Genomic DNA, 260,622 nt, shown 5'->3' with positions numbered 1-260,622 from the left:
GCTTCTCGCAAGCCGTGGAACCGTATGGCTCCAGACCTGCTCGGGTAGGAGCATGGACTGCCTAGGCCCCGGCCCCCAGTCTTGCGCAATGGGATGGTTGCTCCAGCGTTGAGGCTCTACGATGATACGCACGGCGCCTTTCTCCACGCCCAACGACGTACTGGCCTGATGCAAGTTTTGGATGTAAAACACATAATCACCAAAACCCAAGTCTATATCTATCCAAGCTATTTTATACAAGACTCTACCACGAATTATGGCTCACTCTTTGGCCGCTAATTACCTCCACACCTTAGACAAAGGTGACTTTTTGTATCCGCCCGTAGCCGTACTCTTGCGTCCCTCATCAGAAGTCGTCCCTGACTTGCCAGTTCCGCTTTTCCTCATTGTCCTTGACGCTGCAGAAGCCTCTTCCGTCTTCCGCCTACGGGCCTGGGTAAGGCTAATTTTCGTCTTGTTATCAAGAACCTTCCTCACCACCTTCTGCGCCTCAGGCTTCTTCCCCGCTACACCCTCCAAGTCCTCAGCTTCCTCCGCCTCGATGCCGTGCCCGCCAACACAGGCCTCGCACAAACCCGTGTCGATCTCGCTCCGCACCGCCCCGAGGCCCGCGCCCAGGACCGTCTCGGGACACGCCGCCTCCTTGCCCGGCACGGGCTTCCCCGTCGTCTCGGAGCGGTGGTGCAGCCGGTAGCTCCCGCAGTGCTCCCACTTGCTCGAGCCCGGCACGGGTGTCCAGTCGGTGTGGCCCTGTAGCGCCGACGGCAGGCGCGTGGCCCAGCTGCCGTCGACGTGCTGGGCGGCGCGTACCTCGTCGGCCGACTCGCGCACGTATTGTGCGTGCGGGCACACGGCGTCGTTGCGGTGCGGACAGGCGCACAGGAAGATTTTGGTCACCTGGATGCACATTCTCGTTGCTCCGTTTCTGATTACTCCCGTCGAAACCTCGTCCGTGGCTTAGGGGGGCGCGAAGTTAGGGAAGGATAAGCTAACGTGACTTTATCAATAGTCAGTTATGCAGAAACAATAATAATCTTGGTTGGAGAAGTGCCTTTATGACAAGTTCAATGGGTTTATATGCGTCTGCCTTCGTTTTGTCCTTTTGTTCGAGAACAGCAGCATGTTTGTTCTTGAGCCAAAACTCGTTTGTCAATAAAAGACATTGTTTCAATATTGCTCTTTGGTTCCCATCCTGGACACCCTGCCTGTAGCAATGAGATTTCCTTCCGTCCAGGGCGGCAAAAATAGACAACGCGTCGTCGATAATCCAAGACAGGTAAGTAAACAAGATGGCAAAAAGATCACTCGCCATCGGGAATTGAGCCCAACGTGGGGGTCGAACACACAACCTTGAGATTAAGAGTCTCACGCTCTACCGATTGAGCCAGCCGGGCGAGGTTCTTAGTTGTTGAAAACAGATATCTTTGTTCCACTTTACCAGGTCTCTCCACCTAGACCGATTCAGGGCTCGAACCTTGATGCGGTTGCTTGGAAATGTTTATTGGCTTTAACTTTGAGTAACTCCAAATCGAAAACTTTTTATGTTGTTACCTATATGTTGTGGAAATTGGGTGCCGGTGAAGTCAATGCCTACAACGTCTCGTAGTCTCACGTTGTCGTCGACATAGAACCCATCTTGTCTCCGACGATCCCACAGCCGCCGCAATACATTGCCACGATACGTAGTCGATCCGTAATCAGCCTATCAGTGACAGTGCTTGTGGTCATGTGTTTACTGGTCCAAGAACAGGGCCTGTGTGTGGTCGATCGAGACTTGAAACGAACGTGACAAATACCCCCCGCTTGGTTGTTGTCAGTTGGTCCATGTTCCCAGTCACGAGTGGAAGATGCTAACTTTGAAACAATCTTGTCAATTGCTCAAGATGAGACGCCACACAGGCCCAGCCATTCCGTAGAGATCCTGCTGTTTGCCCAACGATGTTCTTTTGTCAGACTCAGACATACCAATTTTGGATAGAGTGTTGATTGAAGCCCCGGGAACATGCAAGGAGGCAGGAAGACACAAGTGACTCTGCCGTCTGACACCGAGTTGACGGCCATACGCGGACGTCCTGAGCCGAATCGAAACAGGCGACGGTTGGATACCTATTTAAAGCGCCTCGTGTAGCTGTCGGGGAGATTCCGTTTTCTACTTGCACTTTCTTCCTCTCAACGACAACTTCGTTGCTTTGCCCTCCAAACAGTAATTCTCTTAAAAAATCACCAAAGAACTCGTCTCACAACCCGCCGCCAGCCGTCCTCAACACCATCTATCACTACTACAATTTCCAGAATACGAAGCGCACCTCACTTCGACTCCGGAAACAATTGATAATCCGGCCGTCGCATCATGTATCCCGGCCCTGCTCAGCCTCCTCCCTACAGCTCACGTTCATCTCCACCTCCCCCGCCTCCTGCTTACAGTCCCGCCAGGCCCTGGTATGGCCTTTATTACGCACCCCATCTCGAGATCAATCCAAACTAACCCAACTACAGCTCTCATGAGATCAGCGACGACTACGCCCAGGCGCCATCAGACGTCAAGGAAGAAGCAAAAATAACCTTCTGGGGCCACCCCTGCAACCTGGGTCTACCGATTCAACGCATCACGGCCGAGAGCTTGAACTCGCGCATCTACGTATGTCTCCGGGACAGCGGACGCAGAAGGTGCGTGCCGCAAGCCTCGGGCGTGCTGCTGTTGAATAGCGAACTGAAACCCGTCGAGATGGGAGACGGCAGCAACCTCCTGACGGGCAGAGACGACGAGTGGTGGATGCGGTGCGGCCGCTGCAACAAATCGCGCAACAACTTCCTTGCGAACCACCCCTACGCTCGCCCCTTTACGTGCTCAAAGCTTGGGTGCGGCGCGATGCTCCCCGGCCGCCCCGCGCTCGAGGCGTGCGCGGGTTGCTCGGCGCCGTACGACGCCAGCTGCGTCCGGATAAACCGCTACGGAGAGGCGCTCAGGACTCCGGACAGGACTGGGCTCTTGGATAGGCGGAGGAATGAACAGCCGGAGCGCTTTGAAGCTCGCGATCAAGCGAGAGCCAGAGATGCGGCGTCATCGCCAAGCTAGATGGCGCGGTTGATTGGATAATGGACACTGAGTAGTTAGCTAGGAAGTCAACAGGGTACTTAGCTAGGAGAAGCAAACAAAGAGATGTACAAACCCATGCATGCAAAGGCTTGGAAAGTAGAAAGAAAGTTCAAGCAAAACAACCAGTATGCAGAAAATGCTAAGCAAATCACAGATTCCCCCAAAACACAAACAAAATCCAAGCGGCCTCATGGACGAGACATGACGGACAAAAGTCAAAGCATAGATACACCCGGGATTGAACCGGGGGACCTTTCACAAGACTCTAGAACTCCACGACCGCTGTTTATCGACCAGCAGCCGAAGTAGAATGCTAAGCGAAAATCATACCACCAGACCATGTACCCTGCGCTGAGAGAGCCGGATGTAGATACCTCTCTGATTTTGACGAGATTAGTAGATTGCAAGTTGAGGATATGTATGAGACGCAGAGTAGAGAATGGGAAAGTAAGTATTCTAATTAAAATCTAAGTATAACGTTACAGTAGTAGTAGTTCTGTGAGTAATGCCGGGGTGTCCAGACAAGTTGACCGCCCGTGCTTATCTATACCAACAACGCTTGCCCCTGAAATAACTATTTGAAAACATTTATCGGCCACCTCTTCATGCGAATGGCCTATCACCACCATACCGTAGCTCACACCAGCCCAACCCCCCCCCCCCCCAAATCTCATCAATCAATGGGCCGGCGCAGCACCACTAGCATGTGAGCGAGTCCGCCAGACCTGGATGGCCTCAGCAACAGCATCCTCCTCAGTGAGGGCTGGCGCAGGGGCATGGCGGGAAGCGCGCATCTGCTCGAGGATCCTGGCGGCCTCGGAGGCGAACTCGCAGCGCATGCGGATGGGCGCGCCGTAGCGCCAGAAGAGGAACGGGAACGGCACGCACGCGAGCGCGAGGAACGCCGGCACCGAGCTGGCCCAGTGGATCCCTAGGTTCTCGTACATCTTGCTCGTGAACAGCGGGAACGCGAAGCCGAATAGGGATCGGACGACGGAGCCGGCGGCCAGGATCGACGCGGCGAAGACGACGTCTGGTTGGTTTGGTTAGTTTGACATGACGACGGGGATGGTACACCCGTTTGACATGAGGACGGGGATGGTACATCCCGAGAGAGAGGGAATGAACTCACAAGAGTCAATCAGGTAGTTGATCAGCGACAGGAAGACCAGGATGAGGCCGCAGGCGAAGAAGGCCGAGGCGATGATGGAGACAGACCAGTGGATATCTGGGCCGCAGGTCCACGCAAACCAGAAGAGCCCGGCGGGGATCAGCACGGAGCCGAGAATGGCCGGGGGCAGCCGCGACTCTGGCGGGAGCACGCCGCCCTTGGCCGCCGCGGCGAGCCGCACGTAGCGCTTATTGTCGATTATGCTGCCGATGGTGGCGATCAGCACGCCGACGGCGGTGCCAATGAAGGCCAGGCCGCCGATGCCGGGGCTCCAGCCCCGCTGCTGCTGGAAGACGATGGGGTAGGCGGCGAAGTTGAGGTACAGGGTGCCGTAGATGATGGCGATGTAGAGGGACGTGATCAGGACGATGGGCTCCTTGGCCAGCAGGACCCAGGGGAGAGTGAGCGCCGTCTTGCACTTCTGGAACAGCGTGGTCGGCGGCTTGCCGGCGTCGAGCGTCGAGATGTACGTCTTGCCGGTGGTCTTGGACAGCAGCTTGGCGCGCCGGCGCAGGAGCACGGGCGCATAGGTCTCGGGAATGAAGATGATGCCGATGATCCACAGCACGCCCGTGAAGATGGCCATCAGGCCCTCGACCCAGCGCCAGCCCTCCGTCTCGCTGAGAAAGCCGCCTGCGATGGGGCCTGGAGACGCGCACGTGGTCTGTCAGCAAAACGCTCTCACCACCACACACAGCTTCACTCCAAGTTGAGATGCCTACCGATGGCCGGTCCCAGAAACGGGGCCATGGCAAACACGCTGGTGGCCAGTCCGCGCTCGGAGGCGTTGAACATGTCGGCGATAACGCCGCCGGCGTTGGTCAGGATGGACGACCCGAAGGCGCCGGCGAAGAAGCGGAGAATCAGCAGCGCGGCCATGGTGGGGGCGCCGGCCGCGCCGGCGTTGAAGGCGGTGATGGCGGCAAAGGTGATGATGAAGATGCGCTGGCGGCCGTACAGCTCGCCCAGCGGGGCCCAGAAGAGGGGGCCAATGGCAAAACCAAGCACGAAGAGCGAGACGCCGAGGGTGACGACGATCTGGGACACGGCGAACTGGCGCACGACCTCGCGCGCGGCGCCCGAGTAGGCCGAGCTGGCAAATGTGACGGCCAGCGTGGCCATGCCCTCGATGGCCGTGATGGTCCACTTCTTGGACTTTGAGAAGTTGAGCGCATCGTGCGGGTCGTCGGGCAGGAACTCGACCAGGAACGGGTCCGCGTCGGTGCCGGACCCGGCGTAGCTATACGCCAGATTCTTCTCAAGGTCCGGCCGCGTCTGCGCAAAGGCGCCGAGCGTGCTGAACAGCCTGGACGCGGCCCCCTGGTGCTTGGCCTCAGGCCCAGGGCCCGGGTCGGCTATGGTGGCCGACGACAACGAGGGCGAGTCCGAGGTGTGCGGAGGGGGAGCCATCTTTACCGTACACGACACTGACTGATAGGGCCGATGGGGTCAGGCAAGACGAGATTGAAAGAGGATCCATGATTGCGACGACGGGTTGATAGCTAATTAATACCAGGCAGTTAGTTGGTTTCGACTTCGACAGACGTCGGCGTTTCGAGGGTTGTATTTTTGATGTCGGGGCTCGGCCGAGCTGGGGCGCCGCCGCCATGGCCCAGTTGCCAGTTGCCAGTCCCAGACTCTGGCGGCCTAGTCTCTTCTCTTCGCATCGCATCGCCGCGCGTGGCTCGTGAGAGAGTGTTATTCGTTGGGAATGCGAGGTGGGCACTCGTCCACATTTGTGCCGCGGCATTTCGTCCACGGCTCCACCTGTTGGCTGTTGGATTGCACGGATGGACATGCGCGGTGCCTGAGTCACTCGTATCGGGCGAGCGTATTGAGTATAGACTGTTCCGTGTCAGAACTCTGAAAGGACGGAACGGATTCCAAAAGAAACTAGTGTAATAAGCCCAAACATTCCGCGCCTTCCTAATCAATGTGGTCGGCGTTTCGCAAATAGCGGGATTTGCGGATTTAGTCAGCTCTTTAGAAACCGGTGGGGAAGGGGCTGACTGATATGGTTGCTGCACGTGGTGCACTGATGCTGCAGTGCGTCCAATGGCAGCAGTCAGCAATCCTTTGGAGGGCTAAGCACGACGTGGGCACTCCTATTGGACAGGCAGCTTTGGCTTCGGCACTTCAGAGCCTGCTGACAAAAGCCAAGCGCAAGAAAACGCCGAAATGCCGGACTCGTCGGCAATTCGTCCGCTCATAAGGACAAAGGGGCGCACGGGATGCCGTCGGCCAGGTTTGGCCTACCTCCTCCTTCCTCCCGCCACTCTGCGGCCGCGAATTCACCGTCGGTGAAATCTACTGTCTAGGTAAGCAGTTTTGCATCCAAATGTCGAGAATGGCCGGCGTGGCCATGGCCGGCGAAAAGAGGCCAGTTTCGCCGCGACGGCGCCGCGAAAAGGAGGCGCCGGCGCCAAGCCCTGGAGCGTTTACGTATCCGCCCGCCAAGCCCACCAAGGCTTGTCTGCCCTGCCGTACGCGCAAGGTCAAGTGCGATGCGTATTTGATCGGCCTGCCCTGCAGTGGCTGTATCAGCAGACAATGCTCCGAAAGCTGCCTAGTGTCGGCACGTAAGCGTCGAAAAAGGTCAGCCCATTGTTTTCTTCTATTATCAGGGCCGAGTTTTGACACCTATTCCAGAGCCGGGGACACGCCTTCGTCCACCTCCCTCTCTGAGAAACAGGCCGGAAGAACCGGGCCGCGGGAAGACGTCACTGTAGGTTTGTTGCTATATGCATGTCCCTCTGTTGGCTCGGTCTGGGTCTGGTCCGATGATTCAGTCTCACCGCCCCTTCCCTCTTGAGTCTCGACCCTAGGGTTTGACTAGCGTCTCGCATTTGCTAGGTCCCATTCCCGCGGGATTCTTCAGCCTTCTCCGGAGACGGCGGCGCCCAGTCGACCCCCGTCGCCGACGCGGACAGACTTTCCCGAGCCTCGGACGCTAAGCCCGCCGCCGTCGACGGCGCCGACGACCAGCGGCATGGCTCTTGCCAGGCGCAGCCCAGGTCCATGTCAGACCTTCTCTATTGTCAAGATGACCGCCAGCCGCAGATGCAGCTACACTACCTCGACATCTTGAAGGACGCCATCAGCTGCAAGTCGTACAGCCGCATCTATGGCGGCGTCCTGCAGATGCGCGCCTCGCTCAAGCCGCCCCAGCTCGACGACGTCGACAGAGAGTTCCTCGCCAGGAAGGGCGTCTTTGACCTGCCGCCTCGCCACCACCTCGACGTGCTCCTCAAGACGTACTTTGAACGTGTCTACCCGTACAGCCCCATAGTCGACCGCGTCGATTTCCTTTCAAAGTACGCATCCGGCACCTTCTCGCTGTTCCTGCTGTACGCCATGCTGGCCACGGCCAGCGTGACGGCCCCGTTCCACGTCATTTCCGGGTGCGGCTTCAAGGACCGGTCCGCCGCCCAGGCCGCTTTTGCCACCCGGGCAACGCTGCTCCACGACCTGCAGTTCGAGAGCGACCTCCTGCCAATGCTGCAGGGCTCCGTGATCCTGGGCGCCGTCATTGTCGAGCGGCCCACGGACAAGGACTTCCACTACTGGCTCTGGAACGCCTCGCGGCTGGCTGCCAAGATGGACATCTACCCAAACGCCACGCGGGACCTCGACGGGACGCCGCCTGCACAGTCCAGGCTCTACAGGAGGATCTGCTGGATTCTCTACGTGAGTCCCCGCCTGCGGAGCTCTCGGAGGTGGTTTCGTTTTGACTAATGGCTCTGGAACAAGTGCCGAGAGAACTGCCACATGATCGCCAACCCGCGCAGCAACCTGCGGCACCCCAACGGGGACCCGAACATCAAACCCATCACGCTGGCCGACTGGGAGACGGAGGAATCCCCAAAGGAGTTCCAGTCCATGGTGCAGCCCCTGACAGTCCGGCAAAAGCTTTCCTTCACCGCGCGTTGCGAGCTTGCCAAAATCAGTACGCCCCCTCCCCCCCCCCCCTTCCCCCTTCCCCCTTCCCCCTTTATTCCGGCTGAGTTGCGCATTCCCCCTTTATTCCGGCTGAGTTGCGCCTTCCCCCTTTATTCCAGCTGAGTTGCGCCAGTCTAACCCCGTTGTCAGTCGGGCGGCTGGTGAGCCGGTGTCAGCTGCTGGACACGAACACGGACCTCACGGCGGCGGCGGACCCGCGGCAAGGGACAAAGCTCCTCGATGCGTGGCGCATGTCGCTGGCGGAGAAGCTCGACTTCCGCGGCGAGTCGCCCGAGGCCGACATCCACTATGCTGAGCTGCGCGCGCTGAGCTACCGGTTCGAGGCTACGGCCTGCCGCCAGATCCGCCGCCGGTGTCTGCACGCGGATGCCAAGAACGAGGGCCAGGCCGAGTGGGCGCGGCAGCGGCTGCGGTCGGCCATCTTTGAGCTCGACTCCATCACCGGCAGGATGCTCGCCAACGGCACGCTCCATATGTTTCCCACGACATGGTTCGTACTGTGCACTTGCTCACCCACTTGCTCACCCACTTGCTCACCCACTTGCTCACCCACTCACCCACCCACCAACTCACTCACTACTCACTCACTACTCACTTACACACACATCTTCCCTCGCCACACCCACCACCAGCCACTGAATGGACGCGTACCTAACTCTCCAAACCCACAGCATAACCATCATGCCCGCCCTACTCGCGCTACAAATCGAAGCAGCGCTCGACCCGAGCGAGACGGACGTAGTGCGGTCCATGTCACGCATCGCCATCGGGCAGACGATGCTGGTCCTGACCCAGCTGCGCGAGATCCCGGCCATCAAGCGCGCCATCCCCGTGTTCGAGGCCGTGCTGGGCAAGATGAAGCTGTACTCGCCGCCTAACAACAATAGTACCTCTCTCCCCGCCGCCGTCGCCGCCGCTCCCGGTGCGGTTTCCGGTGCGGTTGTCCCCGCCATCACGCCCGCCGAGGGCAAACACCTCGCGGGCGTCCTGACGAATGCTGTGATTGCTCCGCAGTCGCCGCCGCCGCCGCCACTCCCGCAGCAGATGGTACATGGCGGCGTGGCCGGGGGGTTCGGCCTGCCGCCCATCTTGACGCCGCCCCAGGACGCTGACGTGCCGCCCGCCGTGGGCGACTACGAGCTCTTCCAGCTGAGCACCTCGGACGAGTTCGACGTCGACTGGTGGGAGCCGGGCCAGCTGGACTTTGCGAGTATTATGTTTTGATAAGACCTGGATCGCGTGTGAGCTTTTCGTGTGGAGTTGCGTAGGTAATTATGCCGTAGCTGGCAGCCAGTTTATTGCTGGGATGTTGTTTTATAGACCAATTTCTTTGATTTCATCTATTAATTGACGACATAGATGCGCGTTCGCCACTTGTGCTTATTGAAGAGCCTGGAGACAAGCGGTCGAATTTCGCTGAAGGCCCTTTTGGCGCTGCGCCAACGTCTCCCTGCAAGGTGCCTCGGGATCTCTTGCATCTTTCGAATACGAATCTACGAGCTCAAGCCTCCAGGCCAGTGAATGCATCAGCCGAGTCGGTGTCGAAGCGGGAGCAGTCGCCTAATTAGCCAGGATATCGCTTTCTCAACAATTCCTCATCTGCGCCAAAACATGTCGACAGTCCAGCCAATTAATAACGCAAGGTCAATAGTGAAGTACCTTAGCAGTTATCTTATTTCCTAAGTTAGTAGCTCCCCGACGAGACGATGGGATAACTAGCGCCCAGTAATTCCTAACCAAGAACGAGAGCCTGCGGAGCGGTGATGTGGTGGTTGCATGTGGTCGAGCACACCACACCCTCTCTTTCCCACACCTCTCTTTCCCACACCTCTCTTTCCCACACCTCTCTTTCCCACACCCTCAAAAAAAAACAGGATATGGTTTGGCCAGTCACTGTTGCAGCGCGCCACTTTTAGGGGTGTCAGGTGGCCCAAATGGGGGCGTCAGCGACCGGTCAAGGCCGACGAGGCTCTGGTCGCCGCAGGTTTGCTGCTAAGCCCAAGGAGGACAGGGGGGGTGGGTGAGCTGAAAATAATAATTAAACGCGCCTTTGCATCGTCAACCCGACATGAAACGATCAGTAATCACTAGCAAATAATATTATTTCAACCAACCAGCCTCTAAAACACGGGCCCATGGACCAGGTGCTCTTGGATCGACTGCTGGGAGACGCGACGCTCTTCGCGCCGACTGGCGGCCACCGCGCCATTGAAATCTACCAGGCCGGCAATGCGGCGGGCGAGCCGCAGGTGCAGGAGACGGTGCTGGCGGAGAAGCAGGTGAGCGCGTGGTGCCGCGAGGGGCAGCAGCGCCGCGAGAGGTTCAGTGGCGGCGACGGCGGCGGCGACGACGGGTCGTCGCTGTTCCGGCTGCTGGTGTGCAGCCCGCGCGTGCTCGACCGCGACATCTGGCCGCTGCCTGTGTCGAGCAGCACGCTGGCCGCCATGCTGCACAGCCTCGACATCCCGGCCCTCTTCCCACGGGCTGTGTGCCGGCACGTACCGCTGGCTACGGCCTTTGAGAGCCTCGACATGGGGGCCGCAGCCGGAGCCGGAGCCCCAGCCGACGGCTTCGGCATCCTGCTGCGCACCAACCTGAGCCACACGTGGCAGTACGCGCTCGCGCTGGCCCGCGAGCCAAGCACACGCACCACGACGGCGCTGCTCTTCGGCCTACGCAGCAACGAGGCCGACGAGGTGCTGCAGTCGGTGCGGCACTCGGCGCGCCACGTGGCCGCGTGCCCGGCGGTGCTGCCGTGCATCCTCATGGACCGCGGGCTGGACGAGCTGGTGCGCGACGCCGAGCAGCGCCGCTGCAGCCTCACGCAGATCCGCATCGAGACGGGCAGCCAGGGCTTCCACCACGCCACCATCATGGCCATGCGCGACGACCGCGACGACCTCGACCTCGACGTGCTGATGCAGAAGCTCACGAGCCTGTCCGACGCCTGCTCGGGCATGGCGGCCGTGTGCAAGATGCAGCACAGCTTCGTCGACGTCGTGTCGGCCCTGGAGACTGCCACCGCCATGGCCAAGTCGTCCTCCAGCCGGTACGCGCGCCAGCAGCTGCGCTTCTTCGGGCAGTTCCTGCACGGCGTCGAGTCCAAGGTGGCGTACACGAAAGCGTCGGTCCAAGACCAGGTGCAGACCATCTACACGCTGATCAGCCAGCGCGACAGCCGGAACCACATGGCGCTGGCGCGGACCACGCGGCGGCTGGCGCAGCTGTCGCGCAAGGACAGCACCGACATGCGCGTTATCTCGGCGGTGACGCTCGTGTTCCTGCCCGCCACCTTCACGTCGACGCTGTTCTCGGCCTCCTTCTTCGACTTCCAGCCGCGCGCGCCCGCCGACAAGGTCTCGCCGTGGATCTGGCTCTACTGCCTCGTCACCGCCCTGCTGACCTGCGTCGTCCTCGCCTCGTGGTGGCACTTCTCGCGCCGCCAGCACGTCAAGGCCGACGCCGCCGCCCGCAGGGAGAGCGAGCTCAAGCACCAGAACCAGCGCGAGGACCGAGACGATGCCGAGACGCTGACGCTCGACGCCCACGACGCCCCCCCGCCGGTCGAGACGGTGCTGGCGCTCGGCCGCAGGGCCAGGGTGGACGAATTTCGCCCGTATCTCGGGGGCAGTATTTCCGAGGGCATGTTTGCGCGCAAGGGTATGTTTTTTGTCACTCTACTCGCTGTTCACTCTACTCGCGGCTCACTCTACTCGCTGCTCACTCTACTTGCTGCTCACTCTACTCGCTGCTCAACTGCCTGGCTGACCACCCCCTGTTTGCTGTATTGATCGACAGTGACGCTTCCATTTGACTCGCCAAGCAGGACGGAAACAGTCAATATTTCTCCCACGGAGCAAGCCCCGGGGTTTCGGTTTAGCCACTGACGTGGGTCACTGACGTGGGATTAATGGCAATCGGTGTTCACTATTCAGGGCATCAAGGCGTTTTGGGGAGGAAGTACTGTTTTGCAAAATCAATTTCATCGTCTAATTAACCGCTTAAACTCATATGGTTGGCATCAAGTCCTTTTGGGTTTCAACTCCCTCCAACCCGCATGATAATTATGTTTCAGGCTTGGGAAGGCTATGTATGGTGAATCCAAGCGCTTCCCGGAAACCGACTAAAGAGTTACAGCTGCATTACATGTCGAAGCCACGCATCTGAGGCATTTTCAAAAACACAACTCGGCCTACTCTCTCTCCCAGTCTCGCAGTCATTTATTTTGCCGTCCACAAACTCATCAAAGAAAGAAGGAAAAAAAAAACCGCCCGCAACAGGATGTTGGCCCTTGTCCTCGCGCTCCTGGCTCTGGGTCAGAAGCACCGTCCGACCGCTTCTCCGCCACCCAACTGCTCCTCTCCGTCTCGTTATCTACCCGGGTCCCGCCTGGGTCCCGCCTAGGACCCGCCGGACCATTCAAGCACTGCACCTACACGGACGCCAATGCACCACACCCACCACATCACAAATCCGGTAATCGTGGCCGCCAAGGATTGTAAGGACCTGAGCTTCATTCACGGGATTATCCACGGCGTGAGGGTTGTGGGCGCCGGGGTGATGAAGTGCCCGTGATATTGTTACCGAGCGCCAGGAGACATCTGGGGCATCAAACTCTTCGTTGATTGCCTAGCTTGAGGTGTCTAAATCCTATTTTTGCAGGACGTGGTGGGAAAGGGCGAGTCTAATTTGAATCTTTCCAAATCGCTTCTCTTGCGATAAGATGGTGTTTGGTCAGAATAAGCTCGCGTGGTGCTGTGTATTGAACACTTGGCACTTCGGCGAACTAAAATTTTAGCGTGAGATGGCCATTACAGGCTAAAAGCTTAATTCCAGTGGAATAGAGTGACTGCTCCGTATAGCACAGCTTATTAGGAAAGGTAGGTAATAAGAAAGAGCTTTGATGTACGCACCCACCGTTTTTTTCGTCGCACCTACCTGGGCATATTGGCAGCTGTTGGCAGTTGAGATACTCAGAGCCCATTTTAGGCCGGTAAAATCGCGAAATACCATCCGGCCGCCCATATGCCTACCATGCAGCCCGGCAGCCCGGGTCAACGGCGTTGAAGCCGTCAAAACCTTCAAAAGCCCTGAAAACGCGTTGACCGTGGTGTTTTCCATTTTGACGATTTCTTCGTTGTTGAGTTAGCCTCGAAATAAAGGCAACTTGCAAATGGCAACTTTGAGGCCCGGATTTGTACGTAAATTAGCCAAATGTCATGGCATGCGCCCAGCTACCCGAGCAATGCGTTGAATCCTGATTTGTTGACATGGTAATGTAATTCCTTGGTGTTGAGTCTAGCAATCTAGTCTAATGACAACCTAGTTTGTTGATATGGTGCTGTAATTCCTTGGTGTTGAGCCCGTCAATCTAGCAACCTAGTTACCGAAAAAGTCCGCCTTACTGGGAAAAGGGTCATCTTCATCCCCGGAATCGAAGAAGGCGTCTTCTTCAGTGTTTGAAGCTTCCTAGGAGCTCCTGCGTTGAGCCCTGCGGGCCCGCCACTCCGTTACCTCTATGTTGTAGAGATGAAGGTAGGAACCGGGGTCTCAAGTGTGATCTTCGGGGAGGAGGCCCGGCCCGGGCGGCTCGCCCTGTCCCTCACAGGCTTGCTCGTCTTCTTCGTGGTCTTTCTTTTCTTCCCTTTCTTTCTCTGTTGTGTTGTTGCCTTTCTCTTTGGCCCTGCGCCGACGACGATGCAGTCCGAGTCAATCCCCATGTCTTCTTCATCCTGTTCATCCTGTTCATCCTGTTCGTCCCGCTCTTCTAGGCTCGGCCCGGCTACCTCTAACATATGCATACAAAGGCCTGCAAAGGCCACCTGGCTGCTACAGACCTTAAAACACCAATTGTGCGCAAAAAAGCCCGGCATGTGAAGGCGTAAGCAGTGTCATTTTTACTTTACCGGGCTTCCTTAGTGCCTGGTAGGGCGTTGGGTGGCTGCCATGCAATACGGCATTTTACCATACAAAAGCGGTCCCTGCGTTGCCAGCTGCCAATATGCCCAGGTAGGTGCGACGAAAAAAGTGGTGGGTGCGTACATCAAAGCTCATAAGAAAGTAGGACTAGTAGTATCAGCACGTTCGCCGTTTCTCTCGTGTATGCAGGGAATACTGGATACACCCCCAGATGGTTACGAAATCAACTACCCTAGCAAATCCAACCCCCCAGGGGAGCTGGGCCGATCTCATTTATAGCATTCGCCAAGGCGACCAAAAAAGTCTTCACTAGGCTAGAAAAGGCATGTCGGCCCTGTCGGCTCTGTCGGCCCTGTCGCTGGTTCGGGAGTTCCCATGTTCAGGTGCCAGAGCGTCCCACGCGGCGAAGGACTCAGCTTTGCTTCCTGGCGCACGCGCCTGAGCCATATTGGGGGCTCCAAATGTCTGCTCGAGGATCAGAATAAAAATGACTGAGAAACTTCGGCTTAGCAGCAAACTCGGAGCCTAGTGTAGCGGTGATCTGTAATCCGTAATCCGCCCGCCCTTGTATGCATTATTTACTGTACTGTACAGGACATGCAATACGTCAGAAGCTGTGATGAAGGCCTGAGGCGCCGAGCTGGCAGGTGCAAGCGGGATCCCGTCTTGGCCTCGAGTCGGGAATTGAGACGTTTTAAGTTCAAGCCACACTCAAAAAGGTGGGTGTGCATCGGATGCTCGGCCAATTCCCGCGCTTGCTCAAATCTGCATTATTTCCCTCTTGGGCACACCGTTTTAATAGCTCGCGTGAAGATCAAAACAAGGTCATGTTTCAGCCGCTCTAGGCTGTCCAAAGAACTGACGGAGCACATGCTGGCTTTGGAGCCTGCCCCGCCTTGGTAAGTAATCAGACGCACAATCCCTTTCTTCATCAAGCGAAATGTTATCTTAGTGCTGACAGGCGTGCCATGCAATTGCGCCGCAAGCCCATCCCGCCTTCCCACCGGCCCGGCTCCATCCTCCTCACGCCTCTCTCCGTCACGCGTTGCAGCACCAATCAGGAGGCTGCGAGACAGACGCAGCGATGTTGTCAGCAGAACTGTCAGCGCCGCCTTTCCCGAAACGGATTCAAGATGCAACACTGCCTGGCATGTATGGAGGCACTTTGACCCCCCTGGCAAGCCTCAAATGCTCAGCAACGGCAACCGGCATCCATCACGTTGCTGAATCCAGGAATTTCCCACCCCGGCTGACGGGAGGGGCGAGGGAGGGGGAGGGGCCGGGGCCGGGGCTAAATCCGGTTCTCTCTCTTCTTCTTTTCGCCCGAATCTAAACTTTAACTCCTTCTCGGATCACAACTAGAAGTTCTGCCAGGAACGACGAGTTCTAGGCGCTGCCCCGTTCTACGACCGACTCTTATTGAGGGCTTGGCTTGACCGGCCGCCGTCCCTCCACGATGGCTGCCGAGCACATTCGCTGCTGGCTTCTGATACTGGCCTCGGTCATCACCACTACCGCGGCCGCGAGACGCGGTGCTCCCCTCGCCGCCAACTGGAGGCCCGCCGAGCCCACCGGCACCAACGCCCCCGATGGCCTGACTCACCTTCGCGTCTCGCACCGGCCAACAGACGCGCCCCGCCTCGCGTCATGGCAGGACTTGAGACGCGGCGTCGAGGTCGGCACAAACACCTGTGGCTTCTTCACTGACGAGGGCACGTCACACGCTCTTGTGCTGTTCCCCCCAAAAGTCCCCACCGAACGTCATCTAACGAGCCTCGATCAGGTTCCCCCATGATATGCAAGCGCGGGTACACGTGCACCAACATCGGCAACTACCGCGACTGCTGCGTCGGCGACGACTGCACGACTTCGACCTTTGCCACTGCCTGTGTCGACTTCGACGACCCGACGTGCTCGAATCCGGCCGATGGCACGGAATGCTGGTAATGAACGAGCTTTGTCTTGGCCGGCAGCAAGTACTTCAGGCTGATCCCCTCCCCAACAGCGCATCCACAGACGGACGCCCCTACTATTGCATCACGTACCTCTGGTCGACGACGGCAACGACCAGCAAAACCTTCACCCTGTTCAACTGCGAGGCCAGGAAGTTCTCCAACGCCCCCCAGGTCCTCCTCGCCGAGCCGCTCAATTCAACGTCATCATCAGGCCCCACAACCGTGCGACCAGCAAACTCGGTCTCGCCCTCGACGACGACGAAGACGGTCGTCGGCTCCTCCAGCTCGGCTCCTCCAACAGACGCCGCCGCAAACGCGTATTCGGAAGGTGGGAGCAGCGGCGCCCCCGTCGGCGCCATTGTCGGCGGCGTTGTGGGCGGGCTCGCCGTGATCGGGCTCGTGGTCCTGGGGATATTCTACATGGTGATCCGCAACCGGAGAGCAAACGGTTCCGGCTCGGCGGGAGGAGCCGGCGAGCCCGAGGGAGGGCCGGGCGGTGCGGGAGGCCCAGGCCAGGCAGGGAGCGCCATGTCGAGCTCCAACGCGCCGCTGCTCAGCTCGGGTCTGAGCAGCTCCAGCGGCGGCCCTTCGCCGTCGTCGGCGACGCTCGTCGGGAGCACCGGCCTGCGCAGCCCAGAGGACCTCCAGGGACTGGGGGCGCTGATCCCGTCGGGCCGCCCGCGAGAGAAGATGTCCCCGGTTGAGCTCGTCACCACCCCGACCTACAGCGAGCTGCCCACGCAGGATAACAAGGCGGAGCTGCCCGCGTGACGTCTGAATGCTGTGGTCTAGCGGGGTTTGTGGTCTTTTGATTCTGTAATTAGGTATATAAACTCTTATTTTGCTGGGATAATCAGCGGGCGCAGGATGCGGCGGCGGGAATACGTGAGGGGAAACGGCTGATTAGTACTGCAACTTTAGCAAAATTCCAGTTCAAATAATTTTGAAATTCTGAGGGTTCTCCACAACTAATTTGGCGTCAGAGTTGGAAGACGCGCAGAAGAATGCCGAGAAAAAAAGAGCGGAAGGCCATGACATCATCGCACAGGCGGTGAACGGGGCCTCGTGGATTCTGCTCCTCCGAAGTGGCTTCGTAACTGCCAAACGTAGCCGCTCCACTCAACAAAACAACCCTCAACGAAACAATCCTCAACGAAACAACCCTCAACAAGACACTTTAGCGAAGTGGCCTAACGCGCTCCCCTGCTATTAAGTTAAGCTAGGGAGTCTCCTCGGAGGCGCAGGTTCGAATCCTGCAGGTGTCGTTCTATGTTTTCTTTTTCCTTTTTTGCTTCACTGTTTAGTATTTCGGCGTCTTTGTACTTCCACATTGCCGGCGCGCGGCTCTTGTCAAATGAAGTTTCACAACAATACAAGCAGTGGGGGACGAGGAATTTTGTTTTCTGTCAATGATACATGACATCAGTCGGACATGTCAGACACTAGGTTGCGAAGCTTAGTAACGATACCTGTCTAATAGATGGGGATGGTTGTGGGCAACTAGGCGAGGAAAAGTTTCGTGTTTTTTTTTGGAAACCTCTATTATTCCCACAGTATCGCCGCTCGGGGAAGCCGGATTTTTTCTTGGCGACATCAACCGTCAAATGGACCGATGGGTGGAGGGTGAAATTGCGCCGATATAAGCTAGGATTGATACATATGAAGTTCAGAATAGGACCACAATCGTCAAAGTCCCGAACTGTCTTAGTCCGGGACCACGAGAACATCCCGTAGCCAGCACCATCTCGATGGATTGGTAGATGAACTCTTTATATGTGTTCATAAACATCATCCTACAAGACAAGAGCCGCCGTGAGTGCTGGCTGGCAGATTCTTGTTTTGCGGCCACGAATAATGTTTGATATGTTTTGGGTCGCTTTGCTGATCTCCTCGGAGCTCAATACAAATGCTTGACTAGCTTCGGGCTGCGACATGCACAAAAAGACTTCTCTACTGACCTTCTATTCCAAGTGTGAAAACCAGCTAGCCCGTCTTTCGAGCGTCGAGTTGAAATGCAGCCTGGTAACTACGAGCTCTGGTAACTAAGGTAATCATGTCCCAGTAAAACCTCGGTGCTTATTGCTGATTTGAGTGCTACGCTGCTATCTTGGCAGCTGCCCAGGAAATCATGATGCGGCGTTGGCAAGCGTTGCCGGTACACTCTCTAGAACTACCTTTGTGTTATTACCGCAATATGTTTGCCTATAACTCCATTCAACCGTCCAAAACCACGCCCCTGCATATATTCCATAGTCCGAGTAGACGCTCGCTTTGTTTTACTTAACAGCGAATTAGGTACAGAAGACCAGTATCTGAAAGTGCTGGGGTAAGATTTCTGTATCTCGACACAGTTGAGTTCATTGTGGCAATCATACTCAGACTCTAGGTCAAGAAAAAATGCCCCGCCCGGGGACTAAATAGCCCCCTTTTGAATCTGCAAGCAACTAACTAAAATTAGGCATCTGTATATTAAAACAAGGAAGAGATTTCATGTATACAGTAGTATTATAGAAATATTGGGAAAATGGAGCACCAATCCTCCCGTCCGTAACGCAACAGGTTGTTGGCCGGGGATTCCGCCATCAGTTGCATCCAAAGCTTCATGTAAACGGCAATCATGGACCCTGTTCCTTCTTCTAGTTCGGTCTTAACCGTAAATTCAACAATCTGGCAAAGTTCATCTGTCCGAGCCCGACGACGAGACTGTACTAATACTCGAGGCGTCTGATTCCGACCTCCTCCCGAGCCTCTTCAGCCGGCTAGGGATCCACCGTCTCAGCGAAGCGAAGCGAGGTTTCGTGGTACTGTAGATAGACTCGGGCCTTGCCTCAATTCCCACGGGGAATCTAACGCCGTGTGATTGGTGGCCGGTAAACTGAGGCATGCCACCATGTGGCCGTTGGGCGGGAAACTGGGGCATTCCGCCGTGTTGAGCCCCCCCGGGCCGAGGCTGGTTTTGGACTCCGAGAGGGAGGTGGGGAGGTCTGGGAGACCCATGCATATTTGGGCGCTGTCCAGGATGTGAAAGCGTGCCGGGCGGTGGCACCTTGTCGAGTGGCCACATGTGCATGGTGACGGCCCAGTCCGGCTCGATAACTTTCTCCCATATGCTGGGCAGTATTATCTCGCCGTTGGGGCCAATCAAGTCGTAGTGGCCTTCCTGAACATGGGGACCGATGACATCAACGTGTAGGAAGGCCTGCTTGATGAGCTCTTCCATGCCCTGTGCAGCATCGTTAGCTCACGCCCGTGTGCCTGAGTACTGGGCGAGGTGGAACTTGCCTGCCAAGTCTGGCATATGTGGAAAGGGAAACTGAATTTCCTTCCCACAGCGTCCTTGAACTTGAGGGGCGGCTTCTCCGTTTTCTTCAGCTTTTTCTCGGCTATTACCATGGCTTCTTCCAGATATCTCTTTTTCATGGCTTCCTCTTCCCTAATTTTGATCTCCTCGGCCAACCTGGCTTCGTCTAGAGCCTTCCTCTCAGATTCTAGTTTCGATCGTGCGCCGATTTCTGCGTTCAGCTGGGCCAGCTCTTCAACCTTCTTTCTCCACTCCTGAGCGGCGGCTTCGGCTTCGGCTTCCCAATCTTTTTTGGCAGCGGCAAGGCGTTTCTGCACGACAGCCTCGACGTCTGGCTGGCTATGATTTAGCTGATGACTTGGATTTGCCTTCCAACCGCGTTTTCTTGGGCTCTCTTCAAGTTTCCTCTCAGTGGCAGCCGGGGAAGAGTGTGCCCTCACGGCTGTGGCTTGGATTGTGGCGGATTCTGTCTGGTATTCTTTCGGATCTGGGATCTGCTTTTCTCCTTCATTATTCTTTGTTGTAATAGCAGTCAGCCCCTGACCAAGCTCGGAAACTTGGGAGGGGCTGGAGTCTGCAACTTCCGATATCTCTGGATTGATAAATTCGCGCTCTTCGGGAACAGACGACGAGTCCCGAGTCGGCGTACCCACCTCGGATAGGCCGACAGCTGAGTCCGGGTAAGACGCCTCTTCATAGTACTCGTCGTCAGAAACCTGGAACCGGGCAATCGAGTCGGGAATTGTATGCGTGCTAGGTCATGTTAGCAAAGCACACTTTGGGACAATTACCGAAGCAGGCTTATCGTAATTACTGATGAGCAGCAGCGAAGAGAGTATTGATGGCCACGAGACGGCAGTGCAGAGAGTCGCGCAGTGTTTTCAGCTCTTCCTTTTTGAACAGAGCCCAGCCGACCTTGCACCAGCTCCCGGCCGCAGCAGAAGGCTCGGAACCGGCAAGCTTCTTCTGGTAGAACTTGGTTCGATTGAGGAATTTCTCGATGATGTCCATCGACGACATGACAATGAAGGAAGCCGAGTTGAGGGTAGCCTGGGGGAGAACACTGCTCCGGCTGATCTGGCTCACATGGATGAAAGCCTGTTGAATTGCGCACAGCTCTGTCATGGCTTCTTGGTACTCGGTGCAGGCTCCCCTTGTCTCGGTCATGACGCGAATGAGCTGGTGAGCGAGGTTGGCACCGGCGATGAAATCGCCGATTCCATATCCGAACGACATGGTGAGCGATTCAATTTCAACCGCACGCTCTCACTCAAGTACATGAGAAAATGAGGGTTGACCAAGTGGAGAAATTCTTGCGCAATAGAGTCGGCAGCTCGTGGGATGGCGACCAGTGCAAGGCACATACATACGTAGTAGACGTGTCTAAGCCACAATTGCTGACTGGCTGTCGCTCAAAGTCTGCCTTGGAACCAGCCCAGGCCCCAGCGGCCGCCTGCGACAGCCGACAGTGGCACCACATCTGAATGAGGGCCAGGACAGGACATTACAGCGAGTAAACTGAACTGCTGCAGCCGAGCCTTTTACAAATTGTACGCTTGCCAAACGTGAAGGAGCGGGGGGAACCAGTGACATTCATGTCTCCCTCTCTTCTCTGATGCGACTAGACTAAAGGTCCGGCAAGGTAATTAGGACGGAGTAAATAGTCTCCTAAAGTCCAACCCCCGTCTTCTGCGATCGAACACGTTAAATTAGATCCGTATATTTACGTTGGGTATGAGAAATGGTGCAAACGTAAGAGAGGAGGAATCAGCCGTGTTTGGCGAATGACCGTTTCTCGCCGAGCTTGAAACTTGAAACTGGGAATCGAGAAAGGCCTGTCCGAGAAATCCGCGGCAGGACATGCATGCTCCCAGTCACGTGCCGACCACAACACTGGGGCGAAAATGCGCACGGACCAATAGGCTATTGCATCACCCCAAGAACCCCCCACCACAGTTGATTGGCCGACGCCTGAATTTTGGGTTTGATTTCGATTTGCGCGGGCAGAGGAGAACATCAACGGTCGCTTCCCGAACTAGAAAACTCTCCCTCTCCTTTCAGCCCGTGCCCTCGTCGCTGACTGCCTCTGTGTTCGCGTTTCCCGCCCCGCGTTTCCACCACGATTCCCGCACTCTTGTCCGTCTTCGACTTGATCACCGCGTCTTGACATTTCCGTGTCGGTACCGCACGCAAGGCAGCCGCCAAAATGGGTGAATCACGGTTCGTCTCCCTCCCCCGTCTCGTCTCCAAACACAACGCACGCCGCGTCGAGAGCGACCGACCGACCGCCCGCCCCGGGCCCGAGGTTAGAAGGCACCGCTGACGGACATTTCTACCGACAGACAGGAACTTGTGCAATGGCTCAACAGCCTGCTCCAGCTGAACATGACCAAGGTCGAGCAGTGCGGAACTGGGTAAGCCGGACTTTGCCCCTCCCCCGCGCCCGCTGGCGAATTTCAGAGTCTTGCAGCGCGCCGCCTAGCTGACACTCCCGTCTGCCACGACAGCGCTGCCCTCTGCCAGGTCTATGACAGCATTTACCTCGACGTGCCCATGTCGCGTGTCAAGTTCAACGTCAATACGGAATACGCATACATCCAAAACTTCAAAGTCCTGCAAAGTCAGTCCCCTCGCCCGTTTTTCCCGCCAAGCCCTGGGGAGCCCCGTAGCTTCCCCGCGCCTCCCTTTCCCCCCTTTTCCCATCGCTGCCTGGGTCTAGATGCGGTAAACATACTGACAAGTGCGGCCTGGCCACAGACACTTTTACGAAGCACCGGATCGAGAAGTCGATTCCCGTCGAGCAGCTGGTCAAGTGCAAAATGCAGGACAACCTCGAGTTCCTGCAATGGACGAAGCGGTTTTGGGACCAGAACTTCTCGGGCGAGGAGTACGACGCCGTCGGCAGACGGAAAGGCGGCGCGCTGCCCTCGAACGCGACGGCCCGCGCGCCCGTGTCGGCCGGCGCTGGCGCGAGACGGCCCGGTGGCACAACGCCGACGACGGGCCCGCGCGTGGGCGTCAAGGCCGGAGTCGGCGGCGCCGCCTCGGCCGCGCTCCAGCAGGAGAACAACACGCTGAAGGAGACGGTCGTCGGCTTGGAGCGCGAGCGCGACTTCTACTTCAGCAAGTTGCGTGACATTGAGCTGCTAGTCCAGCAGGCCGTCGACGAGGACCCCGAGCTCGAGAAGCAGGAAGACGGGCTGGTCAAGCAGATCCAGACCATTCTGTACTCGACTGAAGAGGGCTTCGAGATCCCCGACGGGGAGCAGGTTGACGACCAGGAGACGTTTTAGAGAGTGGCAACTTTCTGTTCCCTTGCGTGCAAGGAACGACGATGAATTATAATGATGGTGGTGGTCTTGGCAGGAGGCTGAAAGCTGTTCAGGTAATCTTTGCGTCGCAGCACATCACGGCACATTACACATATCACGCGTGCCCGGGAGGGATCAGGGACCAGCGATTCAGGGACATGAAAAATATGGCAAAGGGGAAAGAGGGGGCGCGTTTTGGTAATGTGGCTTTTGAAGGTGCTCATCTTGGTATGAGGTCGACCTCTATACCCTTGCACTTTTGTTTTATTTGCGGTGGTAGCCATCAACACTCTCGTTGGCGTTTTCAGCATAGTCCCGCGCATCATTACCTCCCCCCAGGACCTTACGAGACTTTGATAGACTAAAGCCCTTTACGCCATTTTTTTTCCGACTTTGTGCCTAAGCAGCTAAACCCCTCGTGACTAGACAGAACAAGCTCCCGGAAACCGAGAGCTAGTTGCCGCCAAAGCCGGGCTGAAATACTGGCTGTCCAAGAGTCTGAGAGCCTAAGCAAGCCCGAGAGTAAAGCAAGGCGGCGCTTGTTTCACTTACCACTGAATTGGCGCCACAAGCCTGAAGTACAATGAGGGAATGTCCGAGGGCCCAGCGCCAATTTGGCCAAAGATCTAATTATTGCGGAGCTTATCGCGTGGCCTTTAACAGCAGAATTGGAACTGCAGGAACCTGAAGTTCAACGAGATTTGAGGTGCGTACTCCGTACCTGAAGTCGACTCATTGTTTGTATTTGTCACTGTGTGGAGAGCCAGAATGGCCAAAGGGCGGCGACTGGCGACCACTTGGCCGCGGCGGCCACGGAAGGGGTGTGAGGCTTAGCGCTCATCAGCGACACTCCAGCACGGCCTGCAGGGTCCCCAGTGGCGCCAGACAGTGACACCACAGCCGACCCCGGACCTCTTCCGCTCCCGCATCAGGTTCTCGGTTGGTGGCTGATGATCCATGTTCCGGATTCTTGCACTCCATCAAAAGCTTTGCCCGACTCTAGGCAATTGGCCTTTTCATGAAGCTTCGCTGCGTGCTCTGAGATACCCATTTCCCTTTTTACAGCCTAGTTTCTGTTTTGTCTCTGCAGCATCTGCAGCAATCCCATTTCTCCTCCATTTCCACCTTTCGCCAAGCCGCCATCGTCAGCGCTTCCAGAGCCCAAGCTCAGGTACGCATGCTGGTGCCCGTGACACCCGCCACCCGACAACCCCAGCTTCCAGGTAATTGCATTCGCAGCCCCGCGGTTTCGTCACTACGTCACGAGATCGAGACCCCTTTACGAGCGCCTGCGCTACCTACCCGACCTCTTCACTCGCTGCCTATCCAAGTCTGTGCCTGCCTGTCTGCTCGAACCAGTCAACGAGTTCTCGCAAGACGCATTTGGGCAGGTTCCTCTTCCGCCGAGTGGCTTCAAGTTCCTATCCACACGAAATTCCTCCCGCGAAGACAGTCCCTCGCCCACCAGAAGCCTCGAGTTCGAACCTACTATCCTCCCTCTCTCTCTCTCGTGACGCACAGCGAACAGCTTCAACCACTGCACCTACAACAAACCACATAGCCCAGCGCCCGACGTGAGCCGACACAATGGCGCCGCCGGCCGAGATCTCGATCCCGACGACGTCGATATTCAGCCCGCCCGACGGCAGCAAGGCCTACACACTGTACAACATCACACTGCGGCTGCCGCTGCGGTCGTTCGTCGTGCAGAAGCGGTACTCTGACTTCGCGGGGCTGCACGCGGCACTGGTGTCGCTCGTGGGGGCGCCGCCGCCGGAGCCGCTTCCGGCTAAGTCGTGGCTCCGGTCGACAGTATCGTCGCCCGAGCTGACCGAGGACCGGCGCGCGGGGCTGGAGCGGTACCTGCGGGCCGTGGCCGAGCCGCCGGACCGGCGGTGGCGAGACACGCCGGCGTGGCGCGCCTTCCTCAACCTGCCCAGCAGCTCGGGCACCAGCGCGTCGGCGTCGGGGATCAGCATGGACAGCGGGGCGTTCCGCGTCGACGGCGCGCGGCTGCCGGCCATCGGGCTGCGCGACGCCAACGCCGCCGCTGCCAGCGACCCGGGCACGTGGCTGGACCTGCACCGCGAGCTCAAGGGCAGCCTGCACGAGGCGCTGGTGGCGCTGGGGCGCCGCGACAACGCCGCCGAGAACAGCGCGCGCGTCGAGGCTGGCGCCGCTGCCAAGCGCGCTCTGGTTACTGCCGGCAGCCTGCTGGGCACGCTGCAGGACGGCCTGCGCGTGCTCAAGGACGGCGGCCGCCTCGGCGACGGCGAGCTGCGCCGCCGCCGCGACCTGCTGGAGGCGGCGCGCGTCGAGCGCGACGGCCTGGACCGCCTGAGCTCGAGCATGGCGCCGTCGCCCGGGAGCAGCGCGGCGGGGGCGGGCATGGCGAGCGCGGGCGAGCGCGCGGCGCTGCTGTCGCCATCATCTGGAGACGGACATCAACAACAATTCGGCGGATGGGGAGGAGGGGGCGCGGGCGTCAACGCGGTGGCGGTGGCGAGGGCGGGCGGGCGCGTGCTAGGGGCGCCGCTGCCCGAGACGGAGCGCACGCGCGAGCTCGACAACGCGGGCGTGCTGCAGCTGCAGCGCGAGCAGATGCGCGAGCAGGACCAGGACGTCGAGGTGCTGGCCGGGCTCGTCCGCCGCCAGCGCGAGATGGGCCTCGCCATCTACGACGAGGTCAACCGCCACATCGACATGCTCGACCGCACCAACGAGGACGCTGACGTCCTCGGCCGTAAGCTCGGCGTCGCCAAGGATCGCGTCAAGCGCCTCTGACGCCACGATTCGCCGCCGCCGCCGCCACCGTTGCCGTTGCCGTTGCCGTTGCCGTTGCCGTTGACGTTGTCGCCGTCGCAGAGTGAGGAGGGGGGTTCTGTATTGGAGCAGGACGAGAAAGTAGTGGAAGGAGATGAAAAAGGGAACGACAAAGAAAAAGCGAGCGACGACGGTGACGAGAAAACAGACGAGGAAGTCGTGGCGGCAGCGGTGGATGTGGATGTGGTGGCGGCGGCGGTGGCGGCGGAAGGGAGAGCGGGAGACTCAGCGCCGAGAACAATAACTGGGGGCATGCTACTCCTCAACGCCGTGCTGGTAGTGCTAGTCCGATGCATTCTCGGCGGCGTGCAAGGCGTCGTTCTCTTGCGCTGGTTGCTGGGAAGGGTGTCGAACGGGCTGGTCTGGGCCGTCGAGCTCGGCATGCTGCTGGCCGTCTCGCAGCAGCCCGTCGGCGTGAGGATATAAAAACGCGGCCCCCCTTTTTACTTCCTTTCTTGTTTTTGGGTGTCGTTCGCTGCCCATATACCTCTACTTTCCTGCCCTGGCTCAGGTGTACGAGAGACAAAAAAACGGGGGGGAGGGCTTACTGCTTACTACTAAAGGCTGGTTTTCGGTTCTGGTTTTCTTTTTTTTGCATTGCGGAGCCTGCGTACCACGGTATCAGCTCATGGTTAAAGGGACCAGAGGAGAAGAGGAGCAAATTGTCTTCTTGTCTTTTCTGGTTTCACTCGCGTATTTACTACATAGTCTGAGCGGGTTGTGTGGTGCATATATATATATATTTGTGTGGTGTGTGGCATAGCAAGCAGGAAGGCGTTTGGAGGCGGCATTGAGGCTGGTTCGCTTTCTCCCCCTTGGAGCTGACAAGTCTGGCTCTGGGGTGGTTTGTCGGGCTGTTGTTCTACCGTACACTACTACTATACTGGGCGTGTCTCGAGACAGGATTTAATTGTGACTTTGGTACACATGAAAAGAGCTCAAGGATAGATCCGGTGGTTAGGGTTTCGTTTGTCTTTATTAAGTTGGGGCTGTCTGTTTGGTCCCTCCACAGCCGAGCAGAGCCTTGAAAAAGCGTCTAAACGGAACACACCTACTTTTATACCCCAGCCCAGTTTTGTCCGTTTGAGCAACCTTGTCGCTGCCATACTTGGCAAAAACATAACTGGTTTCAAGATCCCAATACGTCAGGATAGCAATTTCACATCTTTCTCCAGTTGGTCGATGTACTGTCGTGCCATAATGGTTTCATACAGCCAATGGCCCCGCCATAGACGGTCCGGCCCCGTTAAGTCATAGTACGCGATCCGTAAGTAGTAGACGCGGCTTGTGGCCCGCGACGGAGATGGTGCTACCGGAAAGTACTTGATCGTACTCCATACTTGATCGGTGCCAGTAGTGTAACGAATTGGCAGTGCTTTTTTTCTCCCCCATACTACATATGTACTTCGTACTTCGTTGTGGATCGCGCAATGTGTCAGGTTACGAATCACACAGCCTTTTGTTCTTCAGGGGGTGGAAAGGGGTTCGTGGCATGACAAGGGAGAGAATTTCCGTCGTGGTTCAGTTCAATTGCGGGCACCAACCAGCTGTGAATCCAATTGCGGATTCTGATTAGTTTGCTCACTGCCAGAATCGGAGCACCTGCAGCGGTTTGTCTTCATAAAAGGGCTCTTGTGCCATCGGACGCGCGGTGCGCCAAATCAAGACTTTAACCTGTCCATGAGCGTTTGTCGCGATAGGCGGGATGAGGGGAAGTGAAGCATTGGCTGTAGGTGCCCCGCATTGCTGGCTAGGCGGTGAGCTGGCAGCGTGCGGCAGCGTGCGGCTACGTCACCCCCACAGCCCTGCCGCTTGGATCCATCCGTTGCCTAGCAACGATGCATCGGGAGAAGAGCTTTGCCAGGTCAGCGCGTTGGTGCAAGTTCCAATTTTCCACTGTCTTCAAAAGCTGGGCAGCAGAGATTCCGTAACAATTCGAACGTTTATCGCCAGCGATGCGAAAAGGAGACTCATCTCCATTTCAGCAACGCTTTAAATTCAAGCCGCAGAAGGGTATTTTGTTGGTCGTGACCCCGACCTGCCATCCGATCCTGGGAGAGAAATGTCATGGGAGACCGGGGGCTGGGAGTCTGGGAGCGATTGGTCTGCGCGTACAGGGGCTAGAAGAGACAGGTGCACGGTCGGCTGCGTCGCTTCGGGGTGCCGGGGGGCCGCTGTCCCCCACACCACACCAGAAGCTGCATCAACGAAAGCCCAGTCCAGCGGATTCGCTGGTCACTTCCGGGGCTCTTCTGCCACTCCGCGATTCGCTGTGCAAGTGGGCCTCTAGCAGCCTGTCACAATGCCGAGATTGGGCAATCTCGTCGTATTGGCTGGCCAGGTGCCCATTTTGGGTCCATCGATGCCCCCCTCACGCACGAAAAAGAAAGGAAACTGGCAAGCGTCGACGCCCGTTTGTTGTCTTGCTGCTTCGGACTTCGATTCGCTATTTCTGGCTCGGGGTAGCGCGTCTCAGAGTGGTTAATCATTGATGAGAGTCCGCGTCTTGGTGAGACTTGGGTCTAGACTGGACAGCTGCGCGACAAGAAGAGGGATGCGTTGCACCACCCCGGTCCCCATCACCCAACGCACACGCTGCTTTTTGTGGAAGCGTTGGATTGGGGGGAGGGGGGGGGAGACTTTTTCGGGGTCCTTGACGCTATGAGGGGAAAGAACATGGGTACTCTGCGAACTGTCACGGAAATTCGGAAGAACACGCGTCGTGATGAGTGCTTGCTTTTTCTGCTGTCACGAACTGGCAGTGGCAGTGCAGCGAATGGTTGCCAACGTTCGAATTGGAGCCCAAGAGTCGCAAGTTTGTGTGGCCGGCCCGAGGAGTAGTCGACATGTTTCGGCAATCGAAGATATAAATTAAGCTCGCTGCGATGAAGAACGGCTGCAGTGTCTTCAGGCCGTGAAAACGACACCTTCCCTTGCTTTGATCTGCTCGTTTCGGTAGCCGCAACGTCTGGACGTTGATTTCCAGGATTGGAACGGGCGGGAGGCAATTAATTGGGCGGGTTAAGTTGGATGGGGTGGGACGGGAAAGCTTCCACTGGCCCCCGAATTGGTTGGCTGCGCCAAACGGTCGCGGTTGCGGGAAGGACAGCTTCTGGCAGCTGCGGACCATGCGCCACGGTCGAATGTCCACCCACCTAGGCGCACCTTCCGCCAAGTAAAAAAATTCGTGTCCAATGGGCCTAAAGTAAACACAACACCCACCCCTGTCAGGAGGCACCTTCTCTGTCCACCCACCCAAATCGCCAAAAGCACGCTGCATCCTCCCGTTGGGGGTCTCGCCGCTTCGACGTTTCCATGCACAAATCTCGGACGACTCGATTGCGGGACCCCGTCGCGAGACTGGAAGAAACCAGCAAACGGCCACCTCCCATCTTCTCAAAACATCGCAACTGCACTACTAATCTGCTTCACGTTGTTTTGACATTGAATCGATCCAAAATTTGCCGGCTCTGCTTTTGTACTGCACCTGGAGTTGGGCGTCTGGTCTTTTCCTGCTCGCGGTTAGTCGTTCTGCGCTTTTTGGTCCATCTTCGGTAGCGCAGGGCTGGACAATTCTATTGTCGCAGCTGCAGTCGCAGTTCGCGGTCGCTGGTGCTGGCGCTGGCGCAAGCATGGCAGGTGCTGCTGCGACTGCAGTCTCACTCCCTCCTCCCTGCAGCGCCCATCCCTCCCCATCTTGATCATGGTCTGTTCGAGAGCATGACCAAAACCGGGATTCCGGCGCTGATGCCCGCCGCCTGCAGTTCCCTGACGACTTCGCCGGCCCCTTTATGGCCGCACGACTGCTCTGCTTAAGCCCACTGCGTGACCGACCGACCGACTGACTAACAGCACGCTGCTGTAATTGACGGACGACACCTCGTGACCGCGGTCGCTCAGCCGAGACGAGTCTGTCACTCGGAACTGTCGACCCTCACACAAGATGAGCCAGCCACCACCACCTCCGCCGCCGCCGCCCCACGGTGACAACCCCAGGACGACAGCTGGTGGCTCCGGTCTGCCTCCGGGCAAATACGACATCTTCGTCATACCGCAGCACTCCGCCGGCTCGGGCTTCCTCTATCTGCCATCATTGAAACCAGCTTGGAATAGCTTCATCGCCGGCGTCGCTTTCACGCTGTTTTTTATCATAATAGGCAATAGTCTTGCACCAGCTTTGAAGGCATGGTGGGATAACTTCCAGGGGCTCGGTGGCGTCGGTTATGGTGGTCTCGTCGTAGCCTCCTGCTTGGGTACCTATGTTCTCGGTACGTTGAGGAACGAGGCAAGCACCAGTTCTGGTTCGAGTCCAGACGGCGGGCACAGCGGTGGGCGTCACTCACCTGGAGGTGGCTTCGGTGGATCGGGTGCTTATTATTCTCCCCCTCCCAACACGGGGCCGCCGCCGAGTCAAGCACCACCGCCTCAGCCTCCCCCCCTCCGCCCCCACAAAACGAGGCACCAAGGGGCGAACGGCCACACCAGTCTTGGCACGAACAGCCTCCGCCGCAACCCCGGCCCCAGCCCCAGTCCCAAGAGCAACGGGAGCAGCCCAAACCGCCGCCGCCGCAACAGCAGCCGCCGCCGCAACCCCCGCCACAATCTCAACCGCAACCGCAACCGCAGTCGCAGCCACGGTCGGAACCACAACCGCCCCCGCCCCGGCCTACGACGGCGAAGACAGAGACTCCCAAAGGGTCATGGCAAAGAGCCAGAGAGGAGATCAGGAAGCGGGAAGAAGAACGGAAAGCCAAGGAAGCAGAGCAGAAGCGGAAAGAAGAAAGTTTGCGCCGGCTGCAGGAGCTTCGGGAAAAGGATGCCAAAGAACGCGAGAGGCGAGAGAGTGAGGCTCGCGCGAGAGAGGCCAAGGAGAAAAGTCGAATGGAACAAGAAGCTCGAGAGAAGGAGCGACTTTTACAAGAGGTGCGGCAAAAGGTCGAGAGGGAGATGAAGGAACGGGCAGATCAAGAGGCCCGTGAGGCCAAAACACGCGAGTTGAAAGAAAAAGAAGAAGCACTGAAGCGTGAAGAAGAGAGGCTAAACGCTGAAAAGGCACGGCAAGCGGCAAGGGAGCGGGAAGCCAGAGAATCGAAGGAGCGCGCCCGCAAGGAGGAGGAAGAGACGAACGCCCGCAAGGGAAGCACGTACGCTTTCTCATCGCTCGGAGAGAAGACCAGCATGTGGCCAAACGGCAAGCCCCCTGCCGCAACGTCGCAGCCAGCTGCAACCGCCCGGCCTGCGCCCACCTCCACGGCATCCTCAACAAAGACCGCTCCAGCGCCAGCCAAATCAACCGCCGGGACAGAAGAAACCTACTCTTATCGGCCATACGACAAACCAAAGAAGCCAGGAGCCCGAAAAAAATCGGTATCGGACTTTTCTGAATCCTCTTGGGCGCCTTCCGCCTCTACCGCGCGCACTAGCCCCCCGCCGTCGATGCGCGGCCCTTACACCACAGATGACCCTCAAAAGATTGTCATCAAGGCAGTCTATGGCTACCTGAACCAGTTTTCCAAGACGCCTGCCTCGCAGCTCATTTCGGGAACCGGGACTGTGACGGACGGCCTGATCCTCCGAATCACCAGCGCCGGCCTCTTTGTCGACGACGACGTGCGCGGCGTTGCGCAGCGAGAATGGGATGTCAAGGCTTGGACGCTCAAGCAAGTCGAGGTATGGTGTCCCACACACCTTTTGAGTTCTTCCAGTTCGAATCTCCCCGGTGCAATCCCCACCAGCCACCCCTTCTTCAAGACGATGCCCGGCGTCATGCGCCGCGCGGCCGAGAGAGGCGCCCCCAAGACGGTCACGGGTGAAGAGGCCGTCGCCTATCTCGAAGACCTCGGCCGTGTGTGCCAGGGCATCTGTCGTCCCGGACTGCCGTCGCGTGCTTCTGCGTCAATGGGGAGTTCTAACATCGATGATAAGATTGGAGAGTGGGCCGCCAAAGGCCTCCACCTCCTCCGCGCCACCATTCGCGACCAAGAGGGAAAACGGTACCTGTTCGTCATCGGCCAGGAGGAGAGTTGGAAGATCTCCCAAGGCCTGCAGACCCTACGTGGTGGCACCCAGGTCAGGGCCCTCGGCGTTGCCGGCTTCAGTTCAACAGAGGCCAAGAACTTGCTGGAGTCCCTTGGGTGGAGTTGAAGGGGGGTTGACAGCCTGCTCGTTCTCCGAACCCATTCTCTTCCATGCAGAGATGCGCAACGACGTACCCTCGATTGGCAGCGTCGGCGCAATCTCCTCGCCGCTCTTATCGTACATTACCTCGACCTTCGATTCGGTACATATTGTTTCTCCCCCCGACGGCACTAGAAAGCATACAGTGCTTCTTGGTCCTTGTGAACCCGGCTCGGCCTGAGCTGGCGATAGTTTGGTCGGGGGTTGCGAGACCCGTGTACCGGTGTTTTACGGCGGCGGTCGTCGCTGCTACTGCTGCTGTTTATTGCTGTTGTTCCTCCTTGTTGATACCACAAAAAGTGTGCGTGTGTTTGGGAGAGGGGGGTTGTGTGATTTATGGGAAAACGAAACAAACGAAATACTGACTGGAATGAAGGACATGACGGATTCTGCCCTAGATTGCATTTTTTGTTTCAACACTATTTGCCCTTTTTTGTCTGCTCATTTGCATAGCTTGGCGGATGGATGAATACCACTTGCACAAACCACATAAACAACAAGATCTGCGCGGCGGCGTCCCTGCATTCCAGCTGACTGACTGACTCCTTGTTCCACATACGAAATACAATCTTTTTAATGCTGCTGCGTGCTTGTTTCTGTTCGTCGCCTGCCCCTGGGTGCTGTGATTGGTGATTACGTTTGGCGAGGAATGTTGCTAGACATCTTATTATGCGTCTCAGCAACAGCGACTCGCAGCATCTCACCACGCCAGCTCTCTTCTCCGCCTTGTCTTTTCCACTATCGCCACTATCGCAACCAGGTGATGATTCACAACTTTGGCGGCTTGTTGTCTGTATTCCATCCTGAAGACGGCCGGGTTTTTACAGCCCTTTCATGGCCGTAAGACTGGGTCCTCTGTGGGCACCCAGGGCAGAGTGATGAGGGTCTAGGTTGCGAGTCAGTATGGCCTGACCTCGCCACCTAAGCCTGACATCGATACATCCATACCATATCTTCAAGTGTCTTCAATGAATTGGTAAATTACCCAAAAAGACGTGAGTTGTGAGAATGAGTCTTTAATAAACTTCCAAGTCGAATTGTTAGTTGAAATTTCTAGATACATTGAAGTTTCTTCAAGTCTGCCATCTTAATTTGATCTTCATTATTAACATGAATACAAAGATATTGCTATCCGCTACAAGTACCATAACCCCCAAGTGCGGTTAATTGTCTATCCAAATCATACTTCATGTCATCATTACTTAACTCTCCTTTGGAAGCTATCACCCTTCCATATTCCCGAGCAAATGCTGTTCCGAGCGCCAATGTTCTGGAACCTCACCAAGTATCTGACCGGCTCGATCTTGGCCGGATTTTCGTCCTAGTCTTGCCAAGATCCGGCCGTACCATGTCGTGGTAAGCAGAAAGTCGCCTTGGCCCCAGAACCCATCTTCAGGGTCGAAGTTGGCGAGGTACTTTTCAAACAAGCCGGGGACCACAAACCATTGGATTGCCAACCTCGCAGCAAAGTCAATGCCGTGACCGACAAGAGACCAGCAGATGAATGCAAAGTCCAACGCAGTCGGCTGTCCGCTGGCAACCCGTGAAAAAGCGTAAAGCGCAACCAGGACGAGGTGAAGCACGTCCCAGATCAGTCGGGGCTCCAAGCCCGACAACATGAACATTTGAATCAAGACGAGGGAATGTAAACCCATTTTCGCCATCAAGACTCCCTTCGCGAGCGGTGCCAGCAGCGAGAATGTTGTGACGCAGATGGCGATAATCAAAGCGACGCAACCGCTGGCAACTAGTCCGTCCAAGGCGGTCACGAGGAAGTATGGTGCTACAGGCGTCATCGCTTCCGAGAATGAGGGGCGAGAGGATAGCGGGACTGGGAATGTAGGAGAATCTAGAAGCAAAAGCTCACGTTAGCCGACATGTGTACAACATTAGATCGGTAGGAAAAGAAGCGGGAAGACAAAACCCACCTCGCTCGATAGCCACCTGCCAAGATTCAGGAAGCGGTATCGGAGTTAACGCCAGAGCTTTTTCTTCCTTCTCGTGTACAGACTTGGTACTGCTGCCATTGGTGGATTCCTCTGTCTGGAGTGAGACTGTCAAGGGACAGTCGTAGACTGTCCGTAGGATCCCCGAGTGATGCCGGGCAAATGCTGAACCCAAGTCGTTGAGCTCGGACGACGCCGACTTTTGCTTTTCTTTGGCCCCGATCCGCCCTTCGCCCGCATCCTCGATTTCAACTAGTTCGAACGATTTGACGTATTCCGGCTCCAGGTTGTGATTATACCATTTCCTCACGTTGGTCACAATCCGACGAATGCGGAACAGAGCACCAGGCATCGTCGTGGGGGTATGTCCGGAGTCTGTCTTGTGCTGAATAACTATGCAGTACGGGCCAACTTCTGGTGCAGCAAAAGGATCAAGTGTTCCCTCTTGTCGATGCATTTCCACGGTGTAGCGCTTTCCGACGGAGGCATCCCATACCGAAAACTTCGCGGTCGAGTTGGGCTCGGGATACTCGGTACAGACCAAGACGGACATCTCCCGACGACTGGCGCTGTTGTTCGGCAAGTAAAGATCGCCTCTGATGGCTCGGAGATTTGAATATGTCGCGCCAGGGCGCAGTCTCTGCCTGGATGGGTAAAGAGGCACCCATCGGTTTCGGTGGTTCCCAGCTGGATTCTGCCTCGGTCCAGTTTTGTTGAACAATAGCGACATCGGTATTCCATCCATACTCCAGAGAATAGTTGACATCCGATCTTCTGGCTTCGCAAGCTTCAAGATGGGACGGGAGTTGAAGCCAAGGAGGTTGGCGAGAATAATGTGTGAGTCTTCTTGGACTGTTGTGTTTCTCCTGCTGATCTCGTTCCAGGCTCGCACGAAAGCCGTGCACAAGTCAGGAGTCGGGACTTCATCACCGTCGCCATTGACAACTGGCTGGGGCTTGATGTTTGAATATGTCTGCCCAAGGTCCTTGGCTAGTTGTCGGATCATGCTTGCATGTATGGCCTCGCTAGCATCTGCATGAGCGACAGAATGGTGGCTCCTGGATTCCGAATATGCAACCACAAATCTGCGAGAAAGCGCCTTTATGACGCCGGCGGCGGGAAAAGAAAGCCAGTTTGAGAGAGTCTTTGGCCGAGGCTGCGTCTGAGATTGAGCTGGGGCTTTGGGCAAGCCAACCTGTCGTGAAAAGGGGTCAAAGGTGCTGTCGGCACATTGGACTTCGCAAACTGATCCTAAAGCAGCCTCCTGATATGTCCAGCTTCTAGATGTCCAGTTACACGCTGACAATCTGGCAAGCCTTTCACACTCGTCGGTACCCTCCACCGAGATATCGTCGAAAGAAGAGTCCAGGATCAAAACTCGGTCGGCAGCTTGGTATACAGCCGGAATTGTATTGATAGCCCGGATTCTTATGTCGTCGGTCGGACCGCCACCAACCGGAATGCACAGGGTGTCTATCCAGAAGTACCTTGGTTTCAAGGACCTCGAGGATTGAAACCCAGCCTCGGGTGAGCTGGTCAAAATATTGAGGCGGGATTCTGCGTGCGTGTTTCTTGCAAGAGGCTCCAGTTTGTCGACGAAATGCTGAAGGCGCCGTAGTTGGCACTTTGGGAGCGCATTGGCGTTTGGATTGCCTAGGCCGTCTGACCAGGCGTGGGAGATAGCCACGAAGCGGGTTTTGGCAGTCATTCTGGCCACCTTGACAACGAGCTTCCTCTTGACCCATGCCATCTGAATGATTGGGATGCCGCCAGCCTGAAGGATGGCCCGGATCTTGTCAGTCCGAGCGGAGAGGGGCCGACACGTGCAGGTAGACTCTGTGTGTTTTGGCTTATAGCCGGCAAGTTCAACATTACCAGCGACACACTTGTCGTCTGAGCACTGCTCGTGGCTGAGGCCTGGAGAGTACCGCTTGAAGAGGCGGCTGAAGTAGTAGACCATGACGTAGTTGTACGACGATATGATCTTGCGCGCGTAGAATGGACACCAACCGCGCAGCCGTAACACGTCTCGGAGAAGCTGGACACTCGGGAGGGCCTGGGGTGCTGCGCCGGAGGGGGATGGCGGCGGCGTGATGACGTTCAACCTCCGAGTTCCGACGGGCGGCCATGGCCTTGGCCGAGCTGGTGACTTGTCGAGCCGCGATTGCGCCTCCACAACCTCGCCAAGCACGCCGTGGAGAGTTACACAGAGGATCTTGACGGACAGAATGATGGCAGGAATCGGACGGGTGCGGCCTTGTGAAAGCTTCTCGAAATCCTCGGCGAGGTGGAAGACGTCGTCGAGGAATCTAGCTCGGTGGTCAAGCAGCTGCCTCAAGTCGACCTTGTCGCGTGCAGCGGCCTCGGATTTTGGACTCCGGCTGCGGCTGCGGAGGGGGGCAGAGGCAGACGAAGAGGGAGCGGGGGCAGGAGCAGGAGCAGGAGCGGAAGTATAAGCAGAAGGGGCGTTCAGCTCTAACCACCGGCTTAGCAGCGGTAGCAGAGGTTTTCCAGAGACGCTTCCCGAGGAGTTGAAGTGCCCATGGTCGACGGACATGCCTAGAAACTCGGACATGGCGGCAAAGTAGAGCCATGACTGGGCAAGGGCGGCCAGGCGAGGGGCCGGGAGAGCGGTCCACTGGTCGCCAAAACCGTGAGTCTTTGGGAAGTCCCAGAAGTCTGTGTCGTGGACATAAGGCGTGTCGGCGATGAAGGGAATGTCGAGGGGCTCTACCCCGAAGCTTGGGCGCGGGAGGAAGTCCATCGCCGGCTTGGTCGTTCCATCAAACCTAGAGCATCACTTTCACACTACACACTGCACTGCTGTGCGATGTGCATGGAGGCGGGGCGCAGATGGCCAGAACCCATGCCTCGGTGAGGGGTGAGGGAACTAAGAGTCAAAAATGACCAGCTTGTCGGGATCTCGAAGCTCAGCAACTATGGTGAGTTGAAAGAGGTGCCGTCGTCGTCATTGATGATGAACTTGGAGAAGACAAAGTCGGATACGTTAGCCGTCAATTCCTGCCTGGTCCTTGTCGAGCCTTGCCTTGCCAATGTCAAAACTGGAAAGAGCAGGCCACAAGTTCAGGTCATGTCTGACAGGGAAGGCAACGACAACCAGCGGAAGGAAGAGGGGGAGGGGGACAAGGGGCCGGGGGGAAGGAGCAGGAGGAGCAGGAGCAGGGGTATGGGCATACGGACCTGGGACTGCATGTGGAGAGCGCGCTTGTTAGACGAACCACACCACCCCTAGGGGAACCTTCTGGAGATATTCCCAGGACCCAGAATCCCACGCGCGGCGGCAGCAACGACCCACGACCTACGACAGCTACGGCATGGCCTGGAGACGGCAGCGGCAGTCTTCCAGAGAGCGAGCGAACAAGCGCAAATGGGGGGTTAAGCGGGGTAGGTAGCATTGTCTTTACGACCCCAACCTCCATCCTTTTGCAGCCAGCCGATGACACCCTCTCTACTATTATTACCCTCAGCTGACTGTGACCAAGGTTCCAAAGCTCCTGCAGGTCGTAGGGCGCAGGCCTGCCTTCGCGCTTTCCTGGAGATGATACCGGACGCCCCGGAAGGGCACAGGCAGCCCGTTGACTACTATTGTAACCTACGTCGGCCGGTAATTGAAGCCATCCATTCGGAATAACGAGCCCGCGCGTGAGGGCACTCACGAAAACACTACCCGTCGTTGGCTGAACCTTCCCACCCGGGCAGTATATATATATATATATATATAATACGGTCATCGAAGTCGCAGGCGACCAGCACGTTCGTCGAGAGGGGGCCCTTTCAGCTGCGTGCCGTCGATCGCGCCTAGGGTGTTGGAAAAAGTATAGATAAAATTTCGGGTTCGATTCGACTTTTCCTATGTTAGTGTTGCGCTTCAACCAAGCAACTAAGGCGAAGAAGGTTGTTGCACGCATACGAATGAGGCTGAATAACCGAACTACATGGCCGTACAATAGCTCATTCATAGCGAAGCTGCAATAACGAGCACTAGCCCAACCCGACTGCCCAGGCTTTCCGCGTAAATTTTGCCGCGGAGCGCTGGCCATGGGCATGGACGCACATACATAACACGAGCTTCTTCCTACGAGTCGTGTGCGATTGAACTTGATCAACTTACTGTCTGTGCCTGAGGCGCCCTGGTTACCTGAAACTTGGCGTTCTGTGCCAAATGCGCCTGATTTGCCAAGACTAGAAGGTGGCCGAAGCAAAAAGTCTGCGTTCAGGGATTGCGGGCAGGTGTAGTGAACATCGGACAGCAACTGCTGTGACGCTTTGAGCATCCCGAGCCGAGAAAGAGGGGGGAACGAAAAAAAACTTATAAAACTTTCCGACGATGCTGGAGGACCAGCCGTTTCCTTTTGAACCAGTCGTCTGTCTGTCTGACTGCGTGTGATATTGGACTCCACCCTCCCACATGCATCGTTGGGTTGAAATGTGTGGTGGTTGTGCTGACTGTGTTGGACGTGCTTGCACTATTGCATGCTGTGCATATGCGCACACAAAAATACACTCACCCTGGTGGGTACAAGATGTACCTGGTCTCGACGCCTCCGAGTCGGAGGCGTCGAGGGGTTCGGCGGGGTGGTCCTGGCGGGCGGGCCATGACGGGCCACTCCAGACTCCAGACGGCGGCGCCACTCCAGAGGTCCAGACGCAGGGGCGCAATACCGTGTTGGTGTTGGAGCGATCAGGATGATGCGTGCGCCTGGCTGTGCGGCCGGCGGAATATTTCTGTGGGCGGCGGCGGCGGCGTAGAGAGATGATCTGCAGCCCTGGAAGCGATTGCAACTTGTTGGTGCTGCTTTGTGGTGGGCGGCTGTGCAGCGTGAACGGTGCTGGGCCCCCGCAGTTAAATTAACCTATTGCAGCGCAGTTCCTGAACGAGGCGCGGCCGAGCGCCCGTTATGAGACGATAGGGTACTGGGGCACTCACGGGAGATACGTGAAGAAGAATATACTCCTCGGCTTCGTTGACGAGATTGGATACGACGTCAACGAGATTGGACACGACGCCAGCAGTATCGCTGAGTCCATTATTGAGCACGCCATTGAGGAGGAGGAGGGAGACCACCATCTGCTTCCTGACAGGAACAGTCTAACACACCGGAGACTCACTTTTGCAGCTGATTACTGTGGGATTTGACCACAACACCCCCTTTCTATCCCAACTCTGCCATCACTACGCAGAAAAGGTACACTAGAATGCCCGATTTCGCACCAAAGATACCTAACAACCTTGTAGCGAAAGATAGGCTCTGATGTACCTCTCAAAGATCAGACCGGTTCTGATACGCATGTGGGGTCACCTCCCGGGGGTATGAAACTACACATCATCTCCAGTAGCCTCAATTTCTCTTCCTTTCCTCACACACACTTTTCTACATCGCTTCGGTTTTCTGCACAAAAATATAGCATCAAGAGTAAGTCTTCCCCCGTACCAGGTTTCATTTATCCAGTACAATTTCACATCAATTCCTATTGACCCGACGCTAAACACGCTTGTTCTCGCAGCTAAATTAGTAACATCTACCACACTATCCTAACCTTCCACCTTCCACACTCTCTCTTTCTCAAACCGCACCATAAACCGCAAAAGAAATCCAATTTTAGCGAGCGACCGGTGAGCTCCTGTCTCATTAATTAACCTGCCGATATAGATTGTAGCTGATCGTGGTCGTGCCCGTGGACGTAAGGCGACCGCGGGCGCTCTAGACCAGAGTGATCCTGGTGGTCGTGAACAGACGCCGTCTGGTAGTGGCGCTCGAGTGACGCCTGTGTTTCCGCCCAATCTTCCCAGCAGCCCTCACCTCGCAGCCACTAATCTGCTTGGTGGCGGTGGTAGTGGTAGCGTTCGCCTTGTCTCGACGTCCCACATCGCATCCCGTCATTCGTAGGACGTGGAGAGGTACCGCCACCATGCCATCACGAAGGTCGTCCCAGTCTGCCCGAACCACTTCTCTTCTCATTACCAGTCGTGTAAGTTTCGTATCCCGACCGTGAAAGATATGCCAGTCCGAAAACAGACAAAAACGTCACAGATAAGAACTAGTGACTCTTTCCTTGACGATATGGAGGAAGAGGACGAGGATATTCAGAGAGAGATTCATACAGAGACTCTTCGGCGTGAATGTCGACAAGAACAGGCAATAGATCCTCGCCTTCATCCAAGTCTCATCGAGTCCCTCCGTCCATCTAAATCTCAAGACATATCCTAACCTTGACAGACACAGACTCGCCCCATAAGTCCTACACAAGCTGAAGGACAGCAGGACGATGACCTACGTCGAGACCAAGATAGATCACATCGCTTTCCATTCTAAAGCGTTTATGAATGACACCATTCTTGATGACTACTGCCCAGTTAGGAATAGGTTGTCATGGCAGGCTACACCTATTCTAGAATAGTATGTGGACTGACAGCTACTTTCTCCACGGACTGGGTGCGCACGTTCCATTTGTATTCCATTCAATCGACACCCGGAGTTTTGCGTGAAGACCCTTATTCTTCTAAATGTCATCGGAGGGCCGATTCAGGGCCAGGGCCATGGTTAAGGTTATCCAAGCCTGCATATATATTCATTTTTTTTCCCCTCCCGGTCGGTTCCTGCCCTCTTCCTTCTTCAAACTTTCATCAAGCTTCGCATCCTAAACCAACAGAGTAGACATTCCAGGTTGGTTTGGGTTCCTACGCCAACCTGGCAGGTTGGTTTGCCACCCTCACCCTCTGACACACCAACGTGTTTAACCGCCCCCGGGCGGCGACCCAAGATGCCTCGAGGCCAGATTTCCGAGGCTACGGCAAAGAAAAAAAAGAGCTTGCCACGGCCAGGAAAGAAGTGGAAGCGGCCAAGAGGAAGGTGGGGGTTGAGGAAGCGGCCGGCGCCGCCGACGCAAAGCCCGAAGATCCCAAGATGAAAGTTGCCGCCGCGGTGAAAGGCGGTTTGAACCTCGATCTGGAGCTGAGCAAGAAATTCCTGTTCTTCCACCTCAAAAAGGACGCACAAAGACTCGAACCCGCCGTCAGACCACCTATTATGCGGTGGATCCTTGACAAAGTTACCCAAGACAAGCATCCACACTGGGTAAGCCTTCGGGCCGGCCTTGCCGCGAAGCGAAAGAGCGTCATTGCCAAGTCAAGCTTGCCAAACATGCAGGATGGCACGACTTGACCGATATCCCAAATTTCTAGAAGACGTTAGATAAAGACGCTCGCCACTAGGGAGTCAAGGACTACGAGTTTGTCCAATACGAGACGGAGTTTGTGTCACAAGAGGACATCGTCAAAAACCCGAAGATCACGGAAAACGTACTCCCCGGCCAGACGTTGGCGTTCAGTCTGGATGTCAATGCGAAGGCCAAAAGGTGCAACATTTCGCTGTCTTGCTGGGATACGAGTAAGTTAGCTTACCCAGATTTGGCCAGGCCCCACTTTTGGCCCGGGCGCCGCCCGCACTTACACAACGCAACGCATGACATTTGAAGCTATAGAAAAAGGTCAAATCAACTAATTACAATGCAACTTTCGTCTTCTTCTTCATCTTCCGAGCCCTCTGGTTCGTCTGAACAGTCAATATCGCGCCCAGCTGCCCTCTGTGCCTTGCGAATGTCCTCAATCGTAGCAAACTTGGAATTCGGGCTCAATTGGACCTTCTTCTTGCTGCCTTTCTTGTTCTCAATTTCGGCCTTGAGAGCTTCATTCTCACGTCGTAGCTTAGCCAATTCGAAGTACTTGATGTTGAATGCCTTTTCGATCTTCCTGAATAGCGTACGGCGAGTGCGGCGAGCCGCCGAATGTATGTTCAATTTCGCCAGGGAGACCGTGAGCTCCGTGACCTTTTGAGGAGTCTTCTAGACGCCGTATTTATCATATACCTGTTGCTGCAGGTAAGCTAATGACCTGGCTTCCTCTAGGGCCTGTGAAGCTGTATTTGTGGTGCCTTGGTTCCTGTTTTCTAGCAACAACTTGCTTCGCAGGGGCTTTTGCTTGTTGACAGGCCACAACCCGGCGGCATGCCAACCTGCCTTGCAGTTGCTGGGCTGAAATGCGGTTTTCCGGGCTTTGAAATAACAAAGCAACATAAGCCGGCGCCCTAGAACCGTGCTGTACGATAACGTCGGCCTGCTATTGAGCTCCTTCCTGTATGCCCTCTTCAGGACTGAGAAGACAGTCAAATCGAGAGGTTGAAGAACATGAGAAGCGTGTGGAGGTAAATAAAGAAGGTAGATGTTGTTTTGGAAGCATGACCACATATAATCATCGGTGGTATGACTGCCGTGGCCGTCAATAATAAGTAGTCGTTTTTCTCCGTTGGCTGGCCGGGTCCTAGGAATGAAGACCTTCTGAAGCCATTCCAATGCCCTTGCATCGTCAATCCAGCCTTTTTCCTGGCTTGTGAAGTGCCAACCAACGAAGCATTTGAGCTTTTCTGGGTAGTGTTGTTGTTGAACGGTCTTTCCTTTCATAATGACCGCAGGAGGTAGGGACTGGCCAGTTGCAGAGATACATTCCACGAAGGTAGTCCAGCTGCGAGATCCGGGTTGTTCCTTCATCAACACCTTGTTTTCTGAGCTTCCTATGACCTGGCCGTTGGAACCCTGGCCTTCAAGAATGCCTGTCTCATCTTTATTCCAACGGTGCTCGGGCTTGATGCCCCGAATAACCGGGAGGGCCAGGTATTCGAACCAGGCCATCACGGCTGCCTTCGTAGCTCCGTTGAGGCGCACCGAGTCGATCCGCTGTGCTCTCTGGGTCCTAATGGTCGGGTTCCGGGCCATGAAATGCCGCACCCACTTCACCCCGATCTCGTCAGGCTTCCCGAGCTCCCGGGCCAGCCGGCGGGCGAATTCCCTAACCTGCGCATGCGTAGGAGGCAGGCCGAGGGCACCCTGCATGACGATCCACTCGGTCAAACGCTCTTCCACAGGCTTATCTAGAGTCTGCATGTGTTCAAACGCAATGCAACGGGCTTTTGTGCCGGCCAGCCGGTGCCGAAGTGTACTCCTCGGCACACAATATTTTGCTGCCGCCTGACGCTCACTGCCGCCGTCTCGCACAAACTTCATCGCGGTCAGCATCTCCAATTCGTCGTATTCAGGCATGGTAAATAGAGGATTGATTGAGCTCTCGATTAACCAAGAAATGGAAGAATTTGGTCTTGTTTTGAGGAAGTTGCGGTGTGATGAAGAAAATCGGTCAATCACCCTTGGTGTAAGTGCATGGTGGCTTGCGCATGGGCCAAATGTAGGGCCTGGCCAAATCTGGGTTAGTTAACTTATACTCAGGAGTTGACAAGACATACAGATCTTGAAGGTACGTGACACTCGCATTCGTTTTTGTGGCTCCGCAAGGGGCGGGAAGGGGCGGTTAAACGGTCGATTTGACCGCCCTCTCCGTATTGAGGACGATCACTAACGTATATATAGCTTCCGACATATTCGGGTTCTACTGCTATCTCAAACATAGAGACGAGTCAGAAGGGGTCTTCTCCATTGTAGCACGTAGCTAGCACAATTACCATGGCAACTCTATTATGGAAGCACGGAGCTGGGCCCGTCTTTACACCGCTATCCCTTCGATGTAACAGGATGCCAAGGTTGGGCCAATCCTCTCTGCCCTGGCTGCCTTGGACCAGGACAGTGATATTCCGGTCGTCTTTATTCGATATGGAGACCTGTCCGACCCGACTGCCGTCGTTGATGCCCAAAAGTACAGCTATCATTTGCTTGCGACCACTATGCCCATCTTGTACGCCTACCTACGAAACACCAAAGACGGGCTCGACAAGAAGGGCGCCCGGCGCTTCATACGCTATCTAGATGGGACCCCGAATACCCTTGGCGGGTATACTATGAACGATTGGTTCCGGGCAGTGGCGCATCTCCTCTACTACCATGCTCGGCGAGGTTCTCGGTCATTAATGGATAGCAGCGAAGGGCCGCCACAGCCACTAGCTGACATGCCTAAACTCCAACTACTTCGGATGTCGGATGTCGGATATTATACAGGTCGTCATTGGATACGGAACACTCTTCGACGAGGTCGCGGACGAGACCGATTATTTACTACGGAATCTGAGCATTCGGTTGGCCCAGAAGACGAAATGGTTGAAGAAGGGGTGAACATCAAGAGAAAGGTAGACGATGAGGATAATTCTTTAGACCTCAGTCTCGTCCGAGCAGTATCTATGGGGGCTCAATGCAGACACGCATGGCAACTCCTGGGGATTAGCACCGCGCTAGATTCTTTGACGGAGGAGCATCTCGCTAAGTTGAGGCCGTAACAAGACTGGCCAGGGTGGGCAAGCCAAACCCAAAGGCAAATCTCAAACTACTGCGGCCGCCAAACCCGCGCCGCAAGTTCGTAGGTGTGAATTCCGAGGTCACCAGCAGCTCCAGAAAGATCGCAAAGACCCAACTCTCTACGGGTCAGTCAAAACTTAGAACTGCCCACGTCGAATCTGTTATGCAAAACAGCTTGGATGGTGGGATAAGTTGGACACATTCAGTCCTTAATACCCATGATGATCATATTGCTCCAAGCGACTGATTGTCCGGCGTGTTCCTTACGAACGCTCTTTCGCCTATGAAGACGGCCGTTCTCCAGCTGATCCTCGAGGTCCGAGAATTGGAGGCCGACGCTAGAATCCTTGTGGTCATGAACGACCCACATATGCAACAGTAAGATTGCGCCTCACTGCCAGGCGATAAACCTTGCATATTGCTAACTGTTTCTAGGGAGGCTGTTGCCATGCCGCGGAAGGCCAGCTTCGCGGTTCGGAGTGTACACTCGGCCATGAAGATGTCAGAGCGGTCGGCTGTAATGGATGAGTGGAATGACGAGCAGGCGAGAGTCGACATCCTGGTCCTTAAATCCTCTGTTTCAAGTGCAGGCTTAAACGCCCATCGACAATGCCACCATGGAATCGGGGCTAGTTTCGTCTGGAACGTCGCTACGATTCAGTTCGTCGGGAGACTGTTCAGGATCGGGCAACTATCGAAAGTCAAGTGGTACATATCATATATCAAGGGTACCATTAACGAGTGGCTGCAAGAGCGAATGCTCCGAAAAGTAAGTCTCTACCCCCTTAAACACGTTGGTTTACCAAGCGGTAAACAAACGGGTTTAACCGACCATGTGTATACTGCTAACTTCAAACAGTGGGCACAGGAGATAGTGAGCCGTATGGAAAACTGGGTTGCCGAACCCCGAAATCCAGCTGCCGAACCCGAAATCTAGCTACTATTCGCACACGAGATCGCGCGACATACCTTGAGTCTACCATTCAATCGGTATACCTGGCTGTCCGAGCCGCCGCAGTCGATCAAAAACTACTCGTCGGATAGACGCAAGTTTATCGGCCAGTTTTACTCTGCATTGATCCAGTTATTAATGACAGAAAGGTACCAGAAGGATGCTAATAACGGAGGGCCGAAATGGACACTCCAAGATCAACTCGACCCAGGCCTCAAAGCGAAAAAGGGGGAACTCTCCGCGAGCCAACGACTGGCCATGATGCCACCTACCCTATTTGGGTCCAGCCTTCGTGAAGGATAAACTCCATCCCAAATTTGACGAGGGAAGCACCGAGCCCATACGTCGCGCGGACGGGTCAGTTGTCATGGAGCTTGATGACTGGAATTGTGGCATCGGAAACTCGCTGCAGTGGGAGGACGCGTTCGAGCTTTACGACATCATCGATCAGAATATGAGCGAGTTTCAGTTTGCACACCGCCAGCATCCAATCGGAGAGCCCAAATGCGATCGAGCTTCGTATAAGTCGCGCAATAAGGAATAGGATCAATAATATTATCGACCCCAAGATTGGTTCCGACGAGGCCAAGTTGCTCGAGCGCATATAGGCCAAACGGCAATGGGTAGAGAGACGGAAGAAGGACGTAGGAGATATATCTCCACCTATAGGTCGAAGCGCAACCGCGGCAAGGTAAAATCCAAGCGGGTGGTGTCGACAGCGAATCGGATGCAAGTGGGCTAGATCTAGCTTCTGAGGAGGACGTCGGCGATCGCGATAAACCCAAGCCTAGTAAGCGACCTAAGCTGGCAGAGCCTGCACCCAAGCGCAAGCGGAAGGATGTTCCAACCTCGGCGGACGAAGAGGATCTGGAGGAGTACGAATCTGATGATAATTCTGACGAGAAGTCCTCGGATTTAGCAGGTGCCTAACGACGCGCCGCTGAGCATTTGCGTGGTGGACATGCGTTGTAGATAATGAGGGTGGCGTTTGTGAGTTGTTTAACCCAGGAGGCACTTGTCTAACGACTACCTAGAATAGTTGGATATGCACCACGGTTTTTCTTCCATTGCTATGTGCCAGCTAATCGTGACTCCAAATATGGTAATACGCCGATAGTGCAAAAGGTGGCATTTAAACCAATTAGTTTATCCGGCGAGGAGGGGTAGTTAAACAGATTGGTCTGGCTCGGCCTCGAAAGGGACGTTGGTTTGGCGCGGCCCGGGCAAACCAACCAGTTTAACCCCCCTTTCTGCTGCAAATGGTGACTCGGAAGTGGAGAAATTGCAATTGCACGCTTTGTCCGAAATGCCCATGCGGAGGTTTTGTCTTTCGCAGCAAACTATGCCAAAAGCGGAACACCCTAGCAGGGCACATGAAGCGCACCAAATGTCTAGACCAAGGATCGCTGCACACTCTAGTTCAGCTCGCGCGACTGAGGCCATTCACAGTTCGTGGTGCCTGCGAGGGGCATTCTCCGTGGTGTTTTCCTAGCCCCTGTTGTCTCCCTGCTGGTTGTCTTCCTGCTGTAGCTTAACGCCCTCCCACTGTGAGGGTTGACGGCGAATACAAGGTTGCAGACCCGACTCACGGCCGCGGGCTCTGGTGCGTGCTCGGGCTCGGGCACAGGGGGAGCTGCATCGTCATTCTCGCCGGCCGAAGGCGTACATGGCCATGAAGGAGAGCGGGTACATGCGAGATCTGCATGAGGAGGTTGCCCCGGCGGATCGGTATGGGGACATTATCACCTTCACGGGCTTCGGACCTGATCAGGATAAGGATGAGCAGGGCAGGATTGACTTTGTGTGGCTGGGGCCGATTACCGAGTCCGACAGCAAGAGTCTATGGAAGCCCAAGGGATATGCCGTCTTACCGAACTTGTTCGAGGCAGGGGTCTATTTGAGTGACCATAGAGCTGTTGTTGGCGATGTCACGCTGGTGTGAGGTTGTTTGCAGGTAACGGAAACCACCAAAAAAAGATGAGAGCGTTATTTCTGACGTTGGGAAGTGCACATTCGGACGTTAGCCCCACAAGAGCGACTTATCCTCGATCGCGTCAATGCCCCCGCCCGCCACCCTATGAAAATCCTCGATTCCACGCCCAAATAGGCCTTGGTAAAATTGTTAGTGCAGGTGTCACTCAGGATGAATGAAGCCTTTCTTGTTCGTGGGCTTGGGAAGGCTAGGTTCTTATTGCCTACCGGGACTTGCTTGCGATTGAGGCCACCATACGCTGAGGAGCTCGTAAGTTAAGAAGAAAAAGGTAAGGATAAACATAAAATAGGCCCTATATATAGACTCTCAAAATAGATTAGTAAGTATTTATACATTCCTTAGCAGCCGTTTTTCAGGTGTGTAGAGCAGAGCAGCCGGCATGTGATGCGCCAGTTCCGTTCATGTACGACTTGTGCTTCGTGCTTCCGCCGGTATTAGCTTTTTTTCGTGACCAAATTCAATCTATATATCGCATATATTCCCTAGCTAGGTACTTAGATTATTACCTGTCCGGTCTAACCTAATTTTAGTTACTGGTACTTCCCTAATAATTTACAGCTATCGTATATGTAAAAGTAGCGAGGGGTATCATAGTCGATGAGGGTGTTGGAATGACAAGGTCATTCGTGCTAGTCACTATAGTAACCGCCGCGAAAGGGTGGGGTGGTTGTGTTACTCGTATTCCTCTACGTCTACCAAAAGGATCACGAACTACGGGGACACAAGGCGCTCAGTCAGGATGCTCCGCGGTCACGTGCTGCACCACGTGTTGGGCGGGTGTGGCCCGTGCGCTGGCCTGATTGATCAGTAATTCCTAGAGAGCTAACGAGAGCAATATTTGGCACTTGTAATAATAGCACGTAAACACACAAAACAGATACCAACAGAAGACAAGTAAAATAAAAAAACAATGCTAATTACACTGAATGCTATTTTTTATTTTGCTCAAATCCCATGAACAAATTTGCCATCATACTCAAAAAAGCGTTAATAATCACTCGACGTCATCACGACCGATTCCCTGACCGACATCCAAATCCCTTTCTCTTCCTTTCCTGCTAGTATTGCCAAAAAAAAGATGAGGAAGAAAACAAAAGATGGAAAACAAGCTAAAGGGGAAAAAGAAAAACAAAGCCTTTTGGCTTTGCTTGCTATTTATTTGCCCAGGGTCCCGGCCAAGTTCATCGACATCCGAGCGTCTCTCGTCCAATCGTCATCATCCTCGCCTCCCGGGCCACTTGCCCCCAGCCTGGGGCGTGGCGTCCAATCGTCAAACGCCTCGCGCCCGTCGACGCCGGGCAATCTTATCTGCGGCGGCGGCGGAGGTGGCGCCGCGACGGCGCTGTATCCTGAAGCACTCCCTCCCCAAACTCCCCCTGCTCCGCCGCCGCCGCTCCTTGGCTCGTCAGGGCCAACTGCAGATGGCAGCAGCGGCGGGTTCTCGCTGTCGGCATCCGCATCATTGTCGTCCGAAAGACCGAAACGGCCAAAGTCGGGCAGGTCGTAACCGTGCGGCAGGGGAGCAGCACTGGCGCCGCCCTGGCTGCGGCGGTACTGCTCGTCACGCGTCGTCTTGGTAGGCGTCTGGTCGTTGTCGACAAACCCGCGCTCGTCGGCAGCCATCTCGACAGGGCCAGCGGGGCGCGCGGTCGCATTGGGAGGGAGCGCAGCTAGGCTTTCGAGGACCTGTTGTTCGAGCTCGATCTGTTCTAGGATCTGGGGGGCCGCCTCGACATTGCGGAGGCTACTGCCGCCGGGCGCCGGGCCGCCGCTCGAGCTGCGGAAGCTGCCCATGCTGATGCGGTGGTCGCCGGCCGCGTCGGGCACTCCCAGGATGCTGCTGGCCGGCTCGCTCGGCCCGACGGTTCCGGGCGGTCCTAGCAACGCGTCCATGTCCTTGATGGCGAACTGGGCCATGGTTTTCATCTTGCGGCTGACCCAGCCCGCTAGAATCTTGCCGCGCTGCTTCTCGCCGAGGCGGCTGCGCGGGAAGTCTCCCTTGGCGACGAAAGCAACGATATCGGCAATGATCTGGTGCTCGTTCAAGATGGCGTTGACAATGACGGGCACGATGGACGCGAGGTAGGATTTCCTCGCCACCTCGACAAGAACGACAACGAGGCCGCCTGCTTGGAAGACGGCGCTGAGGAGAAAGGTGAGTATCTTAGTTAGGTGTTGATCAAATCTCGGCAAGGGACAGCCGGGGCGCAAAACTCACCAACCGCCTGGTACAACGTTGCGATGGCATCGCTCAACCGAATATTCAATGTCCATGGGGAAGTGGCTCAAGCCATTAATCTCAAACGTCTCGCCAATACTGCCGAGGACGAAGAGGACCTGCATGTCGACGAGCGCCCCGCCAGGGCCTATCGGTCTCCGGACGCTGTGCAGGAAGCCTAGGTCTCCGGTGCGGACGTAGCGGATGCTGGGGTCTTCAATCGTCCGACCATCAAAGCGTTCTGCGTCAAATGCATCCTTCGAGCCATAAAAGCCCTTGACGCAGGCCTCCGAGTCTACCCAGATCTCTCCGTATTCGCCATCGCTGCACAGCCTCCGGCTTTCCGGGTTGACAATGGCGATTTGGGTTGAGACGGGAACCATGCCCGAGTCCTGGACGAGCAGCGCCTTAGGATCGCGCTCCGGATCTGTTGGGTACACCAGCCCCCGCCGTAGGGCCTTGGTATCAAGCCACAGCTCGATGGGCTCGATGCACATGTACGACCGCGAGGCGATCATGGGGTTGAGGACGTGGGAGTACACCGTGTTGATGGCGGTCCGGTCAAGGCCGGTGGCTGCAAAGTGCAGGCGAACCTTTTGGAAGACGTCGACGCGAGGACGCACTTCGGCTGAAATCATCATGTTCTTCAGTTCGTGCAGGGCGAAGCCCTTTCCGGGCATCATCCCCATGGCGTGATCGAGCATCTGCGGCGTGGCGTACGTGTCCTTGATCTTGTATCTCGACAAGATCAAGAACAGCGAGATGGGATTCTGTGCAAACTCGACTGGCGACAAGAGATAGGTGGGCGTGCCGATATAGATGCCCATGAGACACGTGTGGAGAAATCCCAAGCCGGTGGTGCTCCTTACGCAACCAAGGACGGGCCGGGAGCTGGTCATTTGGCACGTCTCTTTCTGGACTTTGCACATGCCCAGTATCGTGTCGTGTCCAATCTGGACGGCGAGGCGGCGCTGGTCAGGCGTCCAGTAGGTCCATATCAAGACCGGATAGCCCGGCTGCACCCACGCCGGGTCCATCGTGATGCCCAAGTCTCGCAAGCCACTGTTTTGTTTTGGCGGCTTACTAGTGTTGTAGACGTTGGGGACCGACAGCTTGGTGATGTTGGCAGTCTGCTTGAGGTGTTGCGCGACGGGCTTCATCTTCAGCAAGTGGTCCACGTCCTGGTTGACCAAGACGGCTCTCACTCCGTAGTCGCCCAGCAGATGGAGAAACGCAGGAACATCCTCGGCCAAGCGGTTCTGGTCTAGGGGGGCAACCGGTATCACAACGGCGCCGAGGTTTATGCAGGCATGCACGGCGAAGACAAATTCTTCCGAGTGCGTATACATGAGCACGATATGGTCGCCGGGCCGGATCTTGACCTTATTCTTCAGATAAACCGCGACAGCTGCAACCTTCATGTCGAACTTTTTCCACGTAACACCCTTGCCCTCCTTGCCCCGGCCGTCAATAGTGCACAACGCAAGTTCCTCTGGCTGTCTGGCCACCCGCCACTGGATGAGGTCCGTGATGCTCGAAAAGTTATTTAGTGGCGTTGATGTCCTGTCGTCTATCACCACCTCTCTCCGATCAATGCCCGAGTATTGCTTGTCGGACGGCGCGAGGATGTCTTCGCGAGAGTTGGACGCCATCGGGGACCAGATGCCGCCGACCGGGTCGATGCCAACAGGCAGGTTGAGGACGGCATGTTCAACTGCGAACTTGACGTGAACGCACGGCAGGTTCCCCAAGTCGAACTCCCTCCTGCACAGCATATTGCCAATCTCTCGGCGACCGTTCTTCAGCACCCGCGGCAGCGCATTGGGAGCCGTGATCATGGTGCAGTAGACGCGGAGGTTGTGCTCCTGCATGAGCACGTCCATACACCTCTCGGCGAGCGAGTCGAGCAAGGCTGTGTCCAGTTGCCGAGGTTGCCCGCCGTTGGCAGCCGGGGCCGTAGACGCCGCCTGTGATTCTAGCACCACGATCGGCAAGTGCTCCTCATTAACATAGACGTCAAACGCCGAGCAGTCAAAGATCTTGGGCACGTTTTTCATGATGCTGACAACAATATGCTGCACGAAAAAGTACCGATGCTCGGCAAGCTCGGCGCCGTGCTCTACCCACTCCACCTTCTGCCTGATGCGGTCTTCATACAGCCCGAGGACAAAGATCTTGCCCTCTATGATGGTGCCTAGGAGCCCGGTCCGCAGGAACTCTGGCTCGATCGGCGTCGGCGTAGGCTCTCCGGGGTCGAACTTGTAGGGCCGAGCGTGGAATATCTGCTCTGTGTGCTTGGGGAGCGCCCAAAAGCCGCCAGAGAGCGAAGGAGAGTCGACCCAGATCTCGCCCACGGTGTGCGGTGACGCCAAGAGCCCGGTCTCGGGATCGACGACAGCAAGAGTAGCATCGGGAATTGGATAACCAAATGCTCCTACGCGGACGGTCCCGGGTTCGTTCGAGGCCTTCTTCCTCGCCTCGTCGCCAATGGCCACCACCACCACCTCGTTGGTCTTGAGAGCCTCTCTGTCGAGGAGGACTTCGCTCAGCTCGGTCTTAGCGCGCTGCTCTGTTGCGGTAGTCGTCCCTCCTCCGAGGAGGCTCCCGAAGCCATTGGACAGCGTTGGCTTCTCTTCTTTCTCCTTCTCCTTCTCCTTTTCCTTCTCCCTCTCCCTCTCCTTGTCCTTTTCATCATCAGAGTCGGCGTCCGATCCCATGTCAAGCTTCAGAGGACATCCCATGCGTTCCTCGCCACCCAGCCAGTCGCGGATACTGATGAGCATGCCTCCGTGCTCGGGGAGGCACAGCATAGGCGCGACAATCTCTCTTGCCCGCGTGTTGCGGAGCGGGCGAAACCAGCGGTCTGCCAGCAGCTCGTTGAAGTCGCTGTCGACGGTTAGCGTGTCAATCAGGCACAGTTTGACCGTTTGAAAGTTTGGCTCGGTGCCCTTTTTGAAGTTTCTCGTCGTCATCGGGTCCGCCTGATAGTTATATGCAGCCCGCTTCAGGCCGGGATAGTCGGCGACCATCAGCGTGGGCTTGTACTTGGTGATGAGGTGTGCGTAGAGGCCTGGGACCTCGGCAGCCTTGTTCTCGAGCCAGACCGTCGTGTGACCTCCGTAGACTGTCAGCAAGACGCCGAGGATCATGCCAATGCCTTGCCGGGGGTCCAGATACGAGAGCAGAATTTCACTACTGGCGCTACCTCCTATCAGCCGGCCGTTCTTGTCGCGCAATGTGGTGCTAAAGGTATCCGCGGGCCCATTCCCGGGGACGGTGGAAACCACGGCGCTGAGACAGGCCATTTGGTGCATTATGGTGCGATGGCTCAGAACGACGCCTCTCAGATCGCCCGTGGGGGCTCGCGAGAACTCGATGTATGCAAGATCCGGCACCGAGAGCGGCGGGACATCATCCTTGCGCTTGGGATGATAGCTGCCAAACTCGTTCGTCTTCCACCACTCGACGCCCTTGGGCCAGTTAAGCTTCTGGGTGGTGATGTCGCGCTGGAAGGCCTTGAGATTGTTGTCAGTGGTCAATGCCAGGTGGGCCTGCGTCGACGTGAGGATCAGGTTCAGTTTCTGGTAGTCCTGCATGTCATTGATGGGGACTGCGACGACGCCGGCGATAAAGCAGCCTAGCAAGGCTATGGCAAAGTCGATGACCTCGGCGTCGCGGTAAATGAGGGCGACGCGGTCGCCCCGGTACAAGGAGCTCTTGTCACGGATCACCTGCGCCACCTTCTCGGCCCTCGATGCCAGCTTGTCCCACGTAATGGACGCAATCTCCTTCCCCTTGCTGTCGAGAACCCAGTAGGCAGGGAGCTTGGCCGTGGTGCGGCCACGGTGTCTCAGGACTGCGGCGATGTTATCGAAATTCGACATGGGCGTGTCGGAGTCGTGGGGGTCGTGTATAGCAAAGGGCACTTCTCGCGGCTCGAGCGGCATCTGGTACTCGAGTGCGGCGGGCGGCGGTAGGTCGCTGGCCGTGAGCATTGGCGGCGCCATGGCAGCAGTGGGCGAGAAGGCGTCGCCCGACGAGTACCGGTGGAGCCCGCCATAGTCGCTAGAGGCCGTATGGTCGTAGGCCTGCTGACCAGCGAAATCGGAGAAGTAGGCCTGAGAGTCGAGCATGGTCCCGGCCCGGCTCCCGTATGGGCTCTGCGCCCTTTCGTCGTAGCCGAGAGCGTGTTGGTCGGGGTTGAAGGCGTAGTCGCCCGAGACCATAGTTCCCGAGCGCGTCGAGGCTTCGTTGGCGGGGGCCGGAGCGAGGAAGAGAGAGTCGTGCTGGTGCAGGGCCGGACGGTGCTCTGCGAGGGGGCCGCCAGGGGCGAGCAGCGACGCAGCAGGGTGCGCATCAGGACGGCCGTAGGGGGGGGACTGGGACCTCAAGTCGGCGGGCGAGACGGCCGATTCTAACGACCGGGGGCTCGGCGAGTTGGCATTGAGGGCAGCCAGCGATGCTGCGCGATGGCCATCGTTGGATGGGTGTGACGAGCTGTCGGGCGAGTGGATTCTAAGGCCGCCTGCTCTGGGCTCTGGAGAGGCGCCAAACCCGCCGAAGCCGTATTGGGAGAGGAGCTGGGTCCGTCGCTTTTGGTACCTGGAGGGAGGGACGAGAGGCCGTAGTCAGCACACGATAGGGAATGAGAGGAGGCAGGCAGGCAAGCAGGCAGGCAGGCAGCGCACCCTTTCTCAGTAATATCGCCCTCCTGGAAAGCAGCCACAACAGTGGAGGATGTCAGCGCAACTGTAACTCAAGAGCGACGCCGTCTTGGGGCTCGCCCGCAACGGAAGCAGAGTAGCCTAGCGACGCAACTTGGGCGGGCGGACTGGACATACCTGAAGCTCCTTCTCCAGCTCGCCCAGCCTCTCTTCCAGGGGTGAATTGGCGTCGGCCATTTGAGCGCGGAGCAGCAAGGCAATCCCTAGGCAGACGGGACCTAGGTAGCCGAGCCAAGTCGGCACGTCGAATTGCGAATAGTTGCGGGCAACCTGGGTAAGTACAAAGGTACCTTGGGCGGCGTTTTGGTTGTTGTCCTCCGAACCTGCGACGGAAGTGGAATGCCCGGCGCGTCCAGAGACACCAGACACGAGGCGGGCGGGCTTCGCCGTTGAGCACCGTTCCGTATACCGCAGCCTAAGGTACTGTACTAGGCAAAGTAGGAACGAAGTACCTTGCCCTGGGTAGCCAATGCAACCACGCGCGGCCACGTCAAGGTCGGCCCAGGGATTGGGTCTGGTTCTGTCGATCCGGAGCGCTGGCGGCGCTGGGGCGCTGGGGAGGACGGGAGGTATGTCCGCGACGGGATCTAGGTAGGTGTCTTAACTCTGCTGCGGGTCGAGAATGTTAAATGTTTAAGGGGTCCGCCTCCCCGTCACTGGAAGGTAAGGGAAAGTAGCGAACGTTAGGGTACCGACGTCGTTAGGTTGTGACGTAGTGTTTTCTCCTGTTTTTGCCAGGGCGCAGTGCCATCCCGTCGTCTGTGCTGGCCGCCGGGCGGCCATGGGCATGGCGGGGCTGGGGGCGGTCCTGTCTGGGCGGCCCCGCTCACTTCAACGCTTTGGGAACCAAACTCCTATTGTTAACGGCGTACCACCCGCAATAGACGGTTTATCAGAGCGCAAGAACTAAACCGTCGAGATCGCTATTCGGTACCATATAGCAACGAATCCCGACGTATTCGTATCTTGGGTCGAGATCATACCAGCTTTGCCCCTAGAACTGGTTTATGGTTTCAAGCCGAAGTCAGCCCTCGACCTGATCTACCGCGACGATAATAAACACGACGCGAAGGCAATCAGATACTATATCAACGGGAAGCGGACCCGGCAATTGCTCACGCCCAGGCTCATCTATTACGAGTAAAAGTGCGGTCTGAATTATTTGTATTTATAGGGGGTTTGACTGTAGGCCTCAGGCCGTATCATGGTGAATAACAGAGCTATTAAAGCTCTCGTCTCCGCTCTCTGGGCCTCCTTCCGTGCTCGGGTCCACCTCTTCATTTGCCGTCTTCTCTACTGGACAGGGTCTGGCGGATGTCCGAATGGGTTTCCCATTAGAATCAATGGGCCAGGCCATCATCCCTTATACGTGGCCTGTAATCCCGTCAATCTTGAACACCTCGAAGTGCAAGCCGATGGTGTACCGTATTGCCGATTTCGTTGCCTCCCTCTCTTCCTCGGTGATCGGCGTCTCGGTGTCCAAGGCTACAAGGTCCTCTACTATCATATCTGCCAGTTTTGGCCACTGTCCTGCCCGGGCCAACTCATTGATTTTTGTATGGGCTACCTTGTTGCATTGCGTATACAGCTTCATGCAGTCACGGGCCATTCTATGAGATCCCGTTCATAAGGAGGACCAAATTGTGGAGCAAATCCGACAGGGGGGTGGCTATCGGGAGTTTCCCTGCTTTCCCAGACTGCTTCTCAAGGTCCATGATAGCATCAAGTTCTGCCCACTTTGTCGAGACGAATCTATAGAGTGCTCCTTGCTCATGGGTAATCGGGGTAGTGTAGCAAGAGACTGCTCTCCGCCGCCCTAGGAGTTGTTTTCCCATTCATTTTTGCCTCTCTGTCCGATTCCATTTTGACCGCTGTCGCCGCCGACTTCACTTTCTTCAAGGAATCGCGGGCTTCATCCCGTAACCCCGATAGGTTGGAGGCGAAATAGTCGCCGTATCTCAAATACCAGGAATCGCTCATCAGCTTCTCGAGCTTCAATCTTGCATCCAAGTACTTCTCGTCTGCCTCAAGTCGACGGGTTACTTCTTGCGTATCGTATCGACAGCGATGTCTCGGGTAAGCCGCTCCCGGGTTTCTGCGTCGGTATTGGCGGCTTCGTTGTATTTCTGGAGAAGAAGTCGGAGTGATGCTTCGGTAGCGGGGCTCATAACCCGTCTACCGCCAGGAGTCCCGTCGTCCTTTCTCTGCTTGAGTAGATCGTCGATCCATTGACTAGTCTCCTAGAAGAGGGTCAGGGAATCGTCACCGTCGCCTTCACGGCGCTTTCGGACGATCGGGATGTCCTCAGTAGTGTCTTTATCGCCCGTCTTTGAGATTTGTCGTTCTTTCTTGTACGAGTACCGTAAGATGCAAAGTTGAAGTGGGGATCGTCTAATTGAGGCCAGTTGGCAGTTGACTTGGCTTTAAAAGTTCGGGTTGTAAAAGTCAAACGGGAGTGGAAAAAGGCGAACGACGCGACGCGTTTTGGAAAGGCTGGAGAGGACTTCATTCGCGTTGCGGGGCAATTACGGCGCCTGGGGTTGAGTGGAAAGTGTCGACCAGGTAGTGTGACAGCCGGAGATGGCTCCATTCGCGTTGCGGGGCGATTATAGTGCCCGGGGCTTGAGTGGAAAGCGTCGACCAGGCAGTGTGACGGCAGGTAGGAAGTCAAAGGCTGAAGGCGGTAACGAATGTAGATTTAAATCTACAGAAAGAAGGAAGAATCTATGGTGGGGTTCCGGGAAAAGGATGTGGTTGTGAGCACGTGTTAAGGCGCACACAGACTACAGCTTAAATACAGCACCCAATAGAATCATACAGTTGGAAACCGTAGCTTATAACACTCCGTGCTGTATGTATCCGTACCGATACGAAGTACCTGTGTATGTACAAGTACGAATAGTCCGTACTTACAATCGATACCTGCTCGTCGTCCATGCAACCTACCTTGATTGCTGAGGGAATGCGAGTTGGCTAAATGAAATCATCTTTGCTTTCAGATAGCAGCAGAGTCACGGTCCTGCCTCGACTCTCGAGCCACGTCTACCTAGTATCTGCAACGTCCACAGCACTGATGTCAAGCGGGACTGCGGGACTCTAGGTCCGTTCCATACTACGAGTACTTAAAATCCTGTACATGATTACGTACTCCGTACTCCGCATGTGGCAGCGGTCTGATTGGGTGAGTGATCAGAGTGGGGAGTTTTCGGTGCCAAGATTTGTCTTCCAAAAAAAATCTTCGTCGATAGAAAAGGCTCGCCTTCCTCTTTCTTCTCTCTTTCACCATTCCTCAACAAACCACAATCATTCACCTGACGCATTCTCGTCGTCTTTGGTTGCCGGCTCGGTTAGGAGGGATCATGCAGAATCTTGCGTTTTAGGAGCAGCTACGCTGCAGGCAGACGATGGCCAGTAAGTTTCCCCCACCACTCCTCCCAACCACGCACAGTTGCACCCCAAAACCACACAACCACAACAATATGATGAGACTCTACGCATTTTCACAGACCTGTTCTGATCCTTCGTGATGAGAAAACGCTTAAAATCTACTGATCTACCCACAACCATAATCAGCGGCGACACTTACGGCCAAGTCAGTTTGCTAACTTCATTTCCCAGGTCCACGTACCGGGCATGGCAAACCATTGCCTCGGCCGCGTGACTGCCCGGTGTTAGAATGGTCTCTTTGTATTCGATATTTAAATAGACCTGTACAAACAAGCTGCTCTCTCTTTCGAAGGTTCATTGTCTCGGCTTGAGTCCTCCTTTGTTCCAATATGCCAAGATGGCAACAAAGTCTTTCGCATGGACAATGCTCATGATGATGGAACCTAGCAAGTGGCAGTTGCCTTTGTTATGGCCATTTACGTATATATTCCACTCCCTCGTGAACAACCCCTATTGTGTTCCTTCCATTTGAGATCATTCTACCCAGACAGAAACCACCACAATACCTTTCAGCAGTACAGCTGAGCTGCTACATTTATTATTGAAAATACACCGACATCCAACGGTCACCCAAAGCCATTTAAACGACTTCACTCAGCGTCCGTCTCCAACAACCTTGAGCCCCCTACAATAGATTTCCGTGGCGCTGAAATGGATCCCCAAGACATTAATCTCCTGGCTGCGGAGGCTTATGATCTCGAAGAAATTAATTTCGATGACTACATAAATCCTTCACCCGATGCCTCGCTAGCAGAGCAACCAAACGTCGCACCCCAGACATCACAATACCAGATAGCTCAGATGCTACCGACTTCAGCTAGTCAACCACAGCAACAAGCAACTACACAAGAAGTTCAACAATATGCAGGGGCCGGGAATGACGGGTATGGTGCGGATATATTTTCCAATGTTCACAGCGCAGTCCCTTTCGCACCAACCCCCGGGCAACTTGGTAGCACATCCAGAGGGCCGCAAATACCGGTTGGCTTTGGTGATGTTGCTGCTGCTGCTACTGCTGCTTTTGACGCATATCAGCGAGGGGATCAGCCGCAGCAGCAGTATCAGCCCCAGTATCAGCAACAGTATCAGCAGCCTCAGTATCAGCAACAGTATCAGCAGCCCCAGTATCAGCAACAGTATCAGCATCAGCAACAGCAACAGCAGCAGCAGCAAGACTGGGCCACCGGGCTAACTATGCCAATGCAAACCCTAAATGATTCAGTTTACCCCCCTCCGCCCGACCTCTCTCAGCCCCAGCCCGGCACCCAGCCCGAGTGGACGCCCACGGTTACCCCCCAAATTCCTAACCCACCTGCGCAGCCCCGTGACCTCTACTACGTCCCGGATGGTCCCGTCTGGAACGGAACGGACATGATTCGGCACAAGAGAACCAGGCGGAAGACTAAAAAGGCTTCCAAGCAGCCAGACGCTGAGTCGGAAGGTTCAAGCGAATCAAATGCTGGAACAGGATCCGATAAAGTCTATGCGCTGCCGGCTAAGCTAAACAACTGGGGCTCGATACTAGACAAGAATGGCACAATGAGGAGGGGCCTGTTCGTTTATGACCAACGGGGAACCGAGCTGGCCCAAAACAAGTTTTACAGGCGGACCGAGCTAGCCAAGTTCTTTGTGCAGCATCCCGATCAGCAGGAGCCAGTTCGCCCATACCGGCGCCTAACCTTGTGGATCCAGAACACTCCGGCGCAGCTCAACACCCGATACCTGAACAGCTCGAGTTCCAGCAAGTGCCGGTGGAGAGACTGCCCCGACCCGACCCATACCATCCAGAAGGGGTTCTGGCGGGTGGCGTTTGACGAATATTCAGGCCATACAACCCAGAACCATACGGACCCCTATCTCAACGCGGGTTACATGCACCTCTACTGCTTCGAGAAGGCCTTTGATCTCGGATACTTGATCCACCACGCCCCTCAGTATTACGGGTTCCGGATCCTCTCCGACAACCGCCACTTCCCCCGCGAGGAGCGCAATGTGGCGAGTTTGAAGAGGGACCACCCCGAGATGTCGGCGGTGTTCGAAAAGTGGCAGAATGAGCAGTCCCAAAGGAGCTTCCCGCCAGGCTATACCGGATTCGTACAAATCAATGTACCTGATAAAGATCGTCTCTGGTCCCGGCTCACTGAAGAGCACCTCCGTCGTGAGAGCAAGACTCGGGATACTACCCGCAAGACCCGACCTGGTACGGGCAACCACATCGCCTTTCATCGTGGCAATTTGGAGATGATGGTGAAGGTTAAGCAAGCCGAAAAAGCTAACAAGAAGAGGAAAAATAATGAAGGCGAGGAGGAGGACGGCGGCGGCAGTGACGACGATGAAGGCGTCGAGCAGCCGCGCGTGGTAAGACCCGTACCCGTCCCTAAGAAGAGAAGGGTTGAAAGTCCCCTTGAAAGTCCCCATCGCCTGGGAGGCCTGGTGGGTCTAGGGATTAATAATACCCAGCCCGGGCCCCAGGCAGGTCTATCCTTTTATTACCCCGTGCCGGATAACTCGGCAGGCCCGAGTCTACACTATCCAGCTCCTCCAGCCATTCCTCAGCAGCATGGCTTTTATAACATTGACCCAGCCCTTGCTGCTTCCTCAGCGACCCCCTTTCGCCCTCCTCCCCAGGGACCTTCGACGCCGCGCCTGGAACCAGTCCCGGCGTCGCTGCCGCGGACACGGAAGCGGAGCAAGGAGAATGCCGAGGAAATCAATGAGCGCCTCAGCAAGAAGCCGATGACGCGCGGCGGCGCCGACGAGATCGTCGTCGCTATGCAAAACGAGCCGCAGCACATACGCGACAGTATAATTTCGGCTGCGCCAGCCTCCAGCGCGGCCATCCTGAAGGAAAGGATTCAGAAGAGGGTCCTCCAAGGGGAGACCTTACCAGAGGTCCACGAGTACTATTTCGATGCCAGGGTCGGGAAACTAAGGACCCGTGAACGCCTCAACCTCGACGCCACGCTCATCAAGCTTGAGAAGCACCAGGATCCCAAGAAGAACAACTCCATCTAAACTAATGAGAGACGATAACGAACGACACAAAACGAAAGATAGGTAGGTTTTCATATAGACATGATTCGACAAGGTAAGTTTCTAGGATACATAAACTCGGATATAAACTCGGTTTTGGGTAAGTAAATAAGTGGTAAGCGCAAGCGGCAATTGGGGGGTTTTTTTTGGTTTGAGAGAGAAAAGAACAAGGTAAGGACTCAGGTAAGCCATTATATCTCTCTTGATTTATGGCCTTCTCCGTCTTCCCCGTTTCTCCCTTTAGCTTTTGGTATTTCTTTTATTTTCTTTCTGCGTCATCATTTAGGCGGCATGCACGGAGTTTAGAGTTTTGGTCAAGTTAATCTTTAATGGCAATGGTAATATCGATAGAGAAATAAGTGTTTCGAATAACAAGTCAAAGTGAACTCTCTTTTGTTTGCATGTGGAGGGGAGAGGATCTCCCGTCGACTACGTGCACGGGCGGACACATGCCTTTGGAACATTGACGTAGCATCCCGGACAATGGAAACGAGACAATGCGGATTGACGTGCTCGGCGATTGGCAATGATGTAACAAAAAAGACAGGCGCTTTACCTTCACCGACCGGGAGGTTGCCTTGTTGTCAAGTCTCAAGTACTCGAGTACTCGTGGGTTGATGCTCTTTCTTCTTCTGGGGTTGTGAAAGAACCCCTGTTTAACTTTGATAGAAGTCCTTCGGTCAGTCACCCCCAATTCCGTGTCGGGAGGTCAGCTGCGGGGCTGGCTAGCTACCAGCGCCGCAGCTCAAAGAGCCACCCGAGCCACCCTACCCGGCACCTCGTCACAGTCAAAAATCGAATCCACTCCATATCGCAAGCTCTTCCAGTTCTCAGAGCGGCCTGTCGTTTTGCTTCCCTGATAAAAGTATTGGAGAAGCCAATAACAGCAGCCCGCAACAATGCGCGCAGCCTCGAGCCCGTATTGGACTGTATTGTACGTGTGTACATGAGGCACTCCAAACTTGCCTGGGTAAGAACGCATTCATTTGTTGTTCCTCTGCGCAACAATGAAAATGACCACAGGCCGTGTTCAAAGCGACCCGCAAAGCGACCACGGAGTGTCCGTACTCCGCAGTTGACTGGCGTCTTTGTCGTTGACACTGCCGGGATTGGCCAAGGGAAACGGCCTGGACCTGACAGCCCTAGCCTATTTCTAGCTGGTTACACCAGATCGGGACAGAGAGCTGCCGAGTCCCCTGACAGCAACGGCATAGCCGAGGCGCGCCCTCTCTGAAAGGCAGTCCAGTGACTGTCGCCCCGCCTCAACGCCTACTATGTACCGCCCCATACCTCCTAATCCTAGTGGGCAATGACCAGTGAAGGCGTTAGCGCATGAGGACAGTGTAGACGCCTTTTTTGTTCATCTGGAGATCCCGAAAAAGGGGTGGAAATGGCTGGGTTGGAAGGTTCGCAAACCAGGGCTCGCCAACGGAGGCCGCTGTGGTTCTATCATCAGACAGAAATCTCCCACTAAATACCTTACGTCTTCTAGGCACCCTACTTACCAAAGTGCAGGCAGACTGGACCCGACAGGACTAGGCGAAGGTGGAATGGACTAAACCTGCCAGCCTGGAGCGGCCTTCCCGGTGGTGACCACTGGCGAGGACTCGCAGATTACTGCTTCGTAATGCTGCTTTGAGCCTCCAAGATGGAACAGATATAAAATGCAACATGACTTGGCCCCCCGCAGAACCAAAACGGACAGTCTCGATATCCAACTTGCAGATCGACCGCGTGTGTCTGTCTTTTTCTTTGAACCTTTTAAGTCTTGCGTCAGTTGGTATCGGCACAGAATCCACTCGACAGGTGTCTCGCTTTGCCTACCTCAAATACCCACAGTACTGTTCATACAGCGCTGCACAACACAGTGCGTTCCTCCTCACATTCGCGCTCGACCTGCACCGCCGAGTCAATCCAGCGCCGCAACAGTAAAGAAATCTCAGAACGGCCAACCTTGACAACGGGAAGAAGAAAAAGGAAGCAGCCCCCAAGATCGCCCGCTGAAAGAGGTGTGTGACGCCAAGCGCCCTCCCTTTCTTGGTTGCTGGCCCGACTGCCCTGGCCAACTTAAACGGCCCCAGCCCAGCGGTCCCAGCGCTCTGGTTCCCGTCCTCGAGGCAACCTAGGGCAAAACGGCGCTCGGCCGGCGAACTCTATACAAAAATAACCTGCCCTGCATAAAAAAGGACAGGAAAGCCGAGTCGCCCTACCTTGCCTACCTCGCCTCGCCTCGCCTTGCCTCGCCGCATTACCAACAATAAAGACAGCTCGAGGCAAAGACGACGGCGTCAGAGACAGCCCCTGTTGCATCTTCTTTAACCCCCCGGTCTTGCATCCAAACTACAGCGAACATATACCTTACCTACAACCACCCCTTGCCTCCGCTTACAATTGGATCTTTGGATCTATAACTTATCAACGACACGTCAACCACGATCCTGCCAATCTGCCCGCTAATCAACCCATCTGGCCGAGACAGTCGCGGCTGCCTGCAGCTCCGTCCACAAGCGAGCCTCGTTGCGGCAGTCAGGCGCATTGAGAGAGAGCGTGTGTGAGCGTGTGTGGGTGAGTGTCTGCGCGCGCGCGCGCGTGTATCTAGACGATAAGTAATTCCAGCACTCGCCCAACGGTAATCTACGAAGTAGCTGGAACTCGCAGGAAAGCTATTTCTGAATCAGTCGCACAACTGTCCTGCAGCACAAGAGCTCTGGGCAGCCTTGAGGAAGAACACCTAGCAAGGCAACCACCGCCGTTTTTTCTCCGCCCGCCGTCGCAAAACGATATCTCCGCCCATATCCGTCGCTGGATCGCGTGTGCATCCATCCATAGCTTCCAGCAGCTATTTATTCCTAGACTCTCCCCACCAAAAAAAGGACATCGCCATCCATTACCTCCACCAGAGACAAGGGCCTGGTCGCCGGAGCAGGGTGAGCGATGGGAGGAGGCAGATCTAGCAGTACCAACGACGATGCAGCAGGTGCAGCAGGTGCAGCAGGTGCATCAAGCGCATCGGGTACAGCAGCAGCTCCCGCGCTGCAGGTGATTGTTCTCGTACGTATTGTACCTTCCCTTCTGTCGACTTCTTTGTGTCTGCTCGCCCTGCACGCTCTTTCCCTAGCTAGGTTCTTGCCTCGTGCAGTCAAGCTTCAAGTTGCATTCTTCCTCTGCTTGCTCCCCTTTCCCAAAACGGTAACTGGGAAGAAAAGAAGGGAAAAGAAACCGCAAAAATATACCGTTTCTCTTTCGCTTCGCGAGTCTCCGGCTGTTGGATGGGTACATACAGGAACTATGAACCTTAATGTCTCTCCGGTCCGCCGTTGTGAAGGGACCACCCGACGATCTATCCGCCGCCCCTATTAATCAAAAAGTAATCTATCATATGCGCCAATCCGCCTCCTTTTTGTTTTCAACCTCTCCTTTGTTCTTCTCCATACCTGCTCACTCTCTCCTTCCTTCACCCTGTGGCTCCTTTAAACTTTCAGAAAGTCCCCGCCCACTGCACTGAACTCTACCCCTCATACCCCGCGTTTCAAAGAATGCTTCCGCAACTTTCCCTGTGGCCTTGGCTGCGCCCTTGGATGTCTTGCTCCAGGGCCACATGGAGTTCCACAAAGAGGTTGCGGACTGCCCCCCCCCCCCCATGACCCCTTTGTTTCACGAGAACTTTCGAGGTCAAACAATGCCAAACAAACAGACCAACAAAGGAAGCAATACGGAAAATCAATCTCATGAATGAGTCTAGCTGCATAGGCATATGCATATGCAAGAACTCGTCAAAGAAGTTGTCGATATCCTGCAGAACAACGCATCAGCGCAGTGCCCGCCGAGCACTGTCACCTTAGCCGAAGAAGCTTAGCCTAGTAGCTCAGGGGTTCATGCCTCTGATCGCTGGCAGATGGTTACTTGGCTGGCCGCTAGAGCCCAAGTTGCAGGAACTTGAGAGCCCGAGTGGGAGCAATAACTCAAGTAGCTAGCCGATCGAGGCGGCATCAAGTGATTGGCAAGGCCACACAAACTCGCCGCGTGGAAATTGCAGAGCTCTACAACGTTTTTTTTAGCCAAGTAAACAAAACACACTAGACTCAGTGCTAACCTTTGTGAAGGGCTCTGGAGGAGGCCCTCTAGAATCGAATGTTACAGCGTTTTTAGTGCGCTCGCTCGCGTCAGGATGGCGGAGAGGCTCCGTCATTGCCGTCGACGCCGGCGTGCACCTAGGAGCCATCAAGAAGATATTAGAGGATACGCAGCCCCCTGATCTCGGCCAGACAGACGAGCTCTCTCTGCCCTATACCCTGGGGTCTGGTCCGTTCAGGGGCCTAGAGCTACCGCATGCCAACCCCTCGGCCAACGCCGCCCATATTCACAAGAGTTTGATAGACACTTATCTCATCACACATCCTCACCTAGACCACATCTCCGGCTTCGTCATCAACACCGCCGGCCTACCGGGCAACCGTCCCAAGAGGTTAGCAGGGTTACCCAGCACCATCGCTGCCTTCAAGACGCACATCTTCAACAACGTCATTTGGCCCAATCTGAGCGACGAGAATAATGGCGCTGGACTGGTCACATACATGCGCCTGGTCGAAGGCGGCTCTCCAGCGCTCGGCGAGGGCGAGGGCAGGGGCTACCTCGAAATCAGCGATGGCTTGGCCGTCAAGATCTGGGGTGTCAGCCATGGCCACTGCATCGAGCGTCACAGCCACCGCGGTAGCAATAGCAGCAGCGTCCGCCACGGCAGCTTCGACGCGTCGTCTATCATCACCGGACCAATGGGCGTCGGCATGGGATCCAGCATGTCGTCGCTGCTCTCCCCTCGCTCCATCGCACACCACAACGCGAGTCACAGCCAATCCGGACTTGGTCCTTTGCTCCTGCAGCAGCAGCGCGAACAGGAACGCATTCAAGCCGGCGGTGGCGGTGGCGGAGGCAGTCAAGGTGGAGGGGGACTAGGCGGCGCCAGCAGCATCATGGGCTCTGTAGCTTCAGGTGTCGGCGGGATGGTCGGTTCGGTGGGCGAGTCGGTGTGCGTCTACGACAGCTCAGCATACTTCATCCGAGATGTGATAACGGGGCGCGAGATCCTCATCTTTGGCGACGTCGAACCCGACAGCATTAGCTTGTCGCCGCGCAACCAGCAGGTGTGGCAGGAGGCGGCCCCCAAGATCGCCGCTGGCAAGCTAGCAGCCATCTTCATCGAGTGCAGCTACGATGACTCACAGTCTGTGGACCGCCTGTTTGGACACCTCGCCCCGCGCTTCATCGTCGAGGAGATGACCGTGCTCGCGGCCGAGGTTGAAGCCGCGCGGCGCCTACAGCAGCAGAGGGATCTGGAGAACAGCTTCTCGGCGGCAGCCATGGAGCGCAGTCAGTCGGGCTACACAAGCGGGGGAGACCACAAGAAGCGCAAGCGTGAGGGCGACGAATTGGGGATATTAAGCGGTGGACGCCGGCGGGCCGCTGGCGCTGCCGCAGCATCGCAACAGCATTCCAGCCTCACACCGACGCGATCGTCAACGGCGACAAGCGTTGGAAACACCCTCAAAAGGACAAACACAGCCGCCTCGGCAGAAGACCCCGTCTCCCCCAGGACGGTCAAACCCGGGCCGCCGCGCCGCATCGACTCGTCGCAGTCGGTCCTTTCGTCCTCGTCGGACCTCGACGCCGTCATGACCACGCCCACGGCCATGACGGACTCGCCACACCTCGCCACGCCGACGGCCGAGCTCTCGCTGCAGGAGGCCGAGCTCTCGGGCGCGGCCACGCCCATGCTGCCGCTTCCGCCCCACCCCCAGCCCCCGCCCCTGCACGGCCTCAAGGTCGTCATCATCCATGTCAAGGACAAGCTGAACGACGGGCCCGACGTCGGTGACGTCATTCTCGACGAGCTACTCGACTACGAGAGGGAGGCCCAGCTCGGCTGCGAGTATATCATCTCGCATGTCGGCCAGGATCTGTATCTGTAATTGGTGATGATGATGTTGACGATGATTATCTTTCTCGGGTTTAGGGAGTTTTAGGGAGCCGGCGAGGTGGGTACATATATATGGGGTATATATGGGAGTTGGAACTGGAACGGGATTTGGGTGGGCGAGAGAGCGTGTTATGTTGTTGAACTTTTGTCTCTCTACTTTTCTTCCTCTTTTCTCCAGTTTTGTGGCTCTATGTAGGTGTTGTTGCTCTCGCACTGAACAGACACTCTTATATATATATACGCCTCCAAGTCGCCTGGCATGGGACTGGGAAGCTAGCTAGATGTTTCCCTTTTTCTTCATCTTCTTTTTTTGAAGGGGTAGGCGCCGGGGCGATTTGTTCTTTTCTGGCTGTTGCTTCTATATATCCAGGGGGTTTGTTTTCTTGGCGAGTCTTTTTTTGTAGTTGGTTGGCCAGTCCGGAAGGAATAGCTTCTTTTTGTCGGGTCCCTAGGCAGGTAGGTAGGCAAATGAGGTAGCTAGCGATAGATGTTTAGCTCTATTTTCGTTGTTCCTTCTTGTTTTCCCCCTTCGTCTCCACCTCGTATGAAACTCATTCCAAGGGGGGCGCTGTTTATGTATATCCTCTATTGTCTTATAAATAAACAAACTCAATGGCCCTATTGTCTTCGGCTGTTGTTTTGTGTGTTTACTATGTGTTTACTTGGCTCTGCTAAGTAGTGAGGTCTACAGTCCGGGGTCTGGCCTGATGTTATTAAATATCACCTGTCGAGAATCTCGACACGTGTCAAGGACTCATTTCATCTTGATGAATCTCATAAATGCTATGTGTAGGGGCCAGTCAAGTGATATATGCATGTACAGTACAATACCCCTCCCTGTACTCTGTACACATGTGGCTGATCATTGAACTCTACTTGCATTAAATGCTGTCTAAGAAGCTCATAGGTCACAAGGGCGTGGGATCCTACACATCTAGATCTATTGCAATTGTTCCGCTTTACAGACACGGCCACAGTTAGTTGGCTGCCGGGTGCTTGCTCTCCAACTTGGCAGCGCCCTCGCGGCCGCCTAGGTCTTTTTCAAAATCGGGCCGCTGAAGTTCGAATGCCTCGGTGAGGCGGCCGTAGGTGATGCCGCCCAGTCTGCTGATGGGACGCAGCACCTGTTTGTTTTTCTCGTGTCAGTTCTGTTTTCTGTTCGTTGCCCCGTTATGGGCGATATGGTGGGGAGGAAATAAGGGCTGGAAGGCCTTCAACTCACTCTGGGGTCAACAATGTTCCTCTCGTCGTTGATGGCGTCCTCGCGAGCCCAGAATCGGGTGCCCTCGATGGTGGCCATGGTGGCGTTCTTGCGGCCGGGGGTGGCCCTGCTCTCGAACTCGCGCAGGCTCTCGACCTTGCCCTCGACGCTGAAGATTGCCTCGCGCACGCGGGCGCAGGTGACCGTTTCGCAGTCGTAGACGGGGTTCAGGCCGCTCACGTCCCACTCGGACACGCCGTAGGGGGCGTTGATGCTGGTGCTGTTGGCGGCCTCGATGAAAGACTCGGAGATGATGTTGATGACGCACTCGCCCTGCTCCAGCAGGTTGCGCACGCTGTCCTTGGCGCGGCCCGCCTCGAGGGCGCTCGTGAAGCCGATGACGAACATGGGCGGATCGTGGGCCACCAGCTGGAAGTAGCTAAACGGCGCCAGGTTCGTCGTCAGCCCATCGGCGGACCGCGTCGATAGGAAGGCGATTGGCCGCGGCACGATGGCGCTAATGAGCAGCTTATAGTTGAACCCCGCAGGCCGGCCGGGGGCGTAGGGGTCGATGGAGACGTGGCCCGGGCTCGCCGCCAGCTCTGAGTCCGAGACCAAGCCCGAGCCCGAGCCCGAGCCCGAGCTCTTGTCGTTGGCGCCGTCTCCAAATTTCCAGTCGGGCTTCGCCGTCTGCGTGTACCGAAATGTCGATGTCGCGTCCCACGGCGGCCGCGACGCCTGCACCTTGTTGAAGTCCGGGTGCGGGTTCCGCTTGATCTGCTCCTCCCACTTCGCCGTATTCCCGGCGGCGGCCATCTTTTGCGGCTGGCTATTCACCCAGTTACCCGAGCTACTCGCCTGTGACGCCGTTGAAGAAGAGGTTATGGGTCGAGAAGACGGTACGCAGTAGGGGTTGAATGAATTTAATGGTAATCTGGATTGGTGCTGTGCCGATAATATCAAGGGGGGACGGAGGAGTGGAAGGGGAAGGGGAAGGGGAAGAGGAAGGGAAAAGGGGTGGGGTCCTCGACGACGGTTGCCGTCGGATAATGAAATGCGGAATGAAGATGGGGTGCAGCACCGGGCCACGCTAAGAGCATGCTTGGAACTGAGTGGTGGCATTGGCATTGCGGACAAACTGCGCGAATTATTCCTATTTGGCCGGAGGTGAGTTTGGAAGCAGGTAATCAGATAATCACTTTGTGCAGGAAAGTGATGTTTGAGATGAAGATGCGCATAGGTATTCCGTATACGAAATGATATTGGATAGTAATCGCCTTGTTGCCCTCGGCGGCCTGACTGCCGAATCGGTACCCCATAACCCCAGATTCCGGTCTCTTTCCCACAAATTAAGCTCCCGTCTCACGAGATATCCCTTGGGGTGGTGGGTCCCATAGCCGTTTGTGCATGTCTTAGGACATGTGCACTCGGCCGGTCTTGCATGTCAGAAATGGCCCCCTCTTCCTGTCATTAGTTCAAGAGTTTGTCGCAGACGACGTCATAGATGGTGGGGTGTTGTTTGCGCTTAGAATCCCAAGAAGAGTCTCTTAACCCTAACCCTCTGGTGACAAGTCCAAATGCTTTGTCTACAGAGTATTGAAGGTTAGATTTACAAATTTGTCCTCAATTTTCTCATCTATCCCTATAGGTGGATTGTAATTTTTATGTCGACGACATGCAAAGAAGACAACGAACGGACTTCAAATAATCGTAAAGATAACTTTAGATCCAAGAAGAGCAAGTTCGTACACAATAAATATAAGTAGAGGACCGATCATACTTCCATATCCGGTTCTTCAAATGTTTCAGCTTATTCGAAAATTATTTGATTACAAGGAAACGAATACTTCGTGGTCCTCTGCACGGGGTTGCTTGCTTGACGTACTGGTTTTATTTTCATTAGCAGGTTCACTTAGTTTAACGCATTGGGCAAATGTATATAAACAACTCAGTCATGAGTTTGAAACAACTTCAGCTGTTGTGGTCAACAATGCCTGCTACTAGCCTACTACTAGGCAAAGCCAAATCAAAATTCACGATACTTTCGTACGTAGAGATGATGTCAAATCTTCTCGATTTGTGGTTCAGTATGGCTGCTTAGCCGGAAGCAGTCCCTCCGGCTATATAGCTGTACCTAGAAATAGGAAACTTGCGCCGGAAGCATGGTGAAGCGACAAAATATCAACCACTCATATACCACGCGGGTCAATAAAATTCATTACGGTTCAGCCGCCGATATTTTCCCGGTTCTTCTCATATGTGGTAGACTGAAGGAACCTTACGCTATCTGGGCCTGATGTTCAGGGGAGGAAAGATATTTCAGGTTTCCATTTTCAAATCAACCAATATTGCAACATTCCCCTCTGTTTTTGCTGCCACCTTGCCAAAGTCACTGGGCGAAATGTGGCCGAAATCAGATTCCGTATCAAGATGCTTCTCGGCTCTGCTTCTGGCAAGCTCCCTGTCCAGCTCGCCAGGAGGGCTCGGGGTAGCCGGCACGAAGCACGTCATGATCCCGTCGACGAGCTTTGAGTCGCAGGCCAACTTCGACGCTGACTGGAACTACAACTACCCGTGGGGCACCGACCACAACGGCGCCGCGCGCATGGCCAAGGGGCAGGTGGCGCTGTCGGGGGGCGCCGGGGCGGGGACGGTGACGCTGACGGCGCGCAAGGTGACGGGCGAGAAGCCGGCGACGCACGGCGGCAAGCAGATCACCATCAAGTACCTGTCGGGCGCCGTGCACGCCAAGGAGCACTTCAACGTGTCGCGCGGCGGCGGATATGACTTCGCGGGCGAGTTCCGGGCCACGACGGCGCGCGGCACGTGGCCGGCCTTTTGGCTCACCGCCGTCAACGGCTGGCCGCCCGAGGTCGACATGGCCGAGTGGAAGGGGAGCGGGAAGATATCGTTCAATACGTTCAATACATCGTCCTCGGTGCGGGCGCGCGACGTGGCTTATTCGGAAGCTGCAAGCTTTCACAAGATCCTGTGCGAGATTCGCGACGAGAACGGCCGCGATGTGTCTGCCAAGTTCTACATGGACGACAAGCTCATCGACACGCAGTATGGGAAGGGCTACGTGGGACAGCCCCTTTATCTGTGAGTGCCGAGTCCCGGAGCGTAGTTGCCATGAAAGGGAGTCAGCCCGCAACTGACAGTAAACAAAGTATCATCAACCTCCAGATGGAGGGCTCTTCGGGCTCACCCGGACCCAATGAAGGTCAGTTTGTCCCGCGCTGGCAGAACAATGAGAAATCGACGAACAAATACCCACCGGCTACCGTATGGCTACTAACACCGTGGACCTGTTCATGAATTCAAAGACACTTTATATCAGGCCCGAAATGTAGAGGTTTGGAGTTACAATTCTTAGCACTGGCTAGCAGAGCCCGAGGGCAAGATGAATGAGAAGAGTCGCAAGTGGGAGTTGCAGCTGTCTTGTAATTATTTTTCGAGGAAGCGAGTTCACTTGGTTTGTAACATTGAGAAGTTGGGGGTAGGTAGTTATTTGTCCTTGACACCCGGGACATGTGGGATGTTCGAACGAGGGCATCTTACTACATTGCCAGCAGCCGTTCTGGAGGGCTTGACAATATTTCAAGCTTCAGGCCCAAGAGTAATGTCCGAGCATACCAATGAAAGGCAAGTGCGAGCGTGCGGACTACCAGCACGCTAGTATGGCCCTAATTACATCCGTCAACTTCCGCCGCATATGCAGGCCGAGACAGATGGGACGAAATGCGAAGGTAAGCCCGAGATCCTGAGATCTTGGGACCGTGGTACTGTCTTCCGTGCAGGGGACTAAACTTAAAAACGATGTCTACCTTACCCAAGGTGACGCAGGCTTTCGGTGGGAATTGCGTCACTTGGAGGAAGATGAATGTGTTGACCGAGGGCGGCGGAGAAAGGGAACATACCTAGCCAGATATCAACGTTGGTGGAGTTGCTTGTATTGTGGTTGCAGCTGGCTTGGGCAAGACTGATTAAATGTCTCGTCCAGACTCCTCGTCGCAGGGCTGTGTCAGATCTCAAATTGGGAGCTAATCGACGTCGGCACTCGAGCTTCACCTGGAGAAGGGAGGAGCCACTCAGCTGACATTGCCGCTTTCTTTGGGCCGTCTTCCTGGTACCGGCACCGATACGGATATGCGTTGCCGCTTGCACTGGGTGTGTCTCTAAACCGCCGCATGTGGAGGGCTATCGGCCACTGGTCTCGGCCGTCGTGGCTTCGACTCCTTGTCGCGAGGCCCAGACCTCTCTCACCCACAACCCAAATGAACCTAGGCCGGGTCGGTCCCTCCCGCTCTCGCGAACCGGCTGGCCGCTATTGTCTTACCGGCGCCGCATCGACTTTCAAGGACGCCTTGTGGAGCCTCACGTGAGATCGGGGTTCTTGGTTAGATCTCATCGCGATAATCCTTCCAACGGTTTTTCTTTCCGGTTCCGCTCTTTGCTCAAACGGTGGCACAGTCTTTCAGCTTTGCAGAAAACGGCAAGAAAGGATCCGAACCCATGCGCCCTCAACCAACGGCCCAATCAGTGATCTATGCTAGACGCTTGTGCCCCGCGCTAGCACTTTGGGGGCAGAGCTAAGTGCCCGCCCGCCTCACTAAAGCCCGACAACGAGAAAGGAAAACGCATGAAAGCCCATCTTCCAGACCGATATGACGATGATAATGATTCGAAGAGTTTGCATTAGATATTCGCCGGCCAAGGGAGCCAGCATCGTCCCAGAGCAGAGTATTTCCTTTCAAATCGCCAACCTGTGGTCTGTTGAACGAAGATAAGGGCGTTGCGTCGACACTCAGAAGGCTCGAGGCGGGCTCGGGGCAGGCCTGCCAAGGCCTGTAAAGCGGGGCTTAATCAAGAGAGGCCCACAATCTGCGTCCTGTCATGCCATCCATGCCGATTCCGAATTCGTTGCCCGCAGGTGACACAGGCGGTGCATATACCCGGTTACGGAAATCTTCGCCATCGCCGTGACAGGGACGGCCTCGACCAAATGATCGCCATTTGATCGATCTCCCGAAAGTAGCCCCCAGACCAACAAGTCGGTTTTTGTAGAGGACGGACGTTGCCATTACAAAAGGGGCCTGGACCTCTTCTACGGGGAGCTGGGCTGGCGATAGCACACAGTCGCGACTACGGAGCGGAGTACCTTTGTGGCTCTGCGGCGCATGGACCAAAGGGACGAAGAGCCAACGATTGGGCATGGTCGAGCATGGTCGAACAGCTTGACGGCCCCTCATGTCTGAAATCAGAAAGGGGCCTTGAATGCTGCAACTTGGGGGTGGGTTGGCTTGCGCTTGCCGTCCAATCCTAGCTTTCTCCGCTTCAGCCCATCCTCCGGCCGCTCCTTCCTGTGTGTGGGTTGGTGGGCTGTCCTTGCCTAGCACCGGCAGCCCACAGCCCACAGCCCGCCTTTCCCCAAGGTCCTGCCCTCCCAATGCCCATGAAGTCGGTGACCTGGTCAAAAGGCCACAGGCCAGTGGACGGAGGGCGAGGCTCAGGGAGTCCGCAGAATGCCTGCAGTCTGTCTGTTGTGCCCCCCCCCTCCCTCCCCCCCATCGGGGCCCATGTGCTGCGGCGTGCGAAGAACACATCATCCATCCCACTGGTTTGCCTGTCCTCCTGCGCCGTTCGTGAGAAGTCCCGCCCTTCTTTGGCTTGTTTGGCGTCCCGTTTGCGTCTTCCGTCTGCGTCTGTGTGTCTGTTGCTGCCATTCTGCCCACGCCCTTAGGCTGATGGCATCGTGAGTCGACAAGTGCCTCTTTCGCGCGACCATCTCACTCTGATGGCGACGGCGAAGGGGACCAATATTACTACAACAGCTCCTAGACCCCACCCACGGCGAGATATCCGAGTCGCCCATACCGTGATCCTCACCCTCCTTGTCATCCCCGGCCTGCTTACAGCAGGGGGAATGGCAAGTGCTCGTTGTGGAGCCGATTTTCTATTCCCGACAAAAGAGACCGAATTCTACGAACTAGACTCCATCGTCGTCACGTACCGATCAAGCTTCTCCAACCCATCGCTGTCCTGTCTGTGTGGTGCGCCGGGGCGGGCAACCCAGAGTGAGTTAGTCTGCTAGCGTGCCATCCCGTTCCAACAGACCTCACGCCCAATCTCTAGCCTCCTTTCTCCCCCGTCTCCCACATTGCAACTGCAACTGCTGCCCCTCCATCTTCTCTCTTCCATCTTCTGGCACCGAGATAGTGGCTGCATTCTGCTGCCAGCAACCACTGCAAATCCCCCCTCTGCGTCCCTGCAAGCCGTCGCTGCAGAGGTTGCTGACTGATTGATTCTTTGCTCTCGCCTAAACAGAATTCAGAACCGACAATGCTGTCCCGTACAACGGGAGCGCCCTCGTTTTGCTGAATTTCTCGTCTTCCGACCCTTGCTGGTTCCATCTCTCCCTAAATACCGGCGCCTGTGGGGATATTAGCAAACCTTTCATCGTATTGCCGACCCAGCGGCGCGACGCTCAGACGATTATCGGAGTGCTTACCCCCAGAGCTGACGTCCCGAAAGCGGCTTCGACGGCCAGCCCGTCGCCTTTACCCCAAAGCATCGTAGCCGCCTCCTCAGGAAACCCGACGGTTGTCGCAGTGGCTTCTCAAGATCCTAAGGGCGGGGGAGACAACCTCAGCCCCGGCGCAAAAGCCGCCATAGGGATCGGCATCGCGCTCGGTTCTATCGCCTTGGGTGTCATGGCCGCTTTCTTGTACTTTAGGCGTCGGAAGAGGGGACAGGATACTTCCCTGACCGAAGCCATCATCGACCATGGCCGCCGGAAAGGACCTGAGAAGCCTGTGACACGGACACGGAATGGCGGTGCATCATTAGGTTCCGGACGCTCGGACGAAGCACTCTATCCCATCCAGCCTGTCTTTGACGGCTTTCCTGGATCGATGGGATACGACGATGTGCGGTCGCTGCACTCCAACGCAAACAGTCATTCTCCCACCGGACAGCACTCGCCGGCGTCATCAAATAACGGCGGGTTCTGGGCCTCGGAACGGCCCGACAACTCGTACCGATATGATCGGAGCACAGAGAGAGAAGAACTCTCGGCTGCTCGACTAAACTCACAACCCATTATTTCCGTGGTCACTTCGTATGGACCCAATCCCGTCACGCCAACCCTGACGCCTCGAGTTACCCTACGGCCCGAGATGAACAAGCGCGCAGTGTCGGTTTCTATCGACAGCCTGGAACGAGTTCCTCCCTTGGCCGCCCTCCCGAGCGCAGCCGACTACTCTAACTATCGTATTCCTCCCCCGGCTCCTTCCCCGGTCCCTCTCCACATTTCCGAGCCATCTCCGTCGCCTCCCAGAAAGCATTCTGCTCCCGTAATAATATCTTACGGCCCGAACCGCGTAACTCCCACGCCCGCCGTAACTTCACCAACAGTGCCGCCTGACGAAGGCATATATAACCGCAGGATCGTCGAGCAGGGCCCTCATCCCATCACCTCTCATGAACGACAGTTTTCGTGGGAGGCCGAGGCGGACGAGCTCATGATGAACGCAACGATGGTGCCATTACCACCATATGCGTCGAGCAAGGACTTTGACGCCATGGAGAAGGGTGCCATTCGGAAGCTTGCAGAACCGCAAGCCGAAGCTGAGCTACCGCCTACCAAAGACGGGTTCTACCACGACGGGTCCGAAATCGTCGAGTACGAACTCCCGGGTGCAGCTCCGCAGCACGAGCCGCAACTGCCATTCCGTCCGTACAGAACCGCAGGCCCCTCTGGTGGTAGCTATGGTAGCGGCTATAGCGGTGGCGGTGGTGGGAGAAGGGAGATCGACGAGCAAAAGTTTCTTCTATCAGATATTGAAATATCGAGGATGCGCGCCCAAAAGATGAAGGTGCGCGCTGCGGCGGCGGCTCAAGAATCTTACGACCTAGGCGAGAGGATGCCCAGGTGACAGATCCTACGGTTGTGACAACATTCCACAACTAGAGCTCTCAACGACACTCTCATCAAGGGTGTACCGATTGATAATAAATGAAACAATCACAAAATGATTTTTGGGCAAAATTGCCGCGGCGTAAGATATGCGGGAAGCCTGGGACTTGGAAAGAGATGGGAGCATTTATACCATTGGCATGGCGTCTGGAGTTCATTTTGAATATCTCACTCGATCTTTTTTTCGGGAGGAAAACATATATTTTCTTGAAATTTAATTGCCATCTCCAGAACCGGGGACATCATTGTAACGTGGCCTCACATCCTTCTTGCAAGTGAAGATGGCAGGGAAACTAGGTAAGTTACTCTAGTTGGATACATTGTTCGTACTGGATGGACGAAATCGCTAGATCATATATATTTATCCATGAAGATGAGCAAATCCTTTGAAGCGCGTTTACACATAACCATGTCTTTCAAATTCTCCAAAATCTTGATGGGATCAGTAGCTCGTTAAAAGACAGACCACAGGAAATTACGTATCAGGTGGTAGTCGATTACAGACCGGGAGCAAGTTCATCTGAAGTTCTACTGTGTGTGTGGGCTATCTGGTCCCCTGACTGAGTTTAAATCCCGGCATCATACTCCGTATAAGACGGAAAGAGAAAGATTCCGACAAGGGTTTGAAAGAAGTTTTAAAAATTCGCGCCTCCCAGATCCCATACCTAGATAGGCGCATCTAAATCGTGGATAGTGATAATAATGTTATTTCCTGTCTTTTTGGGAGTAATTCCAAATGCCGGGGAGTAAACAGATCGGCAGGGGCGCTGACCAGAAGCTTGAACCTGTGGGGGATTGTGGGGGTGGTAATACGGAATACGGTGGGGCCGTCTGTTCTGGACAAGTGAGAAGCTTTTGTTCACCGCCCGGCAGAAAAAGTTCCAAGCTTCGGAGCCAGCCAATTTTTTTTGGTTTTCTCTCGAGGAGCCCCACCATTCGAAGCCGCCGACAATAGCAGCGAAAAAAAGATCGTTGTGATCTGACGAGCGCTGAAATCACAACATTAAAAAGCTGCCATCAAATAATAGCGAGATGGCACCCTCGCAAAAGAGAAAGAACATTGACGACGACTTCATCCTCACCATCTCCGACAATGAGGCCAATATCCCCGAAGAGGTAGTCGAAGCCGCTCCGCCAAAGAAGAAGGCCAAGACGACCACCAACAAGGATAGAAAGACGAAGAACAAGAACAAAAAAAACAAAGGCGACGATGCAGATGAGAGGAGAGAAGATGAGGAGGAGGACGACAATAACGGCCTGGGAATCTGGGGCCAGGCCGACGAGGACGACGGCGCAATGGACTCCGACTTTGAATTCGTCGTGGCAGATAACGCCAAAGCCATTGACGGAGCGGCCGAATTCGAAGGCTGGGGGTTTGACGGTGCCAAGAGCGGCGTGACGGGCGCCGAGAAGAGGATAGTCGATATCGACGACATCATCCGCCGACGGCGAGAAAAGAAGGAGGCCAAGGCAGCAAAAGCCAATGGCGGTCCCAATGGTATCTCCAACGGTAATAGTGCTGCTGATGCTGCAGCAGTCGCTGCCGCCCTTGATGCGGCAGATGCCGAGGCAGCCGCAGCCGAGGCCGGAGTTGACCTGGACGACGATGACGACGAGGTGCTCGCCGAAGACGGGTTCGGTATGGGCGTAGGCTCGGGCGTCGACGAGTCCGGGGACGAGAACATGCCAGATGCAGGGGATGAGGAGGACGGCGAAGATGAAGAGCGTGACGATGATGACGAGGGCGACGCGGCGTCGGATGGCGACTCCGTGGCAACGCCTCTGCACCACCCCGATGACGAAGCGTCAAACTCGGACGACGACGACGACGAGCGTGAGGATGCCGTAGAAGAGGCAAAGCGGAAGGAATTCTTTGCGCCAGAGGAGGAACAGAAGCCCGGCGACAAGAAGGGCGGTCCTTCTTCTTTCCAGGGGATGTCCCTTTCTCGCCCAATTCTCAGAGGCCTGGCATCCGTCGGGTTCACAAAGCCCACCCCTATCCAGGCCAAGGCGATACCTATCGCGCTGATGGGCAAGGATGTTGTCGGTGGTGCGGTGACGGGATCCGGAAAGACGGCCGCCTTCATCGTGCCAATTTTGGAGCGTCTTCTCTACCGGCCCAAGAAGGTTCCGACGTCCAGGGTAGTCATCTTGATGCCCACACGCGAGCTGGCAATACAGTGTCACTCAGTGGCCGTCAAGCTAGCGAGCTACACGGACATTAAGTTCTGTCTGGCTGTCGGCGGTCTCAGTCTTAAGGTGCAGGAGGCGGAGTTGCGCTTGCGGCCCGACGTGGTTATTGCCACGCCCGGTCGCTTTATCGACCACATGAGAAACTCGCCTAGCTTCGCCATCGAGACAATCGAGATCCTGGTGCTGGACGAAGCTGACAGGATGCTCGAAGACGGGTTTGCCGACGAGCTGAACGAGATTATGAACAGTCTTAACAAGTCCCGGCAGACCATGCTCTTCTCGGCGACAATGACATCGTCTGTCGACCGTCTGATTCGCGCAGGTCTCAACAAGCCTGTTCGTATCATGGTAGATTCGCAGAAGAAGACCGTCGGAACGCTGGTGCAAGAGTTTGTGCGGCTACGACCAGGCCGCGAGGAGAAGCGTTTGGGGTACTTGGTGCATATCTGCAAGACCCTATACACAGACCGAGTCATCATCTTCTTCAGACAGAAGAAAATTGCTCACTGGACTCGCATCGTTTTTGGTCTACTAGGACTGAAGTGTGCAGAGCTCCACGGAAGCATGAATCAGGCGCAGGTATGTTACTATATTTGGTTGTGTTGCTTGTCGGAGCAGTACTAATGATATATATAGCGCATCGCCAGTGTAGAGGCATTCCGCGACGGCAAGGTTTCCTTCCTTCTAGCCACAGATCTTGCGTCTCGTGGCTTGGATATCAAGGGTGTGGATACTGTCATCAACTACGAAGCTCCACAGACCCTCGACGTCTACGTCCATCGTGTTGGCCGTACTGCGCGAGCTGGCCGCACTGGTGTTGCAGTTACGTTGGCGGCTGAGCCCGACCGCAAAGTGGTCAAGGCTGCCGTCAGAGCCGGAAAAGCGCAAGGCGCCAAGATCACGAGCCGCATAATCGAGGCAGGGGATGCAGACAAGTGGCAGGATCAAATCGACGACATGGAGGACGAGATTGACGAGATTATGAGGGAGGAGAAGGAGGAGAAGCAGCTTGCACAGGTGGAGATGCAGGTCAAGAAGGGCGAAAACATGATCAAGTACGAGGAGGAGATTGGTGCGCGACCCAAGCGCACGTGGTTCGAGTCGGAACAGGACAAGCGAGCAGCTAAGGAAGCCGGGCGGGCCGAGCTCAACGGCGTGCGCGACAAGATGAAGGCCAAGGGGGCCGGCCATCTCAGCAACAAAGACAAGAAGAAGCTCGACTCCAAGGCGGAGAGAAAATCTGGAGAAGACAAAGTCTGGAAGAAGGGACGCGCCGAGAGAGACGGCAAGGGAGCCGTGCTGAACTTCAAGAAGGACAAGAAGCCAAAGTCGGCAGAAGGCCCAAAGGCAGGCGGTGCGAAGAAGTCATTCAAGGTGAAGAAGAGGAAGTGAATTTTAATGGTGGCATAGACCTCCTCCAGAAGGGGCAGTGCTAATCTCCTGGACAAAATACCACGTGCAGTTATTTACAAATATTATATTACCGACTTTGGTAAGGAGAAGGGCGTTGATAACCAACCTATAAACAGCCTCCGATTTCCACGTTGCCGTTGCCCCTGGGTCCGACTCCGACCCCCACCACGGAGTTCTGTACCTACACAGTAGGTAACGCGGTCAGAGCCTGCTACGGCTTGTGGCTGCTGACCCCACGCACCAGGCCCGCTTCAGCATGGGGTCCACTGCAGGTGACGTAGCGTCGCAAACTGCTAGAGGGGAGGGCGCTGACTGCTTTACGCTGGAAGACGGGCAGAAAAGAATAAATCTTGGCGGCCACCAGAGCCTTGTCTTGAACTTAGCACTTAATGTTAAATGCTCATCGCTCCGTGAAATTTTGTCTCAGTGTGGTAGACACGCATAGCTGTCGAGAATTAGTGTCCGCATGATGTTTGGTCTAAAAATGAGCTGACACCAAACTTAATCACCTGCACTGCCCGACGGCTGACCGGAGCTTGTTGCCATCTGTTCCTGCCTCGAACCTACAGCCCTGCGCTTCTTGCCTGGTGTGTGCTTACCCAGGAATATCTCGTGCCCGAGGCGTGCGGATTCCAGAGAAAAGGGGACGGCACCAACCACTAGCTCTCGAGGCTACCTGTTGCCTCAGGTGCTCTTTCGCTCTGAACCTCTTCTTCTTCTCGAGGTAGCCTCCTGTCTACCAAGCAGGTTTAAAAAGTCGAAAGGCCGCCAACCTGGCTCCCCTCAGGCGGTTTCCTCCGCACCTGCACCTGCACCTGCACCTGCACCCGCACCCCCGTCATCGCTCGAGCCTCCTCCGGCACCTCTTCTCCCCCGTGGTCCGCGAGAAATACCGTGAGCGCCTTCTCGGCTTCCGTCTCGACACCCTTCCACGCTACAAGCACGGCCTGCAGAGTCGTATCTACCGACTGCTCGTCGAGCTCCAGCGCCGACGCCGCGACAAGACTCGCCTCGTCGACACTGTCCGCCGCTACAGCCGCCGCGTGCTCTTTGGCAAAGACTCTAAGGCGCAGTCGAGGGTGACAGCCACGGCATTGCGCCCCCTGCCGCCGTTGCCGCGGACGAGGGATGCCCAGGCCCTCTCGTCTCCTCCCAGCGCCGGCTCAGACGCCACAAAAAGGTCTAAGAACATGACATCTCAGTACGGGTATGGCGGGACAGGAGGATATGGATATGCGCCAGCCTCGTCCGAGCGCGGTGTCAGGCGCAAGAAGCTGGCTGCCATGGCGGGAAGTGTGTACCGCGCCGGCGTGGCAGCCGCGTCGGAGCTGAAGGAGCAGTACAACAACACTAGGATACGAGGTGTCGATAATCTGGACACACAAATATCGATCCCGGGGTCCTTCCCCCACGTCTCCATCGTTACAAAAGGCGAGGAGCAGATGGTGCTCTTTCCGTCATACGCAAAGAGACACATCAAGGAGCACGGGAGACAGCATCGACCGTCGGACCCCTCGAGGTCGCTCCCGGCCGCCCAGATGGGCATGAGCGACGAAGACTATTGGCGGCACGAATGGGCGCGGCTGGAGGACGAAAAGGCTGTCGTCGACGTCGACATTCGGGGCTGGATATACAACCCAAGCAAGGGGCCCATGACGCGCCGCAATCGCATGCTGATCGGCCTTGCGCGGAGATTAAGCGGTATCCCCGCCCCGACGACGCAAGCAGAGCTGTCGCCAGTGACGTCGCACGAAGAGCACGAAAGGGTCAGGGAGGAGCAGAGGATCGCGAGGGAAGCCCGCGAGATCGAACGTAAGGGCCAGGGGGAAGAAGAGGCCGCCACCAGAGGTGACTACAGTGAAACGCCGCGAGATTACGATTCTGATTCCGAGCCGGCCAAATCTCGGCGCTACGGCAGCGGTACACGGACCCCGGCATCGCCGCCGTCATCCCCGACCTTGTCGGCTAGCAGAACCACGTATGCGACGCCGTCAGGGCTGACGGAGGCCGAGCTTGCGGTGGCCAATGCCAATCTCATGGCACGTATAGGGCCGTTCATGACAACGCCACTGGTGCAGCAGCCCGTCACCATATTTTTCTACAACGACGAGGACTCACAGTCTCGGACGGTCACAACGGACGATTCCGGGCATTTCAGTATCCGCGCTGCTCTCGATTTCGTCCCAACGCATCTGCGCGTCTTGGCAAACGAGAACATCTCGGCCACCAAACCCATCGAGATCATCGAGCCCAGGGGTGTCAGCTTGATCAGCGACATCGACGACACGATCAAGCGGTCCAACATTCACCTTGGGGCGCGAGAGATTTTCAGAAACACGTTTATTCGAGACTTGGCAGACTTGACCGTCGAGGGTGTCAAGGAGTGGTATCACAAGTTACATGGCATGGGCGTCCAGGTGCATTACTGCTCCAACAGCCCATGGCAGCTGTTTCCTGTCCTCGCCACCTTCTTCGTCATGGCCGGCTTGCCCCCGGGGTCTATCCACTTGAAGCACTACAGCGGTATGCTCCAGGGGATTTTCGAGCCGGTGGCTGAAAGGAAGAAAGGGACGCTAGAGAAAATCTTACGAGACTTTCCCGAGAGAAGATTCCTTCTTGTCGGCGACAGCGGCGAGGCGGATCTCGAGGTATACACAGATCTAGCAGTGGCCAATCCTGGACGTATCCTGGCCGTCTTCATCCGCGATGTCACGACGCCAGACCAAACCGGCTACTTTGACGCCTCGTTCAGCGGTGGTCTAGATCAGCGCAATGGGCGGGGAAGCGCCAGCGTCAGCATCCGGGTGAGATCTACGGACCGGTTCAAGGGCGTGGACGGTGGCCAAGACGATAGACCTGACTTGCCTCCTCGTATACTGTCAGCACCGACCGAGTCTCGTCAATGGCCAGCCATGGGGACACTTATCGACCTCTCGGATGAACCAGAACCGATTAGCCCCATGAATGCTCGGAACCCTGCCAGGGCTGGGGATAGCAACGCGGACAGGCTCAGGACAAGTAAGTCGGCGGTAGACATGCTGTCTCGGAAGGCACCACCCCCCCGGCCTACCAAACCAGTCGCACTACGCAGTGCGCCGTCAGACGTCGGGCTTGGAATCTCTGTAAACAGCAGAAATACCAACCCCAGCCCTAGCCCACACACGCCATTGACACACATACAAAACTCGCCCAACCAGACCGGTGCGAGGAACAGCTCGGCAGAAAGCTTTTCAAGGTCCCCGTACGCAGCAACAAACGCGTCTCCAAATCAAGGCAGCCCTGGCTCCAACGCCCCGAGGTCAGCACTGCCTCCGCCGCCGCCGCCGCCACGCCGTCGGGGCACTCCGTCGTCCTTACGAAATCTCAGCCCACGCCGATTGTCGCAGCAGGGGCGGACAAACTCAAACCTAGACGTGACCGAAGGCGACCCACTGCCCGAGGCGGCGGGTAACTTTACTGCAAATGGGCAAAACATCAACAAGAAATTGGACCTGTGGCGGCGTCGGCTAGCTAGGGCCCACGAGACGCTCGACGGCCTCGGCGTGGCGCTGTATACGTGGCGGCGCGGAGAGGATGTCATTGCCGAGGCGGAGGGCCTTGTCAAGGATGCCCTGAGAGACATGGAGCGGGGCGGGTAGAGGACTAGGAAGATGTGAATACGCTTTTATAGAGAAATAGAGGGGGAGCGTGTATCCATGTGCGGTTGAAGCGGCGTGTCTGGGACATTCACACTGCCTGAGAGGCTTTTCGCGACGCTATTGGCGGCATATCACTACTCCGTCTGTACACATTGGCTAAGGTACTTACTCCGTAGTTCTTTGTTTTTTTTTTTTTACTTGAGCATAGTTGGGCATGCGAGGTGTAATAGGCATATTGAGTTGGTAGATGAGGGTTGGCAAAGAAACAAGTTTTTCACCGAAAGAGCTGTTTCGCTGGCTATTTGGCTGAAGTCGGTTTGGGCTGCGGCAGAGCCTCTTCGCTTATTACCTTATTGTGTATCTACATAGTAGGTTAGTAGGGGCGTGGCGCGGGGTTCAAAAGGGGAAAATAAGGTACCTAGGGTAAATTAAGGAAACGAAAGACGACCGGTCGATTAAACATGAGAATTAGGTAGTCTGGTTAGAAATGGGTACATACAAAGAGGCATAGACACTGCACAATCAGCCCGACCTGACTTCCATACGTACTTTCATCCCGAGTAACTCAACTAGTAGTATAACGGCACAGTACGGTACCTGCAGCTAGTCCCAATGGCCCCGCCAAGAGAAAACGCTGTGCGTTTTCGGGGGCTTGGGGCTGCTGCATTGGTGCACCCACCCACCCACTTTTTGGCCGACACGACTGGACGTCAGTCAAAGTCAACTTAGTCAAGACCCAACAGTCGAGTCACCGGCGACGAGAGCCCCGAGACGTGGCAGCGAGCGAGCGAGCGAACGGCATGACCACGCAGGCTTAAAAGCGTGCACTTCAATGACCCACCTCAGGAGCACGCAGACATAAATGGTGCTCACTGGCAGGCTGGGGACTGCGGCTACAAGAAGTGCGACTGCGACTGCGACTACATCTTGTTGGACTTGGACTCGACCCAGGCCCAGGCCCAGGCTTCTTCCCTGGCGCGTCGGATTCAGATCTTGCTCAACATCGCCAGGGCCCGCCGACCTCGTCAAGCCCGCCCCGAAAAGCCCCTCCAAGATCATACACAAGTTCCCTGGGACCCGCCCTGTCCCTTACACTCGCGGCCCAAAAGCTGTCGGCTCAAGATATAAAGGACACTACTACCTCCTTTTACCTGACAAAAAGACCCGTCGGCCGGTTCCCGGGCCTCGAACGCTCATAGTTCCGATGCTTATCCAGGTCTCGATCCTCGGCACGGCCACGGCCGATACACCGGGTGTCTGCATCGTGCTTAAAAGCAACGACACGCGCTACATCTTTGGCCATGTCGCCGAGGCCACCCAGCGCCTCATCGTCCAGCGCAAAGCAGGCCTCGTCAAGTTGCGGCACATCTTCCTGACGGGCAATATCGATTGGCACACAGTCGGCGGCCTGCCGGGTACGCTCCTTAGTGCTGCCGAAGCTACCGAGCACTTGAGGGCCGCCGCTAGAGCCTATAACGAGAAACGCCGGGAGAAGGGCAAAGCTGGCAAAGAGAAAGACCCCCGCTCCCACGGCATCCACATACACGGCGGACCAAATCTGACGCACATGCTTGCCGCGACCCGCAACTTTATCTACCGGAAGAACATGCCCATCAAGCTTGACGAGATTTGCCACGACACGCGCGGGACCGCCGGGACCACCAGCTGCAAACCCGACTGGGAGGACGCATACTTCCGCGTTTGGAATGTCCCGCTCACGGCGGCTGGCCCTTCCATTTGCCGGACCCCAGGATCCTCTGAGTCTCTGGTACCTCAAAAGCGGAGACTGAGCACATCTTCGGAGCCGGATCCAGGCGACGCCGCCCGGCTCGAAACGGGCCAGGTCTCCGACGCTGACAGGTCCGAGGCTGACCGGCTCATTCGGTCGTCCATCGTCGAGAGTATGTTCTCCATGGATGGCAAAGACAAGACACCGAACATTCTAGTGCCACTGCCCCTCTCCGACGTCAGACTGCCGGCCGAAATGTTCGTCCGCGAGAATAACGAGTTTATAAAGTACGAAGGTCCAGTTCCCGATCCTCATAACCCCCAAGCTGTCGTTTTTGTACAGAGACAATTTCTCGCGGGTTCTCTAGCCAGACTCCCGGGTACGCAGCCATGCTTCGATTCCATGTGCTACATTGTCAAGAGCCACCCGCGCCGTGGTAAGTTCGATCCCGATGCGGCACGTAGTTACGGCCTCGAAAAGCTACAATACCGTCTTCTCACATCGGGGGAAACCGTGACGGGGAAGACCCCCCCCGGAGTCATCGTTACCCCCGACATGGTCATGTCGGCCCAAGTCGAGGGCCAAGGCTTCGCAGTCATTGATATCAGGAACCTAAACCTGATTGACAGTCTTCTCGCTCGCCCGGAGTGGACCAACGAGGAGATCATGCAGGGCATTCAAGTCATGTACTGGAGTCTCGGCCCCCGGATCAAGGACGACTCGAGGTTGGCCGCCTTTATGCAGAAACACTCGTCCATCAAGCACATCCTACTTGGCCAAGACGTCTCACCAAACACACTGGCTTTCACGTCTACGGCTGAGCAGTTCATCAAGCTCAACGCCATTGACCCTGATCGCTTTCCACTTACAGTCTTCTCGAACAAACCAAGCGAGCTTTCCGAGGAACTGTCGTCAGTGGCCGAAGTCGGGGAGCCCAGTGCGGCCTTCTTGCTTGCTCCCAAACCGGGCGTCGTAAAGGGATCGGAAGAACCCTTGATAGACACGACCCTCCCGGCCAGGGAGGTCATGACCAATGCAGCCATCATGTCCCTCGTCGAGTCTGCGCGGCAAAGGATTGCGGACCCTGCTTTCCTCTTGCAGATGGACTCGGCCGAACGAGGCATGCCTGGCCGCGACGTCGAAATCGTCACCCTAGGCACCGGTTCGGCCCTACCGTCCAAGTACCGCAACGTTTCGGCCACCTTGATCCGTGTCCCCGGTCATGGCAGTTACCTCCTTGACTGCGGCGAGAACACGCTCGGGCAGCTACGGCGGTCGTACGGTTACGAGGGTGCAGATGAGGTGCTCCGCGATTTGCGCGCCGTCTACATCAGCCACTTGCATGCCGACCATCATCTCGGTATCGTCAGTGTGCTTGCTCGGCGACACGTGTTGGTCGGGAACACCAAGCCCCCATACCCCCTCTCCGTCATCGCCACGACGAATTTACTTCGCTTCCTAGACGAATTCAACGAAGTACAGGATTTCGGCTTCCGTTCTAGTTCTATCCACAAAGTCTTTACTACGAGGCTCAAACACAAGAGCAGAGAATATGAATGCCCGCGGAGGGTTGCGCCAGAAACCACTGCCGGTATGCATGCTCACCAGAAGTCGGGGCTGCCGAACGTCGATGTTTGCATGGTGAGACACACGCCCGAAGCAACGGCGGTTGTCTTGACCTGGCCCGAGTCGGCCGGCGGCCTCAAAATCGCCTACTCAGGCGACTGCCGGCCCTCGAGCGACTTCGCCAGTCTAGGCCGCGGCGCCGACCTCCTCATCCACGAGTGCACCTTTGACAATGAAGTGGACCACGCTATCGCCAAAAGCCATTCAACCATGCCCGAGGCGCTCGGCGTCGCCCGAAATATGGGCGCCCGCAAGCTCCTCCTCACGCACTTCTCCCAGCGCTACCCCAAGCTGCCAGTTATTGGCGGCGGCGGAGACGGAGGCGAGGTCAGAAACGAGGACGGCAGCCTGCAGTTCGACGGCCCCATCCTCTCAGCCTTTGATCTCATGCGCGTCAAGCTGGGCGATTTCAGAAAGGCCCAGCTCTTTGTCCCGGCAATCCAAGAGCTGCTGAACGAGACGGTGGAAGGGCCCGAGGATGTAGGCGAAGAGTTGGACGAGTTGCTGGCCGAGCAATAGGCAACGGTCTTTGGAAATTGGATGGCGGCGAGATGTGTGCAAAAAACATGCTCAACTCAACCTACAACTTGGGCTGTACCTTGTAACTCAAAAAGTAATCCTTCTGTTTATGTGAGCTCTGCTTCGGCTGGGCCTGTATTATTTTGTATTACAAGGTAGCTCAATTACGGAGTATTATCGGGCATCTACTTTCGTAGTCCCCTTACCCCAAAGCTCAGCACGAATGAATATCTAAGTAGGTGTATCATTACCTTCTGTAGACTCCGTTCAGTTGTTATCCATCAAGCATGCGCCGCGGCCGCTTATAGAGAGAGCTGTAGGGCAACCGATACAAGCTCGCGAGGAAGCATTTCGTAAGGAGAGAACGAATGCAGTCGGAATACGGATACATAGGTAAACACCGTGTGTCAACGAGCATATTGGCGATGACAAACGTTACGTGCCACTTTTTTGCCCAAAGAACAGAAGAGCACCCTGAAAGGTTCCACTCAACAATCTAAAACCCGTGAGAGCGCTCACCAACGTAGCGCACGCACTCCGTGTTTTGGACTAGAGAGTGTTTGTGTTTTCTTGAGAGCAAAAGATAGCGGAATGGATGTAGTTCATACGTATGACGAAATACTCGCAACGACTGATAACGAAAGTCCCTTATCAAGACACTTTAGCGAAGTGGCCTAACGCGCTCCCCTGCTATGTAATCAGCCTAGGGAGTCTCTTCGGAGGCGCAGGTTCGAATCCTGCAGGTGTCGTTTGTTTATATTTTGTCTTCTTTATCCTTTTTGCCCTCTCGTTAAACTTATTGCTTCTTTTTTTCTTCATCATCCATGCATTGCTTGAAAATCCTGTCATTACCTGCGGCGACACCTGTTCAAGCTATGAATGATGTTTTATGTTGCGTTCTTGGAAAGTGTTCACGTTGCCGAGAAACCACTAACGACGGCTGCTCAACAAAGGGGGTTGTTTACCTGGCCTCAGGTAGCTGAGCTACCCTTACAGTCTTGGTTTCACAAAGCGACGATATAGCTAGGCGGTGTCGTGTTTCATCAATAGATAGACAATTAAAAAATCTCGTTGGGATTAATCATGATGCAAAGAAAGAGGGAGAGAAAGTATTTCGTGGTAGATTTCTATTATTCTCAGTCTACGCTTAGTAGTAGGTAGTTATTACTTACTGCATTTATCTCTAGGCGTCGAAAGCCCAAGATCGTCCACCATCCAACGGCTTATGCTACGTTTGCTTTCTACGGCTATCATTTGCGAGGACCTTGCTGGCTGCCGCTGTCGTCGCCGAGAAACATCTTACTGCTGCGGATCAAGTCAGAATACTCATCAGGATGCGGTCGGTAGACGCCCGACGGGGCTATCGACGCCGTCCGCGATAGTGAGTAATTATTGTCGTAGACGCTGCTGGCTGCCGTCTGGGAGCCGGCGACGGTGCCAGTATTCGAATTGACTCTCCCGCGCCTCGAGAGCCGTAGAGCGGCTACATTTTGAGCGGTGAGGCCCGCGGCGGCAGGCTGAGGAGCACTACCGCTATCGTTTGCAGGGCCGCCACGCCGGGTATTCTTCCAATACCGCCGTGGGCCAACGTATGTCCCCTGGCTGTCGCCGTTCTGTGTTTGGCTGGTTCCCGGCTCGTCCTCAATATCGCGCTCGGATTCGGACGCTGTGAAAAGATCGTTGCACGTAGAAATCGATTCCGCAGCCCAGCGGTCAAAGCCCGGTGGCGGCTGGGGAAAGGGCGCCTCGTCATTGGCGCCGTCTAGGCCCATGTGTGTCGACTCGGGTTGATTCCGGTCGCGTGCTTGACCATGTGCCTGATCCCGAGCCGTAACGGGTGCTTGTTCAAGTGCTAGAGTCTGAGCCACGGCGGGTGCTTGACCCTGGGGGGAAGCCACAACCTGGTCCTGGAGTTCCCGGTCCCTGATCTTTCTGGCTGGAAGCGGGACGCCATGCAGCCTCTCAAGGTCCTCCGGCAGTCCGCCGCGGTGGGTACTCCCGTGGACGGACCTAGATGATGTTGAATGGAGGGCGCGGCGTTGTCGAACCTGCGATCTCACGCCCCGGAGCTGCCGTGCCATTCTAGCGCTCTCGTTTCGCATGCCGGTTGCTCCGCTTAGATCCATCAGGTCCATCCAGGCCTCGACCAGCGCGAGCAGCCTTGGGTTTTCCCGCTTCGCCCGCGCCTCCATATTGGCCTTGAGAATGACGAGCAGGTCCCGTCTAGCGCCAACAAACGACAGCATGCAAGCGCCGCATCCTGACTTTATTCTCTGGAAGCGGTACTGGGGACTCACGTCGCCATAGTGCTCCTCAAACTCGGCCGGGGTCTGCCACAACGAACCGATTCCGCTGACTTTCTGGGTAAAATCCCGGACTTGGTCCAGCAAGACATAGTCCTCGCAGATTAACTTGTTCTCGTCCACTTTATCAATCCAGATGCGAGCAAAATCACAGCGGACGGTGCACTCGATCTGAAGCAAAGTCGAGCACCAGTCGATGAGGCTCGAGTCAAGTCCCTTGTGTGCCACGCAACACGGCTGCAGCTTGCCGCCGGGGCTGGGGTTGTCGAGATTTCTCTTGATCCGACTCCATCTACCTGCCTTGAGATCCTTGTGCAACTCTGTTTCGATAAACCTCTTCTGGCCCTCGAGCCACGCCAGCATAGTCTCCATGGTACTATAACAACTGGTGGGCAATCGAAGCAGCATTGCCAGCTCCCTGACCCTTGTCTCCCCGAGCTCCTCCAGTAAATCGTTTCCTGATTCTGTTGACACCATTGTGATTTTCTGTACCACGCATCCAAGGACTGGTGATGTTGCTATGTCGGTTGTGCTCGTCGAGAATATTGTTGTTTCTCCTCTTGTCGACACCCAGTCCCTAGACCTCTTCCGGGTGCTCCATGGCCTGATTTTATATATCCAAGATATATCCATCCCAGAAACAAATCCGACGTCCATGCAACAGTCACTATTCCCACAAAGAATAGTCATTACTGACGAATACCGAGACCACCTAGTTGGGACCAACAGCCGACGCAAATGGCATGGATACCTAAAAGCTTCTGTTGTAAATCTTGTAAGACTGGAAATATAGAATAGAAGAGAATATTCCTTAGTCGTGAAGAACAGGTCAGAAACGCAACGAGACCGACGTGTAATCTTTGATTGGTCGGAATCCTTTCGCTCTCTTTCTATAAGCCGTATTGTTCCTAACGAGGACTGAGTCAGCTAACAAAGAAACCACATCTGAAAGTTGGACTTACAGCGCCGTTACCCAATCCAGTATGAAAAACAGTCCCCAAATGATGACTGATTTGGTCAAGTCCGGGACACGAGCTTCAGAGCAAAACCACGCAGCCGGCACGTTCATTGTTGCACCGGGTAGGGACCGAAACAGTTGAAAGCCTACTATGTAAGTCGGAGTGGTATCTCTCAAGCCCTCCCTCCACGACTTCAGAATAACCCGTAGGCGCCGGACACATAGTTCGCTATGAAATCGTAACTTGCGTCCCATGTTCCATTATGATGCCACCCAGGTACCAGGAACGAAAATAAAGCCCGAAGAAATGACACTAGAAAAACCGACTCCTCCTATTTGTTCCCAGTTCGCCAAAACACTAGCACCGTCCCTTTCAAGCGATGCATACCATGAGCCATAATATCAATAATACCGGGTCGCCGCGCAGTCGGGCATGTTTTGTTGGCCTGTTTGCCCTACAAAACAAAAACACTCTAGCTATGCAGAAACCATCGCAAGCAGATTGGTTGTTCATCGTCGTAGTCCTCGTCCATCCGAGGCGCTTAAATGGCTGACAACAGAGCCAGATTTCTCGGCGCGAATCCGTGCCGCTTCGGTTCCGTCGTCTTGTTGAGCGGCTTCGCTAAACCAAGGGTGTTGTAGCGCCCCCTTCGCCGTGATCCGTCTATTGGGGTCGTAAACGAATATCTTCTTGAGAAGATCCAAGAACGACTCAAGGAACGGATTGCTCGCGGGTATTATCTCCTAAATAATATCCATATTAGCACCTCTGCCATGGCCGTGGGGAGTGAGCAAAACGAACGTCTAATCTCTTCATGGCTTTAACAAATCTCCGAGATGCTCGAGTTGTTTCCGTCGTAGGATAGTCAAGCTTGGTGCGCTTGAAGTATCTGCCGCAGCGTTAGTTCGATGCCGTTTCAAGGATAGGGGCGGGGTGTGGCAGAAACATACTTGGACGCGGGGTTTCCGCCATTCCTAGTAACCCGGCCTACTTGCTGGACCAGACTAGTGTCGATTCTAGCGTTGACCACAGCCTCCATCATCGCAAGATGCTCCAGGTTATCGTGCGTCTGAAACAAAGCATCACCGGTGAAGAACTCAACCAAGATGCACCCGATGCTCCAAATGTCACAAGGATAGGACCATCCAAGCCCGAGAATGATCTCGGGGGCACGGTAGTGGCGCGTCGATACGACGGACGAGTGATATTCGTCCTGGAAGGTCGCCGAGCCAAAATCGATGAGCCGGATCTCCGTATCTAGAAGGACTCTTCTCTGTGTGGCCAGACGGGCGATGGTAGAAGACGATGAGGGAATCTTGCGGTTGTACGTAAACGTCTGGTAGTCGTTGTGGCAGAGTAAAATGTTCTCTGGCTTGAGGTCCGTATGTATCAGGTTCAGGTCATGGAGAACTATTCGCTACAAGTCAGCACGCATCCATTGTGACAGAGACGGTGTATGTTGAAAGGAGAATGATTGCATACAAGCCACGCTGGTGAAGAGTTGGCGGGCAAAGTTCTGGATCTGGCTGTTGGGGAATGGAACAAATTGATTGCTCTTAAGAAAATCAAACACGCTCTGCCCCAGGAGATCCATCACAATGCAAATATGGCCTCGGAAGTCGAAGCAGTCTCGGAGATGGATGCAGCGGTTTCGGTTCTCCTCGTCGTTGGCTTTGAGAGTTGCTAGAACCCGAAGCTCGATCTTGCTCGCGTCGCGGTATTTCTGGACCGATCGAATGATCTTGATGGCAACCAGCTTGTTGCGCCGTTTATCTCTGGCTTGCACGACTTTGCCGAACGTGCCCTGGCCGAGAAGCTTGATCATTTGGTCTACAGAGACAGTTAGCCGCAGCTCAGGCTTCAGGTAGTCAGGGTGTGAGAACTCACATCTCTCGGTTAGATCGTTATCGGGCACCACAATGTAATGCCCATCGTCGTCATCGACGCGAACGTTCCTATTGTGCGAGTGCTGCAGCCGAGACCGCCGTATTAGTGATTTGCCCATGTACCGATTGGCAGGAAAAACTTACGTCGGTTATGACCTTGACGTGCACTTCATTGGCTTTCTTTGGGGGGTATGGGGGCGGCCGGTAGCTGGCGAAGGGATCAATGTTTACTACTTGTGCCTCTCGCCGTCTCGCCTCGTTGGCAATCTGCTGTCGGGTTGTTCGCTTTCTCTTCTGGCCAGGCTGTGTGCTATAGTCGTACTGGCTGTTGGATGAGAGCGAGCCCAAGGACGTGGCCGCCGTCGTGTGTATGGCCGAGCTTGTCCGGTCGGTTGACACGGTGGACTTGCTTGGTGATGGATGCTGGCGAAGGGTGTGTGTGTGTGATGCCGCAATATTATTGTGATGAACCGGGTCGTAGTGGGCCAGCTCATCGTCTCGTTTCCGTTTCTTGGCCAGATGGCGAGCCGAGCCTTGGGTTGACGAAACAGTTGGGATGCCATTCGAGTGGCCATTTGTCAGGGTTTGGGATGAGACACTTGTGGCGCCAGGTCCCTCGGGATCCGGAGTGTCGTCAATGACGATAATTTCCTTGGGTAGGCCATTTCGGTAGAAACTGCTCCAGTCGGGTTCTCTCGACCGTCTCCTCTTGCGGGTAGGCTGGGGTTCGGGTAGGGCCTGGGTCTGGGCGACCGTTGGCATGGCTGCGTAGCTGGTCTCCGACCGTGAAGCCAGAGTCGTGGGTTCTTGCGGTAGCGGTCGGGCGGCTTCCGATGACAGCAGGCTTATTCCATTTGACGCGCCGTGGCTCGAGGGAGCCGGATAGCTGGCAGGTGATGGATAGCCGAGCCTTGAGGCGGCGGGGAGGATTGGGTTGCCCGGGCGGTATGGAGAGGTATTTGGCTGCGGGTAGGCTGGGTGCGGGTGGTGGTGCGAATAGGGAAAGTGGTTATAGTGTGGCAGCGTTGCTGTTGCAGTGGTCGGCGTCGACATTGTCCTGCTACTCGGCTTGCATTCGCAGATGTCGACACGGCCGTGAGGGAGGTTTGAATGGGGAAATGGTGGTTTCCGCGAGACCTGCTGGGGGCAGGCCAACAACACAGGCGGAGGTGGAGGCAGTCGGTTGTTAGACTTCGGCACCAGCAAGCGAATATGACTGGCGAGCGGCTGACTTGGGGGAAATTCGGAATTCCTGACGTCTGTCGAGGCCTCGCGCTCTGGCTGTGCGTGTGCAGCAGCCTCTTTTTGTCGGTGCTCACGGCAGCAGTAGCATTGATCCGACGACGAGGCCGTCCACGATTTTCGAACCCCTACAGAGAGTGGTGTCGATTGTCAAGCGGAACTCGGTCGAGGGTGAGGGAAGAGGCCCAAATGTTGAATGCGAATGTCGGCTAACTGGGCCACTAGGTTGGGGGGGTGGAAGGGAGGCGAGTGGGCGATGAGTGGAGGAGAGAAGCCCCCTCTCTCCGCTGTGGCCCGCTGTGAGCGTGGCAGAGGCTTGCCAAAGGAGGACTTTTGGCTGCACCAGAGTGAGTGACTGCCCTGGACGTTTCGCTCGACGATCCAAGCTGGGGCCTTCCAAAATGGGAAGTGAGCTCTTGCTGGCTCCAATAGCGCCTTCACTCATACAAGCCCTAATTAACGGAACGGAACATGAGCATGGAACGAGGCAAAGTTTGTTCGCTCAAGAGGGCAACAGCACTCGGTGCTTTGGAGGCATTCTGGGCGTTCGGGAGCACTGGCGGGCCAGAACGAGTCCAAAACCAGATGTTTTTTTTCGGGCTAGCCAAGTTTCGACTTCGCCTTCCAGTCGGTCGGCCCAGTGGCAGCGAGCGCAGCGCCAAATTGTTGAAACCTCTTTAGGAGCGAACGGACACAGTGCGGGGCTACCTACAGCTCGGGCCAGCTTAGGATGTTGTTCGATATCTTCCGGGGGGTGGGGGTTAGCAGAGAGTGTCGCTTTTACAGGTAGTGTAGTCACTAGAACACTGCCACTAGGCACCAAAGATTGTGCGACATTGAGGGCTCAGGAGACATCTTCCAGCATTCTCGGATTACTGCCGAATAACCCTGCCTACACAGTGCGTCCCTCTACCGCCTCGGGTGGTGTCTTGCTCGCTCTCCTTCCTTCCCAATCCAGGAAGACGTCTTACGGCAGGGCTTTCTTTCTCGAGTCGGCGACAGAGATTGCCTCTGGTGAGAGCCACGTATTTCTAACCTCGATCAGGGCCTCGTTTTCCTGGTTTTAATCTTTACATATAGGCCTTCTGAAACGTTGAAATATTCTATGCAAAATAGCTTCAAAGATCTAACGAGAAACTCTGAATGCTTTTCGCCAGCTCGCATTTCAAGGTACGGATAAGGTGGTCGCTGCCCACACACAAACCATCCAGTGACCGCATCTAGCCACCCCCTCACAATCTTCCTCCTTTCAGTTTCCCAACACCGAGTTTCCCTCCTACCCGACCTAGGCTAGTGCGCAGTCACGCTGTGCTAACAACATCTGCGGAATGTCACTAGGATAATAGCTAGGTCGTAAATAGGGCAGTCTGTGTCTGGGATGGAGCGGGCAATCAGGCCTCGAGTAGGTAGGCAGATCTTGCATATGGCAACGGGTTCACGTCCTCCCTTCAATATGCTTCCATGCAACCGCATCGATATTAATTACCTGCCTTAGCAACACACTCGAGCCGAACGCTTCCCCTTGCTCTTTCCTTCTTGTTTATTTCTCGACCGTTACTCGGCTTCTACTCATCCGCACCACACTCGTCTCCTCTTCTGAACATTGGCCACAAAATGCAGCAACCATTCTGGCACTTAATGGCCCGAGAGGCAGTGAGGGCAGTCACCCCCGTCAGGCCTTGCCCAGCCCTGGGGGTTGTTCCCCCCTTCAGGCTGACTGATGGTGGGGCCAAATCTCCATTGTGATCCACAGGAATGTTTCTTACACCCTTCCCTGACATCATTGGGGATCGCGGAAGTGGTGCGTAGTTGTCGTACACGGCATCCGACAAAGCAAGGCCACTACGGCTTACTCCGCAGTGTCGTTGCCAGTGGGAAAAGGCAGCCTTATTCAAGGCTGCGCCGACCTTAGGTAAGGTAATAAATAATGTAAGAAAAATACAGCATGTACAGTACCCAACTCAGTGGCTGATGGCGTCGAGGCTCGGTCGTTCAACTTCCACCTCTGGGCTCCTCGGTCGCTCGGTGTCTGACTGCCTGTAAGGTTGCCATGGGCAGCAAGTGCACCTCATTTGTAATTGCGGTTCGTGCCTGCCTTTCAGGCACGACACGCAGTCCCGCAGTGCTGAGTCGGCAAGGCGCTGGCCTCTAGTCGGGCTCGTTTTCTCGCGAGAGATAACAGATGACCTACAATTACCCAGCCTTTTTGGCAGCAGAGACAACAGAACGTGCCGTCACGCGCGTTCTCGCCTTGGGAGCATCTCTACTGTGACCCTCCAGCGCGTTTTTTAGGCGACTCCGCCGCCAATGAGACAGGGCGTTAAATAGCAAGGGATCTCGCCAGAAGCTGGGCCGGGCCAAAATCCTTTCCCCGCTGCTGCAGCAGGCCTTCTCGCGTGGTTGGCCAGAGGATGGATGGGAAAGTGCGTGCAGCAGCGTGCGTGCAGTGTGCGTGCCTCGAACTGCGTTCTCTCCGAGACTCGAAATACTCGGCAGACCGGAAACCCGACAATGCCTCGATATCACGGCAACACTTCTCGCCACCATATACTAAAACGTGTACCGACCCAATGTCCAAGCAATCCCGTGCGGTTAACAGGCCATTCATGACGTTGTCAAACCACTGCTAGTGACCACATTTCTATTCATTCGCGGCGCGGCATCGGTGCTGGAAAGGTGGGTTGCGTTTTACCGCACAGCGACGGCACCATGATCTGGGTCTGGCGTTTGTAGCGCGCTTGGGAGCATGACTACATCTCCCACCACAACGGCGCGGTTATCTCGACTGTGCATACACGCACATACAGTACAGAGTATGCTCGGGCAATCAACCACGCAGTAAACATCCATCGCCACGACTACCTCATGTTACATGCAATCGAGTATTGCTTCGGGCCCAGGAGGGAGACCAGTGATCTTCGCTTGGGGCTCTCCGCCAGAAACCGACAAAATTCGGTCTCTTACGCTTTGCCAGCACGAGATACGCATCCCGAGGCTCTCGTGGTTGTATGGGACCAGCGCTCTGTACTCTGTCAACTCATCTGATATGCAGAATCCAACCTAGCGCAATGTATCTGCATGCGTTGGTGTGTATTGGTGGGCTAGGCGTGCTTTGGTCGGGGAAACCGCCCCTCGACCAACTCGCGGGCTTCGCCCTGGGCAACCAGGGGACCGACCATCCATCTTCCGGGCCTCGTCCCACTCCACGGTAACCAAGGGACCGCGGGGACCTCGCCTCGTCGCTCAATAAAATCCGAGAAGAACCCTTTGGGCGTGATCTGTCTCTCTCCTGCGTTATCACCCCCCGAATATGCATACCAGCTGTCAGGAACGGCGGCCACTGCCAGCTGATATTTCCGGAGGGAAAGGCGGCGGGCGCCCCACTCTGCGACTGGTCAAAGTCTGTTCTTCCATTCCCTGGTCTTGACGAAAGCGTGTCAAAACGGAGACCTGGGTTTCGGGAGACGACGCAAATCAATCACTGTCGCTTGTCTCGATTTCATCCTGTTCTCGAAACATGGTACACTCCTGGAAAGTCTCACTGTGTTTGATTACTTCCTCTGCCCTGTGGGTTTATCATTGCCCCTCCCTTCGACAGCATCCGGTTGCTTCAAGTGCCCTCCGACCCGAGTGGGCGTTGTTGTCTGTTCATGGCACTTCTCGCCCGAACCCCGCAGTGGCAGGGGGCTGGTGTCCCCCGCTCCACGACGAGACCACATAGTAGAGACTCGGTGTTAGCTGACGACCTTGAAACATGGCCGTGATAATGTTTCGTTGGGTGGTTTTTCTCTCTCTTTGTTTTCATATTTACAAGTGCTTCTTGAGCCGACAAGAGAGTTCTGTTGAGGGGAGTTTATGATATCATTAATCTTTTCCATCAACCTGGACCCAGGGTTTTTGTTTGGAGGGGCGAAAAAGGCCTCTTCCGGCAGTCGGGTGGCGAGCAATGGTGCATCGTCGTTTTGTTGACGACATGCACCGCTCCCGTAGCGGGGTATTCGGGAAGTCTTCCTTTCAACGCTGACTTGACTTGGTAGAAAGTTAAGCTCTTGGAATTCGAGGGGTTTGTTAGGGTTGTAGCTATGCTTAGTCAAACATGCTACGTACGTCGGTATCCATCATAACGTGACGGATATCATGGCCGACTCTTTTGTCCGTCTCTGCGACTTTGTTCAGGACGATGTCATAAGGACTTGAGATTCCAGACACTTGTCTGACCTTTATCACGTCTTCCAGGTTTTTACAACGGCCTTTAGGACTTTCTTCTAAGACCACATCGAAGGCTACCTGGGGTATTAACGAGATCTTCAAGTTACACCATGTATTGTGCTATGATGCACACCAAGGTACCGTGGATTGTAAATCCATACAACACTGCGGAAAGGGCTACAAGCGATGTTTACCTGCCAATTGGTAATCGCCCGTCGCACAACAGAGGAGATCCTGTCTGATGGACAGACAAGGTGAACCGGCAACGGCCAAAACTAGAACGGGTTTGGCCGCTACGTCAGGGTAATGAAGCTCGGGTTGCTTGTTGCCCAGAAGAGCTAAGACCGAAGCCTTTCCTCCTTCATACCTCCGTAAGCGTAGGTAGGCAATAGCGAGTTAACGTTATGCATTGTGTCCAGATAAGACTGGGAAAGAATGTAGGCAAGAAAAGGAGTGAGGCACAACCGACTGGGAGATGAAGCCCACAGAGCAGAGTCCCAAGGCACCCAGCAAAAAATATGAGTTACAATAGGCCCAGCTACCTGTGCGGCGAGGATATTGTCAGACCATCCCATCTCACCAAGCTGCCATGCCATTCTTCAACCCAACAGCCAACGCCTCTCCTGTCTTCTATTTTTATCTTTTGAAACGGCTTAGGGATTGTTGGAGATTAAAAAGACGAAGAGAATGCTAGCCAGGACTCCGTATTATCACGAGGGTTTTGCGGCGCGAACCTTGGTTCCTGGTTTTTTCTTCATTTCCAGATTCCAGACGGCTCCCTTTTTTGAAGAAAAATGCCCCCTCCCCCTTCCCCCGCGACACACACGCACGCTCACTGGAGACAGACGGTCGCCCCACCTCTCTCTTCCCGCACACACCCTCCCTCTTTCCGCTTCCCCGTCATGAAAGTTGAAAGGAGGATTTCCCAATGCGGGGCCGTCCCATGTCTTATCCCCGCCTGTTGACCTGTCCTGTCATGATCACTGCCGTCACTGCCACTGCCACTGCCACTATCCACTGGCCGTCCCCAACCCAATTAACCCCCATTTTAACATCGTCATCTCTCACGCACATATCCGTTCATGTGCCCAAGATATTACTACAAAGTATACGCGCGAGGGCCCAGTCAGTCAATCAGCTTTGCTACCTCGATGTTATTGAATGATTCATTCGTTGACCTACCCTGCCCTTCTTGCCTTGTCCGTCCACAAATGGACTCGCAACAAAAAAAAAGCCATCACACGGCATTGATAACGGTGGCGTAATTATTGGTTGGTCCCCTAACGAGACGAGACACGTGGTGGGCTCCTTTCCCATAATTTTAACAGAAACTGTTTTCGACTTCTAACTGCGGCAAACCCAAAACCCCAATGCTATGATTGCCAAGAAACATGGAACATGCTAGATTTCCCTTTTTTTTTAGAGAATCCTTAAGTGACGTAAATACTGTTTGATATTGGCTCTCTTCTGTTCAAAGCTGACTGGCCGGCTTGCTTGCTACCTATCCAGTGAAATACTCCAGGCTATGCACGGGGACGAAATACACTTTCAGGTCGTGAACAGAGGGGCAGAGGAAAGAGAAAAATAAAAATAACCAAAAAAAAATCCCTCCACCCCTTTTCTATTGCAAACTCATCTCTAGGAACGGAGATTTTCGTTTATTCTCGCCAAATCCCACCCTGAAGATCAATCAATTCAGTTCAAAAAAGCCACCTCTTGAGAGGATGACCCTCCCCCTTTAAATTCCCCGGTTAAAGACCACCAAGCCGTCCTCGCCTCCGCGGCCATGGAACTCGCCCTCGAGGCTCTCGGCCTTGACCTTCTGCCTCTGCGGGAAGGCCGCCAGGGCGAGCGGCAGCACGGCGTAGCTCGTCACCAGGATGAGGCCCAGGTTGACGGGGGTGGTGTAGCGGGGGTTGCGCTTCAGCCAGCTGCGGCCCTGGAGGCGCACGAGCACGAGGGCGGGGATGACCATGATGGGGGAGCTGTTGAGGACGCGGCTAAGGGCCGTCTCGGCCACAGCCAGTGTGGCCGCCTTCCTGCTCTTGCCCAGGCTGGCCACGTCGCTCTCGTGCTTGCCCTGCGCGGCCAGCGCCGCCTTGTCGCCGTCCGAGAGCACCGGGAACACGTCGATGCCCGTGCGTATCTCCTCGCCGCGCATGAGGAACACATTGAGCGCACCCGCGCTGGCCACGGCCGCGAACGGCACGAGCCGCCCTAGAATCAGCCTCGTCGACGGCGTGACCTTCTTCAGCCGCGGCACGATGCTGTTGAGCCCGACGGCCACGGAGCACGAGGCACCCACGGCCAGGGCGTAGGACTGGCCGATTTTAGACCACGAAAGCGGCGACGACTTGTTCGAGTTGGAGTAGTTGATGGCGACGTTAAGGGACTGATTCGCGATTTGCCAGGCGATGGTCCCCCTGTTCTGTTTGGAGAGTCAGTGTCGGTCGGACGGGTTTCCAGGCTTGGGGATGATGCCTCGACGAAGCAAGACATCAACGTACGCCAAGGCCAGGCGTCAACATGCCCGCGGTGACGATCAAGTTGGAGAGCACAAAGCAGGACATGCGGAAGGGCAAGAATACTGGGTGGCCGGTGTCTGTGTGTTCGTGTGCGTGTGAGTGGCCTTGTCCAACAACAAAAGATCTTGAGGCCCAGGGACGCGAGCCTCTGCTGCTAACCACGTACCCGGGTGCAATGTCGAGTCGACAATTTTCTTGGCTTTCCACAGCTCGGGTGTCATCTCCTTCGTCTGGCCTTGCTTGTAGGCTATGAGGGCCTTCTTGGCCTGCTCGAGCCCCGAGGTGCTCACAAGGAGTGTACTACAAAGCAAGCCGCCAACCACCAGTCAGCACACATGAGCGCATTCTTTTGGCATGGGGCCAATGGCTTCTTGTCCTCCTAGGTTGGTAACTGGCGACGTAATAGCGGCGAGCGCGCATCAGAAGGGGACACACTAAGTGCATGATGGCCCCAGTCCTCTCTACTCGTCCTTCTACTGTTGAACGTTCTCACCTCGGGTCTGTGATGCCAATGGTATGGCGCACGCGACCCCAGTACGTGCTGAGGTCATACTGGGATTCGGGAAGCGCCCGAGTGCCTGTGAGAGAGGAAGACATTGCGCTTGATCCTCAGTTTAACCCCAGAGAGCGCGCCGCCACCAGGTCTCGTTGAAACGGACGTAGACGGGCAGACTTTCAAAGACGGCCGCCGCAGCTGTCAACACGCCGTTATCGATCGAGACAATTCGTGGATGGATAGACGGAATAATAAGCCGAGTTTGATCTTTTTTTGATAATAGTCCTTCTGCTCCTCCAACGGCCGCCCCTTGGCAAGATTTTTTTGGCTTAATGTGTTCCCTAAGATAAAGCGGTGAAGGGGATGGTCGACGGAGAGCTGGCAGGGCTTCTCAAAAGAAATTAGCGACCCCAGGTTGTGGTTCCGGCCTCGGCGATGCGATGCGCTGCGATGCACGCTGCGAGACACTGCGGGGCCGCTCTCTGTTTGAGGAATGACTCGGCAAAAAGGCAAGCAACCTTGGACACTGAGGCAGACCTCGAGTCGCGCAACCAGACAAGCGAGCTTCTATATGCTGTGTTCGATTAGAAAAGAGCTCTACCCTCTCACATCTGATCTGCTGGGTGATCTAAGATGAAGAAACCAAACTCATCCATGGTATAACCCGTATTTTGAATAACAACCTGGAGTTAAGGCAAGGTACCTTACAATAGCGTACTTGATCCGCCAGTGAACAAGCTGCAAGCAAGGAAAATGCGGGGTGGGCTCTTCGATACTGATTGCTGTATCCGTAAATGGCGGTTTAGCTTGGAACTAGAACTCTAAGATCATCCGGAGCTTCAGATGGAAGCTTAACCCAATTTCTGCTGCAACGACAACTCCACCATGTAAAACGCAGCAGAAGGTACCTTGGGAACTCAGCAGTTAACAACCGACATTTCTTAAATATCATCGACACGAAGACGACCCGCAAGAGCACAGGAAACGAGAACGCCCCCCGCAATGGCGCCCCCACCACGTCGAGCGGCGCGTCTGCTGCGCTACCTGCCCTTCTCGCAGTCGACGACGGCACTGCAAGCGCTAGCGTACCTGCTAGGCATCTCGCTCTTCAGCATCTCGTTCCTGGTGTTCCTCAACAGCAGCGTCTCGTTCGTCATAACAGATCTGATTGGCATCAAGGAGGGCGTGGGCGACATAGTCGGCACTCTGGGATTCGTCGACGAGATCGTCGCCCTCGTCGCCTGTCCCGTATGGGGCCTCGTGTCGGACCGCAGCGGCGTCCGCTATGTCGCCGTCGTGGCCTATGTCATCATCGGCCTGGCCCTATTCCTCTTCGTCCAGGCCCGCAATGTGTACCCCCAGCTGCTGCTCGCCAGAATCTTCTTCGCCGTCGGTGCCACGGCCGCGTAAGTCATGCCGCTCATAGCCGTGCTCCCCCATATATATATAATAGACCACCGGCTGATCGCGACGAATCGCTTATCCAGAGCAACCATGGTTACAGCAATTCTCCCTTCTCTAACCGACGACGACCAGCCGTCGGCCGACATCGCCCCGAAAAGGCCGCGGAACAACCGACGGAGCGTCGCGCTCTCGGTCGATTCCGAGGTCACCATCACTCCTGAGCGCTTCCGGAGCTCCAGCAACGGCACCCCCGAGTCTGGCGACGAGCGCCATTCGGATGGGAGGCCGGAAATGAAGGGGAAGCCGGGGGCGCTGGCCGGATATGTCGGCCTGTTCACGGGCTGCGGCGCCTTGGTGGCCCTGGTGCTGTTCCTCCCGCTGCCGACGCGCTTTGGCAACATTAGCGGCGTTACCATTGGCGAAGCCGTCAAATATAGCTTCTACGTGGTCGGCACCGTGTCCTTTGCCGTTGCCATCTTCGTCTTCTTCGGGCTTCGCGGACTCCGTGGCGAAGATGGCAAGGGTTGGCGCATGTTGCTCGGCCTACGGGGATCGACGCCCGAGGGAACAGCCCCGGGGTACCTGGCGGCCCCAAAGCACGTAAGGATCATCTCTGAGCACGCGCGCTGTTCCCTTTTTGTTGTCGAGAAAATGCTGACTGTTTCCGACAAAAGGTTATACCGTACTGGCGTCTCCTTAATGACTCGGTTCGCCTGGGCTTTACTGACTCGGATATTGCCCTCGGGTATCTTGGCGGCTTCGTCGCACGCGCATCAACCGTGGCCATATCCCTCTTCATCCCCCTCTTTGTTAATGCCTTCTTCATCCAAAATGGCTACTGCAAAGGGTCACCCAACGATACGTCCCCCGAGCTCAAGAAGGAATGCCACAAGGCCTATGTTTTGGCTTCGATATTGACCGGCGTTGCCCAGCTCGTGGGCCTGCTCCTTGCCCCTGTTTTCGGTTACCTGTCCAACCGGACTGGCAAACTCGACTACCCCATCGTTGTCGCGACCACGTGTGGTATAGTCGGTTATTTGGTCTTTGCGCAACTATCTAGCCCCGAGTTCAAAGACACAGACGGCCGCGGCGGGAGCCCAGCCGTCTTCCTGTGCGCTGCGCTCATCGGCATCAGCCAGATCGGTGCCATCGTCTGCAGCTTGGGCTCGCTGGGCCGCGGAGTGCTCAAGGTAGATGTCATCAACCTGCTGACTACACCGAGCGGCGACCAGGAGACGGTGGTCGAGGCGCTGGGGTCGCCAGACGATGCGGTTCCGCTTCTGGGGAGTGCGTCGGCGTTGCCCGACGAAGACCTCGTCTCGAGGGTCCGGCTCAAGGGCTCGGTTGCGGGCGTCTACTCGTGGTGCGGCGGAGCGGCAATCCTACTCCTCACAAAACTGGGCGGCTACCTGTTTGACGCCTGGTCGACGGGTGCGCCTTTCTACTTGATGGCCATATTCAACGGCCTGTTATTGCTATCGAGCATAGCGATTTCCATTGGTAAAACTGCTCGGATCAGGCGGAATACATATCACGCGTAGTAGATGAGTATGGAATGATAAATATAATGAACGTCTGCTTTTTTGTTCCTTCACGTAATGCCTCTTTAGATTCTTGCCTTTTACACATACGAGTTTCATCTATTATCTGCACCAAATATAATTATAGGGTTACAAAACTAATTTTCTTTCCCGGAGAGTTTGCTTTTTGCCCTCTCCTCCTGCAACTTCAACCACACGTAGCCAATATATGAGTGCGCACACCGTTCACAATAGCCGCAGGCCTCGGGGCATCTGATGTCGATGTCGATGTGGCACACCTCGTCGCCGAGCTGCCGGTAGGCTGCCGTCTGGTGCCCCGGCGGATACGCCAGGTCTACCCTCGTCTTTCCCACCTCCGGTCGCCGCCGCTGCCGCCTCCGGTGCAGAGTCCGCAGGAGAAACCGCCTGTAGCCCAGCAGCGACGGGATGACGAAGACGAACCACAGCGGCACGAGGGCCTGCAGCGCTACCGTGAAGACGAATACCGCGACGAGGAAGAACAGTACAAAGGCGAGCAGGCTGTGTGTGTCGGAGAATGAGAATGCCCGCCGCCGTTCTCTGGAGACGGGTGAAGCAGCCGCCGTCGTGGCTTCCATAGCCTCGGGTAGGTAGGTAGCCCTTCCCGACCGACCGCCCCCTTTTTTTTTTTTTTACTTCGTTTCTGTTTATTTTTTTTTGTTGTTGTCAGAACTACTGCTGCTAGAAATAGGAGAAATAATTATAGTCCAGTATGAATAACACCATAGACACGGTACTCCTTCCAGCTTGCGTTCCGCGGTAACCTTTCAAGAGGGAAACTCCAAGAAGAAAATGTGTTCCTCACGCGCGTGTTAAATACCGATCCAAGAGAACAAAAGCCCACAGGCTCGGGTCTCTTTGCTGAGCCTTGATGAGAATGGGTTTGTTGTTACCAGAGAAGAAAGGAGCGAATAGAAGCTAGACGCACCAACAAGCCCGTCCGTTCCTTTCACTCGACACAAAGGGACCTTGTGGCTCTTGTGGTAGTGGTTGCCTTGTCACCATGCATCATTCTCACACAGCATTCCCACACGGAGAACAGCCTTCTCTCTTGCCAAGAATACACGTAACATGTGAGGCTCGGAAAGGCACTAAAGATCAGTCTTGGACAAACCGGGACTGTCAGCTTCGCGACGAGGGGCTCGTTACACACAGGGGACAGTCGAGCAAGACACGATGTTTTGCACTACCTGTGAGGAAAAGAAACCGACTCTACCAGTACAGAGATGTTGAAGAAGATGGCCACACCAGCTCCCTAAGCGGCCGACCATTTTCCGGAACACATGCCCAGGCATTAAAAACGAGACCTTTTTAATGAAAATTTGTTTGGAGAAAATAATGAACCTTGTGTTTGCTTTTCTGTGAAATTGGGGGGGCCACCAAGGATGCAGTGATATCGGGAACCCGCCATGTGAATTGTAACCCCGAAATACTGATCGTATTCTGAATAACTCCTTTTGTTCCCTCTTCTCCGATTACCTACCCTTTGCTTCTAGACAGAAATTAAGGGGTGAAGAGCCTCTGGCAACATTGTTCGACTTTTTACAGTCATAGCCGAGTCTCAAGACCAGGCATCTAGCTTCCAAGGCTCGGGAACTCGGCCTCATTGCTGGGGTTGGGGGTGTTGGGCGCGCTGGCACGGCCACGTCCGGCAGTGAAGTCGCCACGCCCGGCGAAGTCGCCACGGGGCTCACGGCCACGGCCGCCACCACGTCCACGGCCTCCGAAGTCTCCTCCGCGGGCACCACCACGAGGCCCGCCGCGGCCGCCGCGAGGGCGATCCTGCTGCATGGAGCGGGTCTCAATGAACCGGTTCTCGAGCTCCACATACTGCTTCTTCTGCTTCTGCTTGGCAGCCTTCTGCTTCTTCTGCTTGGACTCGTCTCCCTCAAAGTAAACCTCCTCGTCGTCCTTCTCGATGGCGACGGCGTTCTCCCACTTAGGGTCCTCGACACCCTCGTTGGGCTTGCGGAGGTTCAATGCGAGTTCGGCCTCGAGGGCGGCCTTCTTGGCCTGCTGCTCAGCCTGGTACTCCTCGTAGCTGATCAGCTTCTCCTCCTCGGTAGCCTCGGCACCCTCAGCTCCCTCGGCGGTGGCCTCGGTGGCCTCAGCAGGAGCGGCAGCGGCCTCGGCAGCGTCCTCGGTCAGCTCGGTCTTGGCGATGGCCTCGCCGGCATCCTCGTCTTTGCGCTCGCCCTCGCCATCGGCAGGGGAACCCCACGACTGGGCAGCCTGCTTCTCGGATCCACTAAAGCAAAGGGTCAGTGATTCTCCGGGCAAGACACAAGATCTGCTGGGGGAGAGCTTACGTGTGGAAACCCTTAGTGTGACGGTCATCCTGAGTGCGAGCGTATCTGCCGCCACGGCCTGCGAGAACTTGGTCAGCAATGATGCGACGCGATCGGATTTTCCGGCTGCCAACTAACCTCCTCGGCCACGAGCGCTGACGCCGCCGCGCGGGGCGCCACGGCCACCAGCCTCATCGATAGGCTTGCTGCGGTTGCGGTCCGCGCCGGCATTGCGGTCGCGGAAAGCTGTTTGAGGGACACGATTGTCAGTAGAAGAGAACCAAAAATTCTCGTAGGTCGGTCAGAGACAGCTACATACCAGCCTCATTGCCGCCGACACCTCCACCGCGACGGTTGCCAACCTGAACAACAGGAGACTTGGTCGCGGGAGCCACGCCGTCGGTGTTGCGCTTGGTAGTATGGGTCGACGTCTTCTCGACCGTCTTCACGGGCGCCGGATTGATATCGCCATCTTCCTCAATGTCGTTACCTAAGCAAAAGCGTGTCCTGTCAGCAAACCATGTCCTATATTTGCCCTGGGTTCCCGGTCGTGGCAAAGTGTGCCTCGGGGCGGATGAGGTGACGAACCTAGAAGGTCGAACGGGTTCTGTAGCGAAACAACACGAGTCAGTTCTCAATTCTTAATGGCTAGGAAGCACCGTCAAGGCCCGGCCAATTGTCCACGGCAATGCGCGCGACTCGGCGGGCCCGGCGTGGGAGGAGATTGGCAGGCGCTTCGGGAAAAGCTTGACCTGCCTGGGGGAAACGCACCTTAGAGGCGACCGACATCTTGCCGCCGATTTATCGCCTTTCAAGGCGAGACGTGTAAAGCCGACCAAAAGTTCCTGATGCAATGGAGTGCGAAGCAAGTTTCGAGTCTAGACTGACATACCCTGACTCAATGCGCTCCTTCTCCAGACAATCCCAGCGGTTCGTTCTCTTCTTTTTTTCGTTCCGGTCGTGCCAACGGCGGAAAGATTTAGGAGTTTTCACTTGCTCGGGCCTAACTCGTTCGCTAGGTAATGCACGGACCTGTGACCCGCAGCGTGGTCTTGGCCTGGGGACCCGACGTTTTCCCTTTTTTCGAAAATTCAGTGTGCCCGCTTATTATTAACTAGTTAGGGCTACGGCCAGTCGTCTACGCCGCCCGCAGCGAGACTCTTCAATATTAGGGGCATTCGCCCTGATGTTTGCCCGCGCCAGCACGTGGAATGACGATTTGCGCCCCAACATAATGACGGCGCCACGGCTATTGTGAAACACACAGGCACGGCGCTTTCCTCTTCCGCGTTATTCTGAGCTTCCCAGGTTGGGCGCGCTACGGCCTTTGGTGCCTAAGAGTATACAGTAGGATGGTAGTCAAATGGCCCATGTCTTACACCTTCAACATCACCCGAGGTGTTGAACCATTCGATTGGTTCGGTTTTTCACAGATACTTTACTTTGGTATAGAGTGCCTGTCACGTACGGAGTATACGGAGCCGATACGTACATGAATCTGAACAGTTCGCACCTCAAGCTTAACTCAAACAAGAGACCCGGCCCCTTTCTGTCTCCTCTACAAGTGCCACACCCCGACTACATATTATTTCGCGCTCTCGAGGATGAGGCGCAGTTCCCTGGCCTTACGCGGATGGTAGCCAAGCAGCATCTCAACCAGCTGCAGATTGGACCGCGCAAAGTCGGGATGCACCCCAAGTCTCCGACCCGTGCTGTCTCCGTCAAAGTCGAAGCGCCGGAAGATGCTGGCCAGGTTGTAATGCAGCTCGCACAGAGCCAGGTTCTGGCCCAGGCAGGTGCGCGAGCCGCGGCCGAGCGGTATCATGCTCTTCTCGCGCGCGCGGAGGGCGTCCGCGGATGGCGCGTTGGTCCTAGATTACGGGATTAGCGCGTAGTCTTTTGTGAGAGCGAAGAACAGCACCCAGACCAGGGATGGAGTAACTCACCGCCGCGTCGGGTCAAACCGCTCCGGGTCCGGAAACGCTTCGGTATTGTAGTAGAGCGTCCACGCGCTCATGCTCACCACCGTCCCTGGCAGCACCGTGTAGCCGTTGAAGGTGACACCGGCGCCCCAGCCGGGACGACACGCGGGAGGTGGCCTGGAGACCGGGGTTCAACCTGGATACAGTAGATCAACACGGTCAGCTGCTTTAATTCGCGCCACGCAGTGTATTAGACGACAACCAACCTCATGGCTTCCTTGATGACAGCGCTCAGGTACGGCAGCTTCTCGAGAGCTACCAGACTGAACGTGTCAGGGTCTGAGCTTGGCAGTGCCTCGCGGAGCTCCTGGGATAGCGTGGCATAGACGACCGGGTTACTGATGACCTCAAAGATGGTGCGTCCGACTGTCGAGCCCGTGGTCTCGGCACCGGCACCCGTCACGTTGACGGCGTCGGCGAACACGATCTCGTCCGAGAGTCGAGGGCGCTGCTTCTTGTTGTCGCCCTCGTCCTCGAACGGAGGAGGGTCCATCAAGTTGTGGAAGATGGTGCGGCGCGGCGGTACGACACCCATTGATATCTCTTTCTGGACCCTCGTCGCAGCGGTGCGGATGACCTGCAAGCTATCGTACCACTTCTTGAACCACGGGAAGAGGACAAAATTGACCGAGTCGGGCACCAGGCCGAACACGGACGACAGGAACGGGAAGGTCGAAAACCAGGGGAAAAAGGACTGCACGGGGCGGATGACTTCCTGGTACCCGGCACTCCAGTTTTCCATGTCCATCTGGTTCCAGCAGTTCGCCTAGGCATACTCGGTAATGACGTCGACCGAGAAGGCGCGGACGGCGTGGTAGGCGTCGAAAACACCGGGGCCTGGCCTGCCCTCTTTGCCGCTGAGAAGCGTCGCCTCGATGAGCTCGACCAGCTTGCGCGCCTTGCCGCGGACGATGGGCTCGAACTCTAGCGTGGATCGCCGCGAAAGAAGAAAGGGTTCAGCACTGCACGCCGCACCCGGTGGTCTTCGTTTGGGATCACAATCAGGATTATGGGTGTCTTCAGCGGACCCTCCATGTACCCGTAGAATGCAGGATCTTTGTAGAACTTTGACCCCACGCTGTGAATCCGGTCATAGTTTTTCGGGTCGCTGAAGTAGATCTCATCGGGGCTGATACGGACGACGGGACCTGTTAAGCAGAGGGGATGAGAAAAGGGGTATTCTCAGACCCGCAAAGAGTGAAGTCGACCCTGGTACTCTCTCCTGCGCTAATCATTGCATGACATACCGTAGATGGCGTAGAGCTTGGGGAGCACATGCATAAGCTGCCCTTCCAAGGCGGTTGTTGGTAAGGGAGAGGCAGGCCAAAGACGGACCAGAGAAAGGGCCCTGGGACGTGGGTGTGGGGGTGAAAGTAGCGGCGGCCAACGACCGTGTAACTTAAATACGAGACAGCAGCAAAGATGACGAGTCAAACGCCGAGAGGAGTGTTGAAAGTAGCCATGTTGTTGTTGGTTCAATAGCACAGGGGTTGCGGATGGCGCTGGGGGTGTATAAGAATTTCAAGTAACGGTTTGAATCAACAATTTCCAGATACCACTACGCTTGGAGGAGGAAGCTAGGTAGCCAGCTCACCTCCCACGGCCACTGGAGGATATATACATGGATTGTTGTACGACACGTTGCCGACTGCCCAGCCGCCGCCGTGGAACCATGGGAATACGGACCAGCCTGGCATCATGCCTGCTTGTTCCGGCGCTCCTACATTTCTCACATATCGGGGGATTAAAGCAAGAACTCGGCTTGACTTTCGTGTCAGTGTGCTCTCTACGCAAACCTATCACTCGGTCATTCTTCATGCATCTATCTGCATGCGTACGGAAAGAGGATATCAGCAATAAGGGACGGGTTATATGGGTGACCTTGATCGGTCGTAATTCGTCGGTCCGAGCCAATATCAGGAAGATGCCGACGTGTGCTGCAGCGTGTGGCGGCAAGGCGAGCTATCATCACCAATACGGAAGCCATATCGATCTTGCTATATTATATCTAGAGCAATACTAGTGCTGACGCTCGGGCTGATAGTCTGGATGCGCGGGGTTAAGCTTGAATCCCAGTCCAGGGTATGTTGCAAGACGGATGGATCATGGATGGCCGAAATAGATAGTCGCATCTTTGTTGATTGGGACGATCGGACTCTGGGGTCCACGCAGAAGACTCGTTAGCAGTGGCTATAATGGCACCTTTTGGCCCTCTTTTGCATAGTACCTCGCAGATAGCCCAAGGCTATTGATAAAAGAATCAAACAGTAGTGGGTAGCCTACTAACAATGTGGTGTCGGAGCCAGGTATTTGATTGGAGTTGCCTTGACACGAGACGTCAACAAACGGTTACACGGGCTTTTCCCCCCCGAATGTAGCCACATGCAGGTTTTACTGATTGGCACCGCACTGTATTCGTGGGTTCCGACTCCCCGGCTCTAATTAGTCTACCGTTTCACATAAGGTGGGAAGGATACCACAAGACGGCAGCGCGGTACGCCGGAAACATCCGCGGGCCGCCAGCTCTCGGCTTGCTACTCTAGCTTACCGACATCTTGTCCGAATGATACCAGTTACTTGTCAAGGTACTGTACACTACTGTGAGATCTTGGGCATCCAAGGCAGCCTATGAAAACAACTGGCCAGATCCGGTACGAGGCTGGGGGAATTTTCAGATCAACTCTCTCGCAAGTGGCAAGCTTGAACTACATACATCTACTCACCTACATAAACCACAAGACACTCCCGCCTTACATAACTAATAACACACAAACTTGGCCAACTCCGAAGGCAAGAAGACACTATTAAAAGCATGTTATTTGCTATCTTGTATATGTAATTCATCACCTCCCATGCCACCAACCCACCTGGTCCCGAAGCTACGTTACGTAAGCACATCCTTCCCCTTATTGCTTCCCCTTATTGCTTCCCCTTTCTATTCCCAATCTTCTTGCTCCACCACCTAAGAGGGAATGCAGAAACCAGTACCTACCTTCTGCTCCACTCTACCCTTTCTCTTATATACATACATCATGCCACATTGAAGAAACGGAATGGAAAGAGAAAAGTGCCTACGTACAGCACGTCATTGTCTCTTCACATCTGGTGAAGGTTGACATGCAACCAGGAAAGCTTTATCACCAGGACACGGCATGTAAAAGTTACCCCTGAACGATCCAAGGACGGACCTAGAGAGCGCAGGCAACAGGAGAGGGCCATCTCACGGAGCACACCACATATATATAGAGAGCAGACAATCCTGGAAAGAAATGGGAAAGACATTTAGAGTGGGGCAGAGATAAATTAAAGAGACAACAACACGAGCACATTTCTCCTTAAATCTTCCTGTCGAGGGCGTCTTCCCAAAGCCATCCTGGCGTGAAAAACCACAGAGACTAAGCCTCTGCGGGGTTACACCCAAGAATTTTATGGGACAAGGAAAACAATATCCCCGGCTGGCGGAGAAAGTCGCCAGGGAAAGGCAGACCAACAAGGCAATGCAACCAGAGCCCTCCTGATGTTAGCGGCTGTTGGTGGTAGCGCCGGAAATGATTTAAGGAATGACTCCAAATGGCGTCATATCTTGTCGTGATCGTCGTCGTCGTAGTCATTGTCATCGTCGTCGTAGCTGTCGTTACATGCCGACATATGCCTCCTCTTAAAAGTTCTAATTCCTGCTGATTTTGAAAGAGCAAAACTTTTGTGATCCGTACCCGCCTAAAACATGACCCAATCCAAATAAAGTCGCGAATCAGGCAGGCCTCTGCCATTATGGGTATATAGTTCGACAAGCATGAACAACACTGTCAGCCGACAAATTAGGGTCGGCCGTACATGAAGCTGTGAAGAGAGCAGAATGATGATTGCTCGTGGCTCTGAGGAGGTCAAGTTGAATGGCCGTTTCCCCTGGCCGTCCTGTCGCCAACTGGAGGTAATCCCAGGGTATCTCAGAAAATAACAATTTCGCCGTAATTTTGATGGTGTCGGAAAGGGAACGACCTGGCCAGCCCCAAGAAAATTCATCATGTTTTTCCGGCCTCCATTCTCTTGCCACGTCTACTCCCCGGGGACACCATTAAGGAGTCGGGCTGGTCGAGCTGGCGGAGAGCTTCTCCGAAAGGCAGATGAATAGACACTGCGGCGTGGTCCTACCAATACGTCGCTTCATTCTGGGGCTATCAAATCAACTCTACCGCATGTTGCTTGTATCGAAAGAAAACTGTGTCGGGAAAGCCATGCTGGCGCTTAGACCAAATGGATCGAAATCGAAGCCGGAGTCGAGTAGTTGTGTCATTGACGGGTAACCGGGATGCTGTTGAGCAGGGCTCATGGCATCAATCGGGGAGTGCCCAGAGAGTTGTTGGGAGCCGGGAGGGAGGGTCGTGACGGGCGAGGGCAGCGATATCGATTGCGGTTCGCCGCAGTATGCCGGACCAGGGTAGGGACCGGGCCCACTCGGGGTGTCGGGCGGATCGCCGCCGTCGTCCATCATGTCGGCGGCCGCATCGTACTCCTGTTCTGAAACACGGGATGAACCTAGGACGACAGAGTTCTATAAAGGGGGGAGGGGAGGGGAAAAAGAAACGGGTCAGCTTGCCGAGTTGCTCAATGTGATTTTGAAACGAAGGCGTTGGGTAGAAGGGGGCCGGGCTTCTAGCAACGCCTGCTCTCGCGTGGCCGGCGGCCTGTTGCTGGAGTGCCGCCATGTGCATCTGCCGCGCCGTTGCCATGCCGACCATTGCTGCCGGCGGAGGCGGGGCTTTCATCGTCGACGTCGGAGGTAGCGGTTGCCGCATCGATGATATGTGGTCGGATCCAGCCGGTGAGGCGCCGTGTTGAGAGCCGAACGAGGTCGTCGCTGTCGGTGAGGCTGAATGTGAGGACGGGGTGGGCCTACTCTTGGGTGATGCCATAGACGGGTGATGTATCGGAGGTGGTAGCGGGGATATAATACCGGGCTCGAGCTTTGGCGCAATGCTCGAGTTTGATCGGCGGGCATGGTGCCTGTTTAGTAGAGCCCGTTGGATGGGCGGAGGGTGCACCATGTTGGGCATATGAGTAGGCCCAAGATTGGGACTGCCAGTCTTGGCACGAAGCTCGGCTTGCACATCGATGCCTAGAAGAATATGCGTAAGTAACATAAACATGATGCGACGACAAGGAAGGGGTTGAAGGATCAAGGAGACAGGGCGGTAGCTTACCCTTCTCAAGAAGGATGCGCTCCAACAGCGAGTTTTTGTACCGCAGCATCAAGCACTCATCAGCTGCATGACGATGGGCGGCTTGAAGGTTCGCAAGATTCTGTTCATGAGTGTGTATGGCCTCCTCCAGATGCTTGATGTACTCGGTTCGCCGTTCTCGAAAAGCTGCCTGAGCCTGGCGGTTCCTTTGCTTCCGCTCTTCTGATGTTGCATATATCTGTGGGCATTCGTGTTAATGGATGTTGGCTGTCAGCCTGGAAAGGCTAAACTCTAATGACTTTGAGGACCAAGGCCTGGGCACTGCACTGCAGCACTGCGCATGCACATAAAATTGGGGAACCCAAGGGATGCGATGTCTCTGTTGCTCAGACGTACCGGTTTGCGCCCCCCTTTTCGCTTTGGCTGTTGATTTTCCTGTGTTGTTGTGGTAGGGGGGACTTCTCCTTCGGGACTCGACTCCATTGAGTCCTCGCTCTCGTCTTTAGTCGGATCGTGCGTGTCGACCGACATGTTTTCTGCCATATCCTGTCCCTGCAGATACTTGAGACAAACGCCGTGGGGCGACACACGCCTCAAATCTGGTGGGACCGAACCTTGTACGCTCGGCCGAAATCTTTTTTTTCCCCCTTGGTGATATAACCCGGGTTAGGTTGTGGGTGACGGCCCCTCGGCAGGGACACAAGCACCACCCGGCAGCTGTGCTGCACTGCTACCCAGCAGGTGCGGCTGCTGTAGTGGATGTTCGGTAGGTAGTGCTGCACTTGGAGGGTTTCGGGTAACAAGGCGCGCTGCCAGCCGGGCTCGCTGTCGCTGGCTGGCGTAACAGGTAAAGTAAAAAAAAGAAAACGTCCGATAAGGGCACAGTCCGGGGGGGTCGATTTCAGGGCCCGGGGATGGCGCCAATCAGTGCGTCATCTGGGGAAAGCCGTTTGGGGGGTGGGATCCGACAGCCTGGGACCGGGGAAATTGTGTGCCAGACCCAGCGATAAGGAACGGATGAAAAGCGATCAAAGCGGTTCCCCGGATTTTGGATTCTGTGTGTCAGGACAAAACCTGTCGAGCGTGGTGTTGGGAGAGCCCGAGATAAGCAGAGAGGCGATGACAGGTTGTCTATGTGTAAAGAAAAGAGAAGAACGGGAGGGTTTTATGTAATGTTAATGCCCACGATGTGTGGGAGGGTCCGCAGACCGCCGTTAGGGCGTTCTGGGGTGGCCACAGACAAATAGCCAGGTGCGTCCACGCAGCCCAGACGCCAGTTCCGGGTTCAACCAGGTCACCTGCACCGTCTCGTTGGACCAGCTCCACGCGCGACAAGATGGACGTCTGCCGCCGCGCTTCGACTCTGTCCCACCCGAGAGGTTCACGCTATTTTTCTTTTTATTAGTTGACCCGGCTCTCGTGGCTGCAAGCTGATGGCTTGTCGGATACTTCAACCTCGAGCCAGACGCCTCCCGCTTCCGGCTCTTGTTTCCCAGTCTCTCCTCGCTCGCTCGTCCCCCCTCAGTTGCTGGTCTTGGCCTGACGTTCCCCACCTTGAGGAGCCGCTGGAGATGGGGAAACCGACTAGGCCACTCGCCAGCAAACGCACTGTCGTCAAAAAGACACCCTTCTTCCAGCTCGAAAGGCTATAGGCGCAAAGACGGTCTGCCTGCAGCTACAAGCAGGAAGTCGAATTCTGTGCGGTCTTGTTTGGCCTTGTGTCGTCGGCGTTGGATGTTGCGTTGTCCGTCTTTCAGGTCACTTGCCGTTTCCTATTCGCTGGCTCAAGAACGAGACCACGCAGTTCGTTTTCCGCTCGGGCACTGGTCAGACGGCCAACGAGACGCTCAGTTCGCCTAGGACCATCGGCACTCCCAGGAACGCTTGGTCAAACGCAGCAAACAGCCGTGTGGATATTCGCTTTTGCCCAAACTCTGCGGAGACAAAGACGGCCGGCTCCGCAAACGCACAAGGAGCTTTTCGAGGGGTGAATGGCCAGGGTTGCCGGTAACTAGCAGAAGCGTGTACGAATGTGTGGGTGGCTTTGCCGGTCTAAATTGATGGTAAATCGCAGTATGCTGGTATAAGCGAGGAAATAACTTGTTGGATGGGCATCGACGACAGACACCAGAGGATCACCAGCACTGGAAGCCCGCGAGAAGGAGAAGCTGGCCATCTTCCTCGCTCTTTCCAACTGGGTGGCACCTGGTTATAAGTGACTAATGGAAACCAGGTACTTCGGCGGGAAAGTCACCACTGGTCGTTCTTGCTCTGCGGGGATGCATTTGGGCGGGCGCGCAGAATCCAGTCCGCTCATTCTCATTTTAGGAACCCCCTACAGGGCGCATTGACCAACTGCTACCTGCTGGCGTGGTCGGTCCTTGCTCGCTGCTGGTTGTGGCTCGTGCTCGATAACTCGCCAACTAAACACCCTAGCCGGATTGACACTCGCACTTTGAGAGTTCGTCAAGGTACGCCGTAGGCACTGGACGCACATTTGAGGTAAGGAAGCAGGCAGTCACAACAAGTGTGAAGGCGGCAGTCCGGAGCCTTCCGCTATTCTCTCATTAGAGTAAACGTAGACCGATACTCTGGCTCTTGTTTCGTTAGTGGCGGCCCCCCTTCGAGCTAATAAGAGACTCTGCCACTCTCTCTCTTCGCGGCTTCCCTCCTATCCCTTGCCGCCAGCTCTCGTCTCTCTCGTCTGGTCCTGAGCTGTGACTATAGCAGCTTGCCTGAGACTATACCAAGTACGGAGTAGATGCAGCCTTGCTAACCCCCGCCCTGTGATATATTCCTAGCTCCCTACCTTGGGACAACAAAGTTGGGCTAAGACCATCAACTACTACTATATCTCGGCAGTCCCTGTTAGGTTCGGCTTGCCCCTCCAAGCCATGATGCCATGCCATCCAAGAAAGCTACCTGACTAAAGTCTTGGGCCCCAGAGGGTGGGCTGGGACTGTTCGAGAAAGGCAAATCACAGCAAATGTTCCTCGCTTGCAGTTCATGCAGCCTCGGAGTGTGGAGTGTGGACGCCTTGTTTTGAAAGAGGTAGGAACTTTTCGTTTGTGGTCGCACAAAGAGCAATACGGCGGACGGGGCTGGTCCTAGTGACGTGTGAAGACAGGGTTAAACCCCGGCCTCAGAGCTGACCTTGCCCGGGTGCCGTGTTATCCATGGCGACCGCCCATCGACGCCCTGGTGAGGTTGGCTCAGGGTTGGAAGAGAAGACGCCACCGAAATCGGTGTCTCCGGGTGGTGAGGGGCTCTGAGGTGGAGACGCTCAGAATTTTTGAGCTCTGGATGCAAGTCCCTCCAATTACCCAATACTGTAACGGGGAGCGGGGCTAAAAGCTCGGGTTAGGTTCTCTCTCCCCTTGCCAAGTGCTATCAAAATTTTGGTGGTCATCTGAGCTTGCAGCACAGTAACCAAGGTGGGCCACAACCACTGTGGTGGCCCTCAACCCCGCAGACATTACGGATGCTATCTGTACTGCATGTCCTGTGGTATAACAGTACGGCTCACGGGTTTTGGACCGCAGTTATTCACTGAAGGGCTTCTGCTCTTCACATCCAGGACGGAATTTGCCAGCGAATGGTAGAAGATAAAGCCAGTTCCATTCAGCTTCGTGTTTCGTGGACGGTATATTTCTTTCTATTACCCTGCCAAGCGTGGATGCACTTGGGCGGGACGCTTGTTCTGCCGAAGAGTCCTACGGTATGGGATGTGCTTTTTTGCGCGACGTGGATCCGACTCCCCAGGCTCGCTTTCGACGTGGAAGGCCTTGACACGGCGAGGGCAGAAGCAGCCTTGAGGGCAGAAGCAGCCTTGAGGGCAGAAGCAGCCTTGAGGGCTATCGAATTAACACCCCTGACAATAAGAATGCGGTCCCCAGCTGCTGGGTCATCGTGTTTGTGCGCCTGCGCCTGCAGGTTCAAAGGTTGTGGCTTGGGGGACGAACGGCCTGGGTGAGGTGCTTCTTCATCATTGCAGCGGGGAAGACGGCTCGATGCCAAACAGTGAGCTCCCCTCTTGCAACCCATCAGGTGCGGTCGAACGTTCCAAACTATAGGAAGAGTTGGCCCCTTTCGTATTTTGAGAATCGCCAAGTACGAGCTCCAATGCACATCCACGATCCAAGCCGGATATCTCCATTTCCAAGAACGCGTGAAGTAGCGTCAGTGAGGGGAAGCTCGTTTAATCCAGCTGAATTAAGTTAGCCAGATGCAGAATAACCACTTACCGTTCCGTCTGGGCAGGGTCGCCCGCCATACCAATGGAATCCCTGAAATCGAGTCCTGCATCTCCGAGGAGGGGCGATCGTCCAAGAACAAAAGCCGATGCTCCAAAGGTAGCTCTTCAGCCGCCGAGCATTTATTACCTACTTAGACTCCTAGGACAAGCCGCGTAAGCGGACCAACATTTCCTCTCGGAACGGCGGCGTTCAGTAACCAGAGACAAAGAAGCTCAAGCTGTTGAGATGATTTTCGAAGCTTGCGCACTACCAACCTCAAGGAGTGGTGTGCATTTGTCTGAGCGCCTTTGCTTTGTAGGTTGTATTGTAACTCTTCCATGAGGCTCACAAATCAAATCGCCACGAGCCTTCTCTTTGCCCACTGCCCGAGCTCGCTTCTTTCACCCACCTACCTACATACGCTAGATATGAAGCACAAGCACTGCCAATAAAGGCCGACGTGCAGCGCAGCGCAGCGTGCAGTGCACTCCAGTGCAGAAGCAGAAGTAGTCTCTGTTTCGATAATTACTTTTGCTGAAGCGGCCACCCCACTGGAATCAGCCGGGCTTGAGAAGGGGGTTGGCGAGCCCTCATTGGGCTGGACTTTGCAACCACATTAGGCGAGGATGGCTTCCAGAGTTTTAACACCTTCTAGAATTCTTCTAGCGCCGAGCTAATGCACGATGGCGCCACTAGCACATCCTCATCATCGGAGCCCTGTCTTCTGGATATGGCGACGACGAGCTGTTGCGGACACTGCAAAACTGCAGCATTGCCTCGAGTGATGCCTCTGCTACGAAAAGGTGGTGAGGTATTTTCCATCAAGAAATTTGGGCCTTGGTGTGAGGCTGTTTGATGATCCTGTCTTTGATCAGCGAAACGACCTATCCAGACTTCAGCCCCAATGTCAGAGAGAGCTCCTCAAATTTGCCATCGCGCGCTAGGGAGCGCCTCAGGGGCCTTACGGATGGTGATTTGAACCATCACCATCTGCAACTTGTCCAAACCAGATAAGGCCTTATGCAGGTCCAGGATGGTGATTGATAAGGACAGTCCAAGTCTTTCGGGGTTGACTTCCGAGGCGGCGCCTTCCTTGCCGCTGTAGTGAGCTTCTATGCCTCGCATAGAATGTTCCATGCCTTGCTTGGCTAGTGTGGCCTTGTCTCTAGATCAAAAGGAGAAGGAGGATCGAAGGCGGCTGCATTCCTAGAAGTAATCTCACGTTGACCAATCTGGGGCCGTATTGTACCGCCTTTCTCGAAACGAAAATGGTCGAAATATCGTCCTTGCTACGTACTTGGAGGGTAGTGTGAGACCTTGGAGATGGAGGCTAGGTCTTGCGGAAGGGATACTGACAATTCTCGTGTTCCTAACCTACAATATCGGGGCGCCTTTCTGTATGAATATGGGTCATTGCGAAGGCAGACAGATGGATGCTTCGAGTTCTGGCCCTTCCCAATGTCTTGGCTGCAGGTGGCCCGGTCCAGGACTGGAGGCCTGCTTTCAGGAGACTGTGTTCTTATGACAAGTCTTCTCCCAACTGCAGCATATCGTTCTTCACTTTCAGGGGAACTCTGGTTCCGCCTGTATACCGTTCCACGGGAAGTCCGATTCTAGTATAACCATTTGAGGCCTTGTGGTGCGACTTTCGAGGTCCTTACAATAACTCAAGGCACCTGCAAGGGGAAGCCTGCCACTACCTTGTACACCATTCCACGGTGAATAGTTTACGTGCAATACTTACAGAACTCTGTAAGATTCCCTGCCTGTGACTTCGTTTGCGATCGACTCCAGGGGTATGAGACGAGGCTTACAAGGTATTTACAATTCTCTGATGAATATTTCAAGGATCGAGACGAGGGTGGGCCTGAAAAGTCGCAAGCTAGGCCCCTTGTCAAGTAGTGCAGGTAAACTATTTACTGTAGAATGGTGTAGTTGCGGCCCCGGTACTACAATCCAGTCTCTGAATGTTTGTGAAAGGGGGACTCTGTACATTATGGAATATTTGAAAGGTCTTAATGCCTTACGGCTCGCCCTAAAGGGTTCTCGCCGAGGGAGGTAACATCTCTTGAAATCTATATTGTAGACTTCTAGAGGTCTTAGAAATACCCATGAAAGACTTTACTAGTCGGTTTCTTGCACCTAGGTCCACGCTAACAGACACTCGAGGGCTAGATTGTAGAAGCCGATCAAGAGATCACCTGAAATGGTCCGAGATACACTAGGTAGGAAACGAACAATTTGATGCGGAATGTCATTGTACACTGTACAACTCTGAGAGCGGTCAGTTAGAATTTTAAATTTTGCGGCGGTCGGGAGTGGAGAGCAGCAAGGAGTGGTGCGTGGCAACACGTGGGCGAACATTCGTCCGTCAAAGGAAAACGGCTGTCAATGGCCTGCTGATGAGCGCTGCGTGGAGTGCTAGCAGAATGGGAAGCGTCGGAAATCGGAAAATATTCGGTACTAAACACCACATGTCAGGTGACGAGGTGACAGGCGGGCAGGTCTGCACAGTCCAAACTAAAACAGATCTAGACCTTGCAATTGGGATATCCCCGGGATCACCAGGGTATTATCAAGCGTCCCTAGCTCATGGTTGTGCGCGGGTGGTTCCGTAGCAGTGCCCAGAAGTAGCGCCGCACTGTAGTTTCCTTGCGCTCTTAGTAGCCTCTAGCACAGTGCAGGTGGGACCCAAAGGTTTGTTTACTTCCGGCCCCCGGTCCGCCAATCAGACACGCCACCCCGCCTGCTCCTTCTTTTCGGACGTGTTTTTACTGACATCATCCCTACCTTACCGCCAGTCCCCTGCCTCCGCTACAACCTCCAAACCCACAGGCCATCTTGCTCAAGCTGATGCGAGATTGCTAATTGCGATATCACCACCATTGTCTGCCTCGCTCTCCGAATTGGAAAACACATTGTCGTCTTGTCGCCAAGTGCGCCAAAACTAGTCGCCATGGCACGCCGCTCAGCGCGCCTCGCCAGCGTCTCCAAGGTGAGTCGTCAATTCCCATGCTATGGCCCGGTCGCAAAATTTGCAATCGCAGAATTTGAAGCGAACATGTCTCAGCTGTGCCACCCGCCCCGCGAGAGCGAGCCCTCACGCTGCCTTTTGCTGTCTTCGTCGCTGTTTGTGCTGTTGCCGCTGCTGACCAGAGTTACTCTCATATCTAGACGCCCAGCAAGCCTTCCCCGGATGGACCGAGCCTAGCTTCGGTTGCCGAACGCGCCGACAGTCCTGGGGATGGCGCCGCCCAAAGCCTCGATGCCCTCATGTCGTCCCCCACACCAGCTCCCAAGACTCCGGGCTTCTCGTCGCCCATGAAGCCGTCCATGTCGGAGATGCACCCAAGCAAGGTCCACGGAACCATGGCTCCCCCCTCGTCTGTCTTGCGCCTGGGTTTCACCGACATTAAACCTTCGAGCAGCCGCAGCGGCCTCCCTGCCGCTGTTCAGTCGACGCCGTCCAAGGTGACGCCTCCGTCCACGGATTTCACCTTTACCTTTGCCAGACAGGCGGCCTCTAGCGTGAAGCTTGGTCCCGAGGCACAGAAGATGATGGAAGAGCTCCGCGGGGAAGCCCAGAAGATTAAGGCTCAGCTCGCTGCTAAGCGCGACGCCGAGAAGGCCCAAGAGGAACCTGCAAACAGCCGCAGGATCGCCCCGGCCAAGGGCAAGGCCGGACGGTATAGCGCTGTGCACATGGCAGAGTTCAAGAAGATGGACTCGATTGCGAACCACCCTTCCGCATTCCGGGCTCAGCCTGGACGTGTTACCCCCCTCAAGCAAGGAATCAAGCGAAGCCAGTCCAAAGCAAACCTCGACGACATGGACGCCGCGGGTCGCTCCAAGCAGCCCACTCCGGCATCCACTGCCGCAAAGAACGGAGCAGTGGGACCGGCTACAGCTAACGAGCCTCTCTCGCCTATTAAGCGCATTCGGCAGAATTTGGGCGACGATACCTCTAGCAACCGACCCATCTCGCGCGATGGAGGATCGCTGCCGAGGCCTAAATCTTCTGGCACGGGCTCCGCCATCCCCCGCTCCAAGTCCGGCTTTGCTTCTCTCATGACGCCGACCAAATCTTCTCTCGCCCGGACGTCCAACGCAAAAACGCCGCTTCAAGGCTCGCTTCTCAGGTCGCCATCCAAAGTGAACATTAGTGGACTGCCTCGGTCTGCCACAACGAACAATCTTTCGTACGTTCTCTTGGATGCTAAGAAGACACCCGAGAAGCCCGTTCGCAAGATCAAGAGCCCCATCAGCCGTCTTGAACGCGTCAAGTCCTTGCTGCGAGGAGCAAAGCCGTGCGCCGCCAAACCGGCCAGCGCTCTTCCCTTGCCGTCGAGTCTTGTCTCCAAGGCTCTGTCTTCCGCCCGTCTCGACAAGAGCGCGATACAGGCCCCACTGGGCACGCCACGCAAGCTCACCAAGCGCGTTGCCTTCACCCCGGATACGCAGCGAGCGGCGCTGGCACAGAACTCCCCGTCTCCCGTCAAGTCGGGCATTCCCCAGTCCAAGTCCAGACAGGTCCTGGGTGAGGTGTACTATCCCGCCCTCGATGCCATCATGATCGAAGAGAATCTTGACCGTGGCCTCTCGTATCCCGACATTTCGGCGCGCCAGTCGCTGACAAGGCCTCCTGCGAAGGTGTCCAAGAAGAGTAACTCGGCCGAGCCCTCGGCCCCTGGCACATTCTCGTTTCGCAGCGACCACACGATTCGGTTCGGAAGCGCGTCTCCCTCGTTTGGCACGTCTCCCGGACAGGCAAGCGTGCGCCCCGTTCGTCCGTCGATTCTGCCAACGGAGAACATGCCTGGAAGTTTCCCCTCGCCGACGACAATGTCAATCCCGAACAAGGAGAACGTGGCACCTGAGACGGTGTTCCTAACTCTCCCTCACGGCATGAAAAACAAGAAGCGCAACCGCGTCAGCACCGATGAGGAAGAGGCCGAGCAGGAGGCCGTTGAGCGCGCGGCAAAGAAGCGGAAGCAAGAGACGGTCCCCGAGGGCGACGCTCTTCTGGCTCCTCGCTTGACCGGAGGCAGTGCCAACAAGCTACTGAGCAGCCCCCCGAAGCTCATGTCGCCAGGCTATGCCGGTGGCACTCCCAGCCCCGCGAAGAAGAGGGGCGCTCTTAGCCTGAGTCGGCTCAACATGCTTTCGCGCCCAAAGCTCCGGAAGTGAAGACGGATCCGAGAGTCGCACTGGAATATGAGATGACGAGCTGCGTTGGTTAAGCGCTGGTCTGGCAATACACGGGGAGGAAGAGGCGAGAATCATGATTGGAGAACATGATAGCTTGGCCCGTTGCATCTTCGGGACGTATGGCCGGCGTTTCAGCACTTATTTGTTTGGCTTTACCGAAAACCTAGCTCGCTTGGGGGCTGGCGAGAGGATTTGAGCCGGTGTGGGGCGTTGTGGATGAAGACTTGGGTCTTTAGTGCTTTGTTTGGGTGCTACCTTTCACGTACAAGTTTTGCTGCTTTGTTTTGCTCGGTTGCGTTGCTTACTTGGGAACGGCGAACGGGTGGGCTCTTGGTCTGGTTGGTTGGGTCGTTATCAGGGGGCTGGATGGATGGACGGCGTTTTCTGTATTTCTTTCGGAATTTTTTTCTGGGCCTGGAAAGTATCGGTATCATGCCATTGTGGGTTGCAGGTCCTAAAAAAAAAACAATTAGTGTCATTTCTAGGCCGTAGCCTAGATTACTATGGAGTGGTCGGACATGGCAATTTGCTCTTTCCATAGTTACCTGGTCTTCCTAGTGGTGCCTGCTTGTTGGGACTGTTTGGCATTTGGCATTCTGTTCTCGTCCGAGTCACCCACAACTAACGCATGCCTCTTGTTTACTTGGACCTCCAGTGAGGCCTCTCTCCACAGTGAATCATTTGATCGTCATTCTTTATCTAGGGTGTCAACCGGGCCATCCACTCCTTAGCATCTTGTCGATCTTGCGCAACGGTATGCCTCCATCGAGGCCTGGCATGTCCAATTCGTCCTGAACAGGTGTAGCCCAGAAACGAGCAAGCCATCCACCTACTTGCCTACGCATTCTTATATGCAAATCCCGAACCTACCACACACAGCACACCCCTGAGCCCGGAGACGGCCAAGACAACACGCAGCCATGCCCGCGTCTCCCCTTGGCGCTCGCCCCCGTCTCAACACCACGAGCCCTAGTCAGCCTCCCAGAGGGGTCCATCTGCACCCGCACTCGCACTCGCGCTCCAGCTCGTCCCTGCGCCAACAGCAACAACAGCAACACCACCAACAGCACCGCCAGCCATCGTCATCAACACCGCGTCGTCAGACCCAGCAGATCCACCACCACCGCCACCGCCACGTCTTCACGTGCACCTTTTGCTGGCGCCTGCGGGCAGGCCCGCCGCGCGCGCTCGGGCGGTCCGCCGCAGCGCGCCTCGCGTGCGCGCCGTGCCACGCCGCTATCCTCGCGCTCGCCGTGTGCTGGGTCTGCGGCGAGGTGGTCGTGCGCGGCGACGAGTGTGTGAGTCTGGGCTGGTGCTTCTGGCACCGCGCTTGCTATGGGTGTTTGCTGTGCGGCTGCCGAATGGTGGTGCGTGGTCCAGGGGTGGGGGAGGTTTTTATTGGTGATGAGGAGGATGATGGTGATGAGGAGGACGATGGTGATGAGGAGGAGGAGGGTGTGGGTGTGGGTGTTGGCGTGTTGAGGGAATGCGGTCGCGGAAGGGCTCGCGAGATCGACGAGGTCCCGCTGTGCGCGAACTGTCTGGCCGAGGTTGATGTTGATGGCGACGGCGCACCCGCGGACCAGCCCGCGCTCGTGCAGAAGGCGCTGCGCACGGTCGATCGCGTCGACGGCGGGCTGGCGAGGCAGCGCTGGGAGGGCTCGGTGGCGCGGGAGCCGGCGAGGTTTGCCGAGGTGAGTGTTACTATTTCTCCGTTATTCTTGGGGATTAACGGGGGGGAGGTGTGCGTTTGTGGGAGCCTGGTGCTAAAAGAGACTCACGCAGGGGAATATCCATCTGCACAGATCCGGAGACGGCCGCTCGCTCAACAGCGACGGGGCGAGCGCCGAGCCGGCAGACCTGGCCATGATGGAAGACGACGACGACGACGAGGCCTCGCCGTCCACCATCTACGTGTCGATCCTCGACCCCATCGGCAGCCTCGCTTTCAGACCGAGCCCCACAAAGCCGATCCCTGAGTGGATGCAGCTGGCGCCGCCGCCGACAAGCAATGGCAACAGCCCCCGCGATGAAGACGACGACAGGGGTCAAAGGGCAGACGCTGCTGCTGCTGGGCGGCCGAGATGGCCGCGGCGCCGCAGTAACCACTCGTCGTGCGCAACAATCTGCCCAGACGGACGGCAGCACCGCATGTCGCCTACAGCCGTCAGCCCTATGCAGTCCGTCTCGTCGTCGTCGTCAACATCCATGTCGCACTACGGCGGCGGCGGCAGCGGCGGCGGCGGCGGCGGCGGCGGCGGAGGGTTCGACCACCGCGGCACCTCGTTCGTCAGCAACGAGCCTCTCCGGCTGCCGTCGTCGCTGCTGGTGGCGCGCGTCAACGCCGACGCCAACCTCTCGTCGTCGACCTTTGACACATACCGTACACCGCCAGAATACCCGTCTCCCCCGCCGTCTCACGGGAGAGTGACCCCCGACTCGCTGTCGTCTGACGCCAGCCACAGTGGGCAAGCAGGCCACCGCACACGCCCCGGCGCGCCATCGGGGTCCTACTCCAGTGTAAGCCATGTCCGGCGCCAAGACGAGGACTCGCACGGCGGCGGCAGCGGCGGCCAGAGACACGGCGCTCTGGACCAGCGCGTGCTGCAGAGCACGGCCCAGCTGCACCGGGGGGCGAACTCGGCGCTGTTGTCGTCCGAGTATCTGGAGCGATTCCAGCCGCTCAAGCGGGCGAAACCTGCTAGGGTGGTGGAAAAGGGGGAAAGGGGGGGCGTGGGCGTTGGCGTTGTCAAGCGCCGGAGTGTCCACGCCGAGCTGAAGAGGTTGTTTGGTCGCTAGGCCCATGTTTTTTAAGTTTCGGGTCCAAAGAAGTAGCTGTTAGGAGATAGTAATACGGGAATTATTTCATGTTGTAATCAATATCTCAACCCCTGGGGCTCTTTCTTGGTGTAAGTGAGCCGAGTGGGCCGAGTGGAACCAAAACAAAACACATCCACTCGAAAAGGACAATATGAAAGATCATTAAAAACCTGATAAAAAAGGTGAAAAAAATATACAACACTAGGGATTTGCTGGCCGCCGCCGACCTAACCACTGATCTGGCCCTCATTGAATTGTCTATGGGAGAGCGGATGGGATCCCGAATTTTCCTATGAGTCCTGGTCGTAGGTGTAAAGTATGCCGAATTTGGAAGCCTTGATGATTTCCGGAAAATGGGATAATCTCGTAGGTCACTCGTATACGGAGGCGGTACCAAGAACCCAGGATCCGTTCCCCATCGACCAAACTACCATCCACTGCCCGAAATATACCTATTTCCGTCTTAGCTGCTTCAAGTACGGCTTCCCAATGGCATTTTCGTGGCCAGTAATGGAGCATATTGTCGCTTTGATGAGCTCTAGATCGCCTGGTGAGGCCATTTTAGAGCGTTTGAGGCTGGTATGCGGGCAACAGATTGATTGAAAGGAATAAAGTTATACACTGAGGTTTTTAGGAAGAAGAAGATCCTCGGTATCAAATTTTTACAGGCACGACTATTTTGGTTGTTGTTTTTTTGGCATAGGGGTCACCAAGCCGGACGAAAGGCGTGACGCGTTAACTTTTGAAGGTCTAGTCGTACCAAAATACGCAATTTGCACCTTATCGCGTTCAAACCAAGCTTAAAATGATGCCCTGATTCCAGGCATCCTCAGATATATTTCGGCTTTATAATAGTGGTTGTGCTGTTGAAGCTATTCGCAGTTCAAGCTTTTGGAAAACCCCGATTTGTATGGGAGGGCGTGCGTGACGCGAAGAGCCAAAAATCGGATACTGCTCTCAGACGTCTTTTCCAGGCATTCTGCGCAAATATATGGGTCCGGGATCTTACCCCTCTCTGCCTGGAAAAAGACGTCTGAGTTTACCGAGATAAGTGTATTGCAGGGCGATTGCAAGGAGTAAGGCTGTTGTTGGCGGAAGGAACAGGTGTTGCGGGGCGATTGGGAGGAAGGATTGGCAGGTTGATTGCTTGTTATGTAGGGTTAGGGTTACGTATGACCGACCAGAGGCGGCCGTGGCAGACGTGGTGGCCGCTGCAGGTCAATCAATTAATGCCCCACCACGTCTTTAACGTCTGTCGATAGTTGACAGCTGAGAGCTTCAACAGCTTCAACCTCGCGGCGCATCCATTTCCCACAACCGAAAAAGAAGACCCCAAATAAGAGGAACAGAGACACCTACTCGACTTTTTTTCCCTGGCACGAGAGCATACCGCCTGCGGTCAGAGCGACCATGGCGCCCGCCAACGCCGACCACCAGCTGCTGCTCGGTACGCCCTGTCCTGTCCTGTCCTGTCCTGTCCTGCACATTCACTAATTGACTAACCCTCTCTACCGCAGACAACATTAACCACATCCTGGCCGACGTGTTCCAGGTCATGGCGCAGACGCAAAACTACGACAGCGGCGGCCGGCCCTCGCGTGAGGCGCTGGCGCAGGACCTGTTTGTTTACCCCCTCCCTTCCTTTCCTCTCTTATCCCCACTAACCCTTGCCCTCGCAACCCAATAGACAATCCCTCGACACGACGCTCCTCGCGATGCACCGCACGGCGGCCGAAACCCTGGCCACGGGCCCGGCGATCCCCGAGCCGCTGTTCCGGTACGTGGAGAACGGGCGCAACCCGGACATCTACACGCGCGAGTTCGTGGAGCTGGTGCGGCGCATGAACCAGGTGACGCGCGGCAAGATGCGCGCCTTCGCCGCCTTCCGCGACGTGCTGGCCCACGAGATGGACACGGCCATGCCCGAGCTGCGCGACGACGTGCGCCGCGTCGTCGCCGCCACGGGCGGCCCCGGCCCTGCCCCGCCTGCTTTATTGATGGCGACTGCGGGTGGCCCCAGTGATAATAATGCTGGTCCGAGTGCGGGTGCAGCAGGAGCCTCAGGGAGAGGAGGAGGTGCTGGTGCGGGCACAGCATCTGGGCAATAAGACACGGAGGCGAAGAACAAGATGCGTGTTGTGTCTTGTATGATTCATGTGGGGGAACAAAACAGAGTGGACACGGGGTTAAGGGGCAAACGGCTTAAAGGGAAAAAGGGCAAAAAAGGACAGGCGCAACTCGATACCATTGGGTTTTATTTTCATTTTTCATTTCCTCGGCATTTCAGACCGAACCATCTTTCCACAAGCCGACACGCAATCAATACACATACATCTCTCATATCTTAAAAGCAGCAGCGTGAACAACTGTATAAAAACAGTCCCGGAACGGCTGGAACAGGTTCCCATGAACGAATCAAGCAAACGAAGCTCATCTGCATGCCGGCCAGTACTAAATAGTCGGGCAATGGCCACGGTAGACATTCCATGCGAGATAGCTTTACCAAGTTCCTATCCGAGCTGACAGCTAAAGGACATAAACGTTTCACATACATAGAAACTGGCGGCCAAACCATCCGCCAGCATCATCCCATCTTCGCCGGGCACGTACATAGGTAGCAGGCAGGCTTGGATGAGCATAACAGAGATTATAGTTGTATATTGACTAACCCCGTCCCGCCAACTCGGGCACACTGCCCACACGGCAGGCATCCCCCGTATTCCTTCATGACTCGGTCAACGACACAGCCTGAAGCGCTTGGTTGAGTGGCACGATCCTCAAGCTCCTGCCGCGCCTCAGATTCCCGCTGCCACTGCCACTCCCTCCGCCCGGCGTCTGTGGCTGCTGTTGGTAGCTGGGCGGGTTCGTAATCGTGGGGCTAGCCACGTCCTGCCACTTGCGGAAGACGCTCTTCAGGTCTCTCGGGATGCCCTCGAGGACGACTGTAGAGATGGGCACAAAGGGACGGTCCTCCATGCCGGCCGCCAAGATGGCATATTCCTGGGCAAAGTCCAGGGCGTTGCGGAAGGCAGCGTACTGGTGCTGCGACTGCGCGCCGACGATGATGTACATCTCAAAGAAGGCATCGAGGACGTAGATGTTGCTGGACAGCAGGTCAGTCTGCTTAAAGGGGAAGAGCTCCGAGATCTGGTCATGCGTTAGCCGCGCTGGCCTGGCAAGTTGGAGCAACGACAAGGGCAGACTGACCTGGTGCCTGTCGGCCGAGTTGGAACAAAACAGCCGGCCGCAGTACCTGCCGTAGTTTGGCTTCAGGCGCCAGTGGTCCGCCGAAGGCGCTCTGGCGCCGCCGCCAAAAATGTCCCAGAAGCTATCCGGCTCATTGTCCTCTTCGATTTCTAACAGTTCGCCCATGAGCGCAAGGTCCATGCCCACAAGCCGGGCGCAACCCAGCTCGTCGACATCGCTGCCCTTGCCCTTCCAAAGGTAGCACTTGCCCTGCTGGGTGATAAGGTATGGAAAGCCCGAGCAGAGGCTCGCGGGCGAGAAATCGACTTCGTCAAAAGCAACTTGCCCCAAATAGCGGCGGCCGCAGAGCATGTTCGGTGCTAACGAGTCGTACTTGTTGCTCGACCCACGACGCACAATCACAATGCCCCCGAGCGCTTGCACGAACTCGGCCGTCTCCTTGCCCTGCGATAGCCTCACGAGTTTCCCACCAAACGCCCTGGCTTCCCGCGGCGCAAAGACTTCGGCATCCTGCAAGGCCGACTCGGGCACCTCATCACCGGACCAAAAGTAAACCTCATTCACCTTTCTTCCGGCACTGTCGGTGAACGAGTGGGGGCAGAGGTACATCTCGCGCTCAAAGAGCACCCGTTCGTGATGCGCCGGCACCGGGAGCTTCTTGCCGTCGCCAAACACTTGGAAGAGCTGGGTCCTCAGCGTCTTGACTGTAGATCCCATCACGGGTCGGCGCATGAGGATGTCGGCCGCATCTGCCGTATACCTCCGCTTCGGGCGTTCCGGCCCGAAAAAGTCGGAAAATAGATTTGATACGTCGACGCTGTACTTGCTCGGAGATCGCGACGGAGACCGTGTTGGGGACGTTATCCTGGGTGGCGTCCTTGCCAATTTGGGAGGCGGTGGTAACGGTCTGGCACCCTTGGGAGGCAGGCGAGGGCTTTGTTCAGTCTGCGCGTCTGCTCCGTCCCCAGCAGATCCTGGGCCGGGCTTGACGGCTGTCCTGCTCAGGCCCAAGCCAACACCACTAAACAGGGTGGCGTTGCTCTTCGCAGAGACCTGAGGGCCCGAGTCGTTAAATAGAGCAGTGTTGTTCTTGGCAGGAACCGGAGGCCCCGAGTCGGCCTTGTCTTTCGACGGCTGTTTTCCCGGCACTGTGATTGTGGGGTCAGGGAATGATCGCCCTCTTATGGGCGAGGATGGCCGCGATTTTTCAGGCTCTGGCCTTGGGATTGGTGTTTCTTGGTCGTCCAAGAACTTCGAAATCCTCTTCAACACAAGCTTCTTGGGAGAGGGGGGTTGAGATACTGGCTGATCTGCCGGCTCTGTCGGTTTCGACGCCTGCTGATTCTTCGCTGCAAGTGCCGCCACCTGTTCATGGACCTTGGTCGGCGATCGCGGACGCGTCCGGATTGAAGAGTCAACCAGCTGAATAGGCCGGCCAGTTGACGACGGCTCTACCTCCGATACTCGCTTAGACGAGTCAACTAACGGGATTACGCTCTCCCCCGCCGTTGTAGGCGTTTCTTGCACGAGCGACCTTCTAGGATCTACAAGGGTGATGGTTTCTGGCTTCGGAGTCGGAGTCGGAGTCGTGACAAACTTCTGAGGCTTCGGGGAGGTAACGGGAGGCTTCTTCTGCACCGGAGACGTCGCCGTCACCTCCGGCTTGACAGACTCTCTAGGCTCTTTAGGAGTTACAGGCTCACTAGGCTTTTGGAGCTCCTTGGGCTCGGGCTCGGGCCCCTTCGGCTCCTCGGCTTGCTTTGCACCAGCAACAGAAGTTGGAGCCTTCCTCCTAGGGCCACGAGCTCGTCCTTTCGTCATGTGCGTTAGCTGAGGGCCGGGTCCAGTAACATCCTCCGCCCCTACCGAATTTGATGTTGGGGTGCCCAAGGAAGTGTCAGGGCTCTTCTGTGGACCAGAAGCGGGAGGAGGGCCCCTTGCAAGCAAGCCGGCCAATGCTGGGTTGAAACGGTCAGCCAATCCTCCACCGCTGACCTTGCTTTGAAGTCGGCTGGAGAGACCAGTCTCTTTTTGGAGAATGGGGGGGGTTTTCGGCTTGAAAACCGGATCCTTCCCTATCTCGGGGGAAAATCTAGGGGTTGATGCCAGGTCTCTCTTTGCAGAAGCCGAGAGATGGTTGGGTCGTGCCAAATCTTGGAGAGGACGTGGAGTATCTAAAGTCGAGTCAGAAGTTATTGAAGTTGTTGAGCCTTGCCTCGAAGTGTTGCCGGTCCGGGCGATTTCTAGTTTCTTCGCAAGCCCTTCGGGGATAGATTTCTCATCAAGCGAGCTGGACGATCCAGGGCCTTTTGTGACTCCCCGGCCTTCCTGTTGCGCCTTCTTAAACTCCTCCTTCTTCTTCAGAATCGCATCTTTGAATTCATCCTTGCGCTCGTTCTTCTGGGGGCCGCCTGTGGTGTTCAGTGCTGCCTTACCTCGTAGAATGTTGCCTTTCAGCTCGTCAGGGGCCACATAGTTCTGTGTCTTTGTTCGTCGCAAGTTACCAAAGACATTTTTCAGCTCATCAGGCTTGCCTGTCCCTGTCTCGGGGGGCGGCACGCGCGGTTTGAGGTTTGCTCGAAAGTCCTTTACCGGTGGTGTTTCAAGCTTCGTCTTTGTCAGTGCCGAAGAATCGCTCGAACCATCTAGAATGTTACTCCCTGGGTCCTCGCTCCCTCGTCTTGACAGAGGCTTCGCGAAGCTTCCCCGGAAGGGACTAGGCGAAGCCTTGTCGCTCGGCGAGACACGCGGAAAACCGCCCAGGCCGGCGGAGACTGGACCCGCGCCCGCACCCATCGGCGTAGACTTCAAAAGACCGCCAGTCTTGATCTCGGGTTTCTTAGGAAGAGACGGGCTCCGAATAGAACCTCCACTTCCGATATTGGTTTTTTGGGCCTTTGCCTTGTTCAGCTCGACCATCCAAGCTGGCTGGTTGGAAGGCGGCGGAGTGGGCTTCGGTTTTGGTGATTCAGGTTTGTTGAGAGCCGCCTCAAGCCAGCTGGAAGACTTGGTCGGGCTCCATCTCCGCGGATCCATTGTCTTGGACGGGCTTACTGGCGGAGTCGTCTGTTCAGGTTCTTCCTCGGGTTCTGTCGGGGCAGCCTCATCGGGGACGGTGGCAGAGGCCGTGGCGGTCGAATTCTCGGGCTCTTTTTCGTGACTCGAGGTTGGCCGAGACGAAGGCGTCGTCGACCCGTCCCTGAGCACGCTGGCTGGACGGTTGCCTTTTGGCGCACCTTCGAGGCCGCCTCTGCTAGATACGGAGGAATCTGCACGCTGCAGCCCTCCTGGCGAGGTAACACTCCAACGCTTTACACTATCCGAGCGCTTCATCATGGCGCTCTGCACAAATCCGCCCATTCCCTTGGTTGGAGACACTGGCCTGCTTGGCGACGTACGCCCGCTGGTGGGTAGAGCCGGCTGACGATCGCTCGACGATGTTTCTCCGCCACCGCCGGTCTCTCCAGTTGGGGGGTCGAGGCGCTGGGGACCACTGAGAACAAGTGGCGATCCAATCTTGCTGTGCCGCGCAGAAAAATCGGGCGCAGGGACCGGGCTATCTCTGAACGGCTGAGCAGCTGCAGGACTGCGTGACATTCCGGCCAGCTGGACGCGCGACGACGACATGTCGACGACGTCGGTATCCTCGACCTGGTTGCGCCGGTATGCCGGAGAGTTCTGTCCGCGGTCGGCCGTCTGGCGGAACCAGGTTGGGTCCTTGCCTGCCAGCGACTGCGCAATCTGGTCACGCGTCAGGGTCTGCTCTGGCGCCGGCGTTGGCTCAGAGGGGGGGTTAGGAGATGATCGAGCAGCCGCGTTTTCTGCAGCGACAACAGAGAGCGGCCGGGGCCGGTCCGACGCTTGAGATGGGGGCCGGCGCTGCCACGAAAGGGGCGAGCGAGAGGGCGGCCCGCCGACCGAGGGCGAGGTCAGGGTAAGACTCGATCGCTTGAATTCCAAGTCGAACGGCGAGTCGTTTTCTTTGGTGGGGGAGTTCGAGTTGGAGTAGTCGGTAGTGCTGTCCATGGCTTCCGACGAGCGGGCGACGCGTGCCCGCGGGCTGCCAGAACTTTCAAGTCCCGGCGAGGTCAGCAATGTGTCGTCGGTAGCCAGGGCACGGTTTGTTCGCTGTGCAGAAGGCGACGGGGTGTTGACCGGTGATGATTTCTGTGGAGAAATTGATCTTGCGCGCTCTGCGACGGATAAGAAAGCCAAGTCAGTGGGTCGGTCATCTCATGCGCACACGCAGCTGCGGAGCCCGGGCTCGGGTTTTGGGGTATCGAAGTAGGATATGTGTCAATACACAATCCATGGAGACATGGACAGGCAGAGGAAGTGTCGGCAGATGCGATCGCGGACCAAGCACCGACCGGCACCAAACAATTTAGAGTCGCGTAGGTAGCAGGCATACCGTACCGGCCCCAGCGCCAGCACCTGCACGCACTTGCACCAGCACCTGCACCGGCAACCAGCACCAAAACCTGCACCGGCTCGGGTCGCCTTCAACGAGGGATTGGCTCCGCAACAGCAGCAATTGTCCTTGCGTAACTTCGTAACTGCAAAGGCAAAAAGAGGGAGGGGGGATGTGGCAGCGGATTGGAGAGGGGGGTTTGGCGTACCTGCACGTCGCGCCTGGCGTTCTCGTTTTTCTTGGAGAATCTTTTCCTCGAGTTCGCGCGAACGCGCCTCGTCTTCCTCCTCGCGTCGTCCCTTCAACAGCTCAACCGACCGAAGAAAATCAGATACCTCGTCCGACATGGTTCAAGTTAGGTGCGCAGGCTGGATATTGGGGCGGAATCGGGCACATCGGGGCCAGACACACACGCAAGATACGGGATCATCCCAGGGCGGTCGAGTCAACATGCAACCCTGAACGTTAAATCATGCGAGTGCTGCGGAGGGGCAGTTTGATGGTCTTAAACCGCTCTGGCTGCGATTCCATTTGGCGGGTGTGGCTGGTGGCTCGTGCGAGACTCGACTTGGGACGAGCTTGGGGGGGTTCGTTAGCTCCGCCGCCAGTTGGATGGATCCGCTGCTAGGCCAGTCGGAATGCGCCTGTCTCAGAACCTTGCACTGTTTCGCCAGGCGCTTTGACCAGCCCATCCAAGTCATGGAACCTGACGGGAGTTATCTTTCGTGACAGAAAGTCGGAAGCCTTTCAATGTTTCGAATGCTCGGCCGAATGAGCATTGGATGCTACTCAGTAAGAAACCTAAATCTTGTGTTACCTAAATGCAAGTACCGCCTGTGTGCAGCGTTCATCTTTACCTATCCTAGAAGTATTTACGTTTTGATCCCGGCTTGGGTGGTTCTTTTTAGGTTTTGTTTTGTTTTAATTTCTCCCCCGTCGCTGCTACCCTTAGGCCAAGATCCTAGTGCAGCTCAGCCAGCACCCAGCAAATCGGCTGTCAAGAGCCAGCGACATGGTGTCGTTTTTCGCTACCACCTCATGTATCGTCTGCACGTGTACTTCGTACGTAGAAAGATCGTCCGCTGTTCAGCCGAGCCATGCTTTTCCTCCTCTTCGTCGTAAGGTACTGGCTCCTTGATTCTCACAAAACCCCGAGAAAAAGACAGAAAAGATTAAAGGCAAGATGCATGCCTCAGTACAAGAAAAGACGGGCTTTTGCATCTTCAACCACCCAGGCCAAGCCTTCCCTTAGGTTCTCTCCCGTGATGGCACTACACCGAAGGATGTTCCACCGATGTGTTCGGATCTCGTCTAGTCGAAGGGCCTGTGCATAGCCGATACTAAGTTCAGCTTCTGCGGTTTCCCCAGAGACAGGAGACGAAAATCCACCGAAAATGAACAACTAACCTTGGATATTTCATCGCCAGACATGCATCCCTGAACATCAGTTTTGTTGGCAAAGACGAGCAAGCTCGCCCCTGAAAGTCGCTTTATCACGATTCAGTGTCAGCTGTCATCACTGCCCGGGTAACGTCCGTTGAAGTCGGATATGGAGGTGAAATGGTACTCTGTACTACCTCTTCTTGAAGTAGCCCATGCAGCTCATCTCGACAGTCGTCGATTCGCAGCCGGTCCGTGGCATCAACGACCCAAATTAGGGCGTCCGTTTTTTCGAAGTAGTTTCTCCAGTATGACCGCAACGTCTTCTGGCCGCCCACATCCCCTGCGCGTTGAAAGGTCCATTTATTAACACCGGGCCGCTGTTTTAGCTAGAGGCAGCCAGTCAACTTTACAAATATTGAGCTTGTAGCTGGAGTTGACACGCTTTCCACGTCAGCATCTAGTCGTAGGACCTCTTCTTTGCACCAAGTCTGGCAAGGGGGTCACTGGGCCACTCACCCTTCGTAGTCAATCGTCTTGATGATGAAGCCGAGCGTAGGGCTGACGGTGTTAACATCTTCGCCCATGACCCTCTTGACAATCGTCGTCTTGCCAGCATTATCGAGTCCGCTGGAACAAAGGCGTGGTTAGCAAGGCGCAGTAGTACGTGTTGTACTGTAAAGTACAGTACAATACAGTACCTGCATGCACGAGCAGCAAACACGGCGGCTTACAGCATTAGAATCCTCAGCTCCTTGTCTTTGAGCCTCGCTTTCCGGAGGATTGAGAGCATCTTGGCCGAAGATGGGATTCGGCCTGGCACTTTCAAGAATGTCTCTGAACATGCGCTGTAAGTAAACGCAGGGAAGTGTGATGCCTGCCATGGCGAGAGACGCGAAGGTTGCCTCGACCGGCTCGTTCAGGAAAGTGGGTACTACACACCCCGCGCGTCCTGTGACCCCCAACTCCACGTGATGCGATTTCAACGACATCCGTCTCACTTACACACAGACGCCCGGCCAACCAGATACGCTGGCTTTTTTACAGCAGAATATCTCCTTCCCATATCGGATTCATTCTAAGCATCTAAGCAGCGCATTAAATGTCCCCGCTCCCTTCTGTCTAACCAAAAGAATAACAAGATAGGACACACTGCCCCGGGTGGGCCAAGGACCTAGCCATCCGTCTGTAAATATGTTATCAATAAGGTCACAGTATCGCTAGTGTTTGGGCTGGCTTCACTCCATGATGCTGTCCTTAATAAGTTCGAGGATTATATCCGAGTATCCCGCTGCCCTGTCGGTTCCTAATGTCGGTCAGAAGAGCTCAAGGACTTCACTTGTTGCATGTTCAAGTATATAATCACCTCGATCTCGTTGGTCTACTATAATTTCTTTTTAGAACTCAATGGGCTGAAGGCCAGTCGTCTTTCTAAAAGTGCCTTGTCCAGGCATACAAGCCATCCATAGATAAATATCGCATACGGGTCAACCTCGCCTCACCTGGCCTCCCCTCGCCTCGCCTGGCGCGCCCTCTCCACCTTCGTGCACTCCCCGGCCGTACCTTCCTCTCGCATCCTATTTTCCGTACCTTCCATTTCACGCGTCTCTTTCGATACATTTTCCTACCGTTCTTCCCGTATCTCCCCTAGCGTCCGCCTTCTTTTGGAGTCGGGAGTGACGTCGGCTCAGCTCTGCCGCCCCCCAAATCCTGAGCTAGGGCTGCCTCAGGCCTCCCCACAATTTTCGACCTCTAATTTCGACCTCCTAACCGTCACCCGTCTTCTTCTCCGCCCTTTCCACACCATACCTTCCTCACATAACTGTCGACCTGGAGACACACCACCCGCGCACCTCTCGTACCTCGTACGAACGTCGATAGTCCCAATACCTTTCTCTACCTACTGATATTCTCAACGGAACCTGCTTGTGCGCTCGGTCAGTATACGCTCCTTCATTTTCTTTCAGGTGTCTTGCTTGACATCTAATATTATCATAGGGCACCCCGCAAAAACTGCGCGGCGAGCCGACGAGAAACTCCTCGGGGCCTCTTTTTCTCACAGCACCGTGAGGAACCGCGAATTGTTCGTCTTCTCGACTCAATTTTCTTCGCGCCACTTTTATCTTGAGGAAAGTAACAGCAGGGCTTGGTACACTGTGACCAGACTGTATTCTCTCAGCAGGTTAGTTCGCAATCTTTTCTTCTTTTCGCGCCTTCTAGGCATCTATTTTACTTCGTTCTCTATATCTTTCTACCCAACCTTCTCGCTTCCGCAGCCTGCAATCTGCACTCTGTCACTCCATGGCTCATTAGGCCTTCATTTTCTTATTCCATCGCCCCATCGTCCTAATTTCTTGTATTCCCTCCTTCGCCAATTCCCTTTCCCGCTACCGTTTCCTCGGTCCCCTCCACTTTCACTTCAGGGCAGTCTTTAGGCCATCGCCCCCCGCTCGTTCACACCAACACCTCTCTTCCGAATTCTAGGTGTAAAGACTAGTTACTCACATTCTACCTAGCGCTTCTAAAAAGCTCTGCCTATTGGACCAGCACTCGCCAACAGTAGGTCTACCCTTCGCGTTGTATGTTGCTTCTTAGACAATAGTCGCCGCAGCCCTTAGACAATAGTCCCCGCAGTCCAGATCCAGTTGAAGTTGACACTTTAACGAAAAAAAAGCCAGAACAATCAAATTCGTCTAGCAGCATTAGCTAGTCGGACACTGTTGGTTAGACCGACAACGAAGAGCCGGAATACGTTTCGACTTTTGTCAAAATGGCGAACCTCGACTCAGCGGAGTCGACCGCCTTTTTCATTCAAGCTGCCGGCTTGGTTGAGAAGGAAAAGAGCGGCAAAAACCCCGCCGAGATGATCTCTAGGGCGGTTCCCCATTCTCCAAAGCGGCAAAAATCGGAGAACTCCGAGCCGGCCTTCACAAAGTGGCCCATCCAACCGGACAGGGAGAACAGAGTGAACAAACAAGGAATCAGGTTCCTGCCCCCGCAAAATCATTCCGAGTTTGACGGTCACGGTCCTGGCCTGAAAGAGGAGAACACGCGGGACCATTCCAGCGAGTTCGACATTTCAGAACTGAAAGAAGAGGATATGAAGCAGTGGCCGCGGGACCATTCCAGCGAGTTCAACATTTCAGAACTGAAAGAAGAGGACATGAAGCAGTGGTCGCGGGACCATTCCAGCGAGTTCGACATTTCAGAACTGAAAGAAGAGGACATGAAGCAGTGGTCGCGGACACCAAATGACCCGAAGCCTCTCATCCCATTCAGGGACAGTCGTCATACCGGCTACCCATTGGTCCATGGCAGTTTTTACCCTCAAGCGAGCCATCATCCGGTCCTTTCACAAACTCCAGCTCCAGCTATGATGCCTTTGACAGAAGATGCACTGCGCATTGCGCAGAGCAAAATCAAGTGGGTAGACTTTAAGTGGGCGCGCGACAATGTCACACTTCCAGAGCTGGAAGCGCACGGGGTGCCCCGTCGCAATCACAAATTTAAGGGATCTTTTCCGAGCCTCCCCTCAGTGCCATTGATGAAAATCAGCGACGATACTATCGGTAGCCACGGCGCTGAAGTCCCCAAGCGCAACAATCAGAGTGATATCCGCGGTCAGATTGGACTGGAGCATAACATCGCAATTAATGACGGCAAGTGGTTAAAGTACAACTGGGACCACCCTGACGGAAAAGACGACAATGACCTCTTTGCTTCCGAGACTTACCTTAATAAATTCGTCCTCACGTGGCACCAAAACGTTCTTGGCAACGTCAGAGCCAAACTTTTAATCAGAAATGAACCGGAGCATTGGAAATGCGATATTGATACCGACACGGGATTCCTTGCGCCGCCAATTGCATACCCCGATACAATTGTCGATCTTTCGACGCAGATTCCTGAACTGAGATGGCGCCGCCATAACTTCACTTCAGCTCTAATCGTCAGAAATTACGAGATAGACCATGAGCGTCGCACCCGGCGCGGAGGCCGTAGGGCGGACATCGCGCCCATCGAATATGAGTCCATAGACCCAGAGGATGCGGTCCGATTGGGACTTGTTGTTAAGCAGCCAGAGGTAGAGATTCCAGTGAAGAATCCGATCACACCCCGTGCTAAATGCTACCTGCGCCCGGCCCAGAAGGCCGACATGGAGGCAGTAGCTAGAATCTACAACTGGGAGGTAAAGAATGGCCTCCAGGCTCTCGACTCCGAGCCTTTAGCTATCGAGGATTTTAAGAAGATCTTCAAAACTACCCAGGAGCTTGGCATGCCGTTCCTTGTTGCCGTGAGCGGGTCGGTCGGTGACCTCCACCTGAATGATAGGACTGCCACCTATTCACCCTATCGCCAAATCCTTCCCAACAATAGAGCCCGCCCTAAGAAAAACAGCAAAGTTCTTGGGTTCTCCTATCTTTCGGTCTGGGAGCCGGGTTTGGCCGGCGGTGGCACAGGAGCCAGCCGAGCGACTGCAAAGATTCACGTCTTCGTTGACCATGCTTCGAGAATGAAAAAGATTGGGTTCTCGCTTCTTGACAAGCTGATTTCGAGTGTCTCAGGTCGATACTCATCTGAGTCTAGTTACGACTTTGTCGATCCTTCCGCCAATCCCATCTACAAGCATCCGATTCGCAACCACGACCGCAAGTATTACCAGGTGTACCTGAATTACTTTGTCAAGCACAAGCATCGAGACCAGGGTCTGGAGCAAGAGCAGAAGTCGTATGACGACGATCTGAAGTGGGTCAAGTCGCTTCTTGAGGAGAAACTTAACTTCTCCGAGAAAGTTCGATTCGAGGCGACACACCGCACGGCTAAGGCTCGCTCGGGACCCGTTTACTGGCTTGACTCGGTCGTCTTTGAGCATACCTGCCAGTTCGACCCACGCTTCGAGGAGGGTTTCTAAGAGATTCAGGTTGTGTTGTGATTGTACCGCCAGCCTTTGCTGGCCATTGAGAGCTGTGGGACGACTACGGATACTACAGCACTGCCATATTTTCTTTTCTCGACCGTTCTCGACCGGGTAATCTACTGAAGTCGGACTTTTGGTGCTCTTTCTACGGAGTGAATACATATTTTAGGCTTCTCTCAGCGACAAGGTCCTTGACGGCAATTGTAATGATCTTGTTTCACATTCAAGAAGACATGCTTCTAGCTACGAATGTCTTTTTCCTCTTTCTCGGATCCTTCTTTCTTCCTCGGATTCTGGAGTTCTTGGAGGCTGGTTTGGTTTGGTTTGGTTGGTGGCATCGCGCTGTTGCCAGGGTCTTGTCGACTGAGCTATAATTCCACGAAGCGGTTCTTTTCGGCGCATCTCCATCTTGGCGTTGTTGGAGTCTGGTTTGGGTTGGCTGATGGCCCCGCGCTGTTAAGGGCTTTTCGGCTGAGCCATGATTACATAAATCGGCCCTTGCTGGCGCTTCTACATTTAGGTGTTTGGGGAAAGGAGTTCCTAGCCAGTCTTGGGGCTGGGAAACAATAAAACTTGTTTGGGCGATGTACAATACATGATGGCAACTTGACGATAAGGTCTTGGGCGACACCATCTGCTTCTGGCGCGGTTGGTATCTGCGACCCGTAGAGTCTAGACACAGTTTCTTTTCTGGGGTTTCTTTTTCTTCCCTGTTGCCCCCACGCTACGGATCTGGTGGGCTTGCATTTTGAAGATTGACGGTATCCTACCGATACGATGGAATGGAGAAAGGATGAGAAATGAAGCGTCATCTTATACGGCTTTTGTCTTGTCAAGGCGGGAATGCAAGCTTGCCCTAGTGGTCTATTTGTGTTGCGGCAACACGATGGGGAGCGTTAGGGATTTGTTAACAAAAAAGTGAGGTAGATAGATACATGGCTTCTCAAAACAGCTTTTCGTAGTAGTTGGTAATTGCCAATCCAATAAGTATCTCCTCAACCTATTCTCCTCCCAAACAGCGAGTGCAGGAAACAACAGCAGGAAGGAGGGGAAATGCAGGTACGAAGGGTTAAATGGCTGTCTCTGCGTGGCTTCCCACGATGGGTATTGATGCAAGTATGCTGCCCAGGTGTCAATGACTTCAGGACAAAGCTGCAGCACGAATGGGACAAGCTCTTCTCTTCAAGTTTGGTTTGCGGGGCTCCCTTGAGAACTGCTCACCCAGACGACATGCCACAGACATTCACCACGATGAACATAATTTGAGTGGCAGGTAGCTCATATTGATAGGTAGACATATATGTACGGTACGTGGCAGAGCCTCGGACAAAAAAAGAATATAGACAGATGAGCCATACAAGAGATTCCATCTACAGATGTTGACTGCGCAGTGCCCAAGATCTGTAACGTAAGGCAAGGAAGGCAGGGAAAGAAGTAAAAAACATCCCCCCTTACCCCTACCCCCATGAATCCCCTCCCTCACAAACACTGCGAATAATAGTCATTCTGGTACGCACACTTGTACGGCGCGGCGCAGACGAACGAGCCGGTCCACTGCAGGCCGCCGCACTGGCCCCAGCGGGCGACAGCAGCAGCAGGGGGCAGGGCCAGAATGCGCTGTGAGGCGTGCTCGGCGGCCACGACGATGTAGCTGGACGGGTTGGTGGTGGGGACGCCGGGGAAGATGGAGGCGTCGACCACGAAGAGGTTGTCGGTGCCGTAGACGCGCGCGTTGAGGTCGACGACGGCGGACCCGGAGCCGCCGGGCACGCGCCCGTCGTCGGTGCCGATTTTGGCCGTCCCCATCCAGTGGTTGGACCGCCGGTTGGAGTAGGATACCACCATCTGTTTTTGGATGTGGTCAGCTGCTGTTGTTGACGAAAAAAAGGGGTAAAGGAATGGGGCCAAAACACACGTTGTTGACATAGTCAGCGGCGCTGGTGGTCGCGTTGGGGTATTGCCAGACCAGGCCCTTGACGTTCTTCAGCGCGTTCTGCAGATTGACGAGGCCCTGAATGACCACGGCCTTGTCGTTGGCGTCTTTGAGATATGGCACGTCCGACACGACAGTACCGAGGCCCGGGGTGATGGTCATGCGCCCGCGCGAAGTGGCGCCGCGGCCGAGGTACTGGCTCATCGTCATGGCATCTGTAGGGGGCTAGCTGTTTAGCCTACTGCCCAAGCCTTTCATTAATGAAGAGGGAGGTGAGAAAAACGTACGTCCATTTGGCGTGTCAAAGCTCCCCTCCACCCGGGCAGTCCACTGCAGCTGCCGTACGATCCCGTCTGCTCCCTTGATCTCTTCCCAGAACCTGACAACACGATTTAGGTATATTCCCACAGCTTGATAAATGGGCAATGGTAAAACTCACATCGGGCCGATGTTGGGTGCGGCTTGGGTGAGAACTCCAGTGCGGCGATCTGTAAAGAGAGCCAATGGTTAGTCACAACGGCAGATATACGAGCAAACAGATACAGCGTACTAAGATAGTTGCTCGCATCGGTGGCGTTCGGGGTTGCCCAAGCGGCGTAAAAGTCATAAAAGGCAACATCTGGGTGCGTGATGACAGTGTCGGTCTGAAACCTCTCAAGTTAGCGCGTCAAATCCAAGTGGCCCAAGGACCCAAGAGACACGCACGTTGACATGGTCGTCCAAGTTGTAGCCCACAGGCAGATTGATCCAAGACTGGTTGTCAATCATGGTCGGGCCGTCGGCAGAGCCCTTGACAATGTCTAGCTGGTCCTTGGGACCGATGCCGCTCCTGAGCAGGATTTTGGCACTGCCAAAGGTCCCAGCAGACAAAATCACGCGCCCTGAGACGTTGGTGACGTTTACGACTCCCTGGTATCCGCCGTCCCTGAAAGCTTCAACCTCGAGGCCAGTGACATGGCCACCGTCGCGAACAACGCGCTTGACAGTCGTGTTCAGCCACAACCTGAAGTTGCTCCGGCTCTTGGCGCTGACGAGGTACGTTGCCATGGGGCCGCCGCGTTCTCCATGGGAGTACATGTAAGGAGTGTTGGCGAAGGTGCGGTTCTTTTGGTTAGGGGCGTTGTTAGCGACAACTTGGTTCCATCCCGCCGCCTTCAGACCGCCGCTGAGGACGTTGAAGCCTTGCTGCAGATAGCGCTGGCCGTCAGTAGACGGAGCGTCTGTGCCCGGAATTCGCGAGAAGACTCTGCTTATCGCTGCCTGGACGTCTTGTGACTTCCACCCGGCCGGGAATAGATAGTCCCAGTCAAGAGAGTACGGCTGGCCAGAGGTTAATCACTAATGCTCACAGCGACTCGCCTCTCCTTATCTGGAAGCTGCTCCTCCTCACCTTGAACCAGAGACCAGCATTGACGGCGGTGCCGCCACCGAGAACACACCCAGCCATCTGGTCAGTATCCGTGCAAGCAATTCCCGCCGAGTCAACCCAGATCTGGTTGCACAGGCCTGGGACATCGAATCGGGAGAGGTTGGTGCCAACAAGCCAGTCGGGCTTTAGGGTACCGCCCCAGCGGCCGGAAGACGCCGGGCCCTTCTCGATGAGCAACACGCTCTTTCCGGACTCGCTCAGCTTATCGGCCAGGGGAATGCCTCCGGCGCCGCCACCGACGATGATGTAGTCAAAAGTGACACCCGTCGGGACGGGAACAGCGGCGATGGCAGTCGTGGTCGGGCCTTGGCAGGTTCCCGTGACCGTCTTTGTCGCCTTCGCAGCCCATGCCGAGTAGGACGGGTTGGCGGCGTTGCCGTCTAGAACCGCGCCGAAGATGCTCATACCATTGTCGTGCTGATCCAGAGCGATCTGGTCGGGGCACGTCGGGTTGCCTGGCGAAGAGAACGCCTGCACCCACCCGAGGACCATGAACCCGGCGCTGGTGGAAGCGCCGCCTGTCTGGCCGTTCTGGTTCCATTGCAGACAGTTCTGGCAGCGGAAAACCAAAGTGAAGTGCGTGGCGTTGATGATCGACGAGATCTGGGTCAGCTTGGCGTTTCCAGTGTAGAGGTCTGGCATGGCATATCCGGTCGCGTAGCGAAAGGACGTGTATATGGTGTCACCCTTCGGCCAAGCCGTCAAGAGGAGCGAGTTGGTCATAGGGCCTCCGAGAGAGACGCCGCACCAGCCCATGTTGACCGAGTCCTTAGACGCACATTGCTGGAAGCCAGTCAGCACCCTCGAAATCTCATAGCAAGACGAGGCCATATGTAGCCTACTAGGTAGCCGATGAACTCGCTAGCGTCGGTCGTGAGGGCATTAGAGGGAAGAGCCACGCCAAAGGTGAAGCCGCCTTGGGTCTGGGAGCCGCCATTGGGGACGGGCCAGGTGTCGAAGACGATGCCTGTGGCCGAGTCTGTGTACTTCACCGCCGTGTTGGCCTGCGAGAGTACAGACGGCACGACTAATGGCCCCTATGTTAGCCATGGAGCCTAGATACCCAGAGAGGTATGGCTTTGACTTACACGAGGCCGCTACCACAAGGGCGCCAAGGATGCGAGAAGACGACGACCTCATCTTGGCGGACACGCAGACAGAACTTCCACCTTGACTATGCCGGGCGTGTAAAGGAGAGGAAAGGAAGACAAGTGGCCGGGAGGGGTGGCAGGATATAGCGTCCGGGGGGACGTATCTCCCCGCGTTAAGTACCAGGGCCACTGCTACGAGCCATCATAGACTTGGCGAGGAACGGGGCTTGGGGTTTCTCGCTACAGACGTCTTCAGGGAAGGAAGACGGAGGCTAGCACAGGGAAGAACGATCTGGTAGGTGGAAACATCGCGGGGGGCGGCAACCCTGTCGGCGGTCGTCGCCCGGATGTAACCGAGTGAGCCATTCGGGGGAATCACTTCAGGCAAGCATATTCCACTTTTGGAGAGCCTCCATGGTAGGATGGCGAGCTGGAGGCGCCGAGGGCGCCAATTCTACATGAGATCGAGTCGAGTATTCCGAGGGGGGATGGCCTCGCCGGCTGAGGTCGTCAGGAAGATGGAGTTTGCAAAGCTGTCATGGCCAGAACGTCTGACTGACGGGGTAATGGGAATGGATGTACCAAGTATTGTTTGGAGTAGGTAATAACCCGGTTCGCGTCGGGCGGCGGCAGGCAATCCTCCGCGCAATGCGATGCATGTCGTCGGCCCGCCTGCCGAGCCCTTGCCACAGATGCATGTCCCGGTCATGGTTGGGTAGTGACCAAGATCTTTGTCCAGGTTCCTGGGCCAAGCCTCCCGCCGTGCCGAGACCTTTCCTCAATCGACGCGGCATCCGACATCCGAATGGCGCCCTCCCGCCTGCACATGGCCGAACCAAGCCCGGAAATGGACCTCTTCAGACGCGTTGGAATTGTGTCACATGGTTATCATTTCTACTCAATTGCCAGAGGGTTAAAGTTCGTCAAGTGCGGGAGACGGGACAGGACCGGGTAAAAGAAGATTGCATTTCCCAAGCTTCGTCATCTCGTAGACGCTCCCTGGATAAGGCACGAAGCAACATAGGGTGCTAATCATCTCTAATGATTTCTCTGAAAGCTGAAACTAGAGGGGGAAGGAAGTGAGAGCCCAAAGGGGAAGTGGGGAGGGAAGGAAGTAGGAGGAAGCCGACTGGATGTTCTTCAAGTTCTTCAACACCTTGGGGTTCGGTGACTAACAAAAAGGAACGAAGCTAGCCGACGAGGACAAAAAAAGTTCCGACTCGGTTCTTAGCACCTGGGTAAGGCTGATTGAAACAAATTACCGGTAGCAGCTGGCCGACGAAACAAGACGTGAAGCTGTCATGTCGAGGAAGTCCTTTTGCGGACTTCGTTGCAAATGCACAACCTAAGAAGTCATCAGCCCCCTTTCGGAATTGTGGGTTGACCATGGCACTGCGGGGTTTCCAGTGATAGGTCTTTCTCCCAGGCTTTTTCTTTCATCCGATGAACACTGAGGCCCGCTGGCCAAATGGTAAGGCATCTGATTTCGGACCAAGTTCTCAGAAGATTGTGCGTTCGAGCCGCACGTGGGTCGGTAACTCATATTTTTGTCAGCATCTGGCTGCCATCTCTTTTACACTCGGGGAACTCTGCCTGGTTTATTTTTATTTATTTATTTAAATTTACCCAATTAAGGAAAATAGCGGCGGCCAGTGCCTGGCCTCAGTGCTTTCTTCCAGGATCGCTTCTGCTGTTCCAATAGGTAGGGGAAAGGAGCCAGTGGATTAAGGATTACGGAATCTTGGGTGGCACGGTGACGCGCGATGAGTGAGATCTCTGCCAATGGATGGATCCCACGGAATCCCTGACCGTGGGCCTGGGACTGGAATCGCGTCTCTTCGGCCTCCCGCCCCCTTGGATTCCCTCGACCAAGTGCGCGAGAACAAGATCAATGCGCCCGACACTGCGATTGGTCTAACATTGAAGCATGTTCTCGTATATAGTGGCCTTCCTGGGACTCCTGGTAGTCTTCTACAACCCTATTGCGGAATTCCTGACACCGGGCGTTCCACAAATCCGGCGGATACCACGGCCGCGGCTCAACGAAGACCTTTTGGCACTGGAGACGGCCGGCGCCATCAACGGCACAGGACAGCAATGCCCCCCCAATGCCTACTCGATCCATATCTATTCGAGGGCGCCTCTCGTCATTTACGTTGAGAATTTCCTGTCCGCCGACGAGCGGAGCCATTTGCTAGAAATCAGGTTTGATGCCTCTCCGAAAGAAACATCCCGTTCGCGCAGCGGGATAGTATGGAACTCTCGGGTTTGACATTTTTCTCCTCCTTTTTTCCTTCAGCGAGCCCATCTTTGAGCCCTCCACCGTCACGCACGATGACGGGGCTACGACGGAACGTGCGCCGACTGTCCGGGACTCGGAGGTCGCGCTGATCCCGCGCACCGATGCCGTGAGATGCATCGAGGCCCGCTCGCGGGCTCTCCAGGGCTGGCCGGACGAGGTGTGGACCGAGAGGCTGCGTGTGCAGCGGTACCGGCCCGGTGGCCACTACAACCACCACTTCGACTGGAATCCATCTCGCGGCGGCTGGGGCAGGGTCAGCAGCTTCATGGCCTGGGTCGGCGACGGCGGCGGCAGTTTGGAGGGCGGCGGGACCGAGTTTCCTCGCTTGAGACCCCCCGTGGACCCTCGATGGTGTGCTTTTGTCGAGTGTCCCGGCCCTGACCCGGCTGACGACGAATCAGCGGGAACGCAGCAGCAGCAGACTCTCGGAGCGAAGCTGGGGGTTGTCTTCAAGCCCGTGGCCGGCAATGCTGTCTATTGGGAGAACTTCCGGCCTGATGGGACAGGACGGGGCTACGACGAGTCGTGGCATGCTGGACTGCCGGTTGTGAAGGGGGTCAAGGTAGGGTTGAACATTTGGAGCTGGGGAAAGATTGAGTGACAGCCGAGGCACTCTACCTACTTTAAGTTGACGTTTGAGTGGCATGGAAGACCAAGCCAGTTCTCGGCACTGCTAGCGTAACGGCTATGCAGCTTTATTCACAAAGGGCTCACTCACGTGTATGTACGAACTACTGTATATCGCATGCTACGCACGTAGATGGTAGCCGGGACTTTTACTTATAGTTACCTTAGATATTCCATTCTCGGCACAGAGCACCAGACTGGCGGCCATTTCGGGGTGGTTTGGCACCATAATAATTCACTCCAATCCCTGAATGTTTGTTAGCGGGGTACTTCCAAGATTTGAAAGGCCTCACTCAATAAGGACCTTACGGCTCGCCCTAAAGGTTTTTCGCCGAGGGTGGTAAAAGCTATCGGAATCCTTAATTTAGATAGAATACTAGAGGCCTACTCCGTATCTCTTCTCCAAAACACATATTGAAGGCTTTTCCTGGCCGGTTTATTTGCTAGGCTATAAGATTTAATCTGCCCAAGTACCGTGCTAACAAACATTTAGGGATTGGAGTGTAGTGTCAAAAGGAGTGCTCTCTATAATTGAACACTCAATTCGTCACTGCCTTTCAAGGTGAGTCTGTCGGCGAGAGAAGGGGTTAGATTGAGGACGCATTTGTAAGGAACGAATGAGTCACCCCGAATGTCGAGACGTCGCAGCTTCCTTTCCCGGTTCAAGGTTGCCCACCACAGGGAAGCAATGCACTACTAGTAGAGACGCAGACGTAACAGTACCTAGGTGGCTTCTAATTCCTCCGATATTCGATTCATTCTTTTCTAGTAAGCCACGGTTCTAGGCAGCCAAACTCGGGACGTCCAATGGCAGAAGGAAGGGCTGATGTGATGTTATAGTGTAACTCTGAGGTGTGTCGAGCGAGTGCTTGGCGAAGGAGCCCGGCTGTTTGGTGCAAAGTCCGAGCCCCCCCTAACAAAGCCCAGGGCTGGCATTCACGCGCCGCAACCAACCGAACGGGATCGGCCGTGCAGCCGGTATTTAGCACATACCTAACCAAGATGGGGTTATAAGGCGGCCTGCAGGTCTGGGACAGACATAATACCTGCGCGCTGGGCGCGCCTGAGGTTTGCAATCGCGTCCTCTGCACACCTGAAGGGAAGGCGTCGTGGAACCCCTTCCATCCTTGGCAACACCGCGCGCCTAGCAACCCCCCGCGACTAGACCAAGACCTAGACCTAGACCTAGATCAACTTAACCCTTTCTCATCTCAATGTCGACTTCCCCCGAAGATGCCCTGGCAAGTGCGTCGGGTCTGGGACTAGATGCCACAGCAGTAGCAGCCATTGATGCTGGTGCTGGTGCTGGTGCTGGTGCTGGTAGTGAGCCGCTGGCATGCGTCGCCTGTCGGGCCCGGAAGCTTAAGTGTAAGACAAAGGCACCCCCCGCGCCCTTCCTTGAAAGTTGGGACTTCCCTCTCGGCACCCGACTATACCGCTTACCTCATCTCCAGGCGATCGCCAGAAGCCTGTTTGTGCCCGGTGTTCAAGGACCGACATTGAATGTGTCTATCCAGAGTCACGGAGGAAGCCGGCCTCCAAGCGGCGGAATGTGCGGGAGTTGGAGGAGCGATTGGGTGAGAACGCCGGCCCACCTCCCTCACCTCTTAGGTTCTCTTTTACTGTACAACCTTCTCCTTTACTGACGCAGAGACTGTACAGCTCAGGTCGAGGGCTTGCTCAAAACCGTTGGGAAGAAACAAACCAAGACGCCTGAAAGTGATCTTGTTAGCCCCGATGACGAATCGCCCGACTCGTTCGAAAGAAAGTCCTCAGACGCCGACTTTGATGAGACGCTTGCAGGTGATTCTCAACCCCCTTCTGCTGCAGCTCCCCGTCCCCCACGCCATGCAAACTCACATCAGAGCACGGAGCTCCTGGAGCTTGGGCAGTCCGAGACTCTCCCTCCCCATGACATGATCGAGGACCTGTAAGTGTGATGGCCCTGCCTGTCCCTCCCATCACATTGTCCTTGTGGCCTTTGTTGACAACAGGAGTAGCCACAACTCCTTTTTCAAGACGGCCTACCCTTGGGTCCCCATTATTCACCAGGCCAACTACTTGCGCGCTTTCTACTCCAGGGTCCCGCAACTGCGTCCGCCCATGTGTCTTCAGTATGCTCTCTGGGCATTAGGCGCGAACCGGCACGCCAAGTATAACCGGTACCGCGACATATTCTATCAACGCGCCCGCCAGTACTTGCAAACTGATGAGCTCAAGGTTGGCCTCCTGGACTTCACCCTCGCATGTCGGGCGTGCTGACGACCCAATAGGGAGATGGCGAGTGTTTCATTACGGTTGGCCATGCCCAAGCCTGGGCTATAGTCGCCGCGTTTGAGTCCCGCCGGATGAATTACACCCGGGCTGCTATGAGCTCTGCCAGATGCGTCAGGCTGGTTGAGATGATGGGGTTTCACCGTCTCGACGACTCCGGCTACGAGGAGAGTCCCATGACGCCCATGTTAGTTCCTCCAAAGGACTGGATCGACCTAGAAGAACGCCGACGTATCTTCTGGGCTACGTACTGTATGGACTGCCACGCAAGCAACAGCGCCGGCTGGCCATGCTTGGTTGACGAAAGCCAGGTAGGTGCACTTCGCTTTGGAAGTCTTGCGCCAGGCTGCTTCCCAAAGGATTGGCATTTTCTGATTGGCAGTAGATCACGACCAATATGCCCGCCACCGAAGAGGCATTCGCAAACGGGAAGGAGGAAAAGATGCCCAAGCTTGGCGATCTGTCCGCCGGCGGCCAATACTCGGAATTTGGCGCGGCCGTCGTGGTCTGCCATATCAATGTCCAGTTGTTGAAACATATTCACCGCCCACGGCCCCTCGACGAACCAAAGGACATGGAGCACGATCAGTTCTGGAAGAGACACAGGGAGCTAGACAACGTTCTGTCTAGCGTCTTTATGTTTGTTCCTGAGCGCTTCAGGTTGCCGAGAGCCATCCGAAACCCCGTGGCGGTGCAGACCAACATAAATCTCCATGCTGCTGTTATCATACTTCACATGGCGGCCTGCGACCGGATTGACCGATTTAACCTAGTAACCACGTTGAAGCAGGTCAGCAAGGCCAGGGCATTGATGGCTGCCCAAGAAATTGTCAACATCATGAAGCTGACCGCCCATATGACGAACCCTGTGAGTGGCTCGCCAGGTCCCGAGCCTGGTGGTTTTCAATACTTACCTTTGATTGTTGCGATAGAAAACCCATCTCGTTGCCATGTCATTGTACTGTGCCGCCGTTATGTACATATACGATAGCAAGGAAGACCCGAGCAGGTACGAGCACGACAATCTCGAGTTCCTGGTCAGGGCCATAGATGCGATAAGCCGCCAGGCTGGCTTTCCAATGGCGCAAAACTACCTCCACCAGATTATCCTCGATCTCCAGTTAAACGGCCTCGCTGTGCCCCATGGCATGGTAATGCCACCTGGAAACGACCCTTCTTGTGCCAGAGGGATCCCGATCCTAGTGCGGTCTTCTGTGTCGCTGACTCCAGTGCAACCGCCACTCCCTGGTCTTTTACCACTCGGGAAACCGGTAGGCAGGGTGCCCTACAACCTGGAGACACGCTGGGACCGAGAGGTGACACTCCTCATCGGCGACGAGGCTAGATTTGGTGACTACGGCCCACAGACGAACAAGCGCAAACGCGTATCGCCGTCACCGGCGCCGGAAACCATTGCCGATGTAGCCATGAACCCCGACGCCCAAGCCTCGACTTATTTCACACCCAGATTCTCACACAGACCGTTTGCTGTGACTGGGTCGCCTGCCACCAACGCCATTTGGTCGACGGGCATTATTACCCCCTTGCCCAGGCAGGTGAAGCTTGCACACCACTCGGGATCGCCATCGATGGCATCTGCGCGGATAAGCCAAGTGGAGCAGATCATGGCCACTTCGGCGGAGCAAGTGGATATCCATGATATGGGGCTTTTCGGAAGCGGTGATGGCGATGGCATCAACAATAACAATGACGACAACAACAACCACAACCACAACCACAATAGTAACAACCTCAACAATAACGACATCAACAACAACAACGGCATCAATCTAGCTTGTGTGGACGAGTCATATCTCTTCGGGGCAGTGAACAACTGGGGCACCTCGATTCTTGCGGATCCCATGTACTACTCCCAGGCTGTGGACGCGCTGCTCGACCCGAACGACTTCGAGGCGCCCACAGACGGCACCCCCTGGACGCTGCTCGACTGCGGCGTCTTGGACGGTTCTACGCCTGCGTCTGGACCCGCGTCCGCCAAGACTAGGACTGGTTCCTGGGACAATGCCAGTGGGGAAGGCGGCACTGGGTGATTTTGGAGTCGGACATCTTTCGTCTTTTTTTTTTTTTTTTTTCGTTTTGGATAGGTAGTCATCGACGCTCTCTTCAAAAAGGCGGGTGTGGAGTACCTAGGCTGCGGCTGCTGCAAAGCAAGGAGCTAAAACAAGCAATGAATGGAAACTAGAAGTTGCGCTATTATGCGCCTGGTAGGTTAGTAGGAAGGTATTGGGTATTCTACTTAGACGCGGGCAAGGTTTTGGCGTCGTGCTTCTGGAGCGATATATCATGTCACCATGTGTGACTTTTTGCGTGTGGGGTTGGTTATCCGGAACGCGGTGTTGTTGTTGTTGTCGTCGGCGACGACGACGACAACGACGCAAACGATGCTTATATATTCAGCACTATAGTCTATTTACACTCTACTCTATATAAAAAAACACATGTACAAGTATCTTACACGACAACCAAACTTGCTTCCTCCCATATACACAGACAGACGCAGTCCCCTTTCAAGCACCCAGCTCGACGGCCTCGCGCACAATCTTCATGGTCTCCTCGGCGCTCTGGTTGGCGCGCACTGCGCCCTGCTCGACGAGGCCGGCGAGGTAGTCGGGGCGGGCGAGCAGTTCGGCGAAGCGGTCGCGGATGGGCGCGAGCGCGGCGTTGACGGCGTCGGCGACGCGCGTCTTGAGCTCCTTGAGCGGCGCGCCAGCGAGGTCGGCCGACGCCGCCAGCTCGCCGGCGCCGCGACCCGCCGGGTCAAAGTGCGATAGCAGCTCCAGCAGGTTGGCGACGCCGGGCCGCGCCGCGGCGTCGTACGATACCGCGTTGGTCGAGTCGGTCACCGCTGCCATCACCTTGGCGCGGATCGCGGACGCGGAGTCGGTGAACAGGATCCGCGACCGCGCGTCCGCGTCGGACTTGGACATCTTGGCCGACGGCTTCGTGAGCGACATGACGCGCTTCGCTGGGGCTGTGGTTTTGTAACGGCAGGAGGTTAGTTTTTTTGGTTCTGTTTCCTTGCTGGTTTCCCCCTTTTCTTTCCCCCTTTTCTTTCCCCCTTTTCTTTCCCCCTTTAGTCCTTGATATGTCTTCAACGTGACAAGATATATCTAGACACACATGTGTATGCAAGAGGCGGTATCAACCGACCCGGGTTGACAAAAAGAAACGAGAGACAGCAGAACGAAATCTTACAGAAAATAGTCTCGGGCTTGACGAGGTGCTGGCCGCCGTAGGCGCTGTTGAAGTTTGTAACGCACTCGCGGGCAAACTCGAGGTGCTGCTTCTGGTCGTCGCCGACGGGGACGTGGGTCGCGCGGTGGACGAGCACGTCGGCGGCCTGCAGGATGGGGTACGAGAACAGGCCGTGCTTGAGCGAGCGCTTGACCTTGTCGTCAAAGGCCGTCACGTCGTCGGCTAGCGACATTTTGCTCTACAACGGTGTGAGAAAAAGGAGTTCCGTGTCAAGTAGTAGTCCTAATATACCTTCCACTGGGTCATGCGCGACAGGTAGCCGGTCGAGGCGGTGCAGCTCAGAATCCACTGCAGCTCCGAGTGGGCGGGCACGGAGGACTGGTAAAAGAGGACGCAGCGGTCCGGGTCGAGGCCGATGGCTAGCAGGGCGGTGAACATCTCGCGCTTCCACTGCGACAGCAGGCCGCGGGGCCGCGGCACCGTGATGGCGTGCAGGTCGACGACGGAGAAGATGAGCTTGGTATCCGGCGCCGCCTCGTCCTGCATACGCTTCCACTGCTGCATGGCCCCGAGGTAGTTGCCCAGGTGCGGCACCCCCGTCGGCTGAATCCCAGAGAATATGACCTGGCCGCCGCCATCAGCACGCGACGACGGCGACCACGGCGGCGACGACGCAAAGCATCTTCTTCTCTGCGTTGAGCATGAGACGAGACGTTGCAGCTGCCGTGCCTGGCCGCAGCTCCAGCCACTGCGCTTCATTCCTGGACCGTTCTGCTGATAGTGTCTAAGGTAGTCGGTGCATCCGAGAAATCGCTAGCCGTCTCGGCCCCGTACCGTGGTCCTTGGCGATTCTATAAGACGGCGGGTTTGTCGTTCATGTGTGAGAACATTCGACATGGGTATGGATATTAGATCTAAAATTTGACCAGTCAACCTGGAAGGGCACTCGCCAAAACGGTTCGCCGCAGGCTCTGCAGACAGGCCCCCAAGACCAGCTCACGGCGCTACAAACAAAACAATTACAGGTGGGCTGACTGCTAATCTCGCTCGCCTTTAGCACTCACCCGCTGTAATTTCACACATCCTTCGAATTTCACTCATGGAACGCAAACACAAGCAATATTGTCTGTTTTTTTTTTTTTTTTTTTTTTACATGAACGGGGAAAATCCGTGTTATATGAAAGGCAATCAATTTTAGCATTGTTGCCCCGTTGAATCCGGTTTCATACCATCAAGATGCCTTGCCTTGCTGAACCACTACGCCTCGAACGACTTCTCATATTATCACACATATCTCTGTTGCACGCACATCCAGTTCGGTTTCGTTTTGTATATTTGTACAGTACAAGAACACAATACAATGCACTTATGCACGAGAGAGCTCGGAGCAGAACTACCGGCCTCCAGAAGCCCTCGCCCTCTCCTTGGCCAGGAACTCTTCGATGTCCTTGACACCGTCTAGTTTCGGGGCGTGCACCACATGCTCCCACTTCTCCTCCAGCAGCTCCTTGACCTCCAATGCGCCCTCGTCCATCGTCTTTCCGACATCTAAAAAGAAAAAAAGAGCGACTCGTTAGTCAACCTGACCTCTCAACAAGAAACAGAGAAAGTACTCACCAAGACTGCTAAACTCCCACACGTTCGCCTTCATGCCAATGGCGTAGTACGCGTGCTTCTGCAGGAACGCCAGCCACGCCTGGACGGCCTCGGGGTGGCCGTCCTTGATCTGGATGAGGCGGCGCATGGTGATGCGCTCAAAGTTCTCCTGCGACTTCTTGTCGATGAAATGGCCCTTGGGCACCGTCCAGCGCTCGGTGAGGCGTGGCAGCGGCACCGGCCCGTACGCCGGCAGGCCCAGGTAGTAGGCCGCGCGCAGCGCGAAGTCGCAGAAGAACTCGAGGTTGCGCGCCGAGTAGGACCGCAGCTGCAGATCGCACGACGGCACCCCGTATTGCGCCCGCCGCCGCAGCGGCTGCAGGTAGAGCGCCTCGAGGTTGCGAGGCATGCGAGGCCCCTTGTACGTCGTGCCGTCGGCCGCCTCCACCTCCACCGTGTTGGGGCCGGCCGACGACGGTTGCCCCTTTTCGCTGTTTTCTAGCAGTTTCGAATAGTAGGCACGGTCAGGGCTGTCCGTCTTTGGCTGTCGACGAGGACGTGAAGTCATTTCGGGTGTCGTGGAGGAGGACGCGGGTGAGGAGCTCCTGCTCTCTGTAGAGGGGCCATCGCTGCTGGGATCCGATACGCTGTTGACAAGTCGGCAATTGTCAGGACCTAGGCTAGGAGTGTGAAGGCAATTGCACCCGTGTCTCTGTACTCACTTCGACGAATTGCTTCGAAGCTGTATCGCTGCTGCTGGACGCGAAGCAGCAGCCTTGGGAGTCGATGCGCCAAGCTGTCGTTCTACCACGTTAGCTAGCTGGCACTTAATTACCAAGAACCTGATAAACCGTACCAACTGTCTCTGCAGCGAGGGCCGCAATGGCCGTAGTAACCGCGGTAGATACATCTCTGCTTGCTCTTGCGGAGATGGAGGTTGAATCTTCAATCGCCCGAGAGGCCCACGACTTCTCGCGGCTCAATCCACCCCTAAATTTTTAGCGCGATCTGGGGTGGCTTTATCGATAAGCTTAACAAACCCGATGCCAACCACAGTCCTACAATCACAATGATATTCACGCCACGACTTGAAATTCAAGGAATCATATAGACAACACAAGTTGAAGAGATTATGATGAGGTAATTGTTTATTTTAATTTGTTCATTGGAGCTTCTATGTAAGAGCTCATGAGATTGATCCCGGGTATCTAAAATTGATGAGATGGATCTCAACAAGGGGTGTCGCCATCGTCGGCCATCTCAGGGCCAGTCGTGGCGACTAAAGACATATTTCAGTCTCAGAACAGACATTTCCACCCTTCTTCGCCCACGCCGAGTCAACCCATTCATGCCGGCATTTTTCCAAGCCCGACTTAGAGGTCATTGCACAGGGGCTCCAAAGCCGCGGCGCTAAGGCGGCGAGCTCGCATGTACCGCGGCGGCACGAGAAGTTCTGTTTCCCCGGAGGTCTAAGGATGCTGTCGACGGCGCCCAGAGTGCTCAACCAGTGCGCCGCTTACGTCCTCCGACCACCTTCTTGTAATGCCCCTTCTTTCCGCTCTGATTCTTCTCCTGGATATCCGCGTACTTGCTCTTGAACTTGCTAGTCGCCGCGCCAGCAAGCACCTCTTCAACAATGGTCTGCTTGCGCTCCTTCCGTGTCAGACGCCGGTTAGAGCCATCAGTAGCCCCTGCCACAATAGTCCCAACTTGAGAAAACTCTGGAACAAAGTCCTTCTTGTTGTCCTTTTTGACTAAACAAAACGACAACACGTCAGTCTTGCTGTCAAATGGAAAAGCCATGCCGGACCTGGCTTACAAAACTGCTTTCCCATAGCCACGACGTCGCGCAGGCGGAGAATTTGCAAGTCCCGTCGTAGTTGTGGCGTCAGATTCGTCCGCGGCATATTGTACCAATCGGAACCGGCATCGTCTTTTGTCTATTGTCAGAGTCAGCCAAGAACAGAGACTGTTGTATGAGAGCTGAAACCGGCAAGAGTGTGTTCAATCAGAGTAACTATGATTATAGAAGATCATTTTGGTGCCAGCATAGGCCCATGACGGGATTCTGCTGGCGTCATGTAATAATGGGATGTTGCTTCATCAGGGAACACGTGGGTGGGTAGACGAGTTGTGGTGCGAGAGCGCCTTACCTTTTTCTTTTTCTGCGCAAGCTGGGGAACCCGGACTGCCAACCTCTCAGGCTGTGTCTCAGAGACAGCTGTCCGCTCCCCAGTCGATGGTGCCACGGGAGACGCCACGGCCAGCGCAGACTTCGAGCCAAGTGCAACAGGCTGCGCTGCTTTAACAGCTACAGCTTTGGAGCCGTCATGGCCTGCAAGCCGGGATTCCGCCTCGGCCAGCAACCTGTCAATAGCATCATCTGACAAGCCAAGCACCGGTGCTTCCATAGCTTTCAGGAGAGCAATAGATCCCAACAGGAGCTGCCTTGGGTGGGTGTGGACAAGTCGAGGTACGAAAAGTAGAGAGAGGAACAGAAGTGCAGGAAGAAATAAAATCCAGTCGTTTTGCAGGAGACTGAAATTTCGAAGTGGGGCAACATTGCCAGCTCTGGTGAGACTTTCCGGCGTTCACGTAAGGGTACCTTGTCCTAAGTACTTCGTACCATCGTCTACCAAATACCCCACCCCACCTGGTCTGTGCAAACGGCTGGGATAAACATTGATGCTTGGCTGGGTCGGGTTTCAGGGCACCTGAGTTCAGGCAACCTAACTTAAGGGCCGCTTCCAGGATTTTCATTGGCGATTCAGTCAGAGGGCCAAAATACAGGCCCAGAAGTGAGGCTGGACGAGCTGCCAGTTGGCAACGGTTGGGCGCCAGGCGCCCAATGCCAGCATTTGGTTTAAAGAGGCAGCAAAGCCCCACCTTGGCCGGCCTTTTGGGCTGAAGAATCCCTGCGCCACAGCTACCTCCCTCTTGCTCCTGCTGGGCTTTCGACCGGCCTGTTGTCTGCCTGCTGCCCTCTTGACTTGATGCCCAACCTTCCATTCCGTGGTTGACCGCTTTGCACAAATCATCATCACAATCCGCACCTTGCGCGGGGCAATCTGTGAATTTTTTTCCAAGAGATCCCGTCGCTCTCGCCGCCGTCGGGTCTATAAGCCAAAAGCAGTATGTCTCTTTGTCCTGTTAACGTTGCGCCCATCATTCCCCGTTCCCAACCAGAGAGAGGGAAGGGCCCAATCTCACCAATCATTTCATACCCCCCTCGCGCCTGGGGAGCTGAGTGGCTCCTCTCTGGCCCTGTGGGCGTGCGCGCGAGTCGTCAAACGGCACAGGAACAAGACATCGGTTTTCTGAAACTCCACTCATTCGCTCATTTTATTGCCCAAAACCAGGCAGGCGCCCGCCAATCGAATCCGCCCAATCACCACCCAGAAAGAGTCTGGGGTGTTCGCAAGAGAGAGAGCTGGTTGCGACCATTTACAAGTGCGCATCAGGTGTTGATCGTAAAGTAAACAAATGCCCGTTGGAAGCTCTTGACCCAGAACAAGAGACGAGACAGTCGCGCAAATGCAAAATCGCGCGTGCAATCGCTAAACTTAGCTGATGAAAGCAGCGAAAAAAGCGAGAAAAAAACCCATCCTCAACCATCACGCGACTTATTACGCACCTTGAGGACCACTGACTCTCCGGCGCAACCAAGGCAAGTCGCGAAACCGACACAGTTGTTGAACTGGCATTGCGCTTTTGAGCAGTCGCCGAACAAACGCGCTCGCATCAAACGCAGCATCCCATCATGGACCAACAGAACTCGTCGTCGGCGCCACAGGGGCAGCAGCAACGGCCACCGCCCGTTTATGACACCAGTCATGGAGGCCACTATGGTAAGAGAGACAACCGTAGAAGATACAAGCTCCGGGATGGGAACATTTGCTTACCATACTTTCTTCTATAGGTGCCAGCGCGCAGGTTCGTCTACTCTCTCTTCGGCACAGTTGCACCAAGTGCGCGCAAGGACGACCGACTGACAATCCCCGTCATTTTAATTAGATATCTGCTCAAGGCTTTGCCCCATCCGAGTTGTACACGGGCACCTGGGCGAACGTCCACCAGGGTCTCAACGGAACCTACAAGGACATCCTCACAGCCTATTGGCAACAGACGATAAGCCACTTGGAGGGCGATACGCATGATTACAAGCTCCATCAATTACCCCTGGCACGGATAAAGAAGGTCATGAAAGCCGACCCAGATGTTAAGATGATCTCGGCCGAGGCTCCCATCTTATTCGCGAAGGGCTGCGACATTTTTATCACCGAACTGACTATGCGTGCTTGGATACATGCCGAGGAGAACAAGAGGCGTACCCTTCAGCGATCAGACATCGCATCTGCCTTGGCAAAGTCCGACATGTTCGATTTCCTTATTGACATTGTTCCGCGAGAAGAAGCTGCCTCCCACAAGCGGGCTACTGGACAGACGGCCTCTGCGCAGTCCGCGCCCGCGCAATCTCAGATCCCCGCCTCCAACCACGGCGGGCAACACTCCATGGGCTCGACCGATTATGCCTTGGGCGGCCATAACATTGCCCCTGAGACCGACTATCGCCAGTCTTCTAGCATATATCCCGGCCAAGTACAATCCGGAGCGCCGGCACCGTACGGCCAGCCGCAGGCCAACATGTACAACGTCGATGAGATGTACGGGTACGGGGCCATGCCCCCACAGCAGGTACGCATTCTTTAGAAACACCCCACTACTACAAGCGTAGTCTCTAACCTGAGCAAATAGAGCACTTAGGAGAAGCGGCAGGGGAAGACGGTGAATAGGAGAAAGAAGAGCCAAACTATCCCTATACCGATAGGAGGCGTTTGCGATGTTGGCCGAGTTTAAGGCTGGCCCAATTTCTTTGCAAGACTGAAAATCCTGGCGCAGTTTGTATCGAGCGATGTTGTTTGATCCAGATCGGAAGAGCGTTGCGCGAATCGATTATGGTTTCGTTGTCTGGCTAGGGACTGGCGTAAAGCAAAGGTGTTTAGTTCAGCGGTTCCCCGGCTTTCAGACCCCTTGTGTGTAATTGGGCGTTTCAAAGCCAGCTTGGTTAGGTTCCAAAGGGTGGCTAGTTATGACCAATTATGACCTTTTTCGGATTTTTGCCGCTTCTGTTACTTGTCAAAGAAATAATCTTATCCCATGGACAACTGTCAAATCGCGCCTGAGGCGATTGATCACCTCAAGCCAAAGCGCGACCCGAAGTTAGAGAGCGGCGCTGGGGCTCGAGCTGGGTTGTCAACCGCTTGAGTGATCCTATTTTAAAATAGAACGTAAGCAAGATTCAGAGCAGATATCGCTCCGGGTGCGGAAGAGAAAATGACCGACTTCTCAAGTAAGATGGGACCATTCATAGCGTCGACGCGGCCATACTTCTTATTCCGCGTCGAGATATCAAAGAACTCGTCATGGTTGTCCGACTGCATGAGCGCCACCGTCTGCTGCAGCTCATCCAAGTTCTGCTCAAGCATGAAGGCATTATCCAGACTGGCAACAAACTTTGACAAATGTTCGACGTCCTTGGCGAGAGCGGCGACACCGTTGGGATTGATCTTCCGGACATCTGAAGACAGAGGGAGTGCCTGATAAAGAAAATTACGTTGCCATCAGCATCATATTTATGCGATGTAGCTCCAAGATAATGCTTACGAGTATCTTATTTGCGGCGTGGCTCAGCGCATCAAAGTAGATGAGTTCCTTGATTTCTCTAGGAAGTCCCAGTAGAGTCGAGTTCATAATGTTCGAGAGATAGCGGGTCAGCGTCTGCATATAGTTGCTTGGCTCGGTAGGCCGTGAGGTCGCCATCCTATTTAAAAAAGTAAGTATTGCGACTTCCAAAATCGTTCAAAATTGGCCAGTGATGGGCCGAAGGCAGTAGCTCATACCATTCGTAGTCAGAGGTGTCGACAAGATCATCGATTTTAGAATTCACAAGCTCGAAGATGCGCTTCTCGGCGGTCTTCTTGTTGCTCCTGAACTGCTCCGTCGCTCGCAGTGTCACCGGTCCGCCTGCCGATGTCGATGATCGGGCCCTGATCAACAACTGCTCCAGTTCCTGGCAAGCAATCTCGAAATGTTCTAGGTTGATCAAGATTTGCACAATCTGCCCCAGGTACTGAGAGTTCAGCCTCTCGACGAGAGACTGGCAGACCTTTTCGGTCAAAAGCTCATCCAGCGACTAGACAGCTCGTTAGATCGCTGCATAGAATCGGTTCTCGCCAAAAGAGGGCTGACCTTTCTAAGTGTCTCATCAATGACATTCGGCTGTTGGAAATGGTCGTCTGAGAAAAAGTAGAACTGGTTGAGAAAGTTTCGAATGTCTATACAGCAGAGGGGATACATTTGCGAGAATGGTAGAACACATGGAAACCTATAATGATGTTAGACTCCTGACACCTTCGTCAGACAACAGATGAAGACTCTTACGTAAGTTCCTCAGGGGGCGTGTCCTGAGTGAACCAACTGACGTTGAGAACTTTCTCGTATTCTTCGAGCGTATTGATGGCCATTGGCATATAATCGTCCGTCGAGACAATCTGCCGGGAAGTTAGCAACAGTCTATAGCCCCGAACTAGCCTGATCACTAACTTCTTGAAAGTCCTCGCTGAAACGGCGCTTTAGCAGCTCGGCATACTTGTAGAACAGCGTGAGTTGGAAGTTGTTGAGCATCGAGATCGAGTAGCCCCAGCCCTGTATACATTGTCAGAAGCTGATCTGAATGCAGTGATCCAACAGCAAGCCATACTGACCTCCATTGTCTGGATGAAGAGGGCAATAACCAGTTTGATTTTGAGGAGGACTTCTGCATTGGCGACTTCACTAAGCGATTTTGAAATGAGTCTAATAGCATTTTGGCACATGGAGTCCCACAGCTCGTCAACCTATAGGTGTTAGAGATAACTCTTCCACTTTCTCAGGCATGACATCACTTACATCAACTGTGGAGCGGAGCTGCGGTGCGCGCTGCATCGTCGCGCTCTCTATGATGGCGAAGCCGGCAATGCCTTCCAGAAGAGCACTCAAGGAGGATCCATCATCGTCGGAGAGAAGGTTTACAGAGCTGGGCATCAGCAACTCCTTTTGCTGTCTCCGGGTAGCTGCATAGTCAGCGCGGAATTTCTCAATCTGTCCGAGCGCTTCGTGGATATGTAACGCTTCGTGTAACGGCGTAAAGTCGACCTGAACTTCATCATTGTCAAGAACATCATAGTCGCTGCTCTCGTCATAGACAAGCTCGATGGCAGAGTTTAGCCTGAAATGACTCAAGTAGTCGTTCTGCTCAACGCGTTTCTTTTGCCTATCCCGCCGCTGCTCGGTGTGAAAGAAGGCCACCTCCCCCAGGAACTGTGATGTCTCTCGGATCCGGTATAACCACGTGTTCAGGTCCGTCATAACCGCTTCCGATATGGTTTTTTGGGAGGCAGGAATAGATTTTTGGATGAGGTCGGCTAGCCTGTATTGCGTGGCATACTTGTTCTGAATGATTGGCACCAAGTACTCGTTCTGGAGGTCTTCCAAAGACTTCAGAGCCCCATAGTATTTCTTCTTCCGGATCAGTTCGTGCGCGTTGTTGACCACATGCATGATCTTGAGGGATTCCTTGAGCGCATCGGAGACGTCGGTAATGTTCTGTCGCACTCCGCGTGTGTTCACAAGAGCCTGCTTCTGTGCGGCCAGCTTCTCTGTGCTCGACTGGATCGACTGGTTCAAATCCAGAATCTCAGATGTCAGGGCCACCGTCCCTTCGCGCACCTTCTGCAGCTGATTAACGGATCCGAGGAACTCTTCGTGCTTCGTCAAGCCGATGCGCTCGATGTCGCCCTCTCGATCCTCGGCATACTGGGACAAGCTCTGGGTGAGCGACGCGGTGCGGCCGCTGACGGCGGCATCTTTGAGCACTGGGATCAACTGGTCGAGAAAGTCGGAGTCCGTCGGAGCCAGAATGATCTGTCCAAGTCAGCGATCAATTATAATAGCATGGCCTTGAGAGGCAGTGGCGGTGGACAGTGGTGGGCGAACCTGGTCGACGGCAGAGTCATAGTCATCCCATGTTTGGGCTTTTCTCGGCATTTTTTCAATGAAGCATCAAGGTCCATTGATTGCTGGGATTGTGAGGTCTTCGATAGCGAAAGTCGTGAGCAAAAGATCGCGTTCTTAAGGCACTAGCTACCTTAGGCAGACGTTTCGGATCTTGAGGTCTGTCACGCGAACCCGCTGCGCTTCGGTGGCATGCAGGGAACAGATGGTCTGTGCATTTATCGTCCCAAGTTCAATCCCAAGACCTCCAGGTCCACTCGTTTGCTTCGTGGACCCAAATTAGTATCATGACCTAGAAATTGTCCCGCAAACACTAATCAATATTTCTATGCCTCAGCCAGGTTTTGATGTTTGCCTGTAGTAGTGCTGTACAATCGCGCTTTTCCAAGCATCGGGTGGTGAACGAGATGTGGGTGTAAGTCGCTTGGCAGCTGGTCACAGCTGATACCAGCTGCTAGCCAAGTTATCGACGACCCCTTTCTCCGAGCTCCCATTCCATTCATGATCTTGTACATATGGATGACATCCTGGCAATGAAAGAGAACCTGACCTGACCTCCAACATTATCCGCACTCTACAGTGAGATAAAAACTCGAGGCGTTCGGAATTGGGGCAGGTTTGCAATTCTCAATATCATTCAGGTGATCCGCCTTCCGAAGAGTCAGGACCCTCTTCATATCGTCCGACCTCCTTCTCGGTGACTGCCCGAGGTGGAGGCCACCTATGAATAGAATGGCCTCGAGATTTGGGCATCATGTCGCAGTCTTGATTAACCTTCGGGGGCCGGAATTAGACTTGAAGACGAATTTAACGTTAAACAGGTGGGCAAACAGCTCTGTCAGTCTTAAAACGTAGGAACCACCCACCCACCTCCTACCTTACCTTGAACGGGAGTCACCCATTAGTATGCATACAAGTTTTCTTCGTCCGCGGGCATCCGGAAAGCTATTTCCTCATCAAACCCTATCAGTCTGTTCACGTTCCTTCTACTTCTGGCAGATCGACCTCTTCCGGTCCTTCCTGCCATCTAGCACTACTTCCTACTGATGGGTGACCGAGAACCTTTACAGTCAAGGGTCGAGGACAAGAAATCATAATTCATCGGGCGCAACTTGGATCCTCTTACAGGAACAAGAGCGGCCTACCAAGAAAAAAGAGGCGCTCAATTCCTTCAAATAAGGCAGCCAGGCTACAACTGCCTCCATGCCAGCATCGTTTCAGCACCTTCACCAAATACCTTATCGTCCAGAGAGGTTGCATCACAACGTCAAAGACAATTTCGCGCACCTTCCATTTCAAAAATCTTGAGAGAGTCCCTGCGAACCCACGCTCTTTCTTCATCCAGAAATCTTACCCGACCGTTTAGAGTCTGCCTCCAACCCACCCTCCCGCCTTCCCTCAATAAATTCTGCTCACCTCCTACGCTCCTTCCGCGACTTGGGTACATCTTGCGCGAACGGTTTTTGGAGAGGCGCCAGCAGGTCCCCTCTCAGCAGCCTATTTTGGATTCCTCTTCTCTCTTCCTTTATCTCCCTCTTTCCTCGCCGTCGGCGAAGCCTTCGAAATCAATCTCTCTTTTCGGAATCTCGTCAGGTCCCATCCACGGTCGTGTCATCCGCTTCCCTGAATCTACAGGAGCAGCCATTATTCCCACTCCCATTACCACTACCACTCCCAATTTTCACTCCGTAGCCGAATTATGGCGCAGGCACGAGAGACGTCGTTTAACCCGTCTTCGCCTCACTCCTCGAGTGGCGGTGCCGACTCGTACAAGCATGAGGGTACCCCAGATACCAGACTCACTGCCTTCTCCCCTGACGACAGCTCGGCCAGATCCAACAAGCTGCTCAAGACTTTGAGTCTCAATGCGTCTTCGGATTCCCACCATGTTCGGTTCCATGCCAATCTCTCTTCGGAGGGATACCTGGGTGGTCCCGTCGGGGCGGAGATGGACCCCTTCGTCTCTAGCACTACCTCGGCGCCCAAGTCGGAGCAGAAGCTGTCACCAACTGCTTCGGCTTTCCGGCCCGTCTCCATCTCCTTGGTCGCACATGGCTCTCTGAACAGCATGCCGGGATTGAACATTGGCCCCTCTGCAGACATGCATCTCGGTCTGCACTCGACTGCCAGATTCAGCACCGAGTTACGCTTATCGCGTTACCTCTTCATCTCCGCTCCCTCCAAAGCTGTTTCACTCGACAGTGTTGAGGGCTACATCTCGGTACGTTCTATGACTTCTATTACCTCTCTCCTTTGAGGCGGGACTGACAAATGTCGACAGAAACTCGAGCGATGCGGTTCTCAATGCCAAGGCAAATGTCGCCATGTGCCAGTAACTACTGGAGTCTACATTCGACTCACCAACATACGCGACGCCCGCACCATCTATGAGAATGTTCAGCTTGGCGGCCCTGACTGGCGTGCCAAGTACATTCACCCCGCTGAATTCTACCAGGTTTGTTTCACGTCCCTTGCCTCCTGTCCGACCAGGTCACAACTAACCCAACGCCAGGTTGTAAACCCTGGTGCTCAGTACGAAGCTGTCTCCGAGGGTCAAGTATATGTCATGGCTCTCCCAGATAGAGGCATCAACTTGAGCGCCAGTCAGATTGAGTCGATTGTCCACGGTTTCCTTCAGAGCGAGGGAGATATATTCGCGTTCCAGCCTCAAGCAGACGCGATTGACGTTGCATTCCGAGCATTGGTCGAGTTCTCAGATGTCGATGTTGCCATAAGCATCGCATCCAAGTTCAACGGGATCTCCCTCAACGTAAGTGCATGCGCCCGTTCGTGTCTCAAGTCTAACGAGAAGTTGCAATATAGGGAATCCAAGTGCTCTTGACTCTCTACCACCCGGATACTACGACTGTTGCACCAGACCCCCTTGCGACCTACGCTTCCTCGCGGAACCAAATACAGGATATCGCAGATATGATCAAGGGCATGAGCGTTTCCAAGACGCCGCAGCCTGTCAATGCTCTGGCCACAGCCGGCCGCCATGGTCAATCGCCTCTCGCACTCCATGTCCCACAACAACAGATTGCTATGTATCCAGTGGTCTATCACAGTCAACTCCCAGGACCAGTTCGATATATGGTTGACCACACTCCAACACGCAGCCAGAGCATGACTCCCATGACGCCCCTGACACCCATGTCTGGAAGTGTGCCCATCATGGGTCCCATATACACCCCGCCGGCGACCCCTATGACACTTCACAGCGACTATACCAGCCCCAGAAACATGCAGGTATATGGACGTCAAGACCGTCGCCAAAATGCCATGAGGGTCAACAGAGCCCCGTACTACAACGCCGCGGGTCATCATAACCACGTTGATGTCAAACGTATCCAGGATGGCATCGATGTCCGAACGACCGTAAGCTGCCCCAATTTTTGGTACAATGACGACATGCTGACAGGTCAGATTATGCTCCGCAACATCCCCAACAAGGTTGACCAAGCCATGCTTAAACGCATTGTCGATGAGTCCAGTTGGGGCAAGTATGATTTCATGTATTTGCGAATCGACTTCGCCAATGATTGCAAGTAAGTAAAGCTGCTACTCCAAAACACCGACATTCTTTTACTGACCGAGAGTCTTAGTGTGGGATACGCCTTCATCAACTTCGTCGATGTAAGTTCCCCTTTTCCTGCCCCAGAATTGCTTCTTACTGACAATCTCGTAGCCTCTGGACATTATTGATGTATGTCATTCTTCTCCCCTTGGATTCGAAGTATCTGACCTCATATGTAAAGTTTGTGAATGCACGAGGCAACCAGCGATGGAACTGCTTCAAGAGCGACAAGGTTGCAGAGATTTCCTATGCGAGTGAGTGCTCCAAGCAACCCAGCAGACTTCAGAATGAGGGATTCTTACTAACACCTAAAAGCCATCCAAGGAAAGGACTGCCTCGTGCAGAAGTTCCGTAACAGCTCGGTCATGCTCGAGCCGCCTCACTATAAGCCGAAGGTATAGACAACCGATTCGCAGAATTTTCTCTGACTAACCCTTTTGCAGCTCTATTTCACGTCGAACGGCCCTGAACCCGACCTGGCTGGGAAGGAGGAGCCCTTTCCTGACCCGGACAACCAGTCCAAGATGAAGCGCAGCTGCGAAAATGCAGAGCATGTTGGTGAGTCTTGTCAACTCACGTTGAATATGGGGTTCATGGGATTAATGCATTCTTTTATTAGGTCTCTTCACTCCCAATGCTGGCCAGCATTTCCGTGATGAGCAGCGCCGCCGCCGATCACAGTACGATCGTGGCACCCGACTTGCGGCCCTTGAGGAGTACGACTTTGATGCCCACATTCAGCAACAGGGTCTCTACACGTCCCAGTAGTTCAACTGGGACAATATCAACCGATTCTTGCAGCATGAATCTAGCATCATGCATTTGCTTTGGCTTGGGCAGCTTGCTTGCCATATCTGACAACTCAATCAGGTGTACACAATTTCTATCGCAATACCCACCCTGTAATTCGACATTCGGGTTTTAGAAAGTTTGCCAAGTTCGTTTAGGTAGTTGGCGAAAACGAAGGGGGAAGATCACAACATTCATACACATCCCAGTATTCTTCTAATATAAACAACCCAGGGAGAAGGAAACAAGCAAGGTAAAGGCGATGGTTGTCGGCGAGAAGCGAGATTGGACTATGCCAAAGGGGTCGTTGATGCCATGGTGGTCTAGGAAAGCTGGTCGTGCCATACCGCAATATCTGGTTTTGGGAGGGGTTGAGACTTAGCACGGTCGAGTAGCGATTGGGAGATTCCTGTATAGCTAGACGATGGCATAGCAGAATAGGTTTTGCGCCTTAATGAGCGGTCTCTTTCTCTTCTATAATCATCGGCCTCAATGTGGAACCAGTGCTCTTAATACAGGTCTACATGTTGTGAGCAAGAAGATCCATGTACGTCTTTTCCTGTACGTCTTTCAGTCTACAGGGAAGTTCGGCGCTAGGTAGCAGCAAAATTGAGTCTACGGCAAGGAGTTTGTTGTAATGTTTGACATGTTATCATAAAAATTCAAGAACAGCTAACTTCCCACAATGGCAAACAACTGATTTAACTCGGATCTTCTGGCAAAGCAGGGAGTGGCTTTCTAGAGCCGCCACCTAGTTGTGACATCGCAGAAGGGCCTCTCGACGGCGGCCTGGCCAGCTCTTGGTCAGCCATGACAGCCCCGGACTCTGGCCGATTCATGCTGTCAAAAGGTGGGTCGTCGTCCTCCCTTAAACTCCCACCTGAACTATCTGGCTGATCCGGCGATCTCTCCTCGGACTCACCGACCGAACCCTTGCGGTTATGACGCGATTGCATCGGCGGTGTTGCAGCCAGAACATCGTTAGCATCGTCGTACTCCTTGTCGGAGAGCAGAACTTCGATGCCGTCGACTTTGATCAAGGGCGTGCCCTCCCTGCTGAACTCGGACGTGGGCGTCAGCGGTAGCGTCTTATCGCCTCGGGAGTGCATATGGCGAGGACCGTTAGATGGTTGGTAATTTTGTTGTTGTTGTTGCTGCTGCTGCTGCGACTGGCGTTGTTGGTAGTGCTGATGCCGCGGTGATGGCGTGCATTGGCCGCCGTTGGCACGGGAGGCGCTTCCACCGGTTTCTGCCCCAGGCGAGGAGAGGTAGTGGGGTGAGGGCGAGGATGACGATAGAGCGTAGCGAGAGGCTTGGAAAGCGATGTCAAACGGGGAAGCGCCGGGGCCGACGCCACCGCCGTTGGCAACGCTGCTGCGGCTGAAAATGACCAGCACAAGACAGCTAAGCAAGAGAATGCTTTGGAGGATGGCCATGCGCTTCTGGAAGACGACCTCATCGGCGAGCACGTTGAGGCGGCTCGACAGGGCGACCATCTCGCGCTGCGACTGCTCGCGCTGCGTCTCCAGGGCGATGACAGTGCTCTGCCAAATCTGGTCGTACTGGGTGCGGACGTTGCGGAGCTCGCCGAATACAGTCTTGTTGAGCGTGTCAAGGAAGGTATCGACGCGGTTGAGCTGCTTACGTTCCATCTTGAGCAGCACGTCCTGTAGGAAGCGTGATTGCTCCTCGATATACTGCAACGACAACGAGGTGTTGGACTCGAGGTGCTGTAGGCGCTTGGTGACAGTCTTGAAAAATGACTCCTGAACCGTTGGCGACGCCGAGGCGGCATTAGAAGCTGTCGAACTGGTCTTGCTGCGAGGCGTGGTCGGACTAGGATTGGCCGAACCGCTACTTGTTGCAGCTGTTCTGGCGGCAGCGGAAGAGGAGGATGACGAGGAGCGGCTAGCCGCTGTCGTATTAGAGGCATCAGAACGAGTGTTGCTGAATTGTTTGTGGTTGGGGCTGTTTGATGTACTGCTGCTACTCTTGCTGGCATTTTGGTTTACTGGTGTTGAAGATGGATGGGCAGTATACGACGATTCGACGGAGGAAGGCATGTCAGAAACTGAAGACGAAGACGGAGACGGTGAAGAACTCGAGACTGATTCACTGGGCTGTGCTGTCTCCTGCCCCGCAGTAGGCGTCGCGGACTGTTTGGCCACGGGGTTCGAATGGACGGCAGAGCTATTCGGGTCTTGGTTCGAGTTTGACGATACAGGGGTTGGTTCGTCCGTTTTAGGTGAGCGCAGTTCACAAGTTTCTGCTGACATGAATTCGAAGAATATTGGCCGCCAGGGGGAGAGGCCCATCTCAACAATGGTCTGGTTATTGGGAATGTCCCCAGTAGCGCTCGTCGAGACAGGGTCCTCAGCAGGGGGTTCTTGGGTAGGAATGTCATCAGCTAGCGGCTCCTGGACCGGCGCGTCAATTTGCTCCGTGTCGTCGTCTTGGTTAGAGTCTGGTTCTTTCCAGCTGTCAAGCATTCTGGTGCCGTGGACACGCAGCAACGACACGGGACAGTAAAATTCGTTCCCGTAGTGGCTCAAGAACTCGATGCGGATGTACTTGGTATAGATCTGAGGGTGCTCGACTAGAAAGGGCTGGATATCTCGCGAGTTCCGGGCCTCGAAGGTGCCCAGATCTACCCATTTGTCCATCTTCACGGGGTAGCGGTCACTAACACTGATCCTAAACTTGCGGATCATGCTGGAGAAGAACTCAAAATTCGCCAGGACAACAGTGTCGACGAGGATATCGTCGCTGAGCTCGACAATAACAAACTTGTTCTTGGCCCGGCACTCGAGCAGCATGTACGTGTCCTTGTTTTCGGCCAGGATTGCCTTGGAGTTCTGGGCGCCGGGGTTGGTCTTGAGGACAGTGGCGCCGGCATCAATCGACGAGTACGAGAACCTCTCCTTGCAAGTCTTGCCGGCGTCCTTACTTCTGTAGTACTGGGTTTTTCCGTCGTCATATAGGATATGCTCCTCTTTGAGTTCCCTGGTGTCGGTCTGCGGAGTAGCCTCGCCGCCCGGAGAGGACGCCGTCAGCTCAGAGACCTTCTCGGCCAGGGCGTCGAATTCAAGAGCAATTTCTCCGTCGTCGCCGAGGCTGTCCAGGTCGCCATGAGCCATGCCGGGCTCTCTCTCGCCGCCACGGGGCTCGCGCTGCTTACGGCCCTTGATATCGGCGGGATCCTGTCCCGACTTGCGCAACATCATCTCTTTCCACTCCTCAAACGACATGAAGGAGCTCGCCGTAATATCCTGGCCATCGGGGTCGTCTTGCCCCTGATCTTGTTTAGGTGCCGCCTCATCGTGAGTGCCTGGCTGCTTCTGCTGACCAGCTTGGTCTTGCTGGGCGCCTTCCGAGGTCGCGGTCTCGGGGGTTGTCGTCGTTGTGGCCGCCGCCGCCGTCGTCCTGGCTACAGTGGCCGATGCGCTTATCAGTTCTGTCCCAGAGAGGGTGGGACTCGTCCACGCTGTCCGTAAACATTGCTGCGGCAGCGTGTGGGTGATGTAGTTGATTGTCTTGGACTTGCAGACGTCTGGATCTGCTGAGGCAGCGGCAGCCTTTAGAGCGGCATCCTGTGCTGACCTCAAACCATGGACGGTAGCTGTCTGAAGCCCCAGAAGAGCTAGAGCCAGCGTAACCCCAACTCCCAATCTCGGACCCGTTACACTGCGCATCGTGTGTTCTCAACTTATCAGTTAGTTGGGCGGAATCGTGACCTAGCCATGACGCCCTTCCAGAACGGTAGATCGACTAGGAAACGGCGCTTTTCTGTGTGTTTTTCTGTCGTGCAATTAGGTGCGATAGATCGCAGGGCACGAGAAGTCCGTAGGGAGGCTGTGGAGAGTAGTAGACTTGGTGAGTACCTTAGGGAATATCGAGTGTCAAACTCGATCGCGACAGGCATCTGGCCCAGGACTTTGACAGCACCCACAATTGGCTTACCAGTTCCTTGCAGGGGTGTAGCTGTTAAGACGAAATACAGTACTGCAATGTATAGTACACCGTACAACATTACAGGGTTAGGGTACAATGGGCAATCCGCCTTCCTACATCGGAGAAATCGGCCCTAAACACGCAGTGCCGGCATTGGCCAGACATTAGGCTAAATGCGCATCCCCTCAGGCGGCGCCTCAGCATCGGTAAAACTACCTTGTAACTCAAAGACGTTTTAACCAATAGTTTTGAGAAAAAGAATTGTTATTAAGGAGGAGCAAGTTCGAAGTTATCATTAGTTGGCCAGCTTTAACAAAGAACTGGGGCCTTTACCAGGAAATTTTACCGATGCCGAGGCGCCGCCTGCTTCGACTTACATAGTAAACTAATTCGAGGTCATCGTCGACGATGGGGACGGGAACTTGCCCCGCCGCCAATTCCTCTTTCCTTATGATCAAAATGCCCCGCGTAACGATGGCGAAACTATCCTGCCATCTTTTTCTCTCTGAGATCTTGCACTTGCCAGCTCCTTCTCCGAGCTGCCCTGCTACTGTCGTTCCATCTTCACAGCTCGATATCCGATAAGCCCCTCCCTAGTTCTGCCCCGCAGTACGTACAATCATCAACAATGACTGACGGCCCCCTCTACCTCGGGTTTGATCTCTCAACCCAGCAACTCAAAGGTTCGTGAACGCACAGTCTGTGGGGCAAGAGGGGGATATGGGCTACCGCGGGTAACCAAGCAAGTTGGCTAACACGACTTTTGCGAATCACAAAAGCCATCGTCATTCAGTCCGATCTTCAAGTTGTCTCCGATGCCAAAGTCGACTTTGACCAGGACTTCGGCTCCAAATATGGCATCAAGAAGGGCGTCCAGCTAAATGAGGTCGAAGGGGAGGTCTTTGCACCCGTAGCCATGTGGCTCGAGGCTCTGGATCTAGTGCTGCAACGTCTGGAAGCCAAGAAGACGCCCCTGGGCCGTATTCACGGCATCAGCGGCTCCTGCCAGCAGCATGGGAGCGTCTACTGGAGCCGTGAGGCCGAGACCCTGCTCGGCACCTTGCAGCCGGACAAGGACCTCGTTGACCAGTTGAAGGGTGCCTTCTCCCACCCCTTTGCGCCAAACTGGCAGGACCACAGCACGCAGGCCGAGTGTGACCAGTTCGACGACAAGCTCGGCTCGCCAGAGCGGCTAGCCGAGGTCACTGGGAGTTCCGCCCACCATGTCAGTCTGCCATGGAAGAACGTTGCTCAGATCATGATGATGGAAAATGGCTGACAAGCAGATTGCTTCAACAGCGGTTTACCGGCACTCAGATAATGCGGCTCGGCCGCAAGATCCCTGACATGTACGCCGCAACATCTCAGGTCTCGCTCGTCTCCTCTTTCCTCGCATCGCTCTTTCTCGGCACCGTCGCGCCTATGGATATTAGCGATGTGTGCGGTATGAATCTCTGGGACATACCGGGGAACAACTGGTCGGAGCCACTTCTTGAGCTGACGGCCGGCAAGGGCGGGATGGCAGAGCTGCGCAGCAAGCTCGGCGAGGTTCGGCAAGATGGCGGCGGCAGCATGGGCTGTATCAGCAGCTACTTTACGGCTCGCTACGGCTTCAGGCCGGACTGCGGCATCGCGCCCTTCACGGGCGACAACCCTGCCACAATCTTGGCGCTGCCCCTTCGGCCGCTCGACGTCATCGTCAGCCTCGGTACCAGCACCACCTTCCTCATGATCACGCCCGTCTATAAGCCCGACCCGAGCTACCACTTCTTCAATCATCCTACCACGCCAGGCCAGTACATGTTCATGCTGTGCTATAAGAACGGCGGGTTGGCGCGCGAGAAGGTGCGCGACGTGCTCCCTCCACCCCCCGCAGGATCCTCCGACCCGTGGGAGAACTTCAACAAGTACGCCCTGCAGATGCCGCCGTTAGATGTCGCGTCGGCGTCAGACCGCGCGAAGCTAGGCTTGTACTTCTACCTCCCCGAGATTGTTCCCAACATCCGTGCAGGCACCTGGCGGTACACGTGTAACCCGGCCGACGGTACGGCACTGGCCGAGGCAGACGCGCCGTGGCCAGTCGAGACGGACGCGCGCGTCATCATCGAGTCGCAGGCGCTGTCGATGCGTCTGCGCAGCCAGAAACTCGTAGAAGCCCCCGCTGGAGACAGAAGCAGCAGCAGCAGCAGCAGCAGCATCCTGCCCGCCCAGCCGCGGCGCATCTACCTCGTCGGCGGCGGTTCGCTGAACCCGGCGATTGCGCGCGTCATGGGCGACGTGCTGGGCGGCGTCGACGGCGTGTACAAGCTCGACGTTGGCGGCAACGCGTGCGCCTTGGGCGGAGCGTACAAGGCTGTATGGGCGTTCGAGCGGGCCCCCGGTGAGACCTTTGACGAGCTCATTGGCAGGCGCTGGAAGGAGGAGGGCGCCATCCAAAAGGTCGGCGACGGCTACAGGGCAGGCATCTTTGAGCAGTACGGGAACGTGCTGGGCGCGTTTGGCGACATGGAGGAGCGCATATTAAAGGAGGCGAGGAATACCTAGGTGCGAACAAAGATGCCTACCAGGCATTCAAGTGGTATTGGTACCTTTTCCGTGTAATCCAAGACTCCAAGCCCTTTCGTGTGTCGCAATCTTGTCCCCGTGGCTATTCAGTTCACCCGCGGTTCGTTCATCATCCAAGATTATGATAGCCGGAGCGCACCCGACCGCCCTGTATGTACAAGTGTGGCCATCGAAAAGCTCAGGCTTCATGTGTACCTAAGGATGTGTGTGGCATGCGCATGCGGGGAAGACAGCATATTCTGTTTCTAACCGGCGGCTCAGAGAGGTACGAGTTTATGTTTGTTTTGAAGATGGAAGGGAAGGGTCGGCATCCTGAGGTAGGTAAGAACCCGGCAGTCACGTTCTGTATCCAGTGGTACCTCCAGTGGTACCTTACATGGATCATCGTATATGTATGTAATGTACAGATCTAGCTAGTCTGTCTGCTCCAGAGCCAAGAACAACCCTCGTCACGGTTCGTCCTTCGGCCGCTTACTCCGGCGACCACTCTCGCGATGAAGATGGGGGGTTCATGACCGATCTGTTTCCCCAACAGCAGCGGACGTCACCAACACCACACACCCACGCACACACACTACACACACGCACTACACACACACCACGCTACGCTACGCCACGCCACGCCACGCCACGCCACACCACGCCGTGCAACACCAACCGCACCGTGCCAAAGACACCGAGACGCCGCGCGTGCTATGGCCTAGCTGATTTGGCTTTACCAAATGTCTGGGCCGGGTGCTGACTGCACATCAAATCGGGTTCTTGAAGAGGGCGGCACGTCAGATGCGGCGCTGGCAGGATTACGGGGCTCGTGTTTTGTACTCCTCGCTGTTGGCAAAAAAAAACTACCATCTGGCAACAGGGGGAGCAGCAGCAGCAATTCAAAGGCAGTCATCACTACCTTACTTGCCTTAGATACCTACCCATGTGAGGTAGGCTGCAGCAGCCCGACATGGTCATGATACTTGGGCCTGTGTCCTACCTGGACTGCATTGTCTTCTGCATCCTGCTCGCACCGCAGCTCATTTGGCGCGTGGGCCTGTTCGAAACGCTCGCATGCGTCTTACGGGCACTGCCGTTCCTTAGTAAGTCACAGCCAGCCTATGGCTCGCTTTTACCTACCTCGTCTGCGTTGGAAAACACGAGGAGATGAAACAGACAGCCTGCCCCCTCCAACCTCTCTTTCTGTGCCGCTTGCTAACTTGAGGGGGTTCCGCGGACCAAAAAGTTGTGGAACTTCCCACGGCGTTCATCCGGGACCGGTATCTTGTACGGCGCAAACACCGGTCGCCGTTTGTGCAGAGGGCATCCCCCTTTGAAGACTTCGTCATCCGCTGCGTGCGGTACGCGTTTACCAACATCCCACCAAAGGTCGGGCGTGTTTTCTTCTCCAAGCAGGTAGCGCGCCCGTTTCTCCGCTTCCGCATGCTCCGGCATGGCTACCTGCGGCCCCCCATCTCTTGGAGTGAGCACGAAGGCGTGAGTCTGCCCTCCAGAGGGCCCAGAGTTTGGCGCCAGTGTCGTTACTGACATGCTTTCCCTTCTCCGTCAGGACTCATTCAGGGGCATCTGGCTCATTAGAAATCCCGAAGAGAGTCCTGACTTTGTTCTCTACTATGCTCATGGTAAGATGTTTTATCTGTTCTACGTACCTGGATGCTCGCTTGCTGCTGCTTACACGGTTGCCGGAGTCTAGGGGGTGGCTTCTCGATGGGCTCAACCTACTTCTACCTCGAGTTTCTGTTGACGTGGCTGTCGGTCCTGACGTTATCCGGGTATAAGAACCCGGCCATATTTGCGCTGGAGTACACGCTTGTTCCGGAGGCGTCGTTCCCCACCCAACTCCACGAGACTATCCGAGGCTATCGACATGTGTTGAGCAAGGCAAAAGATCCCTCGATTGTGTGCATCGGCGGAGACTCGGCTGGCGCGTTGCTCATCCTGAGTCTTTTGCTTCAAATAGGCTCAAAGGAGGAGCTGAATGGCACCAAGTCCCATCACGATGGCCGCCTCATGAAGCCGGCGCTAGCTCTACTCATTTCGCCCTGGGTGACGCTTGTTTCGCCCCGGCATAGAAACACGAAGAGCGATTTTCTCGACGTGCAGCAGCTTCATCGCTACGGCCGGCAGTTCGCAGGCGGCAGTGTCTCGATAAACGAGGCAGCTGCATCGCCAGGCAGCTGCAAGGATAAAACCTGGTGGAAGCGGTCAAGTCCGTCAGGAGGTGTTTTCATCACTTACGGGGAGGAGGAAGTCTTTGCGCCTGAGATAGACGAGCTGATCCAACTCCTGAGAGAATCAGGTGTCATTATCGGATCCAAACGTGCGAGTGGCGGCATTCACGCGTGGCCTGTTGCGTCCTTGTTTCTCTCGAGCAGCCGCAAGGAGCGACTATACGGGCTAACTACTATCACCAAAGAGATTAGAGAGCGTATCCCTCAACAGAATCAGGGCAACTGTAGTGATGAGGGTATAGGTGTGCATGTGTCAGATTAGATCAAGTAATTTTATGCCGTCATCGACATATCAGGTGTTGATGAAACCATAGTTAGAAAAGGCTAGACTCGGTTTCTTTAACACTAGAGTTCTGCAGTCTTTGGCTTTTCAAATGTGCTCTTTGAAGGGTCATCATGAATACACAAAGGAAATATAAAATGATAACACGAGCATGGCTTACCCGGACTGGCATTCGGTTTATGCCATTCTGCAGTTGATGAGAATCGTCTTGGGAATCTTTCAGGGGCATTGGCGACTCCGATTGTGCAACGGTAGCAACGACTAACGGGTGCTGTATCATTGCTGCCGCAACTCTCCGAGTTGTTGGTCAAGGAAGTCGATTGGTGAGGTAACTAGTTACCTTACCTAACTGCCTAAGGTGTCTACCTAAGGTAGGTAGATCCTGTGATAATGGGTGATGTGGGGTTTCTCTTTAGCCGAGTTGGGCCTGGAATGCCGTCGGGAGTTGAAAAAGCAGCCATTGCAGCTCCATAGTTACCGGGTATTCCGTGGGGGAAACATAATCATGGAGGCGGCATCCAGATCCATTGAGCAATAACGCTCGGTGGACAAAACATGTCACATCATGTTGTGCGTGAGTTCTGATGATGCAAGAGGAATTACCCTGAGGTTTGGTCTTCGCTTTTTCTTCCAGTGGATAGGTAAATTTTCCCTGTGTTCCCGCCTTACCCAATCAGCCCAGGCTAAGAACGACCCCCTTCCATTATTAGGTAGCTTGGACAGTTCGGCAGGCGAGGTGGTGTGGGCCTGCCTGCGGCGGTGCATGAGCAGCCCCCTGTGCATATAAGGTAATCAAGATGCCTACAGCAGCTCCATCCCATCCACATCGACAGTCCCCACGCGCCATCCGCCTCCACTATCCGCATCTGCGACCCGACCCAAAATCTTGCCAGCGCCATCCGAGGTTCGCCTCGCAACCATCAAGACTCGAGGTACCTGCCTTTACCGAGCCCGTATGAACCCACCGCTTTCCCATCAAGCTCCCCAAGCTCCCCAAGCTTCCCAGGTTCTCAATTCGTCCACCTCTCTCTGCTCGACTCTTCTTCCGACCGAGCCCCGCCTTCAGCCCCATTTACCCAAAGTCAATTGCTTGCATGTATCCGTATTCGAATATAACTATTCCCTCCACCACCAGCCCCTACCCTGCTCCAACCGTCTCCCATCTTGCATCTTCTTCTTGTTGGCGAAGCTCTGGACTTCGGGAGCTTGGATTACATCCATCCAACAGCTGGTGCCGAGGGCCAAGGAGAGACAGCATGAAGGCAACAGCTTTCGGTGCCGCATCTCACGTCAGCTTCAGCCGCAAAGCTCCAACTTGACACTGCTGGTTGTTTGTGGTTGAGGGGCAGCTTGAATAAGCTACTGTGCCCTGGTATTCTCCCCTTGACAGGTCTTTTGAGGCTTAGGTCGGAGGTTCTCGTGCTGCCCAGCTGCTCTGCGTGGACGGTTAGAAGGCGGACGGTGGCCGGGCAGGAAATCCCGAGGCGCTGCTCGTAATCCTGAACACCCACCTCACTGCATTAGTATTGCTATGGAGACAACTTCTCGGAATTCTGCTGTGTTGATTCTAAGAAGGGGGGGTGTCTTGCGTCTTGCGTCTTGCATCAGGCTCATGTGAAAGTCACAAGCCACCTGCATCTTCAGGGACTAGGTAGCTCAACAAAGTCAATTCTAATTAGTTACTATAAGGTTTCTTCTGGGTATATATGCCGGCGGTTATCGATAAGTCCCTCTTCCCCCCTTCCCCTCTTCCCCTCTACCTGACTTACAGCAACTTGTCATCCACCGGTCCCTACTGACCGGGGGTTGGTAGAGAGGGAGCCTCCACAATCCCAAGCGGCCGACTCTATACCTCGCCATATTCGGTTGATGACCGAGAGCCCATGACGGGGGAGAAGGAACGGATCTTTCTACCAATCGACCGCAGCCAGTCCTGACCCTTGCGTCGAATGTCCGAAGGGCGGACGGCCTCGTCGAGGAAGTGTTGCCTCTAGCCCTTAACGTAATCGCAGTATGCTTGTGCCGTACGGCGCGCTTCCTCCTCTGTCTCTGGTGTGTGGTATGTTTCGGCGATGGCACATGATACGTAGCTGAAAGGGCGAGCGAAGCGAGGTGGTCCCTGGTGTGCTGCTGGGACAATGGATGCGCCGCCGTCCCTCGTTATCGTCCATACCAGCTCCTGTCGACCGAGCCATTCCCGGTTCTCACCTCGCGTAATAAACCGAAATTCGTGTAGGTGGCACCGTATGCAGCTCTCTCCGTTTGGACGGGCGAGGTTGTTGACTTGAGCCTGAGGAAGAATTGAACCGCGGCCGCCACACGGCCCTCATAGCCCCCATTCCAATCGCCCGAGTAGAGTTGGCGAAACTACTATACCATGGTGTAGACTCGTGCATGCTCCTGGTCTTTAAATTGAACCCCGCCGGACAGAGAGACAGGTTCCGTAGAGCTAGCGTCCGGGAACACTTGGCGGGGGTACGTAGGTAGGTTATCCCAACGCTCCTTGAAGCGGACCAAAGGGATTGCGGTTCTCCTAGACCACGAAAAAGTCCACTGGTCGTCGTGGGTGCTGAAGCAAAACCTCTCAGTCAAGGCATCAGAGACACCCGGCGCTTTTAGCACGGTTGTAACGGAGCGGCAGAACTCGTTATACCTTTCTATTTGTGTTTCGGTTGGCTCCTCGGGCTGGATGTTTTCTGAGCCCTCGCTGTCGTCTAGCTCCTTCCTCGCCTCCTTCTGCGCGAGCAACGGCGAAGAGGCGCTGGAGAGCGCGTCGATGATCGCTCCAGCGAAGAGGGATCCGCAAACTCATCCTAGGCTTGCTGAGACTGGGAACGATAAGGACACATCAAGAGAGGTAGCGGCTGCTAATGCTGTGCTGTGCTGTTGAAGTCGGGCGCAACCACCCATCCACCCGAGTAGCATGCTGCCACGAGCAAGGTGGCTCGGGCATTTCCTGATGCGCCCTTGAGCCGCACAATGCTAAACCCCTTCCCGGAGTTACCACTATCGAGGAGGAGTCTATAATCGTCTGATCCGTGACAGAACACCACCAGAAGCATGGGGTGCTCGCCCTTGGCGCGAGCAGCGGCTTTGGAGACCTCGTCGAGAAATCTATCAATCATCTGGGCGGGCGGAACGACCGTCACAGGAGTGATCTCAGATTCGAGAAGCTCAGGGCTGAGGACGACCTTGGAATACTCAGAAGGGGTACCGTGGTGATAGGGGCCATGCATTTTCAACAGTTTGCTAGGCTCGGCAGCGGTAAGCCATACTTGGTCGGCAACTGAACCTTTCAGGAGGTAGTTGGAAGCGTAAAAGTCGGAGAGGAACCACCCATCGTCAAACTGGGAGCCGGTGGAGACCGTCTGGTGGGTTGCTGCAACGATAATGGTATTGTAAGCCTGCTTAGCTCTGCCACCTGACGGTCAAAAGAAGGGTTAGCCTAGGACGTCGTCGACGGAACGACGTACTTACATGACCTGAGGTTCAGCACTATGGTTGATGTACCGTCGTGATTGTGAATCGATTTGAGATAGGTTGTATTATTGTGATCAGGGGAGGCAACCAGTCAATTGAGGAGTATGTTGTTGGGAGAAAAATAGCGGATGCCGACCTTTTTGTAGGCGATACTGGACGAGGTGGGGGGTAAGGTAGAGTCTTCTCTTTGTCGGGAAGGAATTGCCTTCAACACTAACCGAGGTCCCACCCAAGTTAGTTTCCTAACGCTGGTAGCTGCTTGGTCCACGTCGAGTATATTGTTAGTCTGCTAGGACCGGTAGTATGAGCTGCTTGGTCCATATGGAGTAAGTTGAATAAGTGGAAATAGTTGAGGAGTGGAAGTTGGAAGGGAGAGGATATGTCCCGCGTTTGTGGCAGTATTATGCTGCCGGTCTACACCGCCTACCTGCCCGCCTTCGTACAGCCTAGGGTGCTGCTGATCTATTTTACGTGTCTATGCAAGACGGAGTAATGGGCGTTTCTAAAAACGGCATTCTATCAGCTAAACTCGATACGAAATCCGTTTTGATCAAGATGAGAGATAAGACCCGCAATTTTATTCGGTGCACTTCTGGAGCCCCATTTTCGACTCCTGTATACCTCATTTACGGCCACTTTGAGCCCCAGAGACAAGGCTTCTGACCGCCATTTCACATATCGGGCAGGCGCCTGTCACTGTGGAGTGGAGACGGAGACGGAAGGGCCAGACCAGAAGCACGAGGGATTTGGTGCCCGCCTACTGTCATGCTGCATTATTAGCCCCACCAAGCTCAAACCCCTCCATCCATTACCTTCCCCCAGCCACACTCTGACTGAATTCTGACCAGGGGCAGGTGAGATTAACTACTTGTAGGTTCCAACCCCCCCACTAGAATACGCCAAAGCTCCCCGGGCCCTTTCATCCTACGGCAAACTGGACCAAGCTCCTGTTACTGGAAACGACTTTATGCCCCGCAAGTAGACAAAGGCGGTGTTCACAAAAAAGCTCGAAACGAACCAACGAAACGCGGCAAAGGGCAGAACGGAACCTTGAAATAAAGGAACCAACTTCCACTACCCAATCAAGGACCAGGATCCGTTGCCGGGTTTTCCTTTCTGCTGAAGTGGGGCTTAAGCTCAGGACTCAGAGTGTTTTTATCTTATCTTGTTTCCATTGGCGTTAAAACGAAAAACACCCTGCTTTGGTTTGTAAGATACCTCTTCAGGGGTTGAAAAGTCATGTCGGGTGACGGCACCTATGCTCCCAAATCCCCGGACCTTTCAGCGATTTACTCTCGCGACCCCGCCTGTCAACCACAAAGCGAACCTCGTCAACCACAGCCGCTGGCGCACCAGGGACTGCTATCACAGCCATCATCCCAGTTGCAGCTTTCTCCACCACACCTGCATCTGCAACCTCCATCAACCGTTTTTTTCCCAGGCCCGCCCGTCAACGCTCTTTATTCTCATGCACAACAACCGCACCAGCTCGCCACCTCGCCACAGTCACAGTCCTTAGGACTACCACACTCGAGCGTCCACTTTTCTCCACAAACGCACGCGTACTATCCGTCGCACCCAGCACCGGTTACGCCTAGCTATCCGGTACAGGCTCCGCCACTCCAGCAGCAGCAGCAAGTACAGCTGCAGTCGTACTTGGACTCCAACTTTGACAACCAGCGGTTCTATCAAGGGCAAAACCAGGCCCCGGATCTCTTGCAGGCCCAGTACGCTTGGGCCCAAGAGCAGTACAACCCCCCCATACCACAGACACACCGAGGACAGCCGCCTCCATCTCGGTCGGAGCCCGTGTCGCCCTCAGGTACTACTTCTACAATGCCGCCCAGAAGAGCCGCAGCTCAAGCTGTGCAGCCGGCGATTGAGCCGTCTCCCGTCAAGACCAAGTTCCCGACGGCGCGTATCAAGCGTATTATGCAGGCAGACGAGGAGGTCGGCAAGGTTGCACAGCAGACGCCCATCGCCGTGGGCAAGGCGCTGGAGCTATTCATGGTGGCACTGGTCACCAAAAGCGCCGACGTGGCGCGCGAGAAGAACTCAAAGCGCGTCTCGGCCCAAATGCTCAAGCAAGTAGTCGAGTCTGACGACCGCTGGGATTTTCTGCGCGAGATTGTGGGCAAAGTTGAAAACGAGGACAAGGCATCCAAGAGTGGTGGTCGCACCAAGGCTGAGAGCGAGAGCGAGGAAGAGTCGATTCCCGAGAAGGAGAAGCCGGAAAAGAAGGAGAAGAAGACAAGAGCCGCTCGCAAGAAGAAGGCATAGGCGGAAGGAGTCACGCAAGGACGAACTAGAACCAACCAGAAAGCCATGATGCGTTGAGAAACCGCCCGGAACGAGAAAACGAGATGCTCCAGACTTCAGAGCAAACGACTCAACGAAACTAATGGCGGGAAGAGAGAGTATGAAGGGAATGGGCGTTTCGGTCTGGGAATCTGAAAAGCCGACGAACCGGCGTTTGGTTGGGTTTCCCATCATCGGCGATTACCCCCAAGGCCTGGACCAGAGACTTGGCTCTGGCCATACACAAACAATATGACGCATTTGAGCAGTAGGCGACCTGTACTTCGTTTTTTCTATCGACATGCTGTGATCTTTTGGGGGGTTTTGCGCCAGGCATCTATACCAACCATGCGTTGAGATTCAAAACGAAGGCGATGCCAACCTCATCCAGGAACCTAAACTAGTCAGGTTTAATATTCCTTTGAACGCGCAAAATACATTCTGCGGAGCGAACGAGGCCAGGATACGTGTATATTCGAATATCTGGCTCGGGGAATTTCCAGGCACTGGATGTTTGGAAATTGTTGGTGTGATGTCATCGAGCTATCAAGGGGTATGACAAGAGCCAAAGAACTTTCAGACTTCCCCGCGAAATTCCTAACTCCGATAAGGATAAGGCTCAGCGACCCGTTTTGTTGCATGTTCAAATACAGTACTTGTGTATCTTGCCGGCCTAGCTGAGCTTGTGGGGATTTGACAAGGCTTCCTGTTGCAGAGCTGTGGCACAATCGCCCTCTCCTCCGAGCCGGCGGTTCAATGTGCAGGGCAGGGAGGGGATGAAGGAGAGTACTCGTGCGGTGGAGGTAGGAAAGTCTCTAGCGGAGAGATTTTCTCGCCGTGTGCGTGCCTCCCGAGTAGGTACTGGAAGGTACAGTAGCCACTCGTGTGGATGGAGATTGGAGAGCGTGGACGGTAGCTCAGCTCAGCCTTAAATCGCATGTACACATTCGGCACGAGTTATTGGCACGCGTGAAATAAAAGGGGGCACTGCTGCTGCCGCGCCCAGCGCCAGATCGGCGGGCGGACACAACCTTGGCCACACCACTACCAATTGGAAGGTACCAAAGGGACTGGCTTGCATACCTTACTTTAGCTTCTCCAGTTCGGTCCAGCCAAGTGCGGCGCGTCCCTCAAAGCCGTCCGACGATCTTCCATTGGGGGTGGACCGGGAATTCGAGGTGGATTGCCGGTGAGGTAGGTGCGTTGGCCTCGAGGAACTAGCCGTACAGTACATACATACCGTATGTAGTACGGATACAGCACATACCGAAGGCAAGTGTAGCCGTAAAGCACTACCTAAGCTTGCAACTGCAGCGCATTTGGTGTGGAGGACGATGGAAACCCGCAGCTTAGCCCACCGTCCAGACGTTAGATGGGAAAACGAGAGCAGAGCCTCTTATCATGGAAGTGTAAGGTAATAAACCTTACAGGTAGGCAATAGGGTCGGGTATCCAATACGGATGGATACCTCAGTAAGGTCGGGAACTGATGGAAGGGGTGGTGCAGGGATGGCCCCGACGTCCCGTAGCGTGGTTCCCTCGATTTGTCTACGTGTAGGCTGGGGGTCCTGTTGGAAGGAAGCCTATATAGGTATTAGTGGAATTATCTCTTGGCTCGCACCGCGCACCCGGCCCTTTGCACCACCCCGCGCTTCCCCTGGCCCTGGTCGGGGCTCTTTGGTTCTTATCTTGGTGATAGCGCGACCACAGGTCACACACGTTACCTTGCCCTCGTCCTCACCCCAAGAGCGCCCATGCACCACGGCGATCGATGCTGTCTCGTGGCTTGTCCAAGCTCGCCATGGCTGGTTGAGAGGAAAACGGAGACTTGATGGGCTTGCGCGGCATCCGTAAACAATGCCAGCCCAAAGCCGTCGCCCGTCAGGCCCCAGCCTCCCCTCCGTCGACGAGGCTACCGTACCATTCTCGGCCCTCTTCACAAACTTCACAGACAGCTTTGACCTTGCTACCGTCGAGGCCACTGCCCAGCTCGCCGACCGGAGTGTCTTTGTCGCCTCCAACGGCCGCCGCTATGTCATTCAGAGCATCCCGGACACGGATGGTCCCGGCCAAGCCAGTGGCCCTCCTGCCCGTCCCGCACCCGCGCCCGCACCCGCCCCAGTTCCATCTACTGCCCCAGCTCCACCGCCGGCACCGACGCCAGCCGTTGCTCTTGCTCCCGCTCCCAGGCGGTCCACCTCCGCATCTCGGCCTCCGCCGCCGCCACGGGCCACGGCCGTAAACTCTCCTCCGGCCGCTAGCCCTCCGCGCGACCCTCGCGATCTCCATAGCGCCTCGATAAAGAGACGACCTATAACCAACGCTAACACATATCCTCCGTCTCCCGGTGGCCGGACGGCATATATAAACGGCGCTACGTCCGCCTTCTCGCGCCCAGGCTCTGAGCCCCCGAATCCTACCCAGGAGATGACCTCGATGATGACGCAGCTAAGCGTCAACCGCTTCAGTGCAACACCCCTGTTTGGCGAGTCAGACGGTGGTGTCCAGGCGGCCGAAGCTCTGGTCGAACCCTACACAACCGCCGGCCTAGCCAGTCCCGTATCGCCTAGGCCGCCTCTCGTCCAGCAGCAGCACGAAGCCTCCCCTTCCAGACCATACTACGAGGCTGAGATGAATGCACCGCATGTCCCTGGCTGGTCCAGCCAGTTCACCAATTTTGACTACGTCAACTACACAGCCCAGGCGAACTTCCAAGTCCAGCAATCTCGCCAATTAGCCGTGACGCCCTCGGGCCTCCCGTCCCTGATGGAATATTCGAGTCCAGCGCACCCCGTGGAGAGGTCGCTATCTTCCTCAACGTCTCCACCGGCATACCCGCCACATGCGTACTCGCAGCAGTACACGCCGTATGCGCCTTACTCGCCTTACGCGCCGTATTCGCCAGTCTCTCCTGACAACCCATATATGGATGCTCAAGTAAATCATCAGGGCGGTCGTGGCTACAACTTTCCGGCGCCCTCCCCGACTGGGGGCGTGCCGTCTCCTCCTACCGCGGCCGGCTTCCAAACCAGTCCCTATGTCAACTCGGTCGGGAACGGCATCGACACACAGACGCCGGTTTTTGTTCCCTCGCCTCACCTCCATCCGGCCTCTGTCTCCAGCGACACTGGGAGCACTGGCAGAGACAACGTATTGCCTGGAGAGGATGTCCTTTATGATGGGTAAGTAGCAATTCCATCGCCTGCGACGAGCATGTAGCCCTGTGTAGTGCCGTAATGTTTCTTGTCGGCTCCCGATCGCCCATGATATTAACTCGCCTCTCTTCCAGTCCGGTCAAGAGCGCTCTGACGCTCACTTCCCCTGTCTTCCGAGAGGGACAGCTCAAGGTGTTTCGCAACACTCTGTCCAACGACCTCCGGTTTCACTGTAAAGTCGGGCACGAGTCCGAGACATTTTGGAGTACGTGTAGCCATGTTCTTATCCCTCCGAGTTTAGTAAAGAGCTGTCTGATTGAACCGTTTGTAAGTGCTGACCTGCGTACTGCTCCAGTGAAAGCAGCAAACGCGCAACTCGTCCCCGTGTACGCCTACGACCCACGCTTCTCGAATGTCGTTTACATCCGAGACAACGAGAATAAGAAGGACAACAACGGGTATATGCAGCTCCCACAGGGGGGCGTGAACGGACGGCCCAGTGGCATATATCAATTCAACCGTCTGAAAGGTAAATTGACTCCTTGCCACCCATCAAAGAAACGTTCTTTTCTCCCTTTTTCCTTTTTCTTTTCTTCTTGGTTCGGCTTGCTAACCGCCTCTTGCTTCTCTGACAGAGCTGTGCGACTTCCAAGCGCATCTCACTGCGGAAAAGGTTGTGCTTGATATTGCCAGCGTCAAGATAGTGACGCTCTGCCGCGCCAATACCAGGTCCAGGGACACTTACTCCAGCGTGCGCCTGCAGATATGGCACGAAGCCGAGGGTCGCAAGTCTGCCCAGTCAGATGTAGCGTCGTTCGTCACTGCCGGCACTGCCCTCTCGGGGCCCTTGCGTGAGCGGCTCGTCGCCAGCTCGTCGAGACTGGTCATCTATCTCGGCCGGCTGAACCAGTACATTACTCTTTTTAGTATGTGCACTCTCCATTATTCCAAGGATGCACCTTTTGCCTATGCAAGTCGTCGGCGGCTGTGCTTAGCTGACCTTTCTGTGCTTTCAGTCACCGACGACATCGAAGTCAAACCCATTGGCCAGACTAGCGTCAAGTTGAAGCCAAGAAAGGCCGGGGCGCTTTCAAAGAAGGGGTCTAGATGGCCGGGTATTAAGGGTAAGCTTGTCACCCCCGTCTGCATGCTCTGTATCCCTGCCGCCCATTCAGCTGGTATCAACCCACATAATTACCCGGGAAATCGTATATTGTGCTAATTACTGTGATTTTTTTTGTTTCTCCAAACTGCAGCTCACATGGAGCCCCTGCAAGGCTCCGAACCCGCGGGTCTGGATATTCACGGCCAAGCGACGAACACGGATATTGAGTCAAGCTATGATTTGTACAAAACGTTTGAGATTGATTTTGAGAACTCTCCGAGTATGTTCCTCTCCTCCCCGTTCTCTCCTGGATTATCTTTCCATCGGTTCTCCAGTCTTTCGTCCCGTTTTCTTGCCTGGATCGTAATACTGACCAAAGACTTTTGTTGGATTAGGCCAAGACAATTTCATCCGGAAATGGGACGAGGTCATGAAGGAGCGCCGCGCTCAGAGGATAAAGCTGCACCAGATACAGGAGGACATGGAGCAGGCCGTGTTCTCGGGCCGCGTGGCGGGCAAGATCTGGTGAACAAACTATTTATTTTGCTTCTCTTGTCTTCTGTTTGTGTGGATTTGTGGGCGCGTAGGCGGGTGTGTTCGGGAGGGAGGAACAAGGCGTTTTCTAATGATGCTTGCTACAAGGCGCTTTAGGCGGGCAAAGAAGGGGAAAAGGGAGTATTACACTGACTGGGCAAACGTTGGAAACAAGGGGGGAATATTATCGGGGCATGATGACACTTTAGGATACCTATTTCTTTTATTCCTTTCTCTTGCTTGGTTACTCTTTATGTGTGTATAGGGTAGGATATGATAGGTAGTTACATACGAGGCAGGTAAAGGATCTAGCGGTGCTCTGGGTGGCGATGGGGGACATGTGGGAAAGCAGGCGATCGTCTATTTATTGGAGCTAGGTATTTACACAGTCATACTTGTAGATTGTCCATAGTAGGTTGACTTACTTGTATGCCATGTGTGATTTCTGAGCCAGAGTGGGAGGGAGAGAGAAGTGCTAGAAGCCCCTTGTGTGGTTTTGTCTTGTCTTGTTTTTATTTTTATTTCTTTTTTTCTTTCTTTCTTTCGCTGCAAGCGGTGACGCACATACACAACAGACACGTGCAATCCCAAATATCCAAACATGACTAATTGTCTATTTTACCTACTTGTACTATCGTCGCGAAAATCTAGAACATACCTATTCGGAATTCCATTCCAGCTACGAAGCAAGATCGGGTCGTGGTGTGGCGTGCAGCCGCCCACCAGCTTTCAATGTATGCTGGTTACGTACTAGTATGTCTGTGTGTGTGTGTGTGTGTGCCTTGATGCGATGATGGCGGTGGCTTGTTTGTCTTTTTTTCTATTTCTTTTCCTACTTCTTTTCTTCTTCTTTTTCTTCTTCCGAGAATGCGCCAGGCACCGAATCACGCGTGTGTGCCTATGTTGTACTGCACCCAATCGCTCAGCCCGGATCTGCCTTGTCATCAACATGTTGTTTTGCTGTTGCATGTATCTAAGTATGTACACAGTAAGAGAGAGCTGTTTTCCACTTGGCAGTCTGTCTGCCTTGGCTCGCTTGGCTACATACATCGTGCGTACAATACATGTACAGACCTTGCATGTGAGTAATAAACCCAGTGAAGGGGGGGGTGCTCGCTAGTGAGACGAGGCTCGGTTCTACAATCTATGATAGTCACCGTCTGCTGTGCAACTCCGATAGCCATAAAAAAAAACGGGACGGAGGACCCAGATCTGGCAACTATGTACACAGGCCATATTCTTTCTTCTTCATACGGTGTCTTTTTTATCCCTAATACCTAGAACCTTTGAACGGATTTTCCGTTTTGGGGATAAGCATGCGCGGGTTGAACGCCGTTTCTCTCTAACGACACGGCACATACATAGAAGGGGGCGGCGTGGAAAGCGGAGAACGAGGCTGTGGTGTTTTTCTGGTGTTTCAAGGTCAGTCACCCGCGGTCATTTTTGGAAAAAACTGTCCCTGTCCAGTCCACGGCTGCCTTACCAGCCGCCGCTTGACTGCCTTACATAACTGTACCTTTCGTGCCACCTGCATGGGAGGCTGCTGCTGCTTGCCTGAGACTGTCAAGTCAGGCTTGACCCGGACGAGTCTAGCATGTGACATTTCCCATTCACGCACTCGTAGAGGCGAGCAGCACTAGGCTGGGTCTGTCGGCGGTTTATTTATCGCCTCTGCTGTGCGTATGCCCTGTAACTGTAACGGTATGAACTGGTCGATGGACGGTTGGAAAAGAAAAGCTACCTACGTAAGGAGAACTCCGCAATGCGACACTACGACGCGACCTGGTGATTAAGCACGAGACGTCAGTGTGCAACTAGTAGGGCCCCAGCAATTTGATCAATGTAAATTGCAAACATTGGCGCGCGCGAGCGCGCGCGACTGACTGATAACAACCTCCCAAAAAAAACGAAAGCCTACCCGTTCGAGTGGTCCTGGTTTGATCTGTGCTGAAATGTATTTCTAGCAAGGCCAAAAAAGGCACAGATGACAATCTCTACAAAGTCATATGTAGTAGGAATGACAACGCCAAATTCTAGCTCTCACCACAACGAGCGAAAGAGGTGGTGCCACCATGGCGTCCGGCGGCCACATGCAAGCCCCAATTTCGTATCGACCTGTCCGCAGATAGGAGGTGTGGCAGCCATCAAAGGTCCTGACGCAAAAGTACGTTAAACCCCAAGCCCTGTGCAGCTCTTGCAAGCGCAAGAGAGAGGCAAAGGCAGCAGCATCGTCCTTGTTGAAGAGAATGATTTGCAGAGCAGTCTAGAGAGAAACGACAAAAAGCAACAGCGGGAGGACGCGGAGGAGTTGATGACCCGAATCGTGCCCCTTCGCTTATCGCGACGGCAAAGGCACGAGCAGCGTGGATACCACCACCCGCAATTTACTACCCCAGCGGTCCAAGCAGAGCCATGTGCCTGGTTGAGAGTCCTGGTTCTGCTGCTGCGACGTTCTGGGCCCCCCTCGCCTTTCTCCCCATCTCTGGACACTGGCCCTGTCCTTTTTAGGTTCCCTGTCTCCGTGGAGTCTGCCCGCCTCCACTCACTTTCAGGCCCCAATGGATCCTTCATCCCCTCCTTTTTCAGCCTCTCCCGGCGGCCATGCATAACGGCACCGAGACAACAATCGATAGGCAAATGGGGCTGGAAGGCTGCACCACTGGCCTGCCTGCAGGGCAGCAGAATGGCACACCGGAATTGCAGGAACCCCCGGATGCCCGGCGGAACGAACACCCACACACGCGCGCGCTGTCAACCACTTGGGCTGCTGACTGGCGCTTCGATTGAGCTATGAGGCGTACAGTGAAAAGAAGGGGCGGATTTGGAGTGGAAATCGGTGCCCGGCCTCACCCTCTCTCGGCTTGGGCTTGCCTTACCATTGCCTTGCCTTGTCCGCCTAACCCCAATTGCTCGATCTCGAGACATTTCGGGGGCATGTATATGGGAGTGCTGGACGAGATTTTGAGGCTGTCGCCTCTCTCTCTGTCTGCCTGTGTTCTGGTCAGGTGAGGTCGTGCTGCCTTCCACTCTCTTTGGAAAAGGGCTAAATCAATGAACTTCCATAGCTGCATTTCCTTTAGATCATATGAATGTGCCATCCATCTCGATTCCCTCGTCCCTCAGCCGCCCCTCTTTTATACTGCACGTACTCCGTGCCGAGTATTGTATTTAATCCTGGCCTTTGGCACCACACACCCTGGTTCAATAATTGTTTAGCTTGAATGAGGCTCAGCTCCCCAGCAAGTCTTGCGCTGGACTGACCAGACTCTTTGGGGGCATGGTTTGAGTGACACTAACCGCACACCACCTACCCCTACCCGACCCCAGGAAACGCGCAAACCACGACCTCTGCTTCCTCCACTCACTTCTCCCCCTTGTCATGCTTCTCTCCAGCGTATCGTCGGCGCAAAACTTTCGTTGACCGAAGCTCTTCCAAGAGGAAGGGGGGGTTGTTCCCTTGCGCGAAACAGTCGATTGAGTTTCCCGCAATGCAAGAGCCCGAGATCTTCGAGCAGCCCGTGGCCGCCAAGGATCCCGAGGCCGCTATCCCCGGCGATGAGAACAACACGTACCAAACTGGATACAGCAGCGGGTTCCAGACAAATGGTAACGGCGAAGAGTCCTCTCTGGAGGACTACCACGACTTTGTCTATCCCGAAGGTTAGTTGTTTCTCTCGGTCCTTTTTTTCGTCTTGGTCCGACCACCGACAATTCCCTGTGTGAACGTGAACTCTTTCTGTCGCGTGACCTGGGAAGCGTGTGTCGCCCACATCCTTACCCGATGGTATCAGTGTTTGATATCTGGCATTGACTCTGTAACCAAAGACAGGAAGCTTGGAACATGGTCAACAGCTTTCCTAATCATCAACCGTGTTGTCGGTGCGGGAATTTACTCGACGCCGTCCTCAATTATCCACTACACAGACAGCGTCGGCCTGACTCTGATATTTTGGGTTATCGGAGGCTTCATGACGTTTTGGTGAGCCTTGGTCGTATTTCTCTCTTTGGCCTTTTGAACGGCTCCGCTGACTCCTTTCTGTAGCGGGTATGAATGCGAACCCCAGGTCCACCAATCCCAAGCCCGTGCTGTGCGCTGACATGCCATAAAGACTTTTCGTATATCTTGAATATGGAACTGCGCTGCCCCGGTCCGGAGGCGAGAAAGTCTACGTAAGCTGCAATCATCACTCGGCTTGATGTTACCCGTATCTGCTTTGGTGACTTACTCCCGTGTTTAGTTAGAGCGAGTGTTCCGAAGGCCACGGTATCTGGCGACATGCATTTTTGCTGGTTAGTTCCCTTGTCAAATTATCCCACGGTGGCAGGTTGCTTACACCCAATCAGTGCAATTCGTCCTCTTCGCCATCTCCAGTGGTGGCTCTATTAGCTTCAGCAGCTATCTGTTGAGGGCTGTCACCCCCGAACGAGACTCCAGAGACGGCTCCTGGCTGAATCGAGGAATTGCAGTTGCGGCTATCACCGGTGAGTTGGGAATTTCCCGTCAAAGGACTATACGCGGAGCCCACGCTAACGGCGTTTAGGTGTCTGCTCCATCCACGCCTTCACTCCGCGATTGGGGATATGGCTTAGCAATGGCCTCGGGGCCTTCAAGCTTGTCCTTCTTTCCCTCGTGGTGTTCACCGGCTTTGCGGCCCTGGGAGGGCGGATGGTAGCACCAAGCCCTGGAAACTTCTCAAATGGCTTCCGCGGGCCGAGTATTAATGGCCCCACAACGGAGGACACGGCAGGAACAGCCGCCGGGTCCGCTCTCGCTCTCCTCCAAGTGCTGTACACATACAGCGGGTGGGAAAACGCCAACTACGTCCTGACAGAGGTGCGAAATGCGCCCAAGACGTTGAGAAGGGCCGCGCCTATTGCCGTGGCGACGGTAACGGTCCTCTATCTGTTGGCAAACATTGCCTATTTTGCCGCCATGTCCAAGAGCCAGTTGGCCGGGTCGGGGACTGTCGTCGCTGCCCAGTTCTTTCAGAACGTATGGGGAGACAATGCGTTTGCGACACGGGCCTTGCCCGTGTTCATCTCTCTGTCGGCGCTAGGCAACGTGTTTGCCCAGTCCTTTGCCATGCCGCGGGTGAAGCAGGAGCTCGCCAAGGAAGGCATCCTGCCATTCTCGCGGTTCTGGGCCAGCGACTGGCCGATGCATGCCCCTTCTGGCGCTATCTTACTGCACTGGATCTTCACGACGGCGCTTATCCTAGGATCGCAGACGCCCGACGTCTACACCTTTGTCACCAACGTGTTTGTCTACAGTGGCAATTGGATCAAAGGTTGGTTGCCTCGCTCTGGGCGTGTCTCTGGTGGTGTGCTTGCTTGTTTTGGTTGCATTGCTGACTCTGTCTCGCTGTAGTGTTCCTGGGCGTCGGACTCGTCTATCTCAACTTTACGCCGTCTGAGCGGTGGGCAGAGCAGCGAACAAAGGTCCACATCTCGCCCATCTTGGTGCTGTTGTGGATTGTTTCGCTGCTGTATGTGCTGGCGGCGCCCTTCATCCCCAACAATCTGTCGGGCGCGGTCAAGTTCTTTGTTGTGCCTACGTTGGGCACCAGTCTGCTCGTCATCGGCATAGGCTACTGGCTGGTCTGGGCCAAGGTGCTCCCGGCCTTTGGCTTCCACATCCAGCACGAGATCGTGCAAATGCCCGACGGCAGCGAGCGCGTCAAGTACAAGGTATGTCGCCAGTGACTCTGCTTTGTCGTGTTTGTTTCTCTGGTTCGTGGACTAACAGCGGTGTGTTTGCAGCGCGTGAGACCGAAGAAGAGGAGAAAGCGGCAACGACGGCCATCTGTGTGGTGATGTTGGGACGATTGAATTGAAGCTGTAACTGTATCTATCGTTGCGCTCGGTAACCTAAGGTAGAAGGCACCTTACCTTTAATATTGGCTGTATTTCCTTGGGTGTTCTGGGAAATAAGGTACCCTGCTAAAATCTGTTGGATAATTGACTCAGAACTTGTCTCCCTCCCTTCAGCATACATATAAGGTTCAAGGTCCTTGCCAACTTTGATTAGCCTAACCAAACAAAAGCACTACATCAAGCTACAAATACGAAATGAGCGACCGACAAATAAGCGACCGACCAATAACAAACACAACACAAATGAGCGGCCGACCATCACCTTCAAAACCCAAGAGGTTGATCTATCGCCAACGGAGAGTTCGAAGTGACAGCTCACGACCAAGGACTTGAGCTCATCGCCCGCATCGTCCTAGAGTACAACCCAAGTCTACGACGCCGCCGTGGTTGCAAATGGCCACTTTGAGGTGCCATCGATGCCCGAAATTGACGGCTTGGCCGCTTGGACCCAACAGCACCCCGACAGCGTGTTGCATTCGCTGACTTACAGGAACGCCGCTGTGTTCAAGGACAAGAAAACCATTGTCGTTGGAACTGGCGCATTCGGAAGCGAGATAGCTACCTGCCTCGAAGGCGTCTGCAAACAGCCCGTCTTCGTCTCAAAGAGAAGCCATACACCAGGTTCTGACGAACTCGGCCTACATCGAGACGCTTCTTGCCGCCGGCGCGCGGCCCGACGACCAGAACGCCTGGCAAGTCAGCGCGCTCGTGTACACCATGCGCATCGAGAGCGGTATGCGGTAGATGGAGCACCTGCTCAGGGGCGACGCCGACGCGAACTCGCAGCACGGGCCCCAGCTGATGCCGCTCGAACACGTAGCCGCTGCGGGCGATGCGACCCAGGTGGCTTGTCTGGCGGAATACGGCGCCCGGCCGAGATCGCCAGAGGGCGGGCTGTTTGCACTGCTGCTGAGCCAGATGCTGCTGTCCGGGCGGCATGTCGACGTGGCGGCAGTCCTGCTTGATCGCTTTGGTACGAAGCTGTAGAGTCAGGAGAGAAGCGAGCTCCTTGCGGCGGTGGAGGAGAAAAAGTGCGCGGGGCCAGAGATGCTAGAGATGGTGACGGAGTTCCTCGCTCACCAGCCTTCTCTGACGGTTATGAAGTTAACGATGATGATGACGACGACGACGACGACGTATTTTTCGAGTCACTAGAGGTGCAGAACGAGTTATAAGCAGGCATTCTCGGACCCTATCTTTTTGATACTGATCAACTCTACCGATTACAGCAAACCGAGCCATAACTAGGTAGTCACCACTTATGGAAGCATCCAAGGCCGAGCCAGGATATCGAGCGAGTACGTGTAAACGAGAAGAGGTGTCGTATTGAATGCAATGCGTCGTATGTGCTGACAAATACCTACCTGCCTGACTTCCCACCCTACCTACTTACCTTCATTGTATCGCTCCCGGGTTTCGAACCAGGGAACCGTCAAGAGGATTTCCGTGCCTTCCGGGCGAGGTCCGAGTCCAAATGCGTCCACCGGGTGGGAAATACCGGACCAGGAAAGCGACTGCGCATGCACGAGTATTGTGTGTATCGTACATTGTTCTACCGAGTACTCGACAGTTTGAATACAAAGACACCAGGTAACTCGGGGTTGACTGTAGATACTCAATCACGTCCAGTGTCAACAACTTGCCCTATTAGCTTAGTTCAAGGGGTTGAAAAGTCTACCTACTGTGTAATTAATCCTTTCCGTAGAGGCATGACTAAGGTGAAAGGGTGAAAATCCCCACCGCCGCCGCGCAAGTGAATCAGCGCTCGAATTACGAGTCGGGATGCTGCCAATTGTGACTGGCCATCAGCGAAACATGATTGGACTTGATTCGATTGAATTGGATTGAATTGACGAATCGACGGCCAACAATGCAACTGGGACTGGTGTAGCTTGCAGCAGTCTCCGTAGTCCCGACGTCACCAAGACATAATTTCAGTTCCCAGGTATCAAGGTACATACAAGCTTCCAGGCATCTTGAAGCCAAAACGAGAGGCAAGCTATATTAGGTGTCCAGAGTTGATCCTAATTGTCCTACAAAATGTGTATAAGCCAGGTAAGCAGTACTGGCGTAGAAGCCGCCCCTAGGAATGACCTGTCTCGAGTCGTTGATCAATGAATGCCCTGTGCGTTTGGACACGGAGACGCATTTGCAGGCTGTGACCTGGGAAGAGGAGAGGGCAAGAAAGGGATTGGGATTGGAGCCTGGCCTGGCGGTGGGGACCATCGAAGAAACTCGCGGAGGGAGAATGCCGAGCCGGAGCATCGGCAGGTGGGGCGCTGTATTAGTGGGCAGCCACTGGTAATGAGCCCCCGCCAGCCAGCGAGCCCCTGGGATGGATGGAACTGGGAGAGAAGCCACGCCACGGCTTGGAAACCATCCTCCATTTTGGCTCGGCTGTCTGTCCTCTTGCTGGCAAAAAGAGAGCTTCGACCCGGACCTACCAGCCGACCGCCGACCGAACGTGGGAAACCGTGGAACTGGAAACAAGTGAGCCTAAGAACCGAGGTGCCTCTAGGCGCAAGAAGAAGAAAAAAAACGCCAACGACTTAATTATTACGGCACTACACACTACACGACACGACGCGACACGACGATCGACGCCAACAACACTACGTACAGTAACATACAGTCCGAGTGCAGTACAGTGCCGTGCAGTGCCGTGCAGCGCCAGGCGAGTGCAGGCAAGGAGCCGAAGGGATTGCAAGGTTGCAGGTCACAAGTTCCATCCCACTTGCGGGTTGCCAGGCTGTAGGGCTGGGTACTGAGCTCCTGAGGTGGTGCTGGGTGCTGGAACTGGTGCTGGTTGACGCCGCTGGATGCTAAACGTCGGGTCTAGTCCAGTCATGCTGCAGCTCTGCTCGGCAACTATCCTGCTTCCAGAATCTGCAATCTCGACAATCTTGACGGACGCCACGGTTGTTCGATGAGCATGCTGTCTCCCCACCGGTCCATCTCGCCCTCCTGCCCCGAGCCAAGCCGTCCTGCCGCCCCGACCCCGACCCCCGCGCCGGCGCCGTAACCAATGTCTTGGGACTTATTGAGGCGGTTCCTCGAGAGCGATGTCTTCAACCAGAGCCCTTTCCTCTCCGTGTCGTACCTCTCGTGAGTCCTCTCGTACTCCCGTCCTCCCTCGTCCACCTTCTCGGCTTTCAGAAGTGGCCAGCCACAGCGACTAACTCCAACTCCCCGCCCAGTCGTTATGCCGACCACATAGGAATCCACTTCGTCCTGTGCAACAAGCTCCGCCAGTTCCCCTACCAGGATATCGAGTTCTTCCTCCCCCAGCTATGCCACCTCGTCATCAGCGTCGACAATGAGTCCATGGCTCTGGAGGAGTTCCTCCTCGACCTGTGCGAAGAGTCGGTCACGGCTGCCCTTCTGGTCCGCCTCTCCTCCATCCCGACCTTCACCGACTCTTGTGTCTGGCGCTTGTCGCCCGAGCGAGAGGAACATCTGCTGACGCTTCTAGCAGACCTTCTGGTTGTTCCAAACGTACTTGCACGACCTCTCCTCGAATCCTCAGGCGCACGCTTTCAAGACGTGCCGCCGAGTCTACAACAAGGTTCAGCACGTCGTCTTCGGCCTCTCCGACAGCCCCCGCCACGACAAAATTACCGAAAATGTCTTGCCCGTCAGTGTCCTGGGAAGCTTCGTCCTCGCTAGCATCGCTTGCCCCTTCCTTCCCCAGTGGGCCGGGCCTCTTGCCGTTGCCCAGGCCAGGAAGCCGAGCCCTGCCGTCGATCCCACCCCCGACCCAGCTCCGACCCAAGTTAAGAACTTGCCTAGCCGGTCACAGACGTTCAATGCTGGGAGTGGGAGTGCGCGCCCAAGGCGTGTAAAAGACACCCGGGTCGCGAGCGCCTCAGCCTCGGATCTCAAGGCCCAGCCTGGTGCTGCCCCGCCGAAATCACCAGCCAAACCCCCTCGAACACCAGGTTCAGGAGCAACGTCTACGGCCACGTCTACGGTTTCCACCCCTCGGGTGGCCAACGATCCAAAGCGGCCCACCCATCGTGACCGTGATAACCTAGCCTTGGAGGCACGCCTTAGTTCGGCGTCGCTGCCATTGCCGGACCCCAGATCTCCGAACCTTGTTACGAGACCGGTGACGCCTGTCTCGGCGGGTATTCGCCCGACAGAGAACCTGTCAAGGAGGCATTCGCACAATGTCAAAACACTGTTGAGCCAGGCCGAGTTGGGCTATAAGCAAAAGACGCGCCTCTTGAGACAGAACTATTTCCGCAGCCAGACTGCGCTCTTGCAAGCACTGGAGGACATATCCAACCGACTGGTTGTAGTGCCCAAGGCGGCTCGTCTGAGCGCTCTCCGCGCCGAGCTAGCACTCATCGGCCAGGACCTGCCGGCAGAGGTAGACATCCCAATCATCTGCCCCCCAACCCTAGTCGATGGGTCTCCATCTCGGAGTCGCCACCACCGTATAGTGCGGCTCAACCCCGCAGAAGCCACGGTCCTCAACAGCGCCGAGAAGGTACCATATCTTCTCATGGTCGAAATTCTGCGAGACGACTTTACCTTCGACCCAGAATCCCAAGACAACCAGAGTCTCCTCACCACTCTGCTAGCCGAGCAGGGAACCTCGCGGAAACGAATATTTGACCTGTCCGAGGCTCCAAGGATACCAACTATTGTCAGGACCGCCGAACCTCCCGTTGATAGCGTCTTTGAACCCGTGTCTGGGGATCTGGGCAGCTCTCCCATGGTAAAACCCTTCGACGAGACTTCTGGCACAAAATCGACGCAGGTGGGCCAAGCCGTGCGCCTTTCGAGCGCCCCCACGACAGTGTCGACTATTTCCGACTTGGCGACACCCCGGAGTTCTGGAGCTTCCACGGGCTCCTCAAGCCCTCCCTTTCGAAAGGTGACCCTGACAAATCCACGCAATAGCTCTGTCGACCAGCCGGATTTCTCGGCTCTAGCAACGCACATGCGGACGGCCTCGCAGATGCTCGCCCAGTTGGACGCGACGAGCGGTAAGCGCCCTCGCCAGGAGGTGGCAGCTATCCGGGCCAAGATTATCGCCAGCATGCAGACTTTGGAAGAGAAGAGCTTTGACGACGGACAAGGGCCGACGTTTGACATGATCATGGCAAAGACGGCGTCTACTAACGAGGCCAACGGGCCAGAACTGGAAGAGGAGGGTGCCATAGAGGCTGGCCTCAATCCAAATGCTGGCATCGCGAGGATGGAAAACGACATCATGACGGGCGGGCTCCAGAGAAAAGGCGACCGGGACGATCCCAGTGCGGCCGTGTTCGGAGAGGCCTGGGAGACGAAGAAGGAGCGGATCCGCAAGACGTCGCCGTACGGCTGGATGAAGAACTGGGATCTGGTGAGCGTCATCGTGAAGACGGGCGCAGACCTGAGGCAGGAGGCGTTCGCCTGCCAGCTGATCAACGTGTGCCACAAGATCTGGGTCGACGCAAACGTGCCCGTGTGGGTCAAGCTCATGCGAATCCTGGTGACGGGCGAGTCGTCGGGCCTCATCGAGACTATTGCCAATGGCGTGTCGCTGCACTCCATCAAGCGGAGTCTGACACTGGCCCTGACAGAGTCTGGGCAGAACCCGAGACGCAGGATTGCGACGCTCAAGGACCACTTCGTCAAGGCCTTTGGGCCCTCGGACGGAGAGCCCTACAAGGCTGGCGTGGACGCGTTCAAGAGGTCGCTGGCTGCCTACAGCGTCATCTCGTATGTGCTGCAGCTTAAGGACAGGCACAACGGCAACGTCCTAATCGACAGCGAGGGGCACATTATCCACATCGACTTTGGCTTCATGTTGTCCAACTCGCCAGGCTCGGTCAGCTTTGAGGCCGCGCCGTTCAAGTTGACATACGAGTATGTGGAAGTTCTGGGCGGCGTCGGATCGCCAGACTACGACGGTTTCAAGAAGCTCTGCAAGCAGGCTTTCCAGGGTAAGCGGTTTACGTGCTGCCATTGATCAGGGGCGAGGCTGATGCTGCTTTTTTTCTAGCTCTTCGGCGGTCCGCGGACAATATCGTTGACCTGGTTAGCATGATGGGGCGCGAGTCCAAAATGCCGTGCTATGGCGCCGGCGTAGCCCAAGTCACTGCAGCACTGCGGCAACGCTTCCAGCTGCATCTGAGCGCCGACGAAGCCGAGCAATTTGTGGAGACAGACCTCATCGCAAAGTCACTAGGCAGCTACTATACACGACTGTGAGTTCTTATGCCCTGTGTCCGTTGTTTTGCGCGAGTGGGGCAGAAAAGACTAACATCTTCCAGTTATGATACCTTTCAGTACAGGACGCAGGGGATATATTAGTTACCTAGGTGCGAAAGAACCTACCTTGTATAGGGGATGATATATATACGGTCCATATGCCCATCCCATCCTTTTCGATGGTGGGGCAGGCGGGGAGGGTGACGTCTGGCGGCGACGTATGCCGCTGGGCATGATAAATCACCACAAAAGAAGACAGGGATATGGGGCTTTTTGTTTGGCGGCATGTATATGGGCGGCATATCGGCGGCGTTGGGCAAGTTAAATAGACGTGGGGCCACATGTTGTAGCTGTTGTAGTTGTTGCTGCTGTTGTAGTTGTTGTTGCTGTTGTTGTTATTTTGGGCTAGTGCTTGAATTCTTCGTTATGGCTGGTAGCTGAAATCTCTGTCTTGTTGATAACCCGGCCACCGGGGAGAGTTTTCCTTCCTAACTTGTTTTTAGGGTTGAGGTCGTTTGGGAGTGAGATGCCATGTCTAGGCAGTCGGTCACAGTCACGAGCGCTGAATTCTTTTTCTTTTCTTTTTGATGGTTCTTCGTTCGACCTCATTAGTTTGTCTATCTAATTAGATGGTAGGTTCCTCCGTCTCGGCTAGACTGGTGGTCAAGGCAGAGACCCTTGAGCCCTGAGGGACACCGTTTTCTTAATAGGGTGCCCCTGGCTTGTTCTGCGAGGGTATGGAAGTGTCCACCACTAGTTTATGAGACGGTGTATTTGGGCTTGGTGAGTTAAGGGTTGTCGATGAGTTGTGGGCTGTCGTTGAGTCGAGTTGAGTTAGTTATCTGAGTGAGGCTGCACTTGCACTTTACCACTTTACTCGGTAGATACGGATTAGGCCGCCTCGGATTGCAGATCACGATCGTCGTTTCGGTAGCCCCCTTACCCCCGCCCCGTCCCTCGCCTTGGATCGGCGCAGATCGGCGGCCCTACCCGGAGATCGGCAGCGGCAAAAAATAGCACGTTTCCAACTTCAATGCCAGTGTTAGGTTCCCTATACACAAGGCTGCTCATTACCAGTGTAGTCTATTCCCACTCAGTCTGTAAAGCATTCAGGGCTGGCTGGCTGGCTGGCTGCGGTTTCACGCTCCGAAACGAATTATCTGTGGCCAGCGGCGGTGGATGTGAGAGGCATTGGCAGACAAAAAGTGTTTGCCTCGCGGTGAGGCAAAATACCGTCAACCCTGTTTTTGCCGTCTTTTTTGGTATTTTTCCCTCTTCCTGTTGAAGGAACGGCGGCGAGGCCGGCGTGGTTTCTGCTTGTTTCCGTTTCTGCTGTAGAACCAGATTCCCAAGGCTGACCTCACCTGACCTCGCCTGGCCTGATCCGTGCCTGGAAAAGAACACATCTTGATCTCCGAGGAGATCGGGAACAGCAGGGCTGGCTGCATTTTACGGAGCTATCAAGGGTCTAAACCATTTCTCTTTCTTAGCGTAATGTAGGTAATCCGACCACATCCCCGCCGTGGGGAGGGAGGGATTTTGCTTGTGTGTGTGTGTGTCTTTGTCAAAAAAAGGAAAAGCAAGAAAATAGCTCAACCCCCCCGCCCCCTATTACCTACCAAAACAAACGCCCGGGATTGCAGCGTGCTGGGGCCTGAACAAGGTAAAATCCCTCTTGCGCGTTATTATTCCACACGGCTGAAGCACAGCCCGTGCTTGAATGGCAGGGTCCTTCTCGAAGCTGCTGGTAGCGCCGTGGAGGGAAACACGGGCATGGTTGGATAATGTAGTGCAACTAATTCCCTCGAGCCCGGAATCTGGGTCTGATTCTGATGCGCATGGAGATGGCGGACAAGTCGATAGGTACGGTACATTATTCTCGCGGTGCAGTGGTGTCAACAGTAGAAACGAAATAATGATATGGACGGAAGTGTATGGCCAGCGAACGAGTCTTCATATTTTGCAAGAACGAAAAGTAAACCGGCTCTCATTACTACTACCTATATGGTCTTGCGTGTCGTGTCGTGTAATGTGTGACGTTTCATGCCGTCACATCCTGATCCCTCTTCCTCCTGTTCTCTTTCTTCTTCGTCTCCTCGAGGTTTAATGATGATGATAAGATCTCTCTTGCTCAAACATAACAACACACACAACACAGGTCTCTGTCTACTGTGGAAATGGTCATGATAGCTCATGTCGGGACCAGCCTGTTGAAAGGCTGGGTAGCCACAAACAAATCACGTTCACACTTCCATTAATCCATCCATCCGTCAACGGACAGACAGACATCACGGCCAGAGACTCCCCGGCAACTGGGCTAGTATGCAGACGCGCAGGTAGATGATGTCGGGCAACGCCCTCGGGTAGAAAGACCGGGGCTGAGATGTGTGCGCGCACGTGTGTGTATGTGTGACTATGGCATGGTTCGATCTGGCATGCTGTGCGTGCTTTGTGCTCATGTTCGTGCTCGTGCTTGTGTAAGGATGGGGAAGAGTGTGAGGGTGGGGGAAAACGTCGTGTATTGCTATTGATTTACTTGCTCACTCTTTGTGTCCAATGTATGTGTTGTTGTTGTCCTTGTGTGTTTGTTTATCCTGCTCCGTTTTTGACCTTTCCTTTTTTCTTTTTCTGAAGATGCCATTTTTTTTCTCTTAACAAAAAAAGAAAAACAAAAGAAATCCGGGTCCGCTTACGCTGCGAGCATGCGTATTGTGTGTGTGTGTGTGTGGTGTGGGTGGGTGAGAAATTGGGGGTTAATTGAGGTCAAAGAAATAGTAGACGTGACACAGAAAGGGAACACTACTGTCAAGTTGATTTCGTAAAAGAAAAACGGAAAGTCTAAGATGAAGGAAACACACTCTCCTTTCCCCGCCCCACGCACTCTTGTGCCTCCCTCCAAATCCAGGCTATTCAGACCAACAACCAACCCCCACCCCCCCGCCAACAAACATCCCAGCACCTGCAGCCGTCTGGTCGAAATCACTCGCTCTTCACTGACGCGAAGCCTTGGGATAGAGCGGCATGGGGTCCGGAATACCCGGTCCTCCCGTCGGGGGCGCCGGGACCGGGGCAGAGAGGGGCATCTGTTGGTGCTGGTGTTGGTGTTGATGCTGCTGCGGATGCGGCATGGACGGGAAGCCGTTAGGCGACGTCAGGCCGCCCGGGTGGCTGAAAGCGGTGCGGGGAGGCATGGTCATAGTTTCGACGTAGACGTCGAAGCGCGGCGTCTTTTGCTGCTGCTGCTGCTGCTGCTGCTGCTGCTGCGAGGAGGCAGCGGCAGCAGCAGCGGCAGCAGCACCAGTAGGCGTAGACGAGCCCGACGACGACGCCGAGCAGTCGACCAGATGGTGCAGCGCGTCGCCCTGGTAGCCGCTGATGTCGTACTGCTCGCCGTCAATGGTGGCGGAGCGGACGGTGGCGCGCAGGGCCCACAGCCGGCTGGGCAGCAGCTCGTGCGGCTGCACGTTCTGGAACACGCCCGGCTGCCGGCGGATGTAGCTGACGGCTGCCTCCTGGATGCCGCTGACCGACAGCCGCGCTAGCTCCAGCGCGCGCTGCTCGCCGTGCCCGCGCCACTTGATAACCAGGCGCACGGGGTGGAGCATCTCGGTGGGCGTGGCCGCCGGCATGGGCATAGGCATAGGCATATTGAGATAGGGAGGGCTATTGGGGTTGTTGATGATGTTGTTGATATTGTTGCTGTTGTTGTTGTTGTTGTTGTTATACTTGGGCCGCTCCGGCTTGGCAAGAACGGGCCCTCCCTGAGCAGGAGAGTGATCTGACGGAGGGCCCCTGGGCTGGGGCGGCGCCGTCTGCCCAGCGAGCGGCTGTATGTACTTGAACCCCGGAATGTGCGAGGCAGGTTGCGGGGCGAACGGCCCGCCCTGCCAGCCCATCGGAGGTGGCGACGCGTTCTGCCAGCCTGGGGGAGGCGGTGGAGGCGGACCGCGGCCGCGGGGGAATCTGAAGCGCGGCGGGCTCGGCAGAGGGCCGGTGCCGGGGGCGGCGGCAGCACCCACGTCGTCGTCTAATTCTTCCTCCGAGTCATTGAAGCACGAGGGGCACTGAGACGACGACTGGGACGGTGACTGAGACGGCGACCTCGACCTAAACCGCGACGGGGACTCTGAGCGTGACCGCCGCGCCGCCTTGGACTTGGCCGAGTCATTCTTGGCCGACTTGGACTTCTTCTTCTTTGCAGCACTCCTGGAGCTGCGTTTCGATGGCCGCCGAGCAGCCGAGCTAACCGAGACGGTCTCGTCGTCGGACAGCGACTCGCACGCCGAGCCGGCCTCCTCGGACATGGTCACGGTGGACGTGGCCGACCCCGAGAAGACGGACTCGTTGTCGCTGCCGCCTTCACGATGGTCGGCGTCTTCGCCATCCTCACCGCCGTCGTCGTCCACGGCATTGTGGCCCGCCGGCGCCTTGGCAGCCCGCTTCTTAAGGATGGGGACAAACTCGAACCCGTTGGTGGCAATGTAGTTCTGGACGGCTTCGGCCGACTTGACATGGAGCGCCTGCACTGCCTCGGAGGCGTTTGCGCCCGTCTCGGACAGGAGCGCCTCCCGCTGGCCATCTTCGGCCCTCAACACCACGGCCTTGTAGTTGCCGAGGGGCTCCTTGGCAATGACCAAGGAGAGGACGGCATCCGGACGGCTGAAGAACCTGCAGTTCTCTGTGTAGACAAAAAGGGACCATCAGCCACGAGACGGGTCACATGAGAGGGAGATCGGCAGCCGGTGAGGGGGCCAGCCAGTGGGAGAGGGCAATATCTATGCAGCTTGCTGGCCGCACGTCAGCCACAGAGCGCCACTCACCAATCGTCTGAGAACGCAGGTCCAGGGGGGAGCCCGAGGTCACTGGAGCCATTTTGGACCGGTGGGTAGCTAGTAGCAAGATATTTGGAGCCAGGTCGAGACGGAAGACGGAAACTATCATTTGCTGTTGGACATCCGACCCTCGTATACGAGAAGAGCAGGCTTCGGCTTTCCCCTTTTCCTCTCGGCGAGTGTTTTGAGTCAGGGGGAGGGGAAGAGAAGCCTACTTATACGCTGCCGGCGCGACTTTTCGGACGGTGATTCAGGCAACAGGACTCAGACAGAAATAGAGAGTGATCACCGTTTTCTTTTTTTTTTTTTCCTTTTTTTGGGGGCACGGATAGGGGGGGGGGGGGGGGGGGTCAAAGAGAAAAAACGGGGCCGACGCGTCAATAGCAAGTAGGAAAAAAGTGAGGCGGACGCAACATGCAAGGTGAGCTGCCCACGTCGCCAGAGGTGGCTACGTTTGGCGAGCTGACGGCGGAGCGATGGGGGGGAAAGGGTCCAAACGGTGAAGGACACGGCCAAACACACGACGATGCCCGTTCCGGCACGCGCGCGGACGGGTGCGTGTGTGTGTTGATGATGCTTTGATGCTGATGACAGTGCCCGTTTTGTCGAATGCGGAGTTCCCCCACTGGGAAAGACAAACAACAGCGGCCGCGGGTGGGTGCACCACATCACATCACCAGCGAGGTGGTGGTATGGTGCGTGCCCATAGTGTGAGGGAGAGCACGCGGGTGAGGGTGAAGGGGGTGTGTGTCTACTGTAAAAGATCAAGAGAAGAGAGCCCAGAGCCAGAGCGCGCAGGACCTGTTCCGCAGAATCATGGCAACATGCAACTTGTTAGCCACGGCGAGGTAGCTATAATACTGGTATATGCAGTTTGCCATGCCACCGGCTCCGGACGTCGCACGCCGATATGGTCTGGCGACTTGCTTTGAGAGGAGCGGCAGCGTAGCGTAAGGTAGGCAGGCAGCATGTCCTGGCCACCTCAGCGTCCGTCTTCTTGCAAGTTGCACATCCAACTCAACCCACGGGCATATGAGATTCCACGGAAACCGTGGTAGCATGTTGCACGACGGTGAGACGCATCTTGACCGGCAGTGGCGCTATACGTCCATCAAATAGGTACATAAATAGTGTAGTTTAGGCCGTAGGTCCGGAAGCCTAGATTGGGACCGGAGGGGCTGGCTAGCCTGGCCTGGCCTGGGGCAATGGGGCGAGGCAACAAGGCACTATTTGTGCGCCCTGAGAAAAGAAAAAAAAGAAAAGAAACGCGCGGGTGAAAGGGTTCGGCGTGCAGCAGTAGACCACTAACAGACGTGATGTGACGGCAATAGCCGTCGCTGCAAATGGGGCTCCGACCACTGGTTGGTTGGGCCTAAATGGTTGACTTTGGTAGGTAGCTGAGGGGGAATGGAAAAGACCAAAAGTGAAAAAAAAAAATTGTAATTCTCATTCGAGAAATCGCCGAGGCCTGACTAGGAAACCGAACACGGACTGTATTTGCCACCTACCTACAGACCTAGGTAGGTAGGTACTTGGTTTGCACCACGTGTATACGGCGACAACAGCAGTCGACTGAGACGTGCTTTAACTCGGTCTGCCAGAAAATGAGGGCACGGAAAAGAAAAGAAAAGGGGGGAGCCCGGCCGTAGTACTGTTGTTGTGGTCGGGTTGACAAGCAAATTAACTCACATCGGGCTACCGTCAGGAGCAGCAGCAGAAGCAGCAGCGCAGAAGCAACAGCGCAGAAGCAGCAGCAGTATGCGCCCATCCAGTTTTCCTGTTCGTCTGCCCTTATCGGGGTCCAACCCGGCATCTCTGATCTTCTTCCTGCAACAGGTCACTGGATTGATGTCCTGTCCTGGCGAGAATGAACGCGGACCACACCGTCGCAACAGGGCTGTAGTGCGACGGCAAATCCCTTCGAGCTCCTCACTACCTTCTTTCCAGCCTGCCGGGGGACGGGCAACAGCAAGCACACACGGTGGGCTGTTGGTGCATGTGCATCCTTCCGCCTTCAGGACAAGACTTTTTGTATTTCCATTCACTATCTAGGCCCCGACGTGGCCGTACTGTACTTGAACACAAGGGGAGGGGATGGGGGCCTATCCGAGCGTCAGTCTCTCAAGGCGGGATTTTACTGCGTCCACCAGTGCTGTCTCGCGCTCGAGCAGGCCCATCACCTGCGCAACCTTGGCCTTGCGAATATCCGCCGGGATCTTTAGACTGAGGGCAGGGGGCCCAGCCGTGTCGTCCCCGGTCCCGTCCCCGCTGCCTTTCTTCTGCAGCTGTTCCACCTGGGTAAACAAGGCGTCTCGGAGAGACTCAATCTCCTCGAATCGTTTCCACGGCTGCTTCGTCCTCGAGGGCGACGACGGCTGGTCCGCCTCCGCATCGGCTCCCAAGATGCTGCTCTCGAGCGACCGCACCTCCTCCATCCATGCCTTCTCCTTGTCGCTGAGCTCGCGGCTCGTGGCCCTCCCCAGTTTCCTCCGGAGCTTCTCCATTCTCTTGCTGAGCTCTTCCTGCCTGCGCTGCGCTTCCCGCAGCCGCACCTTGATGAGCATGTTGTCCGAGACCAGCTCGTCATCGTCTGCCGAGTCGTATCCCGCGATGGTCTCGATGCGCTGTCTCACCTCGTTTGCCTTGCCAATCTGTTCCCTCAGATCGAACTGTAGCGCCTGGCACTTGCGGAACAGCTCGGCCACCGCCTTGTTGAGCTCAAACACCTCTGAACTAACGAGGCGGTGCCCTTCCGTGAAGACCTCGAGCGTCGCCAGCGAGAGACGGACTTCTTGCTGCACCAGCGGGCGCCTCTTGCCAGTCTTGAGGTGATCCAACCAAGTAGGGAGGCCGCTGCCGTGGTCAAGAGCCTCTGACGGGTGGAAAAGCGGCCGGGGCTCCCATACGGTCAGTGGCTGTGACGGCTCCCGTTGCTCGAGGAGTAGCTGGGCAGGCTCTTGAGGGCCCGAGCCAGCGTCGAGCTCGGGGACATCAAAGAACAGGGCAACAGGGTCGTGGTAGGTTGCCGACAGCACAAAGTAGCCGAGATCAGGATCCCTCATGGCCGTGGCTGCGGCAAGCACGTGTTGGCCACGTTGCTGCGTGTAGATGCGCTCCCTCTCCGACCCCTGTCCTTTCACCAGCAGATCGATGCGGAACTCAGCCCCCGCCTCGGATTCGCTCTGGAGCTCGCTCTCAAGCCGGAATACCCAGGGCGCGAGGGAAACATAGGTAATGCCAGCGGCGTGCGTGACGTAGAAAGCATAGCGCGACGTGATGTCTTCGCTGAACATGGGCCAGCCGTCGGGGTTTACTTCGGCAGGCTTGACTGTGTCAAACGTCTGGAATGTGAGCAGCGACTGCTGCTTGGGCGCCGGCGTAAACAATCGGGACCTCGTCTTGTTTCGAGGCGGGAGCCACTGGGCCTGGACTCCGTCAATATCGAGACAGATCTTGACCTGCCCGCTCGTGGAGAGGAGGCAGACGACCGAGAGCGACAGGCCGTCTTGGTCGTAGCCGCCGACGTCCAGCTCATCCTCTTCACCAAACATTAAATCGATCGTGTTGATCTTCTCTCCAATCACAAATATGTCCTTCAGCTCGACCTCCTCGTCTCCCTCGTCGTCTGGGTTGAGGTCGAACTGGAAGGGGCCCTGCAGCCTCGGGACCAGACCTGGCCGGGAGGGGCGCGTATAGACCTCGACCAAGGGCTCCCCGAAAGCACCCTCGACCAGCTTCGGATCCTGGTTGTCGAGGTCCGACATCCACTCGAGCTGCTGCTGAGCCAGAACCTTGGTGTCTTGGGGAACTTGGGGGTCGTCTTCGGTAGCTGCCACTTTGGCAACTATGGAGACGGAGAGAGACGGGATCAGGGTGGGAGGCGGGGCCCAGCTCTGGGGCAGCAGGGGGCAGAGCGCGTATATGTCGCCGCCGACCATGGCGATCCATAGAGTCATGGAGGACCAGCCGCCTGACCCGCGGCCAGGAAAGCACGCGGCGGCAACTTCCATGTCGAACGAATCGGGCGAGAAGGCCTTGTTGGTGGTCGACGTAGACGCACTAAAGTCCTGGTCCAGATAGGTTCCGTCGGCCAGTCTCTTCAGGTCAATGGCAAGCGACGGCGAATCAAACGACCAGCGGTCAGTTGTCGACAGCTCCCAGACTCGCACCACGGCGTCCTGCGTGACCGTCACCAGCGACGAGCCGTTCACGCCTAGGGGGTGCCATAATGCCGACGCAACCGCTGAGCGCGAGGTTACGTGCGTCGTCGGCCCCAGCGTCCAGAACTTTGGCTTGAAGGGTGCGGAATCTTTGGTGTGCAGGTGAGAAGAGTCGGGCAGCATGCAGATGTGTACGGTATGCGACGTAAGCACGGCGAGCAGGTCCTCCTGCGGGCTGATGATCAGCTCGCGGATGTCGTCGGCGACGGGCGTTTTCAGAGTCTGCAGCGAGTCGCGTGTTCAGTCAAGCACGTTGGGGTAAGGTAGGTAGGGAGGCAGGAACGGAGCGCACGTACTCGATAGCCTTCAGCAAGCCCGCCTGGATGGCCATTCCCACTAGTGGCTTCCTCGTCGTAAATCTCAAACGAGCCGTCCGAGTCCTCTCTCTTAATGCGCACTCCAGCAGCGCCACCTGCAGCACCCGCAGCAGCAGTGCCGCTACGTGAATGCTGCGATTCCCAGGATTCTTTGAGATGGGCGAGGTCGCCCCAACGAATCTGCTTGCCCACGGCCACAAAGATCTCGGTCCCACGCTTCGCAATGGTCCGCCGTGGGCCTAGCTTGGCCTTTCTGGAGTATGCGAGCGAGGCAGGGAGCTTGATGTCGTCGATCGACGGCTCGAACAGCTTATGAGCCGGAGCTGGCTCATTGAGCCAGCTCGGCGCAAAGCTTTTGATCCTCGGCATCTAGATCTGGGCGCGATATTACCAGACAGTGTTTGCGACGGGGGAATGTTATTGTGGTTTGCAAGGGGGAGAATAAAGATGCCACAGCAAATAATTAATTGTAAAAGGGTTTGGGGGGTGTGAGGTGCGCTGCTGCAAAGAATGTCGCATTAGATCCCAAAGCTTCTTTCAGGGATGCTTTGGGTGAGTGAGCTCTTATGGCACTTTTTGGCTCCCGTTGCCTGGGAGAAAGAAGCCTGGAGTGGTTGGGCACGCCGCCCGGTTTAGCGCGCTCAGCCTCGCCAAACTCGCCGGGCAGTTGGCAGTTCCCAGGCGGCGTTGTACTTGGGTTTAGGGCGGGCGAGCTACCAGGTCGCGCTAAATAAATTTCGTTTCAGCCGCCGCGCTGGAGCGCCTCCAGCCTCAAGACTGGACACAACGCGACTTCAAATCCACACCACGGCTCACGTCACACCCAAATTGGCAGCCGTTGCAGTGCTGAGTGCACACCTGTAAGGAATCCCTTTTCGTGCATTCGCATTCGCGCCCGCGACGGACCCACCCTGACTACTTCTCTGAACATTGCAACAACCTCGAACCCGTCTAACTTGCAGAGCTTCCTTTGTCGCCCATCTTTCTTATTGGACGCACTCACATTTCTACACCATGAGAGGGGACCGAAGCACCGTGGATCGGCTCGACAAGCCTAGCGCCTACTTTAGCAACCGAGTAAGATTGCCTCGTCTGTTTCAAAGACGGCGATTTCGCCCCCACAACCGCCCGCCCGCCGCATCCCATGGGATATCTGGAGGAAGCTACATAAAGACGGACAGAACAATGCTAACCTTTGACTTCCGTACTGCCGTTTAGAAACAACGCCGGCGACCCGAGAGGGACCACCGTGATGGAGACGAAGATACTAATACACAGCCGGAGCCGCTAGCAGAGGACCCGCTCAAGGATGCGACAACGCTCTATGTCGGGAACCTGTAAGTCATGCGAATCCGTGCCACACCACCCTCCGACAGCCTTTTATGGGCTAGGGGGCAGGCAAAACTGTCCAAAGACTCACGTGTGGTTTTGCGTGCCCCTTGCTGCTTGACAGGTCATTCTACACGACGGAAGAGCAGGTATACGAGCTCTTCTCCAAGTGCGGCGAGATCAAGCGCCTGGTGATGGGCCTTGACCGCTTCAACAAGACGCCGTGCGGGTTCTGCTTCGTCGAGTACTACACGCACCAGGACGCCCTGGACTGCATGAAGTACATTGGCGGCACCAAGCTGGACGAGCGCATCATCCGCACCGACTTGGACCCGGGTTTCGAAGAGGGCCGGCAGTACGGACGCGGAAAGTCGGGAGGCCAGGTGCGGGACGAGTACCGCGAAGACTACGACGAGGGCCGCGGCGGCATCGGCAGAGCGATACAGCAAGCCGAGCGGCTCAAGGATGCGGAACGCGGCGGAGATCGCGAGGCCGAATATGGGCGGTTGAGATAGGAGTCGACCCGACAACGGCAGGAGGAATATTCCAAATCCACTTTACGCAAGTGTTTGGAACGTGTTCGACAACCTGGCGAGAGCCTGGGAGATAATCAGGCTCAGCGGCGTAGCGAAAGCCGGGGGTATGGGGAAACCTCGGAGTTGTATAAGTACGAGGGACAGCAATCTGAAGAAGGGCCGCATGTCAAGAGGGGACCAGAGGGTGATTCTTACCGGTCGGCGCACGAAGGTTATCGTGATCATCGACACTACGAGAGACAGCAGACCGAGGAAGAGCTAGATGCGGATAGAAAACCGAAGTATGATTCTTACCGGTCGGCGCACGAAGGCTATCGTGACTATTCAGACGATGAGGAGCGCAAACTGGATTGATCTGAGGTAGGGTTTTACTATGGGAAATCGAAAAATACTATCAGTGGAAACGTGAGTTCAGGTCATGGTTTCTTCATTAGCTCTTCATTGGAAGGATCCGTTCAGCAATGCACTCTCCGTTGCAAGACCATGGTGAAATGTGTTGAATGTGCATGTACATGAGAACTCTTGGTCGCTGCTATGAGTATGTATGTCGATAATGTGTCTGCTTGGTGGTTCAAGAATGCTGAAATAACTATTGCGTAGCAGCACACATGTGGCCATGATCATCACCAAGAAACGCCATTTATCCCATTCGTTATGATACAGGAAGAATATACATTGAAAAGCCATCCGCCGCCGCCAACTGCCAATTTAGTAGCCGGGCGGGTTGAGTCTCTGCGAAACTCTGGTCCACTTGGGGACCTCTGTAGAGAAGAAAGGGGTGTCGCGTCAGTAAACAAACTACCAGTAGAGTATCCAACAGAGAGCAAATCCAAATCCAAAAAAAAAGACATACTGTGGATGCCCTTGCGGTATCTCTTCGCTTTCCGGTCGAAAATGGTGTACTTGTCTTTCGGCAGCATCTCGGCCTCGGTGGGCATCTCGGCCTTCCACAGCTCCAGGGCCTTGAGCGTCTCGCCCTTCTTCGCCAGGGCGGTGTCGAGCGTGGCGATGACGCTGTCGACGGCCTTTAACCGCTTGCGTTGCCGCGCCTTCTGGAACTTGGACAGCCGCCAGGGGATCTTCCTGGAATAATGAGAACCAAAGGTCAGCCAGCCATTTCTTTGCTCCAATGTCGTCACGGTCGCGGTCATGGCTAGCTAGCCAGCTTCGGGATTTGCGCGCCGGGTGCCAAATTACCATAGAAGACCCCCGCTGAGGGGATTCGTCATCCTGAAGGCCCCAAACATAGTTCCTGTCGGTGTTATGGGGGGAGTCGAACGGCTTGGGTCGGCCGGTGGAGGTTTCGTTCGTCGTCGAAAGATGAACACGCCCGTAGCCAGCTCTTCCGACGCTAGAAAAATCGCGGCTGCTAACTTTAGTAGAGCCGCAAAGCCAATGACAAGCGCGGCCGGCCTTCGTTAGTGGGGCCGACGGGCCCATGCTGCCCGCAGCCTGGGGTTGCAGCGCTAGCGCGTGTTACGTTATTCATGTTTTTAGTGGAAGTTGGGATGGGGCACTAATTAGTGCTCATGCTCATAACGCCGTTGAACAACCATCCCATATCTATCTACCTGCCTTTGCGATGGCAAGCTCGCCGCCTCGCCTGATCAACAACCAACACCATGCGTGATGCAAGCCGGCGGCGATATTCCAGTAACAAGAGCAGACGGACCAGACTACAGATGATTGACCGGTAAACAAACGGGCACGACATTCACCACCATCAACCAACACCAACCAACACGACACACAAAACAGCCCCCCTCCCCCCAATATCACGCCGCACGAAAGCCTCCACACCATGAGCTATTACTTCGCCATCATCGGCACGCAGGACAATCCGCTGTTCGAGTATGAGTTTGGCACCAGCAAGCAGGGCGGCGACGGCCAGGCCCACTTTAACGACCAAGCGCGCCATCTAAACCAGTTTGTGCTGCACAGCAGCTTGGACATTGTGGAGGAGGTGCAGTGGACAAACGGGCAGCTGTACGTTGTTGATCTTGTCCCTGTTCCTATTCTCTGGCCCCCTGACCCCTCGCCCACTCGACACGGTCTGAGGAGTCTGCGGCGGGCTGCCAATATCCTCCCTATTCACAGCAGCATGCACGAGTGGGATGGATCTTGTCACTTGAGAAGCAAAGCAAAGCACCAAGACCCTAGCCCAGACCATCACTAACTCCCCATCCCACACAGCTACCTCAAAGCCATCGACAAGTTTTTCAACAATTACATATCGTGCTTCATCACAGGGAGCAACGTGAAGCTGCTGCTGCTGCACCAGCCGCCGTCGTCGCCAGGGGGCGGCGCGTCGGGGCTGGGGGCTGCGGCGTCGACGCGCAGCTCAACGTCCATCGCGGCCAACCCGACGAGCCCGCAGACGGAGGAGGCCGTGAAGAACTTCTTCACCGAGGCGTATGAGAACTACGTCAAGGCCACCATGAGCCCCTTCTACCGGGCCAACATGGAGATACGCAACCCCGTCTTCCGGGCTCGCGTGGTGGCGGCTGGGCGTAAGTATCTATAGCGACATTTATTATTTGGGATGAGGAGACAGGGCCGATGAACGGCAGGCCAAGGCTATGCACTGTCGTGCAAATACAGATCTAGAAGTTAACAATAAACATAACAACGCACGAGATACTTCTTGAAACATTATGAAAAAGGCACCAGTGGGGGAGTGCCCAGCTGACCAAGATGTGCATATATCACAAGTCATAAGAATGGTTCACAAAGACACTATGATTTCTTTCAGATCAATATATTGTTTATCATGTCGGGTGCACTACCCTTCCCAATGTTGCTGTACTGTGTGGAAAAACGCCCTATGGTTATAACCCCAGAACGCCATTCTGCCCATCAATAAAAAAACCAGAAAATCAAAACGTGATGTTACTGCTTCCCCAATCCATCATGCCTTTCGCGAACATCTCCGCTCCTCAACAAGACAACGCTTCCTCCCCAATGCTGGACTATTGTCGACTGCTAGCCCAAGTTTCCATGAGGCAACCGCCCACTACCTTGATACCAAAGGCAAGGTACCAAAGGAATGTATGAATGGCTGTGCAGAGTTGAAGAGCTGTGTTCGTTGACCGATCCAAGTCCCTAGTTCTCCTAGAGCACGAAATAGAGTAGATCGGCGAATTGTCCTTCTGCGCGCACTCGTAAGAGAACGGGACACGCTTAACCGCCGAAGCCGTAGAGGGTGCGGCCCTGGCGCTTGAGGGCGTAGACGACGTCGAGCGACGTGACAGTCTTGCGCTTGGCGTGCTCAGTGTAGGTGACAGCGTCACGGATGACGCCCTCAAGGAAGGACTTGAGCACTCCACGGGTCTCCTCGTAGATCACTAAAAGGGAAGACATGTTAGTGGATTGAAAGATGATTTAATGTCAAGGAGTTCGGTTGGTTATTAACGTACTGGCTGAAATACGCTTGACACCGCCACGGCGGGCCAGACGACGGATGGCCGGCTTGGTGATTCCCTGGATATTGTCACGCAGAATCTTGCGATGACGCTTGGCGCCGCCCTTTCCGAGACCCTTGCCACCCTTTCCGCCTATTGAGAGAAGACACGTCAGCAACATGAACTTGAATGGACACAAAATGTTGATGGCGATGCACGACCCCCCAAGTGCCTGTCCAGTCTGGGAGACGCGAGGTGCAAAGCGACGCGACGCGTCCAATCACTAGCGGACGCGGCGTGAATCGCTGACCTCGCGAAACCCAAAACAAGCGACCGGCAATAGAGCGACGAGAGGTGCGCACCAACAGCGGCGGCGGCGACATCAAGAAAAGAATGCAAACTTACGTCCAGTCATGTTGGTGGAGGTAGTGAGTTAATGTAGAAATGTTTGGCTTGATGGAAGACTTGTCGTGGTAGATAAATCGATGTGGGAAATTGATGCTGGTGATAGGCGACAAGATGCACGCAATTGGTAAAAAGCGAGGTGTTTTAGGAAAGGTAGCGGATCGCGGGGGGCAGGTTGGTTTTAAATAGGTGGGAAAGGGCAGGCGTGCAGGCAGCCGGATCAGAGAGGCGCGTGCGTTGCTGATTTAGGAAGAGGAAGGCACTAGTCTAGTTTTGGGGGGAGGGGTCTAGGTGGTGCGTGCGTTTGTGGTAATTCGGTGTTTCTTAAAATGTGTTGCCTATTGCACGGATTTTAGGGGGTCGAAAAGCTGTCTTTAATGCGCTGCCAAAAGCGCGCTTTCCCCCGTGTCTGTTTGTTTTTTTCTACTGCGGACCGGCCGGGCACATTTTTTTTGGGGGGGGGGGGGGGGGGGCCCGAGCTTCCCGACCGAGCTTTTGCCGACCTCGAATTTCTGTCCAATCAGAAATCGGTAAGGCTGATCTCTCCCACCTGTTTTAATTTGGAGGCCAGGACAAACGCGACTGCACCGTCCTGGCAAGAGCAACTTTCGGAGGAGGTTCTGGGAGGAGCGAGGTTCTTGGGGCACTATATGTAGCCAAACGCCCCAGAGCCACACTCGGATCGTGTGTTCCAGATCACCGACACAACGTCCACATAATTTGAAGTGTACTGAGTATCGGCTGCAAGGTCAAAATATCACACACGCGCCTGACATTAATGAACCACTTCGGGCCCAGAGTCCGCCGTATAACTAGTTCATTGTCTTAACGGAGCTATTTGACGCTGACCAGGTGCTCTTCAGTTGCAAACAAGATTTTGTGCCAACCTGGCCGTGTCATTGAGTCCCCATCCCTCTTGGCGGCGAGAGGACGCTGAACTTCTTTCAATGGAGTCCCATACTATACACAGTAGTCTCGTCCAATGCGATGTTGAGGTAGGCATACAAAAAACCACCAGCTCCTCTTTTAAGACAAATACACAAGAACGCACCGATACCCCATTCCTCTCCCAAAGGAGGAAGAAAAAACGCCTTTGCCATGCAATATGATGTGTCGACACTGCAGTGAACCTCAAATCGCCTATCCCTTGGGAGCATGAGGTCCCAAGAAGCCCCATACAACGCGCTATCGGCGAGCAAACCGGGATAAATATTCAGGACTCCTCCCACCAGTCAATAACACCACTCACCGAGACTACGAACCGCCGCATATCTCATCAAACACACCGTGAAAGTGATCTTTCCTGTATAGAGGCCCGTGTCGCATTCCAAGCATCGTCGTCAATAATAAATCATGGAGTATCAATGCATCATGGAGTCATCCAAGCCATCGTCGTCTTCCAAACTCTCTATCTCCTGCTTGATTTGTGTGCTCGCCTTGGAAAGTTAGCCACCGGCTAGGGTTGCCAAGGAGGGTGGGTTGATATGCGATACACAGAGCCGCAGACATACCTTGGGGTCTAGACTGAGCGCGATTGTGAAGTGGCGAACTGCCGACTTCTTGTCGCGAAGTGCCTTGGCCAGCTTCCCCAAGAGGAAGTGAACCCAAGGGCTATCTGGAGCAAGGTCCTTCATAATCATTAGTTCGTTCTGCGCGGCTTGTAACTGCCCAGTGTGCAGGAGTGCCCGGGCTTTCCTCATCCGGAAGTCGGGGGCGCGGGGGGCTAGCTCGACGGCTTTCGTGAAGTAGGGGATCGCCTGAACAATCTGCTTCTGGAGTTGCAGCACTGTCCCCATGCAGCATATCAGGACCGCGTGCATCGGGTGTATTAACAACGCGGCGTGGTAGTGACTTAGTGCTTTGTCGAAATTCCCAAGTTTCTCATAGACCTTTCCAATGCCGTAATAAGCGTTATAATGTCGCTTGTCCGCCGAGATTGCGTGGCGATATGACATGAGAGCCTTGTCGTACTCCTCGTTGACCACATGCTCATGTCCCTGCAGGGTGTATGCATATGCAAACTTGGGATGCAGCTGGATTGCCCGCTTGAAGCAGCGCAAGGCCTGCTCGTGGTCTGATGCCAAAGACCACGCGTTTCCTAGCGCACACCAGGCCTGTGGTGAGTCCCATACATCATCGATTAGCTCATGAGCCAAAAACGAGAGATCGGTTTCCTTCCTCAGATGCCACAGAATAGTGGAGTAGACTTCCATGTCCTCGTGACGGGTTGGAGCCAGGATACGAAGGCGCCTGAAGAACTTCTCGGCTTCCGCATAGTTTGCCTGCTCATAGTGCGCCCTTCCCATCTGGGCGAGCACCCATGGCGTATCCTGATGATTGCGGGTAAGTGAGGTGTAGCTGTTCAGGGCCTCTTGGCACTGGAATTGCGACGAGAGGAGATACCCGGATGCCAGCTTCTTTAAGAGTTCTAGGATCCACCTTAGCGCTTCGTCAACCTTGACTGATTCGGACTCTACCGGCTTGGGCGGTAGAGCGTGCACGGGAGGCGGCTCTCTCGCACGCGGAGCATCGACTTGGTCGATATCCATGTTGCTCTCCTCCATTGGCTTCCGGTTGCCGCTGACTACCCTTCCAACGCTGGCTCCGCTAGAACCTGGACGCATGATCCGCGATATCGGGGGCCTAGCCTTCTTGAGCTCACGGGTCGCCGGCATGCCAATCGTTGGGGGTGCCAAGTTTGTCTTCGAGGCCGCTGACCTTGGGAAGACGTTGAGCCTCGCACTCCTCCTCGGCTCGTCGCCATTTACCGGTCGACCGTGCACAGGGTGTCCTGATGCTGTCCGTTTCCCCCCTGTGGCGGCTAGAGAGAAGGCTGGCCCCCTTGTCGTCGAGTCGGAAAGATCCCCAGCCTGCTCTTGGCCCTTTTCTCTCTTCCTGGAATTCAAGCGATAGCTCATCTTAGGCGGCGCTTCCGGGAATCCGGAGTCGACCGGCTGAGCCGTCCGCGTTTTTCGGGCCGGAGCCTGCGGCGGCTCGTGGGCGTAAGCAAGACGAGGTATCTGAGCATCGGGCGCTACAGCAGCGGGGCCGGTGGGAGTTTCCATCCCATCTGGCCCAGGCCTCTGGCCCTGGTGCGTAGGGTATCTCGACTGCGCTGCCACAATTTTCGACATCAGGTCATTCTCACCAGGCTCAGCGAAAACCAAGTTTTTGCTAGAGACATCCTGAAACGCCGTAGGCCGGAGGTGCTCGAATGGGTCCGACTCGTTGCTGACAGGCTGAAGACCTATCCCTATTTTCTTCGTGAGGCGTTCGGGATGATTAGGAGCAAGGGACCCATTCGGCTCGAGCGTTATCGCGCTTGGCTCATGGTCGAAGTTGCGCGCAAATGATTCGCTGGCCTTGAATATTATGGGAACTCTAACGCTCACCCCCATGTCGCAGAGACTAGTAAAGGCATCCCACATGAAAGGGTTGGCTTTAAGCGCGTCCTCGAAGCATGTCACGGCCTTCTTCTTGTCGTCATAGGCTCGGTAGAGCTTTCCCAGCAGGCAGCTAGCCGCAGACGAATCCGGGTAGGGCGTCCTGGCCGAAGATGTATGCTTTCCGATGCTACACCTGGCAGCCCACAGTCCCCTCGTCTTTTCCAGTGCTGCTATCCCTTCTTTGTACCGCTCCAAGTCCAAGCACGCCTGGGCGAAGACATAAGCGCAGCCGTGGTGCAACCCCCGGTATGCAGACGGCTTGCTTGCCTCATATGCGGACCGAGAATCACCGAGCTGGAAGTGACAGAGAGCGAGGAGAAAGGCAGACTCGGGAGTGCGGGGGTCGTGGGCGTGAAGGCGTTCAGCGAAGAAAAGGGCATTCTCGCAGGCCAAGTTGTCGAGGTGGTAGTAGATGGCCTGCCTCAGCAGCCCAGAGACGGTTGCACTGTTCGGGGCCATCTTGGAAGCTAGCGTAGTCGCCAAGACCCCAGACCGGGCAGTCGAAGTGGTATCGCGAGTGCTACCGGCTGGGCCGATCCATGGGATCGTCGGACGTCACGACAGAGTTCAACTGCGGTCCTTATTCAGAATCGAATCCTTGAGAGTTCCACCCTAGCGGCGGGAATAGCCTCTCGGGCGCGTTCGCAGCCGGCAGTAGAGGCTAGACGGACGTAGGCGAAGTGAGGGGTGATGTTGGAGGGCGGCGTCGCAAAGAGATGGTCGATGCAGCTGCTGAATTAAGATAAAAAATTATCGGCGAATGGGGCACGCGCCTAGCACCTATCGAATGTCGTGAAGCAAATTCAAGAGGATTTTCCCCCCTAACCGAGTCGCCGTGGGTCGGACGCTGACAAAGGCAGCTACACTTGGTGAGAAGGACAAGAAAAACAGAGGGGAAGCAAAACAACCCAAGCCTCCGAGGCATGCGATGGAGACCAAAGGGGCTGGAAAGTCAAATTCCCGTATTGTACATGCTTCCAGGCGGAAGTAAAAATGAATTAAAAAAGAAGCAGCGACAAATGATAGCGGCAGCCGATGTCAAACGCAATTCCAGCCCCGGATTTCTGGCCAAAGGTTGCCTCCTTTTGCGTAGGCTCGACGGGAAACTGCGAAGGCGTCAGTGCGCGGCGTCTGTCTTCTCTTTCGCGCTTGCCCGCTGTTTGTCTTCGCGATGTGTTGTGGTGGGTGCTGCAGCGGCGAATTGATTGGCTACGCGTTGCCAGTCGCCCTTGCGCTTGCGCCTGCCGAGCAACCCAATTGTTCAGCCTCCCTAACGCCCCACCCCACCCACCGCCGTTCGGTGTGCAACGACAAATCAGCACAGTCCACTGACCGACTGCACTCCGTAGCTTAATCGGTACATTACATTACGAACTTGCCGTATCTAACCCGTCGCATCACCAATCGGTACATCGGACAACCTTGCGAGACCACAGGCACAGCACTCGACAGACAAGTTGAACCACAGTATTCTTGATTTCATCTAGGGCTCTTTCTTCTGCTCGCCCACATGGCTCAGAAAGCGCGTAAGGACCAAGCCAGGTCCAATGCGGCAGCGCTCAACAACCTCCACATCGGAGCGCTGGCCGTCAATGTCTCATTCCTGCTCTGGCACTCCTTCTTCAGGTCTCGCTCGCTGCTCGCCTGGTTCATCTTCTCGCTCCCGAGCTTATTGTGCCAACTTGCACTGGAAAGAACGGGACGCCCCAGCTATGATGCGGCCACCAAAACGCTAAAATCGTCGGGCGAGGACCTGGCTGCCCCTGGTCTGACTGAGTACATGTTCGACGTCGTCTGGGTCACCTGGGCCACCACGATTCTTGTGGCTTTCCTGGGCAACTGGGCATGGCTGGTCTGGGCCGTGGTGCCGACCTATGGCGCCTACAAAGGCTACGGAATGCTGGGCGCCGCCAAGCAGATGGCCCAGATGGGCGCCGGCGCCGGCGCCGAGGGTGCTGCCCCGGCCAGCAACCGCCGACAGCGACGAACTGCATAGGTTCGCCAACTGCACACTACTACCCGTACTACCCGCGGTATTTTAGCTGTCTCTGGGCCGGCTTTGCCCTGCGTGGTCCAGTCTATTGCCGCCGTCTTTACTGCAGTCTATGCCACTCCCTCTCCTTCGTCCATTCCTCAATCACGGCCGCGTCGACATCCTTCACCAAGACGTGAACATGCTCGAGAGCGCGCACACTCTGCAGCGCCACCCAGTTCTTAAACCACATGACACGCTCCTCGCCTCCAGGGCCGAGTCTATCTACAAAGAAGCGTTTTACAAAGTCAGCCACCAGCTTCCTGCTTTCGGGAGTCATGTCGCCGGCTCCGGAAGCGGTCGGGATTGCGGTCCGGGTCCAAACGACGATGTGGACAATGCCTGGAACGAACCCGTAGGGCCAGTCATTGAGGAGAACGCGGTAGTCGGACGGGTCCGCGAACTGGGTCTCAGACACGGGCGAGAACGGCGGCGACCCCCAGGCCTTTGGCAGGCGGTGGGCTAGGAGGTAGTTGGTCATGTTGCCGTACTCGGCTTTAATTTCGGCAGTCCATTTCATGTAGCGCCGAAGATCGGACGGCTTCCGCTTGAGCACAGAGAGGTTATTTTTTTCTAGCATCATGTTAGCGGCAACGCTGCAAACCAAGTAAAGCAATCTGGACATGTGGCATCATACGAATGATGGAGCGCAAATCTTCCCAGGTGTGGTACGCATACTCGTCGTCGGTTTGCGAGAGCACCCATTTGTCGACATCGGTCAAAGGAAAAGGAGAATCCTCGACCACAGCCGAATTATCCCCCATAACTTCAGGACCTGTGTTCCCGCTGAGAGACTAGTCGAGGGAGGTTATCCCGGACACCAAGGTCGGTCTGGACACTTGGGGGGTGTATAAACTTTGGCTAAGGGGTCGGCTGCTGCAAGTCGGCGGTCTGACAGGGCTGAGGCAGGCTGTGGCGTCAAAAGTCAAAATGCTGGGTCTCCAACCTGTGGTTACACTCATGCAAAATTGAGTTCTGCAAGTAGGTTGACATCTAGGATCCCTTGTGTAGGTATCGGGTGCTGTGTAAGCAAGCACGTTGATGAGGGTATTCTCGGGTCCCAAAGACGGAAGGAAGGAGGGTTCGAGTGCAACTGCCGTGCCGTTGTTCGGAGCTTTTTCGCCTTTTCGGGCGGCAGGAGCCCCCTCCAAACCCCCCCGCACACCCAGGCAAGCCCACCCACAGAGGCCTGTAGCTAGAGTTACACCGCCTCAAGCCGCACTAGAATCCGCCCCTGCCCCGAGTAAAACCTGAAGCTCTCCAAATTTGGCTAAACCGAGCTCCGTCGCGGTCCGCGGCAGAATCCAAATCGTGCCAGCCCGCAGCAAAATCGGCCCATCCCGGTCCTCCCAGCTCCGGTTCTTTTCTTTTCTCTACCCCCCGAAGCTAGTGACGACCGTGCATGCGCCCGCCGCCCGAAGGAACCTTCGACAAGTTTAATTTCGGCGAGAGCACAGAACTCACTGGTGATAGTTTCGTGCCAGTCAAGCGACAAGCTAAAATAGAAAATGTCTGAACCACTACTTTCGCGAAAGTATTTCGACGCCGTCTACATCCCCGCCGGCCTACTAGTCTTTGGGACCATCATCGTTAGGAAGGAATGGACAGGCTATGCCGCGTTGCTCGCCATTCTCTTGAGCGCCATCAAATTCTGGAGAATCGGTATGTTTTCATTTCCACAGCGCCTCCCTGACAGAGGAAGAGACAACAAGAGAGAGCAGAAAGCTGACCGAGCTGCCTCCTTACAGTACCCAAGAAGGTCCTCAACCCTGAAACCTTCAAGGAGTTTGAGCTCAAGGAAAAGACCGTCATCTCGCACAATGTTGCCATGTATGTCATTACCACAAGACCGCCTAACCTCCTCCCGAGCCATTCGGCGCATAGAACCCCTAACTAAATACTAACCCGTCAACATAGCTACCGCTTCGCCCTGCCCTCTCCCACCGCGATTCTCGGCCTGCCCATCGGACAGCACATTTCGATCGGGGCGGCGATCGATCAGCCTGACGGTTCGAGCAAGGATATTGTGCGGTCGTACACGCCCATCAGCGGCGACCACCAGCCGGGCCACTTTGACCTCCTGATCAAGTCGTACCCGACGGGCAACATCAGCCGGCACATGGCTGGACTGGCGGTGGGGCAGACGATCCGCGTGAAGGGACCCAAGGGAGCCTTTGTGTACACGCCCAACATGGTGCGCCACTTCGGAATGATCGCCGGTGGTACCGGCATCACGCCCATGCTGCAGGTCGTGCGCGCCATCATTCGCGGTCGCAAGGCTGGCGATACCACCCAAGTCGACCTCATCTTCGCCAACGTCACCCCCCAGGATATCCTGCTCAAGGAGGACCTCGACGCTCTCGCTGCCGAGGACAAGGGTTTCCGCGTCCACTACGTCCTCGACAAGCCCCCTGCCGACTGGACTGGCGGCGTCGGTTACGTCACTGCTGACATGATTACCGTCAGTTTTCCCCCCAACTTCAGAATCATATGTAAGCTACATCTGGCGCAACTGCTGACTTGTCTCGTCTCTCGTTTTAGAAATGGCTTCCCAAGCCTGCCGACGATGTCAAGATTCTGCTTTGCGGCCCGCCTCCCATGATCAGCGGGTTGAAGAAGACGACTGAGAGCCTGGGCTACCAGAAGGCCCGGCCTGTGAGCAAGTTGCAGGACCAGGTCTTTGCCTTTTAAATTAGGCAACGCATCGGCGTAGTATAGGAGGCGGAAAGGGGGAGGGTAAGAACCCAAATGAGATACACCTCTCCTAGGAATGGAAGGATAAGGGGGCATTAGGCTGTTGTCCCCTATCCTTTTATCGTTATCCCGCTAATACCTGTCAATAATGCACATCTTAATCTCATCACCACCAAAACAGCGATATAGGGTTTCTTGGATTGAGTATAAGTAGACAAAGGTTTTAGATGTACTCAGACCTAGATGCGTGCGATGTAAGCTGGCTCTTGGGCACAATAGGGATTGAATAACCCACATGTCACAAGTTCTGTCCGCGACCAGATGCGCTCTTCGCCGTGACAACCGCGCCCCCTTTGCTAAATGAGAAATGAGAACCTATATTGTGCCACCAAACAATTAGCCTTCCCTTCAGCCCGTGCTTGTTAATCTCTATAGGTACTTACCTATATAAGCAGATGACCAGTCTTGTTTTTATTTCCCATCTACTCGGCGTACCGTGTATTTTGAAACAAAATGCAAAGATTGTTTCTTCTGAAAGCGGTCTTCCAAAGCATGCCCCTACGTTTCGTTTACATCATGGAAACCATTTCCTAGGTTGAGCAAATGTATTCCATTTTGAGCCAGAGAGATCAAATCGGAGCAAATGCGAAAACAAAGCCCCGAACTCAGTTTCATAACCGAACTCATCCATATGTACTAATAGGTGATATTGCAGTGATATTACTATCCCGTTGCTCAATGGGTGGGTTTCCTTTTTTCCTACAGAAGATGAGCACTATTCCGCCTGCTTCGCCTCGCCTCGCCCTACTCTTCCTTCCTTCCAGCATCTATAATAAACAGAAGAAAGAAACAAAAAGACAAGATCCAACCCCAACTCTGGTGGGATTATTGTAATGAAGTTTGCCATGCCACGCTATGCCATTCATTTATCAACCATACCGTGCCATGCCATGCCATGAAATTCTCCTCCATGCTGGTGGGTATGTATGTATGTATGTGTGTGTGTGTGTGTGTGTGTGCGTGTCCTAATGCTCTGCCTTCTGGTTACCAAATGCCGCCACACACACACATACGGTGTGCATGTAATTTTGCTTTCCCCCTTTTTTGATTACAAACAACCTTGATTGATCCAAACCAAACCTGTAACGTACTCGAGTATCAACAAAAGAAAAATGAAAGACAGAAAAAAAGCCATGGATTTGAATCATGTCCCCAAGAAAAAAACCCGGCCGCTCTCTCTCTCTCTCTCCACTCTTCTCTCAAGAAACATAAGCAAAGTTGGAGCCCCGGCACGAAAGCCAGAACTCGCGCACGACCTGGTTTGTCGATCTCGCGCCTCGGAGCCTAAAGAGTGCCCGCCGACGTGGTTAGCTAGGTACCCGGCCATTCAAAGACTCATGGCCTATCTACGAAGAAGGGGGGATAATAACTCACCCAACAATCTTCTTAAGAAACAGCATCTTATCCTCGGCCGTGACCTGGATGCTTGGGAAAGACTCGTGGAACAGCGCCTGCTGAAGCCAGGCTTGGGCGCGGGGGTGATTGCTGATAAGCTTCTTTAGGGGCTCGGTGAGGCGGTCGATTTCGCTGCGGGCGGCGTTGCCGCCAATGTTTTGGACGAGCGTCAGCGCGATGAGCGGGCCGAGGTGGTTCGTGGCCCCGGAAATGGTGGCCTGCAGCGACGGGTTATCGTCGCTTTTGAGAGCAATGAAGCTGGACTATACCATGCAGAAGTTAGATAGGATATCATTATGCGTAGAGATTCTGTGATTTCGTTTGCTTGGTAGGGACAAAAAGGAGACGGAGGGAAAATTTACCCAGAACTCAGCCGCGGCGCTTTTAGGGAGTGGCTCCTTTCCGTTGAGAACCTTGAGCGAGAACATGAAGAAAAACTCCAGCATCTGCGAGGGCTGCAGCTGGAAGAGAACCTCGGGGTAGCGCGCCATGACCTTTTCGACCAAGCCGATGCCGTTCTGGCAAATCTCGGCGTCGTCTTCGGGCTCTGTGCAGAGAAGTTAAAACTTTGTCAGGTGGAAGAGAGAAGTGCAGCACTTGAGACGTACCTGGAAGCGCCTTCAGTATGGAGATGACCCATGGAAGCAGGCGGGCGAGGTGGTTCGGCACAAACAGCTTGGGCCCGCTGTAAAGCGACCCGACAAACGAGCAGACCGTGCTGAGAAGAGTGCCCACGCGTGGTGTCTTGAATGTTTGCTGAACAAGGTAGTCCGTCACCACGTCGGGCGGCAACACGAAAGGCCCAGGTTCAGTCTCGGAGAAGCCTGCCCGAAGAATGTTGCAAATTATTTCTATCATCTCTCCACTGGTGCTGAAGTTCCGCTGGACCTCGATGATCACACCCATAATGTCTGCCTGTATGCTCGCGAGCTTTGCCCCTATCCGCTTGGGGGGGGGATCATGGTCTAGATCTACCGGGTGCTCTTTGACGTCCTGCATGCCTCTACCAACATTGGCGAGACAGCGGAGAGATCTAAGAGCGATCTGAAGAGAAACCTCATCGGCAGAGGGCGTAACTTGCGGGTTTGGCGGATCTACTCCCCTGAGAATATTAGGGTCGGATAGGTTTAGTAACCCCGGGTGTGCTTTCAAGCGCACGGCGAGGTCAAGATCGTTCTTGAGCAGGACGTAGAGATCGTTGAATGTTTCCAGTCTCTGGTTCTCATCCGGTATGGCCTGCATTATGGACGCGATTGCCAGGATAATTCTTTCCTCCACAAGTGAGTCAAGAACCTGGCCATTGCGGATTACCTGGTAATGTCTGAGAAATGCACCAGCTTCCCCGGTGAGGATTGAGCGGCAAGAAGAGCACAGGGTGGAAATGGACCGGGCTGAGGGCGATCCGAGAACAGGGTCTCCCACAGCGGCAAAGAGCAAGTTGAGAGCATGGGGAAGGTACTCGGCATGCCGTTCAAAGTACTCACAATACCTCTCTATCAACGACAGTCCAGTCTGGCGAAGTCGGAGAGGCACCGAGCCATGGGCTTCGCCAAGTAGCTCAAAGAAGGACAAATCAAATATCTTGCTCAGCTCAAAATCATACTTGGGGTTGTCCGAAAGACAGTCGGAAAGCGATCCTAAGCAGAAAGCCGAGGCTTCGACTTCGGCCCATGCCTGAGCAGCAACGGACTGCAGAAACAAGTCGGCGAAAAAGGAAACAAGACTAGAGGCATTCAGAGTGAATATGGACTGCAGCATGTCGGCAACATCCTTGCGGCCATCACTAAAACCGACACGCTCAGACGAGTCCCATTCTGTAAATGTCTCGGCTGGGGGGAACTGGATCTTGCGCCAGCAGTTCATGACAATGGCCTTCAGGTGCTGATCGGCGTAGGGTTTCCAAGACTTTGTTTCTTCCTCGTCCGAGAAGGTGTTGTCGATCATGGTCTCGACAAATGTGCTCCAAAATTCGAGGGCGGGCACGAATATGGCGTCGTCGCTCACGACGTAGCCGTCGGCGGCGAGAAGCCCACTAAGCTTCTCAAGAAACCTTTGGGAGCGGTCATCAGGGCTCGTCATCAGATCCTGTACCTTGGCGTCTCCGTATGCTAGCATTAACAGACCAAAAGAAATGCCCTCCTCTTCGTGGTTTCCGTGAATGGTTCGGTTGTAATGCTCTGCCGCCCACGGGCTGTCGAACAGGGAGGCTAGGGCACCGTAGTGGGACTCAGTCAAGAAGCTTGAGTAGTTAGAAAGAACGTCACTGAATAGTTCTGCAGTGGGCTGGAAAAGCTCCTGATCTGCGAAGCAATTCATTGCCGGGTCGACAAGTTCCCGGAGCGGCGTTATCAGGACGTCCGTGTTAGACGGAACGCGCTGGGCATACAAAATCCAAGCCTTTATTCCCGGTCAGCCAGTGTTCCTCGTCAAGAGTATTCTTCGCTGCCGGTGTTTGTTTTTACTCGGCGGAAAATGGTCGCTAGGGGTGGCGGTTCAGGCATACCTGAAAGCAATTCAGCGCATCATCTTGTATCTTCGGCCCAGGAGTGTTCAGCGGCTGAGAGAAACTACGGGCGAGAAGGTATGCTACATCAGATGCGTTCTTGACAAGCCGGTCGTGAACAATTGCACTAGGGGTTGTTAGTATCTGCGTCAACATCTGTAGTTGTAAGCTCAAGGGGAACCTCTCTTACAATTTAGGCGAGTTCATGTCTATTTTCCCGACTTCTTCAACGAGCGAGGTTGCGAACCAGATGGCGGCTTTGAGCTGCTGGGGACTGAGCTTTGCAACGAGCTCGCTTGTAGGCAGAGCGTCGTCCAGCCCGTCGACTGAGACACCGCGGCCAAGATCTAGACAGTGGACATAATGGCGGACACAGTTGGGCCACAGGTGGGAGAAGTGGATGAAGTATGTGACTAGAGCTGAGCTGAGCTTCTTGGTCACGAAGGCACTCGTGCCATCGGCCAGTGACTGAAGGACCCATCCCACGATGTTCTCGATGAGACCCTTGGCATCGTCCTCGGACAGCTCAGCACTGAGTTTTTAGTATTTTGATTGCAGGTTAGTGTCGAATTTTGGAATTCAGATACAAAAAAGGGGGTTTAATTTGTAAGGCGGCTTTCATCTCATCCATGGCCGGCTCGGTTCCCACCAAGAGACACAGAGACGCAGTGTGAGCCAGCCATGGGGCTTTACATCTGCCAAATTGGGGAATGATTTCCAGGAAACAAAATACATTGTACTTGTACGTACCTGTCTCGGTTGAGCTTGACGATCAGCGTCAAGGCAGCATAGAATCTGACGTTTTCATCGCGGCTCGCGATCAAGCTGGAGGCGAGCTGCCACCCCTGGGGCGATTTCTGCAGCCGCTGCAAAACCTCCTGTATTTTGGAGATGGTCTCGGGAGAGTTTCGCGAATACAGCGCTCGGATCAACTGTGAGCAAGAGTTAGTGGGAACAGAACAGAAAGCTTCCACTGCCCTGTGTTCGTTATGGACTGACCGCTTCCACCTCGGTGAGACTCGACGGCAAGGGCAGCTGTTCCATGGTGAGGTCGGCACGGTTATGAGGTGCATTCCGGTTCCGGTAACTACGGTAGGTGAGAGGGCTGCTGCAATACCATCGACGTTTTATAAATGTCGATTTAATGATGGTTTGACGTCGGGGTTGGGTGAGCCCAGTCAGGTCCTAATCGCGGGAAGTGGGTCCCGTCAGTGAAAGGCAATCTTCAACATTGAACCCTCAAGTTAATACAGTGGCCTGCCTAATTCAGGGTAGGTAAGTTGTCTGGGCTGCGATTGGTGCCCAAATTCTAGAGGAATTATCCCTATGACGAAACAGCCAGTTGCACGAACTAGGTATTGTAGACAGCGGATCGAAGAATGGAAAGAATGGAAAAGTAACGGAGGAATCCAACACTCGTAGCTTTGAGAAAAGTCGTTTGACGAGGCTTCCACTCACGTCTGGCCAGTTGCTCTGCCTGATGATCCCTTTTAGCTTACGTTTAGCCCCGGTCTGCGGTGTTGTTGGTTCCAGACTCAGGTGGCAGCGGAGTTTATCAAAAGAACTCCTGCGGCCCCAGCTTTGGCCAACGTACGGCGTATGCTTCTAAGGAATCAGGCATTGATGTGCAGTAATGATGACCTCAACTGCGTGCTTTGGTCAGCCAGAATTGTTCCATAGCGGGTCGCGTTTCATTATACGTAGTCTGCCTTACCTATGTACTGATAAATAAAGAAGGGACCGTCTACTTGGACTGTAGGCAACGTCTTCTAGACTGTAGGTACATGGCGCCCTGGCGCCAAGCCATTAAAACCCCACTTTTCGCACCAAAAAAGAGGCTAAGTCCTGGGATGAAGCTAGCGCACCCAAGTTCAGAGCAATCGCACAACATCCTCGCACCGCAATTACACCTCGCCGCCGTCGCCAACGTCAACATGCTTCCAAATGCAGTAATTCTCTTTCAGGGCCGTAGAACTCGCTCAAATCGTTCACTTCTGCATTAAAAGCCGGCGGCTCAACGTGTATTATTGCTTACATAACATGCCCAAAAATGCAATAAAAACCTGCCTTACCTACGCCTCGTCAAGATCACTGCTTTTTGGGCGTCAAACGCTGCAGCCAAAGCCCTAGTAGTACGACGGGCCGTTGCATCGCGTGTAGAAGCCTTTGTAATGCCCCCTCCCCTCATACGCGCCGTGGGCGTTGAGGCAGGCGTCCCAGATGAAGCCCGTGAGGTAGATGCCCGCGATGCCGAGGCAACACGGCCGCCCCGGCTGCCAGGACCTCCCTTTGTTGCCCGGGTTCCCTGTGCCTTACCGCCGCGGCCGCCGCGAGCAGGCGGGACTGTGAGGCCATTCACAGTTCGTTGTGCCTGCGCAAGAGGATTTCCATGGTGTTTTCTTGGTCCTTGTTGTCCTTGTTGTCTTCCTGTTGTAGGCTGACACCCTCCTATACTGAGGGCTGCTGGCGAATGGAAGGATTCAAGCCGCTTGCCCGGCCAGTCGATGTGGCTGTCGGGGTCTGTGTCGGTGCCGTTGTCGTCGGCTCTGTGGACAACGGAGCCGTAGACCGGGGAGCTCGGGGGTCCGGGGCGAATGCGGTCGAGCCTCGCGGTCTGCCCCGTAGGCGAGTAACACGGTCGAATTCGTAGAAGCTCATATACTGGCCTCCGTCACGTATGGATCTCTCCAACCACTAGTATGGGTGAAAATGCAACTTTTTGAGGACCAATTTACCTTCCATGCCCTGTGCAATGCGGGGCTGGCCATGCATATATCGTTCAAGAAGGTCATGACTGCACGGCATGCCGTACTGCATACTGAACTGGCCGGTGGAGGGCTGCAGGGGGGCCGGGGACTGCTTTTCCCACGTTGGCACGGCTCCGAGTATGATACTGTTGATGTGGAAAATACAGATTTGAGGGTCTGCATCAGGGTAAACACGCGCCACTGCATTCTTCATCGCGTTGTCAAAGTTGGTTAAGGTAACTAGGCTTTTTAAGGTGAAAAATCCGATTTTGGCTGGGCTAGTGGCTTGGTGCGATGGCCAATTGTACCTTTTTGGTGTGCCTACAGTCTAGAAGACAATTCCTACAGCCCGAGTAGACGGCCCCATAAAGAAACCTGAAAGGTAAGGTAACTAGGTACGTATTAAAGGCACTCCGTCTGCACGGTAGCCCCGCCGGTATCCATTGATGGAACCCCACACTTGCCCGAGCTGACGGGAATCCCAGCGCCACCGCCGCCACCGCCGCACCGTTTGCTTTCATCCTTCCGCTTTCCTTATCCGAAAGTATCGAACCCGTTACGAGAGTGATTCCAACATCCCACGCTGTCCCTCACCTCTGTTGCACTTGTATGCGGGCATGCTGTCTCTGACTGGGGTTCTTTCCATGGCCCACGCCGCGTGATTTGGCAAACGAAGCGGGAGCCTGTAAGGGACCCCTAATAAGGTAACCGGGCGGTATTTGACCACTGGGTATTAGTGGGCTGAAGGTGGGGTCGGATAGAACTCCCATCTCCAACCTCGAATACCCGTTCCTTCCCTTTCAGGCTGGCTCTGCTTCTATGTCGCTTTGCTTCCCTCCCACAGGCCGATAGGTAGCTCGCTCTTTGCAATTTACCTTACCTACCTGCCTACCTGTCTGCCGGAGCTGAGGTGGTCCTTTGTCCATGCGGTATATAAGGGCGCGCCCTTGTCTTGCTGCCTTTGCTCCTTTCCCTCTACGGACCGTGCAAGTTCGACTCGGCGCGAGCATCTGGTTGCCGGGTGCAATTCCGAGAAGTACCTTGAGAAGGTCAGAATCCGGCCTCAGAGCTGTACGTGCATTCTGGACGCCAGCCCTCACGGGACGACCTATCCACACCCGAGCTGCTAGACCGGCCTCTGCATCGCAGGCCCGCGCCCAAGATATGGAGACGGTGGACACAAGCGCCCGCCTAGCCGCGCTGCGGGCCTCGATGAAGAAGCATGGGGTCGACATATACGGTAGGTGTGACGGCGTGTGCTTGCCGTGGTTTACCTATGCTTCGTGCTTCCAATCACTGCCGGCTTCCCGCGCTCCCAAGCTTCGCCAGACACTGACATTGTGTTACCTGCAGTGGTCCCATCGGAAGACAACCATCACTCCGAGTACATAGCCGCCTGCGACGGCCGCCGCGCATTCATCTCTGGATTCAGCGGCTCTGCAGGTACTGCCATCGTGACGCACGAGAAGGCCGCTCTCAATACCGACGGCCGCTACTTCAACCAGGCCGAGAAGCAGCTCGACCAGAACTGGCAGCTTCTCAAGACGGGAATTCAAGATGTGCCCACCTGGCAAGAGTGGACTGCCACCCAGTCGGCCGGCGGAAAGACTGTCGCTGTCGATCCCACCCTCATCGCGAGCCCCGTTGCCGAGAAGCTCGAGGAGAGCATCAAGAAGAGCGGTGGCGCTGGTCTAGTAGCCCTGTCCGAGAACCTGGTTGACCAGGTCTGGGGAGCTGACAGACCACCTCGACCTAGCCAGCCGGTCATGTACCTCTCTCCAGAGTATTCGGGCAAGGACACCGGGACAAAGCTTGCCGACCTACGTAAGGAGCTTGCCAAGAAAAAGGCCGCTGGGTTTGTCGTTTCCCTCCTCGACGACATCGCCTGGTTGTTCAACCTTCGCGGTAGTGATATCCCATACAACCCAGTCTTCTACTCGTACGCAATCGTGACTGATGACTCAGCCACTCTTTACATTAACTCGTCAAAGCTAAGCGCCAAAGTCAAGAGCTATCTCGACACGATCAAGGTTTCGTTCAAGCCGTATGACGAGTTCTTTGTTGACACCAAGGTCCTGGCGAGCAGTGCCGAGGCAGAAGGGGAGACCTCTCCGGCCAAGAAATATCTCATCTCGGGTAAGGCATCGTGGGCTCTGAAATTAGCTTTGGGGGGTGGCAAGTTCGTTGAGGAAGCCAGAAGCCCCATTGGAGACGCGAAGGCAGTCAAAAACGAGACGGAGCTGAGCGGAATGCGGAACTGTCACATCCGCGACGGTGCAGCTCTCTCGCAGTTCTTTGCATGGCTTGAAGACCAATTAGTCAACAAGAAGGCAGTCTTGGACGAGGTCGCCGTGGCCGATAAGTTGGAGGAGTTCCGTTCGAAGCAGAAGGACTTTGTTGGTCTTTCCTTCGACACTATTTCGTCGACGGGACCCAAGTGAGGAACCCCCTCCACCCCCCATCTCTGATGGGCTACTGTTGTCGTCTGTGTGTTTGCTAACTCCTGAATTTGCAGTGCTGCCGTGATCCACTACAAGCCGGAACCGGGCAATTGCTCAGTGGTCGACCCCAACGCCATCTACCTCTGCGATTCTGGAGCACAGTACAAGGATGGCACAACTGACACCACCAGGACCTTGCATTTTGGAACGCCGACGCCGGCGGAGAAGAAAGCTTACACGCTCGTGCTGAAAGGAAACATTGCACTGGACACGGCCGTGTTTCCCAAGGGGACGAATGGTTTCGCTATCGACTGCCTGGCCCGCCAATTCCTATGGGTATGTCATGTGTCCTTCCAACAGAAAAATAGGGGCGAATAATCTTGGCTGCGATGTGGATAGACGCTAACATGCGCAACAGAAAGCAGGTCTGGACTATAGACACGGTACAGGACATGGTGTGGGCTCGTTCTTGAACGTGCACGAGGGGCCTATCGGTATTGGAACTAGGCGTAACTATATCGATGTGCCTCTCGCGCCGGGCAACGTCGTGTCGATTGAGCCAGGTTTCTACGAGGATGGCACATACGGTATCCGCATCGAAAACATTGCCATGGTGCGCGAGGTGAAAACGGAACACACATTTGGCGACAAGCCGTACTTCGGATTCGAGCACGTCACAATGGTTCCCTACTGTCGGAACCTGATTGACGTGTCGCTCCTTACGCCAGAAGAGAAGGAGTGGCTCAACGACTCCAACAAGGAGATCCTCGCCAAAACGGAGGCATTCTTCAAGGATACAGACCCCCTGACCCATAGCTGGCTCGTCCGAGAGACTCAGCCGTTTTAAAGAGCAGCGTTGTGACGAACGGACCTGGCTATGGACCCAGTCAGATCTGCCTTTGAAATATCCGTGCGGTAGATAATCGTGCGTAGCAACTATCAGGCCAAGTTAAGTTTCCATCAACGATGTGCGTTTGTTTGTTGTGATATTGCAGATTTTATTATGTTTTTGGTGCGGCGGCTTTTGCCTTTTGGTTTTTCCCATTGCAGTTTTTTCTTCTTAAAATGCGCACCGCCATGCGCTCATCAAGTGTTTTTTTTGCTCGGCCTGACAAAAGAAGCAGGGGTTTTTCAGAAAGACATGAAGGCGGACAGCGCAAAAGATGCGCCAAAGGCAACTTTGAAGGCGGTGTTTTTGCTCAGCATTGTGAGAATCTTGGATGATTCGACGCGCTTCTTCAGATTAAGCTGCTCTACCACGTTTATTCCATAGCGGGATGCGACCTATGATTTTGAGTATGAGCGAAATAGGTTTGGATTTTGCATGGCAAGCTTGAGAAGCTGCAGCCGTCTGTTTGCCAATATGTATGAATATTTGACTTACTTGGATAAACACTATGGAAACTCCCATCAGTAGGACCAATGTCCGAGAAAAGACGCTGACGAGCAGGCCCGCGCAGAAGCCTTGACGGGAACAAGGGAAGAATGTTAGTTGAAGAGAGTCTAATTCGTCGCTGCAGATGCTTCCTTTGTCGGTCAGACGTACCGGACAAGCTGCCCCCGGAAAGCTGCTTGATGATTTCAGAGTTGAGTCTCTCCTTCTTTCGGTGGCCCGTCGAGCCGTGTCGGCTGCCCGGGACCGAGACAGGAATGGCCGAATCGCACCGCATTGGCCTTTGTCTATTTACCATGACTAGCCCGGTTGTGAGGGCCAGGCTGAAAGGGACGGTGTTGCGCCGGAATGCGCCACGGCAGGCAACTAGTGGCGACGCCATAGTTTCTGAATTTGTTGAAATTGAGTTCTTTGCTTTCCAATTGTCATTGATGCCCGGGTGCCGAAACTTGATAGTAGGTTTTCTGTTAACTCTTTGACATTAAGCTCGTTCAATGTCGGCTCTCATAAGTGCCAGGCGCAGGGAGGGGGCGGCTTCCTCTCAAAGCTCCGCCAAGTGACGTAACAGCTGATTCGCTCACCAGCAAGGGCCGTGCCTGCCGAGGAATGAAGCTTGGACCACATGCCCAGCCCCTCCCCTGGGCCAAACTTTGGGCCCCCACCAAGACCCCAGACGCGTCTTTGAGGGAGCTTTGCTCCAAGCGTTTTGTTGTCGACGCGTCGGGCGGGCGGGATTGATCCGGCATCCATTCACCGTCTCCAACAATTTCTCGACTTTGGGTAAACCACCACGCGCGCCCACCCAAACCTCAGTGCCCTAGGCATTTCAATCCCTAGATCGGATCAGTTTGTATTTTTTTGCCGAGGGGCTCTAATTAACTCGCCATACTCAGTAGTACTGCACGCACGCCATGCCTCGGCCGCGACCTAAGAGATCGCGAGTCGCGTCGGCGCGACCTGCCGTCCGGGAGCAAGCAGAATCATCCACAACATCGCCCCTGGTACCAGCCGTCTCCAAACCCAGTGACCCAAGCAGTGATATTTACGACATCAGCGACCGCGAGAAAGAGCGCCTGAAGAGAAAACGCGCATCTAATGCCGCCGCAATCACGGCAGACGAGACGGAATACGTGCCTCATGGCTTGGAGATGACGGCGGAGCAGACACAGGCCCTGGAGGACTCGAGGCGCAAACGGGATGCAGCGATGGACCGACTGGCAAATATCACCTCGACGTCTAGTCCTGGATGCGGCCGCGCCGTCGAAAGTCCCCATATCGAGTATAGCCGTCGAGACGAGTCGGTGATCAGCCGTGCTCTGCCAAGGCTCACAGATGCTTCTGGGCTAGATCTAGACGACGACTCTCTCTTTGGCAAGCTGGACGACACTCTGGAGGACAGCCACGAGGCGATTGAGGAGACAACGCAGAACGGCCACCGGTCGACTGATACGTCCTCGTTCAATATCGGCCTGTTCAAGCGCCGACCCCGGCAATCCAGCATCGTCGGGAAGGATGACGCTCCCATCCGGCCGAGCAGCAGAGGCCCCAACACGTCCAACATTAGCTCGACCCTCAACCTCGGCATGTTCAGGCGCCGGGCGCGCGAGCCAAGTATCCTCGGGACGGCCCAGAAGGAGCGCGCTCCGCGACCCCAGTCACAGGCGTCGAGATACGGGAGCGTGGCCGGAGATGACTCTGGGCCCGACGATGAGTCAACGCCGCTGAAACTGGCGAAGAGACGGTCCGAGAGGCATTCGCAGCCCGCGGCCGCTACTGATGCTAGCTCAAGAGAAGCATCCCCTATCCTGCCGTCGCGGAAGCGCAAGTCGCTAGAGGATCAGGGGGGCCGCGAGAAGAGACCCGCTCTCGAACTGGAAGATGATATTCACCAGTCAATAGAGGTGGACAGCAGCTCCAGTTCTGTTTCATTCCCTTCTCCTTCTCCGCCCAGGCAGTTAGATCAAGAGCGGTTGTCAACCCCCGACCATCGGCTTATCGGAACCGACCTAGACATGGCGCCCCCACTGAGCAGCGGCTCTTCGGATGTCTCCAGTTCCGTGGTCTGGCCATCTCTGGACTCGCTCGCCCACCGGACTTACTATCACACCAGAAAAACAGTGCCTTCCAGGCCTCACAAGACTCCAGAACCGGGTGCTGCTGTTGAGGATGCTGCCTCTGACATCTCGTCGCCGCCTTCCTTGACACACTCGCCCAACTATGCAGCGCCAAAACCGAAAGCCAAAAGGAAGCCCTCGGCTCCCGTCAAGGCCACAACCACGGCAGACCTGACGTCGCTCCTCCCGCGCCGCCGGCACAAGGCCGCTAAAAGCAAAAATAGAGATCACTACGACCTCACCAACTCTGGCGAGGAAGGGGGTCATGACGGCGAAGAGAATGACGACGACGAGGAAGAAACTGCCCACGAGGACGACGACGACGAGCTTTCTTACATGGCGGGCTCGAGAGCCGCCGCTGCGGCCCGCAGGAAGAAGAAGAGGGCGGCCGCCGCTTCCGCTGCTGCCCTGCCACTGGGCCGATCGCTCAGTGGGAACCGCGGCGCTAGTGGCAAGGGCAAAAAGGCGCAGGCGGCGTCAGTATCCGCGCAAAAGAAGAGGCCAGGCCTGAGGACGTACGGCTCGCGCAACTCGGACAAGGAGAACGAGAACGAGGAGTCGATCGAGGTTGGCGGGGACGGGGGAGAAGGCGGGGAAAGCGATGGCGCCGAGGACGAGGAAGCGCAGGAGCTTGACACCGAGACGAGCCAGATGATGCTCGAGCGCCTCGGCGAGGAGCTGCAGTTGGTCGCTAAGAAGTTCAAGGAGGTCGACCAGTGGGAGCTCTCTTACGAGGAGGTCACGGAGAGCTCGTCGCCGGTGCAGAACGCTAGGTGATTTGTTTTGTCTTTTTTTTTTCTCCTCATGTCTCTTTTTTTGCCCTTCGAATTGCTTTACGAAGGTTTCGAGGGGAGCAAGTTAGCTGTTGCTTTGCTTGTATGCGGTGAGGTCCCCTCTGCTGAAAGCTTCGTGGAGAAGGTAGACGCATCGGGGCCTTGAGCTCGCGGGCACATTTAGCTATATCCGGTGATGTGTCTGAACTTCAAGCAGTCCCTCTTCGTCTGGCTGGGTCATGGGTTTGTGGGCACGTTGTGGGTGGCAGAACCAGTTGTGTTGTAGGCAGTCGGAGCGTCAGCTCCCTCCATTAGTAGTGTGTGTGCTTCGGGTTTGTTTATGGAGGCCGGCGCGTTTGTTTTCTATATCCAGGAGGGAGGAGTGAGACGATGTTGGTAGTAGGAAAAGGAGTCGTAATTGTGTATTTCAAATGACAGCCATTCTAATGTGCGTGTAAGCCTGCAATTGAAAGACTCGTCAATACGCCTCGCTACTTGTGTGATATCTCTGGGAATCAATAAGAAGAGAATTAATCATTGGCTAGGTATTCAACTAGGCAGGTAATTCGACCAACTCCCAATGCCCCTTCCCCCCCCGCCCAAAAAAAAAGAAAACGCCGCACCCAGATTTTTAGCTCGGCTTGTTGTCCTTACCGGTCTCTTTGCCTCGAGGATATTTCTACGAAACGCACATGATAGCATGAAAATAAAAAGAATATTAAAAAAGCCGCAAGGATATATATATATATTCATCATGCTGACCCAGAACCCAAGGAAACACCCTCGAGGACGTGGTCGACGACGGGCAGCAGGTGTGCGACCTGGTTGGCGTCGCGCATGGCGACGGTGACGGCGTCGGGGGCCAGCCCGGACATGTAGAGAGCGCGCTTGACATTATCAAAACGGTCCTCCATGGCCGTGTACTCCCGCAGGACCAGCTCGGCGGCGAAGTCGACGTAGACGCGCGTGTCGCGCACGCGCACCAGCACGTTGTCGAGCCGCATGAACAGCCGGCATAGTAGTAGTAGCCGCTCCGGCATCACGCGCACCTTGGCCGTCACCACGCTGATGCCGTTGTCGTCCAGCTCGCTCTCGTACAGCACCACCTCGTCGGCGAACAGGATCGGGTCGCGCCGCCGCAGCAGCTCGAGCGGCAGGGGGGGTAGTGTGGGGGATGCGGAGAGGGAGTTTTCCTCAGTAGTCGTCTCGGTTCCGCGATACGTGGTGCTGTAGCTCCAGTCGTAGGGGCGCACGACCTCGGAGATGCCGGCGCTCGTCTTCTCGCGGCTGCTGCTCCACTCGCCGGCGTAGGCGACGCGCAGCATGTGCTCGCCCGTCTTGTCGACGCGGTCCAGCGCCGCCTCGGCCGTGAAGGCGATGCTCCACCCCGTCGGCACGTGGGTGACCGACAGCAGGTTGTCTCCAAAAATCATCTCGGGCACGGGGATGCCAAGCCGCGCGCTCATGGCGTCGATGGGCCCGCTCTTGAGGATCGGCAGCTTGCGCGACGCGATCCGGAACGAACCCTGCGTGTGCGTCGTCGTCGCCTGCGCCAGGTCATCCACCGACGGGTACGGCTCGTTGGGCGAGCTGACGTGGTTCATTTTGGCTTTGTTTTTGTTGTCGTTGATGTGGTAATTCGAGGTTGAGGCACCCAAGGGGTTCTGTTCTGGGCCCGGATGGTGGTGGGGCAGACCAAATATTGTGTCTACCTAAATTTTTGACATGAGAACAGTGGTCCAGTCCAAAATTAGCGGTAGAGCGAAAACAGGTCAAGCTCAATGATAGGCAAGCATTCGAACAGTTAGGACTCAACACACGCCGTTCTCAAGTAAGCCAGCTCTCACGGTTGTGTCTCGACATTGTCTGCTTGGGGTCAAGATCTTTGGCGGGGCACAGCCCAAGGGCGGGAGCTATCAAATTGCGGGGACATACATCCGGCACGCTGTGGCTTTCAAACACCTTGAGGCGTTCCAACGGTCTGGTTCACGCAGAGACGCTGAAAGAGCCACAACCAAACACCTTACCTATGCAATGAAATAGCATCAAGATATCCAATAGGTAGATATGTAATTATCTCACATATTACTACTCACGGGAAGCTCGCTTATAGAGATATCCTAGAACTACAAACCCAGTTTTAAGCAATGATAGTGGGGGTTAAATGAAATTACAATTGAGACGACTGCAGGGTATGCAGTTTGATGTCTCTAGAAAACAAAGGAGTTAATTTTTTAACAAGAAGAAAATAAAGACATGTAGGGCAAGAGCCGCTTGAAAGCCTCTTTGAAACATGTGCCGGAAACCAGCTCCTGGAACTGGAGGCCCTCGGAGTCGGCGCTAATATCCGCCCCCGCATTGTGCACTCCAACGCTGTTGCTAGGCAACGCAGCAAACCTGGCGCGGGTAAATAACCCCCATCCATCACCGCCTGCTTTCGAACACCTCCAGTTGCGGCAACCCGACCAGGCAGAAAGCCTCACAACTCGACATCCGGCCCGCGGCATCTTGGTCTTTTATTTTTCTCCCTCTGACTGCAGAGACCTTTTCTCATCCTTCATTACATTTTCCCCCCCAACCGCATTCAATCGTCAGCAAGGTCAACAAAGTTAACAAAGTCAACAATGGCCACACGAGCGCTTGAAGCTCGCTTCGAGCACTTATCAGTAAACGACGAGAACGACCCCGACAGCGGGGTCCAGGTATACCAGAAACCAAAGGTACGTTCAAGCTCCAGGCTCATCCTCGAGGCAGCACCTGCAGTCATCTAACCTGAACGCAGACCACCGCCAAGTCAACAACAAGCCAGCTTGCCCACAGTAGCAGCAGACCAAACCTGTACAAGGTGGCGCTGCAATCGCAAAACTCAACCACAGTTACCACAACAGTGACGCTCCCATCACAAGCCGCGCAATGGAAGGGGTCCAACCAGGCAGGCAACCCGGCGTCTCCCGGAAAGAAGGACAAGACGGCGGCGCCGTCGTCGTCGTCGTCGCTGTCTTCAGGCCCTCGCAGCAGCACCGACGAGCTGGCGCTGACGGAGCGCAAGTCGGCGTCGTACGTGGACCAGCCGCTGACGCCCAAGCAGTTCCACCTGGGCATGTTCGAGATCGGGCGGCCGCTGGGCAAGGGTAAGTTCGGGCGCGTGTACCTGGCGCGGGAGCGGGGCAGCAACTTCATCTGCGCGCTCAAGGTGCTGTACAAGGCGGAGCTGCAGCACGGGTCCGGGGTGGAGAAGCAGGTGCGGCGCGAGATTGAGATCCAGAGCAACCTGCGGCACCCCAACATCCTCAAGCTGTACGGGCACTTCCACGACAGCAAGCGCATCTTCTTGATCCTCGAGTTCGCCGGCAAGGGGGAGCTGTACAAGCACCTGCGGCGCGAGAACCGGTTCCCCGAGTGGAAGGCGGCGCAGTACATTGCGCAGATGGCGTCGGCGCTGCGGTACCTGCACCGCAAGCACGTCATCCACCGCGACATCAAGCCCGAGAACATCCTCATGGGCATTCACGGCGAGATCAAGATCTCCGACTTCGGCTGGAGCGTGCACGCGCCCAACAACCGCCGCGCCACCCTGTGCGGCACCCTCGACTACCTGCCGCCCGAGATGATCAAGTCGGGCAGCAACGACAACTGGTACACGGAGAAGGTCGACCTGTGGAGCCTCGGCGTGCTGACGTACGAGTTCCTGGTCGGCGAGGCCCCCTTCGAGGACACCCCCGTCATGACCCACAAGCGGATAGCCCGCGCCGACATGACCGTCCCCGAGTGGGTGAGCAAGGAGGCCAAGGACCTGATCAAGAAGGTGTGTTTTCCTCTCTTTCTGTCTGTCCATCACACCCAGCTAACATAATACCAAAGCTCTTGGTGCTCGACCCCGATAAGCGCCTCCCCCTCGAGGAGGTCCAGAACCACCCGTGGATCATCAAGCACTGCGTCAAGGGAGAGCGCGTGTCGAACCGCGAAAAGGCCCAGGGCAAGTAGCCAGCCGGGACCGACGTAATTAATGAATTATGCAGACGCGTGTCTTGTCATTTTCTTTCTCCTTCTTTCTTGGGGCGTTTTTTTTTGGGAGTTTCGGGACTCCCAATTGCAAATGGGGACATCATCAATTAATGGGGCGTTTGTCGCATGTACATATATATGCATATTACCAGAGGGAGAAACCTACTGCGTGCACCTTACCTAGTGCCGGCCATTTACATTTCTGTCTTTGCACTTCTCAATGATGCAAAATGTGTTGACTCGGATTTGGGCCCATGGCTTGCTTGGTATGTATCATTTGTTTTTATTCTCGTATGCTCGTATATGGTAGGAGTTTGTTTGGCATTACATTGGTAATACAAGTAGAATGTGGGCGTAAAAAGCATCCCAAACAAAAACAGAGCGATTTACACATCCACACTAAACAACTGTGGGTTGGAAGCAGGCAACATAGTACACAATTGCACTGCCGGCCTGCCTGCCTACTCAACGATACACTTCGTCAAAGGGCCTCGTGTCGGAAAAGCACGACTCCCAGACCTCGTTGACTACTTTGGTCGCGTGCACGTCGTCCTTGCAAGCCGGGCGCGCCATGACGGACTGGATGGCGCGCATGCGCACGCAGTTCTGGAATTGCTGCGTCAGCCGCCAGTTGCCGCGCACAAGAGCCTCGCGTATCCACCGGCACTCGCCGCTCAGCATGGATGCGCGGATCTAAAACATGTCAGCCTGTTTGTGTGTGGATGAAAAAAGGAGGGCGGGCAGAGTCTACCTCGGTACAGGCGGAATGCTTCAAGTCCTTCTGGGCGAACCAGTCGACCTGCCACCGCAGGTGGTCCCAGGCGTGGACCATCTCGTGGGCGAGCGTGTCCTCGAGGTGGCCGCGGTCGCGCACCTCGTTAGCGCACAGCAGGATGCCGTGGGCGGGGCTGAAGCCGCCCGACTGGCGCGCGACGCCGGCGCCGCCCTCGAGCACGCGGCCCGGGCACCGCTGGCACACCACGTTGGTCTCGTCCAGCGTGCCGCCCAGCGCCGTGATCTTGTCGCGCAGGAACCGCACCGTCGGCGAGTGCGCAAACAGCCAGTCGCGGTACTTCTCGCACCGCTGGCAGTCCTTGTCCTCGTTCTTGCGGTACGTGTCCTCGCGGAAGTGGTACGACCCCTCCGCCGTCATCGTCCCCGTCACCGACCGGAAGTAGTTCATCCACCAGTTCGTCGACGGGTCGTACCCCGTCCGCCCCGGGTCGTTGGACACGAACCGCGGGAGCTTCTGCTGTTTCGGGACGCTGCCGCCATCGGGTGCTGGCGGTGATGTGGATGTGGATGTAGATGTGGATGTGGGTGTGGGCGTGAGTGTGAATGTTGCTACTGTGCTTGCTGCGGTGCTCGGCAGCGACGGTAATGGCGATGGCGACGCCATGCTGTGTAGTAAGAGCCCTAGCTCTGTCTCTCTCTGTCGAGAATGTCGTAGGAGAGCTTCGTTTTCGTTTCAGGTGGGACTCAGGGCGATTGTAGTGAACTGGGACGATTGTAGTGAACTGTCTCGGGAGGTTGAATAGCGAGTGGCTAGCTGCGTCCCAAGTTCAATCGAGAGCTTATCGTCGAGTCGAGGCGGCAGACGGCGAGAATTTGGTATGGAATTACGTCCGTGTCATTGAATAGCGTTGCATATCAGATACAAGCTGCCGCTGATAATCTCATTCTCCCGGCCGCTAAAAGCCTATCCCCACCTATACGATTGGCGAGTGGTGACAGGCTGGGAACCGTTCTGTTTTTTCAGGTACCGTAGCGCGCCGTCAACGCCCTACAAGCTACAAGGGACATGACAGGGGCGGTGAGACCCAGCAAATCTTCAGAAGAAGGGCGTTAGCGGGGGCAAATATTTTCTGTGCTGTGCATCCCCGATGTCGGCCAATTGAACGAACCAAAGGTTTACACACCTAAGAGCACTGGACCCTAGACTGATGACGGATAACGGATGACTCCTGACAGTTGAATGCAAGCTGCGCCCTGCACAGCTGCATCAGCCCCTGGCAAAGAGCCAAGAAGCAAAATACATATTCCTATAGTAGCAATGGAGGCAAGTTGTAATTTGTGTAAGCCGATTGACTCTTGACCAGCCGCCCACATCCCTCCTTCATGATCCTTCCTCATGCCCTTTCCTTTATACTCGAGTCCGTATAATTCGACTGGTCGCAGCCGCTGATAATCGCTCCATGAGGTCAGCTACGAAGGGCTCTCGTCCGTTGCGGGTCGTGATTAAGCTCGGTAAGTAACTCATCTCGCAGCTAGCATACACATACATATATGAAGCGTACATACAGCATACATCAAGCGGCGCTAACCGCTAGTGATCAACATCTAGGAACAAGCTCGATTGTGGATGAGAAGAGCCACGAGCCTCTTCTTTCTATTCTCTCTCTGATTGTCGAGACAGCCGTCAAGCTCAGGAAAGACGGCCACAAGGTCATCATTGTCTCCTCTGGTGCTATCGGCGTCGGCCTTAGAAGGATGGACGTCGAGAAACGGCCAAAGCATCTCTCCAAACTGCAGGTCCGTGTTTGAGCCTCACCCCATTGCGATCGCTTACACCAATGCTCACATCTAGATAGGCACTCGCAGCCATTGGCCAATGCCGCCTGCTGAGCCTGTGGGACAGCCTGTTCAGCCATTTACGGCAACCAGTTGCACAGATCCTGATCACTCGGAGTGACATTGCCGACGTAAGTCGAGCCCCCATCCCCAAAGAGCAACCAAAAGCAGGCGAGAAGCTGGACCCTTGGCTAACATGCACGGGGCCTATGCCAGCGATCCAGGTACCTCAATGCTCGCAACACCATCAACGAGCTGCTTGACATGGGCGTCATACCCATTGTCAACGAGAACGACACGCTGGCCGTGGCTGAGATCAAGTTCGGAGACAATGACACACTGTCGGCCATCACGGCCGCTATGGTGCACGCCGACCTGCTCTTCCTTATGACCGACGTCGACTGCCTGTACGACAAGAACCCAAGAACACACCCCGATGCCCAGCCCATCGAGGTAGTCGAGGACATTGGGTCGCTTGTCGCCGACGGTGCGTTTGCTCTACCAACTTGCACGTGTGATTTAGCGCAGCTAACTCCCCGAACCAGTATCGACCGCCGGCTCGTCCCTAGGAACGGGCGGCATGTCTACCAAGATTGTCGCCGCCCGCCTAGCCACGTCGGCCGGGGTGACTACCGTCATAACCCGCTCCTCAACCCCCGGAAACATCATCAACATTGTCAAGTACATCCAAGGCAGCCGGTCGTCCTCTTCCCTGGCGACACCTACCGCCGGAACCCCCTCCACCATATCAGACGAAAGCCACCCCCACCACACCGAAAATCTGTTGAGCATGTCGACCCTCTCGCTCAGCGATCTCGACAGGAGCAAGATCCCGCTGCACACGCGGTTCCTCCCGTCGCCAAACCCCGTGCGGGACCGCTATTTCTGGATCCTGCACGGGCTACGGCCGCACGGTACGCTCTTCATCGACACGGGCGCACACAAGGCGCTGGTCGGGCGCGCCGGGCTGCTGCCTGTCGGAGTGGTGGACGTGGAGGGCGTGTTCGCGCAGCACGAGGCGGTGCGCATCTGCGTGGTGAAGAAGCGCGCGGCGGCCGCCGGGGAGGACGGCAAGCTCTGGGACGGCCCCGCCGTCGAGGTCGGCCGCGCCCTGACAAACTACTCGTCGGTCGAGATTGCGCGCATCAAGGGTCACCAGAGCGCAGAGGTCGAGAGCCTGCTCGGCTACGCCGATAGCGAGTACGTCGCGCAGCGCGAGTCCATTAGCCTCCTTAGGAAGGAGGCCCCTGGCTCTGGCTCTGGCACTCCCGTGACGGCGCCGCTGCCGCCGCTCGCTCGAGAAGTTCTTGCTCCGTCTACTGCCGCTGCTGCCGAGGCGGCAGATGCCCAGGGCAGCGGAGGGGACGAGCGCGAAGGCGACGGCGGGGCGGCGATATAGAGACATAGTTCCGGCGGTTGAACGCCTTTTTTTTTCTCGTTTTCCTTTGGCTGGGCTTGCATAGATTTCTTGACTGGGGAGTTTTTCCCACATTTCCCACACCTTACAGAATGAGTTGGCGAACAGCGATTTTCGTTTCTGAGATTTCACAATTAAAAAATAAAACAAAGAGGATGCGAAGCTTGGTATCTTAATATTCATGAGTCTTGCGCTAGCCGTGCTAAATTGCTTTAGGATCCCGAGATAGATAGAGGAAAACAAGAAAATAAAAAGAACCGTCTCCCACTCTTTATTTTAATCCCTAGTCCCATCATCACTAAAACAATCCCAATACCTAGCCCAAAAAATCTATCAGAAACCGTTCCCGTCCCGGCCCCCCCTTTAATTTTTTGCTATGTGCAACGCCAAAAACGCCTTGTTCCCAATGGTGTTGATTGATTTTGTTTCTCTTTTTTTCCCTTTTTTCCCACTCCGACACCTCTCCATGTATCACCGTTCCCCCGTAGAACTTACACGCCGCCGGCAAACAGCGTGTCCTCGTCCCGCAGGTACTCGCCGCAGTCGGCCTGGCGGAAGCACACGATGCCCGTCGGATCCAGCCTCCGGCAGTCGGCCGTCGACCGGCTCGTCACGCCGAACCCCAGCGGCACATCCGCCATGCTGTACACCACGCACCCCGAGTGCTCCGGGCAGTCCTCGGTCCAGCGGCCCACGTGCGCTTTGACGACTGTGTTTTTTTTGGCATTAGTATGTTGTCTAGGCTTTGCATAAAAAGGGGGTGCGGCTGAGTCATTCATTGCAAAGACGAGTGGGAGTGTAGGTATGTACCATTGGACCCGTACAGAAACGGCTGCGCGCCGTTCTCTTTCACCCAGATCTTGTGTCTCGCGTGCTCGGCCAGGATCGGGACTATATTGGGTACAAAAAAGAGGGTTAGTAACACGGTACATGGAAATGCGGTGGGTAGCTAGAAAAAACTTGCGCGCTGTGATGTGCAGGCGGAATTTGCCCGACTTGGTCAGCTTGCCTAGGCAGGTGCCGACGCTGAGCAGCTTGTCGCGGCTAATGCTCGTGGCTAAGTTCGCAATCGACAGGCGCACGTAGTAGACGCGCGAGTGGTTGAGGCGGAAGACGTAGCGGTCGCCGTCGTCGAGCGGCGCGATCAGACTCTTGAGGTCCGACAGGTAGTTGGCCAGCTTGTCAAAGACGATTTTCGTCTCGCTCTCGACTAAGGGCCGCATCGTCGCTGCGTTTTGTTTCTGCTGTTGCGCGAGAGAGGAGGTGGTCGGTCGTCTCGTCGTGGAAAATAGTTGCGTGTCGCTCTTCAATGGTCGTTCTGAAGTCGTCAACGGCTGCCGATAGAAAATATCGAGAAGAGATAAAAAAACTAGAGCTAATCATCCTGCCGAACCCCCACACTGCGGGGCGCTTGGACTTGCTAGGGTTGGCGGGCCCACAGTTACCCGCTTCACCGCGGTGAAGGTTGAAGCACCTGCAAAAACACGAACAAATGATTTGCCTTCGACGGCTGCGAATGGCTGCAAAACTGAGGGTTCTTGTTCGATTGTGGGTTATTTTCTGGGCCTTGGTTTTAAGATCCAATCTTTCACAAAGTTTATGTACGTACATATAATATTTAGGAATAATAGAGTGAATTATGACCTACCCAAGAAGACAGATAAAATAGATAACTAGTTTCCTCGTAATCGCTAGCAACGATAGAATGGAACGAAGTCAAGTCTGAGAAGCAACTTCGTATGGTGTGCGAAATAAACATGGGCAATGTCATCATCAACACGAAACTAAGAACGAGATACAAAGGCGCCTAGGAACACATTATCACAGAATAATTACCATTGTTATCTCAATATCCAACAGTGCAGCCTGGTGCAGATTGGTCCATAGGACCCGGCCCCCAATAACACCTCAGACTAGCGAAAAACCCAATCATTCACTGCCGCTTCTTGTCCCCGATCTGACTAGACGTCCCTGAGGATGGCGCACTACCATAGCCCGATTTCACATAGACTGCCGCCAGCTTCCACGCAACCCAAGCAAACCCAACTAAAACAGTTATAGCTGTAACGCCATTGACCCAGCCTGCTTTATCAAGATCCAAGACGGGCACCTTGATGGTATTTGTAATTCGGTTGCTGCCGCTAACGGGGCGGGGGTCGACGTGCCAGAACACGGTACGTGGCCCAAATAGGCCGTCGTACCCCAGGTTGACCCTCTCAAAGGGGTTGGTCGGGAACTTAGTGCCCTCCTCAGCCGTGCAAGCCCAGAAGACAGCTGGATACGGGACTTGTATGTTCTCGTAGCCACCTGGAGAAGGAGCAAGGTAGCGTAGATGCAGGGGGACCTCGGTTGTCCACGGCTGGGGTTTGTCGCTCTTTGGGGGCGAGAGCTCGAGAAGCACAGCCGACCCCCACTGTTTCATGACGTACTCGGGCGCTTCAAGGTCCACGGGCTGCGAGATGTATCGAAGTGCGGTCAAGTTCTTGGAGGCCAGGAACAAGTCGTCTGCGAGCTGATACTTATCAGCAAATATGGATTTGGGCAGAGTAAAGTACGCATGGGCCGAGCAATATGACCCGCCTGATGGCGGCTTGTTCGATTCAAGCTGGATCTGGAGGGTGGGGTGGGTGCCGGTCGGCTCTAAGAACCTCGCAGAGAACTTGGACTCTGCGTCCCGGTGCCTTGATGGAACCGCGAACATAGTTGCCGAGGGCTTTGTGTCTTGGCCCAGGACCGTAAGAAGGCCGGCTAGACCGACCTCGTGAGGCTCAAGGTTTGGGGGGATTTCCCCTGACAGCACTCCCACTTCGGTCCTCAGCTCCGGCCAGGATATGGCGTGCACGGCTTGTTTCTGGTACGGCCAGAGTGCCGTTATCTTGAGCGTGTGTGAAATAGTGTCATATGAGAGGTCCAGTGAGCTTGCCAGGACCAGGCTGTTCAGCCTTGCGGCGCACAAGGCGTCTGATGGCGGACATAGTTGGTCCTGGGCATATGCGATGAAGTGGGACAGACTCTCCAGAGGCTGGAAGTACTGGAAGGCGGAGGAGTGAGAGAAGCGGTCATTTTGCAGCGGCGTGAAGGAATCCTGGTAGCCGGGAGTCAGTCACGAGGGGGGTTCCCTATACGGAAGGAAGTTGGACAAGACCGACAGCTGGGGTTGAGCACGCGATGTCCCCAAATACGTGGGCGAGAGTTGGGCATAGATTATCTCTGGAACCACAGTCAGGACACGGGGCGGCGAACAAACACAACAGTCACTTCAGAGCACCCATCGACTCACGACGCGTCGACATCACCTCTTGCCGGAGTGAAGAATAAGTGGAAGCCCGGGGGTAGGCGCGATAGCAGTGGGCTCACGGCCTCATAAGCGACAGGGCTGACCCATCGAACATGTAGCTCGTGGACACTGTTGAGTAGTGTGTGTAGCTCGGTGGGTAGCTCGTCCAGTGCAATTGTCAGTCTGTCTTCGAGGACAGCCTGCACCTCGGGGCCGCTGAGAACGCCGTCGGTGACCTTGAGCGTCGAAGGATCGATGGAATCACCCAGCTTCTGGACAAAGGTAATTCGTTCACGCATGGCGTATTGTAGATGTGGCACGGCAACGACGTGAGAGAGTCAACAAGTGGTCAACGTGCCGAATTAGTTGGCGAAGTCTAGGTTGAATGCGCAATTGCTGGTTGAGGTGCACTGAGCATCCTCAGGCCAAGCGTTAAGGTAACTACCACTTGGGCTATAGGCAGGGCGCGGAACAGGGCAGGGCGGGCTGCTCCTCAGCTCCTGCCTGACAGCATACCGGATGCCACCTCGTGGAATAGCCTGTCCCACAGTGGAAGCAGCCACTGGGGCCTGGCTGACTGCATAGGGCGCCCCGTCGTCAGGCGCCAACTGCTATTGGTCAGCGGCTTCGGATCACAGCTGGAGTCTCCTAATGCTTCACCGCGCCTGAGCACGCTAAACCAGATTGGGTGACCGGGAGCCATACTCAGCCGCCTGGCTGGCACCACCGTGATAGGCCGGGAAGGCGCGGCCGCGACATGCGAGCAGCAGGAAGGGAGGGAACGAGATACCTAATATCCGAAGTGCCTGGAGGCTCTTTCCTCCTCATCTCAGTCTATTTGATCTCATCAAAAAACTTGAAGTTCCATTTTCATTCATTGTCCTGGAAAGCCGAGAATGCAGTGTCGATTTGCCATCGGCGACGTCTGCCTCGTAGCTTCATCGAAGCCGTTATAGCGACGCATTCATCCCTCATCACCCCGCGCCTGTCCCCGCCCCGCCTGTCCCTGGCCCGCACAAGGCTGGCTCGCTCGTTCGACTCCCGTCGGCCATCTCGGCGTGGTGGAGCTGGAGCTGCCCCAGGCCCAGAGCCTGGTGTACCTTAGACCATGGAGCACGAGTTTATGACACTCCCGGCACGGTGGCCGGCCAATGTTGAGAATGACGACGATGTACGTTCAATCGCTCGAGTTTCACCACCCTCGTTGTCTGCATCTTCGAGGCAGAATAATATCAAGAACCGCATGACAAATGCTCACAATCTGTAGTATGGCTCGAGCACCCAAGCCGTTATTCCAGCGGCAACCCACGACATCAGCCGCGTCAGCTACCATGTCAAGCACATTGACAGCTTTGCCCAAGCCCTCGAAGTGGTGCGTCTAGAGTCTATATTCCCCCCTGGGACTGCGCCCCTGTGTCCTGGCGTATCCGCTTATCTAACAGGGCCATGTCTGCAGTCGGCAAGTCGAGCGTTTCCCACACGCGGTCACTCAACCCAGCGTTTCTCAAAGGTGCAGGCGCTCATGCTCCACTGGGAAATCGATGATCTATTCGTGCTTCCCGAGCTTGAGGATCTCGAAAAATGTTTGCGAACCGAATATTGCTTCGAGACAGACATCTTCTCCATTCCGTCCGAAAACTCGCACCTGGAGCTGATGCTCAAGATCGCCGACATGGTCAAGCAGCACGAGTCCGAGGACACTCTACTCGTCGTCTACTATGGCGGACACGCCCGTATTGACGAGGGGAGGCAAAGCACTTGGTGTGCGACCCGTCGACCTGGATCACCGTGGCTGCAGTACGGTTTCCCCCCTTTCCAGCCTTGTCGCTTTCGTCGCTTACCATCTATCCCCACAGGTGGTCTGCCATCCAGACTCTTCTAGAGAGGTCCATATCCGATGTGCTAATCCTGCTTGACTGCTGTGCCGGAGCTGCCAGTGCCACATTCCCGACAGGACAGAGCATGACTGAGACTATCTCGGCATCAAGTTGGGATGCTATTGCTCCCGACCCCGGCAGGTATTCCTTTACGAATGCACTGATCGAGGTGATGCACGAGTGGAGGATGAAGGTCTTCTCTGCCGCTATGCTTCATGCAGAAGTTCTTGCCCGTCTAAAACATCCCCGGCCTATCCTTATCAACGGGAAGCAGTTCGAGGCACGGACTACACCCGTCCACATCATGATGACCTCGAACCACAAGACGCCAAGCATCGAGCTCTGTCGCCTCGTTCCGCAAGCCCAACGCCTCCCTACTCTAAGGCCACAACTGATGGGCGGGGGACTCCTACCTGCACAATACGGCACTTCCGCCGGTGACCCGATGATGATAGAGGGAAGAGGGCAGTATGATTCTTTTTCCAATGCCCTGGTCCCCAGTGGGTCCGGACCTACTGAAAACGTACCCCATGTCATGCTCTCCTTGGCTCTCGAGGACGACCAGGAACTGGATCTCAATGACTGGGAGGAGTGGCTAGCCAAGTTCCCAGCCATCGCCAAGTATGCCAAAGTCCAGGGCGTATTCAAGAGCCACTCGAACTTGATCTTGCTCTCACTGCCAGTCATGGTTTGGGATCTCCTTCCCGATGACCCCGCGTGTAATTTCGTGGGGTTTATTCGTTCCAACAACCTCCTTCATACCAAAGAAAAGGGTCCGCCGATAACAGTAGCGGAGGCTTCCGCCGCCGCCAAAGCCCTCAACCGGCAATCGTCCCTCTCGCGAGACGACGAATCGACATTTTCCGGTACTACGTTTAACCCGACCGAAGACTCCAACACACTTAGACAAGCACTTGATTCAGCCTGGCCGGGTCTCAATAGAGACCTGTCTATTGCTACCGTTCAACAGCAAGAACAACCCGACCCGTGGTTGCCTCTCCATTCAGAAGCCTCATCGGGTAGTCGGTCAGAATACCCGTTCTCTGGCCCGGCAACCACGACAGGTCCTAGTTCGCGGCCTGTCGCTCATGAAGCGACCTCCGTCCCAGCCAGCCTAAGGAATGTAGGGTCTACTACGTCGCTGGGTATGCTTCAGCGACAACAAAGTGCGCCTCCGACACTTCCAGGATCAGTCGACAATGATTCCTCAATTCCTGGTGAACCCATAACGAGAACCATGATAATCAACCAGTCCCGGAATTCCAAAAAGTCGGCCTTCACTTCCAATCAAAGCATCCCGGAGGGCCCACATTTTGCACATCATGTCATCAAGCGTCTGGAGGAATACTTCCAGAAGGAGCGGGAGCCTAACATGGCTGTTACTGAATTCCTTGCCTCGAATCTTGGCGTTGAAAGCTCAGATATCCATATCTGGTTCCATAACCGTCGACAGCAGGAGAGGACAACGTTCCAGTTCAAGAATCTGAAGCTCGACAACCACCAACCTGAGGTCCGCAAAGACGGACCTCGCATGATTCTTCCTGGCCATTTGAACACACTCCTTGAAATTTACCCATCAAAAAGCGTCCTTATCGTTGATTTACGGTCTTCGGTAGACTTTGAGAAATCGCACATTCACGACGCTGTCAACCTACGCGCGCCTGTCAGCTTTATTCAGAATGCCACGCTCGAGATGATTGAAGACACGCTAGTGGACGCTCAAAGCCGACACAGCTTCAGCAAGTGGGCCCAATCAAAATGCGTTGTCTTCTACGACAGGGTTGTCGAGTTTGACTGGGAATGCCCTGTTGCCGAAGCTTTGTACGAGAAGCTGAAGAGAAAGCGGTGGACGGGACAGTGTTTTGTTCTCAAAGGACACTACCGAGAGTTTTCGGCCTCGTTTGACAAGTACATCAGTGGGTCTAAAATGAGCAAGGAGGCCAAGGAATACTTGGACAGCCTCCGGCAGCAAGCGACCCCAACGCTAGTAAGTAGCAACTGGAAAGAAACAGGAGAAGAGATAAACCACCAGCGGGACTAACGCATTCACAGGATGAACTGAACCGAAAAGACCAACGGTACAACGAGTGGCTCGAGTCGTTCTCGAGCCGGGACGGTGTGCCCGTGTTGGGACTGATCCCGGCCAAGAAACTCGAGCGAAGAAGAGCAGTCGAACAGCATCAGAAGGACCTCGAAATTCAGTTCAAGGGTCCTTTTGCCGCTCTCTACAAGAAATCACAAGCCATGCGGCCTCGCTCGCCGTCGCCGCCACCACCCGGATCTCCTCCTCCTCCGTTTAGGAGTACCCCCATGGAGGCATGGGAGGGGGGCAAGACATTCAAGGATGTAAACTGGAAAAACAAGGACGACAACTTTGACCGAAAAGCGGCCCTCGTGGAGCCATTGGCCAGCGGCCTCGACAAGATCCGAGAGGCAGGCCTGTCATCGGGCGCCGGAAGCCCCGGTTCGCAGGATCGCTATACTCGAGGCCACAGCAATGACAACAGTTACCTGGATAAGCTTGACCCGAGCTCGGACGACTACGATGAGATTGACCCCAAGAGTGAAGGCCTGGGGAACGACCCAGTCTTTCAAAAGGCAGGCGCGACGAAGGCTCAACCAGAAGCAGCCGGCGCGGACGACGATCTTAAGAAAGGACGCAAGCGTCCGCTCTGGGGCCGAATCCGAACCTCTGGGAAGTAAAGTGTACATACGAATGTTATGAGAAATGGGTTGGAGCATCAGCTGGGATTTGATTACAGACTTGTTGAGCAAGTTTGACTTTGTTTGCATTGTCAGCGTATTTCTGGTCATGGGCGGAACTTGGAGTTGCTATATCACGGCTACATTTTGCCTCTGGTGGCAGGAAAAACACGAGGACTAGAGACGTGCATTTTTAGATGCCCCATCGTTTGGATGCTCATCGATTTGGATGTTTGTGTTTCCATTCTGGAATATAGTATTTACTGTGTCTAGTACAGGTTGCGTCAAAGCTGGGCTTGTATGCAAGTCATCGCCTCTCTTGTCTGCCCCCGGATTCCTCAGCCCTGTGCACTGACACTGACGCTGACGCTGACACCGCCCCCTGAACCGAACCGGGCCGAGACCCCGGAGGAGATGCTTGCGAAGCTCATGGAGGCTGTGTGGCAGGAACCGGGGTCCATTTGGTGAGGGGCCACCGTGTTTTGAAACTCGCTATGATCGCCGCTGAGGATGGCAACTATACAAAATCTATAATGGAACTTGCTTCGTCTAGCATGGGGAAACGCATCCCCCCCGACGAACGACCGGGAGTGTGGGGGAGAGAGTTTGCGGTGCAAGGGCCAGGGGAAGAAGCAGGAAAGAAGGGAGGTAGAGGGTATCTTTTGCGTCGTGCTGCGTGTGTAGTCCGGCCTAGGTCGGTTGGTTTAGTTTAGTTTAGTTTTGGCATGTGCGCACGTTTTGCCTCCCCGCCGCCGCCCACCGGCAACGACGATGAAGACGACGACGACGACGACGACGACGACAAACTTGGTAATAGCTGCACTCTTATCCCCCCCCTTTTCTTGTTACCTCTATATTTCTTTCCTGTCTTTCTCTCTCTCTACGTCGTCAGTGTTTCGTATATACTCACTCACTCCCTCACCTCCTTGCTCCCTTATCCCGTGAACAATACAGGCAAGAACACGCGCGGCTATGACATTCGGCCCTGCCCCGGCCCCGGCCTTGTCGCTGTCTCTGACCTTGACCCTGACCCTGACCCTGACCCTGCCCAGCCTTGTCGATGCACACACGCACGCACGCACGCAGGAATGTCGTAGTAGTAGGGACCTTACGTATAATAGCGTAAAACGCCCTCCTAATACTTACACTGACGTGGTAGCACTGACCGACTATAGCGCGGCAGTTCGTGGGCAGGTACTGTGCTGTACCTACCTCCCTAAGGACCTTGGCTGGTTGGTTAAAGGGTTGTCTGTGTCTCTTTCGACTCGCGCGGTTTGCGGTTTGCGGTCCGGCCGCGGTTGCGTTGGCGGCAGTTGCCCTGCCCTATCTGGGCAGGTAGGTATGCACTGTATGTACTGTATGTACCTTGATATGACCCGGGGCCCCTTGCTCTCTACTGCTGCTGCTGCTGCTGCTACCTCGTCGCGTACACCATTCCACGGTAAATGGTTTACCTGCGCTACTTACAAAACCCTATAAGATTCCCTATCTATGACTTCTTTTGCGGTCGACTCCAAGGGCATGAGACGAGGCTTACAATGTATTTACAATGCTCTGATATATATTTCAAGGATTAAAACGAGGGGGCCTGAAAAAGTCCCGAGCTGGGCCCCTTATCAAGTAGTCGCGGTAAACTATTTACCGTGGAATTGGTGTATTTACATACTACGTAAAGTATGTAATATCCGCCAGGTGAAGGAGGTATTCATTTAGTCGAGGTAAGGTAGTTCTCTCTCTCTCCCTAAGTCTGTCTGTCTGGGGTGAAGGTGGTATTGAGTTGCGGCTATTTCGAGAGATGCGATTGGATGGTTTTGCTGGAAGGACTAGGGGGGGATAACGAATTGGGGGTTTTGGCGCGGCCTGCGTGCGTGCTGCCTCGGCTTGGACGGGAGCGGGATGGTTTGTGAGGGGTGGTGGTGGTGGCTGTGGTGGGTGGTTCTTGATGATACAGAAACAGAGCCCAGGAAACGGTGATGTGTTTAGATGTGGTAACAATGGCCCTGTGTGATAGGGGGTGTATGGTTTTTCTTTCCGTCTTTCTTGTTGTTGTTCCAGTGGTTTGGGCGGGATGATAAACAGTTGGACCCAAGGTTTAGGGGCCGAAACAGAGGGAGGTGGCTATGTTTTCTGTCGACAAGTCTGTTGACTGACTTACAAAGTGGTGTGTGTGAGAGAGTAAGAGTGAATGAGTTGTCTCCCGGATCCACGGCAGGGTCCTTTGCGGTTTCTGATTTGTTTCTTTGGGCGCACAGACAGAAGCTAACAAGCCGGCTTATCTGCTATCTTCGATATATCACGGTTGAAGGAATGCGGAAAGGTCTGTTTCCTGTCAATGCCAGTCAATGGGTGGTGGCTTTGCCATCATCTCACTCCGTCTCTGAAACCCATCACATCACATAGTATGTATGTGTGTGCACTTGCAATTAATTGGTAAGCACAAAGAGTCAATTTCCAGTTCCAGAGGGCTTTGCAGCAGCGTCCGGTCTGTGTAACACAGCTCTTTGGCTCCCGAGGTAATAAAGCAGGACAGAAGAGGGGCTGTGTGTGGAATGCAGCCGGTCTAGAACACGGCTGGGGCAGGTCCGTAAGAGAATGTTATTGTTATTGTTTTATTATTTCATGTAATGTATGCGCAGTACCTTTCTTCCTCTGCCGCTTCCAGGCTTGTTCTTCGGCCGGTATAAGAGTACTTACATGTAATAGCAATTGGCAAATAAGAACACAGGGGGCTGCCCACGGTCGAAACCGGGTTCTGTCCACGTTTGGCTGCCACACCGGTTCGCGGGGCACCACACCACACCCACACCCACACCCACACCCACTCACTCACTCACTCACTCACTCAAACAATACCACACACACACAATTCGTTATACACGCGCTCTCTAGCCACCATGTTCACAGAGACCGCCGCCCGGAGCGGGGAAAGGGAGCAAGCCGTGTCCTCCTTCCTGGCTGCATGCCATGTCATGCATGGCGACCAGGACACGGGGGGGGAGGGGCCAAGTATTATCAGCCAAGGTTATATCGATAATATACCTTACCTGTTACACCACGCCTTGGAGGGAGAGAGCATGGCAGGGTATCGTATGTTTAGGGGTTGGGGTTGGAGCGTGCCCGGGGGGGGGGGGGAAGGGGGGGTATATGTGACGCGGTATATTTATTTTCCTTCTTTCCATTTCGATCTATCTGGGCCGCACCGGGAGAAGGTCCGCGCCAGCAATTCCGGGCCAGGCAAGAAAGCAGAAGCAGAAAAGAAGAAACCGGCGAGCTTGGCACGTAACGCAACGCTCTGCGCATGCACACACATATGCATCTTGGGGGCCTCAGCGGTTCCAAAAGGATGAGGGGATATGTGCGGAGTATGTATGCACATGAAGAACCAACACTAGTCTTCCGACTCTGTAAGTGTACGGAGACTGCCCGCACTTTTTTTTCTTCTTTTTTTTTCTTTTGCGCGGTGGGGCTTTTCTGATCTTTCTTTTCTTTTTTGCCCTTTTTTGGTTGCCTCGTTTTGCAGATTCGCAGTGACCTGTCGCAAATCATTGCCCTGTCCAGACGAAACAACAGGCCGGCATTCGCACACGCAAGCTCGATCGAGATAAGCATGCAGCAAGACGGACATCGACCAGCCCGCCCAACCAGCCCAGACCCAGACCGAACCGACTGACTGACCTGACGGGAAAAGTGGACTATTAGTCTGGCGTAATAGCAACTGTACAGACTCAATGGCGTGCGTGTGAGCATGTATGTGCCGTGCGTGCATTCAGTAATGTAGACAGACCCTAGACGCTAGAGACAGTGACAGCGACAGCCATCAGTGGCAGGCGACGAGGCCGGACTGGACGGCTCCGAACCGATCGGCACGGGCTGGCCCAAGACAGTGCGATATCGAAAACGACGCAAAAAGAATCGATTCGATTTGCACCTGGCTGAGGGGGGTGGATAATGATATCCCCCCCCCCACCTTCCAGTCTCGCCGGCCGGCGTCCTTCCCCCGTCAGTCACTCAGGGGTCCAAGCGAGAGGGGCTGTTCCTGTTCCAACGCTTGTTCGATTCGAAAGAAGGCAACGAGATGTACCCCGCCCTGTCTGTCGGTCGGTCGGTTAGTCTGTCTGTCATCCTCGGCCGTGTGGGGGGAGGGGAGGTAGATAGTGGAGAACAAGAAGGGCGGGCGGCCACCGGAAAAGAAAAAAAGAAGGCAGGGCCCAGCACGTTAACGCCCGAAAGACCAGGCCAAGACAAGGCCCGGCCAAGGGTTGACAATTGACAAGGGGGGCGGATCTTGGTTCGTCAATTTCATGCGTTTTTTGACAGGGCGTTTGACAGGTGCGTCCGCGCGCCGCACCCACCTTCTCCTTGCTTGGCCGACCCGACCCCGGACCGTTTCTCCTTCTCATCAATCAATCACACGCTGGGCTGCTAGCTGCTAGCTGCTGTCCCCGCTGCAGCACAGCACAGTACAGTGCGTATGTAAGCTCACTTGGAACAGCCTCCCCTCTCTCTCAAGTCTCAACCACACCCCACACCACACCACATCCCCGGCTCCCAGGCTTGCGAGTCCAGTCCGAATTAAGCCCTCGCTCCGTCCCGGCCTGCCCTCCCTCGTCCGGCGATACTATCCCATCTTTCGTCATGCGAGTTGCCCCAGCGCACCCATAGTCGTTCGTTCGAAACAGCCTCGCATATCGGCTGTCATTGTTCCTCTGATTCCTTTATCATGCGTTTATACCTGAGGTATACACGCACATATACACGTATCGTACTTTGCATGCACGTACAGTACATACCGATTATTTCATGCTGCCGTCTTTTGTCGTGTTGTACAACCTCGGGCCTTCGGCAAAGAGGTGGGTTGGCGGCCGACTGGGAGTGCCCAGCGGAGGCTCCGGGAGCACGAGGTGAAAAGAGACTGGAGACGAGAGCCAGGGCGCCTATGGCGAGTCATGTCCTCCGGGATATCTCCATCAACACTTTTTGCGAGTACGTATGCTACCCCGCAAAGATAGAGGGTGAGAGTGAGACGAAGGGACGTAGGGCCTCGGGGAGAGAGCCCCCCCCCTTCCCTTTGCAAGTGGCCCCGAATAATCGCACGTGAAGGGCTAAGACGTTTGTTGCCGTTGCCGGCTCGCGCTAAGATTGCTCTGAGTGCATATGAGGCTTCTGTTCAACCCGTTCAACAGCGCCACTCTCGAGACGCTAGCAACGGCCGCTTGTTCGGCTGTCAAATTTGACAGGCCTCCTTTGTGATCCCCATCTCTCCTGCCGTGGTCCACTCTCCCTCGCCCTCGCCTCGCCTCGTCGGCTCTGCCCATTAGCGAGATCCTGACCTTATCCGCGCCGAATTCTGGACACCGTGTGTACAGATAGAACAATACTATAGCTAACAGAGACCCAGTCCGCCTACCTTCCGAGCCTTAGTGGCCGCGACCAGCCCTGTTGACTTTTTTCTTTTTTCTTTTGGTTTTTTTTTCTGTTCTGGCTCGGAAGAAACATCCCCTTCAGCCTCTGTCTCAACTCTCGGGACTATTTCGGCCACCAAGTCGGCGGATGTTGCTGGAGCTGCCGACACCGGCGAGCTAAGGAGTGTGCCTCTTGGCTCCGACTTGGTGTCGCCGCCGTGGTAGGATTTGGGTCGCACCTACTGCAAGCGGTGGGTAGTTTGCAAGTGCGCCGGATGCTGGCCGCGTTTGTATGTAGCAAACCCCCAATATAGACGAGGATGGCGTTCTTCGCCCCTCCGACTGGCCCGACTGAGACATGACCGCCGCCACTCGGGCTTGTCGGTATCGGTCCGGATGGTGTCCTCTGGTGAAAGAGGCTTGGAGCCGGCTTCCAAACAGGCTGGCTAGTCGACTCTGCGGGTGGGAGCCTGCAGCCGATGGCAGGCAGCCCAGATGCCCGAAGATTCAGCCAGGCATCAGCTGCGATGTCTTGCTTCAGGAGGCGGACGCAAACGACTCCGTACATATTTGCACTCCAATATACCACCCACCTGTCGCAAGGTGAAGCCCGATCGATCACCAGGTCCCCGAGGAGGCTGCAGGGTGGCCAAGGGCGCCACCCGCCGCCTATGCAGTACGAACAGACGGCGTCGTCGCTAAATCTTAGGTTCACGAAAAGAAAAAGGCGATCGTCATGGTCAGATTTCCCCCATTTTCTCTCAGGTATTCCGATTACGACATCAGAAGGGCCGGACGAACGATGAAGATGGCATTTGTCCATGTTCTGCCGCAGCCGCCAGCTAGCACAAGGACAGTTTGCGGGCCTTGCCGTCTCTTGCGTATATTAGATATATTGTTCGACCGTCGGTTTTCTGTACCAGGCTGTTGCGGAACCATCAAAAGGGAAGCCGACGTCTCCGGGTTCGTTGCCTCTCGCTCCCCGCGAGCAAAAATCGCCGGTCTATCAAGACACTAGCCTTGTGATAAGAGCTCCCAGCGTCCGACGCGCTGAACCCCATCGTTGTGCGAGACGTGTTGTTTGGAAGACGCTGTGTCACGTCGTATGGCCGTGTCCTTGGTCGGACAAGAGAGGCAACAAATGGGGGGGAGGGGCGGCGGCTGAAGCTTGACATGTTACCGGCTCGGTCCCGCGCCCCCAAAGGCCATACATAGTAGAACCTGAGGTCCAGCCGAGGAAATCGTTGGATGCGATACGGTAACGGGCCCGTGACTTAGTTTCTTGTACCATTAAGCGGCGGTTGCACTGTGCGCATGGGGGAGAAGAGCGCCGCATGAACGGTGTGACTAGAACTGTAGCATTAGAACCACGACGGCCATCACCAGCGAGGTTTGCGATTCTTCCGTTGCATTGTCGGTTGGCTACCAGCCAAATGTGTGGATATTCGCTGCTCTGTGACAGGTCTCCCCAAGTCATCTCTATTCAAGCGCTGTTCCCTCAGGGTTTGACGCACCAATCGGAGCCATAGTGACAGGTCCCATACAAGCAGCTGACAGCTTCATTCCACAAGATATAGTAATTCTGTAAACTAGGCTTGCTTTGCATTGTTACTGAAAGCAATGTCGCACTATTGTTTTCTAGCGCTTGCTAGACTTGACAATTGCACTTCGGAGCATCCCGCGGCTTGGGTAGGTATTGCTATTGTTTCCTGAGAACATGGTCTGTACCCCGTACAATGCGCAGGGGCCGGAATGTGGGTGGAGAGTTCCTGTATGGTCTGGTCGGGCGGCGATCAAACGCGGTGGCAGATCTCGAGGGAATCCTAGGCTCGCTTGGGAAAATGTTGTTTACACGCTGGCCACGACGGGAAGAGGGCGAGGTAGGGCTTACCAACACGTCTCACGGCTCGGGCGTCTTCCCGTGAGGGAAGCGCGAGTGACAGCTTGGTTGTCTGGCCGTGAGCCTGTGACGCTGCGGGAGGGGGGTCTCGGCAAGGGAATTGCAGCAATGAATTCCCGGGTGGACGGGCTTCCTTATCATTGCTGTGCTTTTTCCCATCGAGCATTCAGGGGTATCCTTGTTCAAAGCCGGGGTCGACCCTAGGCATTCCCTGTTGATCTTGTTTCCAGATTGCTCTTGGCATGAGACCTTCACGGCGACCACTCTCGACCTGGGTACGTACCAATCTGCTAGGCTCGTCTCTTCGCCGAACCCAATTGTTCTGAATCTGGTGAGGGGGCTAGAAAATCGAGACGTAATTGACCATCTCAGGGAACTTGGCTACCGCCCGAGATGAAATCACCCCGGAAGGCTAGCAAGTCAGCCCATGGAATAGCCTCAGCCACAGAAGGAGAAGACGACGAGAGAAGACGCCGATGATCGAACAACACGCCACCGACAAACGGGTTGACAGCACCATCAGCACCGAGCCTTCGTATCAGACTTGGCTTCCGGACCTGGTTCCAACCGGCCCCAATATCCAACTGTCCACTGTAGACAAGTGAGACGTTCATCATGGGTGCCGACAGATCAGGGCTACTGGCAGGAAACATGACTTCGAATTCTTGCCCGCAATCACGTATCCCACTGACCAAACCACTTGGTAGCTAGCGAAATATTATCGGTTGCCTCCTTTTTCGTTATCCCAGAGCACTTGTTAGAGCCGATGCTGTACCTGAGGCCTAACAGGCAGCTGCCACAGCCGACAGGTGTGTTTCTCGTGTTCGGGGCCCTGCCATCTCCTAAGTGCACAACATTTAATTTATTCACCTTCTCCTTTCTCCCACCTGCATTCAGGATTTACCAGGTTGCCAGAGTCATCCAAGTCGTGCAAGAAATGACGCTCAAGCAATATGAGACGCCTAGTGAAGGAATACGTGGTTGGCGGGGCCTGTGGGCAGATCCGGCAATGTCTAATATTCCATTCCAATTCATGTTGATAGCCGAGTTGAGACGGCAAAGGCAAGGATATATGGACGGTAGGCGAACCATCTAGGATGGAAGACGCCAGGCTTCTTTGCAGAGAGGTCTATGGCATGTGTGATACTCGGCAGACCGACTGAAGGGAGCTGGCCGGAAAGCATATTCCGGTCCAAGACGATTCATCAAACAAAATCAGGTTGATTCCTCCCATCTACCGAGGCTTAATGGTACCGGGAGGAAGGATGAACATTTGGCGAGAGTTCGGGGCGGCTGACAATGGAATCCGGACGCAGACGGCCATAATACGTAAGCTCATCCTGGCTCTGGACAGGAGCATTGCTTGATTTCGTCGACATCCCTCTCGTAGACCCGACTGTGTCACTCGATTCGTCTTTCCCCGCACCCCTTATTTTGATTGACAGGGCACCGATCTGCGTGCGACCTGCTATTCGTTGTAATCAGTTAGCAGATCTGACTACAAAGCGTAGCTGTAACTCAAAAATAGCCTCGCCATTATCAGATGTCCCCGAGACGCCCGCCTGTGGCCACCGAACTGGCATTCTAGTCAGCAAAGTCTCGATATCCTGGGTCCTGGTGTCGCACAGGACTCTCGGACAACTGCGAATTGAGACTAGGCCATCCGGGCAATTTCGTAATATAGTGGCAAAATGGACCTCTGTAGCGGGAGACGGACTAATGTTTCATCTGGATGGAGATTTGTCCTTGCGATTTGTCCTGCAACCTTGGACGAGCCAAACCATGCTTGTTGGCAGGAATGTGAAAGACGTTTTCATGGGTTGAGTGGTCTGTCTGGAGGCCTTGGGAGCATGTAAGTCGGCGAGGGTGAAAACCTTACTGTAATATCGGGAGTGTCACTGAAAGCAAATCTGCTTCTGACAATGTCATTGGCCTTGCTTGGTGTGTTCATGCGCAAAACCGAAGCATCCATGGATGAGAATTCCCATACCACCGAAGACATCGTCATTAGCAGGCCTTTGACGCGTGTTCGTACATGCTAAATGTTCAAGAAGCTTTGGGCCATTGAAAGCTTAACTGGGGCCCTGTCAGCTGTTAGGGCTCCGCACAAGACCTGGCCAGCTCTGAAACAGAGCAGGGACCTAGGGCCCACAAGAGACCTTCTCAATCGAGCACCGACATGTTGTCCGGTTTAGTCTCTGCCACTTTATGGTTGCTGTTCCTGTTTTGGAACGGAAGTCAAAAGTTGGCGACATATCCGGAAGAAATGAAATGTCAGAGGCGCGGTCATTGACCTTTTTTTTTTTTGCTAGCGTGTGGTGCACGGGACGACCATCCTGAGCGACCCGAGATTGATCAGCCCGATTCCTTCCCCGATTCCCGGTAGGCTGGGTCCTGTTTCCGGGGGAGCGTGCCGCTCGGTGGGAAGCGTTTCGTTGGTGGGCTCCCGCCAGGGGGGGGGGGGGGGGGTCCACTGGCCCAACAGACGCCCTTTATGATCTGCGAAGCCAATCGCAGCCCAGCGGGAAACGCAATCCCCCCTCATGAAGCTTTTCCTCGGAACCGGGTGTTGCTCGTGGTGCTGAGATTCGAACCACTACCTGATAATGGCAAGGGCGCAAATGGTTCTAGAGGAATACTTAATCAGGCCTTTCCATACTGCCATATCCAGGAGGGCTTATCCCATAGCTCGCAATTCAATCTGTCCAGGTTGCATGAAACAAACGATGTACTGCACAGTTCAGTGATCCGAGACAAGTTGGTTCCGCACTCTAGCTAGTCCCGACAAATGTCTAGCTGTTGTCGATCAACGCGGATGATCAGCTTGATCTGTCCTGGGTGTTTGGTAACTGGCGTGACAACATGAGGGTTTGCCTTCTTGGACTAGACTTGGACTTCATCTATTCTAGAGGATTGCCTAATTAGTGCAGTTTGATTGGTGATCCGAAAAGCTGGAACGTTGTCATAGCCCTTGGCTTTGAACTTGATGTGCTGAACCAAGCGCCGTGAAACTTTGCTTGATAGCTCTGGCGCCCTTCCCAGGCCATCAACTCGAGACCATTGTGGCTTAAATTGTAGGCTTGCGGTCGGCCGTTGAGAGGTTGAAACCCATGGCAGAATCCTGGAGAATCATGCCGAGGCCGCGCGCCCCCGCGCTGGGGAAAGAAAAAAATATATCTTTTAGTCGCCGACCACTATTCCAACAAACTCACCCACAGTGGGCTAAGCTCTATCAAGAAGAAGCTGCAAAAGTAAAGCACAGCATTGGATGATATGGAGTACCAGCGTCGGCACCGAGATCTCGGAAGGGAAGGTCATACCAGCCTTGCCCAATTGTCATTCGTCATTCCAGGGGCGGCACGGCAGTCCCCGCAGAATGGCACAGCATGTCTTGGAGAGGAGGGTTAGGTTGGTTCTGGTTTGCACAAATTGCGAGCCCA

General features: G+C 55.3%; 78 protein-coding genes and 5 non-coding genes across 83 annotated transcripts; 46 read left to right on the top strand and 37 right to left on the bottom strand.

The window, feature by feature from the left end:
- Positions 1-546: 546 nt before the first annotated feature.
- Positions 547-909, bottom strand: B0T26DRAFT_614864 (uncharacterized protein; the record flags this gene model as incomplete). The annotated part of the gene is made up of 1 exon (XM_060435966.1): positions 547-909. A coding segment is annotated over one exon (363 nt), but the record flags the coding sequence as incomplete, so codon positions are not given.
- Positions 910-1,321: 412 nt separating this feature from the next.
- On the bottom strand, positions 1,322-1,394 carry B0T26DRAFT_t129. The gene has a single exon. It is a non-coding gene; the product is annotated as a tRNA-Lys (tRNA).
- Positions 1,395-2,350: 956 nt separating this feature from the next.
- Positions 2,351-3,076, top strand: B0T26DRAFT_752356 (uncharacterized protein; the record flags this gene model as incomplete). Its single annotated transcript, XM_060445512.1, has 2 exons — positions 2,351-2,439; positions 2,497-3,076. The coding sequence occupies 2 exons, from the start codon at positions 2,351-2,353 to the stop codon at positions 3,074-3,076; spliced, it is 669 nt and encodes a 222-aa protein (XP_060297225.1).
- Positions 3,077-3,320: 244 nt separating this feature from the next.
- Positions 3,321-3,444, bottom strand: B0T26DRAFT_t128. Its single transcript has one exon. It is a non-coding gene; the product is annotated as a tRNA-Ala (tRNA).
- A 330-nt stretch (positions 3,445-3,774) lies between these two features.
- Positions 3,775-5,678, bottom strand: B0T26DRAFT_645828 (major facilitator superfamily domain-containing protein; the record flags this gene model as incomplete). The annotated part of the gene is made up of 3 exons (XM_060437764.1): positions 3,775-4,130; positions 4,230-4,913; positions 4,991-5,678. The coding sequence occupies 3 exons, from the start codon at positions 5,676-5,678 to the stop codon at positions 3,775-3,777; spliced, it is 1,728 nt and encodes a 575-aa protein (XP_060297224.1).
- A 952-nt stretch (positions 5,679-6,630) lies between these two features.
- Positions 6,631-9,452, top strand: B0T26DRAFT_741413 (uncharacterized protein; the record flags this gene model as incomplete). The annotated part of the gene is made up of 5 exons (XM_060443963.1): positions 6,631-6,935; positions 7,199-7,955; positions 8,019-8,214; positions 8,358-8,718; positions 8,900-9,452. The coding sequence occupies 5 exons, from the start codon at positions 6,631-6,633 to the stop codon at positions 9,450-9,452; spliced, it is 2,172 nt and encodes a 723-aa protein (XP_060297223.1).
- A 6,151-nt stretch (positions 9,453-15,603) lies between these two features.
- Positions 15,604-16,873, top strand: B0T26DRAFT_676598 (uncharacterized protein; the record flags this gene model as incomplete). The annotated part of the gene is made up of 3 exons (XM_060439994.1): positions 15,604-15,863; positions 15,896-16,090; positions 16,153-16,873. The coding sequence occupies 3 exons, from the start codon at positions 15,604-15,606 to the stop codon at positions 16,871-16,873; spliced, it is 1,176 nt and encodes a 391-aa protein (XP_060297222.1).
- A 400-nt stretch (positions 16,874-17,273) lies between these two features.
- B0T26DRAFT_t137 lies at positions 17,274-17,367 on the top strand. Its single transcript has one exon. It is a non-coding gene; the product is annotated as a tRNA-Ser (tRNA).
- Positions 17,368-18,779: 1,412 nt separating this feature from the next.
- Positions 18,780-19,705, bottom strand: B0T26DRAFT_645950 (uncharacterized protein; the record flags this gene model as incomplete). Its single annotated transcript, XM_060437773.1, has 2 exons — positions 18,780-19,342; positions 19,381-19,705. Coding segments are annotated over 2 exons (888 nt in total), but the record flags the coding sequence as incomplete, so codon positions are not given.
- A 508-nt stretch (positions 19,706-20,213) lies between these two features.
- Positions 20,214-20,639, bottom strand: B0T26DRAFT_646643 (uncharacterized protein; the record flags this gene model as incomplete). The annotated part of the gene is made up of 1 exon (XM_060437828.1): positions 20,214-20,639. The coding sequence occupies one exon, from the start codon at positions 20,637-20,639 to the stop codon at positions 20,214-20,216; it is 426 nt and encodes a 141-aa protein (XP_060297220.1).
- A 970-nt stretch (positions 20,640-21,609) lies between these two features.
- On the top strand, positions 21,610-22,696 carry B0T26DRAFT_741412 (calponin-like actin-binding protein; the record flags this gene model as incomplete). The annotated part of the gene is made up of 4 exons (XM_060443962.1): positions 21,610-21,623; positions 21,746-21,817; positions 21,911-22,023; positions 22,161-22,696. The coding sequence occupies 4 exons, from the start codon at positions 21,610-21,612 to the stop codon at positions 22,694-22,696; spliced, it is 735 nt and encodes a 244-aa protein (XP_060297219.1).
- A 1,605-nt stretch (positions 22,697-24,301) lies between these two features.
- Positions 24,302-25,498, top strand: B0T26DRAFT_645764 (uncharacterized protein; the record flags this gene model as incomplete). The annotated part of the gene is made up of 1 exon (XM_060437758.1): positions 24,302-25,498. One exon carries the CDS (start codon positions 24,302-24,304, stop codon positions 25,496-25,498), a length of 1,197 nt encoding a protein of 398 aa, XP_060297218.1.
- Positions 25,499-29,480: 3,982 nt separating this feature from the next.
- Positions 29,481-31,681, top strand: B0T26DRAFT_752348 (uncharacterized protein; the record flags this gene model as incomplete). The annotated part of the gene is made up of 2 exons (XM_060445511.1): positions 29,481-29,774; positions 30,062-31,681. The coding sequence occupies 2 exons, from the start codon at positions 29,481-29,483 to the stop codon at positions 31,679-31,681; spliced, it is 1,914 nt and encodes a 637-aa protein (XP_060297217.1).
- A 980-nt stretch (positions 31,682-32,661) lies between these two features.
- On the bottom strand, positions 32,662-35,005 carry B0T26DRAFT_713264 (uncharacterized protein). The gene is made up of 2 exons (XM_060442113.1): positions 33,643-35,005; positions 32,662-33,563 (listed from the first exon to the last, which is right to left on the bottom strand). Exons 1-2 carry the CDS (start codon positions 34,664-34,666, stop codon positions 32,938-32,940), a joined length of 1,650 nt encoding a protein of 549 aa, XP_060297216.1. The 5' UTR covers positions 34,667-35,005; the 3' UTR covers positions 32,662-32,937.
- Positions 35,006-36,993: 1,988 nt separating this feature from the next.
- B0T26DRAFT_713261 (uncharacterized protein) lies at positions 36,994-37,973 on the bottom strand. Its single transcript, XM_060442112.1, has 2 exons — positions 37,164-37,973; positions 36,994-37,065 (listed from the first exon to the last, which is right to left on the bottom strand). Exons 1-2 carry the CDS (start codon positions 37,953-37,955, stop codon positions 37,057-37,059), a joined length of 801 nt encoding a protein of 266 aa, XP_060297215.1. The 5' UTR covers positions 37,956-37,973; the 3' UTR covers positions 36,994-37,056.
- A 303-nt stretch (positions 37,974-38,276) lies between these two features.
- On the top strand, positions 38,277-41,187 carry B0T26DRAFT_872630 (uncharacterized protein; the record flags this gene model as incomplete). The annotated part of the gene is made up of 3 exons (XM_060447967.1): positions 38,277-38,346; positions 38,544-38,768; positions 40,489-41,187. The coding sequence occupies 3 exons, from the start codon at positions 38,277-38,279 to the stop codon at positions 40,842-40,844; spliced, it is 651 nt and encodes a 216-aa protein (XP_060297214.1). The 3' UTR covers positions 40,845-41,187.
- A 6,887-nt stretch (positions 41,188-48,074) lies between these two features.
- B0T26DRAFT_752343 (uncharacterized protein) lies at positions 48,075-54,038 on the bottom strand (the record flags this gene model as incomplete). Its single annotated transcript, XM_060445510.1, has 4 exons — positions 48,075-49,062; positions 49,138-53,739; positions 53,826-53,848; positions 53,979-54,038. 4 exons carry the CDS (start codon positions 54,036-54,038, stop codon positions 48,075-48,077), a joined length of 5,673 nt encoding a protein of 1,890 aa, XP_060297213.1.
- Positions 54,039-54,725: 687 nt separating this feature from the next.
- On the top strand, positions 54,726-55,561 carry B0T26DRAFT_330810 (uncharacterized protein). Its single transcript, XM_060434408.1, has one exon. The coding sequence runs from the start codon at positions 55,066-55,068 to the stop codon at positions 55,489-55,491; it is 426 nt and encodes a 141-aa protein (XP_060297212.1). The 5' UTR covers positions 54,726-55,065; the 3' UTR covers positions 55,492-55,561.
- A 1,910-nt stretch (positions 55,562-57,471) lies between these two features.
- Positions 57,472-60,805, top strand: B0T26DRAFT_330785 (uncharacterized protein). Its single transcript, XM_060434407.1, has one exon. It carries the CDS (start codon positions 57,960-57,962, stop codon positions 60,321-60,323), a length of 2,364 nt encoding a protein of 787 aa, XP_060297211.1. The 5' UTR covers positions 57,472-57,959; the 3' UTR covers positions 60,324-60,805.
- Positions 60,806-63,275: 2,470 nt separating this feature from the next.
- B0T26DRAFT_647691 (cAMP phosphodiesterases class-II-domain-containing protein) lies at positions 63,276-66,307 on the top strand (the record flags this gene model as incomplete). Its single annotated transcript, XM_060437922.1, has 3 exons — positions 63,276-63,392; positions 64,445-65,783; positions 65,901-66,307. The coding sequence occupies 3 exons, from the start codon at positions 63,276-63,278 to the stop codon at positions 66,305-66,307; spliced, it is 1,863 nt and encodes a 620-aa protein (XP_060297210.1).
- Positions 66,308-67,292: 985 nt separating this feature from the next.
- On the bottom strand, positions 67,293-68,332 carry B0T26DRAFT_647549 (uncharacterized protein; the record flags this gene model as incomplete). The annotated part of the gene is made up of 2 exons (XM_060437906.1): positions 67,293-67,439; positions 67,538-68,332. The coding sequence occupies 2 exons, from the start codon at positions 68,330-68,332 to the stop codon at positions 67,293-67,295; spliced, it is 942 nt and encodes a 313-aa protein (XP_060297209.1).
- A 1,585-nt stretch (positions 68,333-69,917) lies between these two features.
- B0T26DRAFT_645452 (glycoside hydrolase family 16 protein) lies at positions 69,918-70,622 on the top strand (the record flags this gene model as incomplete). The annotated part of the gene is made up of 1 exon (XM_060437722.1): positions 69,918-70,622. The coding sequence occupies one exon, from the start codon at positions 69,918-69,920 to the stop codon at positions 70,620-70,622; it is 705 nt and encodes a 234-aa protein (XP_060297208.1).
- A 1,517-nt stretch (positions 70,623-72,139) lies between these two features.
- On the bottom strand, positions 72,140-73,623 carry B0T26DRAFT_330681 (uncharacterized protein). The gene has a single exon (XM_060434406.1). The coding sequence runs from the start codon at positions 73,240-73,242 to the stop codon at positions 72,379-72,381; it is 864 nt and encodes a 287-aa protein (XP_060297207.1). The 5' UTR covers positions 73,243-73,623; the 3' UTR covers positions 72,140-72,378.
- Positions 73,314-75,453, top strand: B0T26DRAFT_646364 (uncharacterized protein; the record flags this gene model as incomplete). The annotated part of the gene is made up of 2 exons (XM_060437802.1): positions 73,314-73,593; positions 73,844-75,453. The coding sequence occupies 2 exons, from the start codon at positions 73,314-73,316 to the stop codon at positions 75,451-75,453; spliced, it is 1,890 nt and encodes a 629-aa protein (XP_060297206.1).
- Positions 75,454-76,424: 971 nt separating this feature from the next.
- Positions 76,425-79,218, top strand: B0T26DRAFT_713203 (P-loop containing nucleoside triphosphate hydrolase protein). The gene is made up of 2 exons (XM_060442111.1): positions 76,425-78,266; positions 78,324-79,218. Exons 1-2 carry the CDS (start codon positions 76,527-76,529, stop codon positions 79,077-79,079), a joined length of 2,496 nt encoding a protein of 831 aa, XP_060297205.1. The 5' UTR covers positions 76,425-76,526; the 3' UTR covers positions 79,080-79,218.
- A 1,072-nt stretch (positions 79,219-80,290) lies between these two features.
- B0T26DRAFT_647490 (uncharacterized protein) lies at positions 80,291-82,738 on the top strand (the record flags this gene model as incomplete). Its single annotated transcript, XM_060437902.1, has 2 exons — positions 80,291-82,222; positions 82,298-82,738. 2 exons carry the CDS (start codon positions 80,291-80,293, stop codon positions 82,736-82,738), a joined length of 2,373 nt encoding a protein of 790 aa, XP_060297204.1.
- Positions 82,739-83,414: 676 nt separating this feature from the next.
- Positions 83,415-87,025, top strand: B0T26DRAFT_713201 (uncharacterized protein). Its single transcript, XM_060442110.1, has one exon. The coding sequence runs from the start codon at positions 83,601-83,603 to the stop codon at positions 86,610-86,612; it is 3,012 nt and encodes a 1,003-aa protein (XP_060297203.1). The 5' UTR covers positions 83,415-83,600; the 3' UTR covers positions 86,613-87,025.
- Positions 87,026-87,267: 242 nt separating this feature from the next.
- B0T26DRAFT_t138 lies at positions 87,268-87,361 on the top strand. The gene has a single exon. It is a non-coding gene; the product is annotated as a tRNA-Ser (tRNA).
- Positions 87,362-88,738: 1,377 nt separating this feature from the next.
- Positions 88,739-88,969, bottom strand: B0T26DRAFT_602817 (uncharacterized protein; the record flags this gene model as incomplete). The annotated part of the gene is made up of 1 exon (XM_060435770.1): positions 88,739-88,969. A coding segment is annotated over one exon (231 nt), but the record flags the coding sequence as incomplete, so codon positions are not given.
- Positions 88,970-90,021: 1,052 nt separating this feature from the next.
- Positions 90,022-93,080, bottom strand: B0T26DRAFT_330479 (kinase-like domain-containing protein). Its single transcript, XM_060434403.1, has 6 exons — positions 91,905-93,080; positions 91,762-91,843; positions 91,357-91,704; positions 90,825-91,284; positions 90,676-90,763; positions 90,022-90,617 (listed from the first exon to the last, which is right to left on the bottom strand). Exons 1-6 carry the CDS (start codon positions 92,811-92,813, stop codon positions 90,384-90,386), a joined length of 2,121 nt encoding a protein of 706 aa, XP_060297201.1. The 5' UTR covers positions 92,814-93,080; the 3' UTR covers positions 90,022-90,383.
- A 28-nt stretch (positions 93,081-93,108) lies between these two features.
- Positions 93,109-94,318, top strand: B0T26DRAFT_330509 (uncharacterized protein). The gene has a single exon (XM_060434404.1). It carries the CDS (start codon positions 93,404-93,406, stop codon positions 94,067-94,069), a length of 666 nt encoding a protein of 221 aa, XP_060297200.1. The 5' UTR covers positions 93,109-93,403; the 3' UTR covers positions 94,070-94,318.
- Positions 94,319-98,949: 4,631 nt separating this feature from the next.
- B0T26DRAFT_741397 (Tricarboxylate/iron carrier) lies at positions 98,950-100,333 on the bottom strand (the record flags this gene model as incomplete). The annotated part of the gene is made up of 4 exons (XM_060443961.1): positions 98,950-99,639; positions 99,719-99,813; positions 99,903-100,036; positions 100,230-100,333. 4 exons carry the CDS (start codon positions 100,331-100,333, stop codon positions 98,950-98,952), a joined length of 1,023 nt encoding a protein of 340 aa, XP_060297199.1.
- Positions 100,334-101,234: 901 nt separating this feature from the next.
- On the top strand, positions 101,235-103,177 carry B0T26DRAFT_646939 (uncharacterized protein; the record flags this gene model as incomplete). Its single annotated transcript, XM_060437862.1, has 3 exons — positions 101,235-101,638; positions 101,720-102,236; positions 102,311-103,177. 3 exons carry the CDS (start codon positions 101,235-101,237, stop codon positions 103,175-103,177), a joined length of 1,788 nt encoding a protein of 595 aa, XP_060297198.1.
- A 22-nt stretch (positions 103,178-103,199) lies between these two features.
- Positions 103,200-103,985, bottom strand: B0T26DRAFT_330308 (uncharacterized protein). Its single transcript, XM_060434402.1, has one exon. The coding sequence runs from the start codon at positions 103,771-103,773 to the stop codon at positions 103,315-103,317; it is 459 nt and encodes a 152-aa protein (XP_060297197.1). The 5' UTR covers positions 103,774-103,985; the 3' UTR covers positions 103,200-103,314.
- Positions 103,986-104,640: 655 nt separating this feature from the next.
- On the bottom strand, positions 104,641-106,385 carry B0T26DRAFT_330306 (Stm1-domain-containing protein). Its single transcript, XM_060434401.1, has 6 exons — positions 106,255-106,385; positions 106,072-106,090; positions 105,803-105,973; positions 105,622-105,729; positions 105,505-105,562; positions 104,641-105,443 (listed from the first exon to the last, which is right to left on the bottom strand). Exons 1-6 carry the CDS (start codon positions 106,270-106,272, stop codon positions 104,771-104,773), a joined length of 1,047 nt encoding a protein of 348 aa, XP_060297196.1. The 5' UTR covers positions 106,273-106,385; the 3' UTR covers positions 104,641-104,770.
- Positions 106,386-107,068: 683 nt separating this feature from the next.
- On the bottom strand, positions 107,069-110,684 carry B0T26DRAFT_741394 (cytochrome P450; the record flags this gene model as incomplete). The annotated part of the gene is made up of 8 exons (XM_060443960.1): positions 107,069-107,354; positions 107,430-107,582; positions 107,672-108,213; positions 108,253-108,387; positions 108,429-108,613; positions 108,709-108,863; positions 110,236-110,266; positions 110,672-110,684. 8 exons carry the CDS (start codon positions 110,682-110,684, stop codon positions 107,069-107,071), a joined length of 1,500 nt encoding a protein of 499 aa, XP_060297195.1.
- A 970-nt stretch (positions 110,685-111,654) lies between these two features.
- B0T26DRAFT_741393 (uncharacterized protein) lies at positions 111,655-113,176 on the bottom strand (the record flags this gene model as incomplete). Its single annotated transcript, XM_060443959.1, has 4 exons — positions 111,655-111,983; positions 112,063-112,581; positions 112,667-112,883; positions 113,042-113,176. The coding sequence occupies 4 exons, from the start codon at positions 113,174-113,176 to the stop codon at positions 111,655-111,657; spliced, it is 1,200 nt and encodes a 399-aa protein (XP_060297194.1).
- Positions 113,177-119,836: 6,660 nt separating this feature from the next.
- On the top strand, positions 119,837-122,067 carry B0T26DRAFT_741392 (uncharacterized protein; the record flags this gene model as incomplete). The annotated part of the gene is made up of 2 exons (XM_060443958.1): positions 119,837-119,875; positions 120,055-122,067. 2 exons carry the CDS (start codon positions 119,837-119,839, stop codon positions 122,065-122,067), a joined length of 2,052 nt encoding a protein of 683 aa, XP_060297193.1.
- Positions 122,068-123,295: 1,228 nt separating this feature from the next.
- On the top strand, positions 123,296-124,332 carry B0T26DRAFT_713159 (uncharacterized protein). Its single transcript, XM_060442109.1, has one exon. It carries the CDS (start codon positions 123,450-123,452, stop codon positions 124,065-124,067), a length of 618 nt encoding a protein of 205 aa, XP_060297192.1. The 5' UTR covers positions 123,296-123,449; the 3' UTR covers positions 124,068-124,332.
- A 2,092-nt stretch (positions 124,333-126,424) lies between these two features.
- On the top strand, positions 126,425-126,878 carry B0T26DRAFT_617143 (mediator complex, subunit Med10; the record flags this gene model as incomplete). Its single annotated transcript, XM_060436007.1, has 2 exons — positions 126,425-126,528; positions 126,596-126,878. Coding segments are annotated over 2 exons (387 nt in total), but the record flags the coding sequence as incomplete, so codon positions are not given.
- Positions 126,879-127,632: 754 nt separating this feature from the next.
- On the bottom strand, positions 127,633-133,228 carry B0T26DRAFT_856017 (uncharacterized protein; the record flags this gene model as incomplete). The annotated part of the gene is made up of 5 exons (XM_060447688.1): positions 132,735-133,228; positions 130,281-132,308; positions 129,217-130,142; positions 128,116-129,168; positions 127,633-128,055 (listed from the first exon to the last, which is right to left on the bottom strand). Exons 1-5 carry the CDS (start codon positions 132,871-132,873, stop codon positions 127,633-127,635), a joined length of 4,569 nt encoding a protein of 1,522 aa, XP_060297190.1. The 5' UTR covers positions 132,874-133,228.
- A 490-nt stretch (positions 133,229-133,718) lies between these two features.
- On the bottom strand, positions 133,719-134,699 carry B0T26DRAFT_676570 (ADP-ribosylation factor family-domain-containing protein; the record flags this gene model as incomplete). The annotated part of the gene is made up of 6 exons (XM_060439993.1): positions 133,719-133,850; positions 133,934-134,014; positions 134,104-134,249; positions 134,320-134,336; positions 134,426-134,536; positions 134,641-134,699. The coding sequence occupies 6 exons, from the start codon at positions 134,697-134,699 to the stop codon at positions 133,719-133,721; spliced, it is 546 nt and encodes a 181-aa protein (XP_060297189.1).
- A 2,583-nt stretch (positions 134,700-137,282) lies between these two features.
- Positions 137,283-138,818, top strand: B0T26DRAFT_645210 (uncharacterized protein; the record flags this gene model as incomplete). The annotated part of the gene is made up of 1 exon (XM_060437694.1): positions 137,283-138,818. The coding sequence occupies one exon, from the start codon at positions 137,283-137,285 to the stop codon at positions 138,816-138,818; it is 1,536 nt and encodes a 511-aa protein (XP_060297188.1).
- Positions 138,819-140,303: 1,485 nt separating this feature from the next.
- Positions 140,304-143,326, bottom strand: B0T26DRAFT_645658 (carbohydrate-binding module family 1 protein; the record flags this gene model as incomplete). Its single annotated transcript, XM_060437749.1, has 9 exons — positions 140,304-140,669; positions 140,740-140,972; positions 141,045-141,136; positions 141,197-141,245; positions 141,308-141,401; positions 141,463-142,077; positions 142,148-142,969; positions 143,029-143,213; positions 143,275-143,326. The coding sequence occupies 9 exons, from the start codon at positions 143,324-143,326 to the stop codon at positions 140,304-140,306; spliced, it is 2,508 nt and encodes an 835-aa protein (XP_060297187.1).
- A 1,405-nt stretch (positions 143,327-144,731) lies between these two features.
- Positions 144,732-144,811, top strand: B0T26DRAFT_t139. The gene has a single exon. It is a non-coding gene; the product is annotated as a tRNA-Arg (tRNA).
- A 393-nt stretch (positions 144,812-145,204) lies between these two features.
- On the top strand, positions 145,205-146,180 carry B0T26DRAFT_741387 (uncharacterized protein; the record flags this gene model as incomplete). Its single annotated transcript, XM_060443957.1, has 2 exons — positions 145,205-145,482; positions 145,577-146,180. 2 exons carry the CDS (start codon positions 145,205-145,207, stop codon positions 146,178-146,180), a joined length of 882 nt encoding a protein of 293 aa, XP_060297186.1.
- Positions 146,181-147,420: 1,240 nt separating this feature from the next.
- On the top strand, positions 147,421-150,531 carry B0T26DRAFT_752322 (fungal-specific transcription factor domain-containing protein; the record flags this gene model as incomplete). The annotated part of the gene is made up of 7 exons (XM_060445509.1): positions 147,421-147,574; positions 147,661-147,783; positions 147,869-148,136; positions 148,207-148,426; positions 148,480-148,791; positions 148,866-149,348; positions 149,413-150,531. 7 exons carry the CDS (start codon positions 147,421-147,423, stop codon positions 150,529-150,531), a joined length of 2,679 nt encoding a protein of 892 aa, XP_060297185.1.
- Positions 150,532-150,555: 24 nt separating this feature from the next.
- Positions 150,556-155,879, bottom strand: B0T26DRAFT_812782 (uncharacterized protein). Its single transcript, XM_060447315.1, has 11 exons — positions 155,446-155,879; positions 155,112-155,232; positions 154,877-155,046; positions 154,149-154,211; positions 154,015-154,088; positions 153,314-153,939; positions 153,094-153,244; positions 152,697-152,700; positions 151,988-152,320; positions 151,697-151,934; positions 150,556-151,472 (listed from the first exon to the last, which is right to left on the bottom strand). The coding sequence occupies exons 1-11, from the start codon at positions 155,701-155,703 to the stop codon at positions 151,009-151,011; spliced, it is 2,502 nt and encodes an 833-aa protein (XP_060297184.1). The 5' UTR covers positions 155,704-155,879; the 3' UTR covers positions 150,556-151,008.
- Positions 155,880-156,700: 821 nt separating this feature from the next.
- Positions 156,701-158,314, top strand: B0T26DRAFT_329356 (CCAAT-binding transcription factor subunit AAB-1-like protein). Its single transcript, XM_060434398.1, has 4 exons — positions 156,701-156,742; positions 156,960-157,140; positions 157,212-157,225; positions 157,307-158,314. Exons 2-4 carry the CDS (start codon positions 157,053-157,055, stop codon positions 158,000-158,002), a joined length of 798 nt encoding a protein of 265 aa, XP_060297183.1. The 5' UTR covers positions 156,701-156,742; positions 156,960-157,052; the 3' UTR covers positions 158,003-158,314.
- A 170-nt stretch (positions 158,315-158,484) lies between these two features.
- B0T26DRAFT_741384 (exocyst complex subunit Sec15-like-domain-containing protein) lies at positions 158,485-161,377 on the bottom strand (the record flags this gene model as incomplete). The annotated part of the gene is made up of 10 exons (XM_060443956.1): positions 158,485-158,563; positions 158,636-158,889; positions 158,957-159,113; positions 159,193-159,485; positions 159,542-159,677; positions 159,734-159,843; positions 159,896-159,997; positions 160,057-160,188; positions 160,241-161,254; positions 161,327-161,377. 10 exons carry the CDS (start codon positions 161,375-161,377, stop codon positions 158,485-158,487), a joined length of 2,328 nt encoding a protein of 775 aa, XP_060297182.1.
- A 1,666-nt stretch (positions 161,378-163,043) lies between these two features.
- On the top strand, positions 163,044-165,689 carry B0T26DRAFT_647971 (RNA recognition motif 2-domain-containing protein; the record flags this gene model as incomplete). The annotated part of the gene is made up of 11 exons (XM_060437961.1): positions 163,044-163,565; positions 163,626-163,799; positions 163,857-164,114; positions 164,168-164,722; positions 164,771-164,892; positions 164,950-164,980; positions 165,033-165,050; positions 165,103-165,175; positions 165,246-165,316; positions 165,365-165,479; positions 165,541-165,689. 11 exons carry the CDS (start codon positions 163,044-163,046, stop codon positions 165,687-165,689), a joined length of 2,088 nt encoding a protein of 695 aa, XP_060297181.1.
- Positions 165,690-166,750: 1,061 nt separating this feature from the next.
- On the bottom strand, positions 166,751-169,366 carry B0T26DRAFT_619878 (UNC-like C-terminal-domain-containing protein; the record flags this gene model as incomplete). Its single annotated transcript, XM_060436056.1, has 3 exons — positions 166,751-167,625; positions 167,701-168,996; positions 169,057-169,366. Coding segments are annotated over 3 exons (2,481 nt in total), but the record flags the coding sequence as incomplete, so codon positions are not given.
- A 923-nt stretch (positions 169,367-170,289) lies between these two features.
- Positions 170,290-172,205, top strand: B0T26DRAFT_741381 (xylulose kinase-like protein; the record flags this gene model as incomplete). Its single annotated transcript, XM_060443955.1, has 3 exons — positions 170,290-170,344; positions 170,441-170,886; positions 170,961-172,205. 3 exons carry the CDS (start codon positions 170,290-170,292, stop codon positions 172,203-172,205), a joined length of 1,746 nt encoding a protein of 581 aa, XP_060297179.1.
- Positions 172,206-173,184: 979 nt separating this feature from the next.
- B0T26DRAFT_647649 (Alpha/Beta hydrolase protein) lies at positions 173,185-174,722 on the top strand (the record flags this gene model as incomplete). The annotated part of the gene is made up of 4 exons (XM_060437916.1): positions 173,185-173,311; positions 173,455-173,705; positions 173,779-173,851; positions 173,923-174,722. 4 exons carry the CDS (start codon positions 173,185-173,187, stop codon positions 174,720-174,722), a joined length of 1,251 nt encoding a protein of 416 aa, XP_060297178.1.
- A 2,888-nt stretch (positions 174,723-177,610) lies between these two features.
- B0T26DRAFT_752312 (uncharacterized protein) lies at positions 177,611-178,827 on the bottom strand (the record flags this gene model as incomplete). The annotated part of the gene is made up of 2 exons (XM_060445508.1): positions 177,611-178,157; positions 178,814-178,827. 2 exons carry the CDS (start codon positions 178,825-178,827, stop codon positions 177,611-177,613), a joined length of 561 nt encoding a protein of 186 aa, XP_060297177.1.
- Positions 178,828-180,095: 1,268 nt separating this feature from the next.
- On the top strand, positions 180,096-180,401 carry B0T26DRAFT_597743 (histone-fold-containing protein; the record flags this gene model as incomplete). Its single annotated transcript, XM_060435655.1, has 1 exon — positions 180,096-180,401. A coding segment is annotated over one exon (306 nt), but the record flags the coding sequence as incomplete, so codon positions are not given.
- Positions 180,402-182,377: 1,976 nt separating this feature from the next.
- Positions 182,378-185,587, top strand: B0T26DRAFT_778315 (uncharacterized protein; the record flags this gene model as incomplete). The annotated part of the gene is made up of 7 exons (XM_060446645.1): positions 182,378-183,702; positions 183,810-183,940; positions 184,031-184,204; positions 184,311-184,601; positions 184,692-184,799; positions 184,932-185,060; positions 185,176-185,587. 7 exons carry the CDS (start codon positions 182,378-182,380, stop codon positions 185,307-185,309), a joined length of 2,292 nt encoding a protein of 763 aa, XP_060297175.1. The 3' UTR covers positions 185,310-185,587.
- Positions 185,588-186,039: 452 nt separating this feature from the next.
- B0T26DRAFT_713044 (uncharacterized protein) lies at positions 186,040-186,853 on the top strand. The gene has a single exon (XM_060442108.1). The coding sequence runs from the start codon at positions 186,105-186,107 to the stop codon at positions 186,432-186,434; it is 330 nt and encodes a 109-aa protein (XP_060297174.1). The 5' UTR covers positions 186,040-186,104; the 3' UTR covers positions 186,435-186,853.
- A 13-nt stretch (positions 186,854-186,866) lies between these two features.
- On the top strand, positions 186,867-188,435 carry B0T26DRAFT_328726 (uncharacterized protein). Its single transcript, XM_060434397.1, has 3 exons — positions 186,867-187,478; positions 187,572-188,324; positions 188,395-188,435. Exons 1-2 carry the CDS (start codon positions 187,299-187,301, stop codon positions 188,106-188,108), a joined length of 717 nt encoding a protein of 238 aa, XP_060297173.1. The 5' UTR covers positions 186,867-187,298; the 3' UTR covers positions 188,109-188,324; positions 188,395-188,435.
- A 367-nt stretch (positions 188,436-188,802) lies between these two features.
- B0T26DRAFT_676553 (amino acid permease-domain-containing protein) lies at positions 188,803-192,363 on the top strand (the record flags this gene model as incomplete). The annotated part of the gene is made up of 11 exons (XM_060439992.1): positions 188,803-188,974; positions 189,167-189,287; positions 189,424-189,484; positions 189,553-189,604; positions 189,659-189,796; positions 189,856-190,602; positions 190,683-191,002; positions 191,545-191,778; positions 191,810-191,921; positions 192,009-192,161; positions 192,293-192,363. 11 exons carry the CDS (start codon positions 188,803-188,805, stop codon positions 192,361-192,363), a joined length of 2,181 nt encoding a protein of 726 aa, XP_060297172.1.
- Positions 192,364-194,213: 1,850 nt separating this feature from the next.
- On the top strand, positions 194,214-197,494 carry B0T26DRAFT_676552 (kinase-like domain-containing protein; the record flags this gene model as incomplete). Its single annotated transcript, XM_060439991.1, has 5 exons — positions 194,214-194,293; positions 194,386-194,683; positions 194,715-197,124; positions 197,184-197,388; positions 197,455-197,494. 5 exons carry the CDS (start codon positions 194,214-194,216, stop codon positions 197,492-197,494), a joined length of 3,033 nt encoding a protein of 1,010 aa, XP_060297171.1.
- A 4,238-nt stretch (positions 197,495-201,732) lies between these two features.
- Positions 201,733-202,559, top strand: B0T26DRAFT_713027 (uncharacterized protein). Its single transcript, XM_060442107.1, has one exon. It carries the CDS (start codon positions 201,757-201,759, stop codon positions 202,114-202,116), a length of 360 nt encoding a protein of 119 aa, XP_060297170.1. The 5' UTR covers positions 201,733-201,756; the 3' UTR covers positions 202,117-202,559.
- A 1,767-nt stretch (positions 202,560-204,326) lies between these two features.
- On the bottom strand, positions 204,327-207,130 carry B0T26DRAFT_741375 (uncharacterized protein; the record flags this gene model as incomplete). Its single annotated transcript, XM_060443954.1, has 3 exons — positions 204,327-206,666; positions 206,741-206,856; positions 206,887-207,130. 3 exons carry the CDS (start codon positions 207,128-207,130, stop codon positions 204,327-204,329), a joined length of 2,700 nt encoding a protein of 899 aa, XP_060297169.1.
- A 645-nt stretch (positions 207,131-207,775) lies between these two features.
- Positions 207,776-208,605, top strand: B0T26DRAFT_645233 (uncharacterized protein; the record flags this gene model as incomplete). The annotated part of the gene is made up of 3 exons (XM_060437696.1): positions 207,776-207,838; positions 207,980-208,098; positions 208,215-208,605. 3 exons carry the CDS (start codon positions 207,776-207,778, stop codon positions 208,603-208,605), a joined length of 573 nt encoding a protein of 190 aa, XP_060297168.1.
- A 729-nt stretch (positions 208,606-209,334) lies between these two features.
- Positions 209,335-209,873, bottom strand: B0T26DRAFT_647788 (ribosomal protein subunit L31; the record flags this gene model as incomplete). The annotated part of the gene is made up of 3 exons (XM_060437937.1): positions 209,335-209,387; positions 209,480-209,709; positions 209,824-209,873. 3 exons carry the CDS (start codon positions 209,871-209,873, stop codon positions 209,335-209,337), a joined length of 333 nt encoding a protein of 110 aa, XP_060297167.1.
- Positions 209,874-210,158: 285 nt separating this feature from the next.
- On the top strand, positions 210,159-211,408 carry B0T26DRAFT_713010 (Sedlin). The gene is made up of 2 exons (XM_060442106.1): positions 210,159-210,610; positions 210,818-211,408. The coding sequence occupies exons 1-2, from the start codon at positions 210,428-210,430 to the stop codon at positions 211,148-211,150; spliced, it is 516 nt and encodes a 171-aa protein (XP_060297166.1). The 5' UTR covers positions 210,159-210,427; the 3' UTR covers positions 211,151-211,408.
- Positions 211,369-212,836, bottom strand: B0T26DRAFT_713005 (histone-fold-containing protein). Its single transcript, XM_060442105.1, has 3 exons — positions 212,433-212,836; positions 212,043-212,180; positions 211,369-211,970 (listed from the first exon to the last, which is right to left on the bottom strand). Exons 1-3 carry the CDS (start codon positions 212,440-212,442, stop codon positions 211,807-211,809), a joined length of 312 nt encoding a protein of 103 aa, XP_060297165.1. The 5' UTR covers positions 212,443-212,836; the 3' UTR covers positions 211,369-211,806.
- An 865-nt stretch (positions 212,837-213,701) lies between these two features.
- Positions 213,702-216,569, bottom strand: B0T26DRAFT_327892 (anaphase-promoting complex subunit-like protein). Its single transcript, XM_060434396.1, has 2 exons — positions 213,944-216,569; positions 213,702-213,868 (listed from the first exon to the last, which is right to left on the bottom strand). The coding sequence occupies exons 1-2, from the start codon at positions 216,335-216,337 to the stop codon at positions 213,794-213,796; spliced, it is 2,469 nt and encodes an 822-aa protein (XP_060297164.1). The 5' UTR covers positions 216,338-216,569; the 3' UTR covers positions 213,702-213,793.
- Positions 216,570-217,192: 623 nt separating this feature from the next.
- Positions 217,193-217,923, top strand: B0T26DRAFT_327829 (DUF788 domain-containing protein). The gene has a single exon (XM_060434394.1). The coding sequence runs from the start codon at positions 217,389-217,391 to the stop codon at positions 217,872-217,874; it is 486 nt and encodes a 161-aa protein (XP_060297163.1). The 5' UTR covers positions 217,193-217,388; the 3' UTR covers positions 217,875-217,923.
- Positions 217,924-217,971: 48 nt separating this feature from the next.
- On the bottom strand, positions 217,972-218,674 carry B0T26DRAFT_752299 (uncharacterized protein; the record flags this gene model as incomplete). Its single annotated transcript, XM_060445507.1, has 2 exons — positions 217,972-218,483; positions 218,548-218,674. The coding sequence occupies 2 exons, from the start codon at positions 218,672-218,674 to the stop codon at positions 217,972-217,974; spliced, it is 639 nt and encodes a 212-aa protein (XP_060297162.1).
- A 647-nt stretch (positions 218,675-219,321) lies between these two features.
- B0T26DRAFT_327832 (uncharacterized protein) lies at positions 219,322-220,801 on the top strand. The gene is made up of 4 exons (XM_060434395.1): positions 219,322-219,572; positions 219,659-219,740; positions 219,828-220,371; positions 220,452-220,801. Exons 1-4 carry the CDS (start codon positions 219,419-219,421, stop codon positions 220,599-220,601), a joined length of 930 nt encoding a protein of 309 aa, XP_060297161.1. The 5' UTR covers positions 219,322-219,418; the 3' UTR covers positions 220,602-220,801.
- Positions 220,802-221,863: 1,062 nt separating this feature from the next.
- Positions 221,864-225,606, bottom strand: B0T26DRAFT_741366 (armadillo-type protein; the record flags this gene model as incomplete). Its single annotated transcript, XM_060443953.1, has 8 exons — positions 221,864-221,948; positions 222,039-222,322; positions 222,422-222,606; positions 222,668-224,456; positions 224,563-224,689; positions 224,753-225,094; positions 225,313-225,494; positions 225,562-225,606. The coding sequence occupies 8 exons, from the start codon at positions 225,604-225,606 to the stop codon at positions 221,864-221,866; spliced, it is 3,039 nt and encodes a 1,012-aa protein (XP_060297160.1).
- Positions 225,607-226,853: 1,247 nt separating this feature from the next.
- On the bottom strand, positions 226,854-227,623 carry B0T26DRAFT_872583 (uncharacterized protein; the record flags this gene model as incomplete). Its single annotated transcript, XM_060447966.1, has 2 exons — positions 227,298-227,623; positions 226,854-227,223 (listed from the first exon to the last, which is right to left on the bottom strand). Coding segments are annotated over exons 1-2 (594 nt in total), but the record flags the coding sequence as incomplete, so codon positions are not given.
- An 850-nt stretch (positions 227,624-228,473) lies between these two features.
- Positions 228,474-230,597, top strand: B0T26DRAFT_752295 (peptidase M24, structural domain-containing protein; the record flags this gene model as incomplete). Its single annotated transcript, XM_060445506.1, has 4 exons — positions 228,474-228,549; positions 228,663-229,746; positions 229,825-230,086; positions 230,169-230,597. 4 exons carry the CDS (start codon positions 228,474-228,476, stop codon positions 230,595-230,597), a joined length of 1,851 nt encoding a protein of 616 aa, XP_060297158.1.
- A 284-nt stretch (positions 230,598-230,881) lies between these two features.
- On the bottom strand, positions 230,882-231,525 carry B0T26DRAFT_646483 (uncharacterized protein; the record flags this gene model as incomplete). Its single annotated transcript, XM_060437818.1, has 3 exons — positions 230,882-231,034; positions 231,135-231,214; positions 231,297-231,525. The coding sequence occupies 3 exons, from the start codon at positions 231,523-231,525 to the stop codon at positions 230,882-230,884; spliced, it is 462 nt and encodes a 153-aa protein (XP_060297157.1).
- Positions 231,526-231,814: 289 nt separating this feature from the next.
- B0T26DRAFT_712982 (uncharacterized protein) lies at positions 231,815-234,504 on the top strand (the record flags this gene model as incomplete). Its single annotated transcript, XM_060442104.1, has 1 exon — positions 231,815-234,504. A coding segment is annotated over exon 1 (1,976 nt), but the record flags the coding sequence as incomplete, so codon positions are not given.
- A 66-nt stretch (positions 234,505-234,570) lies between these two features.
- B0T26DRAFT_712981 (TIP41-like family-domain-containing protein) lies at positions 234,571-236,031 on the bottom strand. Its single transcript, XM_060442103.1, has one exon. The coding sequence runs from the start codon at positions 235,632-235,634 to the stop codon at positions 234,783-234,785; it is 852 nt and encodes a 283-aa protein (XP_060297155.1). The 5' UTR covers positions 235,635-236,031; the 3' UTR covers positions 234,571-234,782.
- A 623-nt stretch (positions 236,032-236,654) lies between these two features.
- B0T26DRAFT_646182 (kinase-like domain-containing protein) lies at positions 236,655-238,014 on the top strand (the record flags this gene model as incomplete). Its single annotated transcript, XM_060437790.1, has 3 exons — positions 236,655-236,750; positions 236,825-237,835; positions 237,892-238,014. The coding sequence occupies 3 exons, from the start codon at positions 236,655-236,657 to the stop codon at positions 238,012-238,014; spliced, it is 1,230 nt and encodes a 409-aa protein (XP_060297154.1).
- Positions 238,015-238,500: 486 nt separating this feature from the next.
- B0T26DRAFT_645103 (peptidase M76 family-domain-containing protein) lies at positions 238,501-239,434 on the bottom strand (the record flags this gene model as incomplete). Its single annotated transcript, XM_060437686.1, has 2 exons — positions 238,501-238,728; positions 238,787-239,434. 2 exons carry the CDS (start codon positions 239,432-239,434, stop codon positions 238,501-238,503), a joined length of 876 nt encoding a protein of 291 aa, XP_060297153.1.
- A 796-nt stretch (positions 239,435-240,230) lies between these two features.
- On the top strand, positions 240,231-242,005 carry B0T26DRAFT_645237 (Aspartate/glutamate/uridylate kinase; the record flags this gene model as incomplete). The annotated part of the gene is made up of 5 exons (XM_060437698.1): positions 240,231-240,282; positions 240,380-240,567; positions 240,627-240,737; positions 240,823-241,093; positions 241,152-242,005. The coding sequence occupies 5 exons, from the start codon at positions 240,231-240,233 to the stop codon at positions 242,003-242,005; spliced, it is 1,476 nt and encodes a 491-aa protein (XP_060297152.1).
- Positions 242,006-242,514: 509 nt separating this feature from the next.
- Positions 242,515-243,246, bottom strand: B0T26DRAFT_741358 (60S ribosome subunit biogenesis protein NIP7; the record flags this gene model as incomplete). Its single annotated transcript, XM_060443952.1, has 3 exons — positions 242,515-242,732; positions 242,834-242,914; positions 242,988-243,246. The coding sequence occupies 3 exons, from the start codon at positions 243,244-243,246 to the stop codon at positions 242,515-242,517; spliced, it is 558 nt and encodes a 185-aa protein (XP_060297151.1).
- A 499-nt stretch (positions 243,247-243,745) lies between these two features.
- On the bottom strand, positions 243,746-245,765 carry B0T26DRAFT_712969 (PIG-X). The gene is made up of 3 exons (XM_060442102.1): positions 245,304-245,765; positions 245,173-245,233; positions 243,746-245,108 (listed from the first exon to the last, which is right to left on the bottom strand). The coding sequence occupies exons 1-3, from the start codon at positions 245,597-245,599 to the stop codon at positions 243,957-243,959; spliced, it is 1,509 nt and encodes a 502-aa protein (XP_060297150.1). The 5' UTR covers positions 245,600-245,765; the 3' UTR covers positions 243,746-243,956.
- Positions 245,766-246,322: 557 nt separating this feature from the next.
- On the top strand, positions 246,323-250,127 carry B0T26DRAFT_327344 (uncharacterized protein). The gene is made up of 5 exons (XM_060434393.1): positions 246,323-246,471; positions 246,568-246,672; positions 246,757-247,097; positions 247,157-249,164; positions 249,230-250,127. The coding sequence occupies exons 1-5, from the start codon at positions 246,409-246,411 to the stop codon at positions 249,878-249,880; spliced, it is 3,168 nt and encodes a 1,055-aa protein (XP_060297149.1). The 5' UTR covers positions 246,323-246,408; the 3' UTR covers positions 249,881-250,127.
- Positions 250,128-260,622: the final 10,495 nt, after the last annotated feature.

The sequence above is a fragment of the Lasiosphaeria miniovina genome, assembly GCF_030549165.1.
Source record: "Lasiosphaeria miniovina strain SMH2392-1A chromosome Unknown B0T26scaffold_4, whole genome shotgun sequence".
Lineage (NCBI taxonomy): Eukaryota > Fungi > Ascomycota > Sordariomycetes > Sordariales > Lasiosphaeriaceae > Lasiosphaeria > Lasiosphaeria miniovina.
The sequence above is the reverse complement of the archived record's forward strand: the minus strand, read 5'-3'. Positions and strand labels throughout refer to the sequence as shown.

Excerpts from the sequence above, each read along its gene's own strand:
- B0T26DRAFT_712969 (XM_060442102.1), bottom strand. The coding sequence starts at position 245,599 with ATGCGTGAACGAATTACCTTTGTCCAGAAGCTGGGTGATTCCATCGAT. Across the intron at positions 245,234-245,303 it reads AGAGGTGATGTCGACGCGTC|AGATAATCTATGCCCAACTC; the intron begins GTGAGTCGATGG and ends CTGTGGTTCCAG. Across the intron at positions 245,109-245,172 it reads TCGCGTGCTCAACCCCAGCT|GATTCCTTCACGCCGCTGCA; the intron begins GTCGGTCTTGTC and ends CCCGGCTACCAG.
- B0T26DRAFT_327832 (XM_060434395.1), top strand. The coding sequence starts at position 219,419 with ATGTCTGAACCACTACTTTCGCGAAAGTATTTCGACGCCGTCTACATC. Across the intron at positions 219,741-219,827 it reads ATCTCGCACAATGTTGCCAT|CTACCGCTTCGCCCTGCCCT; the intron begins GTATGTCATTAC and ends CCGTCAACATAG. Across the intron at positions 220,372-220,451 it reads TCACTGCTGACATGATTACC|AAATGGCTTCCCAAGCCTGC; the intron begins GTCAGTTTTCCC and ends CTCTCGTTTTAG.
- B0T26DRAFT_812782 (XM_060447315.1), bottom strand. The coding sequence starts at position 155,703 with ATGGAAGCACCGGTGCTTGGCTTGTCAGATGATGCTATTGACAGGTTG. Across the intron at positions 153,245-153,313 it reads GTGGGAGTTTAGCAGTCTTG|ATGTCGGAAAGACGATGGAC; the intron begins GTGAGTACTTTC and ends TTTTCTTTTTAG. Across the intron at positions 151,935-151,987 it reads CGCGCATGACCCAGTGGAAG|AGCAAAATGTCGCTAGCCGA; the intron begins GTATATTAGGAC and ends ACACCGTTGTAG.
- B0T26DRAFT_713010 (XM_060442106.1), top strand. The coding sequence starts at position 210,428 with ATGAGCTATTACTTCGCCATCATCGGCACGCAGGACAATCCGCTGTTC. Across the intron at positions 210,611-210,817 it reads TGCAGTGGACAAACGGGCAG|AGCTACCTCAAAGCCATCGA; the intron begins CTGTACGTTGTT and ends CCCATCCCACAC.
- B0T26DRAFT_330681 (XM_060434406.1), bottom strand. The coding sequence starts at position 73,242 with ATGGCAGCAACAGACACACAGACGCAGACGGAAGACGCAAACGGGACG.
- B0T26DRAFT_330306 (XM_060434401.1), bottom strand. Across the intron at positions 105,730-105,802 it reads TGTCGGCGGCAATGAGGCTG|CTTTCCGCGACCGCAATGCC; the intron begins GTATGTAGCTGT and ends TCCCTCAAACAG. Across the intron at positions 105,563-105,621 it reads CAGCGCTCGTGGCCGAGGAG|GCCGTGGCGGCAGATACGCT; the intron begins GTTAGTTGGCAG and ends AAGTTCTCGCAG.
- B0T26DRAFT_712981 (XM_060442103.1), bottom strand. The coding sequence starts at position 235,634 with ATGAACCACGTCAGCTCGCCCAACGAGCCGTACCCGTCGGTGGATGAC.
- B0T26DRAFT_713203 (XM_060442111.1), top strand. The coding sequence starts at position 76,527 with ATGGCACCCTCGCAAAAGAGAAAGAACATTGACGACGACTTCATCCTC. Across the intron at positions 78,267-78,323 it reads GAAGCATGAATCAGGCGCAG|CGCATCGCCAGTGTAGAGGC; the intron begins GTATGTTACTAT and ends TGATATATATAG.
- B0T26DRAFT_327344 (XM_060434393.1), top strand. The coding sequence starts at position 246,409 with ATGGAGCACGAGTTTATGACACTCCCGGCACGGTGGCCGGCCAATGTT. Across the intron at positions 246,472-246,567 it reads ATGTTGAGAATGACGACGAT|TATGGCTCGAGCACCCAAGC; the intron begins GTACGTTCAATC and ends CACAATCTGTAG. Across the intron at positions 247,098-247,156 it reads CCTGGATCACCGTGGCTGCA|GTGGTCTGCCATCCAGACTC; the intron begins GTACGGTTTCCC and ends CTATCCCCACAG.
- B0T26DRAFT_327892 (XM_060434396.1), bottom strand. The coding sequence starts at position 216,337 with ATGGCCCCGAACAGTGCAACCGTCTCTGGGCTGCTGAGGCAGGCCATC. Across the intron at positions 213,869-213,943 it reads CGCTCAGTCTAGACCCCAAG|GCGAGCACACAAATCAAGCA; the intron begins GTATGTCTGCGG and ends TAACTTTCCAAG.
- B0T26DRAFT_713044 (XM_060442108.1), top strand. The coding sequence starts at position 186,105 with ATGATGGCGGTGGCTTGTTTGTCTTTTTTTCTATTTCTTTTCCTACTT.
- B0T26DRAFT_330308 (XM_060434402.1), bottom strand. The coding sequence starts at position 103,773 with ATGGAAGCCACGACGGCGGCTGCTTCACCCGTCTCCAGAGAACGGCGG.
- B0T26DRAFT_327829 (XM_060434394.1), top strand. The coding sequence starts at position 217,389 with ATGGCTCAGAAAGCGCGTAAGGACCAAGCCAGGTCCAATGCGGCAGCG.
- B0T26DRAFT_330810 (XM_060434408.1), top strand. The coding sequence starts at position 55,066 with ATGGTGAATAACAGAGCTATTAAAGCTCTCGTCTCCGCTCTCTGGGCC.
- B0T26DRAFT_713264 (XM_060442113.1), bottom strand. The coding sequence starts at position 34,666 with ATGATCCGACAACTAGCCAAGGACCTTGGGCAGACATATTCAAACATC. Across the intron at positions 33,564-33,642 it reads GCAGGTGGCTATCGAGCGAG|ATTCTCCTACATTCCCAGTC; the intron begins GTGGGTTTTGTC and ends TTTTGCTTCTAG.
- B0T26DRAFT_713159 (XM_060442109.1), top strand. The coding sequence starts at position 123,450 with ATGGTGGTGCGTGGTCCAGGGGTGGGGGAGGTTTTTATTGGTGATGAG.
- B0T26DRAFT_330785 (XM_060434407.1), top strand. The coding sequence starts at position 57,960 with ATGGATCCCCAAGACATTAATCTCCTGGCTGCGGAGGCTTATGATCTC.
- B0T26DRAFT_330509 (XM_060434404.1), top strand. The coding sequence starts at position 93,404 with ATGGGAAGTGAGCTCTTGCTGGCTCCAATAGCGCCTTCACTCATACAA.
- B0T26DRAFT_328726 (XM_060434397.1), top strand. The coding sequence starts at position 187,299 with ATGACAATCTCTACAAAGTCATATGTAGTAGGAATGACAACGCCAAAT. Across the intron at positions 187,479-187,571 it reads TCAAAGGTCCTGACGCAAAA|AGCAGTCTAGAGAGAAACGA; the intron begins GTACGTTAAACC and ends AATGATTTGCAG.
- B0T26DRAFT_713005 (XM_060442105.1), bottom strand. Across the intron at positions 211,971-212,042 it reads TGTCAAGCGTATTTCAGCCA|TGATCTACGAGGAGACCCGT; the intron begins GTACGTTAATAA and ends CTTCCCTTTTAG.
- B0T26DRAFT_713027 (XM_060442107.1), top strand. The coding sequence starts at position 201,757 with ATGGTCGGCGTCTTCGCCATCCTCACCGCCGTCGTCGTCCACGGCATT.
- B0T26DRAFT_329356 (XM_060434398.1), top strand. The coding sequence starts at position 157,053 with ATGGACCAACAGAACTCGTCGTCGGCGCCACAGGGGCAGCAGCAACGG.
- B0T26DRAFT_713201 (XM_060442110.1), top strand. The coding sequence starts at position 83,601 with ATGGTGCTCACTGGCAGGCTGGGGACTGCGGCTACAAGAAGTGCGACT.
- B0T26DRAFT_713261 (XM_060442112.1), bottom strand. The coding sequence starts at position 37,955 with ATGCTCAAAGCGTCACAGCAGTTGCTGTCCGATGTTCACTACACCTGC.
- B0T26DRAFT_330479 (XM_060434403.1), bottom strand. The coding sequence starts at position 92,813 with ATGTCGACGCCGACCACTGCAACAGCAACGCTGCCACACTATAACCAC. Across the intron at positions 91,844-91,904 it reads ACGTCAAGGTCATAACCGAC|CACTCGCACAATAGGAACGT; the intron begins GTAAGTTTTTCC and ends TCTCGGCTGCAG. Across the intron at positions 91,705-91,761 it reads TAACGATCTAACCGAGAGAT|ACCAAATGATCAAGCTTCTC; the intron begins GTGAGTTCTCAC and ends CTGTCTCTGTAG.